A 288,358-nucleotide genomic window follows, 5' to 3' on the forward strand; every position below is an offset into this window, starting at 1 on the left:
CAGCCACGCAGCTCTTTCAGCAGCGCCCGGCTTGACACGGCGTTCATTTCCGATTGGTTGCTTGCATGTGCAACTTCTGTTTTCCCCTTTTGATTGGCTGTTAGTTGCTAGCCAGGAATGCGGAGCGTTCACTGTGACTGGTCAGTTTGATTGACAGGAAGCGTGCTTTCCAATAGGACGAACCAAGTCGGGCGTTTCTTTGTGATTGGTCGGTCGGCAGCGCCCGGTATCCGGGTAAGATGGCGGCGGTGGACGAGTGCCTGGCCCCAGCTCGGTGGCGGTCAGTTTCCCTCACACACGTCGAGTACCCCGCAGGTAATTATTAGATATGATAACGCTGTTTTTTCTTCTGGTTATTTTGAGAGCGTGGCGGAGGAGGCATTGTGAATGTGACGAGATCAGCTCGCGTGTGTCAGTGTGTGTGTGTTTTTACTGGTGGGGGCGGGATTGTCAGCGAGTGAATGGACTCGGCCGAAGCGCCGCCGCCAAATAGTGAGACGCCGTGTGGAGCAATCGGGGGCTCCGCGAGCAGATAGATGGCACGGAGCGGGTGCCAAATAGTGTGCTGTGGTGCGCAGGCGCGCTGACGGGAGTATAGACAGAAAAAAAAACGGGAGGTCGGCTTGAAGATCGGGGGCGCCACTTTATCAAGCATTAAAATCGGGCTGGAGGTGGACAGCCGAGGCGGCGTGGGGGATGCGTTCGGCCACCTTCTTGTCGGGGTTTTCCTGGCCGCTCTTGGCGGTTTGTAGTTACGTGTGGCGCTTTGGTTCGCGGAGTCCGGCTATTCGACGAGTACTCGTGTGGACACGGCCGAGGAGGGGCAGGGCAGGGCCATTCGTCGGGTCGCATTCGGCGCATCCTTCAAGGAAGGAAAGAGCGGCCATGCCGCATTCAACCACCCAGGTGAATAGCGGACTGGACTGGGCACCTTCCGCGGTGCTCCGTTAACATTCGCCACAAATCGTGTAGAAGGGCAGTGTGGCCCCCTGGCGGTCAAGGCGCACAAGTGTCCATTAGGTAGCGGTTCAACGCCCTGCCGCTGCCTGTTCTCCCTTTGTGGCCCTGTCCCAGTGTCAGTTCGCGACGGACGGTCATTTAGCCTCCGCGCTCTTCTTATCCTTACTGGCTCAGTTACTTTTAAGAGTTGCTTTTTTAAGGGTTTTTTTTTTTTTTTGGCCGGTACGAGAAGCCAAATGTGATATACCATTGGACTCGTTTTCATATCCGAGTTCTGCAGAAGGTCGAGCTTTTTGGGCACTTTGGACTGATCCTCATTTTTGGACGATATTTTACAAATAGGCGCCTTCAGCAAAATGATTAGATGGACTTGAAGTTGTGCTTGGCATGTTAACTGACCACCAGGGTTGCCCCCCCAGTGCAATATGAGGGGTCAAATGTACCCCTTTTCACAAGACTTTGAATACAGTATATGGGACTGGTTATAATGGCATGTGGAGTGTCATTTTAGGTGGTCTCGTGGTGGCCGATCATAAATTGACAATTTATTTTAATGTTTGATTCTGGTGGTCTTAATCGTCAAAGAGGTACTCTCAGGGCGTTAACAAGAACACGTTTTAAACATCGACCAGCCACCAGGTGTCCACACTCAAATTGTGAGCGTACGACTGGGTGGCTGCTGTTGTCCCATGTTGGTCTCCATAGACGTCTATTCCTCTTCTATTCTGTGATGTGCACTTGGCATCAAAACATGAGATTCAATTTTTTTTTTCTTAGCCGACACTACAAGCTACATGGAGTAGGTAACATTTAAAAAAAAGGCAGTGTTTGGGTGGGCTATTCCTTCACTCGCCAAGCCACTCCAGCTGTGCGTATGTCGCTTTTTCTTCAGGTTTTTAACTGCTGCCTCTCCCAGTTTGCACCCTGCAGCTTTCCAAACTGGGATGGCACATGCAGGGTACTGGAAGCTGCCATATTTAAGGATTCGGCTGTTTAAAATGGCTTCAGCTCAGTGTGAAGGGCAATGTGAACCCAGCTGGCAGGGTGACTGAGTGCCCGCTACTTGATTGGGGCACATGTGGTGCCAGTTGGGCCTCCGAAAGTGGACAAGTGGCCAGGCGTCGCTTTGTTTGAACGTTTGGTATTACCTTTGTTATTCCTGCGATTGATGAAGTGTCCTTGTTATGACTTGCGTCCCCAAAGCACCGCCATGCTTGTTTGTGTCTCAGCGTGGCCTTACGGGTACAGGAGGCACCTTACAAGAGAGCAGGCCGCTGGGTCACTCCCTCAAACTGACTTACTGTTCACATTCTTGTGCTGCTGTGGTAACAAATCAAAAATGGGAGCTCATGCATTTCCTTTAAACGCCACGAGGCGAGGTGCGCTCTGTCATTTCTACTTGCGTGTGTTAATGAAGAGTAATCTGTGCAACAAAGGCTGAGCTCGCCAGTTCTTGGTATTGGGCACCCGCTCAGGCTGCTCTTTGTGCCAGACGTCACATTCCATCCGATGTGAATGGCAGTGGCACCGGGTCACCTGTTTCTGAAAGTCACCAGGCCACCGATGTGGTGACGTTAAAGGGGACACGGAGAGCAGAAGTAGGTCAATAGCAGACCAGTGCGTGATGAAGTGGTGGATTAGCGCAGAGTGCAGCTGGGACTCTCTTATCAAATGCCTCTGGAATACGCGAGAGTGAAGGTCTGTCTGAACATCGCACAGATGGATTCATCAAAGAGAAGTGTAAGAGCATGCGTGCTTCTTTATCTTGAACCTTTTAACGTTTCCATCTGTCAAGTTTGATTGTACTGCTGATGGCGGAAAGGCGCTATAAGGGAGGCACAATGGCCGAGCAGAGAGCACCAGTGGACTTTGAACAGACGAGATGTCGCTCTTTCAGATGATGGCCTCAAAGGCCCCAGTGGCGTAACGTGAAGTTTGGAGGAGAATTTGAATTTGCTATTTGAAGAAAAGGCGCAAGTGGTGCAACATTCAGGCGTGGTGGGCGACTCGGTGAGCTCTTTGGAAAGTCGGGCCTTCCATGTTTCAGCCGGTGGCTTTTATTACTTTCAATGTGTTCTCTTTTATGTGTTTATTACCTCGGCGTCATTTTGTAAGCATTGTTTAATTTTATTGTTATTTGGCATCTCTGAGTCCCTTGTGTTTTGTGTGGGACCCCCTCAGCCTGTATACGTATGGTGGGTTTGAGGAGCGGACCCTCGGTGCTTCATGGACTGTCATCTGCAGTTTGCATCTCATAGTCGTCGTCGTCGTCGTCATTATTCTGCTCTTCTCATTTATTTGCTTTCGTCTTTGGTTCTGGATTTCATATTGCCTTTTGTTTGCTCTCAATTTGCCTTTTTGAGAAAACTTTGTGCTATTTTTGTCATTTTTGCTCTTTTTGTATTTTCAAATAAATACTGTACAGTGGCACCTCGGTATACGTCCGCTTTGGAATACGACTCGCGTGCGCGCTACCCTCGTTTACCTCTCGAGACAAACCCACGAGTGTCGGTACGCCAGCTGCTAGCATTCAGTGAACAACCCGCTCTATAACTCTGTGAATTTTCACGTGATTTTGTGTTTTGTTGTGTAAATTTGAATTGATTGTTAAAAAGTATGAAGGTGGCATGCGTATCCGGGACTTGGCGCTGCACACCGTATGCCGACAATGACGGTATCTACGATTGTGAAAAACTAAGACGTTATTAAAAAGTAAAGTGAGGTTACATTTTCATTTATTTCATCAAATTGCTTTTGTATTTACGTATTTTAGTATTAAGCAGCGTTTTAATTCTTTTATACAACCCCATCAATGTACAATACTCTGATAACAATAGGATTTTTTTTTCGTGGGAACAGATTCATCATTTTCCCTTTATTTCTTATGGGAAAAATGTGTCTGGTATCCGTCCTGTTTGGTATAAATCAAAGGATCAGGAACAGATTAAGGACGTACACTGAGGTGCCACCGTATCTTCATGTACAAAGATGTAGATCTGGACTTGCCTTTCAAGCCAGAGGTGTTACGATTCCTCTACCTTGCCTGGCATTTTGATGCATTTTGGATGTTTTCTATTGTTTCTGAAGTTTAAAAGCCCTTTTTTTGACCTGGCCTGCCAGTAGAGTTTGGGCTCAGGCTGTGTGGGGTGAGGCCTATTTCTGGGCAGGGCCTGGCCTATGGGATTTTTTTTTTGAAGGCCTCCCACACATTTGCAATTAGTTAGGCACTCATTCCTACTAACAGTTCTTCTTCTTCTTCTTCTTCTTCTTCTGTCAATATTTTTGTCATATTCTTTGATCTTGGCCTGTAATGCTGTTTGTTAGTCCAGCAAATGCAAGAACAAGTGTTTAATAGTGTGTTACAATATCGTGAGAGCCCAGACAGGCTCGCAAGTCAAAATGGCTCATTTTATCCACACAGCACAGATGCCAGCGTTACTCCGAGTGGAGCCCACCAAGTGTATGGTGTGTGGATTGGCCTACTCTTACACAGACGCCTTCAGTGCTCATCGAGACTCGCCAGCGTCGGGTGACAGCCAAGTGCGGCCCGTCACGCCTTCCCTGTGCTGCTAACTATTGGAGGCACCCTGCCCACACCCGGTGCCTCTCATTTACTTTAATAATTGAGTCGATCGAGATGAACAAAGTATAGAAGTTTGTTAAAATAGCATAATAGCAGTAAAAACAAAAACTAGCAAAGTCTTGTTGTAAAGCCCCCCTTAGTTCCAGAGTTAAAAAGCGTACCCAGCATGTTGTCTGACATGTAGCACCAAAGACGAACCCGTGTCCGAGAAGTGCGGCTGATGCATGGGTGGCATCTTTGCTATCCAGATGGATGGGTCTCGGGTGGTCTGTCCTTTAGGCCACGTGGAGCTCCAGACCCCGTGATGTTGGCCAACTCATGCGATGTGAACAGCTTGTCCCAGAAGCTTTGATTGTAACAATACGTGCAGGCACCTTGTCTTGTCAGGCTCGCGCTGGCCGATTCCCTCGGGGTGGATTTGTGTCCTATCTGCTGCTTGACTTGCCCTACCATTCTAACCTAAGGTTGTATTGCAAGTTTTATGCAAAGATAACACAAAAGATCCACGTGCTGTGACAGATAGGGGGCGCTGTTGAACCCTCTGACCAGACGCCAGGTAACAGTCCAATAACTGACTTTCTTTAGACCATAATGTGCACAAAGCCCCCTACACTCCATGGTACTCGTATAAATCGCTGAAGATCGATACAATAAACAATCCTCCTCTCCCAGACGCGTTGTCACCCTGTCACCCTGCTCGGCTCGCCTGTCTGGGGTCTCCCACAGTCTGTGACAGTCCAGGACCCGGAAGTGCTTCTGATCCCTCGGGTCCGGTGAAAACTCCTTTTCTTCATCAGCCCGGAAGCACTTTATTTCTTCTGTCCTCGTGACATGGAAGTTCTTCCGGGCTATATGGAAAATAAACATCTCTGAGCGTCCCCTGGCGGCCCTGACGTTCTCCAGCAGGGTTGTTAACTAAAACTACATAATCCATGATGCCCTGCTGGAATTGGGGGCATCTCCATGTCGCAGGGAGGGCTCCTTCTGGCAGCCTGGGGGTAATGGCCGTCCATAGTCCACAGTGCTTAGTCAGACGAATCAACACCTTAAACAAAATCTCACGGTGTCGCTCTGTTTGAAACATCTGTGAACGAAGATGGAGAGCGGTGCGTGTCATGGCCTTCCAAACAAAATGTCTACCCTCCCAAGATGGCAGGTTTGGCTCTCCAGGACATTATGGAAGTGCTGTTTCCCTGCGTACACCCAAACCCTGCAGACTGTGCTGTGCTTGGCTGACTTGTTTGTTTGAATGAAGTACCCGATGGAGAGTTGAAGTGCCCAGCTGGCGCTTTGCTGATCAGCGACCCTGTCAAGACGTCCCCATCTGCAGGGAAGTGTTGGTTTTAACGAGCGCAGCTTTAGAGTTTGTGACTCTTTGCTTTTCTTGCTTCTTTTCCTCTGGTTATGGATGTCACGTAACGTACTTGGCGGGACTTCAAAGAGCAGGAGACGTGAGCGGGGCTGGCGTTTCTGTCACTTGACAATGTGTGGACTGATTTCTCTAAAGGTAGCCTTGCAGCGGGACATTAACCCTAATCGAGGTCCCAGCCACTCTTCCACAGTTTTAAGACAGAAGATTTCCTAAAGTGGCCGATATATTTATATATAATCTCTACAGCACTCGCTAATCAAAATATCTCGGCTGAACGTCCTTGACAAGTTTCCTCGTAGAATCGACGCTCCTCCACACTCCTCGTCCATTGGCTTTGCGCCGAAGTGCAGGAAAATCCTTCATGGAGGCTCGACAACCGCTGCGTTTGTGCACCGCCATGTTTGCAGCGATGATGTGCTGTGCCCAGTTACCTGATAACTAGGTGCTACCTCGGCCAGGACCCGTGCCATCGAGGTGGTGAGCTCCGTTTCATTTCACTGTGTGATGTTGCATATTTACTGCCCGCCCGCCCGCCAGCTGTCATTACGGCAGGCCTGTTAATAAAGTTCATTTTGGAATATCTGATGAACGTTTACTAAGTAGTATCGGACCTCAAGTGCCTGCTGTGCACCCGTAAAGCCATCCTGTTTGATTTTGTTGAGGTGAGTCACTGGGAGTGCCAGCTGTGGGGGTGACTGGTGGTCATGGGAGTGCGCTGTGATGGCCCCTGACCCGCTAAGATGATGAAAACGGTCGGAACTGAGTGGCGTTCTTTTGCCTTTGCTGTTTAAAATCTTGGACCCTTCATTGTTTGTTTTGCTCTTTGAGCCACAAAACTGGTGCCAAAGGTTAGCCTGCCAAGCTGATGTCACTGGCACACGTTTGCCTCATCAGACAATATCTGCTTCATCGAGTACCTGAAAGTTACATGAAGAAGGGCTGAGAAATGGCAATCGGCTCCTGTCCACAAAACATTTGGGTGGTCTATGCAGAAGAAAAGAAAAAGTCAACAGATTGAGAAACCTCTGGGGTGGCAGAGCAGAATTAAATCACACATTTCACTGATGGCAAGAAATTAAGAAAGTGGCTGGAATGAAAATGGTGGCCCAGGAGGCGAGTCCGAGACCCCTGAGGTGGCAGGTCATCTGTTGGCTCACTTCGCATATCACTTTCATTAAAGTGCTTGTTGAGGGGCAAAAAAAAAGAAGCAAGAAGTGCTGGGAATCTTAAAAAGCAGGAGGAAGCAAAATGGTTTTTTATTAAGAAAATGGCTGAACAAAAGCCAGCAGCCACTGTTGTTGGAGGTCCCGAGAGCCTTAAGTGACAAACAAGAAGACTGACTGCGCATTTTCACCGACTCCACGCTGTACATCGTGCGGCCCAAGGTGAGGGTCACTTTGTCAGCCCACTGATGTAAAGAACAGGAGCGTATAGACAACGCTGCTTCAGGGAGCCCCTTTTGAAAAGTCACAGTGCCGTACCACCCGCCAATCTGTGCCCCGATTTACTGAGGCAAACCTGAACGTGTAATACGCTGCTTGGCATGCGGTGGGTCGTGAAAGCTTTGCTGTGAATACGGTACCAAGCGCACATTGCTGCTTCCATGAGATTAGGACTTCACGTCTATCAAGAGGGTGGCAGTGCGATGGCGTGTGGCACCAGGGAGCCTGCAGTTAGACGGGGTGGGTGGGTTTCACTACACTGGTGCTGGGGTCCAAAAACTGGCATCGATGCCAAAGTCAAATTTTAGTACCGATCCGACACTACCATGATGTTAAAGTGATGGTGCACCTTATAAATTGGCCAAATCTTTCCTATCTGTAGATCTCGTTATGAAATGGCGCGGCCAGCGTGTTATGCGAGGTAGAATTGGTCCACATTAGCGCACATAATCAGGGTTCTACCGTAGCCTAGTAAATGATCCAGTTCACTTTGAGAAGTGCCCGTCCACCCTGGTGCAGCCCACTGACTAACTGCAGTGGCGGGTCATATGACGACTTCGGGAGGGAGGGAGAGCGAGTGGCGCCGTGCCATTCAGCAGCATTCGTGTCTGTTAGAGAGTCAAATGGAGATGTGTGTGTGTGTGTGTCTGTCTACTCTTCATCGTGTGTGCAAACAACTAACCGCCGTCTCACTCTCTTTCAGATGACTTGACGGGACAGCTGCTTGCCTATCTGAGCCTCATTCCTGTTTTCATTCTCGTCGGCTTCGTCACGCTGATTGTGTTTAAAAGAGAACTGCACACTGTAAGTATTCAGCGTTTAGTGTGTTTGTGTGGCGGCTTTATGCCACGTGTAGGCAGACCACCCTGCCAAGGCAGACAGTTCAGAGAATGAAGGAAGTCAAGCTGCTCCAGCTGCAGAAGAATGTGATGGAAGTGGGCAGGGCAGCGTCACTCAGATGGTCGCACACAGAAAGGTCCATAGGCTGCTCTGCGCTGCATCTTTTGAATGCACATCGTAAATACTTCACAGTGCAGAGTAATGTTGCACGGTTCACTGATAATACGTTTTTTAATGCTACTACTTGAAAATGTGAGTGAAATCGATGTATGCTGTCCAATAGAAAGCTAAACATCGTTTATTTAAAGGAGTACTTCACCCAAAAGGCTCGTCTTTTATGTTCCTACCGCCATGTGTTCAGAGTTTTGTAGCAATGACTGTGAAAAATGTGTAACCTCTTGTTTTGATGGAGAACAGTGGTGACCAATTGTGTACAATGACAAACGGTATGAAAGTCATCCATAGGGGCGGTAATCCCACGTTTCTCGTGTCACGTAATCCGCTTATCGGTACATTCCATCACATACTCAAAGCATATGCAGTTTTTGCTAAAATATTGTTAAATGAATGCATTCAGAACAGATTGTACACGTCATAAACCGGAGAAACAAATCCTTTGGATTTGACTTTTTGACTTGAAGGCCCATCCTACCCCAATTCATTTGTCAAGAGTCCCCTCCTCAGTTCATGAAGACAATGAGCAATGCGCTTTGTCTGGTAGGGTCCTGAGGTTGGGTTGGGAGGATGCACTGATGGCACATTGGCACACCCACCACATGATGAGCCACCTGGATTGGGACCCAAGCGCACCACACTGGAACAGGGGGAGGTTTTTTACAGTGGCTAGCGTGCCAGTCCTGCCACCGACCTCGGAGTTTTCCTGTGAGTTGCAGGTGAAGGGCCTCACTCAAGCCCCCAATGGAGTAGAGATGACCACAAACCTCAGGCTCTCACCACACTGTCAGGATTGGCTGCTACTGTAGTTCAGCTCGCACTTCTTTCTTTTACATCTAAAAGTTGTGACCCAGTGGGCAGACCACAAGGAGCCAGCAAGGACAATTGGGGCACCAGCTGAGCTACTGTGTTCATGTTTAACTAGCTGACGCCCACCGTAGCATATGGCGCTGTAAGAACAGGAGCGGAAAACGGTGAGAGAGGAATTCAGAAATGAAGAAGAAAGAAATCCTTCTTGAAAGACGCAGTTGTTTGCTGTTGACGACAGATAATGAGTCGAAAGATCTAACCGTAGAAAAAGCCGCGTACAACTGACCGTGGCTGAAGACTGGTTGTTGTAGATTAACGCAGATCTTTGCAAACATTTGTCCTTGGGACTTGTTGATAGTCATGGAGAAGGCGAGTCTGAGTGGGAATTGTGTGTGTTTAAATGCAAAAGGGAGATTCTGGGAATGAAGATTGTTTCAGAATTTTGGATAGCGATCAGTTTGCACTCCATAATCTCTTATATTAATATTTCTCTTCTGTTTCATCCTGCTTCCTCTTCAAATCTTCAGCCCACACAGCATTTCTCAATTCCTATTCCTCCTCTTCCAAACCCTTCCCCACGTTGGCTGCGGTCTCCCTCGATTCCTATTCGTCCTTTGGACTACCGCGTTCCCCACTCCTCTCTCATGACCCCATTGGTGTCACGTCCCCGCCAAAGTGAAAGGTCACGCGGTCAGGCTAGATACAGGGCGGTGACGTGATGTGACGTGACCGGGTTTGAAGAGGAAGCAGGACAAACCCGAAGAGAAATGTATATAAGAGATTTTAGACTTTGTGTTAAACAGAAGATAACAAAATAAAACACGTTGGTGTGGTTGGCACAAGAATTGGGCGTACTGAGCCAAAATTGATACAAGTTACCAGGGTCGCTGTCTCCTTTGCTTACTGGTTCTGGAACAATCCACCATCCTCCAGAGACCACCCTTTTTTTTTTTTTTTGTTTTATTGCATTGTGACCAGAAGGGGTGGGGCCTACTCAGGGTTGAAGGCGGGCCTGGGCTTCTTCCTTGGCACAAAGAGAAGTCCGTGTTAACGATGGTGCAACCTCATATACCAGGGTGCTACTGCTTACCTCAGCAAAGCCAGGAAGTTGACCCCCAGGCACACAAGCCTGCTGAACTCCAGGCAGTTAAGAGTTCGAGATCAAGCAGGAGAGAATATCACATATTTATTCACGTGTTCCAGATAATATGCCCCAAATAGCAGAGTTCAATAATGCAGTCTGATAATAGGCCTTGTTATGTTGAGTGGTCTCTGGTCCGACCTGGTCTTCACTCCCTCATGGCCTGTGAATGGGGTGGCAGAAACAGGGGGCACAGTGTGTCTGGGTATGACTGCCGAGAGAGAGAGAGCGAGCGAGTTTATCTGTGCCATCTCTTTATGTTGATCCGGCTCCTTTGATGTACCTTCCAGATCAGTGGAGTATCGTAGCGCAGAACGCATGACTCCGCCCACTGGAGCCCACGTCTCTATTCCTAAAAACCCAACCCCTCTAAAGGCGTGTAAACTCATCCTGCCCCTGCATTGCCAGTCTGTTAATGGCCTTTCATCTCAGCCCACCTCTATTCACCGTGGCTAGCTGCCCAGTCAGTTTTCTCTATACTACTTCTAATCTGTAGTAAGTGCAACTGTTAGTTTCTAAAATATTTTGTATTATAATAATAATATTATTACACCCTCGTAACACAAAGCATCCCAAACTCTCTGAGCTGTCATCTAACAGCGACCTATGACCTCTGTAAATAGTGACCATAACTTGGAGTGTCGGAGCAAATGGTCTGAATACTGGGAATGAGAGATTTCAGGTTTTGATTTTCAATAAATTTGTCACATGTATTCACTTTACTTGCCATTACAGGGTACTGAGTGTAGACTGATGGGCAAAACTTTCCAATTTGTCCATTTCAACTGAAATGTACAACACCATCAAGTGCGCAGACAGTGAAGGGGGCCGAGTACCATCTGAGTGCACTGTACATGCAGGGCCTGCCCCGGGACTCGAGAATGGGCTCCTGTTTAAGCTCCTGAGTCCACAGCGGGTGATGCCAACTCCCAGGCATAGGGACCTCATTGAGGCTTCCTTTAATTAGAATCTTTCTGTCCCCACAAACTTTCCAGTGAGGACACAGTTAAGGCCTTCATGCAAGGATTTAGCTGACCAATCAACCCAACAACTGAGAACAAAGCCCAAAGTTAGAGCCAGCAGTAACCCCTGGGCAGCGTGTTCGTTCAGGCTGGCATGCTAAATCACTGGCTCAGGGCGTTGTACGTTGTTTTTTTGTGTGCCTTTGACCACAACTTGGCCTGTTCTAACTGGCCGTGGTCTCCGTTAATGCAGTTGACTGGAGTTTTTGTTTTCTTCTCCTTCCTTTTCAGCTAACAGCATCCCAAGTCTAATGTTAAAGAGCTCGGCGTATATTGTGATTATTTTTTAAACTCAATTTTGCGGGTGTTCATCAACATGTACGTATTTAATTTAATGGGGTACTCCAGCCAAAAGAGGGGGAAAAAAAAACTATTAGTCACCTACCCCATGTTATTTATAGTGATGGCTGAGAAAATAAAGAAAACCAAATTCCTGATCCCACAGGCATCCGTGAGTACAAATGTAATCCACATGTCGTATTCTCACAGTGTGTTATAAACCTTTTTGCTAAAATATTATTAAATAAACCATTTCTGGGAAATTGTATCGTAGTGTAACAGTGGAGCATTCAGAAATGAGAATGAACTCTTGAATTGGACCTCATTCATTGGTCGGGAGTCCTGCTCATTTATTGGCTGCCGTCCACCTCCTGTGATAGCAACACACTGCGGCGTGCTGAGAGAGACGTGTACAGGTAGACGTGAACAGTTAAAGAGATGCGCCTCGCGTGTGTCCACCGCTCCCTTCCACAAGTGTGGAGACGCAGTTCTGTGCCACATATTTCCAAATTAAAGACCTGCAAGTGCCGGCCGGATGTGTGGCTTAATGACCAACAGTCCGGGCGAGGCGGCTCTTCAATTCAAGAGCTTGATTCCGTTTTAATGTTCTCCTGCTGTGCATGAGGGAATTGTCAGGAAGTGGTTTATTTAACAAATATTTTGCCAGTTGTTAACAATGCTGCCCATCCTGTGTATAATGCAGTGTTCGGCCATCAGATTATTCAGCAGACGCTCCCTCATACTTGCCTGCCTTGTTGTGTTTTTGGTTTTTTTTTTTTTTTTATTCATAAGGTGGTTATTGTTATTTGATTATATTTCTGTGTTTCTCTAAAAGCTGAGTTTCCCCCTCGGTCTCACAGTGTCTTTCCTGTCTGCCAGTCTGTCGATGCACTCATCCAATCACACGTCCATGTTTGGAGCATATGACTGGATAGGTGGATCATGCAACACAAGTCACTTTTTCAAGGACATTTTGGTTTTGTTTGCTCTTGTTCGGCGTTGTCTCCATTGACGTGCATTGCTTTGAGAATTTTGTGCTCCCCATTCTCTTTAAAATGTTTTCTTGGTTAGATAACGCAGAGTAAGTAACGGATGTAAAGTGATTGTCATTCTGTGCCTGCCCTTGATGAAGAAGAGCGCTGTGTGGCAGTCACTGGAGTGTTGAAAATGTTGTGTCTTCTTTAGATCACATTCTTCGGAGGCCTCCTCCTAAATGAAGGTGTAAACTGGGTGCTAAAGAACATTATTCAGGAAACCAGACCGTGTGAAGGTAAGTATCGGGGGTTAAGAAGTTGGGTTATTTTACATTAATGGGTTAAGTTTGATCCCAGAGAGTGCTTTTCTCTAACCAGGACACAGCAAAGTGGCTAAACTTTCTCCAAATTGGGCTGGCACAGCCTTTATTAGAGATGTCGCATTGAGTTGAGTTTAGGTGGTGTAGCTTTTCCATCTTTCCCCAGATGCCTGTTTTTCCAAAGACTTTCACTCCTAATAGCCAGACAGTGTCCAAGACTCAACCAGTGGCCTAACAGAGATGGCTGGCAGGACCTTATGGAGTCGTGAAGAAAACCTTGAGGCGAATACTGCGACGGCCATCTTTCCAGTTTGAGCCTGGTGATCAGGGTAGTTCTGCAGCTTTCTTTATTGGAGTTTTAACTCCAAAATCATTCAGTCCTGTCAAGTGAAAAGAGTGATGGAACCCCACACTGTGATCCTGCCAGACACCACAGAAAATACTATGCATCAGTGTGCCCGCCGTGATCTGCTTGCGTTGATGTCGCAACACTCTGTGTCGTGCAATTCAACTCAAATGACGTCAGGTTGAAGTCCCTAATGTCCTCCTATCTACTTTCGATTGAATGCTGTTCCAGATGTGAATTGGGCTTCATGGAGTGAATGAGGGGGTCTAACTGGGTGTCTGCCCCGTTCTTGGCTCACTGTAGTGGTCCTGGCATGTAACGCCAGCATCTCAGAGGTCAGTAGTACAGAGGCTTTGAGCCATTTGGAGGTCTTGTGTCCCACCTGAGTGGCGCTAGTGAGTCCACCTGCATGTCGAGTAAAAGAGAGAGCCTCACCTCCTGGTTCATTCGTCCTTTGTCATGAAATCAGTGATCAGCATTCTCTGCTAACATGTCGTCAGTGAATTTTTATGAAGAATGAAGATTTTAACCTATTATGGCAATTGTGATGCCCTCATTAGGAAGTCCTAATTGTGTATGCTGTGACACTTGACTGCCAACAACAGGGGGCACCATGCCGCTTTCTGGAAGTAATCATATACTAGAACGACATTGAGGGCGCTGAATAACGAACGGGGCAGGAAGCGGCAGTTACTTTCCAATAAATCCTGTAACAAGACCATGGGGACGTGGTTGGCAGATTTCACACCAATGCCAGGAAGTTGTTCTTCATGCAAAGAAGAATAGATATGTGGATTGTGATGGAGAGTTGGACTTTCAGGAGCTTCAAATCTCAATTTTATTTTGGAGAAGCTGGCCTGCATAAATGGCCCATTTTTGTCGCAATTGTTCTATTCACTAAAAAATGAGTGACAATTGGACTGACTGGTCACCTCTTCTTTGTCTTATTTGATTGCAGAGCACGCCAGTCACACAAGGGCTGCACGCTTGCCTTTCCACACGCACTCTGGTGTCATTAACTGAACTCTTCTTCTCAGGTCCTCTCCATGGACAATTCAGAATCTGAATACCTGCCGGTCCCAAAGGATGCTGTGTGATTTGCTGGGAATCGCGGGCAGTCTACGCGAGTGGGTCATGAAAGCTTTCTAATGTTCTCATTGTCCTCCTTCCCCTAGGTGCTCATGCCACGGTCACAACAGAATATGGGATGCCTTCCAGTCACGCGCAGTTCATTTGGTTTTTCTTCTTGTACTCATTCCTCTTCCTTTATTTACGGTAAGGGGGTCTTATTTTTTATTTTTGTGATTCTCTCTCATGGTTTCTTTTGTTAATGGTTACTGTAAAAGTGTCTCTGAGGTGACTGTGATGTGAATCGATTCACCCAACCTTTAATGAAGTTCATCCAGGAGAAAGTGAAGAGCACCTAATAAAATGACTCTACACGCACACAAGTTCAGATCTATCAAGAAGTGGATTTTAACAAACACACACCGAGACCTGGAAAGCCTTGGGGTCCAAGATAAGCAGAACTGTGGCAGTGTTCAGAGGGGCAAAGGAAGGAAGGAAGGAAAAAAAGAAATAATTATCAGGAGCTTCAAAACGCCAGCGTGACTCCATCACTCAGTGGTCCAAACTGACAACGTCTCTGCGATTCTCCAGTCCTGCTGATGAGGAGGCCAACTCACAGGCGTCCTTGTGGGTCCTCAAGCCGCTTCTGGTGTTCTGCGCATGTTACGTCTGTGTGTCATAAGGGTTGGGGTCCCGGTGGATGCCCCTTTTAATTTTGTTACCTGAAGGATGAGGAAAGGTAGTACCAAGGTGCTGAAGCTCCTAAACACAAAAAGGAACTTCTGAGATGCGGAGCTGCATTCTCCTCAGACGCTGGGCTGAGAATGAACGCTGACTAACTTCTGGTTAGGGCTGAGACTGGGAAGGCCATGAATTTGACCTCTTTGGTGTTTTTGGTGTTTTCTCCTCCTCCTCCATTCTAAGGGAGCAGACAGAACAAAAGTCGGTGCTGGTGTTGCACTCTTTTCCTTCCCCATGTTCACCCAGCACAAACCTGTAATGTCTGACAACAGACAGAAGAGCAGCACTGCGAGAGGACGTAAGCGAACAACTGTGTGTGATTCACGCCTAAGGTCAGTAACTTACAGTCCGTCTTCTGTTTCACCAACACCAGTAAGCAGGAGACTGGGAAACAAAGTGATGCGGCTTTTAAATCAGAGAATCTGCCATGAAGCTCATGCGACTGAAGTGCACGTCACTGAACTTTATACCGACCGCCAAGTCTGTGACGTCATGCGCCGCACACTTCTAACTGAACCCCTGGTGATGCCATAGCAACTGCACTGCAAAATGGCATCGGGGAAAAGCTGTGAACCAAAGTTAACGTAAGAACATATTGTGCTAATGTGAAGTTTAATTTTCACAACTCCTAATGGTGGGAAAAATGTCAGAGGGGGCTAAAAATAAAAGCATGCAAAATGAGTTACAAAGTGGCATCATGACAAATATCTTCAAAATGTAGAACATCAAACGATATAAGTGGCCCCGCTAAATGAAAGAGACCACCAACACGTGCCATCTACATCCGGTGAACGCAGTCTCATTACAGCTTTCCCAAAGTCCCCGGTTTGTTCTAGAAGTGGAGCAGGTTGGCACTGGCGGTCAAGCTGCTTCTCCATTTCACCCTACCAGAAGTTTAGTTTCTTACGAGTCTTTGTAATTCTTCTCATTCCCAATGGGTGGTCCTTGAAAACACCCCAGAAATCTTTCACATAACATGATCGGTGATGACAAGTTTGTTCAAAATGTGAACACTGAGCCCAGCCTGCTGTAATGCCTTACTCGATGGGCATTGCCACCCTTCTGGTGTGTTAGTAGGTAAGGGGCTTCAGTTGAGGTTTGTGAATCCCTACTGCTGCTGTAGGACTTAATGGCAAGGATTTCCTAAGACTGCACATTCACAGGTGACAGGACATCAAGGAGACGTACGCTTCCTGAAGCCCATTTAGGTGGCTCGACTGTAAAGAATGGCACGGACCACCTTGGGTTAGGTGATGTATGCAGCAATATGTCTGTTGTGGTGCCAAAAGAAAATAAGGAGTTGCTCAAATTTCATGCATTTCCAGGAACGTCTTAAATCCTTGAGAAACAGCTGCTGTAACGTGAAGTCGTAATAACGTGGTAGTCTCTGCAGGTGCGTGGCCTGATGCCATGCTGCATTACCATTTAATGTTTTCAAATTGCCTTTCAAAGTCTTTATTTAGCCTGTGTCTTGCTGCTTCTCCCATTCTTTTGGCCCTGTAGTAGCTGGGTGCCAGGCCAGCCCCAGAAGTGCATCTGACCGCAGTTCAACACGCACTGACAAAGCCCTCCAGGGTTTCATCTCCGACTCCATTTATTCTGTTTGATTTGCCAGCTCTTGAACGTCTTAAACAAAAGAATCTAGACCTGAACGCACGCACGTACGCACGTGAGGCCCTGGCTAAACTGGACCAGACTCGGAAAAACTTTACAGAAACCCCGACCCTAAATATAAAAACTGTGTTTGTGATGATTTAAAAGTTTTAATAAAACAAAAAAATCAACAAAAGGCAAAACGAGAACAGAAAATGTGTTAAAGGATTGAACAACAAAGGCAAGTCCGATTAGCAACATCAAGCCTGCAGTCCCCAAAAATCAGAATACAAAACCAAAACTGAAAACTGGAACTTCTGGAATTGACAAATTGAAACCCAAAGCAGGGCTCAACTCCTCGGTGGCCTGCTTACAGCCTGCTAGTCCTTAACGTAACACATTGAGATGCTGGTGGCCCCGCACCCTTAGGCTCACCATACAACAGTCAAGGCGCCCTAAACACTTAACTAAACAAGATCATAATCAGTAAGAGGATGACACAGTGCCTAGTCACCCACCCTGGCTTCTTCATGACATATATTTGACAGTCTCGGCATAAACTCCTTCTTCTAATTTAGTATAATGACATAAAACATTCATAATCCAGTTCAGGCTCACAGGAACCTGAGACCCATCCTGGCAAACTGGGCACATGGCGGGAAGGCAGCACTGGATGGGCTGGGTACACATGCACATTGTCAATTTACCCAATAAACATCTTTGGGAATGTGAGATAAACCCCAGTTAGACACTGGGAGGACATTCAAAGCCAAGAGGTAGCAGTGCCAGCCATTGTGCCAACAGGTGAATGACATTCAAGAGCTGCTTAACCCCAAACACTTTTTGTGGAATGAATTTCCTCGGCTCAGATTGCAGTTGGCAGCTGCCAAACGTCTTGTTTTTATTTTATTTTCTGCTAAAGCTAATATAAATGTGGACTTGGTTACATTGACGCATTTGGTGGCCTTAAGCACTTGGATTTATTCAGCATTTAGCAGAGCAGCAAGACGGGCTGATTCTTGAATACCCCAAGTGCTGGGGGCATCTGGTCACGTGTGCTGGTCGGGCTTTATAAATGTGCTCTTAGTAGAACACTCCATCGTCATTTTGTAAGAGTTACTTACCCCATGTTGTCCCTAGTGATGGACAGGAACATGTTTTAATCTATGTGTTGATGAAGAATGGAGTTTCTGATATTGTAGACCTCAAAGAGAGCCGACGCTGAAGAACAGCAAACAAGATCAAAACATCCATTAAAAGTCAAGTTACTTGTGTCACACAATTCATATTTCAGGCGTCCAGTCATGTGCTCTCCGCGCCTCAGACATGCACAGTACTGCTAAAATATCGTTAAATAAGAACCACCAGCAAATCTTCATATGCACAAAAAATATGGGATGGACGTCAGTTAAGGTGTGGGGTGGGGGGGCGAGTCTTCAGTTCAGAAATTCTTCAAAATCCATTTTTGTTCATTTAATCGAGGCAGGGGCACCGGAGGCAGGGGTTTCGATTCTTCCGGACGTTTTTATATTGTTTGCTGCTGTTCAGTGTAGACCCCCATTCCAAGTCCATTGCTTCAGAAACATTATCTCTACTCTCCATGACAACACCGATATGAAGGGCTTGGCATAAGTAGCCGTTTGTCTCTCTGGACTGTCACTGGTGACATTGTGAAAGAATTTTGGTCACTTGCTTAGATCCACGTTGGTGATCTGTGATTAACCTGTGAACTGCTTACCTCTTCTGGCAGGTGTGGAGGCCGTGGGACTCTGCATTGTAGTTTGGCACATTAAATGCCCTCGCATAATAATCCCACATTAGAATGATTTGTCAGCTTAGAACTCAAAGGTCAGGTGGAAGGGGTCCATCCCTATGCAGCTGGGTACACTCGGACAAGGTGAGGGTTCTGTCATATACTATTGTGATTGAAGCCGTCCCTCAGGGCCAGATTATCGTTGGCAGTGTCATGAGACCCGAAACCCCACGTGGGGAACGTAGCAAAAAAGAAAGCTGGGCCTCTGCTAATTAGAAAGCAAAGCCTTGTACCTCTGGACGTCGACCTTTCCACACCTCAGCCTGACTTCTACATTAAGACCACCTGAGTGAAGACGTTCGCTGCCTCGCACAGATGCATCCTTTATGGGTACAACTCTTCAGCTTTCATATCCTTATTGAAAGTATTGTTTTGTTTTTTTGTTCTGTTTGATTTGATGTGAAGCTTTTTGACTTTGAGATCAGAGCGGGACATTAATAAATAAATGAATAGGATATAAAGCCTCACTTAATAAACTCCCTCACTTTGTCTGCACATCTTTGGTGAAGGAGGGGATCCAGGAAATGCAGGACACTGGTGTGGGTAGACGGACGGACGGACGGGAGAGGAGAGACTCCTCATATCGTGGCAGCACAGGGAGGAGTAACGTGCCATTAGCAAGTGACAGGAAGGGCAAAGGCGCTGTGGCCTCCATTATCTGATCTTCTCTGGCCTTTAATCAGGAGCAGTCCAGGAGTGGTGGGCTGTGCAGGCGGCGCTCGTCACCAGTGCTTGTGCGTGCGTGTGCGTGCGTGCGTGTTCGGTTTAGGCCATCCAGTAACCAATGCCGTGAGCCCCCCAACAATGAAAATGAGTGCCCCTTAATGCTGTGCTGATCAGATTCCTGATGTGACGTTCGGTTTCGTTTCATTTCTTTTTTTTCTTTTCTTTCAGAATGCATCAAACCAACAACGCCAGATGTTTGGAGCTCTTGTGGAGACACATCTTATCAATCAGTTTGTTAACTGTGGCCTTGTTCGTCTCCTACAGCAGGTGCAGCAGATGGTTTACTAGTCTCAATTCTAGTTGAGTGACGTGGGCGAGTGCCAGTTCTTCCTGTGTACCTCCTTCTAATGTTGGGCACAGATGTGAAGAGCAGGATGCCTGTTCTGATTTGTTAATGTTATATCAATGGAGGCAGCGGGTGTCCCAATGCTTGGTGATAGAAAACCACAAAATGAGTTTTGAACAAAAAAGAAAGCACAACAAAATAATTTAATAGAATGTGCAGTGGACCACCCGATCTGTAGCTGAGAAATGGCACTGCGTTACGCCTGGCAGAAAATGTGCCAATTCAATTTGGAAGTCCCAGCTGGACTGTCCTGTTGGACTGCTTCTTTTTAAGGTTCGACTGCAAGCAGAACACTTGACAGTCAAGCGTGTGTGGTGTGTGCAATAAATCCTGCTTGGGGGAAATTCTTTTCAGTTCAGTTCAGTCTGTTTTTTGTATAGCGCCTTTCACTATGCACTGTAACAAGTCCACAGGTAAGCGTTACAAAATGCTAGTTATATAATGACTACCCGTAAAGTCAGTCAGTCAGTCAGTCAGTCAGTCTGGTTTGTTTAAACGCACAGAACAACAAACTGATTAACATAAGTGAGACCACACAATGTCAGTCCATTAGTGTTTGCACTGAACAATGGAGCAGCATAATGGCAGGCATAACAGACAAAGTCAAGACACAGTCACAGTTGTGGAGACCTCGGCCAACTGGCCCCCCACAGCCTGCTGGTCATTCTATAATGAAGTGCGTGCTGGGCCGGCTAATCTGATGACCGAATCGTTTAAGGCTCCCAGTATCTAAGATATCTTTAGTGGCACTAAGGAGAAGAGAAACTGAACAGAGGAAGGTTAGTAATGGGTCCTAATTATGGTTGTGTTTCTATACCAATGAAATAAGCAATAAGTTACTTGGCAGCTCTAGTCGAGGTGTGCCAGACAAGCTGGCAGATCAGTCCACTGCTTTGAGGCCCTGTAGGTAAAAGCTGACCTTCCTCTGTTGTTTTAGTCACCCTTCGAGTTGTTCGTAGGCCGGCATCTTGAGATCGCAATGCACAGAAGAGCCTTGGCTACCTACTCAAGGCTTTATATGCAAGGAGGAGGCTTTTGAAATCCTGCAAACGCGGACAGGAGTTGTGTGTCTGTGCTTTCTAGTTCTTGCAGCAGCGTTTTGAATGAACTGAAAGATTCATAAAGAATGGTTGGAACAGCCAACAAACAATTCATTACTGCTGTTGATCTTATTAGAAATACAGGAATTACATTTTGAGAAGTTATCTTAATTTTTTGGTACTTTGAGCAGTTTTAGATATAATATGAATTGCTGGTGTCCAAGATGTGCCTAAGCTGTGTCCCAATTCAGTGGGAAAAATGATAGAATATTGTGTTGTTGTGGCCTGCGTCTCTCTTCTCAGTAAATAACATTTCTAGGTTAGACAAGTAGTTCTTATCCAAATTAGCTACTTTAACTCACTGACACATTTATTTAAGGCCATCCTCAGAGAAATGTCAGTCATCGTCCAACCCGCTATATCCTAACACAGGGTCCCAGGGGTCTGCTGGAGCCAATCCCAGCCAGCACAGGGCGCAAGGCAGGAACGAACAAAGCCTGGGTAGGGCGCAGGACAATTTAGGATGGCCAATGCACCTAACCTGCATGTCTTTGGACTGTGGGAGGAAACCCACGCAGACAAGTTATTTATTTAAAAGGAAGTTTTGTCTGCATAGAGTATGAGTGAAAATGAATGTGGGGTTTTCTAATGAGAGTTCCCAGTGACCCCTGCGGGACACCGGATTTCCTTCTGTACAGGCTAATTTGGTAAATGCAAAGGCCGCGTGCCCAAGAGCCAAATATCTCTTTCCAGCATATGTAGTAGAGAAAAGCCAAGCAAAATGACCCCTTTTATTGGCTAACTAAAAAGATTACAATATGCAAGCTTTCGAGGAAACTCAGACCCCTTCTTCAAGCGAGATGTAATCAAGGCTTGCATATTGTAATCTTTTTAGTTAGCCAATAAAAGGGGTCATTTTGCTTGGCTTTTCTCTACATTCATAATGGCTAACACGGTACAACAACCTGGTACTACAGCATATGTAGTTAAACAGACTGGTCAGTGCACTTAATCCAACAACACAATTACTTCTAGAGGATATTCGAATGTCGTTTACCACTCGACCTGGTGCCGTTTCTGTACTGTGACCGGTGGGATGCCAGACTGGAATTTCTCAGATAAATTGTGAGGTGAGGCCGAAGCTACAGGACAGCTACCTTATTACAAGTAATTCACAAAGAAAGGGCGACATTTGAAGTGGGTCTGTAATTATTAAACCTGTGTGCCTTTTCAGTAACAGTCTGACAACTGAACATACAGGCTGCTGTTGTGAAACTTTGGCACTGTCCGCAACCTGAGCAGAAAGCAAACGGCAATATCATCCAGCCACGGCCCTGAACCTGGTCCCAAATTATAAAGTGATATGGAAAAAAATACACAGAAAAACACTCCTAAGGACACACAGTTTAAGACTTCAAGTTCTGTGGGTGTTTTGTACTTTCCAAAATGAATACAATTGACTGACTGCTTTCTCTTCTCCTTTCATTTTCTCTTGAAGAGTTTATCTGTTATACCATTCCTGGCGTCAGGTTACATATGGAGGAGTAGCAGGCAGCATCATGGCGGTTGTCTGGTTCATCTTCACACAGGAGGTATTAACTCCTCTGTTCCCGAAGATTGCAGCCTGGTGAGTAACACAAAGTCGAGACACTCGCCTAATCTGCTTTACTTGATACAATTGAAATGTTTTCTTACCAAATGTGATCCCAAAAGTTCCCTTTTCAAAACTAATATTTCAAACAATGTACAAAAATGAAATCACCAAGAACAATTTAAAAGAATATTCCAGTCAGGATATATCCATCCATCCATCCATTTTCTAACCCGCTGAATCCGAATACAGGGTCACGGGGGTCTGCTGGAGCCAATCCCAGCCAACACAGGGCACAAGGCAGGAACCAATCCCGGGCAGGGTGCCAACCCACCACAGGACACACACAAACATACCCACACACCAAGCACACACTAGGGACAATTTAGAATCGCCAATCCACCTAACCTGCATGTCTTTGGATTGTGGGAGGAAACTGGAGCGCCCGGAGGAAACCCACGCAGACACGGGGAGAACATGCAAACTCCGCAGGGAGGACCTGGGAAGCGAACCCGGGTCTCCTAACTGCGAGGCAGCAGCGCTACCACTGCGCCACCGTGCCGCCCGTCAGGATATATATATATATATATATATATATATTTTTAAATAGTACTTACCCCACGTGCTTTGCAGTGATTGCCAAGGAAAAAAAAATGTAATCTGTTTTCATGCAGAGGTGGGGGTGGAGACAGTTTATGACATAATTAATAGTTAATGGTGATGCAGCTCAGTCCAGCAAGAAACAAATATGTGAAAATATAAACGGAAAAAAAATTACAAATTCTTACATAACTCGTGTCATCATTAAAATGTGTGCATTGTTGGGTCAATTATGAAGTTACTTTCCAAAAACCTTGTGTTGCATATCAGTGGGAAAGACGTCAGTCCCACAATGCTGTGCATTTGAATTGAAGATCCGCCTCTCCTCCTCATTCATTGGCCAAGGCTCCCTTCTGCATGAAAACATGAGATTAAACATTTTCTCTGCCATCACTACAAAGCACATTGGTAAGTGCCCGCCATCCATCCATCCATCCATCCATTATCCAACCTGCTATATCCTAACTACAGGGTCACGGGGGTCCGTGTGCAAGGCAGGAAACAAACCCCGGGCACGGCGCCAGCCCACCACAGGGCACACACACACACACACACACACACTATGGCCAATTTGGAAACTCCAGTCCACCTAACCTGCATGTCTTTAGATTGTGGGAGGAAATCCACGCAGACACGGGGAGAACATGCAAACTCCACACCAGCAGGGAGGACCCGGGAAGTGAACCCTTAAGGGTCTCCTAACTGTGAGGCAGCAGTGCTTGGGTAAGTGCCACTTCAACAAAATGTCACTTTTGGGTGGAGTCTTCCTTTAAGCCGTGTGTGCCACTGTGACTGGAAAAAATCTTTCAGATGATAATGGATTAAATCAAAAAGTCTGAATTATTTGAAACGTACACAATTGAAAACAATTAAACAAATCATCAAAAAGAAGACCCGACCGACCCTGCCATCTCGAGGCCGCCTGCATTTAATGGACGCTCGTGCTGGCTTTGTGATTTATAGATCTGGACTGTGTCCACATACGTACGCTGTGTGGTTCTGGACTCCTCACGTCTTAACTTTGCACTTGGTTGCATTCACCTGAATTTCCAGTTGGAATTTTAAGGGAAAAGCAAGGCCGCAGCTGAATTGCTACTTGGTTCTAAAAAGACAAAGTGAGTTTTTATTTGGCTGTAAAGAGAACAGCACTGCGTCACTCCCAATGCGATTCAACCCCAAAAGCACCATTTCTGCCTGAACGGGTTCCTTCTATCCGTTCTTTTTTCTACCACTTATCCGTGATGCCCAGACATTCCTTTTCCCTGCTAGCTCCTCCAGGCCAGTGCAGACTTCTAATCTGTCCAGTGTGTCCCGGGTGTGATCTGAGGTCTCCTCCCCGGAGAGGCGTCAATGAGGGGTCCTAATCAGCTGCCTGGACCACCCCAGCTGGCTCCCTTCAGCTCTACTTTACTGTAAGCTTCTCCCAAATGGCTGAGCCCAGACACTCATTTCCACTGCTGGTATCTACAGTCTAGTTCTGTCGGTCACTACCCAAAGCCCGTGACCAGAGTTGAGGCTAAGAATTGAACTGACCGGTAACTGGAGTGAGTGAAGACACTGCAGACTCCAGTCCGCCTGTTTTTTTAAATTTTACATTCCTGACCTGGATGAAAGCTCAGCATTGCATCACATCTTTGACAATGCAGGCAGCACTGCCTTCTCTGAAGTGTCGGACGCTTGGCAGCTGTCACCTGAGCATGTCCGTTTACCCAACTGCAGTCAAATTCCACGGCGATGTCGGTGGCGACTTTCCAGCACAGTTTCACAATTCCAAAGTATCACAAGCTTGTTGCATTCTGCCAGCCAACAACAGGATGCCTTACGGCGCTGGTGCTGTACGAAGGCTTTCCAGTTATGGCAAGTTCAGCCGCAGTCATCTTGGCCCTTTTGTATTTGTCCTTTCCATACTGTCGTATTACATAAAACACGAGACATTAGACAGATGAGTGTTCTGTGTTTTCAGGTCCATAACACCCATTTCTTTCTTCTTCTTTGCTGCATTAAATGTGTTACATTTTTGGGTGGCTGCTCAACTCTCAGGCACACGGAGCCAGCGAGACGGACATTAGCTGGACTGAGCCGCTAGAGATGCCTGACTGCATGAGTTCACGAGCACAGGGTGGCGCTGCAGGACTCCTCCAACTCCCCAATACTGTATTATGTCAATGAATGAATAGCTGGGAGAGTCGTGTAATGTGGCCTCGCTGAATGCTCTGAGCAGTTCCATGAAACCACCTGTGGTGTGTTGTGACAGCCATTCTTTTAAATGTACAGACCCAGTTTGTATTTCAGGATTCTAACTCTCGGTTAGTCCTTGTACATGTGTTTCAATAACCCACTTATTTACAGAAACCGGATGTCTAAAATGCCATGCATGTCCTTATCCCAGTTAGAGAAATCGGGTTATTGGCCTCTGAGTAGCCTGATTAGTGGCTGAGGTAGATTTCTCCGTCAATGACCTGGTTATGCGGCCATGTAAACCCTTGACCAGGTTACCGTTCAGGATTTTATAGTCCGCACGTGTCTATTGTTCTCTGTCGCCTGCACGTGTATTTGTTTTGCACGCGCTTTCAGCAGCCACTGGTTGACGTGTCCACAAAATACATTCCCAGAGGCAAATATTCTGGTGACCCTGTGGTGTTGAGCTGAATGCACGGTGCTAAACTCGGCAGCACAATCTTGAGAGCAGTAGGGTAACACGTTAAAAGTAGCGAGCAACACGGAGTCCGGTTACTTTTTAAAGTAACGAGTGGATATCTCACTGAAGTAAAAATACCTGAGCGAGTTAGTCGAGCAGCACTGGGTGTGAGGCAAGAAGCAGACGTAGTGGTAAGGCAGGGCTCAGTCACGCGGTCAAGTAGTAACGAGTGTGCCAAACCAAACCGACAGTGTTTATCAAACACAAGCAAATGATCCCAGACGTCAGGCTTCATTTGACATTCACAGTGGCTGACGGTGGCACTTAACTCTTCTCTAATGACGTTGGAACATTCTGATAAAGGAGAACTCGAGATCATTAGTGTGTGTAAGTACGGATTGTAAGGAAGCAGGTTTCTGCCTTAACCGGGTTATCCACCCTAACCTGATGTGTGTGAGTGAGTGAGTGAGTGTGTGTATAAACCAACTGGTGGATATAAACAAGTATTTCTGCGATTGGCATTTCCCCTAATGATCTTTGTACATGCAAGATGAGATGTTGTAGACCTTTCATCTCATTTTAAGGAATAACACCCGGGTGCTCATTAACATTCTGTCAAATTACCAACACACTAAGCAGCAAATCCGAGTCACGAGAGGCGTGAAGTGCAGCGACTTGCAGTCTTTCTGTAGCAGAAGAGAGTGGTTGGTGAGAGGACCATCCACACTCGTCTTGGGGGTCTGCTCTTTTATGATTGATCAGAGCAGAGTCCTGCCCAGCTACCACAGCAGATGTCACCTCCTTTACTACCATCTCGCATGGTTTGGTAAAAATCCATGGCACGTCTTGACAAATGACCCAAACAGGATCCTTGTCCCCATAACATGTTAGAAGTACCCGCCTCCCGAATCTTGCGATTGTCCTCCAGTCCTTCACATTGGTCAGGAAGCTCGTGTGAAAGTGGACTTTCCAACATGACAAGTAAATCTACCAAGCAACGGCTCAGGAGAAAAAAGATTTGTGTCTCGGATTAGCAAAGCCAAAGCCCTGACTGAAATCCAACTGGGATGCTGTGGCAGGCGGGCAGTTCACACCAGACACCCCTCACACTTCACCCAGCTGGCAGGCACAGGAGATGTTCACTCATGGAGGTGCCACAGATTTTTGCACACATGAAATCAAAGGGATTTTTGTTTTATTTCATTAATTTATTTTTTAGCACGTTGACTGCCACAATGACAATAGTTAAATGTTTTCCTGGCGTGTTACTGTAATATACGAATTAAATTCATTTTGTTATTGAACAAAACTCTCAGTGCATCTTCTCTTAAAAAATAGAATTCACTTCTAGTTGGCATATGGATCAGAAAATGTACGCAGTTGGCAGTCGACGTGTTCCTTAACTTCTGTTGAATAAACCCTAACAAGATTTAATTGTGGTATTGTTTGTGTCATTTATTTGAAACGCCTTTAATATGAATTGGACTTTTTAGAACTGAATGTGAACATTTTCTACAGTAGGGTGGCTGGAGCCCCGACTCGCTTACCGCACAGTGGATTGGTACAAATGTCGATGTGCTTTTTGTTCCCCGTAGGCCAATTTCAGAGTTCTTTCTCATCCGGGACACAAGCCTTATTCCGAACATCCTGTGGTTTGAATACACCGTAACACGAGCAGAAGCGAGGTAAGGTCTTCTTTCTGACTGGAAGTTGTCTTTCAAAGTGTGGAGTGGTTTGAACTTGAGAGCTAATCATTTCTTTTATATCACGGCAGACATTTACAACCACAGTGAAGGGAGGAGAGCAATCAGATCTGAGCCAAAAATCTGAAGGGCAAACTTAAAGAGTAAAAACACGCACACACAGACAAACACACACGCACGTTAAACAGTACTTGAAGTCCACTATTGGCGCGCACACTGAAGCAGACACACAAACGGGTAGCTTAACCCTCCGCGACCAGGGCGGCCCCACTGGCTCGGCCACAGAGGTTGACGTGCAGGTTGCTGGGTAATTTGGTCTTCTCTGCTCTACACTTGAGTCAGATGGCTTTTCTAACCGAGTCTGTCTCAGGGTTTACTTTGTGATTTTATCCTGAAACCTGCGTTTGGCTTAAATCAATCCATTCTATCAGATGAGTATGGCTGGCGCCCCCTAGGCAAACCACCCTCCGCTTGGCTGCATTGCCCTGGCACACGCACACACACACACACACCCACCCAGGAATGCTAAGAATCGTTCAGAATTTCGAACAAACCCTGTCTTTCTACAAAGTGCATGTCATTATTGTATACTTATTGTAGAATATTATTGCAGTATCAGTACATTATTGATTACACGGGCTTACTTATCCAGTTGTGTGAAGCTCATCATGCCAGACCAAGGAAGACGCCAGGCTGGCATCGGCTGAGTTCTGAACACGCATGTCACTGGCATGTTTCTCTTTTTTTTTATTTTATGTATTTGTAAGAAATTCTAAACTCTGGAGTCCCGAGTGGAGACTGAGGAGCATAAGACTGAATTGAAAGGGTGTAAAAGTGAAGGGTCCGGAGACTTTGTGACGGCGCTGTACATGTAGACGCCAGCCGGTTCTGGACCAGTCATTTCTAAAAGGGGGGGTGCTGTGTGGTATGACGTGACGGAGCCTGGCGTGGCCGCCACAAGCAGCCCAAGGCCTGAATATTAGGAACACGTGGAGTTCGTGAAACGCTAATTTGATTTTCTCTTGTTTGTCTCCAGAAACAGACAACGAAAGCTGGGAACGAAACTGCAGTGAAACTCGAGAATCACAAACTTGGGGGAAAAAAAGGACCACACACTGGAAAAACTGGACAAGACGGAGAGCGGGTGGGGAGGGAGGGGTGCCGTTGGAGAGGTGGACCAAAGGAAGGAAGTGCTTGGACTGACCGGCAGGCAGCCTGATGAAGCTGACTGGTGGGGACTGGCGGTGGTTTGTGCAGCTTGCTACCTGCTCCTGATGCATGCGAGACTGCGGGACTCGGACTGTCTAACTTAAACACCGTTGTATTTTATCCACAAAGGCACGTTTCTGGAAAAAAAGAAAAAAAAAAAGTACTGTATCCCTCGGAATTTGGGAGCAAGAAATGGAGACGCAGGGACGGGGTGAACACTGGGGTGGTTTAATAGTTTCATGGCATGACGTAGGTAGGTAGATGTGTGTTTACTTCTGTTTTATCACAAGCGCGCGCACACTCGTACACACGCACACTCACACACTCACACACACACACACGTATGTACCGTTTCTGTGTGGAGAAGCCGAGTGCCAGACTGTCATGGGGGCGGGCGGGCATGGATGAACTTTTTGTTTTTTTTAAAACTGTGCTTTTTGAGGAGAGTCAATTCATTGACCCTTTTTTTAAAAACTGATTAAATGTTTAATATAAACTAAATTTGCACTTTGTAAAGATAAAAGAAGCTTTTATTAACACTAGCAACATGGAGAGAAAAATGCAGTTTTGTTCCCGGGACTTTGTACGCGTCTGTGCCCTCGTGTTCTCCTGCCATCCTCGCCTCCGCGCTCTCTCGTTTCAGACTCCGAGTGACGCCATGGCTGCTCTTCCCGAGTGCTGAAATGTGGCATCGCCAGCGTGTGGTAACAATGACCCTCGTGGGACTGTCCCAGCGTGGTCACCTGCTTCTCAATGTCTTGTGTGTGCCTTTGAGAGGCCAGGCCAAGAACCGAGGTGCTTGAGTGAGGAGTTGGTGTGGCTCTGGCATCATAAAGTGCCACATGGCATCTTCAGGGCTGGGGGTTTGTGCCATTACAGTCTTCAGTGTCATTGGCACCATGCAGGAGAGGGCCACATTTGAGTGGGCCTCTCGCCTAAGTGGTGTTTGTGTGCGGCCGCCCGGCCTCGATGGCTTTGTAGTGTCATTGTGTGTCGTCAACCCCCCATTACACACATACAGCGTGGCCTTCAAGAAAACCCCCCCGGGGTGGTCTGCAAGACTTGGACTTCACCTGCCCGGTTTGTTGACTGCAGAATTGGAAATGAAAAACGGGAATGTGCAGACTTGGACAGCCTGGGCCTCCCCAGCTTTTCATTTCCACTGTCAGAGGGCAAAGTTCAAGTGTCCTGGTGTTCCAAATCCACCAGATGGCGCTCTTTGTTTTGCTGCTGTGCCGCTTCACAATGGCAGTGGAGTCTGTCTTGGACTGTGATAAAGATGTGATGTGTTAGTCAAGTCTCGGAAGGCAAATCGGCTGTCTTGGGACTTTCATTTCTTTACCAACAACTCGTCGTTTTCCTCCGTTTGCATATACAGTAGGACTTGTTCAGAATGGAGTGCGGATTTCATTTGGAAAGGCGGTCAGCAAGGCCTGAAGCAGACGAGATCTGCGCTCGAGTGACGCCGAGAATCCAGCAATGTGAACGGCCGACCTGAATGCCAGAAGTGTCTGCGGGAGTTGAGACGTCGCTTGTATTTGACGATGAGGTGACAACTAGAAAGTCTGCCGTCGTCGTCGTCCTTCTGTGAGAGTCACGACTCGTGCTGAGCCTCTGGAAATCGATTGTGTTTAGAGGGCTCGTGAATCGCGGAGGGTCGACATACCAGTGTACTCTCAATGTATAAAATACTGGGGGCTCCGCCAACCCCTGGGTACGGGGAAGTGGATGTCCAGTCGAAACAGATGGTTATTTAATGGGAATGCAGGGTAGAACTAACTAACTAACTATTTGACATTACAGCGAGTAATTAACCAGTAAAAAATAGTCAAGCGGAATAAATTGAAACTAAATTAGGTTTCACGTTGCGTTAGAGGAATTCGTCGTGTTCAACGTTTTTGTTCTGTTTGCCTTTGAAATGAACACACAAATCCTTTTTAAACTTTGACTGTAACACTTCAGTTAAAACCTACGCCAAATAACAAATGTGTTCACTCTCGCGGATACGAATTAGACGATCTTCACGTTAAAGCCGTACAATATCTCCACACTTCTGTCATGTCACCCACGTCCGGATATTCGGTCGCTCTTTGCTGTTCTGTTATTTCACGTTGTTATTTCGTAATAATTTCCGTTTGTTAGCGTTAATGTGATCTTAGATATCCGTGTTTTGAGACTTTTGAATTTAAATACTTTCGTAATCTCTAACCTGAGCTGCATGTGAATTGCGGTAACGGTTTTGAATTCTTTACGACGTTCTACTTTGTCTTCTACTCTTTGTCTTTTATTTCCGTCCCTGCGAGGTTTTCAGTTCCACTCGGTCCGCGCTCAGTTACTTTCCTTATTTTCTGAATTTGCTCTTAGATTATTTTTGTTCTTTTTTTTTTTAATTCGGGCCTCTTCTCGACGCGCTGCCTTTTCGTCTTTGCTTGGTCGTTGACACGTCATCTACAACGTATGGAATTATTGTCCAGAAATGGACTATTACAAATGAAAGGAATCGATCGATCGTATGTCTGACAATACAGTCCAGAAAAGCTTCTTTAATGGCTGAAACGTCATAAACCGCCTAAAATGAGGAAAACGTAAAACTTTCTAAGAGCGCAGGAAGCAAACCTTCCCACGACTCGGAGGCGAGAGGGTGTTGACTTGATGATGAACTTCTCGTCCCAGGATTTCCTTTTTCAATAGAGAGACACACAAGCCCGTGCAGGCGTATATTGTAGGAGGTTTGCTGTTTTTATTCACTCTTTCATGGCCGCTTGGTCTCCAGCGTTTTGACACAGCAGGCCATTGTTTGTGGCACGTCGCCATTTAAAGCTGCGTCCGATGTTGTGGATTTCCGTTGAGACTCCCTGGCCGAGTTTTCCCGACTCGCTTGTTTGCCTTTTTTGCTATCAAACCCCGGCTTTGTTTTCAGGCCCACTCTGTCGGCCACGTTCATCCCCTGTGACTGAATAGAAATGTGGCTCAATAAAATGAGCAAACCCACCAGGCTGAGGTCGGGGACCTGCAGACAGCAGCTGTGGACGTCGGCTCCTCATTCCATTCCAACGGGTGGCACAAGCAGCTGCAGCTCGGGGTCCGGCCGACCACAGACAAGCGCGTCGGTGAGCCTGCATGGCGACGGGCGCTAAGACGTGGTGTGCCCAAACACTGCTGGGGTCGGGAAGTAGGGGACCACAAGTAACAAGAGGGCCACAAGTCAGAATGCAAAGTTCAGTGTGAAGAGCCCCCTGACCCGGGGGTCCCTCTTTAGCAAATTCTAACTCCTTGGCCAACCGATGAGCCGCTTTAAATGTGGACACGCTCTGTGATGTCACTTCCTGTCTGCGTCCCTAGCAAAGCCGATGGTGTGTCCCAGCGACTGAAACTCAAAATGGCAGCTCAAAACAATAGAAACGATAATCGATCAAATATAACAAAGTTGGTACTAAAAACGACCCAAAGCTTAAGTACGAAACCGAAGTAAGCGGCAGATGAACTCCAGGAGCCCCTCGAGTCGCCCATTGAGCTGAGGTGGCTCCCCGTCGTGGGGGTCGCAGTCGAAACAAAGATGCGGGGATACCGAGATGTTCCCGTCCAGTGTGTCCAGTGTGTCCCGGGTCTGCTTCACAGACTTTTTGCCCAAAATGCCACCCAGGGTGGCTCTCAGATGGCCGGACTCCCGAATGTCTGCGCTCGTCACCGTATCTCCAACGCTGAGCCCAGGCACTCCGTGAAGGAAGCTCGTCTCAGCTGCTTGTCCTCGTGATGATGTTCTTTCGTCCACCAGCCGCAGCTTAGGACCACTGGTGAGGAGGTAAATGGAGAGCCTCGCCTGTTGCAGTAACTCACTCTTCAGTACCCAAGTGACTGCAGACGCTGCTCAGATCTGCCCGAGAACAGGACCCCGAGATACTTCACCTCGTCTCGCTGAGTGAGTGGCAGGACCTCGTGCTTGGAGGTGCAGACCCTCATCCTGGCCGTTCCCCCACTCTGCTGCAGACCACCCACCCCAGCAGGACCACATCTTGTGCATCAAGCAGAGAGGTGATGATGACGTCCCTGAAGTGGACCCAAAATCCCATGACTGCCCCTAGGAATTCTGTCTGTAAAAGTGATGGTGGAGTCCCACACCCACCAGGGCCAAGTCTGACTTCCTGCTGACTTTCTCTCCTTGTCCACAAAGAGCTCCTGAAGCCCCCCATAGGACACCTCAAGGGACCTGCTGGGGGACCCCTGCGCTAAAGGGAGTGGTCAGCCTGAAGATGGCATTCTTTCCAGCTGCTCAGCTGACGGGTACCAAAGGGCCAAGCAGGGCGCAGTGATGGCAGCTGAGGTGTGGCTCATGGCCATCCTTAAGTGGCACAGGTGCCGGCCAGTTTATAGCAGGGATGGCGTGCTGGTGACCTCACTGGGGAGCCTGGTCTGCGGTGGACCCCTCCACTCCTCTCCTGGGTGGCAGCTCTCCAGGGTTGATTGAGATGTGCCCAGAGAGCCCGAAGGCTCTGGAGGTTGTTGGGCTGTCTTGGCCGCCATGGCTCCTCAACATTGGGTGGAGGTCGACAACGGTGGCTCTGGATTGGCACAGGTGTCCTCATCTTTAATTAAGGGGTACAGAGTGTGTGTTCCAACTTTAGGGGGGATCACAATCCTCGGCCTACCCCAGGGTCCTGGAAAGGAGGATTTTGTCCCGCATGTGAACGCGGGTCCAGCTTTAATCCTCTCGAGGATCCTGAGGGGCTCATGGAAGTCAACGGGAGGTGGGTGGCCATCGCCTATTAAATATGAAGTCAAGTTTAGGACCCCACAGCTGATAAGAGGTGGCTCACCTTCTGAGTCATGCCTTTTTCTTGTAGAGGTGGCATGCAGCCAAATGGAGGATTGTCACACTGCACTTTGCCCACTGGGTCGGTGGAGTTGGCAGGGCCTTTGGGGTTCTCATTTGTGCTGCCAATACAGCAGCGTGGACATTTCTGAAAATCCCTGGACAACCTGCAGGCCACAATGGAGTTCTGAATCCGGACAGACAGAAGGGGCTGCCTGCTGTGACCCCCTCAATCGACCCTCGTTGCCGCCTGGTGGCACTGGATGCCCCCCTGATGTCGAGTGGTCCACCGAGGAGCGTCTTGCACAACCGGTGCCTCTCTGGCTGCTGACTGGAATGTCACTGGTTCAAGGAAACCCGTAAACGAGACCCTCAATCTGCAGTTGCTCAAGGGGAGCAGAACAGACGGTGGACCCCAAGCCCCGCTGTGTGTCTCTGGAAAATGACAAGTAAGGTGAGTTCTCAATAAATAACACGAGAAACGACAAAGTGCTGCTTACTGCGTGGCAAGACGATGGAAAACCGGGCAGAAAAAAAAAGCAGTGGGCATTTAGGTGGGCTGAGCTCCTCGCGGGGGCAAAAAAGTACAGCAGTCGGGAGAGTGTGGCGTTCAATTAGTCACGTGTCTAGTGAACTGCCAGTGGTGTGACACGCCGTTGATTTAGTTTGAGAATAAATAAGAAATACAGAAATAAATGAAATCGAGCCAAGTGAATATAAAGGGGCAGAGAGAAGAACAACAAACAGCCCCTCATTCACGGAGGAACACAACGTCGAGGGGTCCTACCGCCGTCAGACCCCCCGCATGCCAGGAGTCTGTAGGAGGAAGAAGAAATGGCTGAGTTTAGGGACACGAGAGGTGACATATGGCACATCAGGGACAGCACGTGACACGAGGTGACAGAGCAATACGGTGCGTCACTGAGGCCAACACCTCATCCAGCTTCATGACCCCCAGTGTGACATCACTATAAGCTGTGCGTGTGCTGAGACCCCCCAGACTGGGAAGGGGACAGCAGCGGCCCCCTTGGTTTCCGTCTGTCAGTCTTTCTCTGATGTAGCGCCCTTCATAACGCCCGTCCTTCATGTCAGATTTGAGTTGGAATTTTTGATTTTTTTCCTTGGTGTTGACTTCGTTCCCTTAAAGTGCCCCCCGATTCATTTGAGCAGAGTTGGGGTCTTCATGGAGCTTTCCGAGTGCAGCCAGTTGGTGACCACACTAGAAGAGGGAGCAGACCTCGTGGGCACTAACTGAGGGTCTTTCTCCATCGTGCCACAGAACGTTAATGTCAGGTGGGCTAACTTGAAGCACAACTCAGCAATGCGGGAAGACCACCGTGTGCAACCTGCCTCGAGGTCCTCTATCGGATTTCAGGGACACCCACCCCCTTGTATTGGGAGCCCTGAAGGTCCTGGTGGTGAAGCGGAAGCCCACCGTCTTCCATTTGGGCTCGTGGACCAACCCCCGTAGCATGCTGCCCCTTGGCACGGCGCCACGTCGACTTTTCTTTCTTTTTTTTTTTTTTTAATCTATCGACGTTGTGTGCCCTCCTGCAGTGTGGATGGGACGGGTCCTTCGGAAAAGAAAGTCAGGTCAGGTGGGCTGAAGTGCGGGGTCTCCACAGGGGACGTAAAGCCAGCGCTGCTGCTCCTCTGAACGTTTGATATCAGAAGATGGCCAACTGTGCAGAGGATGGCAAACCAAACGGGTGGGCTGATGTTCATGTAACGAAAGAGGAGGCGACGAGACTCGGGAACAGGAAGGACATGCGGGCAGAGGAGGGCAGCGGCAGACTCCTGAAGTGTGGATCCCAGGAGCAGAGCAGAGCAGAGGAGGAGACTCCACACCGATGATGAACCAAGCGCTGCGCCACCCGGCCGCTCTCTCCATGTCCCCGAGCTGGACAGGCGTGTTTACCACACGGAATGCCTGATGGGTCGTAGTGCCCTGTGCTCTGGATAGCGCCCGTCAGTGACGGCTGTGCCCGATGGTTCTCTCGTCTGAGGGCTCAAGCCTGCCTGCCTGGCTGCTGCTCTTTTGCACCCCTTGAGCTTAACTGTCCGTCGTCATCTTCTCCTCATGGGGACGCCTGGTGCTGTTTGTGCCCCCCATTTCTGCTTTGCTTTTTGTATCCTCAGGTGGCCCACCCAGATGAACAGAAGCCACCCAAACCGCCAGAGGGTCCCCGGGGAGGCCTGTGGTTCAAGCGTCGTGGAGAAAACCCGCCGAGTTTCTGGGTTCAGTGAGGAGAGCCCCTCGCTTTGGGCGTGCCCCCTGTTTATCACAATTCTTATACCACAGGTGTTTTCTCATGACAATCACTGTGGCACGGAGGATGTACCTGCCACCTGGAGGTGCCAGTCGCCTCTCCATCAATCCTCTCCTCCCTAGTCCTGGCTGTTAAAATCTGGTGGTCTTTTAGTTAATCAGATTTGACCGTTAAGCTGCACCCACCTGTGAAAACCGGACCACTCAACTCAGAATGACTTGTGGCACAGCAGCGTCCCTCGGCGTGAACAACCGCTAGGATGGCACCCAGTGTCCCTGTGGCCGCGCTGCCAGGAGTGGAGACGGGGGTCTTGAGCTCACAGCCCTTTAATGACCAACTCTTAAACTGTTCTGTAGCTCCAGCGTGACCACCTAAAGTGGCGAGAGCCCCCGCTAGTGCAGTTTCAATGCCATCTCAAAGGCTTATGTACTCACATGAGAACCAGAGGCCAGTGGGCACTCGGGTGAGAGGGTTTTGTCTTCTGCCAGCAGCCGAGTTGTCAAAACAAGCGTCTGCTCAGAGACCCCAAGGTCCTCGACTCGCTGAGGTGTAAACACAACAACTGAAAGGACCGGCGGGCCGCAAAACGGAGACCCTCACGCTAACGGTTGGCGACGGCTCCAAGACTAATGACGATCCTTCATCGGAATTCTCAGTGCTGTCACCACCGGCTTTGTTCCCAGATGGCCCTCAGTGCGTCCAGGGGGTCCTCTGCATGGCCCAGCATGTGGGATGAGACCACCCAGTCCTAATGAGCTGCTGATCTGCCCTTCTGTTGTTGGACCTGCTCAGACTGGCTGTGCACGACATGGTGCCACCTGCCCTCTTCTGTGAATGTGATCTTTGGGGGTCAGCGTGCCCCCTAAAGCCCAGCCTGGGTGACACTCAGCGTGATGGCTTTCTCTCATATAGCGCCTTTCATGGCTCGTTCTTCATTTTATGGACACAGCTATTCCTTACTCAGTGCCCTCTTCAGTTTTATGTGGTAACCTGCAGTGCCCACCACTTTAAACTCCATACCACCTGTGATTGTCGATTGTCTTTGTGCCCTTGTGTGCCTCTGACTGCCTTAAATCTCACCTAAGGCGGCTGAAGGTTGGCACTGCCCACCACAGCACTTATCTTGAATCTGCAAAGTAACCTGTGGGTGCAGCCCTGTGTCATCACGTGTGCCCGACTGGCAGTAATGTGGCACCTGGGCACCCAGGTCTGGCTCTGTCCTCTCAGGGCAGGGGTGCTCACTTGTTCAGGTTCATCTTACCTGTGTGAGGTTTGGCTTGTGAGCTTGAGGTGCCCACCATCACTGCCATCCTGTCAGCACCCTGTCCAGTCAGGACTCCCTGAGTTCTAAGGTCAGTGACCTGGGGGGCTTCAGGCTGCTTGTGTTACACAACACAGGGGGCTCGCCATTGAGCGGTTAGTGTCTGCCAGTGTCAGCTGATATGTCTTTTGCCTGCCATGCCTTTGGGCGTAGCCCGCATGGCCTGATGGGACCGGGCTGTGAACCGCAGGTTGTGACGTCTCCGTCACACAACCTTCATGGCAGCCTGGCACAGGAGCCTTCTGGGGCTGCTCGTTCATCTCCACCCACAGAGGCTGGCACATGATGCCTGGCTCTGTCACTGCCCTAACTTCTGGTCAGGCCTCTCTTCATTCCGTGACCGGAGGAATCCACTTTTCTATATAGCGCCTTTATCTTTCAATACAAGCTTGACTTTATAGAACGCCTTTGTCTGCCCAACGTAGACCCCTGAAGGTGCCCTGTGGTCTCTGGCACCAAGATGTTGGCAGCAGATCCTTCAAGTCCTGTGAGCTCTGAGGTGGGCCCTCCATGGCTTGGACTTGTGAGATGGAGGTCTGAGCCGTTTGTGCCACCAGGGAGTGCCATCACCATGCAGCGGTGTAACAGCACGTGGTCTATGCCAAAGTAACCTCCACATGAACGCCAGGACCCACGGCTTCCCAGCACCACAGAGCCTAAAGCCTCACCCTCCTTCTGCCAGCTTGCCTTCTTCCCATAATGCACCCTGCTGCCGTCTCCCCCATAGGGAAAGGACACAACCTAAAAGAAAAGGAGATTCAGCAGACCAGGCCACCTCATTCCACTGCTCTGTGGTCCAGATGTGGCACTCCACGTTTGCTGGCGGACAGGGTCAACATCAATGTCATCCACGTCACATGGCAGCAGTTTCAGTACTGGGGTCCTTGCCAATCCCTTTATATAGCGACTTTAGATAGATAGATACTTTATTAAGCCCAAGGGGAAATTCACATAATCCAGCAGCAGTATACTGATACAAAGAAACAATATTAAATTAAAGAGTAATAAAAATGAAAAAGCAGACAATAACTTTGAGTAATGTTCGCATTTACTCCCCCGGGTGGAACTGAAGAGTCGCATAGTGTGGGGTCTCCTCAGTCTGTCGCTGAAGCTGCTCCTCTGCCTGGAGATGATCCTGTTCAGTGGATTCTCCATGATTGACACGAGTCTGCTTGGTGCCCGTCGTGGTGCCCGATTTACCTGAAGCACATCTGCAGACTTCACACTTTTCTGTTCTTGATGCCCAAGCATGTTTGATAAAATCAAATCAAACTGTACAGCTGGCTGGCCTGCAGTGGGTATCCTAGTTCTGTGCCACACCATACCCACCTCACTCCATGTGGCTCCTGATCTGCTGCCACTCAGGCCCCCGGTTCAAGTTCTCAATCTTGCCAGTATTCTTTCTTCAGGCTTAATGGCCATGTGTGGGTGTGCCAGCCGGTCCCCGGTGTGCTCTGGCTTTGTGTCACCCTGACCTATGGTGGCCGAGCTGCTCTGCACTTAAAGGGTCACAGAAGACATGTTGGGTGAAAACCCCTGACAGCACCTGTGAACCAAGAGGGTGTAGAGATCACCCTGCACCAACGGCACAGACTCGTCATGGAGTAAGGGACCAAGTAGTGGGGCAGACTTTAGGGGCGTGAAGTTACTTTGGAAGAATGACGTGGGCTGAGCGGCTCGGTTCTAACGTGCTAATCGAGGCCTCAGCAGCTCACCGTCACAGGATCCACTAGGAATTCCTCTTTCGGGACAACGTGAAGCTCAGCCAAAAGTGGACTTTGCCACATGACATCCCAGGAAATCCACCAAGGAATGGCTGGGAAGAAAAGGAGGGCTCTGGAATGGCCAAGTCTGTGGGAGGATGTGAACCCGCCTGGGTATGCAGGGCGCCACTCCAACATCTCACAGCATGGAGACCACAGGTGAAGGGAGACTAAGGCCGGGTTTATACCTCACGCCAGGGGTCACCAACTCCGGTCCTGCAGGTTCTCATTCTAACAGTGCCCCGTTTGTCTTCTCGTGAATTCATTTTAACTCCCTGTGTTGGCTGGGATTGGCTAAGGCAGACCCCGTGGTCCTGTAGTTGGGATATGGATGGCTTTTTAAGATTTCTTTCCTTAAATGGCACCCAAACAGAAATGAAATGTGAAGCGAGAGAGCCAGCAGAAGACCACCCGAGTCAGGGCCTCAAACTCCAAGCAGCTGCTCAATGAGGTGCCGATTCCTGTCGTTCGTTAAACTCGCTCTTTAATTCCGTGGCTTGTTGCTCTCTTTCCTAAAATGTTCTGTGGCCCTGAGCAGATCGCCATCCATCGCTCTTTATTTTTCAGATATTGTATGGTGGACACCAGTTGTTTGGGCTCATTTTGTATCTCCTTATAGTTTGGCTGCCTATTCACACGTAAATCTGCTCACTTATAACGAGTTATTATGAACACCACTTGATTTCAATTTCAATATGCAATACATTTCTTAGCCGTTGCCTGGAACAACGTGCTGACCGTTAGCACAGAGAACCGCTTCAGGGTATCAACCTGTGAGATTTACGGCGAGGACGAATTGCTGTCATCTCCACGGGATCGCCTAAACAATGAAATGAAGAAGAATGTAAATTAGTACGACACGAGGATGACGAACTGCGGCATTCCTACTGAAAACGAAATCATAAACGCGTTGCTTCAAAATGAAGATGACGAAGAGAAGGAGGAAGAGGCCGCTGGCATACTGGATTTGCTAGGACGCACTTTGCCAACATCGGTTGATGTCGAAAATACAATACAATACAGTTTATTTTTGTATAGCCCAAAATCACACAGGAAGTGCCGCAATGGGCTTTAACAGGCCCTGCCTTTTGACAGCCCCCCAGCCTTGACTCTCTGAGAAGACAAGGAAAAACTCCCAATAAAAACCTTGTAGGAAAATGGAAGAAACCTCGGAAAGGCAGTTCAAAGAGAGACCCCTTTCCAGGTAGGTTGGGCGTGCAGTGGGTGTCAAAAGTAGGGGGTCAATACAATACAATATACAGAACAGAACAATTCCTTAAGACAGCATAATAAAAATTTTAGAAGTACAGTTTAACAGTAGATGATATGACATAATTAGGTTTGGATATTTTTAGAGTCCTGGAGACCTCATCCATCTAGCTGCCTCCCATTTGGCCATGCCACGGCTGAAACGTTGTCTCGATGAAAGGACCCTCTTTCCCATGATTCCTGTGATCCTCCATCAGGGATGACTTTACCATAGGCAGGCAAACAACTTGGCAGGTGGGTCGTGGCACCAATGGCCACATTTGGGTACCGAGAAAAGAAACAGAATAGGTGAGGGTTAGTATTCAAATATAATTATCATGTTACTTATGTTATAGTGCTAATGACTAACAACAGAGATGCAGTCTGTACAGTTAATCAGCAGCTCTAGTCAGGATATGCTAAACTGAAGTAGTGAGTCTTCAGCCGGGATTTAAAGGCTGAGACCGAGGGGCATCTCTTATGGAAGCAGGAAGACCATTCCACAGTTTAGGGGCCCTGTAACTAAAAGCTCGACCTCCCACTGTTATTTTATTAATCCTTGGAATCCTAAGCAGACCGGCATCTTGAGATCTTAATGTGCACTCAGGTTTGTAAGTCATGATAAGTTCAGACAAGTAAGCCGGACCTTGGCCATTTAATGCTTTATATGTTAAAAGGAGGATTTTGAAATCTGCCCTAAATTTAACTGGGAGCCAGTGTAAAGATTTAAGAACTGGGTTATGTGTTCATATTTTCTTGTTCTTGTAATAATTCTTGCAGCGCATTTTGGATTAACTGGAGGCTGTATAGAGAACAGTTTGAACAGCCAGTGAACACCGCATTGCAGTAGTCAATCCTACTAGAGATAAATGCATGAATTAATTTCTCACAATCCTGTTTATTTAGAAAGCGCCTTAATTTCCTAATATTTTTAAGATGGAAAAACAGGTTTTGGACGACTTTGTAATATGCGCTTTAAATGACATGCTAGAGTCAAAGATAACTCCTAGATTGCGGGCTGATTCAGTAAAATTAATTGGGATTCCAACTGAGTTAAATGACGACAAAATATTGCTGTGATCAGCGTCATTCCCTCCAACAATTAACATCTCTGTTTTATCTGTATTTAAAGACAAGTAGTTCTCATTCATCCATTCCTTTAATTCACTAACACAACTAATTAAAGACAACATCGGAGAAACTTCATTTGATTTAAATGAAAGGTATAACTGGGTGTCATCTGCATACGAGTGAAAATTAACATTATGGTTCCTAATGAGAGATCCCAGTGGAAGCATGTAAAGTGAAAACAGTAAAGGTCCCAGTACTGAGCCCTGCGGGACACCATATTCAACTTCTGTGTATAATGATGGAGTACTGTCAGCACATTTCTGTACATACTGGAATCGATTTGATAAATAAGAACTGAACCAAGCGAGCACGGGGCCTGTAAGTCCAACATCGTTTTCTAGCCTGTGCAGTAAAATCGAATGGTCAATGGTGTCAAACGCTGCACTTAAGTCCAACAACATAATTACAGTGGAATTTCCTTCATCAGAGGATATCAGAATGTCATTTACAACCCGTGTTAGTGCCGTTTCTGTACTATGACCAGTGCGAAAGCCAGACTGGAATTTCTCAAATAAATTGTAATGCGTAAGGTGTGACTGAAGCTGACTGGCGACTACTTTCTCTAGTATTTTAGAGAGAAATGGTAAATTTGAAATAGGCCTATAGTTATTTAGTATGTGTGGGTCTAGGTCTGACTTTTTAAGTAATGGTTTAATGACTGACACTTTTAGTGCATCAGGTACTGTGCCATGCAATAATGAATTATTGATAATGTTTAGAATTGGTGCTACAAGAACATCCATTGCACTTTTTACTAGTTTAGTTGGCACTGGATCTAGGGAACAAGTAGAAAACGCCGGCGACAGATGAACAGCAGGTTTCACGGGACTGACGCGATAAAAAAGCAAACTGCGTGAGTGGAGATTACAAAGTTTAAAGCTAAACTTTGTTTTTATTAATCACTTACTTTTGGTTTTTGTCAAATTCACAATTCCTGGATGTTGCGAATACCGCTTATAACGAGCAGGTCGGCTCGGGCCCGTCAGAGTCACAAAAACCGAGTTTGACTTCATTTAAAATGGACTCGACCAGCGGCCTTTAACAGTTAACGTGTACAGCGGGCTCACTCTGAGGGGCACCAGCTCTTCCAAGCAGTGGACTGTGCCGAGGACCCCCGACAGGTAAGCTGAACGTCTCGGCGCCTCCACCAGCCAGTCCCGCTTCTCCGATCCGCGCATTAACATTTCTGCGGCACCTGAAAGGTTCCTGGCTTTGTCACCGTGAAGGACTCCAGAAACTCGTGGATTTCCAATGGCGCTTTTGGCGGTCGCCTTTATGTGACCTTACACTGCGCTGCCTCTCCAACCTCCGCGTCAGCAATAAAGGACATCACGCCAGCGGCCTTACCTGCTTGGCGTCTGGAGAGTAAAACAGAACTGACGTGCGGCCCCTGTCCTCGTACGTCCTCTCAAGCAAGCCGAGGTGATTTAATAAAAAAAGGAAACTGCAAACGGACATTAACGACGATTCTAAGCACTAAACAAAGCCAAGCGTCACGGTCTATGCAGCACTCTGAACGAGCGATAAACGAAATTACACACACACTCTAAAAGAAACCGAACACGAATGAGGTCCCTGCGTACCTGCTTGAGGTGCTCCTAATCTCAAACATCCTCAAAAAAAAGAAGAAAAGAAACCGACGAATTACCGTTTATTAAATGTACTTGAAAACAAAACACTAACACACCTTCGCCATTGAAATGCGCGCGTGCAGCAGACAGGAAGTGAGCTCACACGAATGAGTACGGCAGACAGGAAGTGAGCTCACACGAATGTGTCCTGCCAGGAGTCTGAAACACACGCTCTCCCGAGAAAGGTTCCTACGTACACTGTACATAAACTGGGATTCGACCATTACGGCATACATAGACCGCTATGTCAAGCACAAATACACATAAATATACATGACATTATCAATGATCTCACCATCAGGTTGCGGCATGTGTGTTTAATTTATTCACCGCAGTATTAGAACAGAGCTCAACTCATTTCGGCGCTCTTCCCCCCTGCTTAAGGACTTTCTGCTCAGCTCCGCGTTTCCTAAGCTGTCGCTCATTTTAGCTCCTTCTATGACGGGGGTCCTCAGTCACAGTCCTGGAGGGCCGCAGTGGCTGCAGGTTTTTATTCCTAGTTTCATAATTAGCAGACAGTCCATGCTGATAATGAAACTTGGTATTGAACTGTTTAGCTTGTTAATGCTTTCATTCATTTAAGAGCAAATTTAATTGCACTGTAGAGTTCCCTTCTGTGAGAACGTTAGCCACGCGTTTAGTGGACCGGCGTAGATTTAAACTTAACGGGCCTTCCAATTCCCCTCTCATTCATTTTTTATCACAGATACTGCATTGGAGAGCTGCTGGTTTATTGGTATCTGCACCACATGTGTGAGGAAGAAAACAGGCGACAATTAAAACTTAAATGCAGCTGCTAAAATCTAAAATAGGCAATTAAGGGTTCTGAATGGTAAAGGCAAGAGGACTAAAATTAAACCCCAAAGCGTATTGCTTTAGTAGTAAATCAAAGGGTTCTAATGAAGTGAAAACCTGCAGCCATAACCGACCTCCAGGCCTGTGACTGAGGAGCTACTAAGAGTTGTCGTTGATGAATACACGGCGCTAACAAGGCAGCAACTTTCATGATCAGCGAGGACTGAGTTCTAATTCGGGTCCCACTGCAGCCCTTCTATGACAACATCAAACACAAATGAACTCTCTTTACGTTTATCCAGCCCGACTTCAAATATTTGAGAGTTTTGTTCCTTTATTCCCAGGTAGGTGAAGTGGTCACAGAGTGTCAGGGTTTGAACCCACAACCTCAGGGATTGAAGTCCAAAACCTTTTTGTTTAATCGGCTTCATCTTGTCCGTCATTTTCAACACAAGTGTGTTTCTACCTAACATCCCCTCCGTGTTCGCTCCACCTCTCATCACATAAACACGCGCACAACTTCCCACGTCCATTTCAGGGTCTAAACTGGGGGCCGCACACTGGACGGGACGTGTGTTGGATTTAGAGGGGCAGAGGATGTTAAAAGAGCAGGACCGCCACACCACATGACGGGTCTGTCCTGGTCGTCCGCGCCGCTCAGTGATCTCTGGCCGTCTCTCTGCTCAGCCTCGCGGTTTTGCAGTTCGCGGTCACTTCAAGGCAGCAGCTGCACTTTCTGGGCGCAGACACGACAAGACTGGCAGGCGGCGGTCGGGGTCAACTAGCCATCATCGGGACAGGAGCAGCCCGGGTCCTCCACAGGCCGTGGCACGTGACCAAGTGTGAGGTGACAGCGGCTGCCTGGGTCGTCCCGTGTGACACGTGCCACTCGTGTAAGTTCAGATGCGGCGGCGCTCTTCGGCTCTTCTCGCCTACAAAGAAAACGCGAAGTTCAGGGGGCGGGCTTAGAAAAGGGGCGTATCTTTCTGCCGTCACTCTCTCGCCTTCGCCTCACTTTCGATACCTAAAGGGGGTGTGGTTACGGAGGAAATGGGCGAGGCTTACAGCAGGTAAGTTTCGAGTTCCTCGAGCAGCTTGGGAGGCGCATGCGCGATGTTTCTGGGGGTCCCGCTGCGTTGACTCACCTTGGCGTGGACTGAGCCGCCGCTGTTCTGTTGAATCTCCTACTCGGCGCACTGCGCCACGCTGCCTACGGTTACTGCGCATGCTCAGGTCACATCACGTTCTGCACGGGTTCCTTGACAAAAACGTCAGTTTACAAAGCTGCATCGTTAGGGCGGACATTAAGGAGGTCAGGGGTTGGTGTGGTTAGGATTTAGCGTCAGTCATAGAACTGCTGTCCTCGGATTTCAAGCTGCTGTGGCTTTACAGATAAACAGTATGGCCAAATGTATGAGGAAGGCCCTCCAAATGACCGAGTTCAGGTGCTTCATTGTTAACAGGTGCCTCACATCAAGCACACGGCTATGCGATCTCAATTACCAGACACTGGCAGCAGACTGAAGAAACGTAGCACAGTCACAGGAGGCCAAACTGTTTGTTTGACAAGTTGACTCGTCTGATCGCCAGACACAACTTCACTGGGCCTTTCCATGGCAGATGAGACCGAGCCCAGAGAAGTCATCGTCGGCGGCGCTTCTGGACGGGGTTGATGTGCGGCTCCTGCTTTACATGCTAAGGCCTGAACTTGCGTCTGTGGAAGTAGCGGCAGATGGCGTTGACTGGCAAAGGGAGCCCAGGTCATGATATCCATGACAGACGTGTGACGGTTTTGAAGCCAGTGACGACTGAGTGGCGTGTGAGGGATCGGAGATGACGCGCCTTCAGAACCAAAAAACTAAAACCCCACAAGAGCAAAGACAGTCTAAGTAAAGATTGTTAAGAGAAGATTGATTAGCTGAAGAGAATCACAAAAACGACGTTTAACACCAGAAGGTAAGAAGAAAAACGTTCAGGAGGAGCAACAAAGAACAGGGTGGGAAAAGAAAAGTAAAAGTCGCCAGCTAATGGCTGGGCAAAGAGCGGGCAAACAAGCAAAGTATGGTGGGAGGATTGGTCAGGTTACGCCTCAGAGCCGTGGGCACGAAATTACAGGAAAAAGGAACAGGGACAAGTGACAAAAAGAGACAAACGCAGAACAAAACAAAAAAGTGGCAAGAAATGTTACTGGGGCTCCTGTAAAGCCAACAGCAATGCGCTGGCATGATGCCTGACTGGGACTGGCACTGCCATGTCTGAAGGTCTCCTTCATGTTACTCGTTCTGATGGACTTAATTGGTTTACTTATTGAGCTCCTGTAAGAAGACTAATTTACCCTTGGGGACACATAACGTTCTGTCTGTCTATTATATAGCGCCTTTCACCTACCTATTGATATATAATATAGCGCCTTTCATGTCCAGCTATCTATTACATAGATAAATAGACACTTTATAGTGCCTTTCATCTATCTATCTAACTATCTGTCTGTCTATCATATAGCGCCTTTCATATCTATCTATCTATCTATTATATAGTGCCTTTCATCTATCTATCTATCTATTATATAGTGCCTTTCATCTATCTATCTCTATCTATCAAAATTGACAAAGAATACAAAATACTACAAACCAAAGAACTGATGCTAACAGCTTTGGGCATTTGTGGCATTCAGCGTAGAGAAGTGGCAAAGCCATTTGCCATCCATCTTCTTCATGACAATGACAGGTCTGCTCTTTGACTTTTTGTCGCCCACTTTGCCCTGCCTCAGTGCCAACTGTTTTCCTGACCTGAAGGGCTACCTTTGTGCTGTGCCCGTGATGAAGAGAAGAGCAGTGGCACAGGCCTTGTGAGTGTGTGCGTGGGGGGCTTTAATCATGTCGTGTCTCCCCCAGGGTTCCCCCCTCTGCTTGTCTGTTTTGTTAGTTTTTGATTCTTTCATTCATGTCGACTGTGTGCATCTCTCCTTATGTCTGGCCTTGCCGTGTTCTGGACATCTAATGTATATAAGCTGCCTTTGTTATGTTCCGTGGGTTTTGTGGGAGGTGCCTTAAGAGGCGGGGCCACCTGCCAATCACTGCCCTCCAGCCTATAAATCTGGGGGTCCTCCCAGCGTTCCTGGTGGTTCTCTTGAATGCGCTCAGGAGTTCTGCTCTGCTGGGCCGTTTGTATATTTTGCGGTTTTTTGTTTCCACCCCTCTGTACTGGGACTTTGTTTGACTTGGATTGCCTTTACTACATTTGCTTCATTGTGAGTGGAGTACGTTTCTGTGAAGAAGAAATGTTTTATTTTCTAAAGATTCAGTGCCTGCCCTTCCTACTAGCCGGGGTTTGGTGCTGATATCCCCCTCTAGTGGACACTGCCTGGCATTCCATGCTTTGGGACTCCCAGTCACAACATGTCAGGCTCAGGAGTGGAGCTACAAGGCCAGCGCAGACATCGTGGATTCTGCTCGCGTTCTTCTTTGCCGCTATGAGTTGTCAGCTAGAACATCTGATATTCGAGGTAATTGTCTGCACGCAACGTCTTTGAAAACGAGTTCAACAGGTTACTCCAAAGAAGGAAGCAACCCGCTGCCATTACTGAAAGTCCTTCACTGCAGCGGCCGCTTCTGAGGCGTAAGTTGGCTTTATGAGCTCCAAAGTGCCGCGATTTGATGTTCATTGTCGTTGGGTTTGTCTGTTTATTCATTTTTTATGCGTTTTCTTTGGGGTTCTTTGCTTGTTTGACGCTCTACTGGGATCTTCATAGCCCAGGATTTCTATTCCTACACCTGAGTTTGGATTTCTTGTGATATTCTCGCAGACACCGTGGCCCACTGGCAGTGCCACGGCCCCTCATCCCCGGGTCACCTCCCTGTGTCCAAAGACATGCAGGTTAGGCGGACTGGTGACGCTAAACTGGCGCCTGCATGTGTTTGTGTGCTCGCCCAGTGATGCACTGGTGCCCGTCCAGGGTTTCCTCCTGCTTGGCAGATGACCCTGGTCAGGATCAAGCAGGTTAGAAAGCGTCCAGCTAGGAGTATTGATTGTAAATATCTGCGGTGCTACTGCTGTTTTAACGGGAGTCCTGGAGGTCAATTGGGCAAAGCGTCAGAGGGTCCACCATCAGGGCACCTCGTCGTCTGAGCTGGCGGACAGGACACCCTGCTCGGTGTACTTTCACCTTTTCACCCTTGTTTGACATTTCAGCTCTTTTTGATTTTTGATTCACATCTTAGGACTTTCAACAAAGATTTTCTGACCTGTGGGGACAGGTGAAGATTTATGAGCCCCTCGGGGTCTGGACGACCACGCGACATCACAGAGTAGCTTTACGAGGTCAGTCGACGAGCAGATGAGAGTGTAGAAGACGTGAAGACGCCAAACGGCAGCACAAGAGCCGAGCCGCCTGGCAGGCCGAACACGCTGGCTTATATCTCCGTATTTCTAATATTTTATTATTATAGACTAGCAACACAGCGGAGAAGGAGTGTGTTAAAGAAGTCATGAAAAGGAAAAGGGAACGTTTTAAAATAACGGAACCTGATTGTCACCGTCATTGTTGTGTCACTGTTAGGAGTGTGGCTGTCATCAAGGATTTGATTCTCATGATTTCTTTCAATCAGGGTCGTATTTGGAGGACGTGTTGAGTTAGGGTTACAGTCCGCGTTTGTCAATCGGTGTAAAGATGACAGCTTTCATTCATCGATTAGTTTCTCACTGCATCAATAAACCGCTCGTCTTCCTCTTTATCTGAGACGTCACACGCTGCATACGCAGGTTTTTATACACGGTCTTCCTTTAGCGGGACGTTGACTTTCTCCACCGTGTGCTTTGTTTCTGCAGCAGCTGAACTTATGAATCTGCTTGTATGCGTCGCTCGCTTCATATTCTTCTGCTGCCGTCTCAATTGTGTAATGCGCCCTGTGGAGCTCTCGCTTGTTGTCTGCGTGCTGCGTTCACAGTCGGTTCACGTGAGCCGCTCGGAGTGCAAGAATCGCAGGTTCTCAGCTGTCTCGTGCTGTCTCGTGCGATCTCGCGACATCCACGGCTTTATGTAATGTCAGCTCAGACCCGCCACTTCAAAGTTGTATCTCGCAGGTTAGCTGAGTTTGTGCCAAACACCACCCTGACCTTCTCATCTTCGTCTGCATAAGCGCAGTCCTTCACCGCCAATATTTAGTGGCAGAGTTTCTATTGGATTGCTGCTGACGGACGGCCTTATATGGGCAGGCACTCAATTACGTGGGAGGCGTGGTGATGAGGGACGTAACTCCGCCTCACACGGCGACCGAGCTGCAGGCTATGGCCGTGTGTATGTACAGAAGTAGATTCAGTTATGACCGTCACGAGTAGAATTTCAAAATGAAACCTGCTTAACTTTTGTAAGGACGCTGTAAGGAATGAGGCTACGAAGTGTCAGCCTTCTACCTACACGGGAATTGGAGAATTAGTGACGGGTCAGTCGGTCAGTCGGTCAGTGAGTCGGTCAGTGAGTCGGTCGGTCAGTCAGTGAGTCGGTCAGTGAGTCGGTCAGTGAGTCAGTCAGTGAGTCGGTCAGTGAGTCGGTCAGTCAGTCGGTCAGTCAGTGAGTCAGTGAGTCAGTCGGTCAGAGCTTTGCCTTTTGTTAGTGTAGATTGTATCAGCTGTCAGGTGTATTTGCTGTCTGTCTGTCTGTCTGTACCTTCTTTGTTTTTTGCTTTGTTATTTTTTATAATAATGAAGAGTTTAAAATGATGAAGGGCATCAGGCCAGTGGATCGAGACGGTGACTTTAAAGTGAGGTCATCAAGAACACGCAGGGGGACACAGCTGGACACTTGTGAAGGGTGGATGTCCCACAAACATTCGAGAGCCACTTGGAATAAGCGACCAGTTAGTGTGGTGGACAGCAAGACGTAAGTGGAGAGGACTGGCGAGCTTTGTTGGGGTGAATGGCCTGTTCTCGTCCAGAGTGTTCTGATGCCCCAGCTGGTATGAATGCCCACAAAGCTCAGTTTCTTTCTTATTCTTTAACAACTACATCGCCTCTCCTAGTGAAGGAAGTTAAAGTTCACAGAGCAGAATGCAAACCCTCAACGACGCACACAAACTGAGCAGATGTTCGTCCACACTTACGTATTCAACAACTTTTAGCATCCTTGCTTTTTTAGTTTTAAAATTCGGGGGCTCTGCCCCCTGCTCACTTCACATGCCAACCTTTGTGCGGGCACTACACGCCAGCCACTTTGTAAATGTGCCACTCACGTATGGGGTAGCGGATTTCCAATTTCAACAGATTGTTATTTTCATGGGAATTGTTCCAAATACATAATCGAAGTAACTATTTGACATTTCAGCGAGTAATTCACCTTAGTGAAAAATAGTAAAACGTAATCATTTGAAAGAAATTGATGTTTCGTGTTGCGTTTGAGGAATTTGTTGCATCATACGTCTTCATTCTGTTTGGCTTTGAAATGAACTCACAAATACTTTTGAAGCTCACACTTTCACTATAAAACTTCAGTAAATCCATTTTTGGAAGTAACTTTTCGTCAAAATCACATTGAATTCTGATTCCGTGTTGGGACTTTCATCGTGACAACGTGATGTTTAACTGCCTGAGCGTAAATTTTGTTTCTTTCTCTTTCGAACGTTTGTCCCTGTGACTTGTTAATTGTCATAGCAAACGCTAATCTAATGGAAAACTGCAAACGTTTTAAAACGAACGGCATATCGAGATCTCCTTTGGTGTCTCATGTTAAGATGCACTGCGTCACCTGTTAAAGTTCTACATGTCAGAATTGTTCAAATACAACTCCTCTCGTCCCATTGCACAGACATCAATTACTCAATTACATTACGATACGTCCTTCTTTCTACGGTAATTCAGTCGGTGGAAGACCAGGCGGTGTTAACGGTTGTAGATGTTCTTTGTGATATGTCAGTTGATGTTGTCATCTTCTGCACCATCTCCACCAAGTGTCTCAGCACAGTCTATTGATACGCATTTAACCGATTTGCTGCGTAACGTTCATTCATTTGACTTGATCGCTGCTAGGACCGCCCGTGTACTCATTTGTTCTGTTGATGAAATTCTTCAATAAGATTTGGACAGAATACGTCGTCTTGTACTGGGAACTTAAAGTGAGGAAAACGTAAAAATTGTATAAAAGCTGAGAGCGCAGGAAGAGAGTCTGACAAAAGCACTCACACCAATGACCGGTGAGAGGGCGTGGTTTGAGAAAAGGGAGGGACTTGAGCAAATCTCTTCCCAGAAGTCTCGTCTCAAGATTTTCTTTTATAAAAGATCGATTTCTAACAGAACTTCCTACCATTTAAAAGCAAAAGGAAGGAGTTGCCCACATTTATACGAGTGTGTGTCGGCGTGTCTTGATCGATAGCACAAGAATGAATTAGAAAAATGCTTACTACTGCCGATGAAATGCATTCTGCCGAAGATATTACGTATTTCAGAGAGAGAATTGAAGATATATCGGAAGAAATTACAATGTTGGCGGCCCTTTTAGACTCCGATGTAGATGAAACTGTTTTTGAAATTATCGAAGAACTTGTGGAACGGACTCGACTGACTACACTCCAGTTCAGGTGATGTAGTTCCCTGCTCTGGACGTCCATCCTTTGACATTCCAGCTGAGTCAATAGAACACCTTCTGTTATGCCGTTTAAAAGTACGACAGACTGCAGATCTAAATGGTGTATCGGAGAAGACGATCACGAGGCGAATGAGCCAGTTTGATATACGGTAAGCTGCAACGGCCCTATTAGTGCAGGTACTTTGACATGGAATGCCCAAATCCGCTCCAACTAATATATTTTGAACTGAACAACTTTACCACTGATCAGAGCTGTACAGTTGTTTGAAAAAGTAGCTGCGAATATGCAACTGACTTTCTACTCGTAAAACAAGGGTCAAATACTCAGTTCTAAAGGGGCCGCCAACATTGTCATTTCTTCCGATAAATCTTCAATTCTCTCTCTGAAATATACGTGATATCTTCGGCAGAATGCATTTCATCGGCAGTAGTAAGCATTTTTCTAATTCATTCTTGTGTTATCGATTCACCAATCAGTAACCAGAGGGCGTGTTAGAGCCCACCCTCTCAACTTTGACGAGTGAAAGTGACAGTTTTATTTCAAGTCGTATTTCATGACGGTTTGCAGGAATGTTACGGACAAAATGAAATAAATAAATAAGCAACGAAAAACATATTTATATAAAACATTCATTTATTAAGGCTCTCATTTCATGACACATTTATTTATTTATGCTCACATTTCACAGTACTTTTATTTATTTACGCATTTATTTATTTATTTATTTCATTTTGTCCGAAATATTCCTCCATACCCAAGTACCTTCTGGTTCACTGAATGCACTCGGGAGAGGAGAGTTGTGGTGAGTTTCTGTGTCATTGCTCTTGCTTGTGTCTTCTGAATTTCCAAGCCTGTGCTTTGTTTATCATCTTTGGATTTCGTTTTGGACTGCGCTTATCGATTTATTTTTAACTTCTGCTCTGTTTCTGACCTTGCTATTAGATTTCGGATTAGGACTGTATTTATTGTTATTCTTGAACCTCTGTTCTGTTTTCGACCACAATTTTTACATTCTGTATTGAGTCTTTCTTTACAGTGTTTTTTGCCTTGCATTTTCAGGCATCTTTTTTGTGCTCTTCGGAGCTTTGGGGCTTGCACAGCCTTTTGTTTGTGAAAATTAACCTTTTACATTATCAATGTTCATCTCGGCCCTTTGGATTTCTAGTCAGGGTATTCTAGTTTAATGTGATGGGTGTTTCGTGATGTTGTGTGCTTTTGGGACTCCCAGATCTTGACAATAATGAGATTTATGATCCTCAAGCACTGGTCTTCTGATTGAAGAAAAGTGACAAAGCTGCCTTTAATTTGTATGCTTCGAGCAGGTCCTTGGGGCTTGGTGCCAGTATTGGCAGTCCAGCCACCATAAAAAAACTCACACTGTTCCATTGTGGTGGTGGGGTGTCACCCGCTGCACTCGGCTCCCAATCCAGGTGGTGCAGCAACCCGCTATTGCCACATGCGCCCAACCTCCTCTTTCATAGATTTGGAGCACATTACAATATACGGCAGGCATATTCTGTTAAGAGCTTCAAAAACAAGTTTAAGACTTCTTAATTTAGCTTTGAATTTATTTTTTTCTTTCTGATAGAACTACTGTACTTATTTGATTGGCTTTTTCTAAGTATAGCATTGTACTATTCTTCTACTTTCTACCTTTTCATATTTGTGAAGCACGTTGTGTTGCATTTGAATTGTGTGAAAGACGCCATAACAATCAACATTACTATCAATGCAGAAGTTCATTATTCTTTCTGTCCGGTTTTCTGCAATCCACTGGAAAGCTTGAGTAATGGCTACCAGTTCTGTGGTGTACATTAAAAGGAATAAAAGCAATTGCAATTGTTGATGAAATCAACGGAATCAATCCACCACCATAACCAAGTATCACGTTAAATAGTTAATCTCTAATTAATAAGCTCGTTGCTTGGTTATCTTAACAGAGTGCACCGTCGATCACGGTGTGTACTGTCACTTCTTGCCTGATCTGTCCATTGACTTCAGCTCAGCGGGACTGCATTGCGCGAGCCTCCATAGTTTCTTGGCACTGCATTCATTTGCTTTCCCACCTGCACATCCTTCACGCCCTCACCAAGCCATCGTTCGCTGGGCGTCTCTCGTTAACAGGAAAAGCTGGCACGGAAACGCCCGCCTTCCTCCCCTTATCTCATTGGTAGTTGCGAGTCGCGGGGAATCAAATAAAGTCGTCCTAGCTGTGCGGTTTCTCAGTCCCCGCCCCCTGTCTTCTTGTCCCAATGCAATACCGGTGTGATGAGTGGGCGGGGAAACCTGTTGCCGTCGATTGATTGGCCCAGTGCGAGTGACGCTCAAAAGGTTACTTTCAGCACGAGGCGCAGAAAAGCAGATGCGGGCGCTCCGCTTAAGCGTGCAGTTCACGTCATTCCTTTTCCGGAGAAGGGAACGAGCCATATACACATACTGTAGTGAAGTGGAGGAGTTGAAAACCCCGGGGGAAGGAAAACAGTTACTAATGGTGCGACAGCTGTATGAGTGTGCCAGCCGGGCAGGAGTACTGGAGTAACAAGTAACAGAAGGTAGGATGGGCGACTTTTCCCGCTCCCAGAGGTCACTTCAAGTGGTGCTCGTCTCCAAATTGAAGCCGCTACGCACGCAGTTTTTCCCTAGTGGCCGGTCGTCCTCCTTAACAACACGTTGCGCTTGTTTTTATTTGTTTCCCGCTTTTTGAGTGCAAATGCCCCAGGTGGCACGACTTGGACGACATTTTTCGATGCCGAAGCTTCGTTTCTTTGGCGGGGCGCCGCAGTAGCTCGAAGAACGTGCGAGCCGACGTGGAACTGCAGTTGGTCGGCCTGTACTTTTAAATTGCCCTGGAGAAGAGGACCGGGAAGGAAACGAATGGAGGAGGCTGTCCGAATGAAATAACGCATTCCAACAATATTTCGGCTGTTGGATGCACTGTCGTGGGTGTACAACCTTCGTGCAAATGAGTCTCGTTTCACCGACCGTAAAGTACTAACTGACACTTAAATAAATAAATACATCGTCCTATAGGTGCATTTACACGGAAGGCCATTGTAGGCTCAAAGAATACAAGGCGCACATTAAAAATGCTGGAGTAGCATTGTTCTGTAGGACTCCTCTGTGTTTGCACGTGTGCCGGGGGTGTGTGTGTATGCTTAGCCTGAAAGGACCCGCAGACTTTATTCGCAAAGGACAAGTTCAATTAAACCCCAAACACCCGAAGGCCTCTGCGTCAATAAACCTCCCGAGAGGGTCTGAACGCATCCAAAGCGGGAAACGTCGACCGCCGATGATTTAACGGACGTCTTCAGGAATCTCGCACATGCTTCGTGGGATTTAGGAGGACAAACGCATTGTAGAAAACGTCGCCTCTGTCTGTTCTCGCTATATTCATGTGCACGAAGACGACCGTAGCAGGGGTTTCGATGAAGGGCAGACCTGCGCATAGCCCCCGTTTTGTTTTCTTGTTCACTTTCTTCTCGTGTCCGGGCTTTTTTTTTTTTTAATAAATGCCGCGTGAACGTAGTGAAGTGGTTTGCTTATGAGATTGAATGGGTAGCCACTTGGTTTTTTTATATATAATAAATATTCCTTTCCATTGACTATAGGCAGTGATCTGTTGGCCCTGTTACGTTTTCGATTGGGGGGGGGGACTGAAAGATAAAGCACTGGCTAAAAGTGTTTTGTGTTTGGTTTGTATATCTTATGTTTAAAACAGTGATTTGCGTTTTCCCCAAAATGTAGCTGTACATTTTACCCAATATTTACTCAATCATCCCATTTTGTTTGGAGGTATAATTTTAACTGTTTTCCTTATGAGCTCTGAACGTGTGGTTAGGAGTTCATGTCCTCGAAGATAACGGAGAAACCTCGCGGGATAGGTCGTGCTGATGGACTGGTGGTGAATGCATTGATCAAGGAGTGATGCACAGTCCTCCTCACACGCAGTTTTGCATAACATGAGTTTAGATGTTCTGTACAAGTGAACTTTCTGTATTGAGAGAACATTTTCAAGTTTGCTTAGATAAGGCCAGGATTCTACGGGTATGAAGTGCTATTCCTGGCAGTATCTGATACAAGAGTTTCTTGCCCTGGATTTTACACCAGTCTTGTCACTGGGCCCACACATTCAAAGGCATTCAGAACCAGTTTGGACTTGCCACTCGACCTAATCAGCACACTTTCTTTTTTTTTTTTTTGGTGATGGGGGGGATGCCAAACTGGACCACCCTGCTTCCAGAAGGCACTGAAAAAATTGTGCAAACTTAAAGCACAGCAAGCAACTGGATACAATTCAAAACTTTTTTTTTTTATTAATCCTTTTACTACGTTTTTACTTCTTAGCATTGCCGATTTCTTAAAGGAATAGTCTGTCCCCAAAAATGACTAACTCCTGTAGTTTTTAGTGGTGTCCCCAAAAAAATGGATAAAATTTAAAAATGAAACATTGTGATTGAACAGGTCAGTAATGGTCGCCAGCGGTTTAGCAGCACACGATGTGAAAAATGTCTATTTAAAATAATAAAAAAAAAAAAAAACTCTCGTGTCACAAATTCCACTGTCCATTCATTATTCTGCTGAATGTGCACTTTTTGCAAACTACTAGTACTATTACTACTGCAAGAAAACTCAAACTATAAACGGCAAGGATGAGTTCCTAGAGTACTGAGCATTTGAATTGAAGACTGAACTCTTGGCCAGGGGAGAGGCAGCTCTTCAGTTCAAAAATGTGGCCCCCATGTGAAGGGGTTCCTGGTTGGGGGCTAATTTTGTTTTAATGGGGGGATTCATTTAACAATACTTCGAACTTTGAATGCATTTTTGCAAGTTTTGAGTATTAGACTGCATGTCTGTTTAAATGGATTATGAGACCTGAGTAAAGTGGGGTCTTTTATTTTTATATTTTATAAAATGGATGTTTTGATATTGTTTGGGGTTTTCAGCTTTGGCCACTGTCCACTTCCATTGAAATCAATTTAATTAGCTCTGATTCGCATAAAAATGTGGAATTAAAAAAAAAAAAAAAAAACTCAACCCTCATTACAAACCAAATGGGATAAGTAATGTTTTAAAAAAAAAAAAAAAAATAGGTGGTGCAAGGCTTTCACACTTTTAATTTTTTTATTGTCTGGTGATACAGAAAGTTATAAGAATGAAGGGTGAGGAAAGTAGGGCAGTTTTGTTGGTAAGCTCTTAACATTTATGTTCATTGAAATCTGTTCTACTTCAATTTCTGCAAACGGGACCATTGCTCAGCTAACTCAGTTTGGTTTGAATACTGACACATGTATTGATCTTAGAGTTCACATATAGGAAAAAAAATGTACCGGTGTTGGGTGGTCTTTAGAGCTATAAATATTAAAAAAATTGGTGACTAAAATCGCTTAAAGTTCATGGTTTAAAAGTGTAACGCACGGATACCTACCTGAATTGGAACAATTGTAAGTTGGGGTGATTGTCATTTACATCATTTAGAGGGAGGAGGTAAAGTATAAGCTCACAGGACAAGAAAAAGATTCACTGTCCGTATACGAGGTTCTACGTACTTCAGACACCTACAGAAGGACCACAGAATGAATCCAGTTCAGCAAAAGTGTGGTGTGTGCTGCATGGCTAGTCACGTAATGAGAAGTGGTGTACAACATGTTTGGTTTTCTCCATGTAAAATGGCTCCCACACTATAGTTTACAGAACATTACCGATTATGCAGGTGTGTCAAGGCGTAATGACCAGTGGGTCTTCCAGCAATGGCATACATGTCGGTCAACCAATAAGTGTTGCCAGAAGTGCAGTTGCAAGACAGTGCTCACAGATAAGGGTCCTCATGTATATGGACTTGTATAGAATTCCCACTAAAACATGGTGTATGGGCAAAACTGGAAATGTGCATACAAACCAAAAAAAAAATCCAAATAAATAAAACCGTGTGCACTTAAATCCCAATAAATGTGAATTTTATTCATGTGTGTGCTCCTATAGCCCCGCCTCCTCCCATAATTTTCCACGTTTGAATATGCAAATCAATCTAAATAGCCCCTTCCATTCAGTGATTTAAGACCATGGCAAGAGGGGGGGCGTGGGTGGACTTCAGTGAATGTGAAGTGGAGGCAAGGAAAACTTACTTTTTGTTGGCTTTAGCAGTGGTATAAACTGCAAAAGGAAGTTGATGGAATGATAGTATGGCGGGAACACTTAAGTTCAAGTTCAGAACGTCGCACAGTGCTTGAAATAAATAAAAAAAAAAGTGGTCAGATATCTAAGTTGACATGAAAAGGCGAGTCGCGGCCCATCGTCTGATTATTCTGTTTCAGGCAATATTACACGAGCTGACCCCAGTGCTTGGGATGTGACTTCAGGCAGTGATGGTGCATCTTTGGATGCTGGATGTGTTCTGGAGTCGCAAAAAGCAACAGTTGATGCTATAAAAGATGTGGCCAGTGATCTAAGGGCTGTACTATGTGATATTGACCACAGATTAAATGGTTAAAGAATAAATGTTACATTACCTGTTTTTACATTCTGCTAATTATATTCACATGAAGTTGCACCACTGTCTGGTGGGTGAGTCCGGTTCATCACTTTGCATCTCTTCAGGTACGGGCAAGCTACGATTTGAGTGCCACATTATGCCGCACGCTACATGCTTGCACAATGTAACATGCTGCTGGTGGACTATAGAGCAGCACATTTAATAGATTGGAAATGCTTTCTGTTTACATTTTCAAAGTTAATTCTTTGAAGGTGCATTTATAGTGTACTGTCAACACCAAGTGCCACAGTAACATTTTGTTTATGTAGCACATTTTCATATAAATACTATAGCTCCAGATGAAGGAAAAGTATATATGAAACAAAAATCAGATTAAGTCAAATGGCCAGGAGGACAGATAAAACAAACTCTGGGTGGGCTGGAAGGAAAAATCAAAATCTGCAGGGCTTCCAAGGCCAAGTGACTGCCCAGTCCTCACTCTGATGGTGGACACCTGGGGTCCCACATTCAGTCCATCAACGATAATTCAATGCACGTAGCTTAAAAGGGATACTCTAAAATGTAGCTTTGAGAAAGCCGTGTTAAAATGTTTTTTAGCAGTTATTTTTAAAATGCTCCACTGTATTAGCCTGGTGAATTTCTATCAGTAAGATTTTTTAGATGTATAACAGCAGAAGGCTGCCTCACCACTACTATTAAGTTTGGCTCTTGGAATTCTAAGCAGATACTCATTTGAAGATCTGAGGTTACGATTTGGTGTGTAGGGTCACAGGTATTCTGATTATCGGACAGAGTCAGATAATTAAGGCTTTGTAAACCATTAGCAGTATTTTAAAGTCAATTCTGAATGGCACGGGTAACCAAATTAGTGACTCTGGCAGCTTCATTCTGCATTAGTTGCAACTGATTGTCTATTTTTGGGGCGATCTTGAAAGTTCTGTTGCAGTAATCTAGTCCACTAAAACCGGAAGTGTGAACTAACTTTTCAGCATCTTGCAAAGTTGGAAGGGATCTAACCTTTACTGTATTCTTAATGTGGAAACAATTGTGTCCCGGTAACCTAGTTCGTATGTGGTGTAAAATTTAGGTCAGTCTGTAATTGCCCCTAAATTCTTTACCCTTTATCTTGACTTTTAAGCCTAATGGATCAAGTTTATTTCTTATACGCTCATTATATCAATATTTTCCAATAACTGGGATTTCTGTTTTCTCCTTTAGTTTGAGGAAATTACTACTCATCCACTCAAACACGACAAGACAATGGGGTCAGTGAACCAAGAGAGTTGGGGTCATCTGGTGCTGGTAATAAATACAGTTGTGTGTAATCAGCATAGCTGAGGTAGCTCACGTTATGCCTGAACCAATCGGTCTTGACTGGCTTGGAAAATCCCCAGGTTTAAATGCCATAGCAACTCGGTGGGACTGTTTTTAGAGCAAATAATGAAATGTTGGTGGAGCCAACCAACCAATCTGGCTGAACTGTAGGATTTGGTGCTGGACAAGTGGATGAAAATTAATGTTACCTCCAGTGGGTCTCCATGCCAAACAAAAATGCAGGTGTTCTTCAGTCTTGTGGCCAAGTTCTCTGTGGGGTTTTTTTTGGTCTGGTGTGATTATAGTATTTTATTATTGTAGACTATAGCAATATAGTTAATATGGCTAATACCATTTATCATTTTTAGGATTGTGCAATACTTTCTGTACAGCTCTAAGATAATTCACATGTTACTAGAGTTGTAAAAAGTACTCTGGCATCCTACTTGATGAAGTAGTTCAAGTTTCTCACACTTTTAATGAAGTAACAAGTATTTCAGTAACTTCGGTGAAAACAAAAAAGTATATGCTTTCAAAAGAACTCTGGTGCCAAAAATACATTTTTAAGGCTGAGGTCAGTGTTGTGGTTATTGTGGCATCTCGTTTGCATGCCTTTTTTTGGTCAGATGCCGTATTAGAATGTGTAAAAGTAATTAGGAACTTCTAATCTCCTGTCGATAGACTTAAAATCCATTTTATGAGGAGGCAGTTAAAATTTGTTTTGTGTGAATACAACATTATACTTTGGAATTTGTAATGCACAAGTATCTCTCCACCTGAGTTCTGATGGTGATGTTATTGTTGGTTTGAAATGAAGATGTGAACTTTTAAGTCCTGACTCTAGACCAGTGTTTCCTAACCAGTCCTGGGGGTACACTGTGGCTGCAGGATTTTGTTCCAATCCGCTTCTGTTTTTAATTGAACTGCTGGGCTAATTTTAAGTGATTTGTTGTTGTTTTTGGGAACAATCCAGAAATTGGAAAACTAAGTTTGTGTATAACACTTATTTATTTGAAACTAGCCAACCTGCAGCGTACCATACACAGCATGATCAGGCTGGTTTTTTTAATGATTTTTAAGCACAGGGAGAAAATTTAACATTTGAAAAATCGGAAATGTAATAAATCAGCAAGAAAAGCAACATTGTAACAATGCACGGAAAGAAACAACACACAATCGTCTGTGCGGCGCTCAGGCGCGGAGGGTGAAACGGGAGGAGAAGAACGTCGACTCCGTTGCCTCCGTCATGCTAGTCTGCTGATTTCTCGTCCAGTATGCACTGCCTGCTCATGTCCCCACCTCCAACTCGTCACTCGAGTCGTTGTCTTTGTACAGTCCAGATGCAGCTGTGACTCGCATAGACTTTTCATTGCTCTGTGCGGTTTTGGCTGCCTTTCTATATATAATCAACCAAGACACCCAACCACGGTGGGAGGGTGGTGTGTACAAAGTGCAGGAGTATCTAAGAAGACGCATGTTTGTCGCGGATGCGAATTGCTGTATGTAGTGTGTAAAACAGTTTGCTATGGTGCACGCGGTCGTGCGTCGTAACCGAACGAAAACTCGGTTTTTAAAGACTGGTTACTTCATTGTGTATACGACTGTAGGTGAAAAAGATGTAACTCTGGAGAGGGCAACATACAATACAGCATTTTACACGCTGCATACAGCGATTCACATTCGCGACAAATATGAATCTTAGATGGTGCTGTCGCGTCTACACATGCTCTCAAAGCACATACACTGCCTGGTCATGTGCCCGCTTGCAAGAGCAACTAACAGAGACTTGCCCACCAACTGTAAGACTATGGGATACACGGCGCATACAGCGATTCCCAGCTGTGACATGATTTTTCTTAGACGGTCCTGTCGCGTCCACCGTCGCACTCGAAGCATACACACTGCCTGGTCATGTGCCCAGTCGCAAGAGCAACTGACAGAGATCCGGCCACTGAGTCTAAGACCATGGGAAACCCCTCGGAAACTGTTTTACATGCTGCATACGATTCACATCTGCGACAAACTGTTTTACCCGCTGCTTACATCCGTGACAAACATGCCTCCTCTTAGATAGTCCTGCCGTGTCGTGTGGTGCCTCTGTGAACCGGTCAGGCACAGAGAAGGTCAGCTGCTGAGAGAGCGTCTCGACTGTTGCAAGGCCTGCATTGGTGAAGCAGGTGAGACGGCAATGAAACCGAGGCACAGGGCCTATTGGTTTTTAAAGACTGCTTCCTTCATTGTGTTTTAACCTCAGTTTTAAAGAATCGTTTTAAGGATCCCATGGGATCCCCCTCGCAAGCTGTTTTACACGCTGCATATAGCGATTCACTTCCACGAGAAACCTGCCTCTATGAACAGTCAACGTGGCTCAGAGCTGCATGTGGACTCTACAACAGACGAACAAAAATGACGGCGTTTTTCCTGTGTCGTCACGTCCGAGTTCGTGGGCGTGGTTCTGTGAGTTGTCGTCATATCCAATGGTCTTAGAGTTGGTGGGCGTGGCTCCTTCCTGCATGCACCATGGGCGTCTCGCTTGTCGGCGGCTTGGTGAATCCACGCCCCTTCTGGCATGCTTTCCGTGGTTGTCTTGCCTTAGTGAGAGAGAGAGAGAGATTTTCATTACAACAAAGTATTTTTATGGTCCAGCCAGCTTCCCCATATGACACAAGTCTACAGAAATCTTGTTTTTATATGAAGTCCATTCAGCAGATACTTTCATTACAATGAAGTGCACAAAAGACCTTGAAATGCCTGAATGAATCCTCTGCAGAGCAGTTAGTTCTGAAGCCGCAGCTCAGTTGTGCACGACGATCCCCAAACAAACACTAATTTTTTTTTTTTCTTCGTGTTTTCCTCATACTGTTTTGCCTTTTTTGTTTCCTGTGGTTTTCAGCGACACCTTTTGCTTATTGCTCGTCGACATTTGAAAAACATCCATTGGAATTTAACTCCTTGTTACCCTCCTGTAGATGCAAAAAAACGATAGCGGTTCATATTAGAAAGAAAAAACGTAATTTTTTGCAGCTCTTGATTGCGGCAAAAAGAAAAAAGATGTTGCCAGTGAATTCAGAATTTCGCCATCGACACTGTCAACTTTCTTAAAAGACAGCAAGAAAAGAAGAAAAATCTCTGGTTGCAAACGTATGTGAACTGCTGCCTTTGAAGACCTCAATAGCAGTTTTTGTGGTTCAGTGATGCTCGTTCAAGAGACGTTCTTATTAATGCAGCACTCATTCAAGAAAATGTGATGTTTGTAAATTCTCTTGGGACCTCCACCAACTAGACAGCACGCTGAAGAGTGTACCGAAGTGCGATCTCTGCGTCTGTACGGGGCAATAGCAGGCTTGCTGCTATGCTGAGTCTCTCTGCCAAAGTAAACCGAAAAGATCTCAATGGGTGATGCAAGGTTAGGAGCACAGACATTGTAAATGCAGATAACAGGATTACTTGGTCACTGACCTGGCCACGACCCCGCCTGACTGCCATATCTGTGTATAGCAGAGTGGCAGTTCACGCTACAATCAGTAAGTGTGCCGTTCCTGTTTCAAGCTGAATAAATCTGGCTTTGCTAAAGTACTGAGACTCGGCCTCATGTTTTGAGGTGAAAGACAGGGACTTCTAGGGCAACCATGATCTTTTATGATTTGCTTCTGTGGCGCTTCACTGAAGCACTGTGAGCCACCTATTGCCCTGCCCCAGCAACAGACAAACAATCTTCCACAGACACTGCAGTTGCGCTTTGGGACGCACTTCAGCGTGTTGTTGTTCAGAAACATCACAGTATGAAGAAGAAATGGATGATTTGACTTCTGATTGATAACTGTGCTGCACACATGCTTTGACATTTAGATCATGTTCGTGTTGAAGTCCTCCCACCCAATTGCACAGCATTGCTTCAGCCATTGGATTTGGGGCTCATTCGCACCCTGAAAGTGTATTATGGCAAGGAAATGCTAAGAGAAATTCTCGTCAGCATAACTTGTAGGCAGGAGGCGATTAAAATTAACACGAAAGAAACTATTGAAATGATTGCAAACGCCTGGACGCAAGTTAAAGAAAGCACTAGAGTGACAAATGCAGAATCTCATTACAACAAAATATTATTTGGGTCCCTGGGAGTTTTTTGTAACAGAATTTTATGTGTGTGTATGTATGTGCCAAGCCGTTGTATGGGAGTGGTGTTTTTTCTTTTTTTTCTCTCTGATATTTTCTAGTTCTAATTGTTTAATCCATTATATACTAATTAGTGGGTCTGATGCTAAAGTACCTGCAGCCTTTGATTCAGTGTTTGCCAGCATGTCTGCACTGCTCATTTTTAATTGTCATTATTAAGAACCATGAAGGGGGGAAAACTGGACAGGGAAAGGACAAAATACAATGACCTCAACAAAAGAGAGTTAAGTATTTAAATGAATAGCAAAAGCAGAAATATTTCTAAATGTCTTAAATGTACAAATCGTGCTGCTGTGCTTTTCTGAATGTAGAATAAGATGCATAATCCCAGCTAATTAAATCGGCTCGGTGATATCAGTCACTGATTAGGAATCTGCTTGGAACAAAACCCTGCAGCCACAGTGTGACCCCAGGACTGAGGTTGGAAACACTGCTGTAGTACATCTTATAATAATTTTAAGGGGCAAGGCTTTGTCAAAAAATAAAATACATTTTTTGTCTCCTTTTGACATTTTTGCCACAGAAGGGCATCAGAGAGTAATGAATTATACAAACACATTTGTCAGTGTCCTGTTGATGACCTGAAATGTGCTGCTAGTGAGTGTGAATATGACTTGCACTATGGGCCCCCTCCTCCACCATTGGGATACCTGGCAGCAGTATGAGGTGCCTCCACTCCAAAGTGGGGTTCAGGGAGGTGAACAGCTCACATCCTTAACACTTAAATCCACATTATTAAAAAAATAAATAAATAAATCGACACAGATTAACTCTCCATCATGGTCAGATGTAGACCAGATGGTTTTTAGGTGGTGTTGCAGCTCCCCAAACCTCCAAGCACAACACAATCGTGAGTTTTCACACAATACCTCCACAGGGTTTTAGTTTCCTTCTTTCCAGAATGCACAAGTAATAAGTTTCTCTTTCTGCACCTTCCATGCAATCTCATCCACCTCCTGCCTACTGAGTGGACAGTGGTGCTCTCTCTTTTACGCCAGACCCAGGAATACTTCTGGCAGCACTTCCAGGTCAGTCAGAGGCCCCTGAAAGTAGGGACTGCTCCCCCTTTTGGGAACCAAGGTAACAGTCCGGGGCAGCTAAGATTCAGACTGGCAATAGGACGGTGATATATTTATTTTTTTTTTGGTGGAGATTCCAGGATACCAATACAAACACAACAATCGGACAAACCTCCCCTTTCCCCTACGGCGATACAAATTTAACATAACAATGATAAACACTCACAACAGTGTCCTTGTACAGTCCAATGTGGCAAAAGTGGATGAAATGGTTTGGTGTGAAGATGACAATCCCGGGAACAGCTTCTGTAATAAATAAATGAAACCGTCCTACCAGTAGTCCTGAGGGGTGAGATTTGCAGGAGCGCTCCTTTTGAAGACTCTACGACTGATCCACCACTATACACGAGACAGGCAGGCACAAGACAGTCCATTCATTCATACCGGGAAATGATTCATTAGAACAGTCTAGACGAGAACAGGCCATTCAGCCCAACAAAGCTCGCCAGTCCTCTCCACTTACTACTTCCTAAAAAAACATCAAGTCGAGTTTTGAAAGTCCCTAATGTCTTACTGTCTACCACACTACTTGGTCGCTTATTCCAAGTGTCTATCGTTCTTTGTGTAAAGAAAGAAATTTACTCTTAACAAGTTTCCAACTGTGTCCCCGTGTTCTTGATGAACTCATTTTAAAAATTCAGGGCACAGTTGACTTTTCTTTAGACACGGCAGACAGGTTATACAGAAACACAGCCCTCTTGGTGTTCTGCCAGACCCCCTTTTAAACTTTCCCACTGGCCTTTCTCATTCCCAGCAGCCCCTGCTCCCACTTCAGTCATCCAATGAGGGTAATGCCCTTTGGGGCTGCTGGGTTATGGAGTTCTTCCCACGGCAGTACTGCTATACATGAATGGGCAACTGGCCCAGTGTTTCAGTAGAGCATGTACTGTTGGGAGGCAGACCCCCACTGCCCATCCACTACACTGGCCTCCCTGCCAGGAAAGGGTACAGAGGTTAATCGCGGCCACAGTTCATGTTTGTAGACTGTTTTAAATTCTACAAAATAACATTTTCCCCCACACTAACCCAACTTGCAACTATCAAAACTTCAATACAACATCACAAAGTGGCAATTAGAAATCAGAAGGCCAGTGTTGTACTGGAGAATGCTCTGGACATGGGTGGTCAGGGCTGTGAAATTTTAAATGCTTTCTCCTCAATTGTGCAAAAGACAAATGAAAATACGCATGTTGTGGTTATTCCATCTTCCCCTGAATTGCAATGTGCGGTAATTATCCGATAAATTGCCAAGACAGAATATATTGCTGCTCGAAGCCCACCAATGCACACGAGCCTAGAATACTCCCTTAATGCGCCAACTCTCTTTTCCTTTGTCATTGTGGCTCTTGCTTTCACTGAGCTTAAACTCCAGAAGGTAGCAACAAAAACTACTAACCTGCTTGAAGGAAAGCAGGCACTCCTCTTTATTATCTCTCGCATAACAAGGGACAAGAAGACGCCTCGCAAGCCACATCATTTTACTGGAAACCCGAGTCTTTGTTCTTCACTTCACCAGGCCCTTTTCAGTCTGGGCTGGCGCTAGCGTTTCAGTAAATGGGCTTGTGAGAGTCCACTGAAATAGCGGGATACCGCTTGCACATGTCTCTCTTGTTGTTATCGATTTCAGCGTCCACAACAACACTAATTTAAAATGAAAAGCAATTTCTGTATTCTTGGTGAGTTGAAGAAACTGGTAGACTGCGCCCATACCCCCCAGCTCAGTGCAACTGATTTGGGATCAGATGGGCTGCTTCAAAAGAAGAAAAATGACCTAGCTTGTTCATTGGCTAAAGAGAGAAGAAAATCTAGCATTTCATTTTGAGGTCACACTTAGATTGGTGTAAGTTACGGTTACATCCTGATTTATTACATACAGGAGTGCACCAAAATCAAGCGTTATCGGGCACTCGCATTCCCTAAGGAATACACCCTTCTCAGTGTAAACGCACACACAAGACCAATTTACGCAGTTTCTTATTGTACATTACATTAGTTATAAAGAGATTACATTCTTACGGCTTTAATATCTTCATTAGATTATTTGTTTGGTTAGATTAATAATCCTTATTTATTCATTCATATGTGACGTGTTATATTTTTAAGCAAGAATTCAGAAAAACAACACATTGATTTGTAATATCGCAGGGTGTTCTGTTAGTATCAAGAGGTCAGCATTTTCTCATAAAAGAATGTTTATCACATAATTCTGTGCTCAAGCTTAATTCTTTTTCTACCTAAATGAAGAACAGATCAGAAGTAAACATCATATAGCTCTCTGCAGCAGGATTAATACAAAATACACTCCTTGGTATTTGTGAGTTAAATACTTCTAATCATTACAGTTCTCTCTCACACATATATAGATGTCCAGTAATCCCTCCTCGATCGCGGGGGTTACGTTCCTGAACCACCCATGAAAGGTGAAAATCTGCGAAGTTCAAACCATGTTTATACGGTTATTTTTATATATTCTAAGCCCTTAAACTCTCCCACACTCTTTTATAAACATTTCCAGCACGATTATACAGCAAAACCCCTTTATATTCTCTTAGATATTAGGTAAGATTCGTTGAAGTGACGTATGTTAACACACTGTTTATATAAAGTAAAACCTAAATGTTATTTTAAAGATTTCGAGCGTCTCCGATATCACACATGTTACAGCCATTACGATAGACAGGCCACCAGCATTAAATACGTACAATGCAAGAAAAATGATATACAGTAAATGTGTGTACAGTGACACTAAATGTACGTACATGTACTAAGTACGTAGAAAAGGAGTTATGGGTACTCGCCAACAATGACACGACGACTTGTTAATTTTAACAAAGGACCGCGTTACTGTACAGCTCTTCTTCTAAAGGAGCCTCTTCAGGCGACTGTGTAGCACCGCCGTTGTCGTTTGGAGTTTCTTCTTCCACTGAAGACGTACCAGGCGGTGTTTTGCGGGTAAGGAACATCGTGATGGGCAGTTGCTGGCGCTGCTTTTTATATTTTGCGTAAGGAGGTTTTTATACACTTCTGTGGCGTCATCAAGAGCATTTCTAAATTGCAAAGAATGAATAATTTGCGGATCCCATTCTTTAACCGATGTCTGGAAATCTTTTTCCATTTGTAGAATGGTTGTGAGACGCTCGAGAGTTAGGCCAGCGTCGTCTTCCTGTGCCGAGTCCTCTTGGTCCTTATCCTCCTCGCTCACTGACTTGGTCATCTCAGCCAAATCTTCGTCGCTCAGTCTCGGAGTGGGCATCGAGCAGCACATTGACGAAACTTAACTCTTTACACAGTGAAACCCGTTGATGCTGAATGAGCAAGATGAGATTTCCTGGTTAAAGCAAAGTGGAATTGAATTCTGCGCTCCGTTTTTGAGCCAATCAGCACTCGGGAACTTAACCGCGTGCTTTGATTGGGTAGATTATCCACCGTCCGCCAATAGCATCCCTTGTATGAAATGAACTGAGGAAGCGTGAACCAGAAATAAAAAGACCCATTGTCCACAGAAACCCTGAACCAGCGAAAAATATGCGATCTATATTTAAATATGCTTGCATATAAAATCTGTGATACGAGTGAAGCCGCAAAAGTCGAAGCGTGATATAGTGAGGGATCTCTCTCTCTCTCTCTCTCTCTCTCTCTCTCTCTCTCTCTTTTTCTTTCTTTCTTTCTTTTGTGGTCTCAAGATATTACTTGTATAAATAAGATTTTATGGACATTCGATTTAACAGACCCTGCTCTTTAGGCCTTCAGGAGCTCCATATAAGAGAGCTTAAGCAGAAGAGAAAACTCTTCAGTATGCTGCTTTACAACTGAAGGCCAATTCTTGAAAGTCTAGATGCTGCTTTCACATACGACTGGGGTAAGGGCACCACATTCAGTCTTCATGTCTCAACGGTGAGTGGGAAGTATGGGGAGACCCAACACGGAACGGTGGAAGGGCACACTACTGCATTTGGTTTTTTAAATATTGTATGCTGTTGTATTGGCTTTGTAAGGCTGAACTATACCTAAGATGACAGTATACCTGATTGGTCTTTTTCTTATTTTTTATTAAATGAATTTAGTTGGTCTTTGTAACGAGCAACATGGACTTGCAGGTAAATGTAACGCAATAAAATGTATGCGGTTTGACCCAAGGGTAAACAGTGGGGTAGACGCAGCCCCAAATGAAACTTACTCCCAGTACAAATGGCAGAGAACTATACTTGAGTAGAGTAACTGAGTGGTTGTCCTTCACTATTTTACACCTCCACATATCTGAGTATACTGTTCTTAGATTAATGAAGTTTAGGACGAGGGATTGAGTTATTAGCATATTATTTTAGCCCCACCATGTTCCTTAATTTCATTATTGCAGATGTGTGTTTGTGGTGCCCCCTGGTATGAAGCTTGTCTGAGGACTTGGAGTTTAGGAAGATTTTATAAGCTTATTTCCACTTAGATACTTGACCATAAATATTGAGTTTTACTAGACTTTACTGGCTTTGGTGTTTAGCATGTGAAAAGTTTATTCAGCAGTTCGCTGCAAAATGTTCTGAATAGAATTAAAGGGTACAAGGTGATTGAATCATTAGGATCAGGGGAATATAATAGATTTATTATAACAGTGCAAATTCTAAAACCAAACCATTTTAAATGTCTGTTAGCGGAGAAGGAGATTCAGGCAGGGCCTCTAAAATAAATGGGGGGGTCGGCTTTTAAGTGTGGAGATGGTCAAGGGGGGGGCAGTGGATAAGGAAGGTGCTAAAAGGAATTTACAAAGGCAAATGCAGCTATGTGAAGCACGTAAGCATTGTGACTGAAGCGTAGGGTGTATGAGATTATCATTTTAAAAGGATATTGGGGAGGGTAAAAGGCATGCTGGAGATGAATATTGCAGAAAAGGTGGCTGATGACCTGGAGAGACAGTCAGCGGAACTACTGAGGAGGTAATTAGCAACTTAGAAGTCATAGAGGGAGAAGTACTGTGTGGATTAAATAAACTGAAATCTAACAAATCGCCAGGTCAGATAATATTTATCCTAGAGTGATTTAAGGAGGTCAGTGAGTACAAAAGTTAACCAGTGGCGCGTTCTCTTGACAAATCTCTTCACACTGAGAAAATTCCAAAAGATGGCATAAAAAGGGTGAAACTGCTGACTCGGGTATCTGTAGGCCAGTAAGCTTAATTAACATGCAGTACAGGTAAATTAATGGAAAGTTGGATTGAGGGGAAAAAACTGAGAGGCTCATATCTAGAACAAAAGTATAAGACCATACAGTACGTTGGCTCAGATGAGGAGGTTCTGTTTCACGAATATGTTGGAATTCAATGAGGAAGCAAAAAAAAAAACCTGCCACCAGAGAGGTGCTTAGGATCTCTTTTGAGAGGGTACCACATGAAGAGTTAGGGAGCAAGCAACTGAAAGCGCAGGGTGCAGCCTGTAGTTGGGTACAAAAATGGCTCAAACACAGGATGGTGAGGGAAATGGGATTAGAATTGTATGTGATTTGTATGTTTGCAGATGATCCCTAATAAGGTGGAAGGGCAAATTTTTTTTTTTTTTCTTTCAGCTACATTTTTTTTTACAGAGAGACTTGGATAATGCAGCTTGGGTGATTAGTGGGAGATAAAAATTTAATGCAAGTAAAAATCAAGTATTACAATGTACTTTCAACCTTCAGAGCTCCCACGGTACATCTTAAGAAATGGAGTTGTAGTGGACGTGTTCCTGTCTGCACACAGAAGAGCGAGATCACCATCATGAGGTGTGAAGTACGAGTCCTTAAGCATAAGACACTAATGAGGCCTCATCTGGAGTCCTGCGTCACATTTTGGCCTCCGTATTATAAAATGACAGCAGCCCTAAAAGTCCAGAGGGGAGCCACCAGACTGGTTTACAGGACTGAGAGGTCTGATCTGTGAGGAGAGTTTAAAGGAGTTGAACTTTTTCCGTGCAAGCAGACCAATGTTAGGAGGTGACGTGATTGAAACTGAGTGGAATTGACACGGTGGATCTCGGGCACTACTTTTAAAATTCTGCAACAAAAACACGTGGGCACAGCTGGAAACTTAAGTGCAGATATCTCCCAAATGTTAAAGCAAAGAGCGATGGACCCCGAATAATTGATTTAGTAGTGTGGTGGAGTTTAGGGACCTTAGAACATTGACTTGATCTTATTTTAGCCACTCTAATGAGCTTGTTGGGTGAAATGGCCCATTCTTGTCACAGTTGTTCTAATGTCCCCACAGATTCCTCTTATTCTTTGACGTATTTTTCACCTGCTCGCTTTTGCTGCTGCCAGGAGACACAGCTTTTTCTGGTCCTACTTTTCTGTTTCTCCTGACTTTGCAATGAAGTTGAGCTGCAGAGCACTCTGGGTAATATTCTTAAAGGGTTAGCTTTCTTTTTTTTTTTTAATCCATTCAAGTCCACATGAAGACCTTACCTTTAAGACACTACTACACTGACACAGAATGACATCTATCTTTTGCATGCATGTGGAACTTAATTTAATATAATGGATCAACTGGTATGTCGCCTACTACTACTAAGAAAGCCAAGTTTAAAATGGAGGAAGTAGGTATTCATTAAGAGTGCTGATGATGATCTCGGTATAAAGTGTTAAGTTTCAAGTTGTAACTTGCATTACTGATTAGTGTAGTTAGCATAGAAGCTCTTCTGATCCGTCCCATCTTCTTCTACCCAAACATTTTTGACTGCAAAGTACAACTTTGTTCTTTCTCCCTCATTGCTTTGCTTGGTGAAGCTGCTGCTGCTGCAAAGCAAACCTGTTGCAAGCTGTGGTTTCTTGGTGCCCCCCTCCTATCCTGTTTGCATTGTCTCACCAATCGCGTTGAACCTCCTGGCACTCGAATTGTCATACAGTGGTAGGCTCCGTTATTACCCACCGTTCACATACAAGTTCTTTAGGACTCCGATACACCAAAAATCGCATTTCCTGTTTCCTTTTGCATGCAATAACTTGCATTGAAATGTGTTTAATATTTTCTGCTCTTTTTTAGTTTATCGGTAAAAGGTGTGGTGGGGTTTTTATTTTTTTTTTTTAAGCGCATACCATATGCCATATCCTCTGGCTCTGGTATACTCAATGAAAATGTTTACTGGTGCTTAAGAGTGGGCAATAAAATGGATTTAAAACTGCAGAGATGCTGGGATCAGGAGAGGAATGCAGAGTTAAGTTGCTAGAATATGAAAGTGTGGATTCTTGAAGAAACGTACTAAAATGACACACGGGTGCTCATCTGATCTTGGGTGCCTTCAGTCTGGCCCAGTAGGAACATGGGGTCTTTTTTTTTTCCTAAGTAGTTTTTATCTTGAAATTGGCTGAACATTTCCACTGGTTTTTATTGACAGCCTTAGTTATGGTGCTGAAAGACTTGCGTTTTGCCAGAATTTTTTTTGGTTGGGCATTGGTGATGGGCTGCAAGAAGTCCACCTTAAAAAGGACAAAACCCAGAAGCCGTGCATTTGAAATGCAATGGAGAGTGAAAAGTCGGACTTGAGGAGAGAGCAAAGACGGGGATTTTGGCTTTTGCATGAAATCAAGTGAGAGGAGGACAGAGGACCTCAGCTGTACATACAGTAGTCCCAAAGCCCCCTCTTCCAATGAGTCCTCCTTGCGTTTCCAGATGATGCAGGCATTGATTGCTGTGCACTGGGTGGGTCCTTCTGTCTGTAGTCGGGATGTCCCCCAGTATTTGGTTACAAAGTTTTCATCTTTTAATTTGCAAAAATGCCTTGCATTCGTATAAATGTGTGTGTTTTGCAGTTCTTTGTTGTTATTTGTATATGCAGATTATTAATGTGCTGTTTTCACAATAAAACGTCTCAAATGCAAAGTGGTCTCATTTTGGTTACTTTTCTATTTTGCTATGTAGAGCATATTTAGATTTCACATGAAATGACCAAACTTTTGCACACTTTTTGTCCCATTCTAAATGGCCAGAGTTTGAACACTGCAGCTGAATGCGACGGCTGATCCTGGCTGGTCTTCCATTGCTTTCTGTTTACTGCGCATGAGGCTGAGCAACTTGGTATTCCATGAGCAGTGCAGGAATGAGCATCACATCGACTCGGTCTTTGGTGCAGAGTTAGGATTGCAGTCGCCACGACTGCCTTCATAACTGACCCCCATACTGCCAGAATATCGCTCAACTCAACAAAGTGTGCGTGCATGACGGGAAACTACTTCTATACCTTCTATAATTTAAAAGGCAAAATGACCAGCAGACCGTGGAATTGGAACACAAGAACACAGAATGCGCATAAACCTAGAAATGCACACGTATGTATTGAACAATCCTCTCTGAAGACTTGTGAGAGGTGTGAACGAACCAAACACTCTGCATCTCTGAGTTAGTAGCCTCATTAATGTTAAAATACCCCCAAAAAACGAGCCAAAACCTTGTTGTGAATTCTCGAATCTCTCCATAAACGCTGTGTCCACTGCTGTACTGATGCAGAGTTAGTACACAAGAGCGTCACCAATGCAATCTGGGCAGTAGATGTGAGTTCTTTGTGCAACCAATGGGTAATAAAATATCAGGACATGTTAAAATCCTCGTGTCTGAACCACATGATTGACACGCCCCTTGTGTTATTGTAGGCTATCGCAGTGCAAGGCTTGGCGACTTTCACAGTTCCTCCGACACAAACATTGATATATGCTGCATTGTGAACAGTGCTTGTGGGCCCAACGTCTTTTCTTGTCCTTGCTCTTGTGCCACGTAGCTTCTGTTGTACCACTCGGAAGCTTCACAGAACCAAAGCCATGAGGCACATCAGCGGAGTTCATTCGTGCAATATGCATCAGTTTCACTATCTGTGTCAGTATCTGACGACTAATTCACATTGTTGTCACTATCGCTCAATTCAACTTAATGGTTCAGTTTCTAAAACTGGCTTTACACCTCACTCCTGAGTACTGATGGGTTAGAAGCTGCCATAAAGTGGCATGATGTTATTTCACAACAGAAGAGTTCTTGTCATGCCAAGAGTTACCTGGGCTTAATTTAACACTGTAATGCAGCTTCCTCCGCACCCAGAGTCTGACTTGGGCTTGACTGTAATTACATGGAACTCCTGGCCCAAATCATACTTGGTGTTCAACAGGACCAGATAATATTTATCCTCGTGTTCTTAAGGAGGCCTGTGAGTACATATATATAAACCTTTGACACATTTTTAGGAAGTCACTGCGCACTGGAGAGATTCCGAAGGACTTGAAAATGGCAAATATCATCCCATTATATAAAAAGGGTGACAGGGCAGATCCAAGTAACTACAGGCTAGTAAGCTTAACATACATCACAGGAAAATTAATGGAAGGAATTAAGGAGAAGATTGAGCAACACCTGGCAAGGACCGAACAGGACAGTCAGTGTGTGGTCAGAAGAGGGAGGTTGTGTTTTACTAACAGGCTGGAATTCTATGAGAAGGCAACAAAAGGAGATGATCAAAGTGGAGCTTGAGATTATTTATCTGGACTTTCAGAAAGTGTTTGAGGTGCCACATGAGAGGTTGGACATCAAATTAAAAGTGGCAGTTCAGGGTGATTTTAGGTGGGTGCAGAATTGGCTCAGACACAGGAAGCAGAGGGTGATGGTGAGAAGAACCTCATCAGAACTGGCCGATGTTAAGAGTGGTGACCAGCAGGGGGCAGTGCTAGGGCTGCTGCTATTTTTAATGTCCATAAATGATTTAGATAGGAATATAAGTAACACGCTGGTGAAGTTGGCAGATGATACCAAGAGAGGTGGATTAGCAGATAATTTGGAGTCCAGTATATCATCACAGAAGGACTTGTAAAGCATACGGAATTGGGCAGATTTGTGGCGATGAAATTTAATGTCAATAAATGTAAAGAATTACACGTAGGAAGTGAAAATGTGAGGTTTGAATACACAATGGGTGGTCAGAAAATCGAGAGTCCACCTTATGAGAAGGATTTGGGAGTCGTAGTGGACTCTAAGCTGTCGACTTCTCGACAGTGTTCAGAAGCCATTAAGAAGGCTAACCGACTGTCAGGTTATATAGCGCCTTGACGTGTGGAGTACAAGTCACAGGAGGTTCTGCTCAAGCTTTATAACACACTGGTGGTCTCATCTGGAGAAGGGGGCAGTTTGGGTATCCAGGCTACAAAAAGGACATAGCAGCACAAGAGCAGGTCCAGAGAAGAGCGACTAGGCTGATTCAGGGCTACAGGGGATGAGTTATGAGGGAAGATTAGAAGAGCTGAGCCTTTACAGTTTAAACAAAAGAAGACTAAGAGGTGACCTGACTGAAGGGTTTAAAATGATGAAGAGAATTAGTCCAGTGCCCCTGTCGATTTTGTTTCCTTTATTACACTTTATGATGTCTCCTTGTTCTTGAAATGGGCTTTGCATTTGATGTGGTCATTACAAGGATATTTTCATGTCCAGTCGATGGTATACTGGCAAAACTTGAAGAAAAGTTGTTGTCCAGATTCGTAAAAGTCGCCAGGATATTGTTGTTTCCTCAATTTTGCAGTTCAGCTTGTGTTTCTTTCATTTTTTCGATATAGTTAGGGTATCTGGTACTGCTAGCCTCGACATTTCTGTCTCGTGCCGCGACTTAATTCATGTGCCTTTTAACTAGAAAATAAAGGAAACGCGCACGCAAACAGATGGAGGCACGACTGGGTTTCTATGAAGAATTGCATTCACTTAAAAAAACAAACTAGGATATCGAATCTGAATGATTAAACGACTGAATAATCTGTCCTTATTAGGAAGTTTTGTAACTCGCCCCTTCAGTCTTTAAATTGCACACATTTCTATTTTTAAATCTAAAATCTGTTTTTTAGCATTATTTCCTTGATTCTGTCTGTTTTCTGCATTGTAGAAATCCTAGAGCCATACTGGAACAATTTTCTTATTTGCAGTTGTGGTCACTGTTGGTTCTGCTGGTCGGCTAAGGTCAACATCTGCAAAAGACCATTTTGCTTTAACACTTTGTGAAGTTCATCCCCAATGGGAAGCTTCCCTTCTAGTGGTCTTGAATAATGTTTTGTTACAATTTTTGTGGGGATGCTTTGCTGGGGGAAGAACATAAACCAGCTCAAGTCCCCAGTGCCCCTTTACATTGTTACTCTGCTAAATCTGCTAAAAACAGAAGCGTGGAGAGGGGGAACCTAACCTGTAATCTGGAAACCAACCTGGGGAGGGCCAGCCCCCTGCTACTGGTTATTCTGTGACCAGGCCAATTTGCAGCCACTATCAGTTGTCACAAGCCTGTTGATTGTATGTTTGAGAAAACCCCCAGAGATATAAACTGCACACAGATTTCGATGCAAAAAAAATAAAAGTGCACCGCCATTGTCGTGTGTGTGTGTGTGTGACATGCCAGCCTTATGGGGAATTCACTTACTGACACAGAGGACACCGTAGACTTGCTTTTTATTGTTGGCTTTTACAACCAGGAGGACTCCAATCTGTAAGAGTTCCTGTGAAGCCCCCTTGATGTGCCAGTGCCGTCCAGGGTGTTTTTATCCCAATGAACCTGGGACGGGGTGGGCAAAGCAGCGGCTGCAGGTGTTCCAGTAATAAGCACTTATTGCTCAGGTTAACACTTCTGCTTCATTGTCGTCTCGCACATTAAGATATCAAACCCTTATTGTTTGTTTTTAGTCTTAATCAGTATTCTTAGGTTTTTCATTTCTCCTTATTAGTAATAGGATGCAAATGACAAGCTAAATGGAGAAATGCTGGTTTCTTTTATTTCCTTTTACACCTGTGAGTATTTTATTGTACACTTTTTGGTTTAATTAAATACTTGGAAGGAAAGTGTTGAGAGCAAAAAGTGAAGGACTGAGAATCCTATGACTGATATCCTTAAAAGGGGGGCAAAAAAGACCTGACTTGGCAGAGTTCACTCCATTTCATGGCTTGTTGTGCTTTATTGGCAAGGATTGTTTTCTAATTAAGCAACAGGGTTGGAGCCAGTGTGGCCTTCCAGGTCTGACTTTGCCCACCCCTGGCCTAGGAGATGGCATCGGAGTGGAGCGATGAGTGATATTGAAACTTGAACTTTCTCATTTCTTTCATTTTGTAAGCACCCTTTGCATACAGCTACTAAATAAGGACCCCCATAATGATCACCAACTCTCTTGTATTTACACCATAATAAGCTCATCTTTTTAAGTGTATGGTAGAAAAGATCTAGAAATATTAGCATAATAAAGAGAAATGCCATTTTTTTGCCTCCTCTTGCCGACACAACTCCAGTGAATTATTTGAAAATAGCTCTTAAGTGGCCTTATTTATTTACTTCTTGTCTGTAAAGATCTCATTTTATGAATCTGTTTTTATGTGTTTTGGTAGGTGGAAAATGAGCACATGTCGCTGGTGTACCCCTGGTGGCCAGGAGGCCACTTGTTTTATGAAGAAGTACGCTTCTGGAACTCTCTCTGCAGAGGAAAAGGAAGCCGCCAATGAAGATCTTAGCTTCTGTTTTGAGTGCGTTGTGGAGTATCACAGAGCCAGAGATCAACTGCCATCATTCCACAAGGTAATGGGAGGGGAGACACGTTCACTGATCAGATCGCTGATCGCGCCGGGACTGTCGGTGGCTGGTTTGCCATTTTGTACGTTTTTCCATTTTGAGTTTTATCGAGGTTGCAGAATTCATCTGTTGTTACTTTATTTTTAAGATAGTTATCTTACATTTTCCCCCTTATGCCATCTTGCAATTTTCATGTGTCACTGTTTTGTAGATCTCTGCTAATGACAATCGGGGTCACACTGAGCAGTTTGTCAAAGTTCAAGAGTATAAAGTTCAGTCCATTTACTTCTGCACTCTTCAAGTTTGTGGACATTAGACATAAAACTAATCACGTGTGTGTAAATGATTTGCTTTATAGTGAGTGCTTTTGGGTTTGGGTTTTTTTTTTTTGTTTTGTTTTTTTCCTACAAGTTGACATTTCACTTTCAGTTTTGACACCAGGCTTTTTGATCTTTTTAGTTAGTCTTTTTCTGGTGCTTGACATCAGTCTTTCTTTCTGCCATTTTCATGGCAGGCACAATGGTACGTCTGTCTTTACATTCATTTTCCTATAAAAATTGAGTACTTGAATGTTGTTAATTTAATTAGAATAATTCAGTTAAATTGTCTGTATTTAGTAGTTGTCTGTTAGATAGCAGCTTTATGATTAATTTCATTTTACAGTTTAATGTGGAATTATAAAGAGCGATGTGTTTCTTCAGGTTTAATTTTATAAAGCACACACATTCAGTGCACTATGGGTTGTGAGGAATGAAATCCTGTGATTTGTACATTAATTGAAAAGGGCCGATTTTACATCTTGATTTGAATCACGTAATGAAAACTAGAAGACTATTCAAATTATCAAGCATAGAAGGCAACTCCAATGTAGGCATGAAAATGAAACTTTTGATGGGAGCAGGCCATTTGGCCTCGTGTACGTTGTCATCTTTGTCAATTTGAAACATTTCTTCCATGTCATCTGTTAGTTTTGGTTTCCTTAAGCTGGAAGGTTTCTGCTCCTTTAGTCTTTCCTTACAGCTCATAGTATAGTTGCTTGTGTCTGGCCTCTCTAGTGCTGTTCTGTCTCTCTCTATAGTTTGGAGAGTAGAACTTCACACAGGACTGCTGAGGAGGTGTTGTACAAATTCAAATAGTTTCACGTGGACCGGAGATTCAACATTCTACGCTGTCTTTCTAAGCCACAATCTCTAATGCCAGTTACAAGTTGGATTCCTATGATTTTTGTTTACAAACTTAGACGACAACATGGAGTTCAGAGCCCAAATATGTAAGTAAATGTAGCTGGGCTTACATTTTATTGATCATCTTGTTTGTTTGTGACATTTGAACAGGCCAGCAGGCATTAATGAAAATGAACAAAGACATCTATTGCCTTGTGAGGTGGGTGGGCTTAGAGCAGGGGGTCTCAGTCAGTCCAGGAGACCCACTGTGGCCTCAGGCCTTTGCTTCCACCAGATTCATCATCGGTGACAACTGATAGCACTGATCTGATCTCATTTCATTAACTGCTGTTTTATACATTTAGAAAAGCACAGCAGCTTGATTTTTACATTTTGAAATAATTATTTTTGCTATAGATTTCAATGCTTAATTCCCTTTTGTTGATTTCATTATATTTTGCCATTTCTCTGTGCAGTTTGCTCCCGTCTTTGAATTTGAATAGTGATAATTAAAAATGAATCATGAAAGGCTGCAAGTACTTTAGCATTAGACCTACTAATTAGTCAATAAATAGAACAATAATTAAACAATTAGAACACCTGGTAAAAGTAGAATGAACATCAAGATGAAAATATTGTTAAAAAGGAAAAAAATAACTGCTTAGCACCTTTTAATATTTTTAGTTATAATTTAGTTTTCTAATTTCAAAATTGTTCACAAAACACAGAACTTGGGAAATAACAGTTCACTTTATTAGCCCAGGAGTCCAATTAAAAACAGAAGCTGGTTGGAACAAAAACCTGGAGCCGCCGTGGGTCCCCAGGACCAGAGTTTGAGGACACCAGGCCTAGAGAATAACCGCGGGCGTATTGCAAATGCTGTGGCTTTGCGTTAGTGACTGGCTGCTCCCTTCGCAAAGCTGATAGTGCTGAGAGACTCGGTTGTGCCACCATTGAATCATTTGTTGAGATTTGTATGTGATGGAAATGAACAAATTGCACATGAGAACTCTGCAGTCCGTGGACAAGTTGCCCCCACTAAAGTTAGTCAAAATTGAAATAATGCCACCTTTGTAGGAAAAAGTGGGTGTTACACACCTTAAAACAGGCAAACTCATTCCAACCCCAACCAGTTTACATTCCCAATTGGACAAAAAGATGGAAAGTTAGCTGAACTGAAATATTTCTGCTCTAATGACCATTATGCAGCATCTCTTCAGACTGCTTTCTGGTTTTCATTGGATGATGTGGCCCCCCAAGTCTGTTGCTCACCTCTGCTCTTGAGTACTTCATGAGAGCAGCATAAACCTTACGCTTGAATGTTCTCGCATGGCTCTTTGTTGTTGTTATCCTTGTGGTGAAGTCCTGGTATCAGGAAAACTTCAAAGCGTTATCATGATTTCCAAGGAAACTGCAAAACACTATCATGAGTGTCGGTTTGTGGCTCGAGGTGCTGTACAATCGTGATGTCCTTCATCCTCCGATGTGAACTCCTTGCTGGCAATGGGTGTAGGGTGCAGGGTGCTTGTCATGTTTTATTCTCTGGTAGGACAAATTGATATCCTAGTGAGACTTTAGTGCAATTTCCAGGAGTAATTGAGATGCTTGATAAATGAGGGTACTGACCTCAATCTAACAAAACGTCTGTGGAAAGAGCTGGAAATCACAGTTGGAGATGGAACCCATCAGCCCTAAGAATGGGCTCAGTTTTCTTAAGATGAACGGACCAAATTGTCAGTTAAGAGCAGTCAAGGTGTCCTTCAGAGCTACAGAAAAGTGCGTGGTTACAGTCCGGGGTTATGCTACAAAATATTAGATTGGGGTCTCAGTTTTGTCCATAAGGTAAGGAGTCTGTTCTGTGGACTATGGAAAAGAGAATGGTGGGTGCCAATTACTGTTTTGGCTAATTTTTAAAACAATATTCTTTTTCTAAATACAGGTAAAATTCTGTTACAATGAATATCTTTGCAACAATATTTTCATTCCAACAAAGTATTTTTATGGTCCCGACAGCTTCCCCATATGACACGAGTCTATAGAAATCTCGCTGCTATGAAGTCCATTCAGCAGATACTTGAATTACAACGAAGTTCACAAAAGACCTTGAAATGCCTGAATGAATCCTCTGCAGAGCAGTTAGTTCTGTGGTCGCAGCTCAGTTGTGCACAACGATCCCCAAACAGAAACGCTGTCTTTTTTATCTTTCTTCAAACTTTCCTCGTACTGTGGTTCTTTTTTTTCCTGCAGTTTTCAGCGATACCTTTTTGCTCATCAACATTTGAAAAACATCCATTGGAATTCAACTCGTCGTCACCCTCCTATAGAAATGGCAGACACGACAAAACGATAACCGTTCATATTAGCATTTTGCCATCGACCCTGTCAACTTTCTTGAAAGACGGAGCAAAAAAGAAGAAAAATCTCAGGTTGCAAACGTATGTGAAATGCTGCATTTGAAGACATCAAAAAAGCCGTTTTTGCGGTTCAGTGATGCATGTTCAAGAAACATTCCTGTTAATGCGGCACTCCTTCAAGAAAATGTGAGGTTTGTAAACTCTCTTGGGACCTTCGCCAACTAGACAGTACGCCAAAGTCCGATCCCCTCCCGAAGTGCGATCTCCGCGTCTGTGAAAGACGGTTTATCAGTTGCTGGGGCAACGGCAGGCTCACAGCTCTATGCGTCTCCAGCAAAGCAAATGGAAAAGATCTGGATTTGGTGATACAAGGTACATTGTAAATGCAGATAACTGGATTACTTGGTCACTGACCTGACCGCGACCCTGCCTGACTGGCGTATCTGTGTACAGCAGAGTGGCAGATCACGCTGTGATAAATAAGTGTGCCGTTCCTGTTTCAACCTTAATAAAGCTGGTTTTGCTAAAGTACTGAGACCCAGCCTTGTGTTTTGGGGTGAAAGACGGACTTGCAGCGTGACCCGATCTTTTTATGATTAGCTTCTCTGGCGCGTCACTGCACCGCTGTGAGCCACCTGTTGTCCTGCCCCAGCAACAGACAAGCGATCTTCCACAGACGTTGCAATCGCGCTTCGGGATGCACTTCAGCGTGTCATTCCCATTGGGTGGGTAGCGGGGGACTCAAAAGAGTTCAGAGACCTCAAAATATGAAGAAGAAGAAGAAAAGTGTGATTCGGCTCCTTATTGACAACTGTGCTTCACACAACATGCTTCCACATTTAGGTCACGTTTGCGTTGAATTCCTCCCACCCAATTGCACAGCATTGCTTCAGCCATTTGATTTGGGGATCATTCGCACCCTGAAAGTGTATTATGGAAAGGAAAAGCTGAGAGAAATTCTTGTCGGCATAACTTGTAGGCAGGAGGAGATTAACATTAACACGAAAAACTATTGAAATGATTGCAAACGCCTGGACGCAACTTAAAGAAAGCACTAGAGTGACAAATGCAGAATCTCATTACAACAAAATATTTTTTTAGGTCCCTGGGAGTTCGCTGGAGTTGAATTTTACCTGTGGTTGATGGGGTACCATTACTTTTGGCATTGTCTGTCAGTTTGGCTCTGACAAGCCCCCAGTGCTGTGTGTGTTTTGTTTAAAGCCACTTGCCACATTGTGCTTCTTCCTCATTCAGGCCGGGCACACAGAAGGATTCCTGCTTTATTTCTTTGCTTTCCTCTGTAAAGTTGCAGAGGGTGGGACTGAGCGCCTGCATTTCAAAGCAATCCCAGAAAGACCACCTCACAGGCATGGACAAAAGTGAATGTGGCATTAATAAGGAACTGCAGATGTTTTTATCTTGAACTTGGACAATGCTAGAAAAATGGCGTGAATTGGTGGTGTATTGTGCCACGATAAAGCAGAACTCCAAGGTAATAAAACACCTGGCCAGACTGAAGGCTTCTCCATGCAGTGGAGTTCTTTGGTGAATACTGAAGCTCCAGTTTATTTCTCTGTTTCCATTTAGCATACCGGATTGCATTATTTAGCCCATTCCTGGCCTGTCTAGGCATCCATATCACCAGCATTATGGGCTTTTTCCATTTACCTGATGTAAATTCCTATCCACTGTTGTACATCACCTAGTTTTGCTGGGACTGTAAACGTCTACAAAGAAGCTGATGTAAGAAGTCACCGTGTCAGTCGGCTCATTTGTAATGAAAGTGACTCCTTAGTCTATGAACACACAGATTTCTTTACTGGTTTAGCCTTTGTTTCTAAGTGTGTAGGAAGTGCAGCATAACCCAGTGGCACACGACTTGAAGCCCACTATGTGTCATGTATACTGCAGTAGCAGCGATTCCAAAGTCTCCCCGTCCCTGGTGGGGCATTTAAAGAGCTGTTTGTATCTGGGAAGCTTGACGGTTAGGTTTGCGTTATTAAAGTCCTCCATCACTATAATCAAGGAGGTTGCAGGACTTTTCTCCAAACTAGTGATGTAATCTGCCAAGTGCTGCTCTGCTTCATTCACATTTGCCTCTGGTCGGATATAAACTTGGGCGACAATTATTGAAGAAAGTCTTAAGTGACTAGAATCACTTACAATTAATAGTGAATAACTCCAGGTTTGCCAGAACAGTGCTTTGATCAAATGGAAACGTCACTGTGCCAGTCTGTCTTAATATAGAAGCAGACTCCACTGCCCTTGGACTTGTCACAACAATTGGCATCTCTGTTTGCTCTGTGAAGCAGACACTCCAGCAGTTCCAATGCAGAGCCAGGAATTGATGCCTTAAGCCAGCTCTCCACCAAGCAGTCCACTCGAGGGTTAAATGATCCTTACTTGTTGTGAGGAGAATCAGTGATGTGACATTAGATTAATGTAGATTGGGAAGAGGTGCTGAAATCACCGCTACTGAACTGCACGAGAGACCCTGTGTCCCCATACCCAACACTTCAGGTGCGAGTTACCCGACCAGGACTCGGAGTTTGCTGTCAGAGTGTTCATAAATAGTGAATCCGAATGTTAGCATTCTTGATTGGTTGAGGATGAATGAAGTCCAATCCCAATAGACAGGAGCTGATTGTGTGTTGTGGCGAGTGGCTGGGGGTGGTACCAAGGTGGGACGCCCAGGAGGACCGGAGGAGGGCTTACGCCTCCTCCAGACCCTGAGGGGATGACCGCCTTGGTGGCTTTGGGGACCACGGGAACGGAGCTTAGAAGCTCAACCCTATAGAGGCCCGTGGTCACCGCCAGGTGGTTCCCCAATGCCTGTAGAGCCCTGGCCCTCAGCACTTCTGCCACACCTGGAAGTGCTGGGGGGGGGGAGAAGACCAGGGACACCCGGAGTTCTTCCAGGTTCACAGTCAGTACTTTTGCCACAACAGGAAGGGGTGGCGGAAGCTCAACAAGAGGCACCTGGAGCTTGTCTGGGTGTGTGTAAAAGGGGCCGCATCCCTTCATTTGATGGCTGGAGTCGGGTGGAAGTGGACAGAGTCTTAGAGGAGAGGAGATGAGGTGGACCTGAAGAGGCCTGCACTTTGGGGTGACTGGTGCTGCGGCACTGGGTTGTGTGTGTAAATAGTTGTAAATAAAAGTGTGTGTGTTTGTGGTGCTTTAAAATCATGTCTACCTGTCTGTGTCCGGGCCGCTTCTCACAGTGTGTGCAAGTAATCCTCCTTTTGTTACACAAGGCAAAGTTAAGAGATGAAAACAACAGACCCATAAGCCGCAACCAAACATCCTGTGGCTGCGCAAACATGAGCTCCTCTTTGGCGTAGATCCCAGTGCTTGACGTAGGTGCTTGTGGTCTGTGACGTCATGTAGAGTTTCAACCAAAGAGGAAACCAAAAGAGCCGTGTGGAGGAAATAAAAACTGGGCAAAGGAGAACCAGAATTAAACCGAGAGCTTGTGGTAGACGTAGCAGTTTAATCCGAGTGGATAGAGACGATGCTCAATGTGTTCATCGGGGTCTGTCCCATACAGACTGGTGTTTCCAGTTGTGTTTGCGCTTGGACAGCCCACGGGCAAGGATGCAGATCAGAAATACAGGGGTCAGCCACAGCAAACAAGGAGTACGTCAGGCTTGCCTCCTTTTGAAATCTGGAGATCAGAACCTAAACCCCCATTACACCCATTGACGATGTGGATAAGGCTTATGAGAAGTGGTCTTTAGGGAAGAGCCGTAATCAAGTCATTCCTTCAAGGTGGAATGAAAGCCAAAGGACTTATGGGGTGTAGGGAAAAAGACCACTAGTGGTCTGAGCTGAAGGCTCAAAATTGTGACATTTGTGGCTGTAACAAAACCCTAAAGTGCCATAAGGTTATGGCATCAAAGAATCAATGCCCCAAAACCCGCTTTTATTGTGAAAAGTCACTCAACTACTCGCTGAAAGCATTGAGAGCTCATCGTCATGAAAAGTCAGGCCCATTTGTCACCTTCAACTCCACACAGAACAATAGTTGGAAATGTGCCTTACTGTCAAGCCGTAATCGGGTTTGTTGACTTCATCGGATGCCCGCTTCACCACAACTTGGGCACTTTGTTATTTAACTCGGCTCTTTTACATTTGAAAGAAACAAGTGAGATTTTAAGCACAACATTCATAAAGGAATAATTCAACTCCTGAACTGGACGTGGCACTCAAACTGGTGGTTTTCTGAAGGTGAGAATTACTCTTACTTTAAAAATTAGGTAAGGAAGGAGTATTTGGTTTTTTGGTAGCCTACTCCTTATTAAGGCTTAATTGTCTTATAGATGTCAAGGCTGAGCAGTCGTCGTCTTCACCCAGGGGCTGAAGTCATTACGTTTGGTTATCTGGCTGATGTCTTTTGCCAGAGTGACTCGCAACCTTTGTGGTACGGTTGCTTCCATTTCTTTTTGTTTTATTTTTCCCTGCTGTAGCACTGGGATCCTGAGTTGGTTTGTCATGTGGTGGACGTGGCAATGCGCGGTTTCAGAGAGTGTGTGTGTGTGTGGCACTGGCTGATGTGTCCCAATATCAGCAGCAGGATTTGAACCCACAGCCTCAGTGTTTGAAATCTTCAGCCCTAACCAGTATTCTGGGCTCCCTAGTGCTATGTGGATGAATGCCTGCAGGCCACCGTGACACTGGATGGCGGTTCACTGCAGGAAACAACACATCGATGGCTCACATGGTGTTTTGAGAAGTTTAGCCAGATTTTTATCCATCATGCAACCAATCGGACAAATCCCAGATGATATTGTAACTTCCATCCTGGCCCACCCTTTGCTTTCACTTGTTAATCTCTTTTTGTACCAAACATTAAAGAAACAACCTAACAAAGCTGGTTTTGTTTCCTAGAATTTGTAAGGCGTATTAGAGCCTAATAAGACCTAAAGGTACGTGTGAGGGTCTCTGGTTGCAGATGTGTCCTTGAAAAGGAGCGAACAGCAGAGACGACTCCCACAGTAACCCTCTTTCCATCCGCCAGCTGCTTGCCTGATTAACTGCGCTTTTTATCTTTTTTTTGTTAAGTTGTCCTTGAGACTTTTTATTTTTCTCACTGTTACAAGACTTCTAGAAAACATTCTTCACGTTAGCCTTGAACAATGGCGAGACTTGTCAGAATACTTCTAATTTGCTTTCATGGAGGAGACGCCTTAGCAGTTGGCCCTGTCTGCTAAGTGACTGTGTTCTACCTCGCCTTGTGTTCTAGTATGTTCCCTCTGGTTAGTCGCTTCAATATAATCGGAATTGTTTAAGGGCCACGGACTGTGTGCCGCAAGATTAAAACGGTGGCACTGTGGCCAACACCACTGCACGCTGAAGGTTTTGATCTGCTTGACATGTTTTTACTGTAGATTAGGGTGATTGCTTCATCCAAGGCAACTTACAAGTTTCAGGTAACATTATAATGGTTTGCTCCTTTTTTCTGTTTTTACAATTTTAGCCCAAATGGACTGTCTGTCCTGTTCAGAGTCTTTCAGTGAGTTAGAGGCAGGAATTGATGGCCATGAGATTTAAGAGTCTGAAGCATTAGCCACTACAGCGTACTGCCTGTCATGGGATCTTCTGACACTCCCTACGTACCTACTAAATGAAATGCTGCAGGTTCATTTTATTATTTTTTTCATTTTGCTGTGAGTTGTGCCGTTTTCTGTGTGCAGGTCTACTAAGTGACATCAAAACACGGGTAGGGCCATCTGGTGTAACTGGGGGGACAGAGGTACAGGACTTCAGGTCCTAGTGGAGTGTCCCTCCCTTATGTGTCCTGCACGTCCGTTTATCAAATTCAAAAGTGCTGCCCTCTCCGGCTTTGGCAGGGTTCTGACTTGTGCTGAGGTCGCATTACGCGATTTTCTCAGCAGAGCCACAGTTGCCGATCTCGATACTGGAGTATGTCCTATTCAGTCTTTGGTTTAATTCATTAAATGCATTGCGTTTTTAACTTTTGATGGCTTTTTTTTTTCCTCCATTTTGGCCCAAGGCTGAATATTTTTTCCAAAAAAACTCTGAAAAGCACACAAAGCAATGGTTTCACAAATCTGTACTGTGTAAGGTCCATGAGACCTTGCGCTATGTAAATTCACACACCTATTTCATAGCCTAGTCCTGCAAGGTATGGCAACATTCAAAGTAGCCAGTGGCGTGCATTGCCACCTTACACTGGTGCCAGTACTGCAGGCGTCTGTTGGTGCATGCTGTGGTCGCTGTTGCCACCATTTCGCCGTCTCGGACAGCAAACCATACTGTGTAAGGGCAGTTTGGTGGCAGCTGTGTGAAGTGCACTTACTGCCTGGTCAGCTGCACATTCCTGCTGGTGCCAAGCTGTCGCCGCACAGCCACTACCATCGGAGATGCCGAACAGCTGCCCACAGTTTATACCTCTTGTCTTTGTGAGTGGCATCCCTCAATGCGTAGGCACATCAGCTACATGAATGTGTTCAGCACTACAGTCCGCTAATGCAGGAACCTTTTTATTTTAGTTTTCAATCTCCAGATCGCTTGCATGAAAGTCAGAGTCCAGTTCAGCAATAATATGCAAAATGTCATCCTCCGAGTATTTTGCTTTGTGCACTCACTTTGCTCTCTTGCCAGATGCTGATGCCATTTTAGATGTCGTTTTACTCTTTGTGACTCCCGAAGGCGCAAGAATTTGGGGTCCAATCAATGAAGCAAACTTTCCTTCTAGCAAAGAGAGTCCAACTATAATGTAATGGCGAGTTGTGTTGACTGTTACAGGTAATTGCTGCCCTCTAACCCTGGATATCAACCAAAGTCAACGCTTGCCTTGACCCCCTGAGTCGACACAAGTTGCCATCTGGCCTGAAAGAGTTAAAGTAACAAGTAATGTGATGCAGTTCTTTCTTTTATTAACAGAAGCACGTCGCTGCAGAAGATTATTCTCAACTCTTTAACAATCCAAAAAAAAAAAAATGACTCCTCATTTCACAAAACGTTTTGCCTTGTCCTGCAAGGAGTGTGCCTGCTGCTGTCCGTATAAATCCTGCACTTGTGTGCTCTGGCTGTCTGATGGCTAATGAGGTTAAGCACGTGGGTAGCGTGTAATCGGGGTGGGGGATCTGAAGAGCAGTTCTACATTTAATCTGCCCAGTGTGGGGTCACAGGAGCCAGCGATCATCTCGGCAGCACCAAGCGTAAGGTACGCTACAGAGACGTCCTTTTGAAGGTCAGTCCCATCTCCAGTCAGAAAAACGAGTGCCTTGCGCAGCCCAGCAAAGTGTCCATTCAGCTTGAATTCTGGCTGTTTGCTGTAGATACGCTGAAAGAGTGATCGGGTGGCGCAGCGGCCAGTGTTTATACGGTGACTCTTCATGGGCTCGGTTTGGGGGAGAGACGATGAATGAATGAATGAATGAACGTCATTTACTTGACAGCAGGTAAAACACAAGAAAAGGATCACATTAGGCTGGCCATCTTCCTTGTCGGTTTCATAAAGGCTGATTATATTTGGGCTTTGGATTTAATAACAAAAGCTGGCTGGCCAATGAAACTTGCAGGTTTTCATTCAAAAGAAGAAAGTGAAACACCGTTTGTAACGTATTCCATTTTATAATGACTAACTGTATGACCTATGTAGTTTTTTTTCCTCTAAGTAATGAGTAATGTCATGTCACATGACTAGAAGTCACAGTTTTTGTTAAATTTGACTTTCCAGCACAGGGTCACAGTTCCAAATCTTTGCAGCCTCACCCGTTTTTCTGACCGGCAGTAATGTGCTGCCTGATGGAGCTGGTGCCAATGTCAAGGCATGATGGGTGCATCAAATTCGGACAAAATCTCCGCCTCCTTTTTCTCCATTCTGTCCTGGTACTTGGTCATCTTTTTCCGGTCACAACAACCTGTATCCCATATTCATCATAACTGCATTGTCAAACTGCAGACTGTTTGACTTATGTTATGTTAGGTAGATTGCCCAGAGAGGACTGGGTGGTCTCGTGGTCTGGAACCCCTACAGATTTGATTTTTTTCTCCAGCCTTTGGAGTTTTTTTTTTTGTTTTTTCTGTCCACCCTGGCCATCGGACCTTACTCTTATTCTATGTTAATTAATGTTGACTTATGTTTATCTTTTATTGTGTCTTCTATTTCTCTATTCATTTTGTAAAGCACTTTGAGCTACATTTTTTTGTATGAATATGTGCTATATAAATAAATGTTGATTGATTGATTGTACTTACATTTACTTATTTATCAGACGTCTCTTTGTCCAGAGTGACTGGCAGCATTTGAGGTACAATTGATTTCTCGTCTTTTGTTTTTACAATTGTAACACAGGCAGGTGAAGTGATTTGCTCATCATCACATGGTGTCAGTAGTGGGATTTGAAGTCCAAAGTCTTCACCACTACACCACATTTCCTATAATTCTTGATGATTGTGTTCAATGATTGTCCGCTCATATGTGCACCCAAGCCCATCCTTGGACTTAAGGTCGGTTTGAATTTTGTTTGTACAAGTCGCTGGGTATGTCAGACCTACGTGACTGCGCCATGACTGCCTCTGACTTGCTAAGGTTATGTAAGTAAAGACAACTGACAAACGCTAGAGAAGTTGTGCAGAGTTACAAGGCCTTTAGCACTCTGATACTTTTGTAGCCTGTGCTCTAAGGTGTCTGCAGTAAACGGAGCTCCTTGAGATGGTGGCACAGGAAGGAGCGCTCGGCTGGATCCTCCGGGAGGATGATGCCAGTGGTATAGCAGCTCTGGGCTAGGAGGTTGGACTGCAGGTTGTATGTTGTTTTTTTTTTTTAACTTGGGTATTGTTCTGCTGGTGGTCTCAGCCTTCAGTATAACCCAGTAGCCGTTGGCCATATACAAGTCATGCTGGCTTGAGTTAGAAGTTATTGCCTTGTAAAGGTGAAGCTATAGAATCTTTTATTGTGTAATAAATTTAGATTTGTGGCTTTGAGCAGAATGTCTCCGTTTAAAGTGTGTATGCGAGTTCACTGTTGCAGTTGCTGCCCTGTTATCGGTGGTGCTTTTGGTCACTGACCCCTTTTTATTCTTTTTGTAGATTCTGTGGAAACTGGAAACCTTTCGCTTGATCAATCATTTGGAGAAAGCCATGAAAGGGGAGCCAAACCAGGATGATCTGTATATAGTGGAAGACCATCAAGAAATCCAAATTTCTAATGTTACGGGTCCTGATCTGGAAAATAACCTTCGAATTCCCTTACTTGAAATAATGAAATATCCTTATCTACTGTTACATCTGCAGATAGGTGAGTAACTGTCTGTCCATATCATCCATCCATTTTCCAACATGCTATAACCTAACTACAGGGTCACGGGGGGGGGGTCTGCTGGAGCCAAGGCAGGAAATAAACCCCTGGCAGGGTGCCAGCCCACCACAGGGCGCACACACTAGGGACAATTTAGAATTGCCAATCCACCTAACTTGTAGGTCTTTGGACTGTGGGAGGAAACCCACGCAGACACAGGGAGAACATGCAAACTCCACGCAGGGAGGCCCCGGGAAGTGAACCCAGGTCTCCTTACTGCGAGGCAGCAGCGCTACCCACTGCGCCACCGTGCCACCCTGTCCTTGTCAGTTGATATTGTATGTAGAGTTCATCATCATCATCCATCATCATGACTTTACCATTTGCGAGTTCTGCCTGAGGACTTCCCCAAAAAAATGATGTGTTCATTTGCCAGTTGAAAATCTGTAGACCAGCTGCTCTTCGATATTCTCTTGTGTTCCATGATTTGGGGTGATCTTGTGTGATATTGAGGGGCTATGCAGTAAACTAGAAAGAATAAGAGCGAGGCATCGTATGCAGTTGCATAGTGTTCTGATTTCCACAGCTAAGGGAGAACAAACCACATCATGTCGATGCCCTACTTTTATGCGTGACGCTAAGAGACGAAATATGACCGTGTTATGTGCTGAGCCATTTCCATTGGACGTCTGCTGTGTGGTTGAACGTGCGGTCAGGACCTGCCTAATAGATCAATCCTGAGTGAGGGCCGAGTACAAGGCGCTCTCTGCATTCTGTATGTTGAAGCAAACCTTTTGAAGGTGCATCCCTCTGGGTTTCATGGGAAAACAAGTTGAAAATGAGTGAAACGTTTTCAGATGCCAAGTTGCTGTTCAGATAAGGCAGCTGTGTAGTGTGCGGCGAGGTGTGCCTGACCTTTCACGTGATTCGTACAGACAAATAAAATAGTTTGATTTCTGAGCAGTTTCATTCAACACAAAATTCAAAACATCCAGACAGCAGTGTTTTTATTGTTTTGACCCAGATTGCTAAAATGACCACATACTGTTGTATGGTTGTGCAATTTTGTAGTAGAAGACTTCATTAGGTTTATAAAATTCACAAATAAATCAGCTGGTGCTTTTGTACCTGTATTACACTTTCAGCATTAAATGAGGGTGTGCATAGTGCACAAACTGCAGAAAGGCTATCAGTGTGCTAGAGTCAGAAACGTGACGTGATAATCGACAAGAATGGTGTGGCACACAGCCGACTGAAGCAACAATACAAACTGCTGCTCTACATCTCCAAGTTGGCCGTTATTTGAAGAACATTTATGCTCCTCGGAGGCTCGGACGCAATGCAGAGCTATAGTGGCCGGCTACCGCCCTGTCTGGCATGTTTTAGATGACTCTCGGGATGTGTGGCTGTTGGGAAAGACATACAGTTGATTTCTGATTTCAACTTCACTATATTTAGTGGTTTTTTTTTTCAAACATTTGCCTTTTTTCTCTTAAAAGAAACCTCATCTTGTCCGAACGAGCACAGTTCTTTTAAGGCTGTGTACACATATTGCTCAAAATCAATAGTTCTTGTTCGATAAACGCTAGACAGTTGCTGCTTGTTACTTCACGTTACTTCAGGGCATCTGCAGACTTATCCACTCATGATGGCGAGAAAGAGAAATAAAAACACAAAAAAAACTGTTTAAGGGTGTAATTCCTACTGCTGTGTCTGTGTAGAAACCTGTGGACACGAGGGAGGACAAAAGAATGGCAGGGGGCGAGACACAAAACTGTGGCTGTTGTGGTTTAACAGTGGACGCCATCACTATAAGTAACACTGTGATATCATCTTTAACTAACGACGGTCTGAAGTATCAAAAAGGACAAATGATTCCAAATTAAATGGAACAAATCAGGACAGTCAAACTGGTTGATAACTAGAGTAGCGCTTTCTTTACCCTTTAGCCATAGGATAGTGCCCTAAGTTCGTAAACTCTATTTCCCTAAGCTGATTTATGAAAACCCCTTTAATTTTAAATATGTAATTATAGAAGATAAATTAGAATCCCTTAACTAATACCTACTCCCCAGTAATAAGCTGTCCGCTGTTTCACAATTAATAACTTGTATCACAATTCATGATACAAATATGTTCCCAAAATATGACAAAATGTATTGACTAAATTGGAAAAATAGCTTTAAAAAAAAAACTTAGTTAAGACCAATCAAAATTCCCACAAATCCTAGATTACAGAAATTAGAAAACTCGCACAAAGTGATAGATTGCAGTATATTTGCCCTTCACAGCAAATACCTTATGGGTTGAGGCAGTGTATTTAAACCTTACAAATTTACTTTTAACTGTTTGCTTTTACCAGCACTTAAAACATCCCACTGTTAATGAAATACACAATAACCAAATCTATAATATGAGCAAACGTAATTACTAAAACCTCACTAACTTAACTACTGTAGGGGCCCACACACACACACACACAGGCGCGCACAGACGCCGCCAGTGGCCACCAAAATAAAAATATCAACACAAACTCCCCTCGTTTCAGGCCTGGTTGACGCTTCGGAACGTGGTGGCTAAAAACGTTAAGGCCCGTTCACTCTAACGAGCCAACATAAAAGGTCCCATTAATCACAAATAAGCTGAGAGAATATCCGTGTCCATTGTCCAAACGCAGCACTTCCACCCTGTGGAAAAATGATGGAGTTGCCCGGAAGTAATTTCCCCCATAGGATTGTATATAAATGGGAATATTATATGAGCCTGGTGCTACACCAGTAACTGCTGGAAGAACTTCTGTAAAAAAGCACTGTGAGGCCAGACCTTCACTAAAAGGGGTCCTGACAAGTCGGTTTTCTTTACTCCGTTTCTAGCAAAATAGTAAATGGGGGATCTACGGAGGTTCTCTGCCATGTAGGACAACTTGACAAACTAACGAAAAGTAAAGAGGAAATGGACAGGAGGAGTGGAGTGGGTTTTGTTTCATGTTTTCTCCTCCTGTGAACCTTATTTTGCAAATGTGTAATGTGGTGTGGTGCCAGCTTCATTTGGAGTTTTGGGACCATTTGAACTTCAGGGCACATTTCAGTGACAACCCGAGGGCCAACTGCAGGTTGTTTGCTGATTAGTTGTTCCTAAAATAACACTTAGATGTGTGCAGTTTCTTGTTTTTGATAACATTGAAATTGAAGTTAATTGAGCTGTAAGCTAAATTTCTATACCTTTTTAAACCAAATGGCTTTAACTAGATTTTCTGTCCTCTCTCCCACCCCAAAGGTGATCTGTGTGTTGAAGCCTTCCATAAAATAGAAAGTGATAACTCCTTCCAGGTTTTTGAAAAGCATGCAGGGATTTACCTTCTGCTCGTTCATCCTGATGAAATCGTAAGTACATTTTATTCAGAGTCTGAACCACAAGGCTGTGTTGATTTTTAGCTAGGACGCGTTTTCTTGCTCTTTACTCAGTAATTAACTGTTTAATGTGACTGCGTCCACTCTGTTTCATGTATGTGCATGCACATGGCTTTACAGTCCAAAGAACAAATGTCTGACTTTTTTTATGCTGGTGTAATATTTTATAGTGTGGAGACTGTCGAGCCCTGAAAGGGTATGCCATTCAAGAGTCCATGCCCCCAAAACACCTTTTTATTGTGAGAAGTTGCTTGACTACTCCTGAATGCGTTGTGAGCACACCATCGTGAAAAGTCTGTCCTGTTTTTCTCCTTCAGCTCCACACAGAGCAATAGTTGGAAATGTGCCTTGCCTGTCAAGCCGTAATCAGATTTGTTGACTTCATCAGATGCCCGCTTCTCCACAACTTGGGCACTTTGTTTATTTAACTCGGCTCTTTACATTTGAGAGAAGCCAAGTGAGATTTAAGCACAAGTTCTGTTTACATGAACAGGGAGTTCAGCCCTTAAGCTGGACATGGCACTCAGTTGGCTTGTTTTCTGAAGGTGAGAATTACTGCGCTTTCAAAAGTATGGAAGGGGAAGGAGTATCTGGTTTGTGGCAGCAGACTTTGTAAAGGCTTAATCGTTTCTAAACGTCAAAGAGCTTTTCCTTTTTTCTCTCACCCAGCATTACTTTTCTCAGTTAATGGAGTCCCTGAATTATTCCTCTTCACAGAATACAGGCTCCCAGCACCACCATATATTACATTAAAACATTTTCTGTAATTATCAAACATTTAAGTTACAGGTAGTTCAGAGAAGGGCTCAAACCAAATCATCTGGTCCTCCTGGTTAAACCGAGTAGAATCCTTGGCAGCAGGCTGCTCTGCCAGCAGCTGGTACACTTGGGCTCCTCCAGTTAACCGTTCGCTCTCTGGTTGCTTGTGGTTAACTTGAACTTCAGCTTTTTCCTCCTTTGCAGCGTTTGGTGTTTGAGATTGTTACATAATCCTGAAGGAAATCGCAAAAAAGTTAAGTTTCCTATCCTGTGCATCTACTTTTATGTGTTCATATAGCTCCTTTACTGTGTATCATATTAGTGTTTGGATCACTCTGGTGTATTATGGTGGTGACATCTGTGTGCAGCATCACAAACTCCTGAGGTACACCAGAGGCTGACAGTCCCCATATGTTTCAGTCAAGTGAATGAAACTTTATGCGGTTCTTCAAAATCTGAGTCAGATATAAAATATGTTTTTAAATAATTGGATGATAAATTAATAATTTTTTCGTATACTAGCAAAATACCCGCGCTTCGCAGCGGAGAAGTAGTGTGTTAAAGAAGTTATGAAAATGAAAAGCAAACATTTTAAAAATAACGTAAGATGATTGTTAATGTAATTGTTTTGTCATTGATATTGAGTGTTGTTGTCATATATATATATATATATATATATATATATATATATATATATATATATATATATATATATATATATATATATATATATATATATATATATATATATATATATATATATATATATATACAGTTATATATACAAATCTACATATATATATCCATATATATATATTAGGTGGGACTCGATTAAAAAATTAATCCAATTAATTAGAGGCTGTGTAAGAATTAATCTTGATTAATCGTATGTAATCGCACACGTAAATTTGCCCCAAATCGCAAATGTTTTTTTTTAATTTAAAAGTGTTTTAGTGGGCTTACAGAATCAAATAATAGACATGTACATGAATATTGTAAACTGAAGCTGTTTTAATTTCTGAAAAAAAGCCTTTAAACTGCATTTGAATTCAAAACAGAAACAAAAATATCATCCCTGGTTAAAATTGGGCAGACTTAAAAATAAAGTGGTAGTTTAAGTACTTTAAGGAGATTTTCAGAATAGTATTGTCTTTAAATAATAATAACCAAAATTTCAACATAAAGTGCAGTTTTTCTTCTTAAAAAATAAGTCAGAAACATAAAAGGTAATTTGACCAACTTAATCTTTAAACTCTGAGTAACCTTAGCCAAAATTATTTTGTACATTAGGCTAAAACAGTGTGATCATTGAACATTTTGTAATTAGATGTATTTAGAATTACTAACGGTCACGGAAGTCCAATGATCCCCAGTAAGAGCCACAAAGTCCGCTTTCTGTAATGCATCTAATTTTGCTTGCTTTTCATTGTGCACAAAACCATGCTTTTATCAAGGCTTCTCGGAAGTCGAAATGATCAGTCGTAGCGACGCGCTTTATTCCGACTCTAACATTTTTGTAGCTGTGATGTGTGCATCAGTGTAATGGATGTACCAGGAAATGATGCATTGACAAAAGTTCCCGCTTGCTTGGAATTGAAAGTGTGATTAAATGCGTTATTTTTAACGCGTTATGGAGTACATGCATCGAAGCTTCTCAGCTGTGCTTGTGCTAATAAAGGGAAACATTTTAAAAATAACGTAACATGATTCTGCGTTAACCTAATATTTTTCATACGTCCCAAACCAAGGAGATGCGAAGGTAAAATGAATCAGTAGCGCGTACATACTCAGTGCATCCCTCTCGGGAATCGAACCTCGAATGTCGGCATTAGAGGCTTAAGACTTACAATTGAGCCACAGCGTGTGGCTTGTCTATGCGAGTATGTACTGTAGATAGGGTATATATATACATTTAAATATATACCAGCGTATCGCAGTGGAGAAGTAGAAGTTATGAAAAGAAAAGGGAACATTTTAAAAATAACGTAACATGATTGTCAATATACAGTAATTGTTTTGTGAGTGTTATTGAATGTTGCTGTCATCAAGGATTTGATTATCATTATTTCTTTCAATCAGGTCGTATTTGTAGGATGTGTTGTGTTCAAGTTACATTCCGTGTTTGTCAATCGTTGTAAAGATGACAGGTTTCATTCATCGATTCGTTTCTTACTGCATCAATAAACAGCTCGTCTTCTTCTTTATCTGAGACCTGACACACTGCATGCACGGGTTTTTTACACTGTCTTCCTTTAGCGGGACATTGACTTTTTCCACCGTGTGCTTTGTTTCCACAGTAGCTGCATTTATGAATATGCTTATCAGACGCTTCATATTTTTGCTGCCTTTTCAATTGTGTAATTCGGTTTTGTTCAGCTCTTTGGAACTGTTGCTTTTATCTGTGCACTGCGCCAGTTCACGTGAGCCACTCGGTGTACATGCATCGAAGGTTCCCAGCTGTGCTGGTGCCATCTCGTGCTATGTCCATAGCTTTATTTAATGTTACCTTAGTCCTGGCACTTAAAACTTTCTCTCGCAGTTTCGCTGAGTTTGTGTCAAACACCACCCTGACCATCTCATCTTCCTCTCCATAAGCACAGTCCTTCACCCGTGAATATTTACCCGTGGCAGTTTGCTATTGGATTGCCGCTGACGGACGGCCTTATATGGGCAGGCACTAAATTACAAACGCCAGCGGCAGCCTGTCTATGAACTTAATTTAAAGTGTAGGTTTTACATCGTGCTTTGTTTCCGAAGTAGCAGAACTCGCTTCTTATTGTTTCGCTGCCTTCTCAATTATATAATGCATGTTTTCTTGAGCGCATTTTTGAGGTCTTCCTGGTTTTCTATGTACTGCGTGATTACGTGGGAGGCGTGATGATGTCACACGAAACTCCGCCCCCACGGCGTTGAAGCTCATCTCCATTACAGTAAATGGAGAAAAACTGCTTCCAGTTATGACCATTACGCGTAGAATTTCGATATAAAACCTGCCCAACTTTTGTAAGGAAGCTGTAAGGAATCAACCTGCCAAATTTCAGCCTTCCACCCACACGGGAAGTTGGAGAATTAGTGATGAGTGAGTGAGTGAGTGAGTGAGTGAGGGCTTTGCCTTTTATTAGTCGTATATAAAATGAATGGTTTTTTTTTAAAGCCAAATCTGGCTCATCAATTCCTGTTTAAAACCAAAAGGCAAAAAATATGTTCAATAGGGTGTCGCTTATCAACTACAGTTCTTGGCAGTTTATTCTGTCTATCTTCAGTTCCTTTTGTGTGCAAATGCACCTTGAATTTCTGCCATGTGTTGTTAACGAAGTTCATTCTCTGCCAGTCTGATACTGTGAAGGGAGTTGCTCACATTTTGAAGTTGTCTGCTACATCAGAAAAATATCATAGCTTAGCTGTAGTAAAGCAAAGTAAATCTTTCAATATTCAGCATGTTAAATTTAAAATGTTTAGGCAAAACCAATCTCCTGTAAAATTGTCTTCCTTGGAGTACGTCTGCTACTCCACTGCCTCAGAGTCCCAGTCTGACTGTCCTACTGCTCTGGTGACAGTCCCAGTGGAACTGGTTTGTGTTTAACCTCGACAGAAGTTACAGACTATAAAGTCCACCATTTTCACGATCGCTCTTAAGGTGTAACGAGTTTTTCTGTTTTGGCCCAGACTTTCAGTAAAAAGGAAATGCAAAAAAAACAAAACCTGGGAGAGATCCGACTCGGCTGGCTAAATTATAAGCTTTATATGAGGCTACACGAGCAAAGATATCCCAAGTGAGAAGATGGGCAACACAAATTTAAACCCTCAATGAATCTGTTGCTCTTTTTTTTTCAACAAAGTCAGTTGTTGTCTGCTGCCCAGCATTTGGTTGATTTTCCCATTAGGATCTGTGATGAATTTTGTAAAAAAAACTGGAAAGCCTACCTGTGACTCCTGAATGTGTCCTACTAGTCTACAGTATTGCTAATACAAATGTGTATCACTTAAACAGCAGCACTGATATGAATGCTAAGAAAAGGTGAGTGTCAGGCTTGTTGGTGACCACAGGGCCAGAATTTCATTTGTGGCAGATGTAGGGCGGACTGACATTTATCCATTTTGTTGTGCCAGGTACAAAAGTCCTTGACTTGTTGCAGCTGACGGACATTGTGGGCGTTGACTAATTTTCTGACCAGTCCTCTCTTCACAATACAACCCCTGCACTTTATCTAATAAAATGATCAATCGCATGCCAAGTGACACCCCAGAGATGGCTCTTTTAGATCGCATCCATATACCCAAGCTTCAGGAGTGATTGGCAACCTTGTAGGGCAAAACTTTGCATAAATCGACCAAAAAAGATGGGCTTTGTGTATTCAAGAAGTCTTTCTTCCTTCCTTGGCTCATTCTGTCAAGCTCCTTGCTCAGACTGGCTGTAACTTCTGCTGTCCAAGCAGGACCTCCCAAAGCCTATGGGTTGTTTCCGTGACAGTTGGGAGCGGTCATTTACTCCAAAGGGCAACCAGTGCAGGACTGTAAGAGTGGGAAACCAGAGAGAGTCCAGAGAAGGACACGCAGTCCGATTCTGGGATGGAGTGTTATGAGCTATGAGGGAGAGAGAAATGGAGCGGAGCCCCTTCGGTTTAAGTAGAGGTGCCATGATTAAACTGTTTAGAATTATGAAAGAAATTGGGAAGTTCCTTGGCTGAATTTTTAACTGGAACACCCCCTTCATTCAGATATCCAACTTGGAAATTTGGGGCTTGTTTGACAGACTTGAGATGGTGACGTACTTGGTGCCAACTTTAGTGAATGCTGTTGTGCTATGCAGCTTTTTTTTTTTTTTGTACTTTTGTCTCATTAAATTTGTGTCACACACAGTGCTGTCCAACTTCTGTCTGTGGACAGGTTGCTGTGGTGTTAGCATTTCAGAACAATGCATTGTGATATAGTTCATATCCTAATTATTCTGATGGAGCAAGCACAGCAAAGGTTTTCCTGGACTGATCCATATTGGTTTTCTGACTGTTTTACTGGAATGCAGTTGGCTATGATGCAACCTCGTTCCCAGCTCCACTTTCAGAGATTAGCAGAAGTCTTTGGATCAGCCCATCATTTGATCTCAACAAGAAGACGGGGACACATCTGGAAAACGTGCTAAGGATAAATCTAGATCTGATGTTGGCACATGAAATAAAGCTGGAAACTGAGCGTTAGACCGTAGGATTTTTCAGGAGCCCTTTTGGGCTGCGTGGCCTTTTTGTGTGAATCTTTCTAACATACGAAGATTGGTGTGCAGAGATTGTACAAGTGCCTTTTTCTGCATCTGTATGTGCATATTTAACACTAGAATCCCTGAAGCCTACGAAAACTTGTAATCGTGGCCCTCCTTAAATCCCTTCGCACCTCCTCGTCCGCGTCTTTTGTTTTGTAAATGTGTCAATCGGCACCAGCAGCCTGCTATCCCACAACCCAACCCTACCCTTTGACAGGACTTAACTCGAGCAAAAAGTTCTCTGGCTCCTTATCTGCGTGTGAGGTGCCTGGAGTTGTGGAAGGTAAATAATACAGCATATGATTATTTGGAATACATGCGTTTCACGTGTGTCCCGTGTCTACAATGATTTGGGTCAGTGCAGGGTGAAAGGAAATGCAAGAAATGCTGAACACAAACCTAATGCAAACTTTTTTTCATGTTATACTGATATAGTGATATAGCTTCACAGCGCTTTCATTGGCTAATAGACTGCTGCACCGCAACACAACGCTGCTTGGCACCATTGAGTAAAATGGGACTTCCACCTGCAGCTAAAGTCCCTTCAGTACGCAAGCAGTTCACCACGCTAGTATTTAGATCTGGCATCTTTTTTTCGTGGCTTCAGGGATGCTAGTGTTAAACAATGCAATAAGTAAACTGTCAGTTATCTTTTAGACGTGACCCCCTTCACCACATGTCACTTTTTACTTGCATGTGTCCCATGGTGTAGTATGTACACCCCCTGCTTAATGACATTTCCAGTTTCAGTGTTGTTACTTTCAGCAAAGCACAAAACGGTGTCAACCACCAACAAGTTGTTCCCTTTGCTTTTTTTCTGTGCTTTAGGTTCGGAAATGGGCAATTCGTACTGCAAGATCCTTGGGAAAGGTGGATCGTGATGATTTCTATGACCTCCAGGATGTGGTTAGCTGTATGTTTAAGGTCATTGAGCTGGATCTGTTTGTGAACTCCGATATATACAACTCTGATGGCATGGAAGAGGGCAAGCTGATTCTGCTTCCACCTCACCTCTATGAGACCAACAACTATAAAAACTACTGGTTAGGTAAGACGTGAACACTTGCTTCCTTAGTATAAAAAGTGCTAAATAGTATGGGGGTGAGGGGGTATTTATCTTTTCTGCAATTTATTTTTGTATTGGTGCTTCACAATTAGGTACTCCTGCCTTAATTCATTCAAGTTCATGAGTGTTGTGTGCTCACAATATGCACAGCACAGTCTTGATGGGATTCATGGTGGTGACTACTGCTTCTAAAATGAATTCATCATAAAAGAACAGCTCTTAAGTGGCCGATGACCCCCTAGGTAACATTTTGTGGTGAGATCACCAGTCCTCCTGATAAGAGTAGAGAGAAGAATGACCGTTTAATAGTATTTAATTCTCTTTGTCATTCCTTCTTTTTATGAGGGTTATGGGAGTGGGATGATCAGGGAGAGGGACATTTGTTCAGAGTAGTATGGGAAAAGTCCACCTTGTCCTGTGTTTTACTTATCGTGCTTAACTTTTAACAAAATGAGAAACCAGAAAGGAGTGAAGAACCTTATCAGAGTTGGGTGAAGTTAAGAACGAGGTGTCCAGCATCTTTAATATATATACAGTTAGGTCCATAAATATTTGGACAGAGAACTTTTTTCTCATTTTGGTTCTGTACATTACCTCAATGAATTTAAATGCTCAAAAGTAATTGGACAAATGAAATAACTGGAAATCAAATGTTCATTTTCTAATACTTGGTTGAAAACCCTTTGCTGGCAATGCCAGCCTGAAGTCTTGAACTCCTGGACATCACCAGATGCTGGGTTTCCTCCTTTTTAATGCACTGCAGCGGCTTTACTTTCAGTTGCTGTGTGTTTGTGGGCCTTTCTGTCCGAAGTTTAGTCTTCAGCAAGTGAAATGCACGCTCAGTTGGGTTAAGATCAGGTGACTGACTTGGCCACTTCTTTGCTTTAATAAACTCCTGGGTTGCTTTGGCTGTATGTTTTGGGTCATTGTCCATCTGTATCATGAATCAATTTGACGTCATTTAGCTGGATTTGAGCAGACAGTACGTCTCTGAACACCTCAGAATTCATTTGGCTGCTTCTGTCCTGTGTCACCTCATCAATAAACACGAGTGTCCCAGTGCCACTGGCAGCCATGCACACCCAAGCTATCACACCGTGTTTTACAGATGATGTGGTATGCTTTGGATAATGAGCTGTTCCACGCCTTCTCCATACTTTTTTTTTCTTGCCTTCATCATTCTGGTAGAGGTTGATCTTGGTGTCATCTGTCCAAAGAATGTTTTTCCAGAACTCTGCTGGCTTTTTTAGATGTTCTTTAGCAAAGTCCAATCTAGCCTTTCTATTCTTGAGGCTTATGAGTGGCTTGCACCTTGCACTGCACCCTCTGGATTTACTTTCATGCAGTCTTCTCTTTATGGTAGCCTTGGATATCGATACGCCTACCAAGCCCTGGAGAGTGGTGTTCACTTGGTTGGCTGTTGTGAAGGAGTTTCTCTTCACCATAGAAATCATCCACCACTATTGTCTTCCGTGGACGTCCAGGTCTTTTTGCGTTGCTGAGTTCACCAGTGCTTGCTTTCGTTCTCAGGATGTACCAGACTGTAGATTTTGCCACTCGTTATATTGTAGCAATTGCTCAGATGGGTTTTTTCTGCTTTCGCAGCTTAAGAATGGATGGAAAGCTCCTTTGACCGCATGTTGTCTGTTCACAGCAAAATCTTCCACATGCAAGCACCACATCTCAAATCAACTCCAGGCCTTTTATCTGCTTAACTGATAAGACATAACGACGGACTTGAACACACCTGCCCATGAAGTAGCCTTTGAGTCAATTGTCCAATTACTTTTGAGCCCCTGAAATGAAGGGATTGTGTTCAAAAAATGCCTTAGTTGCTTCACATTTTTATGCAATCGTTTTGTTCAACCAACAGAATTAAAGCTGAAAGTCTGCACTTCAACGTCATCTGAGTTGTTTCATTTAAAACTCATTGTTGTAATGTACAGAACCAAAATGAGAAAAAAGTTGTCTCTGTCCAAATATTTATGGACCTAACTGTAAATGATTTGAATAGGAATATAAGTAACGAGCTGCTTAAGTGTGTAGATGATACCAAGATGGGTAGATTGGCAGATAATTTTGGAATCCGTTATATCATCACAGAAGGACTTGGATACCAAACAGGATAAAATGGATTTGTGGATGATGAAGTTTTAATGTCAGTAAATGTAAAGAATTACACGTAGGAAGTAAAAATGTGATGTTTAAAAAGAGAGACAACCTTTTGAGAAGATTTGCAGTGGACTGGACGCTGTCGACTGCCGCTCTGTGTTCAGAAGCCAATAAGAAGGCTAACAGAATGTCCGGTTATATAGTGCCTTGATGTGTGCCGTTCAAGTCCAAGGAGGTTCTGCTCGAGCTTTGTAAATGCAATGGCGAGGCCTCCTCTGGAGTATTGTGTTCCGTTTCGCTCTCTGGGCTACAGTAAAGGATTAAAGGAGCTGAACCTTTTTCAATTTAAATAAAAAGAGATTAAGAGTTGACCTGATTAAAGTGTTTAAAATTATAAAATAGTCCAGTGGATTGAGACAGTGGCTTTAAAATGAGTTCAACAAGAACACGGGGACACAGCTGGGGCCTCATGTATAACGGCGTGCGTAGAACTCGCACTATAACATGGCGTAAGCACAAAAGCCGAAATGTGTGTACGCTCAGAAAAATCCAGATGCAGGAATCTGTGCGTACTCCAACTTCCACGTTCTTCCGCTACATAAATCCCGATCAGCGTGAAAACTAACACTTGTGCACGCGCTTTATGTAACGCCCCAAATCCTCCCAGAATTACGCCTATTTGAATATGCAAATCAATATAAATCGCCCTTAAGCGCAGCCTTCTGTGAAAAGACAATGGGAAAAGCACGGGGGAAAAATATAAGAATTTCAGTGAATACCAAGTGGAGGCAAACGAAAAACATACTATTTGTTCAAATAAAGCGTGGAATAATCAACAAAAGGAAGTTGATCGAGTGACATAGCGTGTTGGAGAAACTTGAAAGCTCACATTCACAAAATCGCACAGTGCCGGAAATAAAAAGAAGTCACATATCAAAGTCGCCGTGAAAAACCGAGTTGTAAGCCCACTGTCTGAGTGTCATATGAAAGCTTATTAGGGTACAGAGAAAAAAGGCACACAGTGAGGAAAAAGCACGAAATGTCAACTTCAATCTCGAAGTTTCCACTTTAATCACGTAGTTTATTTTGTCATTAAAGTAGAACATCATAAACTTCATCTTAAAATCGTTTAACCAGTTTCTCAAATCACATCGTAATTAAAGTAGCACGTTAAATGCTTTGTTTTGTATTTGATCTTCTATGTGCTCTGTGTGTGTGAATCACTACTTGTTTCTTAAACCGGCTCTCTTCCTCCAACTGGTCACAGAGTCCATGACATTCGTGATATTACAGCTCTCTGAATAACTCAAATACTGAGATGTATACGTGATGTCATTTTCATGATGATAGGAGTTAAAGCACGTTATTAAACGTGTTTCACTTCGATGAAATAATTTTATTGCAGCAGTACTCGGGGGCGGCTCTAGGCTTGTGGTGGCACTGGGCAGAGGAAGAATCGGTGGCTCCTTCGCCCGCCCGTCAGTGAGGTAGCTTATGCACAGTGGATGGCCTCGTCCGTTGCGGACACTAGCCGCCTCGTGCTCATGACACAAGCATTTTTTGCTGAAATTTGCCGCTGCGTTTTTAGCTATGTTGTTGTTTTCTCTTTCTGTTTTATATTCAATATATATCGGCGTAGCCGTCACTGCAGTCAGTGCTTTTCTTTCCCCAAGTAACCGATCGCCATACAATCAGCTCTGTAATAGACGTTAAGCCATCTGTAAGCTTAGCGCCGATTCTTCAAAACGTTTAAAGAACATTGAAATATCTTCGTAGTACATGTTTAATTATTCTATCCTTCACGACACTCCCAATGAAGAATATAGATTATTTAAATGAAGTTAAAGTTTTATCTGTATAATTTAATAAACATATTTTGCTGAATTTCACCTTATAAATGATATCGTTTCTGTTTGTGAACCGCGAGGTCCGTACAGGAAAGGCTTTAAAACATTTTGCAGTGGCTGAGACAGCGTGTCCTTGAAGCTGTATACTGATAATTCCCTTTCCGATCAGCTGCTGCTGTGATTCACACTCAGATACAGTGATAGAAATACTCTGAGTGGTGCAGTGAGAGCAATATGGAAGAAGATGATCCGCTGTGGCAACTCCTAACGGGAGCAGCTGAAAGAAGAAAAAGAAGTGAGAGTAACAACGCTAAAGCAGTTATGTTATTTGAATACTATGGCTGTTCCCTCTACCATTATATTGTTACAAGTTAATTACAATCAGATGCGTTACACAAATAAACAATATGCGGTTAGTTTCAGTGTGTTTATAAAGCCGCGTCGGGAAAATAAGGTGTAACCACACAGGAACAGTAGCACTGCTTTGACGCTGGGTGCCGCCAGTCTGCAAAACCGAGCGGAGAACTTGCGTACGACAAGGTATGAGGTACCGTGGAAAAGTGCGTGGATTTATGCCAAGTGTAGGTTTTATACATCGCGATTTGAACGTGGAAAAGTTCTTGCGCAACGTTTCTGTGTGTACACACCGTTTATACATGAGGCCCCAGGAAACTTAAGGAGAAATTTTGCCCAAACATTGAAGTTTTTCTACACAGAGAACCACAAACGCATGGCATAAGAGACCAAGTAGTGTGATGGAACAAAATAACTTGACATGATGTTATTTTGGAGGAATTAAGTGGCTATGACCGGTGAGCTGCTTTGGGTTGAATGGGCATTTCTCACAAGGTCCAAGAGCTGGCAGCATCTTACTATTTTAACTTTCTTTTCTTTTTATACTTTTATTTTGATTTTTGATAATTTTCTGTCTGGTTCATATTTTTTTTATGCAGGTATCTGCATGCTGTTGACAGTCCTGGATGCACAGGCTATGGATACTTTGTTATTGGGACCTGACAGACAAAGTAACCTCATGCAGTCAATCCTTAACACCATGGAGAAGAGGCCAGAAGGTAAAATGTCCGGCAGTATGTACTCTTGAAAGATGTGTGCAGCAGCCATTAAACATTACCAGCTCACGCCAGGCTGGCCCTGTCCATTTCATATTTCGGCGCTTTGGCGACCTCTCTTGGTCTTGTCTCTGAATTCAGATTTGAGGACACTCAGTTTGTTGAGAATTCATGTTTAGTTTGAGGGCGAGTTCAGTTTTATAGCTGCATGTGATCTTTAAGTGCAGTAAGTCTTCCAGCTAATTTGAATGTGTGGCTAAAGTAATGGATTTTAAAACCTCACCATAAGTAGCAGGTTTTTTATAGTGTTGGACTGTGTAGTTTTCTTCATACAAACATTGTAGTGGTAGGGTGGTGTTATGAATGTACAGTAATCCCTCTTCGATCTGGTGAAAATCTTATGAAACCTTATGTTTGTATGGTTATTTTTATATATTTTAAACCCTTATAAACTCGCCCACACTGTTAACATTATTAGAGCCCTCTAGACATGAAATAACACCCTTTAGTCAAAAGTTTAAACTGTGCTTCATGACAAGACAGGGATGACAGTTCTTTCTCACAATTAAAAGAATGCAAATATATCTTCCTCTTCAAAGAATGGGTGTCAGGAGCAGAGAATGTCCGAGAGAGCGAGAGAGAGAAAAGCAAACAATCAAAAAATCAATATGTGCTTTTGGGCTTTTATGTATGCCGAAGCACCGCGATAAGGCGGCATTTTTTAGATTAGCGTCCGTATCCTCTAGGCAAACAGCCCCTCTGCTCACACCCCCTCCGTCAGGCAGAGAGAGTGAGAGACACGGAGAAAAGCAAACGATCAAGCACCGAGCAGGAAGCATATCGTATATCATTGAGGAGTTTTATTTAATACGTAGTACATGCTGTGATTGGGTAGCATCTAAGCCATCCACCAGTAGTGTCCCTTGTATGAAATCAACTGGGCAAACAAACTGAGGAAGCATGTACCATAAATTAAAAGACCCATTGTCCACAGAAATCCGCGAACCATCAAAAAATCCGTGATCTATATTTAAATATGCTTGCATTTAAAATCCGCGAGGGAGTGAAACCGCGAAAGTTGAAGCGCGATATAGCGAGGGATCACTGTAGTGGGAAATAAATCAAAATGATACGTTTTGTTGGCTAACTAGAGAGGTAATAATATGCAGGTTTTTGTGCCAACTTGCACCCCTTCTTCAGCTTGGCTCAGTGTTTCCCAACCTTTTTCTGTGTTGGCACACTTTGTGTAACCAGAATCATCCCAAGACATACCACTCTTCTACTAACCACAAACGCATTATATCTTTAAACATGCTCAACTCTCCGAAGAGGGCAAGACTTCCAGAGAAGCTGGTGTCATAAAAATGAGTCCAAGACATTATAAAGGTTTGGGGCAGCCACCCGTATATTGTTTTTTTTTTTCCCAGCTGCAAAAGGGTTTTCTTGATCAAACAAACGATGTGCATATCGCAGAGTCCAAAACAGAACTGGCTATAGTAGCCTAAGATGGAGACTTTAAAGGTCTTGAGAGGAACTGATGTCATCAAAGGGGTCGGCTTCGGAAGTGAAGTCTTCAGAGGCGCCAGAACCTTGCAGGATTTCCCTTGAAAGGTCTGTAGGGAACTGAGAAAGCCAGTCAGTCAGCGCACTCCGCCGCTCCATGGTCGGATGTTTTATTAGAATTACTCGAGCCCTCGCACGTGTGCGACACTGGTAAAGAAGCAGCTCCAAGATCAGCGTCTGCAGACATGGGACATATTAAGCACTTTGGTAGCATCTGCAGGCTGCTTTCTCCCATTACCCACACCTCTCTGCCTCAGAGGCAACTAGTGTGCTGAATAGCCACCGGCCCCGTGAGACTCACTGCTGATCACACACCCAGGCAGGTGGACTCTAGTGCTGGAGACGCATCCAAAGTGCTGTGTCTGCTACATACTGGTCACAGAGCTGCTTTTGTGTCACCTTCTCCAGGTAGTCCTGTCCTCCTTAGACAGGTCTCGACCAACTGACCCAGGTGTGCAACACTATTATTTCTGTAGCTCATATGGTGCACCACTGGGCCGCAGCACACTGATTGGGAAACCCTGGCTTAGCTAGTCATTGTCTTCAGGGTTTTTATTGTCCAGAGACTGTGGAGTCCAGTGAAATTGTTCCTTTTCATCGCACATCACCACTGTCTACGCACCATGAGTAGTGAATAGAACTACCTGACCATCTGTCTAGTCGTTCATCTGTAGACCCTTCAGGGCATTCTGCAGTATTCTACCAGCACAGTGCAGTCGTTACTCACAAGACATCCCAGACGTGAGCTGTGCTCCCAGCTATTCCTGTTCGTTCAATCGAACTTAACCCTTCATCAGGTTTACTCCTTGTTCCTGAGAAGATCTTCTTAAATAAATCTTGCCTACTGTGTAAAGGCTCTCCCTTAAGCATTGCTCGTTTTTAGTAATGTTTTTGGTTTACATGCATGCTCGTAATCTTCAGTAGATGTTGTTAGAATGTATATTGAAATCCTGCACTGAATTAAAGGGTCTGTGTTTTTTTTTTTTTTTTTTAATATATAAATGTTGCATTTTTCTATGTCTTCAAGTTTCTACTGTTGACTTACAGATGATGATCAGGATCCCTTCTGGCCTGCATTACAGTGTTTTATGGTGATTCTGGATCGACTTGGCTCAAAGGTGTGGGCCATGCTGATTGACCCAAATGCTACTTTTCAGACCATAATTCGAAGTCCTAGTTACAACAAAGAGGTCGAACATCTTCGCAGAAATACCTCCGGGTAAGCAGTGTGAATGCTGCCTTCATTTTACACTTTGAGGTCTCCCTGTTAGGATACTTGTGCTATTTACAGAACATCTAGGAGTATGTACCGTGCCCTCCATAATGTTTAGGACAGACACTTTTATATTGACTTTATCCCCTCTGCTTTACAGTTTAAAATAACAAATCGGATAATTCAGATGTGATTAACTTAAGGGTTTGTGCTTACATTTCCTTCACAGGATGTAGAATTGACAGTGTTTTTTCTAAATGGTCCTCCATTTCAAGGCCCCATTATGTCTGGGACATAAGCACTGGCAGGTCTATTAAAGCCATTGTCGTATTTGGTTCTTTGTCTCGTATTCCTTGCTTGCAATGACTGCTTGAAGTCTGTGAATCGCAGATATCGGGTGCCAAGGAGCTTTTCTGGTGATGCCCTGCCAAGTTTCTCATTTAGCCATCTTCCGCTCCTGCTTGTTTTTAAGGAGTTTGTCCCCTTGGGGTTTCTCTTCTGCATATAAGGGGATGGGGGGTCTGCTCACTTGGATTGAAATTGAGTGACTGTCTTGGTCATTCGAGAATATTCCATTTTTAGCTTTGACAAGCTCCTGTCTTGCCTCAGCTGTATGTTTTGTATCATTATCTTGTAGGATGAAGTGATGTCCGGTAAGTTTGGAAACCTTTGCTGGAACTTGAGCAGGTCAGATGTTTCTACACACCTCAGAATTCATCTTGAGAGTGCCGGCAGCAGCTCCATCATCAATAAAGAAAAGTGTGCCAGTACCTGTTGGCAGCCATACATGCCCAAGCCATGAAGCCCCTAGCACCATGTTTAACAGATAAGGAGTCTTCCTTGGCTCTTGGGCAGTTCCTTTTCATCTCCACACTTTGCTCTTGCTATCACTGTGATGCAGGTTCATTTTTGCCCAGACTGTCCACAAGTACTATTTCTAGAATCCTGCAGACTCTTTAAAGTCCTTTTTCACATAATGTAACCTGGCCATCCTGTTTTTGTGGTTTGCATCTTGCAGTGTGGCCTCTGTTTCTGTTCATGAAGTCGTCTGCAGATAAGTTGTCTCTGACACATCCACATGTGCCTCCTGAAGACTGTTTTGTTTGTTTGTGATCTGCCATTTGGGGCATTTTATTGACCATAGTGACGATTCTTCTGTCATCAGCAGTGGAGGTCTTCCTTGGGCAGCCAGCCCCTTTATGATTACTGAGCTCACAAATGTGTTCTTCTCGATGATATTTCAGACCGCTGGTTTAGGTGCTCCTGATGTCACCAGTGATTTTCTTCTCGTGTGTCAGCCTCAATAATGGCTGCTTTGGCTTTCATTGGCACAGCTCTTGGCAATTCCAGACTCCAAAGGGTGGAAGCAAGCCAAGGTATTTTATCAAGCCATGAAACCCACCTGTGAAGCCAATTGTCCCCAAACATCATGGCCCCCTGAAATGGGGGTGGGAGGACCATGTAGTAAAATTGTCATGTGACCGAAATTCATGCAAATCCCATTAAATGAAAGTCTGCAATGTGCACTGTAATCCTGTCTGAATTGTTTGATTTGTAACTTTAAACTGAGGGGGAATCGAGGAAAAAAGCGTGTCTTTGACCTGGAGATGATGGATGGCACTGCCGTGATCAGAAGGAAAGAGTAGAGCTGCCTTTTAATGCATTTATTAATTATATTTATTTTTGTTAGGTGTACGCCATTGCCTAATTAATAGTCTTCTTATACTGTGTGGCCCCACTAGTTCTTAGGTGGCCCTCATCCACTGATGTCTTATCTGCCTTCTTGGCTTTTTGGATCTTCATTTTAACAGGCTTGTCAGACCTAATTGGCCTTGGCTGCTTTTAAGGAATCTTTTGCCGTTTGGTAGAGTGTAACGGCTAGGCAGGTTTTCTGTTTCAATATGGACGTGAAACTTTTTTTTTCTTTTTCTTCTATATTACAGACCTAGAGTAAAAGTTGAACCCGAGGCTGATGATGACATGGTGACCTGCAGTCAAATTGTGTACGACACTAACACAAATAAGCAAAGCAAGGTATCGCTACCTGTTAACTTCTTTAATTTTGAACAAATGAAAACCTTTCCGTTGTAATATATTGCAACATTAATTTAATGAAGGGGTGATGTATACAGTAGAATTATATAAAGTGTGTGTGTGTTTTGTGTGTGTGTGTGTGTGTGTGTGTTGGCACTGACTCATTCACAAACACCATCTAACAGTACTGTATTTAACTATTTAGTTGAGCTGAAAATGTTTAGAATGGCACATCCAAGTCCGTAGTCATCTAAGAAAAGACATTTTGAAATGTCAGTATTTAGAGGTTAGCCTCCAGCCAACAGGAAAATGAGAAGCTCCAGAATCTCAAAAGTATCTTGATGGATTTGATGGAAATTTGGTGGCGCTGTAGAAAATGAACATTAGCCAACACTTTTATCAAAAAAAAAAAAATGTATCTGTCAAAATGTATTACCGTTATGTTAACTTACCTGCTCTGTGCGGCGCTGATAGGGGGTTCACGTAAATGAAGGACACTGCAGCACTAACCAATCAGGTGGCCGGGTGACTGGAGAAGTGCTGGTGTCCTGGCAGATGTGATGACACTTGCCTGGTACAGTGAGGTGTAAAATGAAAAGAGAAAGTTCAGTGAAGTGTGTGTGTGTGTGTGTGCGCCCTGCCCGGGGTTTGTTTCCTTCCTTGTGCCCTTTGTTGGTTGGGATTCGCTCCAGCAGACCCATGTGACCCTGTGTTAGGATATAGCGGGTTGGATAGTGGATGGATGGATGAAAAGACAAACTGAAATAAAATAATTTACTAAAAATAATTTTTAGTTTTTGTAACAACCGGATGTACACAAGGGCTAACCTGGGCTGCAACGGTGCCAAAATGAATCAAAACCTATTAATAAGAATTTCATATTTGGTTTTTGAATACACATTCCTGCTGTTAGTCTTTCACTCTAAAACAGAAAGTCACCCACCACGAGCCGCCCGCATGTATTCATCCAGTGAACGGTGGCGGGTGACAGAGGGCGGGTGTTGACGTAGCATTTGCTGTGACAGAACAGGCTGGATAGGAGTGTGTGGAGTAGAAAGTGATTTACTGTAAAAATGAATTTATAAAGGAAAAAACTATAGTAAGCTTTCTATACACAATTGTCCATTAATAACACATTACTGCTTTTCCTAATAATAAAATAATAAGTTGCATTTATAAAGCGCCTTTCACAAACCCAAAGTTGCTTTACATACAGAAAAAAAAAAATACACAGGAGACAAAAGTTCTTAGTAGAGGAAAGTTTTCAGTTGAGATTTAAAGGTGGGAAAAGAGGAGCAAACTCGGAGAGACTGAGGAAGAGGAGCCAGAACACTGAAGGACCTGCCGGCCGGCCCTCCCAGGGTGGAGAGTCTGGTGTGTGGGACAGTAAGGAGATGACCGCTCGAGGACCTGAGAGAGTGACGACGAGTGTAAGGAGCTGGCTGAGGAAGAGGGCCCAGAACACTGAAGGACTTGCCTCCCAGGATGCAGAGTGGCTTGGCTTTTGCTGACGGTCTCAGGAACACGGTTTTACAGAAGAGTGAATTCTTCTGAATTGAAACGGGTAGCCATTAGGAAGAATAAGCAAATTCAGAGTATATCCTCATCATTACGGGGTGTTTACGATTTTCACTTGTCTGTCAGTCACTCGCACGTTTCTTTTCTTTTTCATCAGTTTTATGTTTAAGTTTTTTTTTTTTTTGTTTTTTTTTTGGCGCCTTGGGCATACATTTAAGTTCTGGCACAGAATCGCGTGTTACTTTCACTTCTTAAAAACAGGCTGCACATTTTGGAGGCCATTAATTGAATGTTTTTACTTTTGGGGTTTTCTGTGGTGCTTACAGTGTAAGAAATGATCTGGCAGCACAAATGTTTTGGAGGCTTCTTAAACAGTCGGGAGTTCTAATTTAAAGTCGGCAGACGTGAATGTTTATTTTAAGTCATTTTGGACAGCGGCAGAGGTGATGGAGTTTAGACTTCACCATTCAATGGACGCAGACGCACCTGTAAACTATTGCATTTCGGAGGTCATGGCGGGAGTCCCCTTTCAAAGGCCATAGATGAGATTGTGCCTTACCATGGAACAGATCACTGAAGTCCGTTAAGTTTAAACCTATGGCATCTCTCACCCCTCGTCACATCCACAGCTACTATCCCTGCCTTTTAGCTTCTAATGAAGCCACACCAGACTTACAGCACTTGACTTCGGCCTTCAAGATCTAAAAACATTGCTTCATGCCCGTATGTGTGATGATATTATTTTTTTAATTAGTAGTGGTGCTCATTCAGGAGGCTGTTTTGTTAGATGTTGTCATGTATTCTTGAGGCCTTCTGTTTCTTTTGGGAGGTTTATTGTGTGTATTCATTTAATCTTGGAGCCGATTGGTTAAAACTGTAAACCTTTTGTCCCTCCCTGCAGGATGCAGCCAACAGACACCCCATGGGAATTGAGAACTGCATAGTCATGTACGAAGAAATGCAGTCTCTTGTCAATGTGCTCCAGTCCGACATCGGTCAGGACATTCGTATTCATGACAGCACCTTCTTGTGGTTTTTCCCGTTTGTCCGGTCCGTCATGGATCTGAACTCGCTGAGTGTGGTCTACGTTGGAGAGATCATTCACCACCTGCACACAGAAATCAAAGACCTCTTAACTGGACGGCTTCAGCATTGTGATAAAGTCACCGAATTTTTTGTCCTCATTTTAGTTTTTGTTGTTGAACTCCACCGGAGTAAAAACTGCATGAATCTGCTGTGGTACACTTCTCACTGCTGGATTGAAGTGCTTGTGAAATGTGCCACCGTTTATAGCCCAGCCTTTAGCCAACCCACGGACAGCTCTTCACGAGTGTCTTCGACCACATCCGTACACCCTCAGGTGATTGGCGTGGTCCCTCAGGCCTGCATTCAGTTAATACGCAGCCTTCTAAGAGATGGCTGCCAGCTGTATCCGGAACTTTCTTGCAAGCAGTATTTGGACATGTTGAACCGACAGATGCGCAGAGGCTTCAATCAAGGATGGAATCTCAGTCCTGCTCAATTGCAAGACCTACAGAGCTGTTTAATGTCGCTCGTTAAAAACATGCAAAATCTTGTGCCTTCGGTGAAGAACACATTGCCTCCTGAAGAACCCGCTCTGAACTCGAAGCATGAAAACGCCAGAAGAGAATCTGAACAAAGACCCTTTGACTGCCAAGATGAGCAGCACGGTACTCCATCGGACCAACAACGTGGTGTTCATCTTAAAAAAGAACCTCCTTGGGATGAAGAGTATTGTGTGCATTCTCGTCTCGAGAAGACAAAGCCTGCAAAGCAGAATGAGAAGAGCTGCAGCTCGGCAGGAAAAGCTTTCAATAAAGATGTGGAATCTGTGTCTGACTCGCACGCTTCCGTCCAGGACAGATTGAACTACTTGAAATCCAAACTGAATTCGACTGACCTGTTGGCTAAACTTTCCAAGGTAATATCCCCTTCTCAAATCAAAAAGGAAAATGTCGAAGATTGTTCTGTTAGTGAGAAACGCGCCTCGAGCCACGACGGCACCAAAGAACAGAAGGAGAAAAGCCTTGTGGGTGAGACATCGGCTGTGCCCCGAACTATAAAGCAAGAACCCAAATGGCCACCCAGCAAGCAGCAGCCCTTGGGTGATGACGAAATGAGAAGTAGCAGCGATGATGATGTTCCACTGACAGTGTTAAAATCCAATTTAAGAAAAAAAGTTGCTAACGTGACGGACGGTGAGGACACGTTGACTCCTTCCCAGGTCGATAAAGATCTGAGCTTCCTCTCTTTAGCTGCACTGACGAAAAGTTTTAACTTTCCAGACACCTCAAGCCAGGAGTCCTCCATGCAGTGTCCGAACAGAGTTGAGAGAAAAGTGAAACGAATGAAAAAGAAATTGGAGGCCGACGATGTTGCAGTGGCGGAGGTAAGTGCCGTCAAAGATCCTGTAATCGTAATATCTGATTCCTCTGATGAAGATGCCGGCTTGTCTGAAAAGGAACCCGAGGACAATCGCTCGAATGCAAACCCAGAGGAGGTGTCGGGGTCTTCCCATGGCCGAGCTGCCGAGAAAACTAGTGAAGAAAATCTTGGCCTAAATTCTTATGATGCCTCTTATGAGTGCGATTCCCAGTTTTTTGAACATGAAACTCAAGAAGACATCTACTCGGCCTGGGAAAAGAGTGATGGGAACTTGAAGGACTCCACTGACACAGGGGCTCCGAGCCCAGTGCCTGTTGAAATGTATGATAACTGGGGGTATGATACCGATTATGTGCCAGATGATCAAATTGAAATGGTGGCAGCGGAGGCTGAAGAGCAGCTTAGATGTGCAGAGGGACTTAACCAGAATACCAGTTCAGCATCTTCTGCATCAGTAGCGATTACGAACAAAAGTGAAGCCAAAGTGAGCCCCCTGGGAGAAAGCACACACCAGAGGAAGCTCTGTGGTGTGAAAAGTGCTGGTGTAGAAGCAGCAGCTGCAGCCATCTGTGCCCCAGACGGGTATAAGAAAACCCAAATGCTTGTACAACCAGAAAAACCTGCAAAATCAACTACGTGCCTTTCAACAGAAACGTCAAAGGCCAGTAAGGTGTCTCCTCAAAGCATTGAGAAAAACTCTCCTTCGACATCCCATTTATCGGAAAAAATGCCACCCACTGCCTCGGCATCTGCGGTTGTGCCCACTGAAAAGGTACGTCCACAGGAAGACTTGTGTATTACCGAGAAGCTTTGCTTGAAGAAGAAACCACGTCAGGGGGAGGTGTCTCGAAACTCCTTGAGCAGCATTGAAGAGCTCCGTAGGCAAGGACGAGATGTGCAAATAGAAAATCGAAGCCGGAGGAGTCGAAAGAGTAAAGGAAACCGTCCTCCGAAGTCAGCGGGCAAGGGCATATCTAAGATCAATCCTCAGGACCTCCAGTTTCTCCTACAGTGCAGACCAAAGGATTTACAGAAGGCTTCAAAAATGCCCCCTTCTGCACCTGCACCCCCTAAGCAAGCCATTCCTTGCCAAAGTAACTCCTTTGTCAGCAAGGTAAGTGATGTGGCATCACCGAAGCTTCCACCGCCGAAGAAGGCTGAGCCGATGTCTAGTGACGTGAAAAAGGCTTCGTACAAAGACATTGACTTCTTTCCTCTGTCTCAGCTTGGTCCAGATTCTGAGGACGAGGATGACAACATGAAGCAGGCTGGTACCTCTGCTGAAGATAATCCAGAGCAAGGAGTACGTTGTGACCAGAGCCTTCATCCTCCACTAGCAGGAGAAAAAGATCAGCCTGGTGTGGAAAACAGTAAAGCAGTAGGAGATGATGATGATGATGATGATTTTATGCAGAATTTGACCCAGCTTGATCCCATTGACATGGAAGTGTGCTCTCAGGTAGAAACTTCAGATGAGTTTTATGTCAACCAGAATATTCCAGCAGGTCAAGGCTCTGTGGGCGACTTGTATGGTCTGAGGCCTTCCATTAAACCTGCAAATGACCAGCCTGCTGCTGTCCAGTCAGAAGGCTTAGCAGCTCTAAAACCACTAGTGGAAGCAAAGGAAGATGCGCATGTATTCCTTGTGCCCGGATTGCCCATATCTGAGCAGAAAGCTCTGAAACCTTCCACGACAAAGATCTACGCCTCCACCAGTCGAAGTGCTACCTTAGCTCAGGAGCTGGAGAAACCCACAAAAACGGCTGGTTTAAAAAAAATTGTTCGTCCACTCTTGCCTTCGAGGAGCAGCACAGCTCTGCCCGCTCCTTCCAGGCCTCAACCGGTTAATGGACAAGAGCGTGAAATGAGAAGTAATGCATCGCCCAGGGTCAGCATCCCCCCAAACCCCGTTCTGTCCATCCCCAGGCCTGTGATGCATCAGAACCCTGACACACCTAAAGCCACCTCCTTACTCCCAGCCAACCTTGACCCCAAATTCTTCATACAAGAAATCCTGAAGTGGTCCTATGAGATGTTTGACAACTTTCCTCAGTTTGGAGCTCCAGACCATCTGTGCAAGTTTCCATCAAAGGAGGTACCGGACAGATTCCAGTCCTTCGAGGAGTACTTTTGTACGTTTTACCCTTTGCTGATGATGAACACGTTTGAGGAGGTGAGCGATACTTACTCTGTTTGCCAATATTGGTGCTTATGGAGTTTAATGGCCTAGCTGGGAATGTCTTAAGTTTTGATCTTTTAGTAAAATGATGTTACTGGCAGATTAACAAACAGCAATTTTGAATTTGTTCCAGGTTAGTGATGGGTATAGTTGTAAATGGAATGGGGGAAGCATGTCTGCTCCGACATGTTGGCAAGCTGTCTCAGTCTGCCAGCGCTAAACCAAAAGAGGGCAGTTGCATTGTCACCTGCTATTGAAGCTAAAGCAAGCGTCACACGGGCATGGGGGTTGTATGGGGGGAAAAAAAAAAAAATTCAAAGCATCCGTCCATCTTCTGAAGCTGCTTATATTGAGGAGCTCCCACAAGCAGTGGGGCCAAGGCAGGAGCAATCACTGGTCAGGACTTCAGTACATCACATGGAGAACACACACCCACAGATGTTGAGGTCAGTTTAGCATCGCCAGTTTGGGCTGTGAGACACGGACACACACCGATATGGACGCGGGGCGGACACGCAAACTTTATTCAAGCCCTTGGTGTCCTTGTTGAGCAGCAGACGTATTGAGTGTGAAGGGCGTGTGACCAAATGCTGACTTTAGTCAACTCTGTTTTTCCCAGTACTTTTCTGCTCAGCTAGAATTGGGTGGCTAAATGCAACAAAGACCCCCCTCCCCCATACTGTGTTTGTATATTAAATATACAGTAAATGCTACCATTCTGTGTTTTAGTCTGGAAGTCTTTATCTATAATATACAAGAAGAATAACCCATATTAGTCCAATATCCTCTCTGTATTTTTGGTTCTCCGTCTACAAACAAATGGATGGACCCCAAATCTCAATGTATGTGCAGTGTTGGGGAGTTTAAACTTCGTTATTTTACTCATGACTTACAAAAAGTAACTGTTGTATAATTATGTATTATAAAATGTAATGCATTGCAAACAGTGTGCTACTTCTGCGTTACTTATATACAAAAATTACATTTTACTGGCTGGCATTTGTTGTTAAATCCTAAGGCCGCATATGAAGCTGACCAGGGACACGGCCATGTTTGAGAACTTGCCTGTGTTTTAAACTTAATGTACTGTGAAGTAAATGACCTCCATCTCCAACCTGAGCCCTTGGCGTTGTGGTATGAACACTAGACGCTGCGCCACCAGATCACACCATTTCAGAGTATTTATAGGAAATAGTGGGATTCAGACTAAATGAACAGTTTATTAGGGGGGCTCTGTTCCTGGATTGCATGCAACACACTTGGGTGTGCGACTGAGCCCTGCAAAGGACTGGTGTAGCATAAATCACATTCAGTAAAACCAAGTAAACGACTACGCCCTGGACAGTTTCACTGGCACCCCGTGACCCCGGAGGAGATGCAGGACTGAATGTATACCTATGATGTGTTGTCTTCTCCACACTTGATGCCCGTGCTTAACCTCCCAGCTGTTACCAGAAGGCCTGAGCATGCATGCGTGTTACACACTGACAGAAGCGGGCAATGCCTTTGTGAAACAAGCCAACAAGTCCATGAAATAATGCAGTTTTTCATAGCGATATGTGCTTTTAATTCAATAAAATAAGTATTGCGTTATGTTAATTTAAAATGTAATTAGACTACAGAACAAAAGTTACTTTTGAAGCATTAACCCTAATCCTGTCTTTAAATGTATCTTTGTTGGTCAAGGGTATGCTGAGCGTCAAGTGAAGAGGAAATGTCGGGGTGCCAGCTGGGCCTCCCTGTTTAATCAGTGGCACGTTTAAGAGACAAAAGAATGTAGCTGTTGGCCATAGTTCCTGGAGAGCGGGCATGCTACAGAGTCGGAGCTGTGTTGCCCGGGTAGATAATCTCCCGAATGCTTTTATAGCTCATGGACTGGTGGGGCAAAGTCAGTTGCCTTCTTACAATCTTGAGCAAAATGTTACACTTGATCAACAAGGGCAGTTAACGTTTGAAGACAGTAAAAGGATACACAGAAGCCGAAAGTGAGACTGAGCTCCATTTACTGAAGGTGGCCGACAGTCTTCGCTCTACTTAGCTTGTAGCAAGATGGTGGTTTGATTGTTAAAGCCTCTTCTCTCTGTCAAACTGCAGCGGTGTCTTTGCAAAATGTCCATCTGCTCCTACCCCGTAAAGTATCCTACGTTATGCTAAATTTACTCGTTTAGTTCAGTTGCTTACTAGATATGTCAATTGATTCATTCATACTCTCAGAAATAATCACATGATGTTCATCCATGCACCATTTAATTATCTACTGTATACGGAGAGCACAATGGTGAATGTGTGCCCCTTTTTTATTACCGAAGAAGGCAATTTCAGAATACAAGTAAATACACGATGTTAAGAACATTCCTGTCGGGTAAAGAAGTCTGGAGGGACGAGTGCATACTGACCTTACAGATGAAAACCTCAGTGTACCATATCCGTATATGGCTCTGAGGCTAGGGATCTGCACTGGCAATCGGAAGGTTGCCGGTTCGAATCCCGTAAATGCCAAAAAAGGGACTCTGCTCTGTTGGGCCCTTGAGTAAGACCCTCAACCTGCAATTGTTAAATGCTTTGAGTAGTGAAAAAAAGCACTTTAGAAATGCAAAAAATTATTATTGTATTACTTCCATTATTTCTTGACATAACTGCTAGGCCTTTCTGCTTACAGTTATCTATAGGCATAAACAAATACTAAAAAAATGCTTCGATTAATGCATGACTTCACAACACGTGTTCAGCAATTCTTAGGAAGTGCTTCTTTTATTATCATCATCTTCAGTTGTTTGCCATCAGTGACCACGCCTAAGGACTTTAGGGTCCTTTGTTGCACAAGCCCTTGTTGTTCAGCCCTCTCCTGTAAGTCGTCACCAGCTGATTTGCCCTTTTAAAGTTTCTTTAACAATTTTTTGCTCACAGTCAAATCTTGCAAGTATGATGCCATTGTTATCTCTGACCACACCCCTCTGATCATCATTATGCCCCATGTACTCGTCTCGCAGCTGGTCTCTTAACTCGCTGTTGTCAGCTGATGAGAATTGTACTGAATTTATATCCAAGCAAATTTTGTCTCAAAATAAAAAATAAAAAAAACATACTCTGAGGTCTCTGCAGAAATACTCTGGGGAAACTCTGAAGGTTTTTTTTAAGAGGACCGATTATTTCATATTTCTCCCACAAAAATAAATCCGATACCAAGAAGGCATCCGAGTTCATCAGGGAATTTACCAGAACAGATCAAGAACACGCCAGGTTCCCAAATGAGGTCCTTTTATAAGAAAAGACAGACCGGCTTTGCAATCGGAGCTCAACCTCTTGACAACAAAAGAAATGGAGCAGCTCATTTTTAAATTGCGAGATCATTACTATGAACAAGGAGAGAAGGCTAACAAGATCCTAGCTCAACAAATCCACAAGCCGGAAGTTCGGTAATTGGACAGAGACAAAAATCATTGACCATAAACATATAATGCACACATTTAGAGACTAAACTGAGTAGAATATAAGGACTTGTAGTAAAGAAGACCAGACATAACCGAATACGTTTTTCGATTCATTACACATACCACAAGTAGATGCTCTTAGCACAGAAGAATTGGATAAACCTCTGGCTCGCAACTAGACGCTATAAACTCGCTTCAGAGTGGGAAAGCAGCAGGCCCTGATGGCTACCATACCGATTTTTACTAAATCTTTTCAATTAAGTTAATTCCCCTCTTAGTATTATTTATTGAAGCCAGAGACAATAACATTCTGCCTCAAACTTTTCTCCAAGCATTAATTACTATCTTTCCTAAGAAAGTCAAGGATGTGCATCATACAGGCCAATATCGCTTCTGAATAGTGATGTTAAGATACTCTCAAGTCCTAGCTAGAAGGATGGAGAAAGTGCTTCCTTCGGTGATATCACAAGACCAAACTGGATTTATTAAAGGCAGACACTTGGCTTCTAATCTTCAACGCCTGTTCAATGTAATCTATTTATCCACAAAGTCGAACACCCCGGAGATCTTATTCTCTCTAAATGTAGAAAAAATAATTTGATATGGTTGAATGGGTCTACCTTTTCATTACAATGCGCAAAATTGGGTTTGGGCCGAAACATACGTGCATGGATCAAACTACTGTATACCAATCAGAAGCTTCAGTTTGTAATAACATTATTTCAGTCTACTCCAATCTAGAATGTGCTACTAGGCAAGGATGCCCCCTGTCACCACTGCTATTTGTGATCGCCATTAAGCCATTGCCTGTTCACTTTCGAAATGGTTCTGAGATAAACGGGCTTATCAAGGAAGGCCTAGAACAGAAAATATCACCATATGCAGATGATATGGTACTGTATGTATTAGAGCCACAAAATACTGTGCCTGCAGTCCGAACAGCACTAGCAGAAGTTCAAAGGATATCTGGCCTCAAAATTAATTTGAATAAAGGTGTGCTTTCCCTCCCAATGAACTCTCCAGCTCACTACATTAGATTGGACACCTTCCCATTTATCATCACAGATAAGTTTAAATATCTGTCTGCATGGAAAAAACTTGAACAAGACTTGCATAGATGGTCTACCCTCCATCTCACTTTAGCAGGGATATTTAACAGTCAAGATGAAGATCCTTCTTAAGCTTCTCTTTCTATGTCCATGCATCCCCATATACATTAGTAGATCATTTTTTAAGAAATTGGATTCAATCATATCCTCATTTATTTGGAATTCATAACATCCACACATCCACATGGCGACCCTACAAAGACTTAAAACAGGAAGTGGCATGGCTGTACCTAACTTTCAGTCGTATTACTGAGCAGCAAACGTACAAACTATAAAAACCTGGACATGGACACAAATAGATGAGCAGACACAGACTTGGTCCGCAATAGAGACAATCCTGCAGAACTTCTTTATATTTCTTGCTTTGTGCTCCAGTAAATAGAAGTTGTCGTCAATATACTAACAACCCAATTGTGCTTCACTCACTCAGAATATGGAGCCTCTGCATGAGAACCCCTTTCTCTCCCCGACCCTCTCAAACTTGGTTGTTGATAGTTTTGTAAAATGTATGGGATTAAATTACTTTCGAGATAATGTCTTTGCATCCTACAAATTAAACTGTTAAAGTTTAGCTTCCCATCAAATTAGAAACTTGGCTAAACAAAATCTGCACTATTCTCCTCCCCTCTCGCCAATTTCTGTTCCAGAAGAGAGATTGATCCGTCTTGAACAGGCATGTCAAACCCGCAGCCCGCAACAGAAATCCTAGTTGGCACTAAACTTGTACAAAATGATTACTATCGTTTGAGATTGAGTCATTCTGCATCTTCGGCATTACTTATTGTCTTTTCTTACTTCTGTCTTCTGACAAAGCGTGTTTTCCCAGGACATTACGATACTAGAAACCTCTTCAGCTAGTATAGCCACGAACTTTGACCAAAGTAAATGTGCCGCGGCGTTGCAACTGAAGTTCTAGGCTGCAGCAGCCTGGCGCAGGGTGTGAAGAGGGGTGCAATCTGTGCACCTGCACAGGGCCGCCAAAACCCAGGGGCCGCCACGCCAATATATATTGAATATAAAACAGAAAGAGAAAATAACGACACAGCCGAAAAACATTGTGTTTCTTGTTAATTAGTTAGTACGCTATATTTACTAATGTCGCTAAAGTTGGAGCAGTAAGCTATATGTGGTATTATAACGTTCTGCCATAATGAAAATATCATGGGCCGCCACTTGGTTTTCAAATTACAGACACGCACATATAGAAGCGTGTCATGAGCACGAGACGGCTATGCAGTTTCTGCAATGGACATGGCCATCCGCCGTGCATAAGATACCGTATTGACATTGGCGGGCGAAGGGGCCACCAATTCTTTCTTTGCCCAGGGCCGCCACGAGCCTAGAGCTGTCCCTGCTAGACTACACTACTGGCTGGGCTGCTGAGACTGGCCACTGGGCAGAACTGACCATCATGAGTAGTAATAGCTCGCATATTTTCACGTTTTTATGCTCTAGTTTTATGTAATTTTGTGCTAGCATTGTAAAAAAGTTAGTGCAGACTACAGCTGAAGATCTGAAGTGGACACGAGAAGTTGGCGAGTTGTTTGTTAACAAATTTTTGTGATTTTGAGTTTGTAAAATTAGTGTAGGTCAGGGGGCTTTTTGCATATCGGCTAATTTTACAATATAACCTTTGAAATAAACTTAGTAAAGTAAAATTAGATTTTTGGAGGATTTGTTTTCCAACTTGAATTACTGAGCAATGAAGTCCGTGACCGTTTTCGTGATTTTTAGTTCACACTGATGGCAAAATACAACGAAGTTGGTTTGCCAGGCTTGTATGCTTACCTGCCACCCTTGTATGTGCAGATCTGTAAGTTGGCATCGAGAGTACTGTATTTTCAGAAGCACTTAACTTTGTGAGCAATTGTTTTTGTTAATGAAAGCTACCAAGACCCCACATCGCTCAAGACTTACTGTCGAGCACCTTTCATCCCTCGTAAAAGTTGCATCTGCACAAGATTTCAAGGCCAATATTGATGAACTGGTTACTAACGAGATGCCAAGTGTCGGGACAAAAGAAAGAAATCTTGCACTGTAAGACTCCTATGTAAGCAATGAATATAATATAATGAATATAAGGACCTAGCTAAGAGGCTAAGACTCTAATTGTACGGAAATAAATTGCTTTTCTTTAAAGTTTAAGTATTACATTTTTTAAAGTTTTCAGTAATGGAAAAAAAGCTACAGTAACTTTGTATAATAGTATAATCGTATTTGTTACAGTGCGGCCTGCTGACGCATGTATGGCAGGTTCCTAGCGCCCCACCGATGGTAGTGAGTTTGACATGCCTGGTCTTTGACTTTCTATAATGTATTAAAACATATGAAAGTCCCATCCTTTCAAATATCACAGACTTCAGTGGGAAAATCTTTATCCAGCACATCTTGTTTAAAATTGTCAAATGTTTCCAGGCCAAGATCCAACCTGTGAACATTGCAATCGAGCTTTAGCCTCACTGTGCCACATGTTGTGGACAAGCACCAAATTCACATCATTTTGGACCAAAATCTTTAAATGCCTCTCGGACAGCCTTGGGGGTCACAACCCTCCTAATCCACTAACAGTTGTGTGTGGTGGGCTCACCGAGGGGCTTAAAATGGAGAGGGACACACAAACTATCAAGGCCTTTACTTCACTATTGGCATGTAGACTTGTCTTGCTCAAGTGGAAGAATCCCAATTCACCTCTTTTAAGATGGTGGGTAACTAATGTTCTATGTATTTGAAATTGGAAAAAAATGTAATTCTCACTTATTGTGATCTGTTCAAAACTTTTTAAAAACCTGGCAAGGTCTAATCATTAACATTTTAAAATAAGCTTATATATATATACAGTATATATAGGAATGATTCTACTCCTCCTTTTCTACTGTTAGTTTTACTCGGGCTCTTGGTCTTCCTCTCTTGGGTGGGGGTTGAAGTGAATTTAATTTGTTAATTTTGACTTGTTTGAATGAATAAATTCAATAAAAAATAAATCGCTTCTCATCAGATGTTTCATTTCTTTTGTTTACATTCAGATGGTCCAGGAGTGGTTGAGGAATAGCAAACCCAATAAAGCATATGAAACAAATTTGACCATTAAAACGGTGGAGTGTCCATATAAATACTACTTAGGAACTTTTACAGGTGAGTTCTCTCTCTCTCTCTCTCTCTCTCTCTCTCTCTCTCTCTCTCTCTGTCTGTCTGTCTGTCTGTCTGTCTGTCTGTCTGTCTGTCTGTGTGTGCTTTGTTACAATATGCAGGATCAGCGTATTCCTCCAATTATTCGTTTCTGCTCTTGGTTTTGGTGCACGCAAATGTTCTCACCCTGATGAAGTGCAGTCTAACGGCTGTGCACAAGCCAGAAGAACGGATCGGCGATTATTGCATCTCTCTATTATAAATAAAAATATATATCTTGGAAGGTGAAGAGAAGTGATTGTCTGAGACACTTTAATGCCCCACGAGACAACAAGAACCTTTGCAGAGAGTTTTGGGAAAAGTCCTGCGTGGTTATGTCGGACACATTTCTTGTAGAGAGAAAGAAGCGATATTTACTTGGAGGCAGTTATACGTTACGTTGGCACGATGTAATTCCAAACACGGAATCAAAATTCAATGCGATATTGACGAAAACTTAAAAGTGAAAGGAGATCAAATATATGGACATGACAAAAGTGTGTCATGCACAATGCAGATCATGTGGCACAGCAGCAGCAAGCCAGCAGCTGATCGAGCAAAGAGGAGGTAAAAAAAAAAATGGTTTCCCCTTGCATCGCCATTTAAGAGGGGTGTCAGAGGAGTGATTGCGTCTCCTTGGGCTGTGTTTAGCCCCCCTTTTTACAATGCGAGCGGCAGAGATGCGAAGTGGTTGGCGCGAAGTGCAAGTGGTGGTGGTTTAGCAAAGCAAGCAGGGGATGAAGCCCCCTAGTCAGTGAAAAGAGAAGCCTGCCCATACCCAAGTTCTTTCTGAAGAGCACATCCACACTAAATGTATGCCTAGTCAGGGCAGTCTGATGGTTGCAAAGTAAATGAAATGCCATAAATTTGGCCTCTGAATCCTGTGGTGAGTCAGTATGGTGGCCTGACAAACACAATGAAGACAAAAGAACACGCCAGGCATGAAGAGAATGTGTCCGTATGGAGACTTGGATAACAAATTGTGAAAACTCCTAAGGGGCTGAATACGTTTTGCAGACACTGTATGTTCGTACCACTGTTGGTGGTTCTAGCAAATGTTAAAGGTGTTTAAACTCGGTAATGTTCAGTTCCGAGTATCGTACCATAATAAATCAGCCTTGGTTTCTTCTTGATTTAAAAACCTAAAATTAAGCATCAAATTTTAATATAATTATCTAATTGTTGATATTGAATGATTATCTGAAAAAAATATTTTTCACAATGTTGTCAAGCCCTGCTTAATACTAAGGTGGTCTCGTGATGTGTGCTTAGGTGATGCTCAGGGTCTGGTAAGTGGATGGTTTGCAGAGCTGCACCTTAATTTGTCATTGAGGTGGTTGAGGTTAGCTAGAGGATGAACTGTCGCTGTCCTCTCTTTTGACGGCTTCTTGATCTTAGTGTAGCCAGGAGCTGTAGCAGAGCTCCCTCTCTTAATGGTTAAGCTGCTGTTCTAATGTTTGGGTTGCATTGTCTTCTAATGACAGTAGGCCCTCTTCACACCCGTGTTCCTTTTTACTTCTGGGACGTCTGGTCAAAGGTTCAGTGCTTCTTCTGGTTACCCCATGGGTATGGCTCTCTGTGTTCAAATTCTAAATAAAAACCTCTCTAGTGGAGTTTCCACAGCATTTCCATTGATGATGATACACTGAGAAGAAGAAAACTGATGCAAGCCACCCAGAAAGATAACTACATTTTGTGTTCGTCAGTAGCCATGTGCATGTTTGTAGCTGACACGCTGCTATGGCAGAATACATGGCGTGTTAAGGTGGATGCTCTGCCAAACCTTCTAAGCAGTAACGGCCATCTGGCTTTAAAAGGGCAATTGCTGTCCTTGGAGTGAATGTGTGAGGTTCTGCCCTAATGGAAGATGTCACAGAAGGTCCCACGTCAATAGAATGTGACTACACTGTAGCTCCTGATTAGTATGTGTAACCTTATGTGGCAATTTTATTTATTTATTTTTTCTGCCTAAATGGACTTTTAAAATCACTTGGAACTCTACTTTCTGTGATAGAAATGTAACCCATTTACATGTACCGTTAAGGAGCAAGTATGACAGGACAAGGGTACAAAACCGATCATCACACCTTTGGTGACTACTTGACTTGCAGCCTGAATCTTGTTAGCCATAATAGCGTAAAGTTTGTGGCTCCTTGTTGTTATGAGAGCGAGATTCTCCAGAACTGCATTAGAAACGGCAAACCTGGAAAACCTTTGTAAATGGGCAGATATGATTTATAAGATTGTATACTGCAACATACAGATGTATGTTGAAACAGAGTAGGCTAATGTCCTCCTATTTAAAAAAATAAATAAACTAAATAAAAAGAGTCTGCGTAACTGAAACTGTTGGCATACTGGCATTAATAACATTGAAGGAATTCCTTTATGAATAATGTGCAGCCTTTTGAGCAGTGCCTTGTACATCACTGCAAGTGATTTTGGATGTGAAAGAAGTAAACGGGTAGTCGGTGTACTCCTCGCTGTGTCTCTTCCAAATTTAGTGAAAACGGTATGTGATGTGCGTTTTTTTTATGTTTGCTCTTGAGGTGTGTGTGTGTGTGTGAGAAACTGTCCTGACTAGTCTCGGAGAGAATCCGAATGTCACCCATCTGTGCATTTGTATGAAGTAATTAACCTCAAATTTTGCTGCTTCACACCTCTTAAGTACACAGTTCTAATCTGTGGAAAACTGTAGTTTTTGTTAGTCATCCTTTAAAATATATTTTAAACAAATTGTTACTTTAGTCTCTTATTCTCTTTTAAAAAAAAAAAAAAAGCAATGTCACACACGTGAAGAGTTTTGCTGTAAAACCTGGTGCAGCTGGGCCTTGAGAGGAGGTGGTAGTGAGAAGAGGATTGGGATTCAGCAGCATGGATTTTGGGTTTGTGCAAAACGGAAACCCACCAAATTGGATATTTTTCTTAAACCTGACTGGTGCCATTCACAGTGGCCTGGTGTGTGAACAACGTACAGTACAGATTGTGCTTTTTGCATAAAATAACTTGACATATCTGGTGTTCCTTTTGAGGTCTAGCTTCTCTTTCTTTTGCCTTGATTTAAGCGACCCTGAATAACAGCCAGGTGCAGAGACAGCTGTATCCCAAAGAAGATGACATGGTCTTCCTGTGGCTTCCTCAGTATTTGAATCCATATACAAACGATGAGAGAGAAATGGAGTCCGTCCCGTATGTTGGCTGTGTCTCCAAGTCTGCGGTTGTCACAGGTACTTCAGTCCCTTTTCTCTTTTTTTTTTTTTTTAATGTGTTAAGAGCTCCCTAAAAACAAAAGTGCCGTTGCTCTGTAAATGTTTTTTTTTGATAGTGCAGCCAGTGGTTCAGACTGTTAGCCGTCATCCTCTCCTTCAATTAGAAAGTTCCTGAGTTTGTGTAAAGCACACTCCTCTGCTTTTAAAATATGATCACTGCTGGGGAATGTAAATGAAGCTGTACGGTGTGTGGAGTGTTTGGTTCACTGGAGATCTCTAAATGACTGAAACTTAACAAGATAAGGCTGGGCAGCCACAGGGCATTTACAAGTGCCTTCCACCAACATTGGCACACTTGCTTAAAAAAAAAGCTAAATGAGTCTTTACGGTTTCTCCTCTTAATCAATCATTGAAGATCTTAGCAGAAACGTAATTGAAGTAAAATGAATTCATAAATCATAACACTTTTTTTCTTCCCCCCCCAGCGTATGTATGGAATGGTGAGAATGCAAGGAGTAGAGTTGGCGAATGTGGAGGAGTTTAAATACTCCAACAGGGATCAACAGTACAGAGTAACGGGGAGTTTGATAGAGAGGTGAAGAAGAGGGCAGGCAAGGTAGTGTGGGTGGAGAAGAGTGTCAGGAGTGATTGGTGACAGGGAAGGTCTACAGGACGGTAGTGAGGCCAGCTGTGTTATATGGGCTGGAGACAGTGGCACAGGAGACAGAGCTGGAGGTGACAGTTAAAGATTTGCATTGGGTGTGACATGGATGGACAGGATTAGAAATGAGGACATTAGAGGGTCGACTCAAGTTGGCAGATAGTCAGAGAGCCGAGATGGCGTTGGTTTGGAGAGATCTGGGTATACTGGGATAAGGGTGCTAAGGATAGAGCTGCCAGGTAAGAGGAGAAGAGGAAGGCCTAAGTGAAGGTTTATGGATGTGGTGAGAGAGGACATGCAGGTGGCAGGTGTGACAGAACAAGATGACGAGGACAGACAAGAGAGAGGGGATTTGCAACAGCAGATCATTTTTTTCTAACTGGAGCGGCCAAAGGAAGAGTATGTATGGCACAATTATTGGCACCCCAATGTCGCACAGACATGCCCAAAAGTGTTGGCATCTTTCCATTATTTAAAAAAAAAAAGTCCACAGTAACTTGAAACTGACAAAAGTAATTGACATTCACCATTTTTCTTTTTCCTTTCATGCTTTTGATTTGACTGGACAACTCCAGCAGACAAATTGTTATAATGGGCATAACAATGGTCTTCAGTTCTAAACTCGGAATGGAGCAAGGGCCTCACTCAGCTGTGTGGTGTCCTTCAGTTCATCGTACTGGACGAGAGCAGGAAGGCCACAGCCAAGAGTGGTGAACGTGAAGACTACAGGGCCATCACCAAACAGGGCTGTGGAGTCGGCACGCGCCACCTTTGAGTCCGACTCCAGCTCCTCCATTTCTGGGAACACTGACCCCTAGCTTTGTAATTGGACAAATACATTTACTATGATGATTGACAGCACACAACATAACAACATTCAAGGCCTTTCGTCACCGTCCTTCTGAATCATCAGGCTACTTTTTAGCACCCTAACCTGTTAAAGTTTAGAAGACTCTGTGGCTTTTTTATATTATTTATTAAATACAAAATTTAAACAAGACCAACAATCTAGAAGAAAAAAGTTTTTTTTTTATTAGAACAAGTGAAATTTGAAATTGTATCCCATTGTATTACAGTTTACATTTAGTCTGAGCCAGTTGATTTGTACCAATTCCTGTAACCCAATAATTGTTTCCGACTGCGACTCCACAGCTCTGCCTCTGAGCGTCATATTCTTGTGACTAATTACCAAGATGTTTAAGGTCCATGTACTCCTAGCCAACATGGTCAGATTGAAGAGAAAGAGTTCAGATGAAATGGTGCCTAAAGAACCAAGAAAAGCCTCTGTAGATTCGGGCTGCCCACCAAGGTCAAGGTACAGCAGTTTCAAGTTTCACCATCTGTGGTTGATTGAATGAAAGTGGTCTCCCAGTTCTGAAGACCAACACACAAAAAACTGACTGAAATTTGCAGAAATGTATGTTGACAAGTCACAGCCCACTAGATGAGTGTTTTCTGGTAAGCCACTGCAGCTCTGGATTCACAGGAGATAAAACAACACTTAGGAAGCAAAAAATGAAACGGAGGAGGCCTGATCATTTTATGGGGCTGCTGTGCTGCCTCTCACCTTCAGAAGATTATCAAGACATTCTGAAAAGAAAACCTGCCCAGTGGCGGAAAGCTTTGTCTCCGTTTCAGGCCAAAATGTACACTTGAACACCCAGAAATGGATGGAATGTTCTGTGAGTTGAACATTTATGGGACCCATCTAGAAAGGCTTTCCATAAGATTTAAGAGTCCAGTATCTACTGGAACTGGTGCCAATTCGGCCAGAAGAGCCATTTGTGAGGTCCGCTAATGACATTCGATAAGAAGATCTGGCCGTTTCATCCCAGAGATGCTCATTAGGGTTGAGGTCGGCTGCTTAGCTATTTAAAAACCCATTTTGTGAAGGCATTTTGGAACTCTAAGTGATGCCACAGGGAATTTTTGCGCACTTCAGTACTTGGCGGCGCCCATTGTACGAGTCTGTGTGGTCTGCCACTTTGTGCTGTGATATTGTTTGCTGCTGTTCAGTGTTGGTCACCATAGGTTTCTGTTCAGTTGAGCTTTTTAAATAACTGTCCTGCATAAAAACTCAAGATTGAAAGTGTTTCATTTTTGGTTGGTGTATTCCTTTAAACTTGCTGGAATGAAAAATAAGTCTGTTTTAATTTTTTTTTCCTCTCTTTTGTACTGATAAAAAGGTCAAAACGACAGAAGTGCAATTCTCCATGTTACGATTGAGACTTGCGGTAATATATCCGTAATAAACGATCAGCTTGTCAAGTGCAAAGTGATTGGATCGCTGGTGAGCGCTGGGAGAGTTTTTAAGGCCTTGCATTCGCTCCGGAATGGCTTCATGACCAAACTTTTGCTCACTCCTCAAGTGACCTATTTTAAACCAATGTCCCATGAGCCAACATCTGATTGGAATTTTGAGGTAAACTTCTGGCCTTTTTGTTTTCTTAAAAAGCTTATAAAGTATTTAAATTAGAGTTGTTGTTGTTGTTTGGTCTGCTTTCATGTAACTAACTCAGAAAAGTAGTATTTAGACGTTTACTGACATATAGATATTAGAAATCTATATATTAAAATGCTAACCGGTATAATTTCAATGCCAAGTTTGCTCCTTACACTCCTTCAGAGTTCAAAAAACTTTGTAACTTGAAAGTATTTTGTGAAACTGCATGGAAATTTGAGTAGAATTATGGATATTAAGGTGAGTAACAAACAACTTGACATCCTCGCTCCATCTGCTGGTGGATGTGAAAATTACAGCACACAAAGCAGTTTGTCCACTCCCGTACTCGCTGTGGTGTGAGACTTTGAGATGCTCCACTCCCATTGTACCACAGTGTGTTGTGACCGAGAGAGACAGTTAATCTGTGCTGCGTCGACAGATGGATACTTTGACACAGTGAATGATATTTACTGTAGGTTGGTGGCATGCCCAATGAACCACACTGCTGTTCTGACAAGCTGTTCTGTTCTGTTGCGTAGAGTATTGATTTGTTTTTGTCATACTTTGCTAAATGGGGATGAGTTGATTTGTTTCCATTATTAATTCTTGTGCAGTGAATCAGCTGTATAGTTTACAAATTTTACAACTTAGTATGTGTGTGTGGAGCTCGATGGAGATTCTGATCAAAATCATGAATGATTTGCTTAACTTGTCTGTTTACCAAAAGTGAAGCGCATGCAGTATGTTTTGAGTTGCCATAGAAACGGCGAAGTTAGACCTCCTCCTTCCCTGAAGATCACAGATACGACTGCTAACCAGATGAATGAGAGAGCTGTTCGTGCAGAGGTTTTCATGTTTGAGGCTGCCATGCTTTGCTTGGGGGTCCACGGCAGCCCTGCTGATATTGACATTCTTGAGAAAAAAGAAATCCAGCCAGATTTTCAAAAGTTGTCTTTAAATGATCTCGTGTGTAATTCAAAATGTTCTTCAGTTGTTGATTTTGCACTAGTCCAGCATCAGTGCAGTCTTTAACTAAAGCTGGTGGAGTGTGATACTCGAGCACATTGGATGACCCATGTGAGGGGAATACACACATGAGGGGGGTGACTGGGGAGACGCGGCCCTTAAACGCAACGGCTGATCTCGTTTCTCCATTCTCTGTTTTGCTTCGGCTCGGTCTCGCCGCCCTCCTGCTGTGAGACTTCACTCTCAATCCCACCTGCTTCTCCTCTTCATTGTCCATCACCTTGCCAGTTGGAAGTCTCCCTCTGCTTACTTGGTGTCTGAGTTCTCCCCAGCATCTCGCCTCCCCACCTCCTTGAATCGATTTATGACAGAATTGAGTCCGCCCAGAAACTGAAAACTGAGGACATTTTTGCCAAAAAGAGCACCTTAATGGGCGAGTGCGGTCTTTGTCTATCCGTCGCTCTCAGATCCATTCTGCTAATGTTACAATATATTTAGTTTTGGTAAATGTTTTTAGCTTACCATGTTTAATACATTTTTAGAAATTGTTGGATTAATGCAGAAGAATCTTAAACAATTAATTATAAATTAAATGAATTTGACATTTGACTTTTTGTTTACTAGTTTAGCTACGTCTTTTTGTTCCCAAACTCAATTAGCTGCTGAGTTGGCATGTCGGCATCCAGAATGTTGTTTTTATGAAAACTTAAAGGAACAAATCCTAAAAATTCACAAAAAATGTATTACGTACGCAGAAACGGCAAAAGGATTTTTTGTCCTCCTCCGTTTCATTAGAATCTTGGTTTTCTCCTGGTAAACTTGTGTTACTTTCTGTACATAAAGGTTGTTCCTTTTCTGTTGCGAACTTACATCAGCTTCACTTTAGTACCTCACAATACCTTCAGTACGGTTTGAAAGTTTGCCCTCCAGGCCTTACCAGCTACATGGCAGATCTTAAACTGAGCTCGTCTTCAATGATGAGAAATCCTTACAACATTCCATTTACAAGTAGGGATTACAGTAGAATCTGCCATTGACTATATAAGCAAACATTTTATCAACTACACATAACCTAAATAACTAAACAAATGGCTCTTCTAACTTGTATTGATCAACAGCGCAAAGCTTTGCGTCAGGTGAGGTTGTCCACGTTCAGAAGCCTTCATCCTGCCAAACAAACCAATCCAGGAACAGGGAGAATGTAAAGGGTGGACTTCGTAGCCAATAAGAACTTCTTGTTGGTCTTGTTCGTCTTGTTCTTGTTCTTCTTCCCTTTCACTTGTTCATTCCATATCAAACCCCACCACTGATCTTACAGACGTAATTAGTTTAGAAAAGCATTTGTCTTAAAACTAAGACACACACCTACGCCTCCATAAACTACTAGTAATCGTGTGGTAAAGTAGAGATGAGGGACTGAAGAAAGCTCCCCTTCAGCTATTTGTGCCGAATGAGGATTCAGTATTTAACCATCTGAGACCAAACAACTTGTGGCATTTCAGAATGTTCCATTCCTGGAGGGGCAATACCTACTTAAAGGGCTGAGAAGCCCTGGCCCGGAGATGGCACACACCATGTGACCACAGACATGTCCGCCGTCGACTGTAATTAAGCACTCGCATCGATCTTGAGAGGTCTGTGGTTATCCAAGTCCTGCACTGACTGAGGCCCAAGATTGGGCAGCACTTCACGGCATTGGGTTGATATTCGATGGTACAACATGCCCGTGTTTTTTACTTGACTTAGTTTGGGAACCCCTGCTATAAACTATTTAAATTCAAATGATGAGGCGACACTGTAAACTAAGCGAACATATTTAGAACAATCAACTTACACCTACCTTGTCAGGGCTGCTATGGACCCCCTAAGCACAGCATGGCCACCCCGTTTTATTGCAGTCAATTGAGGATTAGTTTGTGGAAGTAATATTGTTAATTTATTTGTAAAGTATAGTTTTGAAGAAAAGGATGAGTGGTGGTGGTGGTGGTGTTTTGAATCCAACTGAATTGACAGGTCGCCCTCGATTTACAGCTCACAGAATTTCGAGTGTCCTGCCAGTGATGTTTTGACTTGGTGGCTTCATGTGTTGGTCACGTCATTAAATGCCAATTTCTGAGCTCCACTGCTTGTAGGGCTTTCCAAGTTTTCATTCCGGTTGATTGAGTTCTCCCAGGATGTCTGGAGTCGGAGGGTTTGCCTTTTCTTTCTGCATAGCATGACGAGAGGCTGACGAGCTGTGTAAGTGAACTGTGGCCTGTCATTTGTCAGATGAACTTGGGGGTGCCGTTATATTCAGTGTCTGCTGCTTCATACAATTGGACTTTCTAATTTGACAAAATCATTTTTTATGTCACCTTGGTGTCTGTTAAATGAAGAGTCCAAAATGTGTTTTCTCTCTGTATAGGATTTTAATGGTGAGCAAATAAAGGCAATCAACAGTGCGTTTTCAATGACGAGGCAGCCTGTAAGGACTCCTAAAATATGCCTGATTCATGGACCACCGGGAACTGGCAAAACTAAAACCATCGTTGGGCTCCTGCAGTTGATATTTTCTAAGGTAATGATGTCATATTAACTCTAGATATTTGTAACTCTAAGTGTCATACGTGATCATCCCCATAAAGAGCTGTCCATTATACCTCATTATATCCGAATGACAGCAGAGAAACTTATCTTGTCTTTCAGGTTCACAGAAATGAAAATTTTATAGCAAACCAGCGTTTGAAGAGCAAACGGCCAAGAGTCTTACTTTGTGCTCCGTCCAATGCTGCAGTTGACCATCTCATGAAAAAGATTATTCTGAGCTTTAAGAATAAATGCAAAGATGAGGGACGACCACCACTGGGTGAGATGATTGCTCAAATATATTTTAAAATTACAGTAGGCCATTGAGCAACATATCTGAGAAGTGTGCTCAAACCTTGTGGTTAGGCAAAAGCTGGTTAAAAATGGCAAATAAAAGTGAAAGTAATCTCTCGAGAATTGCAGGATGTGATGTTAATATAACAGACTTTTAAGATGAAGGATGTGAAGACCACTGTGTACTGTTTGTGTGGTTGACAACAGGACTGATCTTAAAAACTGGTGAGGCGCCCATCGCACAAGCTGTTGAGTCTCGCTGACGTGACTCTGCCAGACCTGCGCTTGTCCGGTTCCTCCAGTCTCCGCGTTCCTTTTGATGGTGTTGGATTCTGTACTCCGTTACACCCTTTGGCTTTCTTTGCAGCTTCTCTAAAGCAGGGGTGTCCAACTCCAGTCCTGGTGGGCCGCAGGGTTTCATTCTCACTCTTTTCCTTTCATTTTAATAGCCCTGTTTTTAAGGATTCAGGCCTCTGAATTGATTCTTTTCTTCATTAAACTGCAGCCAATCAGAAATGAGATGTGAAACGAGCCAACAGATGACCAGCTAAATCAGCACGTCGGTTTCACTCTAACCAGTTTCCTAATGAGAGGCCAATTCTTGCTGTTAATTAAATATTATATATTTTTGAATATTAGGACTTGTTGCTGCGCTCATTCTGCCACAGCAGACTCTCTTGATTTTCTGTTTTTTCTAAGACCACCATCAAGATGTTTTGGTGACCTGAGTAGACCATCATGACCAAGACCTTTACCTTTCTTTATTTTCAGGTTAGCTGGTCATGTGGCAGCTTGTTTTGTGTCTCTTTATTTGGCTGCTCATTAAGGAAAAAGAAATGATGAAGGGGTCTGAGTCACGTCAATTAAAACTAAGGCAATACAAGATTAATCGGCAGCAAAGATGGCTCACTAATTAAAAAGATAGAAGGACTGGATTAGGACACACTACTCTAAAGAAAGAGCTGCTACACTTGTATGGGCTGTGATGGTCCGTCTGTCTTCCTTTCAGTTGTCTCTTTCTCCCATTATGATCGCAGCATTGCCCAGACTGTGCCTCGGGGAGTGTAGCAACACCACTTGGTCACAGACTGCTTTTATACAGAAGGAGGGCTTATGGGTTTGGACGTCTGCATCAACTTTCAGGGCTTCATTGACTTCCATTGCTGCAGAAAAGCTGTAAATTGTTAACCCATTAAAAAAGGCCTTTTTGTATAACAGTAAAAATATACATTTTTTCAGTTTTTGGTAACCTAAACATTTTTTATTTTTAACTTGTGTTTGTCCAATGTCTCTGTTCTTGAAGTATTTTAATTCTAATAACTGGGAAAATTTTAAATGATACTCACAAGCCCAAATGAAATGAATAAATGAAGTTGATCTTGGGTTTTAGTAGGCTGCCCAGCCAGCTCATCCCACGGGGGCTGCTGTCCCATCTGTGAATTGAGACCGTGTGTGATTTGTGTTGTAGCGGAGCATTGCTATGTGGGCTGCTGAGATACCTCCGTTACAGAAAGACTTGATGGCGCACACCGAGCCATTTTCTTTTTAGTTGTAATAGATTGACACCCCTCTCTGTATGAAGCTGCATGTCTCCCGATTGACTCGCAGCAGCCAAGATTTTGTCAATTTGCAGATAGCCTAAGGAAAAATGTCTTTTTTTTAATGGACCTCATAGCCCGGAGGTGCACAAAAATCAAACCTCAGGAAATTTAATTACAAAAAATGGAGAAAAGTGATGGTTCACGTGTAATAGAAAAGGATTACAATTCCTTTTAGTTTCCGCCAGGTAAGGAAAAACTAAACTGCTGCTTGTTGACTTGAACAATGGCATGTAACCTTGACGGTTAGGTTTTTAAATGTTGCTGTATTGTGACACCAAGTTTAAGGATGACATTGTAGTGTGGTGGCATCCCCCCTGAATATGTCCACTTCAGTGCTGACCGCTACAGCGTGGCCATAACACAACACTCTGCTGTACTGCCTTTATGAGAGGGACTCCATTTCTCTTCAGCAGGATGGCTTGCAGAGGTTTTAGCCTTTTATGAGATTGAGAGCTTTTAGTATGCATAACACGCTTAATGTAAAAGCTAGCCCGAGCTGCGGTTGAAGTTATATTTTATGTAACAAAAGAAGACATTTAAATTTAAAGGTAGTATTTATGCTCTGGTGGAATTCACTCCTTTCTGCTTGTGTGAGAATCCCCACTTATTAACAACATGTTTTATAACTTGCTTGTTTCTTACTAGAATGTACTAAGGAGTTTGTTTGTTTTGTTTTTTGTCGTCTTCATGTTCAGGTAACTGCGGAGATATAAATCTGGTACGACTGGGAGTGGAGAAATCCATTATGAAGGATCTCACAGCTTTTAGTTTGGATAACCAGACTAAAGCCAGAATAGGCAAGTTCTCCATTTTGTGGTGCTCTTTTGTGTTATGGCAGGTTGTTCTGGTTTTCTATTCTTTCTTTTAAAAGACAATTCTTTTGTCTTTTAGAGCGAGCAAACTTTGAACAGGACCGGGCTATTGACCGATACATACAAGAGCTCGATGCCGGGCTTGAGAGACTCTCCCATATGTGTGCACAGTTTAAGAAAGATCATGTGAAGGTACCGTTCTGGTTCTGCTTTACTGTTCTGCAGCCCCTTGTAATCAGTTGTGTTTCAGTTCACAGCTTCTGAAGCCGACGTCTTGGCTCATGCTTGTTAAGAAAGGATTGTCTTTTAAGAAGGGACTGATAGAGGGATGTGAAAGGTGCCATATTGATTGAGAGTGATGAACTTTATTTGTCCCTGGGGGAAATTTGGCTTTTTAAAGAAGCTCTTTAAATAAATAAATAGGTAGGTAGGTGGATAATTAAGACAGTAAATACATCTACACCCACACTAGAATGTCTAGCAGGTGTACTGCCATTGGTATAAAGGACCCCCGTCACACTGCTGCTGAGTAATTTGTTGGCTGAAAGTTCTCAGTGTTGGTGTGTCACAGAGAGGATGTGCAGCATTGTTCAAAACGGCACTCGGTTTTGTTCCTGTCTTTCAGTGGGACCTATAACTGAGCCTGTTAACTCGGTGAGCCTCTCTTGAAGTATTGTTACCAGACCAGCACACCACACTGGCCATCACAGAGTTGTAGATGATGTGAAGATGACTCAGAACATTTGCTGTGGTCAGATGACCAGGGAAGTAAGGAAAGCCAACTCCAGCCAGCATGAATGCTGGAGAAGATGAAGCTCTGTGGGCAAAACCTACAGGTTCCCATAGTCTCGCAGTAGTGAGAATACATGGCAGCACGCACAGACTCGGTGGCTCTACGCGTCTCCCTTCGGTGCTTTTGTGCCTTTTTTCTTTATATGTATGTTTGTCTCTGTTAAGTTCAGCCTGGTGAATCTCCAGTATAGTCGCCTAGATCTCCAATAAATTGATTTCCGCACAACCCATCTGTTGCCGGCAAATCTTTGCCCTCGCATAACATCTCAGAGGGAATAGCGAGGACACACACCAGGTTCTCCATGAATTGTTGTTGGCACAGATGATCGACGACAGAGAAGATACAGGAAGCGAAAATGCAAATGTTGGTCTGGCCTGTTCGTAAAGCTAAGGAAACCTCCACATAAACCACCACTTCCCAGCATATTTTAAAACAGGCGCAGCCATTGAGCTCTCGGCAGGTACAGCATTGTGTTGGGATAGAAGCAAAGACTCTGGCAAAAGTTAAGGTGGGGACCCTGCATTTACGTACTTAATGCTCTACTGATTTGAAGTATCTTGCAGTCAAATGCAGGCCCTTTCGCTTCCCTCGGGAGTTTACCGTTGTCACTCACAGCTGTTTACTTTCCACCCAACGCTGACAGAGCTCTCGGTTACTCACTCAATACCATTCATTTGCAGCAAAACGCTTAATATATTATAGCTGGTGATTTCAACCACATGACATAAATGTTTCTTTCTAAATTTCATCAACACATCAGTTGTTCAACTGGGAGAACAAACCCCCTCAACTAAGCTTACTCAAATATCAAGAATTGTTGTAGGACAAAACACCTGCCTCACTTAGGTTGACGATCATTTCTCTACACCTTTTACTCCAGCATGTACTCCGCTCAGAAGGAAAGGCCAAATCACCACAAAGACTGTTAAATATGGCCTGAGGGAGCATCTTTGCAGCTTAAGGATTGCTTTGAACGGACTAACGGGACATTTTCAGAAATGTGAACATCCACTGTACTCCGCTCCATTGAAAAACTGTGAAAATGTCACTGTCAACAAATATATATATCTATATCTATCTATATCTATCTATATCTATCTATATCTATCTATATCTATCTATCTATCTATCTATCTATCTATCTATCTATCTATCTATCTATCTATCTATCTATCTATCTATCTATCTATCTATCTATCTATCTATCTATCTATCTATCTATCTATCTATCTATCTATCTATCTATCTCTGTGTGTACCCAAAAATACCAGAAGCCCTGGATGATGAGAGGTCAGATCTCTCCTCCAGCACCGCCAACGTAGCCTTCAGGTCTGGCAACAAAGTCAACCTACAGAGAGGCTAAAACAGCCTACAAAGGAGGATTGAGGAGCACTTTGCCAACGGTGACCCCTGGCATCTTTGGCAAGATGTCCAACATAATATCAGCCACAAAACCAGTCGCCACATGGCTGCTGATGTGGCCGTCAAGATGGCGGAGGAACTGAATTATTTCTTTGTTTGTTTTGAGGTGGAAACAGCAGAGACAGTCCTGTCTAAGACCCCGTAGAGAGGCCTCAGCAGTCTCGCCTCATCCACACCAACCCTCTACCGCCAGACCTTCACAGTGCAAGAGCATGACGTGAGGCGGGTGCTCAGAGCGGTCAATTCAACAAGGGCTGCCGGTCCTGATGGAGTGACAGGACGGGTACTGAAAGAATGTGCAGATCAACTTGCTGGGGTCTTCACAAAGATCTTCAAACTCTCCCTGACTTAAGCCCATCATTCCATCTTGCTTCCACCACAATCAATCTGCTGCCCAAAAAACAAAACTGTCCTCGGCAGTCTCCGGGACTACCATCCAGTGACATTCGCTCCAGTTATGAAGTGTTTTGAACAACTAGTTTTAGAACACGTCAGCGCCAGCCTCCCAGTCACAGTGGATCCACACCAGTATGCTTACAGAGCAAACGGGTCGACAGAAGATGCCATCTCCACAGCCTTGCATACTGCAGTTTCCCCATCTTGATCAGCTATGTAAGGATGCCCTTCGTAGACTTCAGCTCGGCCTTTAACACCGTTATCCTGGACAGACTGGTCACAAAGCTTGCTGGCTTAGGACTTTCACAGTCTGTGTGCCACCGGATCAGAGATTTTCTGGTTGATCGTCCTCCGATAGTTAGTTAGATTAGGCCCCTGCTTCTCCTCTGCACTCGCACTCAACATCCGCGTCCCCCAAGGCTGTGTGGTGAGCCCACTACTATATGTGCTATATTCCTATGACTGTGTACCCTCTCATTTCACCACCATTAACAATCACGACTGATTGGCCTTCTCTTGGGAGGAGATGGCCTATAGGAGTGAGGTCCACTGCACGGACAACAACCTCACCAAGAACTCTTCCAATACAAAAGAACTTGGAATAGACTTCTAGAGACCCAACGCAAACCACAACCCAATGTACATCAATGGAGACTGTGGAAAAAGTCTCTGGGTAGATGTGTGGCAGATCATCTCTCCTGGTTCATAAACACCACAGTGGCAGTCAAGAAGGCACAGCAGAGACTCCTAGGGAAAGACAAGCTGCTCCATTGAGAGTGTGCCGCCATGCTGCATTTCTACGTGGTCTGCCAGCAGCTCATTGGCGCACGGGAGAGCCCTTCAGAGGATTATAAGCTCTATTGGCTGTACACGGCCCTCTTTGGAGCTTCAGCAGAGCAGCCAACCTCATGAAAGAGCCTCTCCGCCCTTGATGTCACTTGTTTGGGTTGCTGCCCTCTGGTAAGCGGGTCAGGCTCATCCAAAGGTGGACAAACTTACAGACAGTTTGTACCCCAGAGCCGTACGAGAACTGAATACTACTAAACACCAGCAATGGCTGACCATGACCAATATAACAGCGGTCACTCTTGCACTACAAGCACAGGTTTATGTTCTTTGCAAATTGTACTATTTAACTGCTTCTATTATTGCACTCCATTCATATGTGCATTATACTTAAGTGCAATATTTAGTTATTTCTGTTGTACAGCATTAGAATTGAATTATGTCCATTATGTGTGAATGCACCGTTAGGAATCTAAATCTGAATAAATGAAATTGATGGAGTAATGCAGATGTACAGTATATACTGGATGTAAACCCCCCTTTTAGACGACCTCTCTTACTTAACTAGTCCAACATATCACCTTTGTTGATTCAAGTCCCGTCTCTAAAGGGCTTTCTCTTTTTATTTCCCTCTCCCCAGTACCAAGTGTTGATGGATGAAAAGTTACAATTGTTTAAAGAGCGCGAGAGACTGGGCAGGCAGCAGAAACAGGTAGGTCCAACTCTCTTGCTGCTTACAAGGAAAGTTAAACGGGTTAAGTGGATGTGTTTTTAATAATCCGTGCAACATGGTGAGCCCACCTAGACAGGGCGCCAGTTCATTGCCCGGCTCTCTCTCATGCCATATCAGTACTTAGTTTCCTGTATTTGACCTATTTCATTTTTTGTTTGCTCTCAATGCCCTGGAAAAGTGAAAAGTCCTGGCTGTGTCAATTCACCAGTTTATAGAGGACTCTGCTTACCAGGCATTCAGCACATTAGATGTGACACTCTCTTATTCTCAAGATGAAGAAATTTAAACCGTGTTTTTTAGTCTTGCCTAATCCAGTGTCGTGTGTGTTTTTTTTCTTTGTTTTCAAGTCTGAATTTCATGAGATGAATTGTTCCAATTTTAACGAAAATTTTCCTTGGCCTTGGCAGAACAGAATGCGGAAGCAGGAAGCACAAACCAGAATCCTCCAGGATGCCCATGTGATTTGCTGCACCCTGAGCACCAGTGGCAGTATCTTGTTGGAAGTAGCCTTCAGGAGATTAGGACAAGATCCATTCACTTGTGTCATTGTAGACGAGGTAATGCTTTGATCAGAAACATTAAAAGCACTTTGACAAGATGAGGGCATTCAGCCCAGCAAAGCTCCCCAATGCTGTTCACCCAGTTTATCCACAGTAACATCAAGTTTGCTTTTGGATGGCCGTAAAGTCCTAATGTCCACCACACTGCTTGGTAACTTACTCCATGAGACTGTGCTTCTCTGTGTTGGGTGGGGAGTTTCTAATGCTTGTGCAAATATCCAACCATGTCTCCATGTTCTTGTTGAACGCACTTTAAAGTAACGCCTTCGATCCACTGTACGTATTCCTTTTTGTAATTTTAACCATTCCACTCCTTAATCTCTGTTATCTTAAATTGAAAAAGCTTCTTTAATCTTAACTCAAACTCTGTCTACAGTCGCTTTTTCTTTTGTCTTTCCTTAGAGCACAGAGCTTAAAAGTGCATGCAGTCCTCCAGCTGAGGCCTCACCCATGCGTTATAAAGCTTGACCATAACCTCCTTGGACTTTTCACATCAGGGCGCTATATAACCCAGCATTATGTTAGCCCTCTTAATAACTTTTGTGCACTTTCTGTATGGACATCCTGATGAGTCCCCCAAGTCTTTCTCATAAGGGGTCAGTTCAGATTTTAGACCTCCCATTGCATATTCAAGTCTTAACCTTTTTACTTCCTATACGTAATAACATTTATTTCTTTATCGCATTTTCACACACAGAATGTAGCTCAAAGTGTTTTGCAAGATGTCAAATAGTTAGAAGAAAAGAAAAACCAGTTAAATATTTTACATTTTAACATTTAGATGTCAGTGTTCACAAATCTGCCCAAGTCTGTGTGCTGTCCAAGTTGCTCTCATTCAGCCTGCTCTACATTATCTGCCAATCTGCCTGTCTCGGTGTCCTCTGTTAACTTCCCATCTACCAGCTGCCCCAGCACTGACCCTTATGGGACACTTTTTTAATATCTCCTAATTCTGATAAGGGCACCATGTCCCCTTGCTGCTAATGTTTTAACCAGTTTTTCCTCCATTCACATGCTACACTCTGAACTCCCACCACTTCTAATATGATGCCCACCTTCTTGTATGGCATCTTGCCAAATGCTTTCTGAACGTCGAGGTAAATCCTGTCATCTGCTCCACTCTGGTCGTGTACTTTTGCTGCTTCCTCGTAGAATTCCAGCGTGTTGGTAAAACACGACCTCCCACACTGACTGTTCAGTCAGACTCCTGTTCTTCTCATGTGCTACTCAGTCTTTTCCTTAATAATCCCTTCTATTAATTTACCTGTGGTGCACATTTAAACTTTACTGAACTGTAGTTCATTAGATCTGCCGGAAAGCACGAGAAAGAACCAGCGAGGGTTTGTGAAAAAGTGAGTGCTTTGGCTAAAATTCAAAGTAATTAAGGGTGGTGAGATGCTGTGGTGAAGCTTCTTATCAGCAGATATGTGGCACACCTTCTAGAGCTGAAGGAAAAAAGTGTAGACCTGTGCACTGGAAAACGCTAAAAAAGGGGGCTTGGTTCTGTGTAATGGATAGAAAATGAATCATTCTATGCCATTGCATCATCTAAAAAGTTACAATGTTTTTGTAATGGACCTGAACTCTCTGTTTTTATTAGTGTGCAACTTGCAGTGCAGCTTTTCCTTATGGATTTTGTATTAATTTGCATTGCAACATGTTGCATTAGTGAATTTAATCACTTAACTGCATTGTACTAAATTATTTTTAGGAAAATGTTATCTTGGTGGTCATCTTGGTTACTTAAATTTTGTGCCTCTAAATTTCATCCCCTTTAATTATTTATTTGTAATTGAAAATCTCAAAGCGAGTCCAGTTCCTTTATGTGTATGCAGCAGAGTGACATTCTTACTTGAGTGTGTCCCACAGAGTAGTGACAGCAGTGCAGGACTAACGGAGGCCTTGAATTCGACATCGGGCAGTAACTGATGCAGTGGCTGTTGAGTAATCGTATGGTCGGAGGGTTAAAAACTCCCCTGAATCTAGTGGTGCAAGTCCTTGTGGACTCCGACAGATGAGGCAGAAAAGTGGTCTCATTTCTAAGGCACTGTGGGTTACTTACACCCGAAAGAGGAAGGAGTTGTGTGCCAGTAATGATCTGCTCTACCTTGGGTGGGGTGGGGTGGGGTGGGGGAGGGGGGAAGAAGTGCTGTACCCGCAGGTTATGTAGCCCAGCAAGGACCGCTAGACATTGGTGAGCTTAGACATCTGAGCTTTCCTGACTTGGCGCATTGAGCGGCACACAAGACTTGTGATTTAGCTAAAAAGTAAACGTTGTGAGCCATCATTCTGAGTGTGAGAGGCTGTTTCTTGAACCTTTGAATTTGCTTACAGATGTTGAGCATAACACTTTCTCTTGCACACACCACACACTGTGAAGTTGGTAAAGTCTGTAGTAGTTTATAGGGTGGTCCAGATCGAATTATGCAACTTTTAATGCAACGCTGCAGAAAAACAATACAGGACAAAAGAATTGTTCGAAATATCTTGTAACTAGCAAAATACCCGCGCTTCGCAGCAGCAAAGTACTGCATTAAAATTTTTATTAAGAAGAAAATTAAACTTTTTTAAACTGAGGGAAAATATTCCAATAATTATTTGTTAAGGATCTCTTTGTATACCACGTTGTGAGTTCGGCCCTCCAGTTGTAATCTGACCAAGCTGTGCGCTGAGCTTACTCTTGAGCATGTAACGTACAGTCGGCCATGTGAACAGTAATCTTGTCTCAAATCTCACAGCTTGGATTGCTGCTGTTGTAATCGGTTTGAGTTTCATGGTTTGTTTCAATGACGACAGTATTTGTAGAACTTGTTGTGTTGAAGTGACATTCGGCATCTGTCAAGCGTTGTAAGCACACAACCGGTTTCATCGATAAAATCACATCCAGCTTTTGAGAGTTTAAACATTCATAAACATCAAAGTGTCCACTACTGAAATCGTCACCTGTGAGTCTAAGATGTTTAAGAGGCATTGGCGGTTGTCCAAAGGTGTAAAATATTTGGCCATTTCGGTACACTTGAAAGTGACAACCGAACAATTCAGCGGTAGCCATCAACTCACATGCAGATCCATAGGTGAAGGTCTTAAGCATTTCACTCTTCTAGTGCTCCTGTGTAGTCTAATTATCTCCTGTACGTCATCAGTCCACACCTTGAACCTGTCCAGTCATTCAATACATAAGACACAATGGATATCAAGAGTGAGCCTGATATGGCCGTGCAATATGTAACACAGAGAATGGAAAAGGCAGGCGGCATCTCCGGGCATGGAAACCACTCGGTAAGTGACAGTTCTCTGATCAATGGTGATCACCTCGATAGAGATGTTAATGGGGGTACAGTTGGAACGATAAAGGAAATGAGTACCTGAACAATGTAAAGTAAGTCTAAAATACCTACACAATAACTATAATCGTAATAAACGAACAATAAAACAGCAGAGAAGCCGTGGATTAAATAAAAAGGCTGTAGTTATCAGCAGGGAGACGTGAATCCCGTGGCGAAGATAATCTTCAATTCTCTCTCTGAAATACGGAATATCTTCGGCAGAATGCATTTCATCGGCAGTAGTAAGCATTTTTCTAATTCTTGTGCTATCGATTCACCAATCAGTAACTAGAGGGCGTGTTAGAGCCCACCCTCTCAACTTTGACGAGTGAAAGTGACAGTTTTATTTCATGACGGTTTGCAGGAATGTTACGGACAAAATGAAATAAATAAATAAGCAACGAAAAACATATTTCGTGACATATTTATTTATTTATGCTCACATTTCACAGTACTTTTATTTATTTACGCATTTATTTATTTATTTCATTTTGTCCAAAATATTCCTCCATAGTGTGTGTGTGAGATATAAATATAAATAATTAGGATTCAGTTAGCGTTGGGAACCCGCATACCAAATTTCTTGGAAGATGGGCCCATAAGTAACGAAGACCGTTGGAAAGTTCAATATGGTGGCCGACAGTGGCATCATACCACTGAAATAAGTACATACATCAGTTTCGGTTAGTGCAGGGAAGCCGCCTACCAAATTTCGTGAAGATGGAGCCATAAATAAGAAAATTTAGCATGGCGGACGTTGTCGATCGTTATGACTGTTTGTCGAATTTTGAAATGAAACCTGCTTAGCTTTTGTAAGTAAGCTGTATCAGCCCTCTACCTACACGGGATGTTGGAGAATTAGTGACTCAGTCAGTCAGTGAGGGCTTTGCCTTTTATTAGTATAGATAACTGAAAATGGACTTGCATTGAATTAGTTCACTGATTTTTCCATGTAATGTCCCACTTGTCCTCCATTCAGTTGGATGCAGGCTCGGAGTAATAAACTTAAGAAGTTACAGCATAATGAAATTTGCATAATTAGATCTGGACCACCCTGTAGTTCTGCAGTTGTCTATTCTTGATGAAAATGTTAAATTGTGTTTGTTGAGTAAAACTGTGGGGCTGCCCTCCTGTTTCATGCCACAAGAACGTCTGAGGCAGTGGGCCTGTATTTTTAATCGTGAACTTACACATGCATTTTGTATGTCATTAACCTTTCTTGATTTGTTTTAAAGGCTGGGCAGGCTACTGAGACGGAGACTCTTATTCCACTTACCTACAGATGTGCCACATTGGTCCTTGTTGGAGACCCTGAGCAGCTGCCCCCTACAGTTGTATCACAGGTAATAATAAAAAACAATATATTCTATAACATTGTCCATCTATCTTGAAGTGATGTTACCTGCATACCACAGCGTAGAAAATCACGCTGGCCATCACAGAGTTGTAGAAGATGTGAAGGATGTGACTTCCCACATTACAGGAGTGGTGTCTCTGAAGGAAGAAGAGTCTGCTCTGCACTTCTAGATCCTCTGTGTTCTGAGACCAGTCCAGCCTGTCGTTAATGTGGAACACCTCTATGTCCACTCCTTAAATAGGCTCCTTGATGCATCAGAAATCAATAAACCTGTTCCTTGGCAGCCAATTCTTTTTGCATCAAGAGACAAACCTCTCCTGTGTCTCCTTTATCAATACACCCATTAGTGCAGAATCTTCTGAGAAATTCTGCAAGTGACACGACTTGGTGTAATATTATTATAAAAAGCAGACTAGTTTCCTAGTTGTGCTCCAGTGTTGCTCACAGAGTCCTCGAGTCTCACAAACTGCGATCTGCCTGACAGATGGTCCATCATCCAGGACACCACAGGCTCACCCACCTGCATATCTCAGAGTTTACCCCTTAACAGGGATGGCTGAATGATACTGAAGGCAGTGGTGAAATCAAATCGCAGTACTTTCTGCTTTGTCCTGCCTGTGGAGCAGATAGATAATTACATCCTCCACTCCAATCTTTCTCTGATGGGCAGACTGTAGTGTGTCCAGGTGGGCTACCACAAGAGGACTCTTATAGTCCCAGACCAGTCTCTTAAAGGTCGTCTTGATGTGAGATGTAAGTGGCACTTATCGGTAGTCCTCTGTTGAAGAGGCGCCTGCCTTCTTTGGACTTTTGTGTAGGATGCTTTCCACAGCAGTGGCATTTTCTGAAGCCTTGGGGACATAGTGAACAGGTGACAGAGGACACCACAAGGTTGATCAGCACCGTCCTTAAAATCTTTAGGACTGACTCCATCTGGTCCGGCAGCTTTTCCTGAGTGTAGCTTCCTCGGTTGTCTCCTTACTTGGTGTTCAGTTATGGTCAGTCTGTGCTGATGGTCCGAGATGGACTCATCACTGGTAGGAGTTTTTGATGTAATAAGGATGGTGTGGGGAGACTCGTTATTAGAAGAGACGGTGGGAGGGGAAGAAAAACTTGTCCACATGCCTTTCTAGCACCTGAGCCCCAGATTGCTTGAGTCCAGTAGTGATACGCAGGCCATTCCAGGCATCCTTCATGTTATTCTGAGTGAATTTCTTTTCTTTTTTAGCTTTTCAGCTTCCTTTCCTTTACTCAGCTTTTTCTTTAGTATTCTGTGTGTCCTTCAGAGCCTCTTTGTCACTGGATTTGAATGCTCTTCACGTTTTCTCATTTAAGAGACCTTTTACCTCCTTAGTAATCCAGAGCTGCTTGTTTGGAAAGCAATGTACTGTCGGGAGTTAATATAATCTGATGCAGTGACAGTGTCCCTCAGTATTGTCCCCATGTGACTCACACATCAATTCGTAGTTTGTCATTTGAGCCTCCACCTTCTCGCTGTTCTGGTGGTCCCAGGATGCTGTCTAATAACAGGCGTGTAACTGGGAGTAAGAGGAGTCGGGTTGTGGTCCAATCTGCCTAAAGGAGCCATTAGTCTACATTTAAAGGCATCTAACTTTTGAGTAAAGCCGCTTGTTACCTCGAGTGGAATCGGTCAGTAGTGTGTGTCACTGAAGTACAGCAGAAGCGCCTAAGGGACCCCGTTTTTAACAATACTTTGTTCTAGAAAGTCTTTCTTTGCATTATCTACTTAAACTTGAGTCAGATTTCTAATTCCATAGTTTGGGGTCAGTTTGCTTGTCCTGCTACTGCCGTATTAAGCGGTTTTGTTTTTAGAGGTTTGCTGCTCATGCGAGATCAGCGTGAAGCACTTTGACTTTAATCGTTTAATGCCTTATTACTGCGCTTCTCTTCAGGCCACACAGGCCTTTACGCTTACGTATTTGGTTGACGCCACGACAACTTACAACATTTATGGTATAATTGATTACATTTTCTTTGGTTGTCCAGTTGGCGCACAGATGGGTCAAGTGAGTCCAAAGCCTTAACCACCACACCATCTTGGCTAGTTATTTGTGTTCCACTTTGAAATAAAGCTGCGATTATCTGCTGTGGTTTCCTTTGCCACGAATATCCAAATGAAAAGCAGGAGCTAAGTAAATAAGTGACATTTAAGGCGGGATGTCTGCTAGACTGATCTTCTTCTCTGAGGAGTTTGACCAGAGGTGTGAGGAGCACTTTAATGCCACAACACTGTTGACCTGCCTTCCTGAGGGCCATTTCATATGTTGATCATAGCGCTGGCAGATGTTCTCCATCAGATCCGTCCAAAAAGTGGAATCATGGGAGACTTTTCATGACTTGTGAAGTGCAAGGACGCTACTTGAAAGAGTTTGCCAACCTTCTCTACAGACACTTTTTAATACAGTATAGTCTTTGATTTCAGGGCTCTTGAACTATAGGATTCTGGGACATTTATTCTTTACCATTCTGGTCTTGCATTTCTAAAGCAGGAGCTCTCTGAGCACTACTGTTGTCACATCAGGTTTAGAGTGTTGGTGGATTTCACCTGTCATCTCCCGAGCAGCTTGGGAGTTTTCATGGACAGAAGGTCAGGGTGCAGCGTGGTGATGATGCACTTTGAGAGTTGTACCTCACTTGCATGTGGATGATGTTCTCTTGGCTTTAATGGACCGTCAGCTCCAGGTCACAGGTGAGATGAGAGTCCATTACTTGGCCTCTGTCTGCGTCGTGGTTCTTGCTTGGAATGTTGGTAACTTGCTGTTCATAGGTTTGGGAGAAGAGGTTCCTTCATGCGTGTACGTTTTAAAACTTCCTGCTGTAGTTCGCATAAGAGTTGAGGGAGCTCATGGTTTGTCCAGTGGATTACTACAGAAGGGTCATTGTGTAGTTCAGTGGTTTCAAGGTCCGTTGTCAGGGTCAGGTTTTTATTCCAACAGATTTTTCAGTGACTTTGCCGTCTTTGGTTTTGCTTGTAATTGATTTTGCTGCTTAGTTGGCCTACAAACAATTCTGTCAGATTCATAAGTTTGAATTTTTTCACATAACTTGAAATCTTATGTTTTGCTGCTTTCTTTTTAATTGTCCCTTTTCTGTCGAGTCTGTCCCCGTGTCTGCAGTGCACATTACTAATCATTGGCCTTTGGATTACAATTAAGGGACCAAAAAACACTGAAGAAGAGCAGAGCCTTCACTGCCGGTTTGACATGGCTGCTCATTATGAATTTCTTAGAAGCAAGTGAATGTTGTGCTGAAGTCCTTGCTCCTCACTCCATGTGGTCAGCATTGAGGTACAATTAACCCTTAAACCGCCGGAACCGGCTATAGTTGGTTCCCAATGCAATTTGCCAGCACACAGGGGGCGAGTATATTCGGCGATGTATATTCGTTGAACGCTGCAACCGGCTATAGTTGTTTCAAAGAGCAATTTGCCAGCACGCCAAAGCTGATCAGTCAGTGCCGTATATTCGTTGAGCAGCCAGCTCATGGGCACTGCCAGCCTCGGCAGAACTGCAACATCACCGTCTCTGGGATTGAGCCGCTGCACTAGACGAGCCTGCCGGCATCAGCGCTTACCTCTGTGTGTTTGCGTGCAGCCCGTTCAATCGCAGTTGGCTTAGTGATCTACTGAATTTCATCCATGGCCTCCGTTGCACTTTGTACGCATTATTCCAGTAGTCTCTCTATAGTTTTTACAGTTCATTAGCAGTGTGTAAAATGATCAGTTGTAGTAATTGTGATGCTCTTTCCATTCAAATTTCACATTTTATTTGTGAATTGTGAAGTTTACTTAAAAAGTGCAACAATAAAGTATTTGGCATCCAGGGGTGCATTAACCCCCAAGTATGTGGCAGTTTAAGTGTTAAGGGAGCAAACTGTACAGAACAGGTTGAGTTAAAAAGGCAATGACCCAAGGAAATGAAATCATTTAAGACTTTGGCAAAAATAAGTGTGCTTCTGAATCTCTTAGAATAAAATACTGAAAGGATGAGCTTAGTGAAGAATGAGAGGAATACCCCGACTATGGAGCTTGTTGGAATAAAAGCCCATAGCTGCAGGGAATCCCCAGGACTGAAAGTGGCAACTACTGGTTTAGATGGACTCCATTTGGAAACAGTAGTGCTGTTTTCAAGTAGAAAGCCCAAATGTAGAAATGAAATCCTTCTTGCTGACGAGGCCTGAGAGCTTTAAAAAGGCAGCCCACTGGCGTCCCGGCTTTGACTTCATTAAAGTTTAAAAGGCACAAAGTCCCCATGTCTACTATGCAGCCAGCAACTTGAGGTCAGCACTTTAGGTTCCAGGGCCACAATGCTGAGTAAGGTTGTCGAACTTGAAGGAGATGTCCTATTAGTGTTTGTCTGATGATGATGATGACGTTCTTCATCATAAAAAACTCTGAGAGGTGAATGTGATGTGCATGCTGTGAAATGATGCATCTGTTTTTGACAAGAATGGGTTCAAAGCTCAGTGTGCTTGAAGTGCAGTCTCATGAATGCCATCCCATGTCTGCTGGGGTTCCACCTGGGAAACTGCATGGCAGATCTTCCAGAGTTTGTGGCTCTCCACATGGCTACGTTTGGGCTGCTGACTGGCCATTGACATTGCAGAGGTGCGAGTATAAAACAAGACTGTTTTCTGTGGCAAAAAACATGAAGTGCAAAAAGCTTCTCTTTTATTTCAAAACATTCCAATATACATCGATAAATCATTTTTTAAGCAATTAGATTCAACCATAGCCTCATTTATTTGGAACTCGAAATCTCCACATATCCAAAGAGCGACCCGGCGACGACAGAAGACCGAAGGTGGCATGGCTCTACCCAACTTTCAGTCTTATTACTGGGCAGCAAACATACAAGCTATAAAAACCTGGACACAAATAGAACAGCAGGCACAGGCTGGTCAGCAATAGAAGTAAAATCCTGCAGCACTTCTTTATATTCCCTGCTTTGTGCTCCAATACATGCAAGTTATCACCAATATACTAACAACCCAATTGTGCTTCACTCACTCAGAATATGAACCAATGCAGGAAGAATTTTACGATGACGAATCTTATCTGTGGCACCTCTGAATGAGAACCACCTTTTTCAACCTTCCAAACATATGCAGTTTTTAATATCTGGAAAACATTTGGGATTAAATTGCTTGGAGATCTTTATATAGACAACGTCTTTGCATCCTATGAACAATTACATTCCAAATTAAACTTTCCAGCAACACGTTTCTTTCACTATCTTCAAATTAGAAGCTTTGTTAAACCAAACTAAAATATTGCTCAGTCTCGGACTCAAGACAGCATTTCTGCAATATATAAAATTATTTTACAGTCTCTCGCTTTCAAAGATCCTAGAGGACACTGGGAAAAGGATCATCTCACTCAACATATCAGAAAGGGAGTGGAAGGTAGCAATGCAGAGAATTCACTCGAGCTCCATATGCACACAGCATACAATTATTCAACTCCAAATTATATATCGAGCACATCTGCCTCGCCTAAAACTCTCCAAAATGTTTCCAGGGCGAAATCCAACCTGCGAACGCTGCGATCGAGCTCCCAGCCTCACTGGGTCATTTTGGGCACATGCACCAAATTGACATCATTCTGGACAAAAATGTTGAAGCGCCTTTCAGACAGCCTTGGTGTCCCAATCCCTCCTAACCCTAACAGCTGTGTTTGGTGGGCTCACAGAGGGGCTTCAAGTGGAGAAGGACAAACAAACTGTCATGGCCTTTACTTCACTATCAGCACGTAGACTTATCTCGCTCAACTGGAAGAATCCTGACTCTCCTGTTTTAAGTCAGTGGGTCACTGATGTTTTATATTTGAAATTGGAAAAAAATTGAATTCTCTGTTCGAGGATCTGTGCAGAACTTTTTTCAAAACCTGGCAGGATCTCATGTGTAATATTTTAGAATAAGTTCTTAAAGCACGGAGGAAATTCTTTTTTTTTTCTTTTTTTTTTTTATCCACCTCATTTATCCACTCATCGATTTATGTATTGTGACCAGCTTTACGTTTGACTCCGTTGAGCTTGCTGTCTTTCTCGGGGTGGGGGTTGGGTTGATTTGTTATCAATTCTATTTTTTGTAAAAATTGATCCATCTGTATGGAATGATTACAATAAAATCAATACAATTAAAATAAAATTGGGGGGAAAAAAAGTAATAAGCTAACTAAGTGGTCCTCAACTCCAGTCCTGCAGACCACCTTAAGGTGGTTGGGATGAACTCCTGCCTTTGTTAAACAAGCAGTTATTTCCAAAAAAAACATGAAGTGCAGACAATGATTTGGCAAGAAGGAATTTGAAATGTAAAGCCTTGAATTGAAGTCTCAAGTCCTTGATCTTGTCACATCTCAGAATGGCTTTCTGTGTTTGTGTGCACTTTAGGCCCTTTCTGTGGTCCAGTAAATGTGTGTACAGAATCTGCTGCCACGTGAAAGGAGAGCTGAGTGTTGCCTTTGCCTCCTTTGTGTGTTTGTTTTGCTTATTATTGGCTTTTGTTTTTCTTTTCTAGAAAGCCAAAGAGCGAAAGTATGACCAGTCATTGATGGCTCGGCTGTGGAAGTGCCTGCACCGGGATATTAAGCAGAACCCCAGCATCCCAAACCCGATTAATTTTCTTACCATGCAGTACAGAATGCACCCTGATATATGCCTGTTTCCTTCAAATTACATCTACAATAGGGCTCTAAAAACAGATGGGTAAGAACTCTCTAACATTGAAGTGTTTTTCACTTTTAGATTTTTTTTAAAGTTCGTAAATTTCATTTTCAATATCAGTTCAGTTTATTTTTAGGTATTTTTGATCATTCCAGATTCAGCTCAGTTTTGCGTTTTAAGTCAGTCAATTAGGTTGTGATGAACTTGCACAGATTTTGTTTTTATTTTCATTTTTAGCATTTGAGATTGTAAATTACACGGCTTACTGTACTTTGCTTTGCCTACGTATTGTTACCATTTTTTTTTATACATTGTCATAATGGTGATCCCACACGAACAGTACAACCGTAAAGGCCACAGTGTCCTATAATCCTGAGAGCCAAAGGACAAAATCCAAGCTAAGCCTCTTAGTTGGCACTTTTGAATTTTTTTTCTTTTTCTGTCCTCTGCATCTTATTCTGTTAAGCCCTTTTGAATTTGTCAAAACTAATAAAATACTCCAGTTTTATTCATTAATGAAGTGTGCTGAATAGAAGACAAAAGACTGAAGTGTTTGCCCACGGCAGAGTATTCATGATTGTGCTGTTAATGACCTGTCATTTGCTAAATCTCCTTTCCTTCTCTCACAGAGCTACAGCGGAGCAGAGATGCAGCATCAGATGGCCTTTTCAGCCGTATTGCATCTTTGATGTTTTGGATGGCCGTGAAACAAAGGAAGGAGAGTAAGTAACAGGTTGGATTTTAAGGCCACTCACTTGAGTGTGTGTTGTGTTGTATGCCCCCTGCGTGATATTAAGCACTAAATTCGCGTCATTCACGTAGTGCCAAGGACTTCAGTGCCAGTCCTCTGTATTGGCATTTGTCTGAGCCACTCTTCACTGGCACTACCTCTGAGTGTGTTCCCATAAAGCCTGCTTCTCCAACGCTGCCTTTATTTTCGAGGACTCTTTCTCACCTCCTGTTTGCTTTTACTCATCCTGTCTGTCTTTGAAGGCTACTCTCTCGGTGTGCCTCGTGTATGTTGTCTCCTTGTGTGTTTAGTACTTGCACTTCCATTTCAGTTGTGACGCCAAAGGTAATCTGACAAATCGCACCAAAGTCTTACTGAACAATCGTACTGCGCCAGGGGACAAGACACACACACACACACACTCTTTAGTGTTTTATTGTACAGTGGATTTGTCAAATTTATATGGTCTCAATGTTTCCAGTTCTCTATTCTTGTGACTCCTGGCACAAAGTAGACCTATTGACTAATTTTACATTTGATATTCTGGTGTGGCATTTAAACGTAATTCTGATTGATTGTTTTTTGCGTTTTTAAAATGTGCTGTTTGTGCAAAGCAGATGTGAATTACTTTGTACGTTTTTCATTTAGTCTCGCCTCTCCCATGCTCTTCCAAAAGATTATTTTTGGTAGTAACCTTTTTTTAAGCCCCTTTTCCATAACCCTCATTATCAGCTGCCATATTAGCTTGGCATGAGCAGTCTAAGTGGTTACCCTTAAACTGGGGCGTCTCAACACCAAGCCCCACTTACCAAGGCAGTTTAAAAAGCTCCTTCTCAGCTGCTAAGCTCTTATCTTGGCATGATACCTTGACCTGGCCAAACACACTGTACTGTACTCTCTTTTAACACACTGTAAAATCAATAGTAGCAAGCGTCGTAATGGAGGATACTTAGCCAGAGATGACAATGACAAGTCTTTCAGGCTTTGGTTTATGGCTGTGCAGGTCTTTTATTTCACCAATTTCAGAGGGAGATGTAGACATCTTGTCACGGTGATGCTGAAGATCTTCTTTTTTTTTTTTCTTTCCCCCCAGTGTGTAATGCGTCCCAAGCTTAAAGGCCTCTTTCCATATGTGGTTAAAAAGTAATTAATAAAGGATTGATAATCTTAAACTCACTAGCCATGGTTATGCTGCAAAGGTGTCTTTTTCCTCCGTGCAGCCGCCCGTGCTAATCTTATTTATCCCCCAGCTGATTAAGTTGTTTTACAAATATCAAAGCAATGAAGTTAGGCCTAGTGGTCTACTGCTAGTTAAAAGATGCAAAATTCAAAATAATGAAGGTTCAGACTGACACGTATATCCAAAGTTTATAGTTTAATGCAGCTTGTTTCATTCATCGTGGACTTGATTGATGCTGTAGAACTTACACGTCTCGCCACACATACGGTGTTGTCCAGAGTAGGGATGGGTGGGTATCATTAAGATTTTATCATCACCACTTATCAATACTCAAGGGGGGGTTTGGGGATGGGGTTTAATGTTGTGGAGAAATCTTCAGAAAAAACGAGCAGAGTCTTCAGAAAGAAAGGCAGTCAGAATTTAGACTTTATTGCATGCTATAGGAAACAATTGCAGAGCACATAAAGCCATCGTAGTTCATGAAATCAGACCCAAATTTAGTACAGTTCTTATCACAAAATGTCCCCCCTTATGCCACTTTCCCCAACATCTGCTGTACAGGGATTCTCACGATGATGACCTCGCTCAGCACCTTTTCCCATAACAATCACCTGGTTTGGCAGACCTTCTCATGACAATACCTTTTGACCCCATAGACATCCCCATAATAATGTTCTTCCCAGTAGACCTTCTCATAACAAATTTCCTTCCCAGTCCATTTTCTCATAACAACCACTTCAGCTTGAATGACGTATCCATCACCCGATTACCTTGACCTTCGTTCTCGCGTCCTAATCCAGAGCTGTCAAAGATCGTTGGCCTTTTGGTTAATCAGTTCTTATAATTAAGTTGGGATCAGGAGAACCCACGTGAGAAAACTGGACTGCACAATTCATAATCCAATTAATGGTTCTTGTTGCACTAGCATTTCTGTAAGGCTCAAATAATTGGCATCTGTGCCAGTAAGATGCACAGCTTCACTGGTAAGAGCCAAGCTTCATGGCTGCTTGAAAGAAGGGAAAAGACAAGCCTTTAACAATTGATTATTTTAGCTAACTAATGTGTTCTGCTGTAACTTTAATATTTGGATATATAAGGAAGCATTGGCATATTCGCTTAAATGCTTTATATATGTGTATGTGTATGTATATATATATATATATATATATATATATATATATATATATATATATATATGTGTGTGTGTTTGTGTGTGTGTGTGTGTGTGTGTGTGTGTGTGGTAATGTACAGACCTACAAACACAGACAGCCGTGGCACACAGCAGCACACTTGTCTGACTTGCTGTTGCTTACTTCACAGGCATCTATGTGCAGGGAAAAGTCCCTAACCTTCAATAATCAACTCTTCTATAGCTCAGACTAACTAGGTGTTGCATTTTATTTTAATTTTAATGCCCAAATTATTGATGAGTTTGAATAGAACTAAATGGCATTGAAGTGCTTGTATGTTTATGTGCTAACTTGAGAGCCTGCCCAGTACTCGCACAGGCCCAGGCCCTGTATGCCGTTTGTTTCGTCTTCTGTCAGTGAGAAGCTTGGCACCTGCATTCCCAAAACAAAATCTGCCTGCTTACTTCTTCAGAGAACATAACGTCCCTGACTCGCAGAAGTTCAAAACAAAGCAAGTGAAAAGTCGGGCAGGCCAGAGCCCTTCTGCTAAGTAAATGGTGTCCCCTTAAAGCTGCTTTAGGCCGAGACTTTCATAGCTAACAGCACTAAAACTAACAGATAGATAGATAGATAGATACTTTATTAATCCCGAGGGGAAATTCACATAATCCAGCAGCAGCATACTGATACAAAAAACAATATTAAATTAAAGAGTAGTAAAAATGCATGTAAAAGCAGACAATAACTTTGAATAATGTTAGCATTTATTCCCCCGGGTGGAATTGAAGAGATGAAAAGTGTGGGGGAGGAACGATCTCCTCAGTCCATCAGTGGAGCAGGACGGTGACAAAGGTCTGTCGCTGTAGCAGTGGCGTAGCTCGAGTTCGTGCCACGTGGGGTGGGGCTTCAATTTGCTGCCCTCCAACATATCTGAATATGTTAAACTATTTCAATAGAAAGTTAAAATGATGTATAGAGAAAAATTAAGATACATTTTGCATAGATTTATTCATATGTAAAGAAACAGCAATCATTTTTTATATATATTTGTAAGCATCAACTAGACAAGAATATAGTATAGACGCACTGATAAGCCGTGTTCTAATTATTAGTTTAATATAATTACGCTACGAAAACCAGAACCAAAGTAATAGGTGGGGATGTTTTCTGCACAGAGCAAGAACGCATTCGGATTAATAACGAAATTAAATTATAAATTGTAAATTGGTGGTTTATATCTTCCTAGAAATTATCGGTGTAACGTTTATTTATTTTTGTCATTGCCTCATACATTTCAACTGCTGTGTCTGATGCAGGAGTCTTGTGACCAATAATGCCGACCAATAATGCCGTTCCCAAAAATGTGCCGCCCGAGGCGGACCGCCACCTCGGCCCCCCCAGCTACGCCACTGAACTGAAGGTACACCTCTGCCTGAAGATGACCCTGTTAAGTAGATGCAGTGAATTCTTCATGATTGACAGGAGTTTGCTTAGTGCCCGTCGCTCTGCTACAGCACAGCCAGTTTGTCAATCTTATTTGGTAGTGAGTTCACATTTCCCAGGATCACAGAAGGCACCGATGGTTTATAGCGCCACTTTCTCGCAAGCCGCTTGGCTTTTATCTTATCTTGGCGTCGACTCAGCTGCCCCAATATTGTCGTCTTACCTTGTCAGGTAAATAGGGAACCACACTGGCGTGGGCATTTCTTCTCCGTGCTTTAAGTTGACTTCTTGAATAGGCAAGTCTCGGTGTATAAAAATCCATGTCGAGTAGTAAAAAAGTGTCCAGGGAGTGATTCCACATAAAAGAAAGTGGTAGAAGTGATCAGTGAAATAGAAAATAATCGAGAAAAAGATAAAGTCATACACGGAGCTGCTGGAATGGCTGCCACTCACAGCGACGCTGGATATAGAAGTGTATAATAATAAAGCATATTGAGTCTTCATTGAAATTCTCAACACTAACTGTGGTTAGGAGCTGTCGTCATCTCCCAATTTAAAAAAAAAAGTTTACAACTGAAATAACTCATTTTTGATTGAGCACCGCTGACTTGTAATGGCTTGACTGGCTGATAAGCTGATCTACACTTAACTCTTCACACTGCAGCAAGGACTGCGTCACCATTTTGACCTAATGACTCCTGTGTATAAATTCAGCTCCTAAGACTCCAGACGTTTTAATCTTTTTTTTCACAAATGGTTATTCTTCCTTATTACTTGTCGCCTACATTTCAAACTGAAAATTGCAGTCCCAAGTGGAGGGTCTTCTTAAAATGACCTGAATAAATAAAGTTGGTGTTGTATTCTGAGACTTTAGCTACATAAAGCCCCCAAAACTGCTATTAGAGAAGACCCTCTGGGCTCAGCCTTTTAAGTTGAGGCAGAAATTCTATTTGAGTCCGTCATGCTTGTGTGGACAGTGGCCTACTATGGAGACTATCTATACTTCTTAACTTTAACTGTTGTGATTGGCTGCTGGCCTGCTGCTGTTCTCTGCTCGGTGTACATTACTGTGGCTGTGCCTGCACCAGTGGCTGTGCCTGCACCAGTGGCTGTGCCTGCACCAGTGGCTGTGCCTGCACCAGTGGCTGTGCCTGCACCAGTGGCTGTGCCTGCACCAGTGGCTGTGCCTGCACCAGTGGCTGATCAAATGACAGGCCGCTGTACAATCCACTGGACTTTTTTTGCCTGCAAGATGCCTGTAGTAGGTAGGTTGGCTGAACTGGGGAAGTTGGAGTTTCTGACTCCCTAATCTGTACAGAGTACCTCGTGGTGATGTTTTTGTACTTGCATGTTGTCATTTCATCACGAGTGAGTTATTTAAATATCGCACACTAGGCATTTCTGGTAATGAGTTTTATAGCAACACATTTAAGTGAATTCTGTGGACCTCTGGCTTGACTGAATATTATGCAGGTTTCCAGATTAACACAAACTCCGTCCTTACAGAGCTGTGGGGACTCCTGTGTGGTATTGAGTAAGATGGCAGACCAACTCAGGGTGCCTGCCTGTATTTATGCAGTATTTTGGTTTTTCTTTCTAATTATTCTGAAACATTTTTGCTGAATTGGTGGTGATTTATTTAAAAAAAAAAAAAAAAAAACTTACATTCTGGTTTTCCGTTTTTCAGTTCCTATGTCAACCATCAAGAAGTGAAGCTCGTGATGGAGCTGATTAAACTGGTGGTAGGGAAACAAAAAGGACGTGTTGGAGTCATAACTCATTATAGTGCCCAGAAGAACAGAATCCGAGAAATCCTCAACAAAGAAAAGAAAAATGATTCAATGAAGCTTTTGCAGTAAGTTCTTAAAATCATGTAATGAAATACGTCCAGACTGAATGGCTGTCGCGTCTGAACTCCTGTTACGTTCAATATGGGAGTACAGACAGTAGAAAACAAAAAGGAATCATTTTGTCCTGGGGAGTTGTCATGGCTAATTGTTTGTTCCATTCCACCCGATGTAAATGGTGTCTAAGTTTAAATCTCTTGTGTTCCTGAAGTGATTGTGAGACTTTTTACTTTTCATTTACTGTTTTCAGGTGTGTGGAGGTCGACACTGTGGATGGCTTCCAGGGTCAAGAGAAAGACTGCATTATAGTTTCTTGTGTACGAGCCAGCAGTTCAAAAGGCTCTATTGGGTGAGTGGCTTATTCCCCCAAATGCCCCCTTTATTGTCTTCAGTTTGCTTTACCAATTGTACAGTTAATAGAACTGAGTAAAATGACGGAGATGTGATGCGTGTTTCCCAGTCACTGGAATGTACTCTCTGCAAACTGCTGATTTTGCACAACAAGCAAAAAGTTATTTTCTGTGTGTCATCATCCATCTTTTCTGGATGTGCCCTTAAGCGGTGTTACTGAATCGGTGCTCCTGTGCTGTGGCACCTACACCTCAGAACAGGTAATCCACCTGAGGCTAAGCAAGTTTGGGCTCCGCCAGTATTTAGGTGGGAGACCATTTAGGTAAAGCTTAGGTTGCTCTTGGAAGAAGCATTTAGCGTGGCCATCGGGGGGCTTACCCTGTGGTCTGCGTGTGTATTCCAATGCCCCAGTGCAGTAACAGGGACTCTGCTGTAAACGCTGGGGCCATCCATTCAGTGCGATGCAAAACTGAGGCCCTGACTCCCTTCTGAAAAGAGTACAGAGTATTCTGATGTCCCACCATGCCTGCACCTCCAATCATTGTGTCTTCCTTATTGGCTGTCCATTTCTCTCACCCCAAGACATAAGCTATGCTGAGGCTACTGCTATTGCATTCATCCCTGTTAATGCTGCACATTGGTGGTTGGAGCCTATAAAGTGCTCTGAGTAGGTTAGATGTAATTCATGAAATTATTATTCTTATGTGTGCATGACAGTGAAACAACTTCCATATGTACTGTTGATTTCAATGTTGAGATTTTGATCTGTTGGACAATTTTGGGGGAATAAGAAAGTGAGACGTCCTCTTTTAAATGTGAACCGTGATGAAGGATTGAGACCTGATAGTAACTAAGGTTTCCTGGGACTAAGGCCTCATTTCAACCAAATCCATTGGGTCTGTACATGAAAGCAGTGATCTCTCCCTCTGCTGTTGAAGCACATTCAGTGTTTTAATTGCACTTTAATTACGCAGACCTCTTGATATGGCTGACCTGTGCATCTTTACGCCAGGCTCCACTGACCTCTGTACCCGCTTCATGGGGAGTGTTGGCCTCTAATTGGCTTCTCTCAAGTCTCCTCGTTTTGTTCCACAAGTTTTAAGGGATGACATTTTTTTTTTGTAGGTGGTGCCTTGATGGTTTGGCATAGTTTGCAATTTGATGCTTGAACCATCCGTGCCCACTGAGACATCCAGACATTTGGATGTTGATTTGTACCCAGCGCAGTGATAGCACTGCTGCCTCGCAGTATGGAGAACATGGGTTTTGCGTCCGGGTCCTCCCTGTGGGGAGTTTGAAAAGTGCTTTGAGAATAAGAAAAGTGCTATATAAATGTAAAGAAGAATCATTTTCCTAATGTATGTCTGTTTTTTATCTCAATTTGTTTTTACGTGATTGTCTGTTTTCAGTTTCATAATTTGAATAGTGATCACTTAACTGTGGGGTTTTTAATCCTGAAAATGTTAAGTTACCGTATATATTCTCGTACAGGACGGGTCATGAAACTCAAAAAAAAAAAAATTGATCATAAAATCAGACCCGACTTATATTATATGCCCGTTCAAAAATGGGACCCTTAATTTTTTATTTTTTTTCTATCTTCTTGCCTTCTCCAATCTCTTATCAGTTTCTCAGACATATTGAATTTTGTTGCAGCAGCACAGTTACCAGTTTCTTTTGCCACTTCAATGGCTTTTAATTTAAAACCAGCTCCATATTTCCTTCTGATCGAACGCTCCATCGTAGATAAGGATTGCTCTTACGATATGAAGGTGTATGAGGGTGCGAGATACACAAAACAGTGCAAACGTCTCTTCAGAACAGTTGGGGTATTACCAGGTGGTCATGTAGGCACAAAACATAGTCACCACGGAGCACACAGCCTTTTATTTCTCTCTCAGGGGGGCGGGCATTAGCATGTCATAATCTCTTGGACCAATAGCGTGAGTTTCCGCATTCGACTTAAAACGACTGACATTATAAAATACTGGAAATGATACAATAAAATCAATCCCTGACTTATCCACAGGAGAACTTAAACGCAAGTATATACAGTATTTTAATGATCCACTGGTGGAGGCCAGTTGGAAGTCCCCCTGTGTTCTTGTCAGGCAGTGTGTTCATCTCCTGGGTAAACCTGAAGTTCCATTTAAAGCACATTTTCCTTTAAGATTTTTTTTCCCTAACGTTTAAACTTGGTTGTTTAATCTGCCATTGTTTTTAGTGTCAACGTAGGAATGTATTCAGTAAAGTCTGAGAATTAATGAAGGGTGACCTCATAGACAGAATGCACTCTGACCTTGTGATTTGCAGGACGAATGGAGTTCCAGTTCAGTACGTGGTGTAGCAGTACAGTTCATTGTTTGTTGACTGTGTAGCATATTTCACATCCCCACAGTTCAGTGTTCCATATATGGTTTCAAATAATGATGTTAAAGTAATGCTTGCTAAAAGACATTGTGCAATATTTATGGTCCATACAAATACTGTATACACAGAAAGGGCGCAAACTCCGTGTGTGTGCCAAATATTAAGCTCCCCTTGTACTCCTCTCCGTCTGACACTTGGATGTCATTAAGGCTGGTAGTCTATGGATGGCAGTCTCTGACAACTGTTTGTATATTGTCAACGTCTGTTTTAAGAGTTTGTATTTGTCTACAGTGGTAAAGAACTGCTTTCAAGGTAAAGGACGGCCACTGTGAGCATCCATGTAGAGGGGAGATCGAAGATGTCCAAAAAATGAGGTTTATTTATTCTTCTACAAGTAACTCTTTCTCAAGGTATTTGACTCCAAATGTGAGGATGGTGTCTAAAAGAAATGACCATATCTGGCTTTAACAAATGCAGCGAGATATTAACTTTTCATAAATCTTGTAAACTGGTACTTTGAAACTTTGAACTGGTACTGTGATTCCTAACCAGTGCACCACTAGCCGGAATAGCAGAGTGCCTTGAAATTACTCAACGTTGCGGAAGAAAACGACTCTAAAGGTGGGTCTGGTAGTGACTGAAACTGTTTCAACTATGAAAGGATTCAGAAAGTTGGGCCCACATGATGCCCCAAAGATGATTACATGACCAATACTATTGGGTGCACCCCAGTTGAGTAATTACTCAACTTGAGCACAAAATGATTCTCTGCAGTGTTTCCCAAACGCCACACACTCCTAGAGAGAGCAGTGGCATTACAGAAATGCATTTCTTTATCTGTAGCCTCCTGGGGCCTGGCTTGACCCTTTTAAAAGGTGTGAGAATTTGGACAGCATGACCATTTGGCCGCTAGGTAGAGCTTGAGCCACACAGCTCCAGTAGCCCAGGAGCAGCATCTGGGATTGGCTGCTGTGGTCCCATTTACAGTGGAATTGTTCCACGTTGGTCAGACATTCAGGTGTTCACTCTCCAGTGCCTTGATACGTTCAGAGTGCATTTCTTCCACAAACCTTTGTCATTCCTAACCTAATAAGTCAGTCTCCAGAGGTGTAGAGAAGAGGCAAAGGTTTGGCAAGCTATAGGAGGTGAAGAGATTGAAAGAGGATCACAGAGGTGAGAAGGGGATTGCATTTGTGTTGTGGTGAGCGTCTGACGCAGTAGACCGCAGGATGATCTGTGTACGTGTCCCCAGAGGGCTGTCGTTGGATTGTTTTCTTTTGTTTGTTATTTAGAGAGAACAAAGTCTCTTTTTATGCTTTTGTGTAATTTAATGGTTTATCCTCCTTTTGTAGTGCCGAGTCCCTTTCGATGTGTTTTTGTGGCTGGGGTGCAGGTTCAGTGTCTGCAGTGCAGCCCCCCTAATAGTTGAGATCCTTCCATCCATACATAAAGTATTCAACACGCTCCAAATGAGTGTATGACAATGAGCCCTTACTGAACACTGCAGAAACGTAGGATTTAGAGGCCAGGCGACCAGCTGTGATGGACCAGGAGGAGGAACGAAGGTTTAGCACAGAAACCAAAGCTACTCGGCGGGCGCAGCACTACATGCATATTTTTAGTGAGCTGCTGTTGGCAGTGAGGCTGGCTTGACAAGTGTGTTTCCATGTGTCTCATTTGCTTGACAGGTTTCTTTTTCTATCTGGCGGTTTCAAGTTCTCTTCCTGCAGTGCCTTGAGTGGCTTTGGGTTTTTATTGAAAACCTTTTTTGGAATCCCCTGAAGGAATGTAAGTGCCATGAGCCCCAGGGAGCAACAGTGAAAGAAAGCAGACAATACCAAGCGAATTCAGGTCACTTTCATTTACATCTGCAGAAGTCAAGGGTCACCTCACAGCCATGTTTTCCACATCCTGTCTTTGAATCCCGTTTGGCAGCAGTTCCATTCATACCAGGATGTGGTTACATCAAACCATCATGTTAACCGCGTACATTAGCAGAACCCCCGACTGATAAAGGAGTCGCACTGAATGATTTTCCAATCCTTTCTCCTGCTTAACCATTTGCCTTCCCACATCTAACTGCATTATACGGTAACCTTGTTGATAAAGTCAGAAAGTTGAAAAACAAGGAGGTGTAAATAAAATATTCAAGCCTCCTTTAATCCATTGTTGCTGCATCTACTAAGTAGAATAAAGACCCCATTTAGTTAAACCCTGTCTGTTCTTTGATGGCAGTCACAAGCACTTCATATGTGCATTACAGGCCTTCTGGTCCCATCACTTTGTACACACAGAGCTTCCCGTTTTTGTGAATTGTAGCAGCAGTACACACTCATCGGTGCGGGAGTTTAAAGTTGTTTACTCCTTGCAGACTTGTCTCAAGTTTTAATGCAGTAATAATCTCTATTATAATAAAATTTTGGGACGAGACGTGATCTTCTTTGAAAGACTCTTTGACGTCCCGTGAGAGTAGATTTTACAACCTTTTGGAAAGAAGACCTGTGAGACGGTGACTTGCAAACAGTTTAAAACAAGATCACGGACATCTAACCTCTCAGTTGTTGGAATGCTTTTGGCAGATACACTTCATGTGCACCCAGCTCTTAAAAATGTTATTAAACGTTCTAGATGGCACATCAACGACTAAATGAAAAAGAAAGAGCAGCTAGGGGCAAATTCTGAAAATAAGGAAAGTAATAGTCGGGCTGCAACAAGTGGAAAACAGTTGGGGTCAGAAATAAAAGACTTCATAAAGACGTTCAAAAACGTTGGCATCATACACATGCAGAGCAGGTTACAGATTATGAAAGCAGTAAAATTCCAAAGTATCAAAAAAAAATAAAGCTCACATTAGCACAAACGATAAATTATTACTTGGTGAAAAAACGGAACAGCAAAAACCGGTTGAATATATGGGCATAAGTGATATGACGGAAGTATGTAGATATTGTAAGGCCTTAGTTTAAGTTGGAGACTTGTAGATCGTCTAATTCATGTTGCCATCAGGGAAAAGTCGTGTTTCTTCCCATTGAAGAGGTGTATCCATGAGAATTTAAAGATTTGTTGTTCTGTGAAAGTGCAATCCACAAACACTACAATAATCTGTTCGCGTTCACATCATTTGATGCTCAAAACGTAGATTTACACAATAATGGACCATACGCTATGAGAATCTGTGGTCCCGCAACAATTAAAGCTACGACAAGTTAAATTTCAAAGAAACCACAATTTGGTCAGGTGTGTATTTATGATCACGGAGAAGTGATGCAGCACAGAATCGAAAGAATATGTAACGATTCCCATGAAAATAACAATCTCTTTAAACTGTATATCCGGATAACCAAACCCGGTGGTGGGTGAGCAAAGCGAGCAGGGGCGGAGTTTTATTTAGCTTTGTTAATAATGTAGCAAAGTGTGCGGCCACCAAATGGAGCGCGTGCCACGGTTCACCTGCCAAGTTTCGCCTGCCTGAGGTCAAGTCCTCTCTGATGGAGGATCGCAGGGATTGTTGGGTAAAGGGGTCCTGTCATCGGATTGGCTGGCCCAGCTCTGACTCTGCTGTGCAATGGCCAATAGGGGGAGGCAACTTGATGGTCTCCAGGACTCTAAACAAATCCAAATTCTATTATGGGATGTCATAGTGAATTCTGCTCTGTACTTATAATATTATATTGTACTGAGTATGACTTGTGTTCTGCTCTGTCTATTGTGTTGTATTGACACCCACTGCATGCCCAACCTACCTGCAATGGGGTTCTCTCTTTGAACAGCCTTTCCCGAGGTTTCTTCCATTTTTTTTGTCTTCTTGAGTCAAGGCTGGGGGGCTGTCAAGAGCAGGGCCTGTTAAAACCCGTTGCTGTGTGATATTTTGGCTGCACAAAAATAAATGGTAATGTAATGTACACTGCTCACAAAAATTAAAGGAACACTTTAAAGAAACACATTAGATACATCAGATCTCAATATGAAGTTGGATATCTATACAAATAACGACAGGGCATTGTCTTAGGAACAAAAGGATGCCAAGTCTTTTAATGGAAATAAAAGTTTTCTGCCTACAGAGGGCTCAATTGTGTAGACACCCTAAAATCAGAGTGAAATGAAGATGTGGCAGGCTAGTCCATTTTTTCAAAAACTTAATTTCTGCTACTCAAAATGCTTTTCAGTATCTTGTGTGGCCCCCACGAGCTTGTATGCATGCTTGACAACGTCGGGGCATGCTCCTAATGAGACGACGGATGGTGTCTTGTGGCATTTCCTCCCAGATCTGTATGAGGGCATCCCTGAGCTGTTGTACAGTCTGAGGAGCAACCTGGCGGCGCCTAATGGACCGAAACATAATGTCCCACAGATGTTCTATTGGGTTTAAGTCAGGGGATCGTGAAGGCCATTCAATTGTTTCAATTCCTTCATCCTCCAGGTACTGCCTGCATACTCTTGCCACATGAGGCCGGGCATTGTCGTGCATTAGAGGAAACCAGGACCTACTGCACCAGCGTAGGGTCTGACAATGAGTCCAAGGATTTCATCTCGATACCTAATGGCAGTCAAGATGCCGTTGTCTAGCCTGTAGAGGTCTGTGAGTCGCTCCATGGATATGCCTCCAAGATCATCACTGACCCACCACCAAACCAGTCATGCTAAACGATGTTACAGGCAGCATAATGTTCTCCATGGCTTCTCCAGACCCTTTCACTTCTTTCACATATACTCAGGGTGAACCTGCTCTCATCTGTGAAAAGCACAGGACGCCAGTGGTGGACCTGCCAATTCTGGTATTCTATGGCAAATGCCAATTGAGCTCCCCGGTGCTGTGCAGTGAGCACAGGGCAGTAGACATTTGGGCCCTCAGGCAACCCTCATGAAGTCTGTTTCTGATTGTTTGGTCAGAGACATTCACACCAGTGGCCTGCTGGAGGTCATTTTGTAGGTCTCTGGCAGTGCTCATCCTGTTCCTCCTTGCTCCTTTTTTGCCCATTAAAAAACATTCAACTCAAGACTCATTCCACTCAATTACTGTATGTACTGTATACAAATTAAGGTGCAATATAGGGCATGATAACTATTTCCTTTAATGTGGACACAATAAATAAAAAACAACTTTAAATGCAATTTAAGGCATCATTGCTTCTTGGAGAGAGAAATAAAAACTAGCTTATGTCCACATCATCAAAAGAAGAAAGGAAAGCAAAGCAGACCTGAGCTTATAATTTCAATTTTGCTTTCCAAAAACATGAGGATGTCTACATTTTCTGGGGAAAGTCTAGATCTCTTTGCTGTAACTATGTCCCCTGCTGTTGAGATTACCCTTTCGATAGGCACTGAAGTGCCAATACAGGGCTTCGTATCTCCCACTTCGCTGTGATGTAATGAGTGGTCACGGTCACATAGCTTTCTGTTGCCCTGGAGGTCCACCCGTCTGTAGTTAGGGCCACAGAAGATGCCTGGGACAGTTCAGCCATAACTTTTGACTTTTCCTGCTCATACATACTTGGAAAGATATTGTCACTGAAGTGAGTGCGTGACGGAATATCATAGCGTGGCTCAAGCACGTGCATCATATGTTTAAACCCCTTGTTTTGCACAACAGAATATGGTAAGGTGACCACCTGTCCCCATTTTCCGGGGACAGTCCCCTTTTTCGGACAACTGTCCCCACTCAAACGTCCCAGTTTTGTTCCCGGTTTCAGCTGGTTCACTTTATTGAATGTATCCCATCACCACGATAATTTGAACTCGGTGTGTGTGCGCAGTGTTTTGACGGAGGTTATGCTTTACCACATCCTGCAACTTCGGCGAGAAATCACCAGCTTATCGAGTTGATAAGCTTTCACTTTATACTCTGTAGTGTTTAGCGTCCCTACTCGTGGTCTGTAGATTCTAAGAGAGGCACGCCGTGCTCTGCCTCTGACTGGCCGTGTCTACGCGTGGCTTGTTTCGGCTCTGCTCTTCCACCCGTTTCTGCATTTTGGCGCAGTGATTCCTGTGATTCAACATGAGTGCTAAAAGGAAGTGTCAGTTCAATGATGGGCTTCAGCGTGAATTTTTGTATTTGCGTCTGACCCCCAGCTGCTTCTGTTGTGATCTGCAGTGTGTGCGACTCAGTTTTCCATCGGTAGTGATGGGAGAACTTCAATCACGGAACACGAGGGGAGTAGTCTACTCTCCTCTAGCCCCCCATGTCCCCGGATTGGCCCAAAAAATTCTGGTCACCTTAAATATGGCCTCATGTCTGTGGCAACAAACACCCCAATAGCTTTTGTAATAGCTTTAGCCCGGTCTGATTGTGCAGTAAAGGACTGCTTAATTGCCTCGGATATCTTTGGTTGTTGCGCAGCCATTGTCTTGGGTCCTGTCACATCAGGGTGGTGGCGTTTTAAATGAGTGGCCATGCCCGACGTGTTGCCAGTCTCATAGGGCTTTTATCCACTACCCTTTTCCCATCAACATATTTAACAGGGAAGCCAAAATGCTCCCACACATGAGACTTAAATGATGCTGGAGGTTTGTCGAGCTCCTCTGCTTGAACTGCTACCGCTGGCCATGACCACGCATATAAAGCGGCAAACTGGACAAAAGTCGAGCGAAAGTGTGCGAGAAAGAGAGTGTGTGAGAGAAGTTTAATTGCAGTCCAGTGTGTGGGAGGTTGAGAGAGAGTGCGACAGACACGCGCACAATACAGTGGAACTTTTTTTTTTTTTCCCGATCACGCGTGTGCCGAACTGTGGACAAGAATCCGTTCGGATCACGGATCAACAGTGATCCGTTGCACCACTAATAGAATAGAAATATTCGAGATGTGAGCGTTCTCTCCTTGCATTAAGCCAAAAAGTACACAAAGGCAAAATGAAGGAATTCTGTCTCACTCACTCCAGTTCAAAATGGAGCAGATTATTGTGTAAATGACATATGGACATACTCTATTTGAAATGTGTCATTGAAAATGACAGATGAAGTTTAGATATCATTTGTCCAGATATATGTAAGTAGAATCGGTTTTAGTAAAGCGTTGCCATTAAAGTCTGCATCTTGTGGTGGTTCTTGTCATAATAACTACACGGTGAAGCCAGCCGATGTCTGCACAGTGCTCAGCTCTGCTGTCTCGTTGCTGCAGACGTCTTGGGTTTGAGTCTTCATGGAGTCCCCAATGAGGCACATGACCTGCATTGTGAGGGAGCGTCAGTTACGGCACTACAGCCATGTGGTGTGATTCCTAAGGGTGATTTGACTTATTGTTTGGACCAGGCCAAGGGGGTGCCCGTGTTGCATCTGGCTGAGGAAGATAGGTGGTCCTTTCCATGTGTCTGCTTGGGGGGGTTGCCAGCCAGGATCCTGAGCTGTTTTGTCGTGTGGTGGATGCAGCGACATGCTATACCAGGGCATGCTCCCCAACCTGACCTGACCTGTTTTAATGTGCACCAAGGCAGAATCGTCCTTATGCAATTCAGAAATAGCCGTCGTTGTTGTTTTGGTACAGAGGTCACAGTTCAAGGTATTTGGTGAGCACTTCAGGTGTTCAGGAGGTGCCAATGTAAGGCGTATGTTCATTAGAGAATCTGTGTGGAACTTTTCAGTGTTGTGTTTTATCGGAAGCGCGTTTCAAACCTGCTTGTGTTTGTGAGTTGGGACGGCCTGTACGTGTAGTCGTCGGAGGGCATCTGCTGCTTTGTAATTCTCTGTAGTGCCGTCTGTGCTCTTTCAGACAAGTTTTAGTTGGTCTCTCCTGTAAATATATGGAATACTGTTTATTACAGCGTGTGCCGAGTCTTCTCTTCTGAGGAACTCCATTATTCATTCTTTGCCAAAGAGAAGCTGACCTTCTATACTGTCAGTTGTAAATATCCATCCCATCCATTTTCAGGAGATGTTGTTTTAATGTGCACCATTTAATGTAAAATCTTTACATGTGGCATTCTGTTTTCTGTTGTCTTTTTTTTTTTTTTTTTTTAATATTTCATGTTTCTCGCTCATCTGCATATCTCATTGCCTTCTTTTTATCCTTTTGCATTTTAGGTTTGTGGGAAATAAACAACGATTAAATGTTACACTGACAAGAGCAAAACAGAGCCTCTTTATCTTGGGGCATTTGAAGACCCTCATGGTATGTTTCTGTTCTCCTATGTGGTGATGCTTTCCTGTGTCGTTAAGAACTTCTGTACCACACTTTCCCATTTGTTGTTTCTTTAATAGTAGAGCTGCTGATTAATTGCTGTAGCGCATGCAATTAATGTGTTCATTTCTGTGATCACATTTAACGCAACCCCTTAGTTCATTCATTTAATCTGCTCAATTTGACCCTCCTTCACACTAAATACAGCAGTGCCAAGTGAATCCAAGCCTCTTGATGAGGCAGGGCCAGACTGGGAAGCTTAGTCTACCCCAGGCCAGGCCACACAATATACGTCCGTTTTCTTGTACAGGCACAAAAACCAACAAACACCATTTTGTCTTGGAATTTTTTATGAATGAGGAGACGGTACATTCAACCTTTACACATACGTTTGACTCTCAAGACAACCTCGGATGAAATGTGGAACACCACTTCATAAATAAATAATCCTTGTTGTTCTCTAATATTAATATCAAAACAAATGTGCAAAAATCACTGAACCGCAAAAAGTAGTCGTCAGTGGAATCCCCAGTTCAGAGATCAGGTTTGCTGTTTCAGCCGGGAGTCTGGGATCTCCACAGCCAAGCCGGTGTCAGTGTCTTCCACAAAGTGTGAAGTGTTGGTCAAAAAAGACCATTTTGAATTCTTCAGAAGACTCAGAAAATGTCAGAGTGCCACAGAATTCTGTCTGTAAAAAGAGTTAACTATGAACCGTTTGGCGTGGCCTGTTCAGTCTCTCGTAGCGCTAAGGTTTAACTATCCGAGTGCGAGAGATGCATTTTAAAAAATATTAAAGTAAAAACAAGACCCGTTCATTAACAGACTTGTCATGAAATAAGGTACATTTAAAACCACAAATCTTTTCACTTGCATACATGTTTCATTAATAAAAAAATAAACCGTTCTGTGTAGCCTATTCAGTCACTCTGAGGGCAGGGATGTTAAGTCATTAAAATCTGAAACAAAAATAAATACCCAGTAACACATACCAAAACCCATACAACATCCAAATATAACTCAAAGTATATTATAACCCTTTTTAAACAATATTCATATATACTTTTAATCACAAATGCACCAGACGTACGCACCGCTCCTGCATCCAAGCAGAAATGAAACCCTTCAACATTAAACCGAAAGGATTTGTGCCCAATACAGAGCAATAACGCTGGCTCGTTTTCCAGTATAATAACATTGTATAATTTCACTGGTTGCTCTGAATGCCAGGCAGCAGGCCACTGGGAAAGCTGCCACTGATTGTAAACGTCAGTGCGGCACTGAGCAGTAGTAGTGGGTCACCAGCACTTGATCGCTCCCCAGGTTATTTCTTGATGACCATCTTCATTCACACACAACAGCAGAGTTGCCTCTTGTTCCTTTATAATACAGGATTGAAACGTACAATACTGCCTACTGTTTTGAATCAGTAAGGGACACTTTTTGACCCAGATTTTCATTCATATTAATTCATATTTAGACCATTAGAACAATCAGGATGAGAACTGGCCGTTCAACCCAATAAAGCTCTCAAGTCCTATCCACTTAATTCTTCCAAGTTTTGAAAGTCCTTAAAGTTCTCCCGTCTACCCCACTACAGTACTTGGTCTGACTGTGTGTCTGGTCCTCTGCATTAAGACAAATGTCCTAATGTTTGAGCATAATTTACCCTTAACAAGTTCCCATCTGTGTTCCCGTGTTCTCCATGAACTCATTTTCACCATCTTGATCCACTGGACTAATTAATTCCCTTTATAATTTTAAGACACTTCAGTCAGGTCTCCTTTTAATCTCCTTTTGCTTAAAGCACTAGCTCATATATAGATTAGTTCTTCTTGATAATGATTTCTGTTGGCTCTGTATCTCTTGGTGTTTATAGTGGAGGTGGTTATTTTTTAATCACATGGTTTTTAGGGGTAAAGGAAATAAGAAGCAGTGTCAAGATATTCATGAAGAAAATCTCAAATATACTCGTGTCACACAGTCCGTCTACATGCCAGTTTATCCCATCGTGTGTTCACAACATCCGAAGCACTTGGGTGTTTGACAAATTTACTGTTTAAATATTTCCAGAAAATAAGAGCAGCATCCCCGTGACCCTGTGTTCGGATTCAGCGTGTTGGACAGTGGATGGATGGATAAGAGCAGCATATGACAAACTGTGATCAAGAAAATGGGAGCTTTGGAACTGAATTGAGGGCTCTTGAGCAGCGAGTAACTGGTGGCAGCCCCCAAGTTCTTTATTGGACAGATTTTCATGGGCTGCATTTGTTAGTCAGCTTCAAATTACTTTGCGTTTCTCTGTGTCTTCGTATAATCGTTATTTGATTACAGATTTCTTCAATTTATATTGTCAGCCAACACTGAGTGCAGGGCGCCATAAAAATGAATGGAATTGAATGAGGTGGGAGTTCAGTTCAAAAGCTTCGATTCGGTTTTTTTTTTTTTTGGTTTTTTTTTTTAATGAGTATTTTCCAGAAGTGTGTTTTCTAAAATATATTTTGATCGGAATGCACATATTAGGAGTCCTTCACAAAGGTTACACAACATGAAGGTACAACACATATAACTGGAGTTCTTTAACTTTTTAAATGGATGTTTTGAGTCTGTCTGCAGCTCTTCATGCTAGGTCTCCATTAAAGCCCTTTGTGTAAGGAATGTTGTCTCCATCCTCCATAAAAACACAGGAGAGAGGTTTTCTCTGCCATCCCTACCAACAACATGGAGTACATAATATATAGAAATGATTGTTTTAGGGTGGCGTATTCTTTGCATATTCACATAAATGACCAACAGATTGCAGTGTACTTGCTTTTTCAACTTTCAATATGGCCACATAAGCAAAGTGTTGCACGTAAAAGTGGTCCCCATCTGGGCTAATCACATGATCCTGTACTTTGAATGGGACAGACTAGCGATGAAGGAGTCTGGTTGATGGCAAAGGTAGAGAACATCAGTTAAACACTCTGCTGTGTTTCTGCTTTACAAATCCTTGGCCTCCATTTAGTATTCTGTGTTGCTGTGTGTAGATGAAGGTAGCGAGAGGGAGAGTCATGTTGGTAAGACTTGGATATAATCCTTTGTTAAGATAATTACCGGTTGTAAGTCCACTGAAGACGTCCCGCCTGTTCTCTCCCAGCTCCCCTGTCTACTACGGAGTACAACACCTAATTCTGCTCTTAACATTTGGACTCCCCTGTTACTCTCGCTGATCTCCTCCACAGTTACGCTCCTCTCGCTCCTCACGTCCTCATCTGCGGCTCTAGTTCCGCTACCTTCTCTCCTGGTGCTCTGGAATTCTCTTCCCTCTCCCATCCGTCTGCTGGACCCCGTGACACAATTCATCTATGATTGTTAACTGTTGTTAAAGCCAGTTCTGTTCTCTTTGTTTGCTGCTGCTTTTTGCCTTTGTTGTTGGATTTTTATTTTTTTATATGCTTCTGTTTTTATATTTTCTTGTTTTCTCATTCTTTGTAAGGTAAGCTTGAGTGCTAAGAAAGGTGTGTATTAAATAAACTGTATCCTGACTAGGATTATTAGAAATGTCATATGCAGGGATTGTCTTGTTTAATAACACAAGCATTTCTTTTTTGTTCTGGGCCATGTTCACTTAAAGTTGTACCTCTGGGACTGTGTGCCCGCCTTTAAACTGGGCCGTATGTGCCCCTCACTGAAGCACTGATCCTTGGGAGTTTTCTTTCTGCTCTCCTCTGATTTGGAAATTCAGTTTTATTTATTTATTTATTTATTTATTTGGTTCTGCACTTTTTTTGGATTTATTATTTTGCCTGGGGCTTTGCTTAAGGCTTTTATTTATAAATTATTTTGCTGCTTTTTTTTTTAATAATGATGCACTTGGAAATATTTTTAATGTGAAGAAACATTGCTTTGTGTGTTGTAAGCCAGTGGTCTCACGGTTCCCCTCTTCCTATAGTGATATTTTCTTCAATCCATAAGGCCTGTTCCTTGAAGTCAGGCCAGGCTGATTTTATGCTGGTGAGGCCTACCCTGACTTTCCGTTGGAGACCCTCTGCGTGTTTGAGTTTTTGTGAGCTGTAAGTTCTCTGCTTTGGTCCCACCAGTCACAACAGCAACATTTATTTCTGTAGCCCATTTTCATACAAACAACGTAGCTCAAAGTGCTTTACACGACTCCTCCGTGGCAGTAGGGCTAACTGTCCTTCGCTCTTCCCAAAGATAAATATTAGGAGGAGCTGTGCGCTCATCATTGGAAAGCCGTGATGAATGATATGAAGTCTTTGAGAATAGCAAGCTGTAAACTGGCATCGTGGACTTGCTTTATTAGGGTTACGCGTGTCCTTCTGCATTGCACGGCCGTTAAGCTGTCGTAAATGTGTAGCTGCTTTGGCCTCCGTGTTACTCCCTCCCCGTCCACCACGTACATCTAAGCAGTGGAGTTTGGAATGAAGGCACCAAGAGGTGGTTTGGATGTTTTGTATAAAAGACGTTTCTGAATAAATCTCTTTAAACATCTTCAGCAGTCAGAATAAAACAAATACAGTATATGTAAATAAATTCTTTTAATCATTTGCCAGTAACGGTGGAACTCCTTGAAAACTTTGAAGTTGCTGTTTCGTGGTCTGGATGTTTGCAGGTCTTTTGGACATCTGAAAGTTGTGTCGTCTAATTTTGTTTGTTTCGTCTAACAGGATCACAGAGATTGGAGTGCATTAATTCAAGATGCTCACAAACGAGGCAACATCATCAGAACCCAGGAAAAAGACTACAAAAAAGACGCAGTGAAGATTTTCAAACCCGAGCCTGGCTTGAACCGCAGCTTATCGTATCCCCCGTCAGACTCCTCCAGATCCCAACCTAAGCCTTCGGGGTCTTCTCCGGCACCGACCAGTAGCAACCAAGGCCTCGTGCCACCAGCCTCTTCTCACTCCACAGCCCCCATCAGCGCGGCCGCGACAGTGGACAGAAGGCACACTACGGAAACCTTAACGGCCGTTGCTACTCAGGTGCTGAAGTCCTGTCTGGCCCTCCCTTCAGTAAGGCCCCCCATGCCAAAGGAGACTTCAAAAGACCCCAGGCTGGCAAGTAGGCGGCGTGATACCCCAAAAAATCAGCCATCCACTGAGAAAGGCCCAGCTGCTGCTAACAGGATGCAAAGCTCCAGCAACCCCGGCAAGACTTTACCAGTGCCAGCTAGAGATGACGGAAGAGCGCCTCCTTTCAGAGAACGACATCCACGATGGGAAGACCAAGCCCGCCCTCCGAAAAGGCCGCTGGACTCGAGGGAATATGACGTTTCACATAAGCGGCAGAAGTGACAACAGCGGAGGTCATGGAAGGCAGCATGACGAGCCCATGGAGGTTTTACTTGTGATGCCGTTGTTGGCTCACTGGTACGGTGGCCTGAAAATGGCGCGTCCCCAACCCTAAGTTCATCTTAACTGTTGAGTTGGTTTATGTTAATGTCATTTCATGTTTACTTGATGGCCATGTGTTTGTTTGTTTGTTTGTTTGTTTTAATTTGAATGTATTGTTTTGTTAAAAAAGTGCACTTTTTAAAATGAAACTACCTCTTACAAAAAGATAAAGCAAAAAGGTCCTGCCCTCCTAAGAGTGCTGCTCTTCCAAACGTACAACCCATCAGGCAGAGGAAAGGCAAGCGCTTGGTGAGGATCCTAGCAGAGGATTTAGAGGGCCGATGGGTGGTCCCGCTCGTTTGTCTGTCTAAGTGACCACTGAGCTGCTATGTCACGATATTCCAATTCTTCAATTCAAAGGCAGATTGTATTGTTTGGGGGGATTCTGTAGCGGAGGTCGAGAAGGACTTTCAACTTACATGGGCATCTTACCTAAAGACTCGCTTGGGACATCGGCGGGATCCTGTGGTGTTGCGTGTTGGTTAGCTGAGCGGTGACCGTCCTCTCCCCTGAATGAGAGGTAGACGGGTGAGCCTGGGGGGACAACTAAAACACATGACTGTCGGCTGTGGCCTGGAAAGCGAGGGGTCCGAAGCTGACGTTTATCAGAACTCCACTAGCGGGGGACGCGTCTGCTCTCTGCGGTTCTCGGAGCTCAAAGGGCCTTTGTGTGATTTGCTGGAGTCGCAGTAGCAGCACCTCTGGACATTTTTATTATTCCCCAAACCTCCTCCTCCTTTTTAAGAAATGATTTTATGTTTTAATTGTTTTTGCCATCCACATTACAAGTAAACTTCCGATATTTTTTAAGGTGCGTTTCAGTCTGGGCCCTCTAGTGCCTGTTGTGACGCCAGCTTGTCTTCCTTTTTTGAGCGAGGTTTGCACTTTAGGCTCCTCTCAAGCAAAGTATTCCTGTGTGTTCAGAAGCATTAAACGGAGGCCAGGCGTTGGCACAGAAACGCATGCCATTGTTAGCCCTCACTACAGCAGTGCCAGTTCAGCGGACTCATTTAATGGTTGGTCACACTTTGTGACTGTTTGGCTTTTTTGGTTTTGTTTTCAGTTCGGCCAAATGCTGAAGGATGGGCCTGCAGGGAGTGAGGCTGGCATGGCCCACCGCTTGGCATTCTTACTCGGGTTACAAGTGTCAATGTTTTAAACTGTTGTTGTTTAGATTTCACATTTCTGCTCAGTTACTCAGTTACTCATTCTAGCCTTGACAAGAAGCTCTGCTCCGATTCTTTGTAGAGGCTGGTCCTTTATAATTCAAGTGCAGGATTGGCCACTGGCACTGACTGCCAGCGTTTGGCTGCGGGCGCCAGTGGCTGCTTTGCAATACACCCCAGCCAGTTCCATTTCTGCAGTTTTGGGGTCTGACCCATCATGGCTTTGGTGAGGTGGGCTGGCCATCTCAGTCGGGGGGCTAACGCCCTTTTAAATTCTCTTTGTAAATACTCCCTGTAGATAACGCGAAAGTTGGTTTATATATTTCCTTTTTTACGTTTCCTGCAAAGCTATTAAACTGAATAACAAAGCCCTCATTGTCTCTTTTTCTTTTCATTTTTTTTTTTTTCTTCTAAAGGCTGACGACACATAAATGGCATTTATGATGGACGAGATGCTCTACCTCAATGCATGAAGAAAGCGGAGTCGAGTCGACCAGGAACGTGGAAGTGGCTCAGTCGCTCGCTCGCTCGGTCAGCTGGCTGCCCAAACCCTCATTCATAGGATTCTGCCTTTCAGCTGGCAGCAGAGCTGTGTCGTCTCTGGTGCTGCACACAGTGGCTTTAAACATGGCACTGTCCTAGGATGCAAAATGTCTGCCCTGGTCAACTATGTGTGGCATTTTTGGGAAGTGGAAGACCCGAGGAGCGATGACACGTCAGCGAGGAAGGGGTACACCATGCAAACGCGCAGCGAGGGGCCGCCGAGGTCTGAAGCAAGCAAGAATGGCTTTGACGTGGCATCACTCAGAGTTCCAGGCTGCCACGGGTCACAACAAAACTGCATGAACTGTGGGGTGGGGCCTTCATGAAGTGGGTAGTGCCAAGTCTAGGCTGGAATGGTGCAAAGTAGGGTGTAACATGGGGTGACAGAGCAGTTGGCAACATGTTCTCTGGAGTGAAGAGTTGCACAGCAGTAGCTGGCAGTCTGATTAATCAATCTGCCCGCAGAACGCTACCTTCTGAGCTGTGTAGTGCCAACTGGGAACCTTGGTGCAGGAGGCATAATGCCAGGGCTGGGCTCGGCCCCTTGGTTCCAGGGAAGTGTCCAGTTGATGCTGCAGTATATGAAGACATTTGAGTTGATTGTGCACTTCAGTTTGTGGAAGTCTCCTTTAATGTGGCAGCTTTCACAATGGAGGAACTTGAGTGACCTGCCTTTCAGAAGGCATTGGCATGCCAAGCCTGGTCTTTTCGTCCACTATTCATACCTGACCCCAAAAATGCTCGTTGTGGCGGAGTGGGCACACATTCCCATAGAGACACCCTGAAATCTTGCATGCTGTATTAATGCCCAAGGTTTTGAGGTGGGATGTCCGCCAAGCTCCTGTAGGAATCTCACAAGTAGAGTGCCCTTTGCCCGCTGGGGAAGATTAAAGTGCAAGTGTGGCCACTAGTTAAGTCCCCAAGGGTGGAGAAGGTTGGCCCAAAACCAAACTTTGACTGACTGAACCAGGGTGGGCAAGCCTTTTTGGTGAGCTGGATGAATGTTCAGTGATGACTTGTGCTTTGGGTTGTGCCAATGAGCTCCAGCAGGCTGGCATTGACTCTAAAAGGTTTGCTTCAGGTGATGGTTTATTGAAGAAACTTTTTCTTTAAAGCCGTTAAGGGCACAACTTTAAAGACAAGTGCCAAGATTTTAATCCGTCGGTGCACTCAATGCCTATTTCTGCACCTGTGACTGCCACCTAATGATGGCATGGGCACAGCTGCCTGGTGAAGCATTGGCAGTCTGAGTTGTCCAAAGAGTGAAGTCATTTTGAACGAGGTCTGTCGTGGTCCCAAAAACCGAGAATCTAACCTGAGTGGCACGGCTGTGTCACCCGAGTGTGGTGACTTCAAATGGACGTGATTATTGTAAAGTGCAAAGAACGCGGAGTGAGAGAGAGAGAGTGGCAGCGCTCTGCTAAACCACATGAGCCCACCTGAGGGCCGTGACTGCCATCTTCAGCTGGGTTGGCATGACACACAAAGTGCCCACCGTCACTAGTGGGTGTTCATCTTAACTCCAAACACGGGTTCAAGTACCGCGATGGTCTGCTTCGGTTGCTCAGTCCTCCTCCTCCTCCTCCTCCCCTTTTGTAGATGGTGCTCTTGGTTTGTGTCCAAACACCCCCTGATGTTCCTCCTGATCACATGGCCAACTTTAAAGGCCTTCTGTGTCACCGCACTGCATGCCCACCCGCTCTTAATGAAGAAGGCATGAGATGAACAAGTAAGCCTGATGCCCCCAAGGAGTCCACTTAGTTCTGTTGAGTTACCTTTTGGATGGCAGCACATGGCAAATCTCTACGCATACCCCATCCGGTTCTGCCACCTCATGAGAGCCGTGGTATTGGACGTGTGATGGACTGAAGGTGTGCCCACTCCTGCATTAAACCCACCATGGGGAGAAACTGTATCAAGGCCCACCCGCATCCCCCTCCCAGTACATTGTGGAGTGTGACTATGGCCAGGGACCCGCTGTGTGCCAATGGGGGGGGGGTCAGCAATGGCACCATGGCAAACACATGCACTGCTTTTTATTACTAGAATTCTAGAAATGAGCTGGAGTGCCCCCCCCCCCCAGTATCAGCTCCGATGGGAAATAAGAGTAAAGGGGGGTTGGGGGGTCTTTGTCAGACTTCATTCAAATGATGTAAATAACTGAAGGAAGAAAGTTCTGGAAGGAACGACGACGCTGAAGTTCTGGAACGTTCTGCAAGTCAACGGCTGAAGTTTATCTGAGTGAGTCGAGACACTTGAGCTGTCGGGCATGACTTCCTGTCCCTGTGCCAGCTGCGATGTGCCCCTTGTCTGGATTAGGCGAGGTAGAAACTGACGTGACACAGGAGGAAAGACCCCAGAAAACACGGTAATGATGTGCAGCCAAAGGGCTGAAAATGCCCACCTTGAGTGTCAGAGCGGATGAGTCGGCCTGAAATGAGTGACGTTACTCTGATGCATCAGTCGAGTGGCCAAAGGATCGTCACGACTGGAGAATTGCAGATGTTAGGTGGGCCTTGGGGTCTGAAAGTCTCCAAAACTGGGATCAGATGCCACCTCCATAAACACAAGTACTTTGGGTTGGCTGCTTGATCACGAACACCTGCCTTACGGTGACAGTTGATGGACGGGGGGCACATCCTGTGGAGACCCTGATGATGGCCCACCATGATGCTGGTCAGCAAGACACTTGTAGGGTCAACACCTTCTCATATGAGGGTCCTCATGACGTTCTGTGCTCCTTCACACCCACTCAAGTTTGCTGATGGTCCGTGCCTTCTGGGGTCTCCACCATGTGGCCTCGGACTCTAATGTAGGCTCTTCACGTGTAGCCCCTCATTACCCACCTTCAGCTGAGCTCCTCAGTGTGTATGAGAAGTGTCTTTGGTGAACTGGCGAGGGTCCGCAGTGAGCCGACTCCAGAGCACGTCTTGGGTACCGAGCCAGTAAAGTCTTGAGACGCCTGAAGACCCTCACTGACATCATCTCCATTATGTACGGTGATTTGGGTGGAGATGTCACACCCGCCGGGAAGGGGCAGCGGGACGCTAAAGCAGGTCAGGGCGCGTTGGCCAAACCTTCTAACTAACTTAATGTCCTCCCCCCTCCCCCAGTTTACAGACCCACTTACCCAGGGTGGGGTTGTGGGGCAGCTGGAGCCCCGGATAGGACACCAGTCCAGTGTTGGTGAGCCCACACACATTGAGGTCCACGTTCAGGTCACCACAATGAGATGTTGGTCTTGCATGTCTAGGCAGCTCATGGCAGATTCCACCTGACGCGTCCATGGAGCCAATAAGAAATGAACCTCGAAGTGTTTGGTCACGACCTTCACGATCAACCATCTATTGTCAGAGGAGCAAACCAGACGTGTGTATGTGGGGAGTATCCTGAGGAGGTATGGGCACTGGGCTTGAAGAATGGCCTGCCTGACGCTTGAGAGGGGCAACATCTACCTGGATGTCCGCTCAGTGGGTGAATGGAAATGCCACCCAGGAGGACTTCCCCCTCTTGAGATGGACGTGACTGTACAGGAAGTGTCACTTGCCACCGGGGTGTGGGAGGACCGCCTTGTTGGCCGTCATTTGCTGCTTTACGAGTGAAGTTGCCGCTTGCACTTGGCAGCATGTGGTGAGGACATGTATGGGGGGTGTTGCTCATGAGAAGCTGGTGAGCCCCCTGCATGTTAGGTTTAGGGTACGAGAGCAGGCCATTCCATGGCACTGTTGGGGTGCCAGTCCCGATGTCCCCGCGGCGATCCTCATCCATCCCTGTGACGTCCCTCATGAGTTACCTTTGCTCCTGGCATTCCCAAGGGAAGGTGAAGCCCCTCGGACCCTGGGAGTCGTGGTGTCCCCGTCAGGCTCTGCAGATGTGGACGAGTGGTCCGAGTTGTTAGGGATCAGAATATTAAAATGCACATCTGGAATTTATTTGTAGATTTTAAATGATAACATTTACTCCAAACAAAAATAATGATTTCTACAAAAGAATATTCCAACAGTGCTGCAGTGTACGTACGCTATTGTCATTATTGTCATCATTGTCATTGTCGCCGTCGTTTTGTTTCGGTGACTCCGCTGCCGCCGCTCCGTCCTCCACAGCATGCGTTCACGGGTGGGCCACGGTCTCCGCCCACCTGATGCCCACTCGGGCCTTGGAGCCGGCGACGGGGGTCTGAGGGTCTCGGTCGACTGACGTCTGCGTGGCTGTCTATGTTCTCTAGAGCGATACAGAAGTGGCAGCGGGCGCAGCGATTGAATCTTTGAGTTCAAAACAAATAAAATGATATCATGGGCAGGTGCATCCTAACGTGGGCATGGACTACATGGGCGCATCTCTGAGCGAGTGCCAGTTTGCTTTTTGGTATCAAAGTCTGCGGCCACAATCCCAAGGGTGGGTGGGTGGGTGGCGCTCTTCTTCTCGTACCCTCCTGTGGACCTTCGGCCACCCGTCTCGTGGCAGCGTTTGTCTTTCCCTCACCGCCCGTTCCCTTCAGGTCTGGGGGTCTCGGCCCGTTGGCGTCTCAGTGCAGCCAATGGAGCAGCAGGCCCCCGGCGAGGACGGCCAGGCTGAGGTACGAGGACGGGGCGGCGGTGTCGCAGTCGCCCTCCTCTGAATTGCACTTGGGCTGCTCGCACAGGACCCCCTTGAATCCCACCGGGCACACGCACCTCTGGTTCTGGTAGCAGGTCCCTCCATTGAGGCAAAGCAAGAGCCCGTCGTCACAGACGTTGGCTGGAAAGGAAAGAAGAAGAGGACAAGGTCAACGTGGCCATTGTGCTCGGACAGTCCCACCCACCACCGGTCACTGTGTGTGTCCTGGAGATGCACTGGTGCCCTGCGTGTCCCTCTGCCCACTTATTTATTGATCTGTCAAATCAGAAAGTGCACAGAACAATTGTTTCCATATTTCTAAAATGGATGCTCAGGAAGCCACGTGGAAGTTTGAAATCTCATATAGCGCCTTTCAGGGCAGCTGCCATTCTAAGCTCTGCAGGTGGAATGAGCCGCTCCGCTTGGGGGGCCGCTGATGGGGACAGCCCTGTGACCCTTTCCATCCCTGATGCCATTTGAAGTTGACCCACATTTTATAAGTTTCTACATGGGGGTCCCTAGCAGAGATGGGGTGACCTGCCCAGTGTGCCCCTCCTAGGTTTGGGTTGAACCAGTGGTACCCTACTGCCTTTCCAGTTCACTGTGGTGGTGGGTTATGTCCCCTCCACGTCCACCGTCTGTGTGTCATCATCTAGTGAGCGGGCCGCCTCACATTTGTCCCCTTTGATTTCTGTAAAGTGTATCCCACTGCTGACACCAGTGACTTGAGCACCATCATGGCTGGCCTGTCTGGAATGAGCGGACAGGTGACGGTGGCTCCGCTTGGCACTCACTGCTGTGTTTGAACCCGAGTCTGCGCCTGAGAGCACAAATGTGGACAAAGAGCACCGACCTTTAAGAGTTTCTTAGAAAGGTGAGATTTGGGGGTCTGAAACGTGAAAGTACCACTTATGAGGTGGGCTGGCCAGAAGGGTGGAGGTCATATAACATGCGAGTGAGGCCTCGTGATCTTTAAAGACCCTCAGTTACCTTGGATGAAACGGGGGGGTTGGAGGGATGGGACGGGATTGGCTGAATGGCTTGTTCTTGTCAAACATCTGGCGTCCTGGGGGGCGGCTTTGGTCTTCCTGTCAAGGAGCCACCAAGCTGATTCAGGACCATGGAGTTTATGGAGCAAACGGAGATTAAGAGACCACCTGATGAGGCCCAGAAGACCACGAGGACCACTTGGAAACTCATGAAGGGGACCCACAGAACAAGTGACTATGTGGCGTGTTGGACTTTAGGGGCCTTCAGACCTCAACGTGACTGGTGAGCTCTGGTGGGCTCCTCCTCCTCTTTACGGTGTCCCGATATCCTCGGATCAGGTGCTATGGGGGTCCCCTGGGACTGAACCTGAACACCTCAGCTGTAGATTTGGAATCCCACGTTAATGTTTAGGAAGATGCAAGCAGATCTGAGTACTGAATAAGACTCGACTGTCCTTGTCACTTGTCTGGCACCGAAGACCCTTTGATTCATTCTGTGTGGTCAACATCAGGGTACAATTAAGGAGACAAACTGAAGAAGAACGACCAGAAGAAAGCTAAGCAAGCCCTTGAGGACTTCATAGGAGCGGACAACGACAAAGGAAGGTGTGCTGAGCAAAGGGAGAGTGTGAAACTGGTGGGCAGGCATGGGGACCCCCAGGACAAGGCCAGGCACCAGGGGGCAGCAGCACCACCCGTTGGGCAGCCGTGTCGTTCTTATTGGAGATTTTTGTATTTTATGAGCTCCGTCCTCTCCATCTTAGACTACATGGCGGTCCGGGGTCCATCAGGTGAGCTGCAGGGTGTCGTCATCTCTCCTGTAATCGTCACACCAGCGTTCAAGTGACAATCTGTAAATGCGACATTCCAGCTATGGCTCTTAACGCCTATCTGTAACTTATATAGCGCCTTTCATTCCTACCTGTCTAATTATTCTAGCGCATTTCACATCTATCTATCTATCTATCTATCTGTCAAGCTATTGACCATGAATGAGGGCACTGATGCCTTGGCATTCTGACCGGAGCGGCCCCCTGATCTGACCTGGAGCTCTCGAGAACAGATGGACCCAGTGAGGATGGCAAAATCATGATGGTGGAGCTGCAGGGCAGCATGGGATGTGCAGTTCTGATGCGGGGGTACTTGGGTGCCACCAGGGGGTGCTGCCCTTGAGCAGGATGGTCTTGTTCTGCCTGACTTGTGCCCCTGGGCGTTGAGGTCATATAGTGCCCAGCTCTGTCCAGAGTGCAAGTCGAGGAAGTCGCCGTTCAGCTACGTAACTCACGGGCGAGGCCTCATCAGATGTTCTGTGGACCGTTTGGGTCTTCGAGGAGAAGTGAATGGAGATTGAGAGGCGACGCAGCAGACGTTCCTGTCAGTTATTCAGGCGGGCACAGGATGTGCAGCAGACCCTAAAACGCAAGGCAGAGGAGCTAAAGTGGGCTCAGCAGTTGGTGAGCGCTGGCACTTTAACTGATGAAGGAGCCGAACTTGTACCTTTGCATTTTCATCTTTGTAGGAAGTTTTAAGGTGAAGGTGATCTACAGCGATGCTTGTTGATGAGGCTCTAATGCCCCCTGTGATTCAATTGTTAGGTGCCAATTAAGGGCACCAGGTGCAAAACAAAGCCGGGGTGTTGTGGGTGGAGAGAGCCAACGTGAAGGAGTAAATGGCTATTAAAGGGCACAGGTGCCAGCTAAGACCACCAGAGGGAGATGTGGTGGGGCCTGAAGGCAAAGAGCACTGAAGGGCAGACCGAGACCAATGGGTGGGCATAAAATGAAACGGCAAAGAAAGAAATGAGGTCAGCACTCGGCCCCTGTGGTTTAAATCACAATGATTATTACAGGGGCTTCAGTGTCCCATGTACCCAGCGTAATGGCATGTGCTAATCAACACGCCAGCACTTTGTGGCACCTTCATCGGCCAGAAGAAGCAGCTGGTACCCATCAGTAACCGAGCTCAGACACTAGAGGGCGACATATCAGCTGGTCAGATGTATCATCAGCAGCATTATGGGCATTAGACAGTAAAGCAGTGGCTGTGCCAGCAGTAGCAGAGCACAGACACTAGAGGGCGACACAGTCAGGGGTACCTTCAGTAGTCGACTTCAGACACTAGAGGGCGACGCTATTATTGATGAAAGCCCTGATTGAGTTCCGAGGGTGACGTGCCAGCTGGTCAGATGTTTCACCAATAGCAGTGGCTGTGCCATCAGTAACCGAGTTCAGACACTAGAGGGCGACACAGTCAGAGCTCCTTCAGTGCTGCTGAGGTCCGAGCACGACGTTGTGGTCGGGGGGTACAAACCAAACAGCAGAACGTTTCATTTTGTGAGTGAGTCGGGTTAAGACACGTCATTTAAAACGGACCCTCAGGCTCAGGGGCTTACTGTCCGTTAGAAGTTAGAACCTCCATCCAGCAGAGGGCAGCCATGGCTCATTATGGATGTTCTGCCAGCAACCTAAAGCAGCAGTAGTGGCGGTCAGAAGTTGGTCAGGTGGCCAATATGAACTGGGGGTATGGGGGGTGTTGGGATATTTGCTCAGAGGGCACATCTGTTGTCCTGGGGGTCTTTTGCTTTTCTTTTTTCTTTAGATGGTTTTAAAGTTGTGGCCATAATTAAATCTCTGGAGTTTCTCTTTTCTTTGGATAGAAGATCAGCTAAGCAAGTGTCTGGGGGTCCAAGGGTTGGTGAGACCCCCATGACTGACCACATACTGAAGTCTGACCTCATCAGCTGGAAATAGAAAATGGAGATGGTCGGCCCACTGAGACAAAGGCAACTGGTCAGAGTGAGCCAAACAAAGAGAGGTGTGAGGAGATGGGCACAATGGGCAGTGGGGGGGCACTCACTGGGTCATCTCTAGGGAAGGGGGGTGATGAACCCTAATGGGAACCTGAGAATGGGGGCACTGGCCTATGAGGGTCTTCTCCTGGTTTCTGGGCTCAGAGTGGTGCCCCCTGGGCACTGGCCATTATCTTAGTGTCACCGATCAGCGTCCCCTAACGACGAGGTCCTTACAAGGTTTTTAGGTGGCCGCTACTTCCCGTTCATTTCTTGTTTGCCACCCACTTGTCCACCTCCCACCTCTCGCTGATTGCCAGTTTTTTAAAAACACAAACAGTTAAACAAGCAAAACAAATTATGAGCTGACTGGGTGGGCACACACACTGGCATCGTCGCGTCCCTATTCTCCGTGCCTGTCTCCATTTCTTGTTTATCCTCTCTCTGCTCTGCCCTCTCAGTGTGACCTGCTGCCATGCTGACCTCCTGGGTGGGTGAAGGCGGGCACCCCCCTTGTGTCCAGTGCCCATTTGCTATACTTACGGTAGCAGCCCTGCTTCCAGTAGTATCCGGGCAGGCAGTCCTCGCATTTCGGGCCAGTCGCGCCATCTTTACACTCACAGTAGCCCGTCTCGTTGCAGCGGTCGTGGACGGAGGCCATCTGGTTACAGTTACACTCTACAGAGAGATCAATAAAGGGACGACTTTGGTCCGAGACACAGGCAAGCGTGCAAGTCAGACGAAGCCCACCCGCTGAGACGCCCTGCGCTTGGCCAGCAGATCGGTGCCACTTACCACCGTCCTTGAACCCGGGGCAGAGGGGGGTCCAAGGCGGCACAGAGAGTCGGGCGCCGTGGCGGTGATTTGGTGTCGGCCCATGGAGGGTAAAGCCAACATCACCTCCCACTGGCAGACAAATCTGGTGAAGTTGGCACGATGCACGTGGGCAGCAGCTTTCCTCAAGTTCCCCAGACCACCACTTGTGATCCTTCTAGCAAAATGCGGCGGGTGGAGAGAATGAGAAAGACAACGAAGAAAAGAAAGAACGAAGGAGAAGGCAAAGAAAATAAAGTCAATCACTGCGCCTCCCGCTTGCCCGCCCGCCCGCTGCCGTCATCTGCCACCCCAGTGGCTGGCCGTCTGTTTTTAATCAGCATTCACAGACTCCAGCACCGCCGCGCCTTTTACTTCGTTCTGGGATGGGAGCAGCCCCTCGTGACAAAGTGCCCCCCGATGTGTGCCCGTCACAATGCATTATGAAGGATTTGGGGACCCACACCTGCCTCGCTTGTCACTTGTCACTTTAGAGCTGTGAATTATTCTGTCTTGTGTGTGATGTTGCTGTGCCGCCATTTTGTTTTCTGCTTTGTGTGTCGTCATTCACATCATACGTGAGGTGGGCACAATGGCTCACCTCTGGCACTGGCATCGCCATTATGTGTTGATGTTGGTGGCTGCAATGCCCGCTGCTGGTCACATGACTCGGGTTGTTTTATGTGACAGGTGGTGTCACAGCCCCCCAGCACACTGCCTTCCGTGGCAGACTTGATAAACGTTGGTTCGAGTTTGGTGTTGCACTTTCGATTTGCTGCCATGCTGTTTTCTCGTGCTTGTTTTGACTGCCCTCTCGTCTGCCCTTGCGGTGCCCTCTACTTTCATGTGTCCAACAGACTACCTCGGGGGGAGACAAACATGAGAGACCCCGTCATCAGTCCGCAGTCGAGGCTGACCGCTCCGCACCGGACCCTGAGAGCGGGTGACATTTGCTCGTCACTTTTCCCGGTGCATCGTAAACGTCGCCATCTTTCTGTGTTCAAAGTCTAATCAAACGTGCTCGCAATTTCAATTTAACTTTGGGACGCCATTTTGATGAGGTCATTTTAGTTTTGGCGGCCATCTTGGTAGTGTGAGCCCAATCGCATGACTCGTGATGTCATTGTCGATATTTAAGGTCCGGGTACTCGGTGTACACTAACAGCTCTGCGGTGCCCGGAGTGTGTGGGGGGGGTGGGGGCGTTCTTGTTAATCGATTGGCTGAGATGATTTGCCTGCTCTTTGACCCCACGCACTTTAACCGTTGAACTCCTGATTTTTGTCTCTTCCATCTTCCGGTCCCTCAGACTTTCCTTCTCGTTTCTGGCATTGCGGGGGTCTTGATGGTTTAGGCCTCACCATCTTCACCTGTGGCCTGCTGGCTGTCTGGGGCACCTGAACGACGACTTTGGTGACATCGGCGAGTGGGCTTTGTTATCGTCACTTCAGGATGGCCTGGCGTGATGAATCTTCGTGTTGTGCAGTTTTTACAAATTTAGAGATGAAGGCACCGTGGACTGAAGACGTCAAGAACTTCAAGGAGGATTGGAGGAGAAATGGGGACAGCTGAGCTGAACAAACGAGTGACAAGTGGGCCGAGGGGTCTCGTCGCGTGTGTCACATGAGTTGTTTTAGTTCATTTTCACGCTCACCGGCCTTGGCGCGGTTCTGTCATCAGGGGCTGCCCACGTGATGAGTGCCACCTCGTGGAGATGCTGGCATTACAAACCTGCACACGATTCACTTGGCCAGGGCTTTGAGTTATTCGATTGGCGCAACGCGAGGTTCTTATGATCTGAGAACATCTTGACGTGCCGCCATTTTGTCTTCTTGCTTGTGACAACTGGGGGTCTCACCCTGTGACGTCAGTGCTGTATGGTGGGTGGCGCCAGACTGAGGATGACAATGACGCGTGTTCTTTGGCTTTTGGTTCCGTGTTTGACTTCCGCTCTGCGGCCGTTGACCGCTTTGTGCCGACGACTTTCATGTCCCGTTCATCTGCCGCTCCTCTTCTTGGCTCAGATCCTGCCTGTATAAGGAGGACTAGTCACTAATGGTGGCACGGTGGTGACACAGACATCCATGACTTCCGTGTGGACCTCAAAAGAGATGAAAAACTTTGGTTTGGGGGGAGTGACGCAATCAGAAGACGTCCACGTCGATGTCAACGAGCCAACGGCAGTAAACGCAGCCCAAGACGCGAAGTGACATCAAGTGACATCAATGGTGGAAAAGAGCGCAGATGCGAGGAGGCGTGTGACCATCCGTGTGACCGGGTCACGAGGACCACCGTCCTGCTGCCTGTACCATGAGCTCGAGTAGGCCAGCGTTTGGGGGTCTTCACTCGGCAGACTTTGGTTTCGCTTGTCAGTTTCACGTTTTCATCGTTTTTATTCATTCAACGGCTTTTTGAGTTTGGCCATGTGACCACTTTCATCGTGCCCCTCGGGTCACCAGCTGTGACGCTATAAATCTGGTGGCCATCGCATTCTAGCTCATCACTCTGCGCGAGTCCCCCATGGTGAGCAGACCCCCGTGGTCTCGTTTCCGTCTCTGACCTTTGGCTTGGTTTGCTCTCCTTGACCCTTCACTTCCCTTTTGATCTGGTGGTCCTCACTTGCTCACACACTTGGGCACCGTAAACCAGTCCATTACATTGGCAGCCAAAATGGCAGTGCAGGATTTTTATTTATTATCACGAGACCCCTGAAACCCCCAAAATGAAGTTTCAATGAGAGGCCAAGGTGAAGCTGTAAACAAGCGAGGAACGAGGGTCCAACTGGTGTGCCCGTCAGTCATTCGCTCTTTTGATCTTCCTTGCCACCTGCCCGATGACGCCCATTACTGCCCACCCCCTTTTAATTCTCTCACACGGTGTGAGCTTCAGAGTCCACGTGACCCCTGAGACTTATGGGGGCACCGCCATGTGTTTGGAGTCCTTTGGTGTGACTAGCAGCTAACGATCAGACCTGTGGCAACTCAACTGGTAAAAGAGTGTGCCACCCTCCCCTTGAAGCTGGCATTCCTGCCGTCAGAAGTGAGGACCTGGCCGAGCCCAACAACACATTTAAGACCCCCCAGAGGTGGATGAGGACTCGTTGCATTTTGATGGGGCAGCGATGTCTGCTCAGGTGCCAGCAGGGTCAGGATGCCCTCCCGTCTGAGGTGCCCACCTGCCATTTTTAAAGCTCTCTGATTCATTTCCTGGCATCTTAAAGTGCTGCAAGTTTGTTCTAAGATGTCTGTGACATCCAAAATGTCACTTGAAAGTCACCTGAGCTGCCATTCCAGATGTCACAGGGTCATTTCTGGTCAAAGCCCAGACGGGTCAAATGCAGTTGTCATGAATTTGGGGTGCCTTAGCATGCATGCGGGGTCAACTGAAGACCCTCGAAGTGAATCTGAGACTTCTGGGCAGCTAAAGTGCGTTTCAGTGCTGCCAGCTCGAGCTTAGGACGTCCCGAGATGGCGATTTGGCTGTTAGTACTGAGAAGGGTGCAGTAGCATCACCGTCCACAAGAGGGCACAAAGAAACCACAAATCAGGGCAGGCGGGTGACGGACTGGCGCTTCTCTTGGCGCTGACAGCCCCCTTTAGTATCTGAAGAGCCTGCCAGTCGATCCTCAGACGCATTTTGTCAAATTATGGGCGCCCTTTTCTCCAGACGCTGTTTCTCTATCTCGCCCTCTCATCGCCCGATCCTTAAATGAACCACTTTATGCCAATCTTATGGACCAGCTGCCCACAGCTCCTAAAACTCTAAATTCAAGCCAGTGTTGTGGTGTATGGCACAACTCATGCCAGTCCAGTTGGCACGTAAGGCCACTCTCTCTCCCCTCCAGTCACCTTGGGTGTTTGTGGAGCATGAAGTTGTTCCTGTGTGCCCGGCTCCACACTGCAGGCCCGTCACTCATTGTCCCCAAACCCCTGGTGAGGACAGAGTGGGCGCCAGCTGTCCAGCAGTGTCACATGCACTCGGGTGGGCTTGTAGATCTGGGCAGACCTGTTGGGCCGTGGCAGATGGTGTCCTCATGCTCCTCCTTGAATAACGCGCCTTCTTCCTGTTTTGCTCTTCTTCTTCTTCTTCTTCTTCATCTTTTATGGTTTCTAATTCTTCGCCTCTCATTTGCGTACGTCTTTCAGCCCGAGCGCCATCATCAAAGCTCGCTGAGCTTTAAAAGGCAGAATGCCTGGGGTTGTGTGCGCGCCTGGAATGTAAAGCGAGCACCCGGAGGAGTCAATTAGCGCACCCCAAATATGGTGGCGAAGGTTTGCTGATTGAAAAACTCCAAAGTAAAGACCTCCTCCTCGGTGGGCTACCAGCTCTGCCATTTCCACTCGGACGGCCTGACGTGTGGCGACCCTAACGAGGCAGGCTGGCACGTCGGGCCCCTCGGCGTGTGCGCCACATGTGCAGGAGCCGTAAGGTGGGCGGGCATCTTCACAGACAGCAGAGGCATTTGGAGAATGGCACTGAGGATGGTGAAGCCCGTGGTGCCTGCCTCGCCAGCAGAAGGCAGCCAGCCAGGGCTAAGTGGCAGCCGAATGCCAACTGGAAGGGCACTCGTTATGAGCGAGTGGTGCTGCTGTTTGGCGAAACGCTGAATGGTGGGCCATCGATTTGGCCCCATGCTGCGTGTGAAGCCGCTGCCCACCCTTAACATCCTAGTAGTGGCGACCCCTGGAACTGCACTTTCAATGTCTGAATTCTACGTGGAGCTTCACCTCAAGGCAGTCGTCCAGTGAGCGGCCGGTGGTCTTCACGTGTGTATGTTGGCTCATTCAAGTCAAAGGTGGCCTGAAATCTTCAGCACAGGAGCCCCCCAACATGACACACAAGCGCAGGGAGCGGAAGCTGGAAAGCAAAAGCGAAACGGCGTCGGCGTCTTTTTAGGGTTTCCGTAAGCATCTGGGGGTCCGAAGCTCGTCGTCTCCTGAGCCAGGTGCCTGCCGGCTTGTCTACAAGTCTGTGGACCCTCGGCTCAGCCACGGCCCCCGACAGGTCTGCTCGCACCCCCTTTGCATTCTGGGATGTCTCTGACTTTTCCTTCAGCCAATCGTACTTTGAATTTCAAGCCAATGACATTTTTTGGGAGGAGGGACATTGAAAAACGGGCCCGCCTCCCCCGCCCCCCCATCATGTGCCACCTGGAGGTCATGCAGTGGTCTGGCGACTGACCTATACAAACGTTCTCATCGTCGAGCTCGGCGGACAGATTCCGGAAGTATCCCAGGCGGCAGTGCTGGCAGTGCTGCCCCCTAGTGTTGTGTTTGCAGCTGACGCACGTCACGATGTTGAGAAAGTCGATGTAACTGCAGCGGTTCGAGTGGCCATTGCACTCGCAGTCTGATAGGAAAGAGAAAGAGAGCAGAGCATCGTTAAAGTCACAGCCCCGGGAGGAAGAGGAAGAGGAAGAGGAAGGGGAAGGGGGGGGCACTGAAACGATTAATGCTTGAAGTTGAGAAGCCAGTCCAGGCAGGGGGCTCCCCTAAGTGGCCCTGGCACTGCCACCCTTGCAGTCAGTTTGAGTGAGCGGTGGCCGGTGGACAGGCCCAAGGTGGACCTCAGGCCATGCTGGTGCCAGGCACTTTGGTACCCACAGACCCCAGGGCCAGGTGCCACCTGATTTTAAAAGGACAACCCTGTGGTCCCGCAGCCCTGGTGGGCTCCAGAAATTCTGCTGTGGACCTGAATGTACGCAGCTCAGGGTGGGGAGACCAGTAGGGGGCACTCGGGGCCACCTGCTGTCATTGTTGGCGACATGTGACCTGCTATTGTCATGCCCACTGCGGTGGGGCAGGGAATGACTAGGAACACACTTGGGCAACACTGGGCACAAGGCAGGAGCCAAGTGTGGGCAGAACACCCATCGTCAACTAACTGGCACCTCTTTGGGCCATGGGAGTGAAAACCCAGGCAGATGACTACCTGGCATGCAATTTAGACCCATAAGTGGCACTGTGCCACTGAGAGATGGGTCCAAAAAAACTCAACATGCCCCAGTGGCCAGTGCCAAGTATAACAAGGACCACACATCTGAAAAGCGAGTTCACTGGCATCTTCAGGGGGGTGCTGGGGTGATAAGCTGTCACCATGGTGCCACCACTTCTGCCTAAGGGGAGTGACAAAGTAAAAGGGTGAGAAGTTCTGAGAAATCAAGCGCCCTCAAAAGTACCCATTGGGTTTTCGTCACCGGCAGTGGAGCCTGACAGAAAGAAACAAAATGCCAGCATGTGTTAGTGTGGGAGGGATGCCCAGATGCCAGTGTGGTGCACCACCCCGGCCCTGAATGTCCCTGTTCACACCACCGGGCCTGAACTGATGGCTCTTTTCTGATGTTCGTTCACAGGTACCCGGGGCACCTCTACACTTGGCTGATCCCAACAGAGGGGGCACCCCAAGAACATGAGAGTTAAGTGGATGGTGGGCTGTAGCCTTTGTGCGGAGTGAGTCGTTGTGTGCGCGACACAGCATTTTTAGAAGTGTTTTATGTGCCCGCCACACCACCTTGTGGTGGCACCACTGGGCACATGGTAGGTGACAAGGACATGTCAAGAAGCACATTGACTTCAACAAAGGCCCCTGAGGAGCGCTGGCACCTGATGCCAATGTACACAGGAGAAGCTTCAAGCACAAATCATTCCAGATGAGTTGGTGGGGGTCTCGGGGGAGGGAGCACTGGCACAGAAGAAGGGCGAGGGCCCCTAATGTCCACCAAGACAGAAGATAGACGGCCTTACCTGGTTTACCCGACACATGCACACGGCAAGACAAAGGGCATGAAGAGGAGATGAAACAAAGCAGAAAGCAACGTCAATGCCAACGAGCCACAACACGGGCAGTCATGGGGGCGACGGGGGGTGCAGCTCACAGACATTTTTCCACAGTTGTCATGCAAGGAGATGATGTTCAGCTAAGGACCGTCACACCTCAGCATGGCAGCATTTGCTGCATTACACAAGAACGGCCAGGAGCTGTCCCTAGGGGGCACTACGTGACACTGGTGAATGACCCACTGTCCACTCATAGCAAGCCCACCTGAACTCCTGCCACCAACCCTCCAGAGTCCTGTCATGTGCTTCATTTGTGTTTCTCACCGCTTGTCCCCTTCCAAACTCCTGCCACCTTGCCTGGCATTAGCTGTCACCCGTCCTCCAGCTGAGTCCCTGCCAGGTAGGTCATTAAGGTTTGAATGGCCCTTCATGCCTTTCAGTCACTTGCAGCTGTCACCTTTGAACCTGGACCCCTTGCCAGTAGCTCATTAGTGGTCCTCACTTATTGCCTCCTGCCCTGGACCCCCAGCAGGCCTCTCATTGGCAGCCCTCATCTTTAGCTCCACCCCCACTCGGACGCTCAGATGTTGTCCCTTCTTGCCCACCTAGTAGCTGTCACCTTTGGCCCCTCCCATCTCACCTGTTGTTACGTAACTCGTGTCACCTTTGGCTCCGCCTCCATGTTAATCCCTGCCTCATTAGTGGCCCTCGCTTTTAGCTCCTCCCCACTTGCACTTCTAGTTCATTAGCAGTGTCATGGATTTCAGTGGTCATTGTCACTTCTTACCCACCTGGACTCCTGATATCTGTTTTGTCAGGAGGGATCACCTCTCCACCCCCAGCCCACCTTCTTTAGTGGTCCCGTCCCATGCAGGCTCCTCTTCTGTCATTCAGTAGTCATTGTCCCCATCTGGACCGCTGGCACGGCCGCCTGTTAGTAGCCATCACCTCTTGGCGCACCCGCACCTCAACCCCTGTCATGTAATTAGTCACTAGCTGTCCCCTCCTGTCCCTCCCTCATCTGGACTCCTACCAGGCTGCTCGTCACTAGTTGTCACTTATGCTCCTCCTCCTCCACCTCCACTCCCCTCCTTTAATGCGTCGGTGGCCTTCACCCTAAGCCTCAAACGTCAACTCTGAGCACCAGGATATAAAAATAAAACACCAATAATGAGCAAAGTGGACCAAGTCGTGAGCTCTCTGCCCGCGTCCACAAGACGTCACAAACACGACTTCCTGAAGCCACGCCTGCTAGTGGCAGCCACCGCATGGTGACGACAGGAGTAGAAAGTCACAAAGAAACATCAAAATCACAGCAGCTCCGAACAGAAGGAAGTAACAAGAAATGGCCGACGTGGGCGGAGCCACTGATCGGAGGAGGGGCTTCTGATCTTCACCGGGGGTCTCGGTGTCCTGGGCCCTCAAGCGTCTCAGGATGAGAAGTCATCCGAGCTCCGAGTAGTACATGAAGCGTCCCACGCGTGATAACGTCACCCCGGGCCACAAAGTGACACTCACGATGACATTTTTTGGACTTCACCACAGTAAAAATAAAACTACGCCGGTAATCAGAAGGAGGTGGGACGTTGCGTTAAGCTGCACAACAGCCTCACTAACGAGCACCGCGATGGAAGGGCGAGACACACACGGTGACGAGAGTCGCCCCCCACAACGGACCACCCGCTGGCTTAACAACGACTCCTCAGGGCCATGGGACGCGCCTCGTGAAGTGACAGCCACGGCTCTTCCTGAAGTTCCAGCGGAGTCACATGACATGCCTCTCTCCGTGACCCCTACTCCCCCCAGGTGTCTCTGCCCACCTTCTTGGACCTTGGGTGGGTCACAGAACACAGAGCTCAGTGAACTGGTGTGACATTGTGCTGCCAATCACCCATCCAGCCCCGCCCATCAGTCTATCGGTCTGCAGCCGCGGCCGCCTGTGTGTCACTCCTGGGATTTCGCTAGCGAGTCTCACACGTTTGCTCGGTGGGCTGATCTTCATGTGGGTCGGTGACTTGCTGGAGTGACGTAATGTCGAAGTCAATAGGTGGCCAAAAACGTAACGTCACTTCATGTCAGCTGACAGCACGTGGCTTCTCTCAAGTAACGTGTGAGAATGTCACCAAAGTTATCCCGCCCAATGGGGGACGGGGGACGGGACTCAAGCAGGGGTGACGGCTAGAAAGATAAAAAAATGAAAGAAACAAAAGACCAACGTCTAAAGCTGTGTGCCAGATGCCACCAGAATCCCCCAATGTGACTCCTAGTCGTCACACCTCTGCTGGGAGCAAAGCACAAAATGGCGGCGCCCTGAATGAAACATATAACACACAATAAAAGTGAACTCAGAAACACAAAGGAAGAACAAATGAAATGAGCTGCCAGGGTGGCACAGGGGTGGCACACAGGCGACGCGCTTCACTTGCCCTCCGTTCACTACACTTCGCTCAGCGCTCTAAGGAACGACTGGCTGGTGCCACCTTGTGTTTGGAGGACTCTGCTTGCGCCACACGCCACACCTAGAAAGGCCTTCTTACCTTTAAAGTTCCCAAATGCCCATCCTGAGAAGCTGCCAAGAGGCCACCCTGATTTTAAGATCTTTGAGGATGCTTGAAAAATAAAATTGCATCATGGGTTTGTACTCGTTAAACGTGAAGAGGGCATTGTCACTTTCAGCTGAAGCCTGTGTAAGAGTGTCACGAGGATGCCCTGAAGGAGGACATGTGAGGGCCACCTGTGCCCAGGAATTGGCGATGGACCCTTAGAGAAGCTTCAGCTTTTGGTGCCACAAACACAGTACCGGAACAGCTAAGGGGACACTTCACTGTCACTAAAGGGATCTAATGGCAGAGCTGGTGGCTCTGGGTGGTCTCCTAATGCTACGGGCACAACACTTGAGCTTCAAGAAGAGAGGTGACGCCATCGAGAAGCAGCTCCTGCTGCCCTCGCTCATCGGGTTTGTGGCTGTCAATTTACTCAGCACACTGATAGGTGGCACTGCCAACTCATCTTGGTGAGGAGAAGCCACCATCTCGAGAGTCATCAATTTAGAACATGCAGCAGGCTGCCAGCTGCTGCTCACAATGATAGAAGCAGTTTGCCCCTTTCTAAAGGGTGAACATGGCACGTCTGGGTCATTAAACAAGTGTGCCAAAGCTGTGCCAGACTGGGCAGGATAAAGTAGATGAGAGTCTGAGATGCTTCTGAACAGCCGTCAGCTCCTTCAGTGCCCAGACAGGTGGGCCGCGCGTGACCTTTGACCTCAAAGTGAACCCTCCAGGGCTTTAAAAGGGGGCACCGTAGAGATGAGCAGGACCGCCAGGGCCAGTAGAGGTGACCCCTAAAAACTTGAGCTGGACCAAGTCAGTGGTCATGTAGGTGGATTTGGGGGGCACGATGGGAGCTCTCAAGAAGATACAATGCTGCCCCCTACTGTCCCAGAATGGCACTACATCAAGGGAAGGATGCGGTGATGGGATGGGTGTGACAGAAATGAAAGGCCAGGGTACAAGAACTGGCAGGGAAGGGGTGACATGTGACATGGGGGTGAGGGGGGGGGTCTAACAGGTGAAGACATGCTGGGGGCAGTGAGGCAGATGGGGCAATGATCCTCCATCTTTGGGGTCCAGCAGAGGGCAGCGCTAGAGTGTGTGAGGGCCAGCAGGGAGGACGAGGATCTGGGAGTGGGATTGTGCTGCACTATACCATGTGAGGACCTGTAGGGGGCAGCGCTGTAACATGTCAGGCACTCTGAGGTCGCTGAGGTGCCCAAGCACGCGGGCACAGCGTTTGTGTTAGGGAGGCTAATGTGCAGTGGGTACCTGACTTGGAGTGCTTCCCTCCAGAAGAGTGAGCCAAGTGCCTGGCTGTGGGCGTTGGAGGGGCTGCACGGCGGAGACAAAGTTGTCATCAGTGGGATGGAGCAGCAGGCACACACACACACACACACACACACACACACACATGCCCCATCATGCCCACAGTCCACAAGTGGCAGGTCTGCTTTTTCTGCTTGGCATTCTGACTTGTAGCTCAATGTGCATTTTGCTTCTGTAGTGGGTGAGCCTCCAGGTAGGGGGCACTGTTGGCCATGGGCCACTGCATGTGGCCTGTGACATTCAGATGGTGGACGAGGTCATGCCCAGGTGCCACCCATAGGGTCGGGGACATCCACCCAAACCTGAAAGAGCTGATGGATACAATATGACACGACATGGCATGTGAGGGCCTTCCTCTGGATGCCCACTTCTTCCATGCCAGGACTTTGCTGTGACAAGGGTGCCAGTCTTAATTTGGGCATTTAATATTCACATCCAGAATCAGGAGGGGGCCGAGGCCGCAGTCATCATGGACTTAGAAGGAGAGTGGGACCCGCTCATACCCACTCAGGGTGGCAGCCCCTTCATGTCCTCATGTGTGAGTGGCGCCCCCCGCAGGTAACTTCAACCAAAAAGAAGTTTCCCTGAACGTCATGAACCGGCCTGAACCAGTAAAGTCGCGGTCACCACTGGACACAACAAGCACCAGGCCAACGGCGGGTCACTTCTTGTTTGTAGGGCCAACTGCGGGGACAGCAACAGCTTGTCAGATGGCTCAGCAATGCAAAGGAATAAAGCCAGCAGGCGTACAACAGATATTCTATATAGTGCCTTTCAGCAAACTGAAAAGGTCAAGGAGGTGAGGTGACAGGTCACGGTGACAGCCCATAACACTTCGGGTTGGGGACCCCCATTGTTTACCTCAGTGGCTGAGTGCTTGATGGGGCTGGAGGTGCAGTGGCATGTCCTGAGGTGACGAGGATGCCAGCCCTGAAGGGAACAGAAGAAGCCCAACTTGAACCTTGGACTGCACATGTCAGCATGAAGCAGGCGGAGAAACACGAGAGCTCGGACCCCTCACTGCTCCAAAGATGGCACACGTCCTGCTCAGCGGAGCAGTTGGACAAGTGTGGCACACAACACGAGGCGATGATGCCTTCCATGGTGACGGCACTTCTCCATGTGGAATGTCAATGAATGTGCTGCCACACCAGGTGACACCCGTGTCAAAAGTCACCCACCCAGAACAGGTGGGATATTTGAACCTGTGGCCATTGAGTCTTATGTGGTGAGTCATCTGTGACCCTCTAGTGGGCTGGTGACAAAGGGATGAATGGGCAGACAGACAACGTGAATGTCCTTTCTGTTGTTGTCATGGTGCTTTCATCGTCACATCACCTAAGACTTTGTCACCGTGGTCACATTGTTTACCATGTGATCAGTGGTGACGTGTGTGACATGTGGCTATTTTAGGTGGCGCTGTGGTCTGCGGAGTATCCCAGCTTTCGGATTCCCACTTGTGTTTCACTTTGGCCTTTGATGCCCGCTTTGTTTCCTGCTCTTCGGCTTTCTCCCCTGGACTTTATTAGCCGTCCCCGTGATAATTCACATTACGGACCCTCGGCCTGCTTACAGTGAAGGTAATACAGAGACCCCTGCGACCCCCTAGTGGCCGAGGCATTGTGTTGTAAGTGTGACCCTGAGTGTGTGATGTCATCCTCCACATTAAATGGCCTGCAGTGCCCATGTAAAGCACTTGGGGGCGCCAGCGAGTCCCACCCATGCAGTCCAAAGACTGGACAGGCATGGGCTCCTTTGTGCCCCCCGCACTTTTCAGACAAGAACTCAGTATAAAGTTGTTAACAGAAAGAGAAAGGTGAAAAAACTATGCAATCAGGAGTGGGTGGGTGGGCTTTGAGGTCCACCTGTCAATCATCCACCTCACTGTGGCAGAGCGAGGTCGGCTATAAAAACCGGTGTCACAACTGGCAACCTCTGGGCACCAAACACGACATACAAAATGGAATGTAGAGTAATCGCCATTGGCACAAGACATGTCAAGGAATCACCACTAGGGGGCAGGAGCCGCATTAGGGAGCACGCCGGGCACACTGGACACTCGATTCTCAGTGGATCGATGCCATGCCTCACACGCCCAACCCGCACACACGAGCTCCTGCATGGCAGGAGAAGGGGATTACTTCATCAAGGAGCCTTGTCTCCTCGCTCCGTCTCAGGGGGATTAAAATCGCTGGCCTGTCCCAAATCCATCCATCCTCATTACTCAAAGCCGGCAAAACTGACCTTCGCAAACTGCACGCCGCCGGATGCTGCCCGAGTGGCATCATCCTCCTTTGATTTTCTCCAGAGTCATCAGAGTCACAAGGTGACCGTGGCTGCTGGCCTTTTTAATCGGACTCAAGCTGGAGGACAATGGGTGCTGCCCGCCTGGCACTGGCAGAAGTGCTCCTGAGGGCCACTTGGAATACAAATAAGCAAATAAATGGGTCTCTGCTATCTGTGCCAGTTGAGTGCAGTGGTGTGCCAAGCCTGAGTGAGACATGAAACGGCCAGCTACTCTCTCAGAATGACTGGCGCACATCTGGCCGGGTGATGGACACAAAGGTGGCACCTGTAAGGGCAGATGACCCGTGTAGGGCAAATATCATTTGAGCTACAAGATGGCCTTGTGACACAAACACCTGCCACTTGGAGTTGGGCATCAAAAACCAACATCCAGCTGTCCCCCACATTTCTCGGTCTTACCTTCTACAGCCGCCTCTGGGGAAGGTGATGGTGACTTCTCTTTAGGAGATGGAGATGGTGGTGGAGATGGAGATGGAGATGGTGACGGAGTTGGTGCTGCGCTTGTTTTACGTTCTGGGAGGAATCATTTGGGAGGGAGAAAAGATGGAAAGGACGTTAGACGGTGGCAGAAGAGCTGTGGGACAAAACATCGACAGGGAGGTCTTAGCCTGGCATTGGTGAAACGAGAACAAAACCGCCGGAGCTGAGGGGATGGTCTTCATACCCTCCAACTACACATAACCATGACGACAAGGAAACTGGGAGGGGACGTGACTACAGGTGGGTGGGGACTGTAAAGGGTCTGCTGCCCAGCCAATGAAAAGTCTGTAAAAATAAAGTTTGAGCTCCTATTGGCATTTAGTTGCCCACCTAGGACCACATGCCCCTTAGACTCGGGTATGGACACAGGAAGGCCATGCTGGGGATTTTCAGCATGGGTGTACCAAGCCCTGGGCTGCCCCGTCTGATAAAATGCCCATCGAGGTGCCACTGAGTGCGGGACACCATGAGGCGCTCTTCATCATTTGCAGGTCTGTGCCTTTCATTTTCGGGGCTTCCCATTGTAGAGACCCGCCGCCCAGTGACATTTTAAGTGGAAGTGTTGTCACATCCAATATTCCAGTATCTTCAAATACCGCATTCATGGTTTTAAATTTTTTAAGAGACGTTCTTTGTTTTAAAGCCGTCAGGAATTCTTTTAAAAAATGTAAAAAGTTCTTCTTTTTGGCGGCTTTCCAACTCATTTTTTATTCAACATAAAGTTCAAGTCGACCCTGAAACAGACCCCTCAATCTGCATCATGAAATGTTAAGACCACCGAGACCCTCCAGAGTCATTTTGAGCTGGCAGACTGGACAGCCAGGAATGTGCGGAGCCTCAGGTGGGCAGCGGGACACGAGGGTGACTGGCCCCTCCCTCAACTTAGTAATTGAGCGGTGACACCGACTCTGGAGGTCTCAGGGTGGTCTTCGAAAATCCCAAAATGCTTGACCCACTCATTTAGGAAGGAAATGAGACCAACGATACAACAAGTGGGACGAGGCGCACAAAACACCCCTATGGCTCCCACTTGAGCTTCCTCACCCTAAACTGAGGCCAGCTGTGTCCGGTGTGGGCATGGGGGAGGCGGGCATCACATGCTAATGCCAGCCATTAACGATACTTGGGTTGAGGGCAAAGGCGTCGGTAAAACGTTTGGAAATAATTATTTTGTGGAACAATCGGGACAAAGAAATCGGAAAAAACCTGATGGCATGGAGGTGGTTCATCGGGGTGACTCCTTGGACTGACTTATCGAGTCCACGATTGTCTTTATGACAACTCTGATGAGGTCACCAGTCGCCAACACCAAAGCCATCGAGACCAGAGAGATTAATAAACCCCTCCCCCTCCCGGCCATTCATCCTACGAAACAATGAAAGGTGCATCGTGGAGGTGGGAGTGGCAGTGGGGGGCATCGGATCTACGGTACGGGACGGGCCTCATAAACCATCAGAGTGGCAGGATGGGCACGAGACAAGTTGTGAAACGTCTGGACTACAGTGTGGGACGGGCCTCATAAACCATTAAGACGATCAGAGTGGCAGGGTGGGCTCAAGACAACATCAAGGAAGCAGAAGTGGAGGTGGGAGACATCGGATCTACGGGACGGGCTTCAAAAACCATGATACGAGATGGCAGGAGGTGAGCCCCACCTTCTTTGTCTTTCTCTCGCCCCTTCTTCTCCTCCTCCTCCTCCTCCTCCTCGTCCTTGGTCCTCTTTTCTTCCTCCATGTTGCTCACTCGTTCCTCAGCCTTCTCTTCTTCTGCACTCTTCTCATCTCTTTTGGTGTCTGATTCGCCCACTTTGGCCTGCGGTGTTTCGCTTGGGACGGCCGTCGTGGTTTCTGGTTGCATTTGAGAAGAAAACTCCTTTAGTCCCTCAAACCTGAACCCCCCCATCGACTTGGCGTCCTGAGCTTACGAGGCATCAGCAGATGAGACGTTTCTTCTCAGAGTTTAGAAAAGATGGCTGATCGTTACAAGGTCTAAGCAGAGCATCATCAAGCCCACCTTAGGACTGTGGCCATGAGCCCCGACTTAACCACCAGAAAGCCCGCCGCCCTCCTCATTTCGCTGGCAGGCTGCGTTTTTCGTTTTTCTGTTCATTTTTGACGAGAACGGGCCGTTCGGCCAGTGCCAGCCACCTAATTTGACGTCAAGTCAAGTTTTGAAGGTCCACCTCACTTTGTCCTCTGCGGACCACTCAGGCTTATTAATTATGAGGCGCACCCATCACTTCCTAAAAGGACCCTCACCTTGGAGACGTCACCATACAGAAACATGAGGCTGCTAGCGCAGTCCCCAAGTGACCCCGAGTGTGGCAACAGTGTGCCCCCGTCAGGAGTTTGTGACATCACATGTGTGTGTGACTTGAACACTCGTCAGCACGCGTCACACGGACTGTCACAGACACGGAAAAGGACGGATATGCAAATGCATCAGCTGGGACCATCAGTGGAATCATTAAAGATAATTAAATATACGTCTGTCTGGATTGGAGTGGCAAGAAATCGATGACACTTGACTCGGGGTCACACACGATGACACGCAGTGCCAGTCCCGCTGCACAGTGAGCCTCGCCTTTCACTCTTAGCTGTTATTTATTCTTGAGTGTTGTTTGTAAAGTGGGCTTTGATGAGGGTCATCCTCCGTGTTAACATCTTTGGGGGTCCTCCTCCTCATCTGCAGTGTTTGATTGTATTGACTGCATGGCACACGCTGCCGTTAAGCACGCCTTATGACACCGGACTGGGGTCCGCCTGGACAAACTCTGGGAGAGAATCTGTGGACAAGAACTTCTGGATATGCAGAGATGGTGAGCTTTGGGGGCCGAGGGGGGCCGAGAGGGGCCGAGAGCCACCTGAAGGGTCATGTTAGGGGCGGAGCAGGGTGAAGCCACACCCACCATGGCATATCACAATTCTAATGTGTGACAGATGAGAGCAGGCCATTTAGGCTGTCAAGGTAAGGGGTCTGCTCTGGAGTTCAGTGGTCTTTACTTAAGTGTACTGTGGCTGTACCTGCTAGCAAAGGCGCTATATAAGACAAAGGGCCATCTATTGGTTCCAGGGTGGTGAGGGGCTGACATCTTGTGGTGCCCATGCTGCTGCACTCCCATTACGTTCCGTCAAGCAATTCTATTGAATTCTACCTGAAAATGATGTTGGGTACGAGGGGCACCCGAGAGGTAACTGGGAGAAGCGCAGGGCACATCTGTCCAAGCAAATCTCAGTTAATGCCAGGCACAAATACTAAACATCATCAGCCATGGCACACCTCAGTGCTGGTAAAGAACTGAGCTTCGCCTCACCAGTGGCTGGTGGTCCTGCTGTCAGAATATGGTGACTTCCATTCTGTAAGTCCACAGCATACCATAATGGGGCCCTTCATGGAAAGGCGCTATATAGAGTCATGGGGTGGCTGCCTAACCTACACGGCTCAGCCATATAATTGAGGATACTCAGCAATAATGAAATGTTATTAGACTTTCAAGGGGCAGTGCTGACACTGTGGTGCCCACTTTCAGGGCCTTTGTGTGTGCGGTGCCACAACATCTGGCGCTTGCATGTGCAGCTAAGCCTGCCTGGCACCGACCACGTGATGGACGGGGCTGCAGAAGAAAGGGAGATGATCAGAGCGGAGCGACGCAGCGGGCCTAAGGGGCCGAGCTGTGCAGATTTAATCATATTGTATAAACGCGGCCCACCCCCCGGGTCCCATCTGCCAGCCGCTCAAGGTTTGTAAATGCCAGCCCCCCTTTAATCAGGATCAAAGCGGCATGTGTGCGGCCTTCAGCGAGGAGCGGCCTGCTGCTGGGCCTGCATGTGTCGGCTGCTCAGCCTCCCATTTTCAGGTCTGGCTGCATCAGCTCTAAGGCGGGTACCAGCTTGGGGTGGGATGCCAGTCCATCACAGGGCACACATTATAGCTCATGGTTTCATGTTTGGGATGAAAGTGCAAACTGCGCAGGAACAGCATGTTGAACCTGGGGGTCCCAGGAAAAAGGGTGAAAACTGAGGGGGAGACATCTAGAATGCCAGTGTGAGGTGGTGTGATAAAGTCCTAAAAACCCAACAAGTACCCGTGTGGGTGGGTGGCCTCAGCATAAAATTTGGGGGGGCTCTAGAGCTGGACCTGCTTAAGAGCCATCCATTAAAAATCCTGAGTTGAGGTGCCCTACTGGCCAGTCATGTAGTCTTGAGAGGTGAACATCTGCTTGTGCCCTATCACAAATCCGGTCCAGCAGTGGAGTGGGGCCCACATCAGTAATGCCAAGCTTGTCTCCAGTCCCACCAAACCAATGTAGAATTCAGCCTTAAGGGGACCTTCAGCCACTGGGGGTGACATGAATGAGTCTCAGCAGGACTGTAGGGCGCACCAGTGGGTGAGAGTCTGGTAAAGTGCCAGACTGCCAGTTACTGCCATTGAGTTTGTCTTTGTTGGGTTTAACCAGTGGGCAGCCGAGCCGTGGTGTCACTCAGGTGCCCTCTGGAGACACGAGGAGGTGAAAGTGACCAATAAAGACCCAAATTACTAATCAGCTGTGTGTTGGCATGAGGGCACGGCTATGGGCTTAAATCTTGGTCCGCCTGTTCTTGGTGGCTGCGTGACTTCATGATGGGTGCTCTGGTTGGCCCACCAGGAATGAGTGTGGCTTCCCAGGTTGGCTGTGCATTTGCTTCTTGAAGTGGACGGATGGAATTCACTTTCTGAACGATGAATTGATGACCCAACTAATTACTTCATTAACTCGTCTCTAATTCTGGCAATTAAACAAATTCATTAACCCGCTCGTTCACTCGCAGAGTCATTAATTTCATGCTGGCAGTGTGACAAACACACACAGAATATTCTGCACACAGGCAGGCTTGGCTGTCACTCTGTGAAGCCCCCTGCCGTCCCGTCGACTATCCGACTTTTCCATTCCTTGGATCACCTGATGGTGGGAATGATAAATGGCAGGAGGAGTAAATTGGGTCGTGTGGCAGGTGGGCTGGCATGAATTGGGACAGCTGGTGGCAGCTGTTGAGCTCAGAATGCTTTTGGGTCGGCCACTAGAGGGCGCCACTGAACTGTCCTGTCTGATGATCGGCGATGTCACGTGTTTGTCATAAATGACTACTCAAGGATTATTAACTCAGATGGCTTCAGGTTTCACTGCCAACATTTCATGTTCTGTTGGTGGTGTCTTCACGAACGCTTTTGCAATCATCAGTATTTGGCCGCGGTGGTCACCATGTCATTAATAGTTATAACGCCCTGGGCCGGTCATGTGGGCGTGTCCAGTGATGTCATGTGGGCGGGGCCATTATAAAAGCAGCCAAACGTTTTGCCTTTGAATTCACTTTGCTGCTCTCGGCTCGGTCACTTCTGGATTTCGAGCTGCTCACTTCATTTTCTCGACTTTTCGTTTTCCTCGACGTTTCTGGCCTTTGTCGTCTCTTCTTGTTAAAAGGACGTTTGTCTGCTGAGTTTCCATCTCCTGGTCCTCTGGACTGTCGAGTTGGGCTCCTTTGTGATCATCGATTCAGATGACAAGTGTGTGCTTAAGGCGTTTTAGAGCTGCTCGTGACGGGGACATCAGCTGTCCACGGTCGACTGCAGGACGTGAGCGTAGAGTTGGTGGCCATGTTTGTCATTCAGTCGCACTTTGGGGTCGTGGAGGGTGGTCATGAATTGCCTTTGGTTTTTGCGTTGTGCCCCCCACAGACGATTAGATTCTGATCTGCGGTTTTTGACTGATCTCGATATTTTAGGGTCCCCTGATGTCTCGATGACGGCCGTGTGTCGGTCTGCCCGTCTGTCTGTGTGTGTGTCACAGTTTCTTGAGCCCGTTATGTGACGACGATGTGCTGCTGAGTCCCTCTAGAGGACCCCTTAAATTCGTCAGCTGCTATCGTAGCGACCTCGTTTGTGATCAGGAAGATCAGCGTCAGGGCGGTAAATAACGACTGAGATGGCATCGGATGGTTCAGGTGACTTGGGCCCGATGGCACAAAGCCTCCTGTCACTCGTGTCCACATTCTTCACATTCCGAGATGTGATGCTGGGGCCATAGAATCGGATTCGGATGCGTGTTTGTGTTCATTTGTGTCTTTGAGTTAATTACACGGATGCTTGTTGTCAGCTGCCATTTTATTTGTCCCCCTTGTCACAAAGTGGCAGCCACCAGATTGACTCTTTTCAGAGTCGTCCCCCCAGATGTGTATATTTTTGTTGATCTTACCCCTTGTGGTTTGTCGTGATGGCTGAGTTTAGTGTCATTCAGGCACGGCGGGCACGATGGCCCTCAATGGCTGCACACGAAGTTCCAAAAATAATCGGACGTTCCTCCCGTCATATGACCCTCGTGTCAAGTCGCCCAATTGCTTTGCCAGTTGCCCCGTGTCACGTGTGTGGGCATGGCAGGCCACTTATGGTGATGGTAGTAACCCAGTGAACCAGAGGTTGGCACTGTGCTCTTAAGCTGACATCACTTCCGTTCCCCGCCCTCCTGGACCCGCCCCTTCCTGCCTGGAGCTCATATGACTGGACGTTCGGCCATCTTTGAGTCGCTGCTACATCAGACTCCCGTCATTATGCGTGTCTTCTTCTTGTCTCACAAAGTTTACGTCTGTTCAGGGCTTGGGGACCCGAGGATTCCGAACGTGACGTTAATTTTTGAACGCAAGGCGTTGTTCACATTTACCGTTATCTCATGACGCCATCCTGGTTTCGCTACGGGTGTCACACTTTTACAGCACAGGTGGCTGCTGGGCAGCCTGTCCCAGAATTCCATGAACTGCGCTGTGCCTGCTTCGTCATCAGGGGGACGGGTTCAGAGGTCGCCCTGTCATGCCGTCGCTATCTGTGATTGATGGACGACACGTCAAATTCATTTTCTCCAGTCTCCTCGACAATATTTTTGTACTTGCCTCACGTGCTTTGAGTTTATTTAACGTGTACTGAACGCCATTTTGTGTTTTATGGCTTTGAGGCACCGTTGCTATGATGCGATGTCTCGTTGTCAGGGGGCGTGTCTCGGAAGTCGCCGATTTTGTTCTTTGCGCTGCTGTTGTGAAGCGTCTTCATTTATTTGCTTTCTTGTTGGGGTTTTCACACACGAGGAACTCAATTATTTCACCGTCTGTTGAATTTCGGCCGTGTTATGACGTGACGCCATTTTGTTTCCGTCTTTGGTGTTCGATCAGGACAAACGGAAGTGGCGGTACGCGGCGTCACAGTGCAGATGGTTTGACGGGATAAGTGCAGCATTTTTATCAAAGGGGATTTTAAAACATTCATTTCTTGCCAGATCCATTTTTTTTTGTTTTGGACAATCGATTATCTTTTTCTCAGAGGGCGTCTTTTGTAATCATTACACTTTGCCGCCATTTTGTGGTACTGTCGCCAGGTTCGGTCACTAGGGGCGTGGCTTCAGAAGGTGCACGAGTGCGCGTCAAGAATACAAACGGCGTCCGGCACTAAGCAGCCCACCTTGGGGTCTCGATAGCCTGAGCTTCGTTCCCAGCGGTGATTTTTGATTCGGTGCTTTGGCTCGTTTGCAGATTCGTTTTTCGCGTCTCCCAGATTGACGTCCCTGGCAGAACGAGTTCATTTCGGACTTTGCCTTTCTCGCCTTGACACCGTGTCGACCACAACCCGATCACCGCGCGGCTGTGAGAGCGAGTGCCCCTCCGCAGGTTTCTTCACCGTTTTCCTGTCTTCTTCGTTTGTCTCTTTGGCTCTCGGACCCCGTCGGTCGGGTCGCCGGATGGCAACCAACAAAGGTTAATAAAGCGGGGCTCCCGTTGACATCTCGGGTTCGTTTATTTGCATCTGTCACTTTTTGATCTCCCAGTCTGTCACTCAGTGTCACAACATGACTAGGCCAGGGTTAGGGTGGCGGGTCAGCGAGTAACAAAACTAAATGACAACGTCAGAGCAGGCGGAGGTCAAAAACTCACTTCAGTAAAAATCACCCACACTCGGAGAGCACCGCCATCTTATGTGGGCCAGACTGAGGGCACCAGGGGTCACGTGGCATAGCGACCGTAGGCAACATGGCTGCAGCCAAGTCGGAGGTGCTCGTGAAACGAAACCCAAAGACAGAAAGTGAAAATGACGAGTAAACCAAGTAAAAAGCCGCACCACGCGGACTGCGGGCGCTGAGCTCGGTGAGCGGCGAGTCGTTTAAAACGTATAGAGTGGGGCTGGTTAAGGTGACCCCGAGAGATGTCACTAAAGGGGGTCTCCAGGTCTTCACCGACCCGACGAGCGGCTCCAGCCCTCCATTCTCATCGTTCCCTGGCAGGCGTAAAAATAAACCACCGAGGAGGCAGCGAGACGCTTCGCCTGCTACTTTATTGCTCACCGTCCATATTCCCGTATAATCATCAAATCCTCTTAAGCAAACTAAAAATAAAAGCCGTCTTCGCTGGCCGGCCCAATCACCTGACGCCGATCCCAAATCCTATTACCGTGACATGGCAGCTTGTGGCCTCATTTCGCTGCTCGGACAATCATAAGGCAGAATGTCCTCTAAACGGTGAGGTGCTCAAGACAGATGGACGACACGGCCGGGCGGTGGACGGATTTGCTCTTTATACCTTGTGTGTAACGAGCAGCCAGTGGTGGGACGGCAGAAGACCCTCCTGATAAGTCTGTGGCCCTGTTTCCAGTCAGGCCCTCCTCCGATGTTGTGCCCCTTTGCTGGGCCGTTTCATGAGAGCCGCCAGGTCACGTGTTCCTCTGCTGATGCCTTCTGTAAACCTGCCAGGACCCCACATGCACCCCTCGGCCTGTAATCAGGGCCCACCGGACCCCTCATGTCCCCGTACTCCTCCTCTCCTCCACAGTCTGTGCTTAGGAAGAGGCAGACCAGCAAACAAAGCTAACTGACCAGCAGTGCACATTTGGGTCAAACAAACCTTTTAAAAGGGGGGAAAAGGAAGGGTCCGAGTTGTGCCATTGGCAAATCAGAATCTGCTGAACCTCCCACACATGTCACAACGAGCCCAACAGGACTCATGGGTGTCCACTTGGGTCCCTCAGCATAGACTAGTCAATGTGGGCCAAACCCTAACCCTAACCCTAACCCTAATCTCCAACAGTCCTACAGGAACAGGACAAAGTGACCTGTGGGGGGCACTACTCCCCTCCGTTCCCTCCTTGTGTCCCAAGACAACTCGGCCACCGGTGTCCCCTTTGTAACATCTTAGACACATCACTGCAGCCTGAAGGCTATGACAGAGATGGCCCAAGGAGCTCTTCATGGCGCCACCTGCTGCAGACTTGAGTTTCCTCACCAGTCTCACTACGACATAGCAGGACGCGTGTGTCAAAGGCTTGTCCAGACACGACACATCGTGGACCTCAGCTGTGTGCCCAGGCCTGTGCCATGAGTTGTTGGCAGGTGTAATGGACTCCCGAGTAAGGGGGGCACTAGATTGTCCAGAATGGGTGCCACTATCATCACTAACTACTGCCCACCAGGCGTCCGTCGATATCCCACCTGGAGCCTCGGTCGTTAAAGTCTGTGCCGATGTGGTGGTCGTCATTGTGGTCACCTTTGGAGGCTCAGCGACTACCGGGACTGAAAGAAGACAGAGAAGAGTCGAGCAAAAGTTCAGGACTCAGTGGGGGACAAACAGCAGGTGACAAGGCAGGGACTTTCAACAAACTGATCACATTGTGGCCTCAAAATAAAATCTTCACGTCTCAACAGAGACAAAGTCGACCTCAATACGATGGCGGAGTGAAACGAGCCGTCACGATGCGTTGTGGGATAAAGAACAGTGCAGATCTGACAGGCCCATGAAATGCGACGCACGTGTAGGGGACAGGGGACGGGGGGCTGGCAGCGCCGATCGGGTGGACATCATGCGAGGTGACTTTCAAGAAACACAACTCTGCTCAAGTCAGTGAGTGTGCTGCGATTACGACAACTGCAATGGCTGCTGGGACATGAAGTGAGGTGACAGTAACTCTACTGCCAAGGATTGGGGGGCCTGCATCGGGATGAGGCCGCTAGACGCAGCAGGCGGGACCACGTCTTCCAGTCATGTGACAAAAGGAAGCACCGGTCAGTCCTGGTGTGGCCATCGACTCCTCCTGGCCACTGGGCTCCTATGGGATCAGACCCAGGAAGAGTCTTCACGCCTTTGTCTTTGGGTTGACCCCCAACTCTGGACATCAGGGATGGGATCATCCCAGCCACTGAAGACGGAGGCCACCTAAGTAGTGTGGCATCCGGGAAACAGGATGGGAGACCCCCTGATACACCAACTGGGAGAGGGAAGCTCTTTAAGAGAAACGCCAGGCAGAGACAGCCCTCCATGACAGATGGCTAATGACTAAGGAGGACACCAAAAGCAGAAGAAGATCCACCTGAGTAGTATAAAGTCCTGGCAGGGAACTGGCCGATAAACAAGATGGACATCCAACTGGGAGAACGACTAAAGTTAGGAAAGGGAAACATCTTGAAGAGAAACTCCTGTCAACGTATGAGTAGTAGGCAGAGGCCGTCCTCCATTATGGACAACTAATGACTAAGTAGGCCACCACGAGCAGAAGATGATGCCACCCGAGTAGGACAAGGTCCTGGCAGGGAGCTGGATGATAAATAAGATGGGTGGACTCCACGCTAGACAGCCTCATATTGTTCTATTAACGTGAAAATTGGGAGGAGAGCAAAACATTAAGAAAGGGAAACATCTGGAGGAGCACATACGAGAAGGAATGGGAGATGGGACAGAGGACATTACAGAAGACGAGTGGAGTACTTTATGGTCATCGCACGAGTAGGAGGCAGGAGCTCCACCTAACTGAACGCTAGGAAAACCCTGGCCAGGCTGATGTCACACATGAAGAAATCTCAGAACGTCACCAGTTTATGGTCTGCTAGCGGCTTTGAGCAGGAGACACCATAGCAAATTCTTTACTGAGTACCACAGCATCGAGAAGAAGGTGACATCATGTTATCCTACTCACAACCCAATGTGAAGTGGAGACAAGGCCGCAGTACAAGTGCTCTCCGTGCGAGGGAGGCCAGCAGTCCCAACTCACATACAACTACAAAGTAAGAAGTTGAAGACCCTCTCGTGGAAAAACTACACAGAGAAACATCAAACCACGAAGGCTAAGATACGTGGAGTCACCCGACACCGAGGGGCTCACATAGTGGGCCGTCCTCTCTTTATCTCAGGAGAGGAGGCCACGCCCAGGAAGTCACCTGCACCAGGACCCACCCTGTGAGGTCTCCAGAGGGGGCAGATGGGACCACCTCTTTCGGTCCCATGACCCAGAATGGCCCGTCAGTACTTGACAGACCAGGGACTCCACGGCCGTGCGATTCTCGTCCTGTTGGCCCATGAAGAGCGAAGGTAAATGTGGCGGTTAACCCTAAGGGGCTGATGAACGGGCCGCCATCTCTTCTCTTTTGTCTTTCTTAAGGGGTCTTTTAGTAAAGACTGGAATATAAACTGGAGACAGAGAGCCTCGTGTGGTGGAAGGGGGTCTTCTTTATCTCAACGCATTATGGGAGTATAAACTGAGGTGGCGAAGCTGCTTTATCATAATAGATGCAGAATCATAAGAAACAGTAAAGGGGGGGTGAATAATTAGGAAAGGGGGGCCGTCATCTGAAATCCATAATAATACAAAAATGAGGAAAAGCTTCACTGAAGGGGCAACCTGTGTGAGAAAAGGGGGCCAAGTCATCAGGTCAGATGGGGGGTTTGTGAAAAGAGCTGATCTCAATATTCATCCATCCATCTCTTATCCAACCCGCTATACCCTAACAGGAGCCAATCCCAGCCAACACAGGGCGCAAGGCAGGAACAAACCCCGGGCAGGGTGCCAGCCCAGCGACGCATAATATCAGGGGGGGCGGTCCTCCATTATAGTTCTCAATACACAGGAATGAATGGTTAGGAAAGGGGGGCCTTCTTCAGGACAGACATGAGAATAAAAAACAGAGAAGACGCACACTTTACTTTACTTACAATGCGCATATGAATTGAAAACAGAAAATGAGACTCGGAGTGAATGAGTGGGGAAGGGGAGCCTCCCCCCAAAAGCGCACAGCACACTTAACAATAAAGACCACCTCGTCACAATCCAATGAGGCAGAGAGACCACCGTAGCATAGCCCAGAAAACACAGCACTGAGAGCACATCATACAAACAGGAATAACAGGGCGCCCCCTGTTTAGTAAAGGGGGGCTTATTAACAAGTCCCTCCATCATATAAGTGGGAATAAATGATTAAGAAATGCAGTGTATAAGTCTAGAAGACCACCCTTTGTTTGTAATGCATATATAAATGAAAAACTGGAAACGTGACCCCTTAATAATATTACACATTAAATGGGACTGAATACTTAGGAAGGGGGAGCCTCCATCAACACGCTCGCACTGTTCAAATATAAAATGGAAGAGGGGGGGTCCTCTCTTTCTCAGTTCCCTTAGGAATAAAGGAATAAAATAACACATATGCTGTCGTAATTCCGGGGACCCCTTAATCATGAGGCACATCAGAATATAAAACGAGGCAGTGAGACCACCGTAGCGTAACCCAGAAAACACAGGAATGAATGATTAGGAAAGGGAAGCCATCATCAGAGCGCACAGAGGGGTATCCAGCACCTGTGACCTGTCACAGAATGTTTAAAAAAGGGGGTCCTTTTAATGTGACACATGTGGGAAAATATTCTGAGGCAGTGACAATCTCAACACACCAGCAAGGGGTCCCTTCATCATAATACATAGGAGAGAATAATTAGGAAAAGGGGCGGGGGGGATGGGGGGGGCTCCTCTTCTTCTATTATTTGGCTATACAATGGAAAGAGGGGGACGTCTTTATCCTAACATGCATACAACTATTACATCTGGGGGGTCCTCTTTATCATAATCCGCACAGGAATAAAAAAACAGGGACAGTGACCCTCTGTGTCACAGTGCCCACCCAGTTAGATACCCAGCTGAAAGTAAATGGAGCCAGCAGGTTTCAGCCTCATCATGGCACCCGGAATAATTAGAGATGGGGGGCCCTGTCACGAGGTCTCGAGACTTCCCAGACTAAGACAACCGAACAAAACGAGAACATGTGCCCAACTCAGGAGTGGGCACTGTGAGGGCAGGTCTCTCTAAGCGCTGCTTCTGGGTGACACTTTAGCGCCATCCGCCTCGTCAGGTAGAGGCAGCCCACAGTTGACACATAAAGCCTTTTACCCAAATGTAACGTGACAGGGCCGCTCTCAAGTGCCGCTCCTAAGCGCGCTCAGATCTTATTGTGCCACATTTCGCTGATTGAACTCAACTCACATTTGCCACTGCCAGTTGAGAAGAGCTGCAGATCAGCAGGGCAGTGATATGACCGACTGGCATTTGTATGTCTGGGGTCAGGTGTGCTGGCAGAGCCCATTCTGTGACAACACACACCCTGCACGTCGCGATGCCCACCCTGTTCACATTATATTGGGGCACCAGTCTGCCAAAGCAAACTCATTGGCACCCCAACCTGGATGCCAGAAGTGTCAGGAATAGAAACTGTGGAAAAATTGTTTTGTGCCAAAAGAAGATGAAAATGAAATAAATTAGAAACAAACAAATGAATAAATAAATAAATCAATAAATAAAAGTTCATGATGACTTAGACAGAGCATGAAGGGCATGACAACGGGCGCTCATGCAGGATGGACCACCAGTACACTCTCGGGAGATTCCAAAAGTCAGTTACTTACTGCCCAGCGCCGATCCAGCAGCCGCACCTGCAAGAAACAAAGACAAGGTGGTCAAAGTACGCTGGTGCCCAGGGCCTCAGTGCCACCCACTATCTCCTACTACTGGCATGTGTGGACCTGAGTGACACCCTGTGGAATAAAATGTGCCCAACTGCCATTGGGCTTCTTCTTATACCATCCGAATTGTCACTCGGGTATAAAGAAACACAGGTGTCAGCAGTGGGATCTACTGGAGGTGCTGTCTGCTGCCCATCATGCCCTCCTTAATATAGTACCTTTGCCAGTATTGTGACTGAAGTGCCACCCCAGGCTTCCCGCTGGCACCCGCTTGTAGCAGGCAGTCAGCCGGCAGGCTGCCCCAGGCAGGCGCGTCCCCGTCGGCTTCAGCTGCCCATCACTGTCACTCACTTCACTCACTTCATTAATGAGATGCCGAGTCGCATCTGATTTGCAAGTTTTGGAGGAATTTTTATTTTTAAAATCCGAATCCAGAAAGATCCGCTGCGGCGTTCGAGACGCGCCTTTGTTCCTCCTCAGGGAGGCCTGTCCTAGATTTTTTTTCCCTTTCTCTCTCTTTTTTCCCCTAACATCATCAAATATTTTTTTCCGGGATTTCCTGAAGGCATCCTAAAGCGGAGCGTCTCCAGATCCGCCTCACTCTTTTCTCTCGCCGCTTTCTTTATTCATCAGTTTTATTTTCAGATTTTTTCTGAAAGCAAAGCAGAATGTCATCGCACTCATTTGAGTAAAAAGCTAACTTTGTTGAAACGAACGTGCGGTGCTGTTGTTTATATAGCGACTTTCACTGTCAGCGCTGACCTGGCGGACGTGCGTGTGATGATTGTGCCATAGCAGGGAGGTGAGCCTGAAGGGGGCGCTGGTGTGCCACCTGACTTGAGTAATAACCAGGCCCACTTCTACTTGAATGAGGGTCTTGAAAGCGCCAGGCTACACAACTACCCTGAGTGCCCCTCTGAGGTCCCGTGTTCTTCCTTCCATTTCTTTAACTTGCATATTCCTGATCAGCTCTTTAGGGTGTTTAGGGACAAACTGAAAAAAATAAAATTGGAAAATGGGCGCAATGTTGACAGCAGCCCTATAGGGGGCGCCAGTCCGCCACATACCCACTTGTGCTCAGCCTGGCTGCACGTCTTTGAAGCTTTTGGAGGAAATCTCCATAAACGCAGCGTGTAGGCCTTTCACCAAATTTCTCATCACACCTCCATTTGGGATCAACCACTAGGAAAGGCGCTATATAAGAATTTATATAAGAATATACTGAACATGCAAACTGCACCCCCAGCCTGAAAGAGAACCTATGACCCCAGAACGGTGCCCAGCTACCCACTGAGCCCCAACAAACGGCGATCCCCTTGTCCCGATGCCCATACGTACAAGTGTTGGGTGATCCGTTAGGCGATGGTAAGTAAGACCCCGGTCTCCAGGATTTGGCTCGGAAACTCTTCTTGCAGCGTCCGCAGTCCTGTCCTGTGGTGTTGTGCTCGCACTCGCACTGCAGGCTGCCATCTTTGAATGTGCATTGGCTGGCATGGAGGTTGCATTTACACCTGCAGGGAGACAAGCAGACAGGACATGAGTTCAGTTGTCACAACACAATGTGGTGTGCCCGGCGGGTCATCATCTTGGCATGCCTCTGAAAGATAACCAGAATCAAAGTGGCAAATACTGGCAAGTGCTTTGGGAGGCATAGTACTGGTCATCAATTTTCATTTTATATGGTGCCTTTCACAAAGCCACATCCTCAGACAGAAAGGGACATAAGTCACCTGCTGTCCATATTTGCCAGCTCTGGCGCCCCCTGGAGTTATGGTGGACAAACTGAAGCACTGCTGGCAGTGGATGGGGTTGGGAAGGGCAAGCTGGGTATGAATGGTGGAGGGGTCTCATTACCAATCGATTAACATATTCTTTCATGCAGTGCCTTTCACAAAGAGCACCATCACAGTCTCCCGATGTCATTTTTTCTTGTATATAGTGACTTTCACATTGTCACATACGGTTTTAAAATGCCAACTCCCATAAATAGCCATGTGAGATGATGAGGGAGGCACAAAAGGAATGAGACACACAAGAAAATGACATGAATGGACACAGGGTTCTGCTGACCATCAGAGCGGAGATTCTCTAAATGACCACTAGAGGGAGTCTGGCAGAGGGGGGCAGCTGGCAGAGCCTACTTAGATATACGGCAGGAGGTGGGCATGGCTTTGAGGTCACAGAAGCACACAACCTTTATTTTATATAGTGCCTTTCAAAAGTGAAACACCGGCCCAAGGGGCTTTGCAGACAGACCCTTATTGTTTCCAATGTTATTTAGTGAGAATGTTCAGAACAGCCACTAGGTGGCCATGCTGTTTGTCACCTTGTGTTTTATTGATGTGGCCTGACCTCCTCAGTTGTATATAGCGCCTTTCATAGTGAGCGCCATCCTTGGCTGCTTTACAGGTGCGCAACTTAAAGAGTACAAGCATTTAGCTTGAGACGTCAGAAGGAGACACTAAACTACCTCATAGCAGTGGGCAGAAAAGACCCCCAAGGACACCTCTTAGCACAGCGAGCTGGAAGGGGCCTGTGGCTGAATCTGCTCCAGAGAGCGCCTCCTGGAGGGCATGGAGGGGACTTTCATGATGCCATTCAATTTTGCCCCCATCCTCTTCCCCACAACAGCTTTGGGTGTGCCCCGGGTTAGCCCTGTGATGGCACAGTTTGTTCAGATATTTGAACTCAAGCGGCCCCCCAGGAGACCTCAGCATGGCACCACACACTATGGACTGGTAGAACAAACTCACATCACAGGACCCGAGGGCCTCCTCAGGAAGTCCAGTCAGTTCTGGTCCTTCTCGTCCGGGGCCAGTTTACTGCTTATGCGGACCCCCAGGTGTTTGCACAGGCAGGAGAAGCAGCTGATGTGGGGGTCACACTGACTGGTGACATTTTAGTGTAATATAGTGCCTTTCATGCCCTGGTGTTTTACACAAACAGATTTCAATGTTGTCCTTTTTATTTAGTGCTAGAAATTGACCCCACACTCCATGATGCCATACACCATGCGGGGGGTCTTGGCCACTACTAGAGCTGAATAGTGGTGGGTGACATGACTCGGAGAAGGCTGGGCGTTGAACCCGTGGCCGAAAGTCCAGTGTCCTAACCAGTATGAGGAGACGAGGTGGTCAGAGGCGGCCTTATGAAGTGGTGATGCCATGGGGCGCCAGGGCGCGCCACGTCTATAATGCATGCCTTCCATGACTTTTAACGGCTAACCTTTCCAGACGAGCGCCTGAACTCCCGTGCAGTTTGTTCCGCTGGAGTGCGCAGCAATCCATTTACATTAAAAATTCAGAGCAGCAACTGGAAATGGAGCCGCTGTGGAGTTGAGCGCACTAAGTGCACACCTGGGCGGCGTGGGCTTTTGGTGGAGATGGGCATGGAGTGCCGCTCAACCTGAGCCTGAAATTCAGGGGCACACATGTGAGTCATACAACCGTGAGTTGAGAGGGTGTCACAAGGGTGACGGTGGCTGTGGTGGGCACATTAAATGATAAAATACAAACCCTGTGGGCATGTCAGGGCACACTGCTCAATGGGAAAAGTGCCAAGCCATGATAGAAGCGTGGGGTGCCCTGCCCTGTCCTGTACCCCCAGTAGACTAGAGCTCTATGCCACTGACTGGCTGTCGCCATCACCTTGTTACAGTGGGCAGCCGGAGACAAGAGTCAACTCTGTGCAAAAGTCAAAGTGTTCAGCCAGTTGTTACTCAGTGCTGCCACCTGCAGGGCTGGAGGGCACTGCCTCGAGTCCCATTGACAAACCAGGGGTGCCCACCATAGCACAGCCTTATGAAATATCAGAAGGGTTTATCTGGGATGTACAGTGTGGGCTGGAGGGGCACAGACCCTCTGACCCCCTGCGTTTGATCCTGAATTATATGACATGACAGTTTCACTGATTGATGACAGGTGGCATTCAGATTCATGTACCTCCTTATCCCCCCAGCTAAGCCCCCTGCCAAGGGGCTTTGCTCATTTTAATGTATAATTAGTATTTGAAATTGGCCCTCACATGGTTTGCCTTGAACTCTTATGATGGTCTCTTGGGTCGATGGTGGTCTGCGTTGACTGACAAGCTGAGGACACTCATGTGTCGAGTGGCCACTCTGGGCAGAGTCTACAGGCTGGTATCACCCAGCCTGCCCATTTCACGCTGACACTCTTGCCAAGCCCCACTTTTTGACTGGCCACATGAATAAATTAGAAACTAGATGGACCAAGAGAAGGCAGGCCGCCAGCAGGAAAGGCCGGTAATTCTTGTGGTCCCGCCGGACCCCTGGGATGCCACTGGAGTGCTGCATTACTAAGTAATGAGTTAAGCGTTTATTATTCATGGAAATGCAGCGCTAGCAGGTCTGTTGGCTTTTCTTGGGCAATCATCTCGAATGGCAGTACTCGCCAGCGCTGTGGGGGGGGCGCTGTGCCTCTTCCTTGGGCTGCTCTTGTTATTGAAGCTGAGTGGGAATGTGACGTGGCGATGGTGGCATCTGTAGGTGTATCGATGACAGGGGCCACTCACGGTCATCTTGTCTCTCCATTCAGTGACTCGGGTGGACTAGCAAGTGGCCACGCCCTGCGGGGGTCTGCTCGCTGTCGGTGACACGTCTCTGTCTCTGCTGCCTATCTGTGGACACGGATCAGTCCTCGAAGTGCGCCGCATGGCTCTCGGTGACCTTGAGTGATGAGAGCAGGCCCGCTCCGTGAATTATTTACGGGATGCGGAAAGCCGACTTCCTCTTCTTTGTCAAACAGCCTAAAACAGTTACGCAATGAGGCCGAGGAGTGCCGAAGAATGAAGGAGGAGGCGCCACCGTCCTGGCTGTCATTATTCTACTGGAGGATTCCTCCATCTTTGACTTTTGAAATTTTCGGGGGGCTGTCGTACGGCCCCGTTTAGGCCTCGCCGTTTTACGTTTCTTGATTTTGCGATACCTCGCTTCCCACTTGTCACTTGGCTGCAGGTCACACGGTGTGATCACATGCACCTCAGTGGACTCTGCAGAACGGCACCCGACTTCACGGTGCCCCCTTTAGGCCTGACTCTCCACCATCCATTTAGATCATTTAAGGAGACACGGGAGCCAACGGTGGGCTTGACAGCTGCAGGCGGCGCCCGGGGACAAACAAGGGACGACTTTAAGTGAGCAGCCGGAGACGATGACATTGAAGAGAAATGAGTTTCTGCACAGGAACCCCAAAGGTGGGCGACCATCGACATAATACAGGGGTCCTAAAGGGGCGGAGTCAGGAGGCTGGAGCGTCAGGTGGTCCCACCCCCTTAGGCCAAAGTATGTAAACATACACAGTTAGCGTAATACGAGAAGAATAAAGAACAAATCAAAGGACTCCAGGAAGCTGATGCTGGGATTGTTGAGTTCTTTCATCTTTGGAGCCTTTTCTGGGGAGGACATCTTTGTGACAAAACTGGGTGTTTGTGACATGTGCTGAGCTGCAAGCACAGTAATCATCTGGGAGGAGCAGGAACAAACGATGAAACCGGGGGGACAGCAAGGGGTCAAACAGCAGGAGATCACAACACAGAAGGCAAAGAATCACAAGGAGGGAGGATCAGGTGGGCAGAAAAAAAAAAAACGTCATCATGTCACCGCCTCCGAGGACAGGCCAACATGGCGTCACCTGGTGGCAAACAGATATGGCACCGAAAATCAACCCAAATGTGAAACCAAAACGGATAGAGAAACGCATATCAGAGATGGAAGCCTTGGCTCAAGAGACCCCCAAAAAGAACGCAACTTGCGAAAGGCGCAAAAAATGTCAAAAGATCGAAATTCGTGTTTAGGAATTCGTGCATTTTGAGGTTTCATTTTGTCCGTCCACCTTCCGGAGGATCGTCGGATTTTGAACATCAACCTGCAATGGTCCTTTGTGCGGTTTCTGTTGGGGCTTTTATTTTGTAACATCTGTTGCCTAGGTAACCTATCCCAGAATTCCCCAGGAACGTGTGACATGTGATGTCATTGGCGTGACTCGCTACAGGATTTTTGGTGTGCGATTCTCGGCGTGAACCTCTGCTCAGGTCGTGAACTCCATTTTGGATTTAAAGCAGAGCAGCAGGTAAAGCCAGCGGGACGCGTCCTAACAACAGAGGCCGGCGTTTGGAGGAAGGACATGATGGCGTCACAAGTTACGATGGACGCCTCTGCCTCCTCGGAGCTCGTCTTTCTCATATTTCGCACGGCGAGGTCTCCTACTTGATGATCTTTCGGCTCCGTTTCTCTGACTCACGTCTTGGTTTTGATGATTTCGGTCTTTCCAGATGATTCCGCTTGAAGCCTCGACTATCTCTTCTGTTCCTTTTTCTTTTCCCTGCCGAGTCCCACCTTCGTGTTTTGTTTGACTAGTGAGGCTGAACCTTCGCTTTGTTTTGTTATTGGATGCCAGACCCTTCGTGTACCCCCTGTACCCTGCTTGCCTGCCGCTGCCCCACATCTGCTCTGTTGGTTGGTTGTGGAAATCCACGTAATCAGCAGTGTCGTGTTGCCTGAAGCCCCCCACCCTAAAGAGTGACAGTGCACTGTCACCGTCACCAGCTGAGCATACTGAGACTCAAAGGAACATTCGAGGCGGTTCAATCCTGATAAAGAAGATCACGGGTACAATGGAGACGACTGACCTCGTAATGAGCACATGTGAAGCCACCGACGTGGGGACAGCAGCTCAGCGTCCATATCTTCAGGTCGTTAATAAATGGCGCTTGTCCACTTTCTTCACGAATTTCAGAACAAGATGGTCTGCTGCTTCATTATCAGCCAGCTACTCTACTTAAGAAGGTGGACTCAGTTAGGGGACGCATTGTGGACCTGCTGGAGGGGGAGAAGAAAATGGGGACAAAGTGGAGTGGCACAATGTCACTCTTCCCCTCTCTGACACACTAACATGGAGGACTTCATCAGCAGAGAAAAGCTGCTGGGCCTCCAACGCCTTAATGGGCCTCACCAGGACCGGCACTGCTCTCTGGTCATCAGCCGGACATTTAGAACAATCGGGACGAGGACGGGCCAGCCATCTCAACAAAGCCCCCCAGTCCTGTCCACTTATATGTATGAAAATGACAGCATCTTTCCTATCTATCTATCTATTATATAGCGCCTTTCACTCTATCTATCTATCTATCTATCTTTCTATTATATAGTGCCTTTCACATCTGTTTATCTATCTATTATATAGTGCCTTTCACTCTATCCATCTATCTATCTATCTATTGTTATATAGTGCCTATCTGTCTATCATTATATAGTGCCTTTCATATGCATCTCTTTATTATATAGCATATATAGTGCCTTTATATAGTGCCTTTCTATCTATCTATCTATCTATCTATCTATCTATCTATCTATCTATCTATCTATCTATTATATAGTGCCTTTCACTCTATCTATCTATCTATCTATCTATCTATCTATCTATCTATCTATCTATCTATTATATAGTGCCTTTCACTCTATCTATCTATCTATCTATCTATCTATCTATCTATCTATCTATCTATCTATCTATCTATTATATAGTGCCTTTCACTCTATCTATCTATCTATCTATCTATCTATCTATCTATCTATCTATCTATTATATAGTGCCTTTCACTCTATCTATCTATCTATCTATCTATCTATCTATCTATCTATCTATCTATTGTTATATAGCGCCTTTCTATCTATTTATAGATTTATCTTATTTGCAGACCTTTCTGGTCACATGTTGTCACTTTGTCATTATGGGTTATTGACTGCAGATTGATGGGCAAAACTGTCAGATGAGATCTCCAACACCAAGTGTGCAGACCGTGAAGTTGTCTTATTGCCGTGTCCGTCTGTCTGTCCATCCGTCTGTCTTTGGCCTGAGGAGAGCATCGAACTTCAGACACTGAGGGGCAGACAGAAGTTCAAGTTCTGCACATCAGAAGGACTTTATTCATGTGCCTTTGGGACCCCCACACACTTTCCAATCGTTTCCTAAGAGGTTTAGGGAGGCCGTGTGGCGTAGCCAGGGCCGGATTTTCCTAAAGGTTAACTAGGCTTCAGCCTAGGGCCTCAAGATCAATAGGGGCCTACTTTCAAATTGTTAGCAGTTTGAACAAACTTAAAAATGGGAGGTGAACGGGCCTCGTAAGTGGAATAGCCTAGGGTCTCTTTTCATCTAAATCCGGCCCTGGGAGTAGCAGTTTAGGCTTTGGACTGAGGCTGCAGGTTCAGATCCCACCGCTGACACCACTTGTGACTGGGCACAAGTCACTTCACCCGCCTTTACTCCAGTTGGAAAAAACAGAAGGAATGGAAGCCAAAGTCACCTTGGACCAGTGCATGGAAACTTAACTTGGGATTTTCTGGAATGTGTCTGCTGTGCATTGAGATGTCCTTAACTTTTTTAATTTGCCAAATGAACATTTGTAGAGCAGCGAGAGGTCAGGGTGTCAGTTTCAAGAACACGAATGTCACGTCTGCTGCTGTGACGGCGAAGACAGAGATGGAGAGAGAGACGAATGGCCTGAGTCGCGGTTGAATATCCTCGCCATTTCAAGGCCATGGTGGGCTTGTTAGGGGTCTTCAGTTCCATCTGCTGTACGCTTTGTGGTTTAAGCTCTGAGGATCAGGAGTGACATCTTTTTTGCTCATTGGCCCACTCTGACGTGTAGATTAGCTTTTTTATTTTTCATGAATGATTGTCATCTTATAACACTCACACACACACACACACACAAGGCCTCGAGTGATTTGTCACCTGTCACCACTTGTCTGTCTGTCATTGTCCCTCCATATTCCTGTCAGGCCTACACGATCAAGACGTGCTTCATGGCCGCTGGTGAGGTGCGCAGAAGGACTAGGCTGTGACAAAGTCGTAAACTGCCTCTCCATCTTTAGACCAATAAGTAAATGGAGGAGAACCTTTCTGAGGACCTCAGTTGTCACTTTTGGCTCTTCTGTGACAAACTCTGTGTCAGCAGGTGCAAGGCAGGGAGTCCCCCCTATGAACTCCAACTCTTTCCCTGTGCCCCCGTATCCCTCTCATACGGTTCACCGGACACTCAGCCTTCTCTCCACACACAGCACAGCCTCCCGTGTACACAGCAGGCGCTCCAACAGGCGGCGTGACACGCACAGGCCTGGCTCAACAGGGAGCTGCACTCCCTACACGTGACAAGGATAGTCCAATGGCCACTCCGTCACAGCTGTCCCCATTATAGGCCACGGTGGCAGAGGACTGACTGGGGTCTCCATAGCCTTAGCTTTCGGCCCCGTGGTCTCCCCTGGTTGTGGTGGGTTCGGACCACTCCTCGCGACGTCAACGCACATTTGACTCAATGGTGGGCAAGTGCGGTCCTTCTGAGGACCGACACGGGTGGATTTTGAGGTGACACACCAGTAGGAGTTTGATGTGACACTGGAGTCCCCCTGATACAGCAGTTCAGTGACGTCAGTGGCCTTGTGGCCCCCTTCTGGGCTCACTGGATTAAAAGAAGGTGGCCAGTATTACTGATGGCACAACATCTACAGGTTCTGACTGAGGTATGGGGGTCTGAACGACTTCATGACTCTGCCTTTTGCGCTGGCTGAACTCTGTCAATATACGGCACTTAGCAGATATCAATCGATCGATCGATCAGCCGTCTTGATTTTCAGGGGTCTCAGGACAATTTCAGGCACGCTAAGAGAGACCTCCGCACTTCAGGCCAGCCAACCTCGGAATGAACAGGAAGCGGTGGGCCGCTGAGTGCTTTCCAGTGTTTGCCGTTTTCTGCCCGAATGCCGTTTTGCACTCAATGTCTGCTGTGAAGCTTCGCTGCTGAAAGCCCCCCGACACCTCCGAGCTGCTGGCAAGTCATGCGGCACGGCGGGCTGCGCCACAGCTCTGGGCTTTGCCAGCTTCTTTCTTACTTTCTTTTACTGTAAGCTTAACTGCTTTTTAAATCAATCTGCACACACCTAAATACGAACCCTGAAAGGCGCTATATACATTTTTTTGCTCTCTTATTGCCAGCCTAATTGCTTTTTAAATTGATCCGTACACACAGGTACCACAAACTGAAAGGCGCTATATAAACGTTTGCTCTTTCTGCACGCTTGCCCAAGCTAACATCAAATTATCTGGATGAAAAGTGAAAGTGTCGATCATGTAAGATATAGCGCCTTTCACAGCCCTTGGGCATCTGGTGTTGGCCACACTTGACGACCAAAGCAGAAGCGCCCCTCCTGTGCCAGCCAAGGGTTGCCACAGCTGGTAAAATCCAATGGGGGGGTCCTGACTGGGCACATTCAGTTTGGACCCCCAGCCCCTCGCTTGATGATCCACTGGCATTGCCGACCGTGTATGCTGGCCGTGTGTCCCTGTACTCCTCCACCATGTCCACCTCCCCCTCGGCGCAGTCACAATGGGGGTCTGCCAGTGGTCTTCGAGGTGCTGCATGTCCTTTGGTCCTGGTGACTGACCCCAGAGCCATCAGTGCCTTCACTTGGCAGCTTTTCAGTGTCACAAGTGCCATCGTCACCCTCAGAGTGTTTATCTGTGCTTCTCAATTTCCTTAGTCACTCGGGTCAAAGTGACTAGAGGGGGACACCATGGCACCAAATTTTAAGGAACTGAATGTGTCTTCTCGGTCAGTGGGCCCAAGTGGCCGAGGCGTTGGACTTCAGGCTCAGAGCTGATCACCACTATGGCCTGATACAATTCAACGAGTCTTGCTGTGAAAGGCCCGTGATAATCACACCTGCTCCAAGGTGCAAACTGTGCCGCGGTGGCCTGTCTGTACCCATAAAACACCTTGGCATGGTGGCTGTGATTGAAAGGCACAATATCAAGTCAGAAGTTCAGTCCCGCAGGTCACCTCACAGCTTAAGGCAAAGACTGCGCTATATAGAACCATCAAGACCTCTCTGTGTGACCCCACTGGCACAAGCACCTTGGGCTGGCAGACACCGTACAAATCAGCTGTGCTGGTGCCCCTCGCCAGCGAGGCCTACTAAGACACGCGTCCTCGTTTTTTATCCACGTTGTATTTGCTGGAGCAGAAGGCTTTTAGATGCAAAGGAAAAAAAATTGGAAGTGTCTCCGGAGAATGGAAACTCTGCAGAAGGCTTTTACTTCTGCACATGTGCGCCCGAGTGCTTTCTGCCACGCTGTACTTGGTCCCGTTGTCGTAATGAAAACTCACATTTTACAAGAAAAGTAAAGCTTGGAGTGAGGCATCAGCAGAAAACGGACGTGAAACTCAAAGAGCGAGAAAAGAACACAGCGGGCGAGGAAATCAAAAAATAACAACCAACTGAACCAATGCCAGGGGCCTCCAGTGGGGGGAAAATCCTGAAAAATGGGCACAAGGCAGAGGGCAGCCCATCGGGCTCGATACCCACACAGGTGCCAGCGCCCCTCAATTGTGTTCTCTCACGTGCACCCAGCACTGTCAGTGTGGAGGACTGAAAACACAGCACAGAGGGATAACGAAGACCCCCACCATAGGAAATAATCAAACCAAAGGCCACACCCACAAAGAATCAATAGCACAGTGGCCACACCCTCAACAGAAATGGTCAGCGGTCACTCCAGCCCACCACAAAAAAAAAAAAGCATAAAGCAGAGGCCACACCCACAAATAGCTGTATAAACACAGGCTCCACCCACAGAAAATAACTACAGCAGAGGCCACACCCCCAAGAACAAAACATTCAGAAGAAGCCAAGACCACAATTAGCACTATGAACACAGGCTCCACCCACAAGAAAGCCACGCCTTTAACAGAAATTAACAGAGGTCACCCCAAAATACATGAACTAGAGGCCACACCCACAAATAACACCACAAACACAGGCTCCACCCACAAGAAGTCATTCAAAATGGGGCCGCACCCTTAACAAATACAGATGGAGGCCACACCCACAGTGAGCCTCATAAATATAGGCCCCTCCCAGAAGAAACAACCAGAGCAGTGGCCAAGTCCTCCAAAGGCCACCACAAAAGATGGATACAGCAGAAGCCACACCCACAATTTGTCTTATAAACGTAGGCTCCACCCACAAGGTTGGAAGCATGCGCTGATAGCATGTTGCCACACCCACCACTGACAAAGCACCTGGAGAAATAATTGAAAATGCGGCCGTGCCCTTGACAAATACAAATGAAGGCCACACCCACAATGAACCCTGTAGACGAGACCCCATTCTCACAAGCAATGACTTGAGCACAGGGTGTTCTTCTAACCAATATGGGCAAAGGCCACTCCCACAATGAATAATTATAATTATTATTAACAGTCCCACCCATAAGAAACACAGAAGCGAGAAGCCACCCTGGTGACACTACATCAAATAAAGACCCTCTCAGCCCAGAGACATTCTTCCTGATGTGTCACACTGCTCTTAACGACTAACGAAGAAAGGCGCTATATACAGTACCAGGAAGGTGGGTTACAACTCAGTGCTTTCTTTAGTTTCATACCTATTTGAACTTCTTGAGGATTGCTTGGCACTGCACACTCTACAGGTGTCATGATGAAAGGCGCTATATAAACCAAACTAATAATAAACAGCAGAACTCCACTTTGAATTGCTTTTTGAAGCCATCCTTTCACTGGACGCTGCAGCATATGAGATAAACGGTGGCTGACTTTCAACATTGAAGCTGTGGCTCGGTATGCGGTTGTTCACAATGAAAGGCGCTATATGATAAACCTGGAATGACCAGGTGTGCTGTCAGTGTCTTCTTGAAATAGGTGATATTGTGACATCATTCTGGAATGGGCCTCACACTGCAAGGCACTATATAAACTGAAGACTGGCTGAGGGGCATTGTGTTCACGTGTGGCACTTCTGGACATCCCACATCCACAGGAGAAATGAATGTAATGGGGGGCCTGCTGTTTTAGGAGTCTGCAGATGAGTGGCACTATATAAGGTATTGCTGGGTATTGTTTGAACTTGTTTGTGAGAGATAACATAATGTGAAAGGCGCTATATCAGGGTATAATTTCATGAATGCAAATAAGTGTCTGTCCACTCTCCCACATGTTTCTGGCCCAAACTGAGCAGCTCTGCCCTCCTTGCTCTCGAGTGGCCCCGTGCCCAGCAATTCAGTACATAAATGGCACCTGGGGGCAGATTAAGACCCCATGAATTAGCACCAACGCCACTCGCTGCACCTTCACGTAACTGGAGTCGACATGAAATGCAAACGAGCAGCTGCCCTTACCGACGTGTGGCTCTCATTTAAATGGCATCAAGGATGTCTACCAGCCTGGCAGCAGCATTCCGTCACAGAGGGTCTCGGCCCGCATGTCCACTTCCTTGTATGTTTAGCAGTCTGGGGTTTGTGTTTATCCTGGAGAGGCTGGCGCTGAGCTTGTCTGTTGAATAAACATGAGCACAAACGCGCCAGTGTGATCTTTTCAACAAGAAATGGTGCGGGCAGGCGGGCAGGCAGCCTTAACGACGTTGACTTTTCCAAATATCAAAGAGAACAACTTGAAAGTCACTCGCCGTCATTGAAAGTTCTGGGGCACCCAGCAGGAGAAAAGAAATGCTGGAGCAATTTCAGAGTTGGCACGGCACCATGTATCCAGGCAGGGGCTCCTTTATTTAGAGCAACCCTAGGGGGGGATGCTGAGCAGGGGGCTGAAAGACAAACTCACAGCACTTTGGGCCACAGGGGGCATCTCCCGCCTTCTAGCTACTTGACTTGTGCCCAGTGAGTGTTCTGGAATCCCACTGCTGGCACCAATGTCTTGGTTTACTGAGCAGCTTCTAGGGGGTGATTCTGAATTGTGGCAAGTGCGAGGGTAGGAATTCAAACCCACGGCCCTTAGCTGCCTACGGCAGGCCAATGGGAAGAAGTCAGTGGTGGCACATTTTAGGTGATACCCATGGAAGAGTGATAGCGTTCCTTGTCCACCCTGATGCCAAGTCTATAACAAGTGATGTGCTCTTGAATCCCACTACTAACACCAGGAGGAGGCGCTGTGTCTGTGTTAGGGTCTTTGTCTTCCTTTCTTGATTTTGTTGATATTTGTTCATTATTTTTGGATATTGTCACTCAAGTGTCCCTATCGGCGACTTCAGGGCTCTGGTGAGGTAAATGATACCACCACAGGAAGAGAGGGGGCGCTGTCACCAACAGCCTGCTTGGAAGGAAGGACCACAGCCAGGTGATGTCAGGCTTTGAGGCTAATTTGTTTTTTAAATAGGGATTACTGGGGCGGTACCCCAATATTTTGAACCCGTGTTCGTCCTTCCTTCCAGAATTGTCTCTAAATTCATGTTAAATTCTGTTGTTTGTGATTTGTAGCTTTCATGTTGTGTTTTCTGGTGTTTGGGCCTTTGTGTAATTCAATTTGTGATCATCCTTGTTGTTTGTAAGGTGACCCCAAGGGGGCAGTGTTGTGACTACGTGTTTTATAACTTCTGCTTAGGATGGTTTGACCCCTTAAATGTTGATTTTGGAGGTCTGAAGAGTGAGGGGTCCATTCCAAGATCTAAAGAGTGTTTGAGTAGGTACGTCATTTGCTCCCATCTTTTAGCGTCCTCATCACTACGATACAGGTCAAGTTGAGGGGCGTGGCTTAGATGTCATGACCTTGCCGTCAGTTACAGGAAGGGGATACAAGGCCAGTTTAGGCGGCCATTTTCTGTCTGAGACTTTCTCGGGATTCTTTGCCCCTCTATCTGGTGGAAACTCTTCAGCTTCAGCTCCAGCCTTGACCCTCGTGTTTGGTTGCTGACATTCTGAGCGACTGGATTTCCTGGTTCTCGATCCCGGCACATCTTGTTTCCCGGTCATATCTTTAAAATGTTGTCTACTGTCATAACCGCCACCCTCACCAAGAAAAGCAGATGGGAAGCTAAGCTGAAGGATGAGATCTGCAGTCTCCTGAGACCGCACAGACAGGGCCCTAACACTGTGGGGTGGCCTCGGCCTAAACTGTGAAAGGCCTAAAATGTTACAAGATGACGTATGTGGGCAAGTCGGGACAGGCGAGGGGGCTAACCTGAGAAATAAACGGGAATGAAACGGAGAAAGCGAGAACCAAAAGTCAAAGGTAAAGACAAAACGTGGTGCTAGAGAGACATCTAAAGAAACCGCTGCCCTCTTTATAACTTCATCAGATCGCAGTCACATGACGCACTCAGAACACGTCACATAAGGAAAGCAAAACGGGGAGCGAAATGACAATCAAAACAAAAAATGAACCTCAAAATGCCACACGTGGGACGCACCTCAGCTATGACAGGAGAGGCCGTCAGCTCAGGCCGCCTTTGCTTTCTTGTAACAACTCAGTTTGGTTGTTTTATGCCAGGGGTTTCTTGGTCCTCCTCTCCCTTTTGAGATATATCTGTTTGGGTGTTTTTGGGGATGCAGGCCGCTGTGATTATGGAATCTCTTTGTGTATTATTGTCGATTTATGTTCTTCCTTCCCTTTGTTTATGTCCCAATGATTTTGGATTTTGTTGTATTTTGTTCTTTCAGTTTTAATGTTCCTTGAGACTTGTGGGTGGAGGCTGAGGGGGCGGGGCTACAGACTTGACTCCTGAGGGACCGCCCTCTGCCTATTTATTTAAGGTCAGCGTCCCTTGTGGGGTTGTTGATTATGGATGCTGCAATTTTGCCTTTTGTGTGGGATTGCAGAGTTTTCTGCAGTTTCTTCTTCTTCTATTATTATTATTATTATTATTATTATTATTATTTCTGGTTTTTTTTAGCTTTTTAATTTCCTTTTTCACTTTCATTATGATTATTTTTGTGAAGTAAACTCCTTCAGTGTGAAGGGGAACTGCGGCCCAGGGGTTTAATGGCTCCCCTCCTGCCCCTTCAGGATTATTTAATGCTTTGAGTTTTTGGGTGGCATGGTGGCACACTGGTAGTGCTGCTGCCACACAGCAATAAGACCAGGGTTCAATTTGGGGTGTACTTACTTTATCACATAACGGTACTTCTGTCAATGCCGCCTGTGAAATGCAAAAGGCTCTGAGGGTCACAGAATGACCCTTGTCATGGCAGGTGGCCACTTCTCACCAAGGACGTTGGACCTGCCCAGGCAGTCATCGACATCCGGTGGTCACAGAAGCAGACCGCCATGCGGATTTAGGGAAACTCTGGAGCAGGAGTTCTGCGCTCAGCACACATTTGTGTGCGCAATGCACAAGTCAGGGCTCATCTTTGCTCTGTGCAGGGTCTTCACTAAAGGCACTATATAAAACAAACAAAGACAGATGGCCACTCTGTCTGGGCACCCCGCCTCCGCTTTACTGGAAAGCTCTGGCTGCCTTCCCTCACAGAGCACTTAGCGGACGGCCGTCTTATCGCTCAGTCAGCAGTGCTGGACGACTACCTGGCTGGGCCCCCCTCTCCCAATCCCCCCGCTTGTCCCGTCTGCTTCCTCATCAATGCGGCCCAACAGTCTCCCAGAATGCATCAGGGCGCATAGAGGACATTTAAGTGAGTCCACCCAGGGTGGCACCGCCAGCTTATGTAAGGAGGAGACCATCACAGCCTCCAAGGCTCACGTAGGAAATGACGGTCAAGTGTCAAAGCTTGAAGGATTAATGACACTGTAAGAAAGGGTGGGACACTGGGAAGCCACAAAAGTGAGCTGGGCTGCTGCTGTGGACCAGACTGTGGTGCTCAATCAGCACCCCCTACAGGATCAGAGCCTGCATTACACCCATCATCTTCTCAGACTGACTGGGAATGTAAAGTGAGAGGAAGAGCAGAGCGGCCACGTCACCCCACTCGAGCCCGTCACCCGGCTGGACATTCAGCTGATTGTCAATAACTCCATGAGCCCACCAGAGTGAAGTCGCTTTATAGTGAGAGGGAGCCGTGAGTTAGCCATGTGCGAATCCCTCATCCTCTATGACCCCGAGTGAGTAACTTCACCCACCAGGGCTTGGGTCGGCAAGGCGCTATATAAAATAAAAGTGTCTGTTGTTTGTAGCAACGTGTCATTTAGTTCTGCTGTCACAGCACAGGTAGGGTGGCACGCTGAGGTTACTCATGCCTTGTTGCCTTAGCTCCTTAACCACTAGGGGGCCACACTGCTGGCACGATATTCACACCGCAGTCCAGATATTCAGGGACTTTGCTTTTCAAACGGCCGTGAAGTCACTCGCTACTGAAGGGGGCTTCTCCTGGGTCTCTCCATGCAGATTAGCTGAATACGCAGCCCTGAAATCCCCTACAATAGAAATGTGTGAGCGTGTGCCACGATACACTGTTGTCCAGTCCAGGGTCGATTCCTGCCTTGTGCCCAAAGCCACTGGGAGAGGCCGCTGATGCCAGCAACACTAAAAGCAATGACATTTTCATGAATTCCATAACTACAGTTATTGTCCTATGCAGCTACATGTCATGCGGATTGTCCCTCCATCTTGAGCACACACGTCATGCTAGTGAAGCCCCTTAGGGGTCTTCATGTCTGCCTTTGTTCTTTCCACTCTTTAGCCACTAGGGGGCCATGCCACCTGCATCGTGGTGCCACCTATTGCACTAGCTGAAGGAACGGCTGACGGGAGAGTGTCACTGTCACCTCATCATCATAATATTAAAGGACACCTAAGGCCACACCCCTTCTCTCCCTAGATCACAATATTTACATTAGACCTGAAGCTTCAAGACTCTGTCTTTCTCTATTTATGAGTATCTAGTGATCAGAATATGCAGATTGGGAAACACCTTAGTTTAGGTACTGCAAAAATACGTCCACTACTCACTTCCCCTTAAGTAACAAGACCTTAGCAAAGACTTCTTGGGGTCTTCATAACACTTGCAAAGCATCAGTAAAGTGTTTATTCATCGCCGTCATGTGGCCTGCTGACAAAACGTCACTTTGGAGTGGTCTGAGGTGGCTTAACGTCTCTTGATATTCCGTAATCCTTCATGTTAACAAGTCGCTTACCCATCCTGTCAATATGCCGCAATGCACAGACATGAATAACCGATCTACTGATGCTTTGGACGCGTTATGAAGACCAAAAGGAGCCTTTGGTCAGGTCTTGTTGAAGAAGAGTAAATGACTGCACCTAAAGCCACACCCCCCTTTAGGTCTGCCTATAGGCCTTTAGAGATCACAATATTTAAAAAGAATCTCAGGACAGGCCCCTTCTCTCCCTAGGCTGTAACATTCAAATTACACAAGAGGCCACACCCCACCCAATATTCAAATTGCACAAGAGGCCCCACCCCTTTCCACTCCAAAGGCTGATTGAAGAGTCTCTAGCAATCACAACATCTAGACTAAACTCAAGCCACGCCCCTTTCAAGCCATAACCTCCTAGGTTGGAATATTGAAATTGCACCCAAAGCCACGCCCCTTTTCAAGTTCAGTTTGCAAGCCAATAGTGGTCGTAATATTCACACAGGAAATGCCAGCCTGACCCTCCCTCTCTGTACTTGACGTTCAGCTCTGCCCCTTCCTCCTCATAGGTCTTTGCAATCTTAAAATAATACATGGCCAGCGGTCCATCTAGGAGTCTCTACTGAGCCTCAAATTAAAGTTAAATATAAAGCTCAGCCCCTTTTTCCACCTACATTATGGTATTCAGGAACAACATTAGTACCATATGTAATAATATTTCAATTGTACCAGACGTCCCACCAATTTCTCCAGCTTAAATAATAACACAGAGGTTGATCCTGAGGTCACACCCATCCCCCCAGATAATATAACTCAACAAGTCTACCTCAACCATAATATTCAAAACTGAATCTGAAGCTCCACCCCTTTCTCTATGTTTAGCATAATATTCCAAATGAACCCAAAGCCCTCTCCAGTCTTAATTTTGATCATAATATTCAGATTAAACCTGAAGCCCCCTACCCTTCCTATAAAGTGATGATAATATTCAAATTGAATTCAAAGACCCCTTTCTCTACCTTGATCACTGACCCTCAAGCTCCACCCCTTTCTCTGCCTCAATCATAACATTCAGATTGACTTTTCAGATCCGCCCCTTTCTCTATCTGGATCACAACATTTGGATTGAACATGAAGCTCCACCCCTTCTCTACTTTGATAATAATATTCAGACTGTCCATGAAGCCCTGCCCCTTTCACAGTCATGATGATAACACTCAGATTAAAGTCGAAGCCCCGCCCCTTTCTCTACCATTATTATATCACACAGATTGAGCACAAAGCTCCGCCCCTTTCTCTATTTGGATCACAACATTTGGGCTGAACATGAAGCTCCACCCCTTCTCTACTTTGATAATAACATTCAGACTGTCCATGAAGCCCTGCCCCTTTCACAGTCATGATGACAGTACTCAGATTAAAGTTGAAGCCCCGCCCCTTTCTCTACCATGATCATATTACGCAGACTGAGCACGAAGCCCCACCCCTTTCAAACCCGCTGTCCGTCACACCACTCGTGCTGCCCTTTCTCTGTTTTCCTCTTACGTGACTGCAGACGCCAGGCCTGCTGTTCTGCTCATCAAGCTCCTTATTTTACGATGTACTGAAGCTGCACTTTGTTTGTGAAGAGCCAGATGCTATTATGTGCTGTAAAAGGCGCTATATATATTTATATATATATGTATAACGGAAATGCACTGATTATCCTGTGCCTTGTGTCATTCACCAGCCCCCAGGATTTGAACTCCTCTGCCCCTCATGTCACCTACAAATCACCCTGGCAGTCAGATGGGGGCCCATTGAACTCACAACAACTATGATCAGGTCTCATTTATATAGCGCCTTGCACCTTGGGTGGGGTTACCTGTTGTTTCATCTCTGTGACTTTATTGCACGCAGCTGCAATTTTGTGGCTGACGGCTAACGGCTTCCCTGATTACCACTGTAAATAATTGCTCTCTTCTTCGATCGGCCAGTCATTCCAGCGTGCCGCTCATTTAGAACGCGCCACATTGCACCGCGTCGGCTTTTCAGCTTGATTACCTTCAATTACGGACGATTAGTGATTAAAATGGCGGAGAAGAGGAGCACTCGGCCATGCTACTCCGTGACTGTCCCTTTGACACCTTCTCTGAAAGTCCACATTCAGCCTTCCACCTCCTAAGATTATGGACTGTAAATAATTGTAATATTGGTAAATATGAAGATCAGATTCATAACCACACATGAAGTATTCATCAACAGCAGCCATAGACAAAGGGTGAGAGTGAGGAGTTGGGAGTTTCCGAGGGCGCCCCCTGTCCTCCACTGCCTGCACGACGTTTGACTGACTCATAGGAGATGTGGGAAGTGCGGCCCAGCACTGATGACTCTTAACTGGCACATGGTACTGAGGCAGAGCTGCAGCCCCCATTAGGCCTCAGAAGTGGACCCCTCGCATGGGTGAAGATGTGTTAGACCAGACGTTCAGGCATGGAGGTGGAGGCGCTATATAATAAAAACACCTATTAGATTCAGGCCAGTCCTCACTCTTTGGGGCTGCCGGCCACTTTAACACACCGGCCCACCAGACCTCTGCATCAGTCACTCAGCTTCACCGACTCAGCAGCCATTAGATAAATGAAATCCGGCCCGGAGGTCCTGAAATAACTATTGACGGGGGGCTGATGTTACAGGCCGGCCGATGAGATAACTCCATTCATTTTTCTAATCGTCTCGTTGCTAAATCAGGCAGGCCAATGGCGAGGCTCCGAATGCACCCGTCAGCGGAAAGTCTCCACAGCTGACTCTCATCTCGCCGGTGTCGGCTTACACCTCTGATCAATACGCACTTCCAGATGGAGCCGCAGAAGCCCTTCTCATTTAGTTCACTTCCTACGCCTCCCCTCGCTCATCGGGTGGTGCGAGCAAATGAGGCAAACGGTGCAGTGCAGGGTGCAGTACCAGCATGGACCACCAGGTGGCAGTGCTGCCCAGTGACCTCCATGCTTTAGGTTGACCTCAAGCACTGCCAGCGGGTGAGGGAGCCCGGGTGTGGACAGTGCGGACGCCTGCTGGTATTGAGCTCCTCGCTTCGTTCATTCATCCATCAATCTGTCTAGCGGCCCCCCTGAACTCACTTATGGACGATGGGGCACAAGGCAGGAAAAGGGTGCCAGTCTGCCACAGGGCATGATCATTGCCACTGAGATATCTTCAGGATATGGGAAGAAACACACAAACTGTACACAGATAGTGACTGTGCTGGCATTTGAACCCATGTCCCCAGAGCTGTGAGGCAGAAGCACTAACTGTTAGACCACCAGGTGACCCCACTGTGTTGACAAAATTTGTTAGTTGTTGTGTTCAGACATCAAGTGGCAGTGTGACAGATGCCACACAAGCCTCTTGACAGGGAAGCAGAGCCACATTTAGACCACTGATGGCCTGGGGGTGTGGGCAAAGTGAGCTTCATAAGAAAAAAAGCAAACAAACTAAAATGGGCAATGCAGATGTTTCCTGTCACGCAGTGTACCCACCCTGGTCACCCATCTGTCACATTTCCATGCACTGAGACCTCATTTGGCAGCCCCTCATGGCTGACTTTGGCTATACAGTGGCTTTGACTCCCTATGACTATGACACCCACCCCTCCATAGCAAAGCTCATCTGCATAATATTCAAATTGAACTTAAAACCACACCCTTTTCTCTACATGATCCAAATAGTCAGAATGAACTAGAAGCCCCGCCCCTTTCTCTCCCTGATAATATTCAAATTAAACATGAAGTCCCACCCCTACTATACAAAGGAAATCTTCAAGTTGATTCTGAAGCCCCACCCCTTCCTCCATATTGCTATTTATGTCACATCATGTCAGTCACACTTCAAGACACTGAGGCCTCACCTGGCGCCCCCACATGGCTGGTTTTGGTTTTGCAGTTGCTTTGAGAACTCAGAGGGGTGAGGAGCTACAGAGCATTTAAACTGATGGAGTCTGGAAACTGTGCAGGACACCTTATGATTGAAAGGCCAAGAGAGAACATTTGGATTGGTCACCAGAGACTAAAACTAAACGGGTTAGGATTCGGGTAGGGGATATTAGCCCGAAGGCCATATCAGGAATCGCATGGGTACACATAATTTTAATTTAAATTTAAATGTAATTTTTTTTTAATTTTTAACCAATACCCCCCCATTAATCAAAATGAATACTTAAAATCATAACTATTATGGATATTTAAAATTTTCTTTATCTGGATATTAAAAAGAACACTAATAGCAGACCATCAGAGCCAAAATCATAATGCTATACTATTTAGGCTCCATAAAACACTCAAATCTTTTTTCTTTTAAATCTTATTGGGATCCAGTACACTTACTGTCCCATTCCATTTAACACCTGGTGGCCATCTCTTAGGATCCCTTTCCTGCAACCAAATACATTAAATACTAATAACTGTTTCGTTATTTCATCCATGGGTATGTGCCCTGAGATATGGGAAAACCAGTGGGGGCACAAATACATGAGTCCATGTCAAAGGGGGAATGAAAAGTGGGATTCAGACCAGACGTGGCTCCTTGAAACCTCTAGGTGGCAGTAGGACAGCTGTCTCCTGGGATTTGTGCCTTTTTGTGTGAGGGCCAGTGGTGCCATGTGCTCAGTTGCCACTAGAGGGCACACATGACTGAAGAGGTGACAGAAGTGGTGGCCTTCTCATAGCCACAGTCACCTGTTTGAACCCTTCTGCCCTCTAGTGGCCACAGAGCACATGGCACCACTGACCCCCCTTCATAAATCCACAAATCATTTCAAAGTGATGTCGGGGTGGCAGGATGGTGTGTGCATCACTAATGGCTGTGTCCCACCTGAGCAGTCAATTCAGACCCCAAGTTGAACATGTGAAAGTCTGACCCGACACTTTAGTAGACAATAAAAAGGAGAAAGAGGTTTTGGGTTTTCCCAGCAGGGGGTGCTATGATGTGCCCCAATAAAGAGGTCAATGGACATATTAGGGCATTTTTTGAGTCATATTTGAGCAGACATATTAAATAAGTGACGAACTTCAGCTGAAACAATGGAGTCCATTTTGTGAATCATTAAGTAAAAACGCCCCCTAGTGGCATACAATGAATCGGCTGGTGCAGAGCGCAGCCTCACTCGAGTGGCCGTGTGGCCTCACAAACGGAAGGAAACACAACTCACGGAGACAAACGCCAAGGACCTGCTCTTACCTTCCTGAGACTTCAATGTTTGAAATGGCGTAGAAATATTTGTAGAGGTTCTCGCGCTGCACGTAGGTGCCACCCAGTGCCGGGCGCAGGAGCCGCAGCCGGAGGTTGGTCAAGGTGAAGAAGTCCTTCAGCCCTTTCATGCTCTCCATGCGGGTGTAAAGGCTGTCCATGTTCCGCAGGTGAGGCCCAGCGAAGATGGCGAAACGGTCCCGCACCTCGAAGCGCACGTTCTTCTCATTCTTGGAGCCCACCCAACGGGAGTACTCCTCTGTGCAGATGACCCGGGTGACGTTGGTGGCCGAGAGCTCCTGGACTCTCTTGGACGGCATGCCGAAAGCGTCCATGCAGTCATCGGCGTAGAACTGGTACGGCTGCCATGTCCGTCCATAGTCCAAGGACTTGTCCATCACCATGATGGTGGGCCGGCCGTACTCAAACGTGATCAGGATGTCATCCGTCAGCTCGATGCTCTTATTCCACGAAAGTGAAATGTTGGCTAACAGGGGCTCGGGGAAGCGACTCCACGTCACCGTCTGCCAGTAGGTCAGCAGGCCGTTTTTCTCCTTGTCGTACATCAGCTTAGGCGGATGCGCCAGGTCGGGATTGGAGGCGTCGCACTCGTCACTGCACAGGTACGGGTTTTCCTGCAAAAGCAAACAGAAGAAAAGGCCATCAGTAAAAAGCCACAAGATTATCCTCGCACCATGGGGTCCAAGGCAGAGCCAAGGGGCACTGCATCCAAATGTCACCATCTAGGCAATGTGTAATAACAGCACTCAGGCACAAGGGGGCGCTACAGCACATAAGAGTCAAGCCAGAGAACTTCTTGCATCTCCTGCATTGCGGCCACACTCACCAGTGTATGTTGCTACTTGCAAACTGCAATGTGACCTCCTAACCACTGGGGACAGACAGTGCAGAATAGCTAAATTAAAAAAAAATAAAAGATCCCCATCCATACGCTGGCATCTCTATTGGTGGCTGACTTTATCATTCCTTCAAATTGTAATGTGACCTCCAAGTCACCGGGGGCACTGCAGAATAGTAACAAAAATGGAAATAAAAGGATGCTTAAGCCAACGAACCCTATACATCCATAGCCACATTCAAGAATCTGATTAAAAACTGTAATGTGACCTCCTAGGCACCAGGGGCAGTGCAGCAAAGTCAAACATGTAAAGCTAAAGCCAACGTTCTCCATACGTTCTCATCCACACCCTACTACCACCAACAATAACTTATCATCAAAACCCCAAACTGCAATGTGACATCCCAGCCAATGGGGGCATCCTAGTCAATTAAAATGAAGCCAAAACCAATTTGCTTTCTACAAATTCACCACATTCTGCGACCATTACCCATAGTGCATTGCAGGCTGATGTTATCTTACTCCTTTCAAACATTTACACTGGACACTGCAGAATGGTTCACAACGCCACTAAAGACCATGAATCCCATACATTCACATCAATTATCAGTAATTTAATTGTCATTTATTTTACCTTCCTAATTTAAAATTTCAATATGACCTCCTTGACACCAGGGGCAGTGCAACAGAATGAAAAATGAAGCCACAGCCAGTGTCCTTTAAAGATCCCCATCAACACCTTGGCACTATCAGTAATTCATTGGCGACTGACTTCATTCTTCTCCTTTGAAACTGTAATGTGACCTCCTAGCCACTGGGGCCGCTGTAGAACAGATTAGAATGAAATATATTATACTTTAAATGATAGATTTTAAGGTTGTAATATGACCACCAAGTCACTAGGGGCAATGCAGCATAGTCAAAAGGTGTTAATACCCCTGGACCTCGTTCATCCACACTCACTTTCAGTTACTATTAGCAACAACTCATTGCTGACAGACTTCATCCTTCTCTTTGCAAATTGTAATGTGGCCTCCTGGGCAGCGGGGCACTACAGAATAGCAGTTGCCACATTAAGCTATCACTACCAATAATTCACTGTCTCTTGATTTTATCTTTCTACCCACAACTTGTAATGTGACCTCCAAGGCAACTGGGGCGCTCTAGTATGGTCAACGTGTATAGTCAAAGTGCTTTAAACCTCTCCATCCACACCCTGCTATCACTAACAAGAATTCCTAGTCGATTGGCTGTAATGAGACACTCGGCCATAAGGGGTGGTAGAGAGCAGAAGCAGGCCTTCATTCGTGTTCATCAGACTCCTCCCACCGCTATCACGGATTCAACGGCCACTGATTTGATTCTTTAGGTGCCGTGCAGCCCAGTCACACAAGAGAAGCTAAAGCCATTTTGCTTCATACTGTATGTCCCCACAGTCCAAAGACATGCAGGTTAGGTGATTCTAAATTGTCCCTAGTGTGTGCGCCCTGAGGTGGGCTGGCAACCTACCCAGGGTTTGTTTCCTGCCTTGCACCCTGTGTTGGCTGGGATTGGCTGCAGCGGACCCCCGTGACCCTGTAGTTAGGATATAGCGGGTTGGATAATGGATGGATGGATGTCCCCATCCACACGGCCACCGCTGACGATTTTCTTCTTCCCCTTACAAACAGTAATGTCACCTCCCGGCCAGTGGGGGCACTGCAGTGCCCTACCCCTCTGCCCCTCACCCTCAGGTGGTCTCTTCCGTTTCCCTTCAGGTCTGTTGGTCATGGGCAGGAGGACTCGGAAGGGGCTGAATTTCATTTTTCTGAATATTCTTCTGCATTCCCACCGTGTCCCTAAATGAAGCTGGCTGGTGCACCATGCCATGCCGTGCCATGCATGGAGATCATGTCATTACCGGCAATCAGATTTGTGACTTTACTGGATTAGCCGGGCAGATTATGGGCTTTGGCCGAGGCACTAATGGCACTGGAGCTGGCTGAATTTCTGTTGATTAAATCGCACAAGAGGGGCACCAACATCAGAGCACGTCCACCCCAGGACATTCATCAAAATGCCACAAGGCATCATCCTGGAGGGCAGCTACACAGGGGGCTCTAGTGTGGTGCCCATGGGAGCAGGCAGATGGCGTGTGAAGAAAATCCAGAGCAGCAGGGAAGTCGATGAATAGAGGAAGACAAAACACGACAGAATAAAAGGCATGGCAGAAGGAACAGGAGAAGGTGGCGATCGATTTGAGAGGGGGCTTGAATTTGGACCTCGACTATAGAACTGTACACTCAGTGACAACAAGTCAATGTAAAACATGGAGTGACAGACCTGAACTTAAACCTGTGACAGATTAGTTTGGTTACGGGTGTGTGAAGGATGGGAGGGACGCTGCTATGTCACCAGTATTCAAATATGGAGAATTTCAATTCCAAATTAATGACGTTTGGGTACGGATATCAGGGTGGCACAACCTCACAAAGTACACGTCCTGCCATCATCCATGGAGGTTGCTCTGCATGTTCTCCCTGTGTCTGTGTGGGAAGTCCTCTGACATGTGCAGGTTTGGCTAACTGATGTCCCTATGTGTGTTAGAATATCATGAGTGGACCTTCAATAGACTGGCATGGTGTCACTTGCGTTCTGCCCAATGCAGCCCCCTTATGAACTGTCAAAAGTGGTAGCAGACTGTGGGTGGGCATTGGCTTTAGATTGATTATGCTAGGGTGCCCCTACTGGCTGGGAGGTCACCTTATGATTTGCATGTAGAAATATGAAATCAGTTACCGTTGAGGGACTGCTGGTGGTAGCCGAATGTGGCTATGAATGGCTTGCCCCCTGTGCTGCCCAGGTAGGTGCTGGCCACCAAGACCCCGCCTTAGATTAAGCAGGTCTGAGTTCACCCAAATGGACAAGCTGACAGTCATCTGTCCATGGAACAGAGAACAGACATGAACTGGACTGCCATCTGTCCGGAGGAGAGGAGTGGGCAGGTGAGACGCACTTTGGTGGGCTTCTCCCGACAGGACTGGCTGGCAGTGGTGGAGGTTGAGTCTTCATGGGGCTCCCACTTCCCAAATCAGAGGATGTTCTGGATAGGCAAGTGACCACTGCCTTATCATACTGGACAGTCCTGTGATAAAACTTGAAACTCGGACAGTCCAGCCCACTCAAAGGCGGCTACACTTCTTGTAAAACTCGTCCTTATGTGTGGACACTGCTGGCATGTGGTCACCCCAAAGACAAGCAGGTCTAGTCTTGAGTCCTATTTGTACACTAGGGTCTCTGTGTCTGGTTGGAGTGAGAAGGTGGCCTGGGTGACAAACTGAAGGCACCCACAGTGTTCAGCTGTGACAAAGGGGCTAAAGCAGACTGTGCACAGGTGGCAAAATGCCTGTGGTGGCCACAAATGAAATATCTCCTAACAATTAAAGTGTGCGACCCCTCCATAAGTCAGAGTAACTTGTCACGCTGTCAAAATGTATCCAGACAGGGGACACTTAGCAAGGGCAGAGGGCAGATGCAGGCTTTAGAGTGGCCAGGAGGTAACACCCCTATTGTGGCCAGAAACAGGGTTCCATAGTCACCACTGCCATCTCTTTCATTGTCCCTTTTCTAAATATGACCTGGCTGAGCCACAAGTGACCATCTGGGGTGGATGTGCTGAATTGGCGCCCTGCCTCTCTGCCACCTGCGTGCCACTGACGCAGCACCCATCTTGTCAAGTCGCTGTGACATGTCAGCACCTCGGAAATGGCTGCGTCTGACAGAAGATGACGAGGTGCGATGTGCCAAGGCTCACTCGAGGCCTCCAAGGTCAGCAGGATCTGAAAAAGCATCTGCGGCATGAAGCAAAGAGGCCGAGGACCAGCAGGGGGCAGCCCACAGTCAGTCCACAGTTGCCAGGCTGAGGGCTCCGAACTCGCCCGGTCTCAGGGAGCGCGCCTGGGTGTGCACGTGCGCGTGCCTGAGTCCGGGGAATTTAAAACGGCGCCTTGTCATAGAAGCGCCCTCATAACGGACCCGGTTGTAACGCCTTTCGTGTTTCTTGAATAAAGTCACCGTCGAAATGAATCCCGCTGCTCTCTGGGGTCGTGCCTGGAACTGAAGACCTGACTCCTCGCGGTGGATTTCGTCCACGATGAGCTCCAAACTGCGCCAGCACCCCACCGGGACGACCCTCGACGGAGCGATTTACATGCTTTATGTATCAAAAGACTACGCGAGGTACCGCCCACCCAATGACACAGGCGGGATCACCGCGCACTCGAGCCACTTTGTGAAACATCCTGACATGCGCATTGCTGACCTAATCTGACTGAGGGAACGCTGCGTGGCGCTATAAAAGGCGCTGAACGCAACACAAAGGCACCGTGTGACAGGCGCGATATGGGCCACAAAAAGCTGAAGGACCGACAGCTCGCTAAAACACCGAGACAGCCGCCATATACAGATTGGAATCCTGTGGAAGGTCCGCCACAGCTTCGTAAGCGCGGTGTGAAAGGCGCTATACTGAGCCAATCCGAGGCACGGAGGGTACTGTTCTGGCGCGCAGTGTTTAGGATGAATGACTCTGAAAAGAACAAATGTTGAACAAGTGCACTAAGAAAGGCGCTATATAAAACCAAAAAGGTCTCCAGCATAAAGCACCGTGCCATTATTTCTATTTGTTATTCATGTTAAGTTTATGTTTTCCTTTTATTCTACTATCGTAAGGCACTTTGGCCCCAGCATGCTGTGCCATATAAATAAAGTTGACATTGACATTGACATAGGCAGAGGCTGAGCTCTTGCTGCTGTTGCAGTGAAAGGCGCTATAGAGTGGAGATAGAGATTGTTTCATTTTTCATATCCTGTTCTGTTTTATGTCCTTTTATATGTTATGTGTTTTTATGACGTAAAGCCCCTTTAGACACCTGCTGTGTAAACGGGCACTGAAACCAAATCCTTGAAATACAACGCCGCTTAATAAAGGAAGGTACAGTATGTCAGAACAAAAACTGATGGAGTCACTGTCTTGTGACAATAATAATAATAATTACCTGGACAGACCCCCAAAGGACAGGCTGTGTGAAAGAGTGCAACATGACAGGCGCTATATGAAGGGGAGTGCCCACTATACAGAAGAGTGTTGAAGTGTACAATGTGAAAGGCACTATATAGAGCAAAGCAGAGTCACAGAGTGGTGTCTGAAGCACTGATTAAAAAGACCCCAACCAGAACAAATACTGACTGTCCTATGAAACAAGGGGGTCTTCTGCACAAGGAGGCCAAGAACAGTCTTCTTCTAATGAGCTTTTACTGTGGTCCCAGTGTAAGGCACTATAGAATGCAGACAGGCAGAAGGCGCTATATATTAAAAAAAAACCCAAAGGAGTCACTGCCCTGTTAGACTTGGATGATAAGAATTCCCAGGAAAGGCATGGACTGACTTGGTGCTTCCCAAACTGTTGTGTGAAAGAGATCAATGTGAAAGGCGCTATATGGAAGACAACCCAATTGACCACTTTGTAAAATGCCCATTAAGCAAAGTTCTATGTAGATAAGCTGATTGCCCACATGCTGTGCTATATTGTAGTGTCTACTGTGAAAGGCGCTATATAGAGCAAAAATGGACATTCATAGGCATATCGTGACACTGCCCACCAAATATAAAACTAGAGATGGCCCAACTATTAAAAGAATGAAAGTCAGTCAGTCGGTCAGTCCATAACGGCTCATCACATCCAGAGAGGAGCCGGTGGTGAAAGGCACTATACACAATAATCATGAATGACAGCATTGAGGATTTAAGGCGCTATATGAAACGAAGCTTAATAGTCTAAAAAGCTTGTTTTAGATGCCATACACCCTGTGGTGCCCTTCCGATTGTTTCTTTCGTGCCCACCTATAATGAAGGGTTTGCCAGGCTTTACCCTTTGAACCTGCCCACAGTCCACTGGTGTGCCAGCACAGAGAAGATGTCCTTTATGGCCCCAATGCCCTTAAATCAAATGAGTTTTCTCCCCTGGCATTTTTAGATCCAGTGCGGCTAAATGTAGCCCTGAATAAATTAACCTCCATCGCGCGCTCGGCTTTTCGTTTGCATTTTCGACTTGAATGTTACTGAAATAAATTCCGGAATAAATTAGCCCTCTTTTATTTTGCATTTTTTACAAGTGATGTTGTGAAGCGTGTCGGCTTCTTCTTGGCGTGACGTCTGGTGTGAGAGGCTGGCTGGCTGCTGGCCCTGCCGAGTCTGGAGTTGGGCGGTGAGCAGGAGGGGTGCTCAGCTGGCAGGAGCAGACGGAGGAAGAGGAGGAGGAGGAGGAGGAGGAGGAGGCTGGGATGGGCATGTGCCAGGTGTGCCAGGAGTTGATGTCACGCAGACGGGGACATGTCACCTGCACCTCACCAGGTGAGCTCACAACTCAGCGAGTCAGGAAGAAGAATGGAGGACTACATGAAGAAATCCATCCATCCATCCATTTTCTAACCCGCTGAATCCGAATACAGGGTCACGGGGGTCTGCTGGAGCCAATCCCAGCCAACACAGGGCACAAGGCAGGAACCAATCCTGGGCAGGGTGCCAACCCACCACAGACATGAAGAAATGAATGAATGAATTTATGAAGAAAGAAAGATGGACAAATAAATAAATGCAGGAACGAAGGAATAAACACAAAGGATCGAATGAATAAATAAATAAATAAATAAATAAACACATAATTGAAAAATTAGTGAGAATAAAGAATGAATGATTGGATGAACAGATACAAATAGATTATTACATTTAGGAAGTTAGGAATAAATAAACAAATAAACAAGTAAATAAATATTTGGCTAAATGTAAGAAGGAAGGCGGCACGGTGGCGCAGTGGGTAGCGCTGCTGCCTCACAGTAAGGAGACCCATCTAAGTTCACCTCCCAGGTCCTCCCTGTGTGGAGTTTGCATGTCCTCCCCGTGTCTGCGTGGGTTTCCTCCGACAGTCCAAAGACATGCAGGTCAGGTGCGTTGGTGGTCCTGAATTGTCCCGTGTGTGTGCTTGGCGTGTGGGTGTGCGTGTGTGCCCTGTGGTGCGCTGGCACCCTGCCCGGAGTTTGTTTCCTGCCTTGCACCCTGTGTTGGCTGGGATTGGCTCCAGCAGACCCCCGTGACCCTGTAGTTCGGATACAGCGGGTTGGACGATGACTGGCTGACTGACTGACTGACTGACTGAATGAATGACTGAGTGTAAGAAGGATGGCACAGACAAGCGAATGAATAAATGAATGAAGAAAAGAAGGAATACGTAATGAAAAATGAATGAATAAATAAGTAATTAAACGAATTAATGAAGGAACAAATAAGAAACAAACAAAGGAATGAATGAAGAAAGGAAGGAATGAACAGAAAGGATACATAAATGGAGGAAGGAAGACCAGAATAAAGGAATAAACAGAAACAAACAAATAAAGGAATGAACAAATAAATAAGTGAGATTAACAAGTGAATGATTGAATGAACACATCAATGATAACTAAGTACAGTAATAAATTAAAAAACTAGAATAAATGAAGGAACAGATTAATGGACATAGACGACCGTAAACGAATGAATGAATACAGCAATGATTAAAAAATAATTGAATAAATAAATGAAGAGAGAAAGGATGGATGGATGGATGGATGGAACGAACAAATGAATAAAATGAATGAGGGAAGGAAGGACTAAACCAGTGACTGAATGAACGAACGTCACCTTCAATGACAAGATGGCCTGAATGTTTCTTCTTTGGCTGGCACCTCCTTTATCCATGGCGACTTAGAACATTTATGACAAGCTGCTTCCATTTCTTTAGTTTTTCCAACTAGTGACGTGACTTGCTCAGGGTGACACTGTGGTGGCACTAGTGGGATTTGAACTGCCCGTCTTGGGGTTTGAGGTCCACAGCCTTAACCAGCACACTACACCTGAATGGGCCTGCCTGTGACGTCTGCAGTGTGCTGTCCAGGCTGGCACTACTGGCAGGTGAGAGGTCCGTCCTTGAGAGGATCGAGTGGCCTTTAGGTGCCAACATGTCACTCGGCCTTTTACGCTCCTGACGGGTTTTAATTCAATCGAATGACTCATCAACTTTGCTGCCTCCTGCAGGACGTCCCGGATGATTGCAGAGTTCCACAGTGTGGTGTGACATGAGAAGGCTGACCAGTTAGCAGGGTGGCTTCAGGTTGGTCTCGTGGTGACTTTTTGAGGACTGAGCTCATCTGTCCCTTTACCTGCAGATGCCATCAGGGGGCATCAAAAGAGTGAATCTGCGTAAAGCCCCTACCCCAGCCGAGTCATGGTGGTCACTAAACTGTTGGGTCCAGCCCCTCTCCCGTCATGTGTGCATCAGCCTAGCAGACACTCTTGAATCTCCTCAGGAAAGGCGCTATATAACATGAAGCTGGAAGGTGCGAATCAGCAGCAGCTCATCAGACAAAGACTTGTGGAACGAGAGGGTCAAGTGCAAAGAGACCTAATGTGGGCAAAGGCTGGGGGGGGGCACTATAAAATAAAAAAAGAAGCAAAAGGACGACAGGTAAAGAGCCAGCCAGCCAGCCAGACAGACAGACAGACAGAGAGACCGCACAGCTCAGCCAGGCCAGCAGCAGCAAACTGCTGTGACAAAGAAAAGAACAAATAAAACAAACAAACCAACCAAAACAGACAGAAAGAAAACGAGAAAATGAAAGTGCGAGCCGCGCCGCACCACCGCAGCTCAGAGCCGCCGCACGCACCAAGTCGAGTAATTCAGCAGACTTCCCACGCTACAGACGGCTCTCCATTTAATCTGCCGGCACTTTGCAAGTGCAGTTCTCGTGATGGATCTGAGAAAACACGTAAAGTGACTGAGAGAGCAAGCGAGCGAGCGAGCGAGTGAAGGGCCGACATGGAGCCCAAATTAACGGGGGGCCTCCAAGACGAGAGTGTGCATGAATGGAGGTGCCACCTTAGCCACAATGGGCACGGCAATGAGAGCTGTACATGAAGGGCCTGATGGGCAGCACCTTGGCTCGCCATTACTGACACTGGGATGAGGGGGCAGGCGTGGGTGAGCTGGGAGGGTATGAGTTTAGGTTTTGAGCGTTGTGTGTGTCTCTTTATAATATATACGGGAACGGCATATAAATAAATAAAATGTATTATTAATTCTAGAAAGCAAATTTGAATTTCTCTCATTATATATAATTCTGCACATCTGTGTATCTACTATATAGTGCCTTTCACATCTGTCTGGACAAATCAAGTGCTGTCTATCTTTGCATCTTCCATCTGTTATAGAGTGTGCTTCATATGTATCTGTATCTATTGTATAGCGCCTTTCACATCTATCAACCAATCTACCTGTGTATGTATTCTGTTGCGTATTTAACCATTATCAATCTGTTATATAGTGCCTTTCATGTCTAGTGTATAATTCCTTTCACATCAATCTACGTGTATCTATCGATCTGTTATATAGTGCCTTTACTGTCCATCCATCTATTATATAGTGCCTCTAACAGTTTCTCTATTATCAGGTATGTTTTACTTTTATTCTATTATATAGTGTCTCTCATATCTGTTTATTATGTAGTGTCCTTCACTTTAACCTGTTATATAGTGCCTTTCATATTCACCTATTATATCGTTCTATTCACATCTATCCATCTGTGTATTATTGGGCTATCCATTATATAGTGCCTTAATTACCGTTATCTAGTGCCTTGCTCACCTATTAATTGACTACATACTGCCTTTTAACTCTTTCTATTATATAGCGCCTTTCACATCTGTCTATCCATCTATTCACTCCTTCCTCTTCCAAGCCCACTTTTTCCACTCCACAGTCTCAGGGTCGCTGGTGTCAGTCTTGACAGACACCTTCAGGATTCCTGTGGTGGGCCAATGTGGAGTCCTCAATCACCCTAAAATGGAAGCCTTTGGGATGTAGCCGGGGGTCTCGCCATCGTCTTGGGCGCCTCCCATTTCGTTAAGGGTGGTCCCGTGTCCCCGAGCCACGCGGCTTTGTGTTGCGGGCGTGTCTGCCGTGTGTGTCCAGTGCAGTGACACGTAAGCCCCGAGCCCTCTGGGCACACATACGCGTGACATGGCGTTCCTTCCGGGGTCTGCCTGGCTGGTGTGTCCGTGTGCTGGCACGCGCGTCCCCGCCGTCTCGGTAGCGAATCCACTAAGTGGGCTCCTGATAAAATCCGCGAGCCGCTCGCGGGAACCAAAAGGTTTTTTTTTTTTTTTCCATAAAGGCGCTCCTGAAGCACACGATGTCATCAAAGTGTTACTAAAAAAAAGAGTAACGCGACAACATTTGGAGTGGAAGTGACTTTCATGAAAGACTTTGTGGCTTCATCTCTTGGCGGAGCGTCAGGCGCAGATTATGTGTGCGCGTCCTGCTCTGGAGCCCACACCGGTGAGCCGTCACCTCGTGCCAAGGCGCGACACTCCTCTGCTGGCCCCTCGGAGCTCCCGCTTTGTGACTCGTGCTGAAGGCCAGCACCGGGACGCAGGGCTCGCCTCCTGACCTCCACATCCTTGCCGTGTCATCTCACGGTATCGATCAGCCTTGAAAAAGTGCTTACTGCACACGGAAAGAGGCGCCCGGGCTTCAGCATCTCGCCGCATCAAGGACTTCGCTAGCAAAACCAATAGCGAGGCCATTAATATTTCAGAGCGCCGAAGACGATGGGGCTCAGGGGGGCAGCGGGCTCGGCCAGCGCGGAATGGCCGCATTTCTCGGAAGACACCGTGCGACCGACTCGGCCCGAGTGACTTGAACCCCGTCAGATGTGTGGCCTGCTGGGTGAGGGCAGCCTGGCATTGAGCAGATCATGGGAAGAGGGTGGATACCACATGGCCTACAGAAGCAGTGGCAAGGTGGCACAGTGGTTAGTCTTCATCCTTGGACTGAAACTTATGCCATCTCATTGGCATCTTCCTCTGCATGTCACAGTGGGTTTCACTCCTATTGTTCCCGTTTATGTGCCCATCAGGTCAGTGCAATTCCAAGCTGGCACCCTGTGAGTGTGATAGATTGACTCAGTGTCCTGGGTTCTGCCTTAATGCCCGTGCTGCCAGGAGAAGCTCAGTGACCCTAAATTAGATTAAATTGGTAATCTGATTATAACAGCAACATGATGGCATAGAGATGCATCTTAACAGACCTGGTGTCTGTGCTTCCAATGCCATGCCCAGTTATTCTCTGATTGGAGTTTTTCAGTATTGCCCATGCCACTGCTATTTCAGATTTCTTCCCACCACTCCAAAGATGTGCCCATTAGATCAACTGGCGATTCCAAAGTGGCACATGTGAGCTGGCTCTATGATGGCCTGGCACCTTGCATTGGTTTCTGCTTTGTCCCCAATGCTTTTACAGTTGGATGTCTGCCCCTCAGACCCAGAACTAGATTGTGTATGGTATACTGTATGATAATGTGGAGTGCCAGGGCTCTGACCCCAGTCTACAAGAGCTGACTAAAGAGGCAACTGAGGCTGCCCATGTCCATGAGAAGTGTGCAGGTTCTCCCTTTGTCTTTGTGGCCTCTCCTCACACACTCCAAAGGTATGTGTGTGAGATTTACTGGAAAGTCTGAATTGACCCCATGTAGGCCTCTGTTTGAGGGTCCAGCTAATAAACAAGCACCTCATGTAGTGCTGGCTCCTGCCTTGTGCCAGGTGCTGCCAAGATTATCTCTGATCCTTGTGACCAAAAAATGGCAGAAGAAACCAATAAAGAAAACTGATGGAGCAGACTTGTACTGGTCCACTTAATCCTTCAGCATAGGGCACAAGGTGGCAAGCAGCTCTTGACAGGGTGCCAGTTTATTATGGGACGACCCTGTGTTTGGATTCAGCGGGTTGGAAAATGGATGGATGGACACTCACTCACACCAGGGCCAAAAGTTGCCAATTAACATAACTGGCATTTTTAATATGTGGGAGGAGGTCTGGAATGCCAGTGCAAAGTTACACAACAGCAGAGACAGCAGTGCTGACCGCTGACCTCCTGTGCTGCCACTAGACGACGACGAGCCAGTTATGGGCTTCAGGGGTCTGTACTGGCAGAATGTGTGACATATCGATCTGTTATATTAGTGTTTTTATGTGAAGGAACTATATATACTGTATATATATATATATATATATATCTAGTATATCAAATACCAAAAAATGTGGTGTAATTTACTGTTATTGGATTTTACATCTACATGGTGTGCCTTGGGGCAGCACAGTGGCGCAGTGGGTAGTGCTGCTGCCTCACAGTTAGGAGACCCGTCTGGGTTCACCTCCCGGGTCCTCCCTGTGTGGAGTTTGCATGTTCTCCCCGTGTCTGCGTGGGTTTCCTCCCACAGTTCAAAGACATTGGTGATCCCAAATTGTCCCTAGTGTGTGTGTGTGTGTGTGTGTGCCCTGCGGTGGGCTGGTGCCCTGCCCGGGGTTTGTTTCCTGCCTTGCGCCCTGCATGTGTTGGCTGGGATTGGCTCCGGCAGACCCCCGTGACCCTGTAGATGGGATATAGTGGGTTGGATACTGGATGGATGGATGTTGTGCTTTTCACATTTCTAAAATCTATCTATAATATAGTGCCTTTCATGTCTACACTCACTGGCCCCTTTATTAGGGACACCCTGCTAGTCTCACCCCCTTTTGCCTTCAGAACTGCCATAATTCTTGGTGGCGCAGATTCAATAAGGCACTGGAACTCAGGGACTTTGGTCCTAATTGACGTGATAGCATCACTCAGTTTCTGCACCTCCATGATGTGAATCTCCTGTTCCACCAAATCCCAAAGGTGCTCTACTGGACTGAGGTCTGGTGGCTGTGGAGGCCATTGGAGTTCCGTGAACTCATCGTCATGTTAAAGATACCAGCTTTGTGACATGGTGGGTTATCCTGCTGGAAGGAGCTGTCAGAAGACGGCAGTCATAAAGGGGTTAGACATGGTGAGCAACAAGACTCACGTAGGCCGTGGCATTTAAACGATGCTCAGGTGGTACTAAGGGGGCCCAAAGTTTGCCAAGAAAATACCCTTGACATCATCACCACACCACCACCCAGCAGCAGCCTGAACCATTGGCACAAGGCAGGAGAGATCCCTGCTTTCATGGTGTTGATGCCAAATTTTAAGCCCACCATCAGAAATTAAGTCTCAGCAGACAAGGTGACATTTTTCCAATCTTCTAACGTCCAATTTTGGTGAGCCCATGTGAATTGTAGCCTCAACTGCCAGTTCTTACCTGACAGGAGTGTCACCCGCTGTGGTCTTCTGCTTCAGGGTTTGACGTGTTGTGTGTTTGGAGATGCCCTTCTGCACACCTCACTTGTAACGAGTGCTTATTGCTGTTCCTGTTCCCATTCTATCATCTCAAACCAGTCTGGCCCCTGGCATCACCAAGGCAGAGAAGTGGCACTCGCTCACTGATGGTTTCCTTTTTCCAGGCCATTTTCTGTAAACCAGCAATTTGTGAAATCCTCAGAGTAGCCCGTCTGGCACCAACAGCCATGCCACACTCAAAGTCACTTCATTCCCCTTTCTGATGTTTGGTTGGTCCTGATGATGTCTACCGGCCGTAATGCTGCCTTGTGATTGGCTGACTAGAGATTTGTGTTAACAAGCAGGTATCCCTAATAAAGTGGCCGGTGAGTGTCTATATCTATTGATCCTTTTATTATATGGCACCTTTCACATCAAGCTATTCTACCTCTCCTTCTAATATATAGTGCCTTTCACATCCATCAGCCTATACTGCATGTCTGTCTCATAATGCACTGGCAGCACACTGGGTGGTGGCTGGGGGGGGGCTCACAGAGACAGGCGCATTATAAAGTGACTTGTGGTGATGGCCTTGCAGACCTGACACTGCTCTGGGTGAAAAGCGCCATATCAAAGAGGTCTGATTGATGGACTAAGTGCCCACACCCCCATTATCTTACCCCCCTTAGTTGGCCATTTTGTGAACTACTCCATGTTAAAAAGAATGGAGGAGTTCCAGAGAACGTCGAGGTGGTGCTGCCTTGAAATGCACGCCTTCCTTTGTAAAGTGCCTTTTGGTAGAGATTGCTGTGACGGGTGTGACACTTTCTGTTGTGTGGCATCTTTGGATGGTTCAGTTGTACAAAATCCCATTTATAAAACGGTGATCTGGGTCAAAGGTGCCATAGACGTTGGACTGGCTTCTTTGTAAAGTGTCTTTCGCTGGCACTCACTGTGAGAAGCACCCTACAAACATGACCGATGAGTCCCTGGTGGGACTGATTGTGAAAGGCGCTATTACAGTATAGAATAAGTCGGAGTGACTCTTTTGTAAACTGTCATTCGGTGGGGCTTGCTTCTGAAAGACACTATAAAAAAAAAACATTTGTGAAAGGTGTCCCATAAAATAAGGCCGATTAGCTCCTTCGTAAAGTGCTTTAGGTAGGACACATTGTGCAAGGCGCTATACGGAAATGACAAATGAGGTTAAATGAGGTGCTGTGAAGAGTGTCACAAAAATGACTGAGCGGTGTGGGCTTCTGCTGTGGCTCGTTGGGAAAGGCGCTATAGAAGACCCCATAAAGCTATAAAATACCAGTGATGGATTCCTCTGTAAAACAGATAGATAGATAGATAGATAGATAGATAGATAGATAGATAGATAGATAGATAGATAGATAGATAGATAGATAGATGGGCGGCACGGTGGCGCAGTGGGTAGCGCTGCTGCCTCGCAGTTAGGAGACCCGGGTTGACTTCCCAGGTCCTCCCTGCGTGGAGTTTGTTCTCCCCGTGTCTGCGTGGGTTTCCTCCGGGTGCTCTGGTTTCCTCCCACAATCCAAAGACATGCAGGTTAGGTGGATTGGCGATTCTACATTGGCCCTAGTGTGTGCTTGGTGTGTGGGTGTGTTTGTGTGTGTCCTGTGGTGGGTTGGCACCCTGCCCAGGATTGGTTCCTGCCTTGTGCCCTGTGTTGGCTGGGATTGGCTCCAGCAGACCCCCATGACCCTATTCGGATTCAGTGGGTTAGAAAATGGATGGATGGATAGATAGATAGATAGAGGAAAGGCACTATGTAATAGATAGATAGATAGATAGATAGATAGATAGATAGATAGATAGATAGATAGATAGATAGATAGATAGATAGATATGAAAGGCACTATATGATAGATATAAAGATAGATAGATAGATAGATAGATAGATAGATAGATAGATAGATAGATAGATAGAAGTCCAGTTAATAGTTTTATGGTTGAGGGGAGGATAGCAAAGCTGCTGTAGAAAACACGGAGTCAGGCGCTGCCCGGAGAGACTGTTGTGTGCGAAAGGCGCTTTATAAAGTAAGACCGCCGGGGCTACGGTGCCCAAGGGGGAAAGAGGGCAGCACGCACTGCAGGTCCCCTGGCAGGAGGAGTGCAGAGGGCCGCGCGGAGAGTCGCAGGATGCGCTGAAGCGCTCGGTGTCGGCGCGCCATCTGCTTCGAGTCTCCCGGGTGTTCATTCAAGAAGCACTTAGCGGGAATGGGCCACGTGGGCCAAGGCGACAAGGACAGCGAGGTCCGGGCGTGAAGTTCATGCCGCAGCGTCCACCCAGGCTGATATGGCGCCTTTCACATGCATCTTCGGGGGGCTCGGACGGACTTAAACACACCCCACACCCCCCGGTTCGCCTTAACGCCTGCCGGGAAGCTCGGCGCTCGCGCGCGTCTGTTCCGGTCAGGACTCGCTTCCCCCACTGATCTACTAACCTACATGAAGAGCCGAGCGGAGCGGAGCGGAGCCTCTGCCGCCATATGCAGGGGGTGGGGGTGGGGGCCATTAGCAGCCTCCCGGGGGGCCGCACGAGGGGATCACAGCTGAGCTGCGCGTCTCCACCGCGTTAATTGGACAGGAATAAATGGACACCGCGGACGGAGGAACGGAGGGGACACACGGCGCCTCGGAAGCGGTTTGGAGCTGCACGCTGACCATGAAAGGCGCTATATAACAGACAAATATGAGGTGAATGTGCAATATCAGGGACTGATTTATAGTGCCTTTCAAAGATATCTGTCTGTCAATCTTTGCCGCTCCCTATTCTGTGATTCAAAGCGACCAGTTAATTATAAAGTGCCTTTCATATCGACCCAGCTGTCTAGCAGACAGGTAGGTGTGGTGTCGTGACTTCAAACCCTGAATGTGCGGGTTTAGATCCCACTACTGACCCTGCGGTGTGACCCTGAGTAAGTCACTTCACCACCTCGAGTTGGAAAAAAAAAAAAGAAATGCAATCGATTGTACATCAAGACGACTTGGATGAAGGAGCCGGCCAAATGAGTTCATTATATTATTAATGGCTGATAGACAAGTAAAGGCTTCACTGTATGACTGATTGACAGACAGACAGACAGACAGACAGACAGACAGACAGACAGACAGACAGACGGGAGCTCACCGGATTCTTCCCGATTTCTGAAGCCCCTTACCTAGTGGGCTGATTAAGTTTCTTACTGAGCGGTGGCCTCTGATTCTGGTGGTCGTTTTCCCCTTTTGCGTGGCACTCATTTTTTTCCCTTCGTGCACACGGCGGGGGTAGCAGAGGTCTCAAACCTGGCTTTGGTAGGAGTGGGGGAACCGTTACCGTGAGTGGACTGACAGCCGTCCCACCAAACTCCGTGGCTGGACAGTTAACTTATAGTACCTCGAAACCCAACCCGCACACACGCCATTTCTCACTTACCAGGGTACAGAACCTCTCCGGAGGGTCTCCGCAGGTAATTCCGGGGGGTTCCACTTTGACTTTCATGTACTCCTTCATGGGCATCGGCTTGGGCTGACACGCGTAAAACTCCCAGGTCGGGCCGTCGTCCGTGCTGACCAGTGACTTGCAGATGTCGTACTGTCCCCGTGTCAGGGCGGCGCACTGCACAACGAGGGCGGCCAGCACGAGTACGGCCATCGCGGGGTCCACACACATGGTCCGAGGGTCCGGAAGGTGGGGTCTCCAGCCGGATCCGCATGGACGCTACTAGCTGCGGCTGCTCATGCGTCACGCCAGCAGGACTTCAAACTCGGATTGTCATGTGTCACCGCAGAAGTAGCGCAGAAGGCGATTACAGGGTGCCTGTCACGATAGATTGTCGCGTGTCATGAATTCAGCCGAGGACTGTCATCAGATATGAAATGAAGAGCTCGGCCGGACTGTCATGTGTCCCTTAGAAACAATTAGAAGTCAAGCAGTAAAAGTGCTCGATTATTGCTGAAAACGACCCTCCACGATCTCTTCAGCAGTTTGAATAAATCCACTTTTCCAGGGCAGCCGTTCACACAGACAACGATTTCCCTTCAGGTGCAAACCGGGCGAAAACGTAAAATGCGTTGAAACAGCCCGCCTTCTTACCGGCTGTCTGCCCCCATCAGCGCGTTTATATTCCCAGTGAAAATGACACGGAGGAGTGCAACTTCAGGCCGCTTCAGCGCCGATCCTTCCGGGTCTTCAAGAAAAGCTGGAAAAAGAGAAACAAAATCAGAATGTAAATGCGAAAATAATAATAAAAAAAAACAAAACCGTAGGAGTCTCGAGACCACCCGACACAGGGCGCTATATGAACATTCATCCGGATAGCATACAGCCTATCATCTCTGAACGAAAACGTACAATCATCGGAGGAGACCCCCGCATGTCTCCGCTCGCGGTGGGTGGCCATGACGAACCAAACAGGCGGAATCGTTAAAGAATCGCAACGGCAAGAAAGTCACCGACAGCGCGCTGGCCAAATGATGTGCGAACAAACACGAGGGTCTGCCTGTGGCCTGCGCTCCTCGATGTCATTGTCACTGTCACTTAACCCGCAGAGCTGGGCGCCATAAGGCCAGGTGAGCCGTGCGAAGGCACCCCCGCGCAAATAACGAGCGCCGCAGAGCCTTACGAGAGACTCGGGGCGGCTCCGGCTCGCGAAGAAGGAGGAGGAGGAGGAGGAAGATGAAGAAAACACGGCGGCGCGAAAGGACCCGCTGGTACCCGACGGGATCACAGGAGCGAGCGCCGCTGCATGGGAAGGAAGGATTAGAATCTTATTGTAAGGACAGAAAGAAAGAAAGAAAGAAAGAAAGAAAGAAAGAAAGAAAGAAAGAAAGAAAGAGTGTCGTACTGCTAACCATACAAGTGTTTTATTCAACATAAAGGCACTATATTAAGTGAAGAAGAGAAAACATAATTTTGTTAAATTTGACACCAATAACACGAAAGACGGAAAAAAACAGTTGTATTATGCGACATCATCATTAAGAAAGAAGCTGTACTGTTAACTACATATGGATATATTCAACACTGAGGTAAAGAAAGAAAGAAAGAAAGAAAGAAAGAAAGAAAGAAAGAAAGAAAGAAAAGAGCGACCGACGCTTGGCCGGGTCTGCCATCAGGGTGACCCCTAAGGGGCCTTCGCATATATCCGAGAAGTCCCCGTTTTGGCCGGCAGTACAGGCGCTCACAGCAGTCCTCCATCCCACGTCGATCCTCTCGATTACAAACCCATCCACCGATCTTGCAGACCCCACTTAACCCTGAGCAGAGTCGTCGAAGCCCATCCCAGTAAGCATAGAGCTCAATGCAGGATCAAGCACTGCGTGCCCGCCGGTCCACCACATGGTGAGCGCACATTCACCCACATCCACGTCAGGTGCCAGTTTCCGGATTTGAACCCCGGAATCCTTGCTGTGAGGCGTCGCCACAAAAGTGCGCCTACACAGCGGACGCGAGTAAAAAGTTTCCAGTCCCGGTTGGGTGGTCTTCGTGAAGCGCGATGACAGCAGGTTTCTAAGATGTCCCGAAGAAAGAAGAAGTCCACATGGACGGTAATTGAACAGGAGACCTGCACCGCAGCGCACCGAAAAGCTAACGTTTAAAAACGAAATAAAAGCAAAAGACGCGGTTTACATAACGACCTGATAATTCGTTACATTTCTGTGGCACTTTTTTCAAGGCGTTTTGCTGAAAACTACACTAAACTTGAATGCTTTGAAACAAGGCCGCAAATCCCGCAGTTCAGACAAAAGACGGTGACCTTACAGGTGGTCAGGGGACGGCGACTATGGCAGCTTCTTCAGCTTTGTGAGGAACACAATGACGAAGGCGGCGATGTCGCTGCCAAACCCGGACGGGGGCTCTTTCATTTAATTTGCGACAGCAAATGGCTCATTTCGGTGTCACCTTTTTGGCACAGAATGGCACGGGCTTTGTAAAATGTCAGGCTGATGTTCGTTATCTGCGCGGTCAGATGACAGTTGATGTCCCGCAGTAGGTGTGACGTTCGTTTCGTTCATTTTAACACAGAAATAAACAAAAAACCAAAAGAAACAAAAAAAAAAAAAAGAAAGAAAAAAAAAAAGAAAAACAAAAGAAGGCGAAGTGAACGCGATAGAAAGTTTGGGATTTTGTTTTCTAATTCGGTGCCTGCAGGTGATGATCACAATGGGCGATTAAATGCTTGCGCTGGACTGTCATTTTGAGCTTCGAAGTCCTGGGGCCTTTGGGGGTCTTAACTTGACCTTGGATCTTACGCTACACTTGTGTCCCGACCGGCTCTGACCCTTCCATTCCGCTCCGGCATTTCGTCACCTGATGTGGTTAAAGAAATAAACTTTTTAAAAATAAATAAATAAATAAAGGGGCGAAAGAAGGTGCATGCAGAGCGGGGTGGGCGGGGTTGGAGGGGGATGTCGGAGGACGGCGGCAGCCGGCTGCGAATGTTCCGGGGGTGAACGCGTGTAGTGAACGCGCAAGTGTCACAGAATCGGAAAGCCGTTAAACGGGGAGAGTGGCACCCTGAGCAGCTCCGTTTGTTATTCCGCTCCTTGCTATTTTTATTAAACGGGGCGCAGAACGCAGCGACGAGTACAGAAGTGAAAGAGCGCGGATTGGGTCAGCCGGGGCTCCAGATACACAGGGTAAGGAGGCGTCTCAAATGGGGGATAAAGTGCCGAAAATCCAACAAGTCCACTAGACAGCTAATGGCGGGTGGGGAGTGTAAAGCACCCTCGACCCGCACGACTCCGGACCACCGAGAGTGACTCCTCCACTTTAAAGTGATCTTCACGCCCTACAAGCACAAGTTCGAGCCCCGGCCGGCGCCGCGAGTCTCCAGTCGTTCCGGAGTTGCGTTGAGTGTTAAGTTTCATCCAACGCCTCTCATGTGGGGATAGTGGTGGTGGCGGGCGGGCGGCCCCCGTCCAGGGTCGTTATACTTTCTTTTCCGGGTACTCACCTGCATGTGTGCGGTGCTCCATCTTTCTCCCGGACCTTCTTTATCTCTCCCGGATCAGTAATCCTTTTTTTTTTTTTTTTTTTAAACAGACGCTGCTCTCAATAACTTGCGGCGGCTCTTCGCTCGTCGGCGCTTAGGTTCGGACCGGCCCTTTGTCGTTCTCGGCAGGTTACTTTTTGAACGACAGGATGGGCGACAAAGGGGAGCGCCCCGCTGACTTTCCGCTCGTTTCGGCGGCTTGGCTTTGCCCTGCACGCTCAAGGGCAGATAACAGCAGCTTTATGGAGCGCCTCCCTCCCCCTCTCTACATGTTCCCTTTCCTCCTCCCTCGCTCTCTCTCTCTCTCTCTCTCTCTCTCTCTTTCTCTCTCTCTCTCTCTCTCTCTCTCTCGCTCGCTCTCCCTCCAAGTTAATACGGCGCTGATGCCAAATCCGCTTCACCATCACTTTCAATCACTCGCGCAGCTTTTATTCCAGCGCCCGGTCCGGGCTGCGCAACTTCCTCTCATCTCTCCGGCTCCAAACTAACACCATCCCACCAGCAGACCGGGCTTCGCCGTTTAAAGGCACAGCAGCCAGACAAAGCATTTAAAGACACATTGGCCCGTTTCCTTTTCTTCTTCTTTATTTCTCTCTCTCTCTCCTTATGATGCCGGATTAGCGTTTCAGACGTCGGCTTTACTCGCTGATCTGCTCGGGGTGGTTAAAGAGCAGGCGAGGCGTCCTGCAAAACACATCGAATTAAAAATAACTAATAGCCTTTGATCGGGGTGGCCTGTCCCATCAAGAACTAACCGTTGACCTTGTGAGCTGGTAAAGCCGTCCAGTGTGCCAAAGAGGATGACATCGTGGTGGAAAGTGATGGCACTGGCGACGCTAACGTCACTTTTAGCATCTGTAAACTTTGTCGCGGTCCCCGTGGTTTTGTGTTGCAGGTGGTACGCCTCACCCTGGGGCACCTCCCTAAATTCACCAACTGCTCTCCTCTCTCCTGTTGTGCAAACTTCATATTTCCTGGACGTGCCCTTGAAATGCCCATGCCAATGCAGACAGACAGCCTGAGATGCCAGCACTCGAGTGGACACAGGCAGAACGGAGAGACGCAAATAAATGAAATGACTAAAAAGCAAACTCTAAAGTGGTGACACGTCACAAAAATGGAATGTTGTCAGGCATGTGCCATCAGCTGCCAGCTGCCACACCAGCTGAGCTTCAGAGCAGCTCGTCCACCTGAAGCCATCTGATGAGACATGGCCTGAAAAAGTCAAGAGGCAATGCAGTGCACCATTAAAAACCAAATACGCTTAAAAGATCAAAATGTAATGTAAGCTGCAGGACTAAATGCCTGCCCCTTGAAATCCAGCAAGGCCTCTGCCTCCTCTTCATTGGTCTTTTTATGAGCTTTCAACATCTGCCTGTAAAACAATGCCATCCAAATGCACTCATTCATTCATAGGAGGCCAAAGTGGCACCAAGAAGCAGTCTTTGTTAAAGTCTGGTCTCTGTATTTCTACTAATGAAGTGACCTGCTTGGGCCACACAGCAAAGTCAGTAGTGGGGACTAAACTGACATCCACAGAACATCAAATCCCATTCATTATAACAGAACACAAACTAAGATTGAGGAGGAAATGATGTGGCAGTCAGAGATCTGAGCGTGACACAAAAGCTGTCAGTGGAATTGGAAAATGGATGTACGTGTTTTAGGGTTAGCTAAATGTATGCATATGCTGGAGTGTACATATGGGGTATAAATGTGTCTACGTTGTGACAATGTGATGTATGTGTTTGTATTCTAAGCAATCAACATAGACCTCAGCATTAGCATCTGCACTGCACCCTCTATTGGAATGTTTTCTATAATGCATGTTTTAATAAAATGCACTTCATTTGTCATTTCATCACAAACATTGTGGTAATAAAGTACATTGTGTTTGTCATTCCAATAGATGGCACATCACAAATATTGGTGATAATAAAATGCACTGCATTTGTCATTCCAACAGATGGTGCACCACAAACTCTTGTGCTAATGCATTGTCTTGCTACAAATATGTATGATACACCACCTGTTGGAATGACAGAGACACAGAAGCTGGGCAGACACACAGATACACAGACACTTATCCTTTTACTAAGGTGGACATAGCAAGCGAAAATTAAGAGGTGACCTGACTTAGGTAGGCCTTTTTAAAATGATGAAAGGAATTAGTCCAGTGGATCGAGGCGGTGACTTTAAAATGAGTTCATCGAGAACATGAGGTCACAGCTAGACACTTGTTAAGGGTAAGTTTCATACAAATATTAGGAAGACATGTGGCAGGGCCAGCTTAAGGGTACATTCCTCCCCTAGGCTGGGTCAGTCGCAAGTGCCCAAAAACAGACATCCCAAAGAGAGTCTTTCTTTTAAATCCACACAGTTGGATGAAGGAGGGGGGTCCCTCCTTGGAGATCGGTGTGCATCTCCAAAACTAGGGACTCAAGAAGGGTTTTGGCATCCCCCCCAAGGCATGGCACCCTTAGGCCAGTGCCTAGTTGGTCTACGCCAGGAGTTGGCCCTGACACGTGTGATAAGTGACCAAGTAGTGTGGTGGACAGTGGCACTTTAAGGACCTTCAGAACTGATGTTAGTTTGGAGGAGTTAGATGGATTGCTTTTTAAACATGCTGGTGCTTTAATGGCGCTTTACTGGGTTGTGTGGTTTCACCACAGCTTGATAAAGACCCATTTCGTTCTGGGACACATACTTTGCATGTGAATTTGGTTCCTTGGACTTTGAAAAGGTTTGTAATATGTGGACAAATGAAAAGTCCCTAATGTCTAGTAGGTGATCTGGCAGTGGACTGAGAGAGCAAGATAACCTGAAACTGGCCAAGGGGATAATGGGGGTCCACTTAAAGTGAAGGACCCTTTTGTGTGTCTGCTATTCAGGGCGCTTTATGGAGCCTCTGAAGAAATAAAAGGTCCTTTCTGAAACCTTCACACCAATGAAGTGGCTCCCTTATGGTGATGCACCGATGGACCACCCTGGCTGCTTCAGTTTTAAGAGTCTTGTTGGGCTGAATGGCCTGTTCTCGTTAAAAATGTTTAAACGTTCTAATATAACATTTTTACGCATATTTTCTAATTTATGACTTTCTGCCCATATTTTCTTACTCTCAGACGTTTACATGCAGCCGCACACCTTTGCATCCCTTAGACAACCAATGAGTGAACCATCTCGAGGAGACCATTCATTTTCGGTTCCACGCCGTCAACTTGCGGACTTGTTGTGAATCGACTTCAGCGCAGTGGATTAACTCGAAATGCGTGCTAGAAAGGCTGTTTGCACCCGGGTCCGTCGCGCTCTCCATCTTTCGTTTTTTTTTTTTTAATCGAGGCTGTTGTTGAAGCGTACAGGATGGTACTTGAAGACACGTTAATTCTGCTAGGCGTCTGAGTCATGCGGGTGTACGTCTTCCGACACCTGCCATTTTGCGCCATTCTTCACACTTTGCAGAAGTTGGCGGGTGACGAGCAATGAATCGATAGCGAAAGTGAAGATGAAAGCCACGGCGGACGTTTGAAGTGAAGGCGGCGCGTGGCTGGAGCTGTCCGCGGTCCTGAATCGGGCCGGCTGCTGGCAAGGCGCGCGCGCACACGCGCTCACGTGACCGGCCTCTGCCCGAAAACCTGCGCTCAGTTTGGCGCCTCTGCGGCTGTTCGTCTCAGGGCAAACCGAGCGAGGCCGACTATCTGCGCTGTCACGGGGCCTGGGGAAGTTTTCTTCGAAATTCCTCAAATGGTTATTGCCAGATCCTTAGGGATTGTGGTCCTTAATAATTTAGTTCTGGAAGTGTTTTTTTTTTTGCGCTTAATGTTATTCACTTTGATTTGAATTTTGACGACTGCCCGGGGATGCTGAGGGTTTGCGCTCCCAATCAAACACGCAATGCCAGAGTTTGACCCTCTCGGGCGTTCGTTCTGACGCACCGCAGACCCGCCATTGAACGAAAAAAACGCCCCTGGAATGAAATTCTAAGCGGGCTGCTGTCAGACAGACGAAAAATGCGAAGTGCTTCGTCAATCTTCTCATTCTACAAAATATTTACAAAGTCAAATCTCTAACGGCAGATTCCACCAACTCTCGAAGATCGTTGCTTTAAAATCACCACATAACAGCACATATGGCGTTCGGTCCCCTTCGCGTAAAAAAGAGAAAACAGATTGAAAATGCGAGAGCCTTCTTTGAAGTGTGATTAGTACATCTGAAAAGCCATTATGGCAGACATTAGGAGAAAAATGACAGGGGAGCCCACGTCTTCTTCTCCATGCGTGTCCGTTTGCGTGAAAGGAAAAGTCGGAACTCTGATACTCAGCAGCACCGGCGTGAGCAGATCCTTCATTTTCAAGATTCTCATTGTGTTTAGTGCTGAACCGTAATGAACTCCAATATTTTCATGGTCTGCCGATAAGATGTCAGTTATAATTTGATCTGAGACGAATCGCGAGCGACAATCGAAAAACATGTCTAAGGTTTACAGTGCAGGGATGTTACTTGAGCGCATTGGCAACATCGGAATAAAAATCACAAAAATAAAAACAACAGGCGATGGGCGGCACGTCTTGAAATGAGATTTAGTGTCGTAATGCGACCAGTAAAACGCCACTGGCGGTAATAGAAAGACAGTCGCTGTTAGCGGTGCACAATCACACCGACACTGTGAGCACCCGAACTCCCGAAGCATTACACGAACTTCGTTCACGGTGTGGGGGTTTGGTGTGCGCGAGTGAGAATGTGCGGAAAGTCCGCGCGAACGCGCAAAAGTGCGCATGGTTAAAAGCGGAAGGAGCGGACAACCGGGGCTGTTTGATTTATTATTACAATTATTATTATTATTATTATTATTATTATTATTATTATTAGTCCCTGCTGTGTAATAAAAGCCTTTCTTTTATTGACGGATTCCTCCTAACGCAGGGTCTACGAGCGGACTATCTTATTCTGGATATCATTAATTACTACACTCTTAAAAATCAAAGCGCCAAGACTGGGTACTATAGAGCTATGCCATAAAGGCAACCATTATTGATCCCGAAAAGAAGAATCCGCATGAAGATTCCAGAAAGACCTTTAGGCCTGTAACAGGTTCCATAAACGTATGAAGAGGGGATAACAGATGTAAAATATCAACGGGTTCATGATTGTAACAACACAGGCTAAGTTCAAGTGTTCTTGATCTGTTAATAGTTGTTAAAAAGCCTGTTTTGTCCACATATGAGGAACCTTTTCAAAGTCCAAAGAACCCTTCCTAGAACACAGTGGTTCTTGTCATGAAAAAATATTCATTTTTAAGAGTGTATATTGTTGGCAGGTCTATATTATGAAATTTATCACGAACTATAATAATAATGATAATACTACTACTACTACTAATAATAAATACATAACCATAATTAATACTACTAACAACAAAAATAATAACACAGACCATAATAATAACAGGGCAGTAATTATTGTCATCGTATATGATGCCCTTTTTGTTCATTACACTTTAATTTTATTTGATGTTATAAAAGGTCCGAGGACATTTACACGCACTAATGAGACTATTCATATACGACAACGAAGTGGATTGTGATGCGGTGCCCGCTAGTCTAAAGTGTTCAAAGTCGGGCAATCGCGATACAAATCGTCCATTAACGACTGTCCTAATTAGAAAACAATGTGCGCCAGTAACGACTTTGGCCCATCTGCTCCTGGTCGCCACGGTCGGTTTTCTCTGTGGTGTGGACCGCCGTGTTTGCTGCTTCTTGACATCGCCGTTACGACGGCAGTTCAGCTGACCTGTGCGTTTGAGTGTTTTGTGTGTCTGCGCAGTTTCAACCACTTCGGCGTCTTACTCGGACTCGGAGCGCAGTTAACGGGCCATCGACAGATCGATCGGCGAATTAATCGCGCTGTAGACAAATCACCAGATAACAAGAGCGCTGCTGCTCGAGGATGGCGCTCTTCTGGCTGCGCGACTCGCCCCCAAACGCGTACAGCTGCATTATCTTATCAGGGCTAATGTATAACATAAATACTGAACTTAATTTAATATGCAAATAACAAAGTGGTTTCATAACATCAAGTAACATGACAGCTGTGCCATATACTGTAAATAGCTAGATTAAAGGCACTATTAGATAGATAGATAGATAGATAGATAGATAGATAGATAGATAGATAGATAGATAGATAGATAGATATGAAAGGCGCTATATAAGAATCATAGATAGACATGATAACAGAATGGTAGATAAAAGTCAGTATAATGTGAAAGACCGAATAATAGATAGACATGAACAATGTAATAAATCAACAGATAGATGTGAAAGGCACTATATAATAGGTATAGATGTGACAATGTTATGTTATTAAAGATTGTTAAAACACAATCAGCTGTGTAGTCAGACCCATTGGAATTTTGGCCAATTGTCTCGTATATTCTCCTGAACACGCTGGTTGTGAAATGTCATTTTACTGGCCCACTGTGTTCTCCTTTCCTTGATTTCATCCTGTGAACAGTTCTTTGCCTATATGTGTAATTAATCCTTTGCGCTATGAAGATGTGTTCTTAATATGCGGGCAAATAGACATCTTGAAAGTGTTGTAGGCCAGATACCGACAGATCAGCTGTCCTTTTAAAATTAGGAACCAAGTGGGATGTCACAAATCTGTTATCGTCTATTCTTGATGGTATTTGTGGAAGTGGTCATCGATCGAAATATGTAAAGCCTTTTTGTTCCTGGAACCTTCGTCTGGATGGTTCGTTTGGGAGCCAAGCTCGCCTCCCCTGTGCCTACCAGGGCTCTGTCGCCTTCCGTTACTTGACGTGTGTGAATGGCTTGCGCGCACATAACTTTTTCTTTTTTGAATGACTCTTGGTTTGCATTGAACGATGTAGCATTTCACGCACTCATCACTTTATTAAAATGTGAAACGCTAAGTGTCGTTTGTAGCCTATCTTAGTCATCGCTTATTGTAGATGACGACAGAAGATTTCAAACCCTGCAAGAAACAAAGCCGTCAGTCCGAGTGTCGCATTTTGCTTCCTTGCCATAATTCCTCAATCAGCTCCCAGTGAGGAGGTTAAACGGCCCGTGTAATCCGAGCGCGTCTTTCTGCCGCCATAAGAGGGCTGCTGATCACAAAGTGCCCGTCAGGATTTTGAAAGGAGCCGACGGCGGTGATCGATGCTCTCAATGTCCGGGCGGCCAACCGGGTGGAGTTGGCGGGCAGAGGGCGGCCCGAGCGGACTGCGGAGTTGGGTCTGCTCGCTGCCTGAAGTGACTTTGAAGTGACCACCCGTCTGCTAACATTGACAGTCGCGAGCGCAGAGTTGGGCGGCCGATCGATGAAGTGTCCTTAGCCAGCAGGGCTGTGTTCGCTCTGCGCTCGCTCTGCACGTCGCTGTCCCGCCTTGAAGCTCACGTTGTAAATGAGGCCGCCATCGATTGCTTTTATTGCGGCTCTTTTTTTAAGACCCCCGATCGTTTTAGGATGTGAAGACGCATTAAGATTGCACGTGAATTTTCAAGTCTCGTGTTCTGTCTGCACGCCGCCTTTTTTATCTCAGGTTCCTGATGTTCCTCCGTTTGCTCGGAGGCGTTGCGCAGTCCCGGGCGGCGGCTTTAATTGCGGAATCCCGTGCTCAGTGTCCGCGTTCTCCCCGTTTTCCAGTGGGCTTAAGTCTCTCATGCGGTGCTGGGTGCGGGTCAAGACTCTCGTCCATTTCCGGTCCGTGTAGACCTTAAGCATCGGACGGGAGGAGGGCGCCAGGCTATAGCAGGGTACGCAAATCGTGCCAGGCCACTTTCAAGTGTATTGACTGACGTGTATTCATTCGTGTGTGAGTAGACGAGGAAAGCACATACACAGTACGAGTCTGACTTGTCATTGTTACGACCGGGTATTCTACTGGAAAAAAAAAAAGATTTAAACACTGTTAACAAGAAACGGGGCGATGCCATATAAGATACCATCCACAAGAAGGTTCCAGAAAGAGATTTGGACCAGATTCCATCATACATATGCTGGGTACCGATTTCTGAAATCCCAGTGGGTTCCTGATTTCAACGGGACTCGTTGTGTGGCGTAGTGGTTGAGGCTTTGGACCTCAGACCCTGGGGTTGTGGGTTCAAATCCCGCTGCTGACATTGTGTGGCCCTGAGCAAGCCACTTCACCTGCCATTGCTCGCATTGTACAATCAATTGTATCAAACTGGAAAAAAAAAGTGTCAGCCTGCTGCATACTGAGCGACATTTGTTCGTCTGCTCCTGTCTTGTCCGTCACAGACTTCTGCTTTATCCGCTCGTCAAAGCCCAAAGCGAGGACCCCCACGACCACTCGATTCCACCCCTTCAAATTGCTGGGCTGCTGTGTCGGTGATGTTTCAGCTTAAAGGGTCCTGCTGTCGGTTCAGTCCTCCGTGCACAAACGTATTTCCTCTACTCAAATAAAACAATGAGTTATTTCACGATAACTGTTGCGTTAGTTTGCAAAAATATTACATCATTTCACCAAAGTATTGTTTTACTTCGCGAGATTATTGTTATTTCGTGATCATTACTCAGCTTTTTTTTTGCAAAATTATTTCGCAGCGGTTATTCCGTAATTTCACAAAAGTATTGGGATATTTCAGAATACTTAACGAGTCGTTTACTGTAACAATGGCTGTTAATTTGACTGATAAATAGCGAAGATAAACCACTGTAAAATGTAAATGTGTAAAGCGCAGTTTCTGTAACAGCGAAGCGCTGCAATGAGACCTACACACCAATTTAATAATTTTTACATTTTTAACCCGTAAATTATATGTCCCTTTTCTGTGAAAAATGGTAATCACTGCACCGCAAAAACGAGATAACGCCATAAGACATGAGGGAATCGTCTTCTACCTTCCATTTTACTGCACCAGGCTGCGGTTTGCGCTAATCCGCTGTTACGTGGTGACCAAGACTATGAATTCTGTAATTCATTCATTCAACTCAAAGTGCTCAGATGTATTTGCTCTCTGTGGCTCTTTCTTCAAAACTGCTAAATTAATTAATGTGCATCCGAGGTCAAATATGTCTGTGTGGCTCCTATATAGACCAGGATGCAATTTTAAACATTTTCTGTGTTCTTTTTTTTTCTTGGCACCGATTTCGAAATTTGCATACAGATACAATATTTGCATAAGGAACGCCCCCTTTCTCAGTGTTGCTCCTGGCGAGCCGCACACCTTTGCCCGGTGCGGTCAGGCGACTTAAACAGCGTTAGCAGCCTTGGCTTTCGTCGAGGTTATGGAAGCTGATTTCTGGTGAGTTGTTTAGTAGGACACCATACACCACAAATGCAAACTTTACATCTCCACCAGACAACGCGCCACAACGGTGAAGACTGAAATAATAATAAAAAAAAAAACAGTTATCGATTGTTTTTATTTTATTAATGCAAACTGTGTGCTGCTCTGTGCTTCTGACGGCATTTTTTAATGATTTAATGACTGGCATATTCATTACAGTGCGTGGATTTCATCTTATGATTAAAGATTCGCATCTATTATGATGTGGTGTAAAGATAAGAAAAAGTTATTTCTATAAAGTTTTGCCGTAGATCTAAAAATATTATCGCCTTGTTTTTTACAGTAACATTCTGACAACCGCAGCTGTCAGTTTTTTTTTTGCGTGAATTTAGCTTTTTTTAATTGCGTAATCTTGTAATATTATTGCGTAATTTCACCAAAGTATTGTGTTATTTCACAAAGGGTCTAACCTGGGGTGGCCGCTTTAATTGTCCTGTGACGGCATTTGAGGGACAGATGAACGTGAGTCTATGGCGCACAATCAAGTGACAAGAAGTGAACGAAAGTCGCAGGCATACGCGCAGGTGCCCAGTGGCACATTTAACGCTCCCAGTTTAGGTGACTGGACGGCCCATGATTAGGGAACCTCCACTGGGCGTAGCGCGAGAAGCAGCTTGCTGCGGCTGTCATTGCTGCGTCAGAGCACCCGGGTCTGCGTGAGGCCTGCGTGTTCTCCTCGTGCACGTCACGTGACCGAGCAAAATGTCTCCCTCCACACGCGTGGCCCACGTTGTCGTCAGCAGCAGGAAAGACCTTTGAATACTCGGGAATATTTCTCAATGATTCCTTCATGTGGGGTGAATTAAATAACATTCACCTCCATGTCCATCCCAGCCCAATCACTACTAGCGGCTGCGTCACCAGATCACAACATTTCAAAATATCTGAAGTAAATCACTGGATTAGAACTAAAGTGACACTTCATCTGTTGTTTTCTGTTAGTAGATCGCACACAGTCCACTCTTTTCTGCTTGGCTGTCCGGTTGAGCCCTACAAATTGCCGGCGTGGCGCCCAGCACGTTTACTTAATGCCCTACACCCAGAGGTGCTGCCATGACCTCCCAGCCGTTACTGAATTTCATTCCGCTTAGTTTGGACTCTTCACAGTCTTGGAGACAGCGTGGCAAAACAGGGCGAGACTTAAGCCCACGAAACTCGGTAACGAATACGAGAAGACTCGGCAGTTGCTTTCTGAAGATGACTTGGTGGAGCATCCCGGGTCCTCTCTGCGCGAAGTTTGCATGTCCTCCCCGTGTCTGCGTGGATGTCTTCCGGGTGCTCTGATCCTTTCTCAAAGACATGCAGGTTAGGTGACGGGGTGACCCAGTGTGTGTGTGTGTGTGTGATGTGTACGATGGCCTGGCGACCTGTGCCTAACTGGGATAGGCTACAGCAATCACCGCGACCCTGCTCAGGACAAAGCGGTTTAGAAAATGAGTGACTTTGTCGAGTTAACACGAATTTATTGCAACCAAGTGCTGTTTAATGAACCTCCAGTCTGAACTTTAACTTTGAGGTCTGCTGGCTCTGCTCGCTCGACAGATTTACCCACAATCGGTGTCCTACAAACAGGACCTCGGAGTGTGACGTGAGGTCATCCAAAGTCGCTCTTGTGTTTGATTTTTCATCTCGGATGGCAGTTTGGTGACTTGCCGCACAGCTGAGACGACCAGAGAGTGCTCTGGGATGGCCACGCCCTCCATGTCCTGATTGGCAGAGCAGAGCTGATTGACAACAAAGCGCGAAAGCCTCCGATCTTTTCGTTTTCTTTTGAGGATCGATGCCGCGTTTTCTTTAACCAGTAACTGTACTGATTTTTACGAGACTTAACGTGTGTCCGACCCTGAAAAGGCCAAAAATAAAGCGTAGTATAATTATGTAGGAACTGCGGGGAGAGACACTTCTTGTTTCCTTTCTGCGCCTTCTTCCACTCCATACACACTTGATGGATGCTCTGCTATGGCAGACTAAAACGAAGTCACGCTACTGAACAGTAAAATGGTGCAAAATGTGACATGTGACAAAAATCTGTAGGATAGCATGGCAACGCCACAAGCCTGATGGAACTCACAAAGCAGGAAAAGAGCTCGTTGAGTTCTGAGGAGGAGAAGGGGACCCTGCAGACAAATCTCCTCGTATATGGGGCGAGTTCTCAAACTGAAGTCTTTTAAAGAGACAAGCAAAAAATGATGGATACTAAAAATGCTCAATCCATCCGCCCGTCCGTCCTCCAATCCCGCGTAGTCCTGAGCAGAGTCCCGGGGAAGCTGAGCCAGGCAGGAACAATTCGCAGTTATTGTAATAATGTAAAGAGAAAGCAGGAAATGACGGAGCAGAGCAGGGGCGCTTCTGCATTAATAAAGACCACCAGATGAATGTTGTGCATAAATAATCCGGGAGAAGTCTGAATGATCGTAAGGCGCCTTAATTTAGATTTTTCGTGATAAACGCGAGGTCTTACTTCATGAGGTAGAAGTGCAGAATAAACACGAAAAGTCGTGTCAGATATTTGAAACACTGAAACGTCTGCTTCAGTTGAAAAACTTATAGACTAAATGTTGTCGATTGTGATAGAAATGTGCCATGTTTCACCCTCCGATGGAGGTCCATAGGCGGTTGGACCCATCGTAAAAGAACAAAAACCAAAAATCACATCCTAGTCGTAATCACCGACCTTGAAATAATCTCAAACAATACCCGACATGCCGATGTGTGAAATGTGTCATTTTGAACCTTCTGAGTGATGTGCTCTTAAAGGGCGAGGACCACCGGTAAAGAATCAAATAACAAAATTAGGGTGATGTTTGAGATCGGCAACCGCGAAACGGCATTCAGTGCGTTGTACAGACGGTAATGTGGACACAGGCTTCATAGTATTGCCAAGTATTACATCGTATTACAAGTATTATTAATACCAGGTATTACCGACTCAGGCGCCTCCGCGAGTGGCAGGTTTTCCAGCAGCTCCGTTTGTGAATTTCCCCTTGGGATTAATAAAGTATCTATCTATCTATCTATCTATCTATCTATCTATCTATCTATCTATCTATCTATCTATCTATCTATCTATCATATAGTGCCTTTCACTTTATCTATCTATCTATCTATCTATCTATCTATCTATCTATCTATCTATCTATCTATCTATCTATCTATCTATCATATAGTGCCTTTCACTTATCTATCTATCTATCTATCTATCTATCTATCTATCTATCTATCTATCTATCTATCTATCTATCTATCTATCTATCTAATATACAGCTAGGAAGCGGGCACTAACGGTTATTGGACTATAACATAGAAATGGCGTCGCTCACCCCCTAGCCCCCCATATCTATCTTACTGATCCCCATTTTTTTAAAGTTTTGTGAAAAGGAGTAACTTTGACCCCCGCATCCCATTAAGATGTGCACACCTGCCGTCAGCTGAGGGGGCATCACAACTTCAAGCCCTTCTGATCGTTTTTGCTAAAGACACCTATCGGTTTACTCTTTATTATTACGATGTCATTTCCTGTCAGAAATTGAAGTTTTTTTAGATGTGGAAGGCTGAAAATGTTGGGGCTGGGGTTGTTGAGGGAGCGGAACCCTAAAAAGCTTGATGTCGGGAGTAAGGGGACATCATGAGGAGACAGGAGGCGCTGGACACGAAAAATGGAAGTGATTTGAAAGAGTCCAGGAGGAATTCTTGGGAACGCAACTGAACTCATTAAAACGTGCAAGACAACCTTCAGCGAATCACAACAGAGCATTGTCTAGAGCCCGCCCAGTCCGTGTTGATAGGTGATTGGCTTCATTTCATGTCACTGAAATGAACGCAAGAAAAATGAAATAAATAAATAAATACAAAAGATGAAATAAGATGCAAAAACAGATTTGATGACACATTGAATTAATTTTGCTCACATCTTATATTGTTATGATTAACTTATTTATGGTCACGTTTCTCAATGCATTTATTTATTTATACATTATCTACCCCAACCCATAATGTGTGGTGTTAACGTCTGACGGTGGTCTTTCAAATCCCAGGATGCACCACAGAAGCCCCCCCCCAGCCTTGTTTTAATTTATTTATTTTTTTGTTTCAGGTTCACGGCTCTAGTTTTACTTTTGCTTTACTGTTAGCCTTTCAGCCAGTTAATCTGCTGTCTTCTTTTGTCTCCTTATTTCGATGTCGATGACTTCCTGTGTGTGTAGGGGGAGTCTTCAGGGCTTGGTATGCAAATGCTGTACCACTCCGAGACAAGAGGTGGCGCTGTCAGTGATGCCTTCTTCTCCTTTGCCCTCAGAAATGAGTGATGCCATTTTTGTTATATTTCATCTGGGGTTTGGTTCACAAATCTCATTTATGTCCACATTGTTTGTAATTTTATGTTAACTATTTAGTTTCTCTGTGTCCAAGTGCCTTGTCATATGTGGGTGCCCCCATCACTTCAGCCTTATGAAGTCACAGAGTCCCTTGCGGTTCATTGAATGTGCTAGGTGGTGGGTGAGTGCTCCTGTTTCTTTTGATTCGCTGGATTTTTGGGATCTCTTGCTTTGTCTTTGGATGTCGTATTTGGGACTGGGATTGTCTGTTTTGAAGGCATTGTTTTCTGTGTTTTTGTACTTCTTGGGGCGTCTTGTTTCAGGTGATTTTTTTTTCTATTATTCATAAAGATTCCACATTTGCCCTTTTCGTGACTAAGCCAGGGTTTGACAGTCAGCCCTTAGTGGGCATTTCGAGATTTTTTTGGGACAGTTGTGCTAAGGACCGCATATATATCTGCAATATTCAGCTCCAATGCGGAGGTCCCTCATCTTCTGCCACATCCAACATGAACATAAGCAGACTGAAAGATGAGAGGAGGCCGTTCAGCTCATTTGTCGCCCGTTTGCTTCTTAAAGGTCATCCTGGCTGCTGCTTCACCTCCATGTCTTGGTAGTTTGTTCCAGACCCCCACAACTCTTTGCGTAAAATAACACATAAGATCCCACAATGTCACAAGTCGGCGTTCATTCTGGAGACCCTGACATCAACTCAACAGAAGCCCAGACTGAAGAAGTCATCACCATCTCATTTTGAGGGGTTTCTCTCAGCCCGGCTGGCCAGTCATTAAGCGGGGTCCTCCATAAGCTGCCCGGCCCTTCGTCTGCCTTTCATTTATCCTTTCACTGATTTCTCTTTCTTTATTTCCCAAGCGCTGCGCTTCAGAAGGACTGTCTTGGAGGAATGAAAACCCTGGAGGTGACTCAGCAGACAGCATGGCATACACTGGCAATCTGGGCATTTCTTGAATTGCCCTCTGAATATTTTGCATCACTGTAATTATTATTAGTATTCTATGATTGTAAAATTTCAGAAAAAGGGCTTCTATTGTGGAGTGAACTGAGAGGGGACAAGGCAGAGAGTTGGGGGTCTCATGGAGGTTCCCGTTTAATAACAATGAGGGGGAGTAAAGGTAAACAAAAACAAAAGAAGGACCTAAAATGGTTTGTCCCCCGTAGTCCTGCAGACCATTGTGGCTGCAGTAGATGAGGGTCTCACCATGAACCACTTCTGGTCACTTTACTATTTAAACAGGGAAGAGGCCGGAGGGCTGGGGCTTCCAGAATGATCCTGAAGTGAGGGCACTGCCCTTCTGTGGGTGCCTCCTCCATTCTCGTGCTGGAAGAGGAGGAGAGGCTGGCGGGGGGATTGATGGTGGATGGGAGTTTGAATTGGTTAGGCTGATTGGGACGAGGATGGGAGCGATGTACTCAGTGATGGACTAGCGCCCCCTGCCGCGTGGACTCCTGTTGGTGTTTCGGTTTCCCACAACCTGCCCAAGGCTCACAAACAGTGAAAATGTGCCTCTCTGCATCGGGCACCGGGATACCAGCAATGGACTAGCGCCCTCTGCAGTGTGGGCTCCTTCCTGCCTGTTGATGCCTGGACTTGCACAACTTTCCGCAAGAAAAGGAAGAAAACAACAAAAAAATGAACCTCAGGCCAACCAAACATCTTCTGTCTTTTCAAATGTGCCACTTTTAACCCAGTGCTTAGGGGTCAGGGGAGGTCACAGCTCGGTGTCCTCTGTGACTTTCCGTGCACTTTATGGATTTATAGCTGGTGACACGTGAAGGATGGTCATGTCAGTCTTATTGATTGCCAGTGGACCGCCTGAACAGCTTGCATCCATCATCAAAATTATTTTTAAGACAAACAAAAATGCGCTCTTCACATAAATGTCTGCCCGGCCCTTTCTTGTACGGTTGGCAGGATTTTAGTCGGAGTGGATGAGGTGAGGCCCGCGTTCAGAACAGTGGAGGATATGCCAGCGACTCTAGTGCCTCGTGCCAGGGCTCATCATGTCCCAGGAGAGGCTGCCTGGCTGGGCTGTGGATGGTGTCCCAGTAGGGGGTGCTCTCCTATTTCCAAGACTGTGGCCTTGGCAGTGCCAATGTCCTCCAGGTCCATGCTTGTCCTGAATGTTGCTCTTTGGAGTCTGGCGACTTTGTTCATTGTTGTAAAATGTTTACTGATTTCTGTTAAAGTTTTTGTTTTTGCATGAATTGTGTTAATCATATTCATTTAGCTACAGTGGGCTGGCGCCCTGCCTTCACCCTGTGTTGGCTGGCATTGGCTCCAGCAGATCCCCATGACCCTGTAGTTAGGATATAGTGGATTGGTTAATGGATGGATGGATATTCATTTAGTCTGCCGTTTGTCAACAAGGGGCTCACAGGCTCAAAATACAAGATGAGAGACCAGGAGGTCAGACGTAGTCAAAAGTCGTGCCGAGGGCCGAAATCGTAACCAAGCTGAAGGATCAGCGCCACCTGAATTCACAGTCGTATGACAAAGCTAAGAGTCGAAGCACTAAATACAAATGGCGGGTCTTCTAGAATGATCCGCCATCTCGGATAACCCGGAAGTGAATGGCGCTGACCATTTTACTGTCACCCCCCACACACCCTCATGACGACACTCAGCTCTTCATTTTCATGGGCTTTTCATAGATTTGCTGATCCTATTTGGGGCTTTCAAGGCTAAAGTTTCTATTAATGGTGTTAGTTTACCCCAAATTCAACTATTAGCAGTTTGTTCTTTTACTTTGTACCATTTCTGAGGCCCACTCGTCTTGGGAACCACCATTTTGTGTCCTCGTCCTTTAGTACATGTCTCCTGGTTTCTAGGTGGGCACCCTGTTATGATGCCAGGAATTAAAGGTTGGCAATTAATGTCATTTCCTTATCCGAGATTGTGGATTATGTCAATTTGGGAAGAGAAGGACCAGGAAATAAGACATGGAAAACAAAACTGGTGTTGTGTCAGTCAGCAAGCTGACGAGGAGTTGAGAGCAGAGTGTCAGGCAAGAAGAGTCAAACCAGAAGGTCCTAAACAACGAGCCTAAAAAGTCACATTCAAAACGTTAGCTTAGGAGTTCAGCAAAAGGATATTTGGGGAAAAGAGAAGAGGAAATCAACCCCTCTGGTCATAAAACTCTGAGGATGCCACCCTAGGAACGCAGGCAGCCGTCCTGAAGATGGGTGTCTAGCATGGCGGTGACTGCTAAGAAAATTATATGGTGGCTGAAACAGAGCAAAAAAATAAAGAACGATTAAAGCAAACGGCAAAGTGAAAAAGAAAATCTGAATTGAGTTCAGGACCCCCCAAAGAATCCAAAATCACAGCTAGATCATTGAAAATGATAGCCGAAAACAAGAACCTGAGAATCAGCATCAGGGATTCAGAGCCAAAAGTCAAAAGGAAGAAACGTTAGATGAGAGAAGAGTTGCGATGCCAGCCGGTCACCCCTTTCAATTGTTGTCTGTAAAACAGAAACAAAAAGACGCACAAGGGTGTAAACCGGCATTAGGCCAAGACACATGGTGGCTATGATGAACGCGCTCTGCAGTCCTCAGCGGTCGTTCCGACTTCCTGCGGCGTTTATGTGTCACCTGTCCCAGAAGTTGGAGGAAGTGGAATCGGGTGACAAGTCTTGGAACTCTGGGTAAAAAGGATTAGCGACAGCGCCCCCTCTCTGCTTGTGTGCGTGACAACCCAAACAATCGAAAATCAAAGAAATCGCAAGGAAAGCCCTTTGAGAAAGTCGTCTACAAACTTGGATTCAAAATGGCCGCCGAGATGAGCTTTCAACCGCTCAGCCTTAGAGGCCACACCCCCGGCAAATGAGTCATACGTCAGGACAACGGGGACCACGAAATGGCGGCACCCACAGAGAAACAGATTGGTGTCAGAAATGATGCAACACTATTATTATTAATACCATCTTTAAGGATCAAACATAAAAATAAACCAAATAATTGGAATCACCGAAGTCCCAAACCCCTCAATTGTCACAAAAGGATGAATGTGATGAAGATGAAAGACGGAGATCATGGACCTGTGTGAGTGACTTTGTTTTTTTCACTTTCGAACTCCTGGTCTGTTTAATCGACTAACGTTGTGGTTTTGTCACTTTCAATTGCGGTTACTTCCATTGCTTTGGTCTTTGACTCCATTTTGTCTTTCAGTCACTTTCGGTCTTCCTGCCATTCCTTGCTGGCATCACACACACTGACAACAGAAGAGCCACGAACACAAGGAGTCTGAAAATGGTGACGCGTGTATGAAAGCAATACGGGCACCGCAGTGAGGTCAGGATCAACGTGAACGTCCTACAGCAACACAAAACGTTAGATTTGGGCTCCTCAATATCCAAAAATCACAAAGACAACTAAAACACACCGTGAAAAGGGGCTGGCAACCCCAGCAGATTTCTAAAAAGGTGCAGAGCCATAAGAATGCCCAGTCTGGGGTGAGGCCTCCCTGAGCCGCAGCTAACAGGTCTGCACGCTGCCCGGCCGATGCCCTGACCGCTTCACAATCTGGCGTGTGGCGGCCAAAGCCATTCATGGCAGGTCTCTCCAGTCGCATCAGAAATCGTCTGCCTTGAGCAGGCCATTGAGTCAGAGCCTGATATGGAGCTCTGATGAGCCCAGGGGTGGCCAGATGAACCTGCCGAGTGGGCAGCTGGACCCTGAGGGCCCCCCTCACCGAGTCGCCGGCCAGCACATCAAGCACTAAAGCAGGTCCGGCTTTGCTTCCGTTGTCAGCGCTGTGGCACAGAGCTTAGTGATGCTGTCGGACGGCCCCAGAGACCCGGGCTCAGTGCCATCTATGTAGCATTTGGCTGCCCGGGCTGTCTGTGGTCACCTTTGTTCAAGTGAGCGGCCTTTAATTCAAAGAGCTCGGGCACAAGAGAACAAAAGATTTTGTGTTTGTTTTGTTAGAACAGCAGATGGCTGTACAGTTTGGTGCCGCTCGACTTGTTCTACCTGCAGGCTTGCCCCCCGGTTTGCCTGCTAAGACTTCTGGGAACTAATTTGCTTCTTGAACGAAACCATTACAGTAATCAGAAGTGACTTTTAAGATGGCATAGAACATTGCAAGCCATCCATGTATTTTGCATGCCTTCTTTTTTCAGCTCTTGTTTGGAGCAAAGCAGAAAAAGTGAAACAACTTCATTATGCTTAGAAATTGTCAAGGAAGTATGTAGCCAGTGGAGCAGACGTGCTGTCCGGCCGAGGAGAAGACCGGCCACACCAAAGGATGCTGGGAGGCCAATACATCAGTTCTGGACCGGTGTGCAGAAAAGTGCTGACAGGACTCCATCGTAATGTTCAGAAGTTAAATATGGCATCCTGCACGGCTCAGTACTCGGACCCTCTGGTGGACCAGGAAAAACAAGTCGCCATTTTGTGACAGCCGACATTTACATTTACTAATTTGGCTGACGCCAAGGCAACTTACAAAATTTATGATCCAATTGGTTACATTTCTTTCTTTGGCTTCCCAATTAGAGCACAAGTGGGTCAAGTGACCCGCTCAGGGGCACCCAGTGGTGTCAGTAGTGGGATCTGAACCCACAGCCTCAGGGTTTGCCTTAACCAGCACGCCACACTGCCGACATTTTGTATAAAACTACAGTGAAGTGCAACTGAAGTGGTCAGGTAGGCTTCAGGGAACGACCTACCAACACATTCAAACCTTTACTGGCAGGAAAGACCCCCGTGTGGCCTACTCCGGCCTATGCTAGTGGGTCCCTATCAGAAGCACCAGAGTTGTGGTGGGCTGTGCAGGCAGCAGTCATAGTCAGGGCGTGTGTGTGTGTTCAGTTTAGGGGGGGTGTGGGACCAACCAACAATGAATCCAGTGAAACCCACGCCAGCCATCATAGTACAGCTGTGTTCACCTTACACGACTGTCCTGGGAAGATAAAATCGTCATTTTGGGACTGCAGGCACAAACTTAGAAACATCAAGCTGCAATAAACAGCCTCTAGCATGAGTTTCTACTGTCGTGCAGACAAACGGGGATGAACGCAGTCAATTTATGACCAGACGACTTCTGCGTATCCAACCTGTCAGCTTTATCTGCAGTAACTACATTTGTGATTTGTGAAATGATCAGCCTTGACACACTAAAAAGGTTTGGGGCAGCCACCCGTGTACTTGAACCTGGCTGCAAAAGGCAAAGTTGGAGCGCAAATGAGTACGGAGTGGAGTCCAAAACAGAACTGAGGGAAGGTGGTGGCTATTGGCTATTACTTCCAATATGACTCGGAGTCCTGCCACGTGCAAAAAGTTTGCTGATGACACTGATATTGTGGGCTGCATCAGGAGTGGGCAGGAGGAGGAGTACAGAAAGTTAATCAAAGACTTTGTTAAATGGTGCGACTCAAACCACTTACACCTTAACACCAGCAAGACCAAGGAGCTGGTGGTGGATTTTAGGAGGCCCAGACCCCTCATGGACCCTGTGATCATCAGAGGTGACTGTGCAGAGGGTGCAGACCTTTAAATAGCTGGGAGTGCAGCTGGATGATAAACTGGACTGGACTGCCAATACTGATGATCTGTGTAAGAGAGGACAGAGACGACTATACTTCATTAGAAGGTTGGCATCCTTCAACATCTGCAGTAAGATGCTGCAGATGTTCTACCAGACAGTTGTGGCGAGTGCCCTCTTCTACACGGTGGTGTGCTGGGGTGGCAGCATAAAGATGAAAGACGCCTCACGCCTGGACAAACTTGTTAAGAAGGCAGGCTCTATTGTAGGAGTAAAGTTGGACAGTTTGACATCTGTGGCAGAGCAACGGGCACTAAGCAAACTCCTGTCAATCATGAAGAATCCACTGCATCCACTAACAGTGTCATCTCCAGACAGAGGAGTAGCTTCAGTGACAGACTGCTGTCACCGTCCTGCTCCACTGACAGACTGAGGAGACCCCACACTATGCGACTCTTCAATTCCACCCGGGGGAGTAAATGCTAACATTAATTTTATTTTAATTTTTTTCATTTTTATTACTATTTAATTTAATATTGTTCTTTATCAGTATACTGCTGCTGGATTATGTGAATTTCCCCTTGGGATTAATAAAGTATCTATCTATCTATCTATTATATAGCACCTTTCACTCTATCTATCTATCTATCTATCTATCTATCTATCTATCTATCTATCTATCTATCTATCTATCTATCTATCTATCTATCTATCTATCTATCTATCTATTATATAGCGCCTTTCATATCTATCTATCTATCTATCTATCTATCTATCTATTGAAAGTCTTGTCGGAGGAAGTGACATCATCTGGACTGGAGGTGACATCATCGGGGCTGGAACCAGAGGTGTCGTCTTCGGCCCCAGGCAAAATTTCCTATGTCTCTCAGTTAGAGGATCCCTACAGACTTTTTTCAAAACATGGCAGGATCTAATCAGTAATATTTTACAATAAGCTCATAAAGCACAGAGAATTTATTAATGTAGGTATGTTTACAAGGCTTAAATTTTACGCCGTTTGGCTCGCTCTCTCTCTCAGGGCTGGGGATCGATTTGTCCTTAACTCAAATTTTCTTTTTGTAAAAACTTGATTGATTTGTATGGATTGCAATAAAATTAATAAAAAAAAAAAAAAAAAGAATTTCCTATGTCTGTTCTTTAAGAGTGTGGTCTCCGGCTGGAGTGCCTCCTCCACACCGCGAGGGTGCGTCCGTCCTGGTTATGTTGGGGGCCTCGGGTAAAGGGCTTGGAAGCCCAGCCCTGTAGGGACCCGTGCCCACCGCCAGTCGGCGCCCCGGTGCCTGAATATCCCGGGAGCCCAGCACTTGCGCCACACCAGGAAGTGCTGGGGGGAAGACGACAGGGGACACCCGGACGGCTTCCGGATGCGTAGCCGGCACTTCCGCCACACTGGGGCATGGCTATAGAGGAATGCCGGGAAGCAGCTGGAGCCCATCCGGGTTCCTATTTAAGGGGCCGCCTCCCTCCAGTCATCGGCGGATATCGGGTGGAAGAGGACGGAGCTAGAGTGAGGACGGGAGGCGGCCAAGAGAGAGGCACAGAGACTGAGAGGCCTGGACTTTAGGGGGATCGGTGCAAGAGGCACTGGGGTTTGTGCACTGTAAATATTGTTGAAAATAAACGTGTGTTGGGTGAAATATGATGTCCGTCTGTGTGTGTCCGGGCCAGCGTCCACAAGAGATAAAAGAGGAAGGTTTATTGGCCTCCACCACCCCCTGGCCTGGTGTGGAATTACCTTCTCCTGGTCCACATTGAAACTAGAGATGTGCAAAAACAAAATGGAGATATTTCAGGACAGAGACCGGGCTGGCGACCCGAGTTATGGCTGAACAGGGTTGGTCACCGAGTTAGGGGAGTCGCTGTTCCAGAAAGGTTGGCAAGTTTTATTAAACATCAAAAACGGAAATGTCTCCTTCAAAGAAGTATTTAGAGTCTCTGCACTGTGCACTCAGGTGCAGCCTGTTTGCTTTAATTCTTGTCGAGATGTGTCTGGGACTTGATTGGAGTCCACCTGAATTGAGTGGACATCACGTGTGCTGGTGTATAGTAGCTCCATGCAGTCCACGCTCAAGTCAGGACAAACATCAAGCCAAGGAACTCCCTGAGGACCCCCTTGACTGAACTGTGGTGATGCAAAGATAAGAGCAAAGGGTTACTTAACCATCAATAAAGCCTGGAGTGCTTCCAGGAGCAGCGTGGTCTCAATTATTGAGGGATGCAAGACATTTGGGGCCACCAGAACTGTCTTGCCAAACTGAGTAACCAGGCTAGAAGGGCTTTGGTCAGGGGGGTGAGCGAGAGCCCAATGGTCACTCAAACAGAGCTTCAGAAGTCCTCTGTTGAGAAGGGAGAACAAGTTTGAAGGAGTACCACCTCAGCAGTCCTCCATCAATCAGGCATTTACGGTAGAGTGACGGGACAGAAGTCACTCTTGAGAAGAAGCCATACATACAGTATGAGGGCACTTACAGAAATCGGAGAGCATGTCAGGAGTGAGACAACAACTGAATTCTCTGAGCAGAACTCCAAGATCTACAGTATGTCTGGTGAAGACCATGCACTGCTCATGTAATAAGTTTATATGTTTAAAATGTCACTGTACTCTGTACAAATATTTTATAAATCTACTTTTCTTTCTACTCACATGTACAGCTAACACAAAGCCAGATTTAGCAAAGCATTAGAAGACAAGACAGTTAGGGACAACTGCGAAATGGGCAGTCACACTGATGACCATTGTATACTATTTCTGTGTCAGCATGACATTGTCTCCTGTTTGGCTTTGTTTAGAATGGCATGATTTACCCAAGTGAGCCTAAGTAGGCCTGCACATGAAGAAACAGTATAAAGCCCGGCACACCTTTGAAACCGACAGACGGATGGGAGATAACGTCATCATATCCTGAAAATTCTTCCAACGCAGCAGCAAAAATGGCAGACTCCACACATCAGGATCCCATTCCCGAATGTCTTGTCATGGCTTCCTTCATCTGTCATGCAGTGTAAGCCATCATTAAAGAAAGTGAAGTTACAGTGCATCCGGAAAATATTCACAGCGCTTCATCACTTTTTCCACATTTTGTTATGTTACAGCCTTATTCCAAAATGGATTCAATTCTTTTTTTTCCCTCAGAATTCTACACACAACACCCCATAATGAGAATGTTTACTTGAGGTTTTTGCAAATTTACTAAAAATAAAAAAACTGAGAAATCCCATGTCCATAAGTATTCCCAGCCTTTGCCATGAAGCCTCAAATTGAGCTCCGGTCCATCCTGTGTCCCCTGATCATCCTTGAGATGTTTCATTGGAGTCCACCTGTGGTCAATTCAGTTGACTGGACATGATTTGGAAAGGCACACACCTGTCTATAGAAGGTCCCACAGTTGACAGTTCATGTCAGAGCACAAACCAAGCATGAAGTCAAAGGAATTATCTGTAGACCTCCGAGTCAGGATTGTCACAAGGCACAAATCTGAGGAAGGTTACAGAAAAATATCTGCTCCTTTGAAGGTCCCAATGAGCACAGTGGCCTCCATCATCCGTAAGTGGAAGAAGTTCGAAACCACCAGGACTCTTCCTAGAGCTGGCCGGCCATCTAAACTGAGCGATCGGGGGAGAAGGGCCTTAGTCAGGGAGGTGACCAAGAACACGATGGTCACTCTGTCAGAGCTCTAGAGGTCCTCTGTGGAGAGAGGAGAACCTTCCAGAAGGACAACCATCTCTGCAGCAATCCACCAATCAGGCCTGTATGATAGAGTGGCCAGACGGAAGCCACTCCTTGGTAAAAGTCACATGGCAGCCCACCTGGAGTTTGTCAAAAGGCACCTGAAGGACTCTCAGACCATGAGAAACAAAATTCTCTGGTCTGATGAGACAAAGACTGAACTCTTTGCTGTGAATGCCAGGCTTCATGTTGGTAGGAAACCAGGCACCGCTCATCACCAGGCCAATACCATCCCTACAGTGAAGCATGGTGGTGGCAGCATCAGGAACTGGGAGACTAGTCAGGATAAAGGGAAAGATGACTGCAGCAATGTACAGAGACATCCTGGATGAAAACCTGCTCCAGAGCGCTCTTGACCTCAGACTGGGGCGACGGTTCATCTTTCAGCAGGACAACGACCCTCAGCACACAGCCAAGATATCAAAGGAGTGGCTTCAGGACAACTCTGTGAATGTCCTTGAGTGGCCCAGACTTGAATCTGATTGAACATCTCTGGAGAGATCTTAAAATGGCTGTGCACCGACGCTTCCCATCCAACCTGATGGAGCTTGAGAGGTGCTGCAAAGAGCAATGGGTGAAACTGGCCAAGGATAGGTGTGCCAAGCTTGTGGCATCATATTCAAAAAGACTTGAGGCTGGAATTGCTGCCAAAGGGGCATCGACAAAGAATTGAGCAAAGGCTGTGAATACTTATGGACATGGGATTTCTCAGTTAGTTTAGTTTTAATAAATTTGCAAAAACCTCAAGTAAACTTATTTCACGTTGTCATTATGGGGTGTTGTGTGTAGGATTCTGAGGAAAAAAATGAATTGAATCCATTTTGGAATAAGGCTGTAACATAACAAAATGTGGACAAAGTGATGAAGCGCTGTGAAGACTTTCTGGATGCACTGTATTTCTCCTATGTGATTTCTTACCGCCGTATCACTAAGGGAGGAATATCCATCCATCCATTATCCAACTCACTATATCCTAACAACAGGGTCATGGGGGTCTGCTGGAGCCAATCCCAGCCAACACATGGCGCAAGGCAGGAAACAAACCCCGGGCAGGGCGCCAGCCCACCGTATGGGGTATCGCCTTTTTATATTATATCTATATAGATTCCGGTTATGTAACACGCAGCAAAAGAACTTATTCAAATAAGGGAGCTGGCGCCCCCTGCTGGATACAGCTCACCATCTCCCTAATACCATCCCAAAGGTGACGCATGGTGGTGGCAGCGTCATGCTATGTGGTGCTGGAAGAGGGAGACTTATTACAATTAGGGGACATATAAATGGAGGCAAAAACGGAGAGATCCCTGAACAAAAAAACCTGCTCTGAAGTGCATATGATCGCAGACTTGGGGTGGCAGTAGAATGACACGAAGCATACAACTGAGACAATGCTGCCGTGGCTCGGTGGGGTTCAGAACCAAAGGGAGGATGAGTGTGGCCAGCTACAGAGAGGTGCACATCACCTCAGACTGGGCGACAGGTCACCCTTTCAGCACAACAACAACCTGAAGTGTACAGCCAGGACAAGGCTGGAGTGGAGCGGCCTTCTGCTGTTATGCACCTAAAATCTGGAATAGCCTGCCAATAGGAATATGCCAGGCTAATACAGCAGAGCACTTTAAAAGACTGCTAAAAACACATTACTTTAACATGGCTTTCTGATAACTTCACCTTTATTTATATTCTGTATATTCAATTCATTGTAATAACTATTCATGGTGGCTCTAAAATCCGTACTAACCCCTACTCTCTCTTCTGTTTCTTTTCCCGGTTTTCTGTGGTGGCGATCTGTGCCATCACCACCTAATCAAAGCACCATGATGTTCCTACATTGATGGATTAAAAGCCAGAAGTCTGTATGACCATCATCATTAAGTCCTTCTAAGAGAACCCTAAATACAAAGAGGACTGTTTCATTTATGTTAGGTAGGTAGAATGCTCAGAAGGGGCTGGGTGGTCTCGTGGCCTCGGTACCCCTGCAGATTGTAGTTTTTCTCTCCAGCCGTCTGGAGTTTTCTTTTTGTTTTTTCTGTCCTCCCTGGCCATCGGACCTTACTCTTATTCTATGTTAATTAGTGTTGTCTTATTCTAATTCTTACTTTGTTTTTTATTTCTCTTTTCTTCATCATATAAAGCACTTTGAGCTTCATTATTTGTATGAAAATGTGCGACAGAAATAAATGTTGTTGGATTTGGGTCAAGTGTCCTGGAGTGGCCCAGTCAAAGCCCAGATTTAAACTCCATAGAACATCTGGGGAGAGACCTGAAGGTGGCAGTTTACAGACCCTGAAAGGGTCTGTCAGGAAGAGAGGAATCAACTGCCCAAATCCAGGGGTGGCAAGCTTGTTGAGAATTTAGGAGTAATTATTGACTCTGACCTAAACTTTAGATCACATCCTAATCAGGTTACCTGGCCAACTTCTTTTCACTTAAGGAATTCAGCAAAAGTCAAATCCCTTATAACTTTGCAAGATGCTGAAAAATGAGTTCTCGTTTTGGTTTTCAGTCAGCTAGATTACTGTAACGCACTCCTCTCAGGACAACCCAAAAAAGACATCAATCGGCTGCAACTCGTGTAGAGTGCAGCTGCCAGAATCTTAACTAGGAAAAGAAAATCCGAGCCCATCACACCCATCTTAGCGTCATTACACTGGTTGCCTGTGCCATTCAGAACTGACTTTAAAATACTGCTAATGCTTTACTAAACCTTATTAATCTCACTCTGTCCAATATTCTGGAATGTCTGGCACCTTACACTCCAAATTGTAACTTTAGATCTTCAAATAAGGCGGCACGGTGGTGCAGTGGTAGCGCTGCTGCCTCGCAGTTTGGAGACCCGGGTCCTCCCTGTGTGGAGTTTGCATGTTCTCCCCGTGTCTGCGTGGGTTTCCTCCCACAATCCAAAGACATGCTGGTTAGGTGGAATGGCGATTCTTAATTGGCCCTAGTGTGTGCTTGGTGCTTGGTGTGTGGGTGTGTTTGTGTGTGTCCTGCGGTGGGTTGGCACCCTGCCCAGGATTGGTTCCTGCCTTGTGCCCTGTGTTGGCTGGGATTGGCTCCAGCAGACCCCCGTGACCCTGTATTCGGATTCAGCGGGTTAGAAAATGGATGGATGGATCTTCAAATAAGGGTCTGCTTAGAATTCCAAGAGCTAACCTTAAAAGAAGTGGTGAGGCGGCCTTCTGCTGTTACGCACCTCAAATCTGGAATACGAGTTTACTGATAGAAATTCATCAGGCTAATACAGTGGAGCATTTTAAAGAATAACTGCCAAAAAACTCATTCTTTTAACATGGCTCTCTCACAGCTACATTTTAGTGTATCCCTGTTAAAGTATATGTGCATTGAATTATGATTATCATCAAGGCTCTGCAATCCATACTAATCCCTACTGTTCTGTGCTGTTCTCTTTCCAGTTTTCTGTGGGTGATTCTGCACCACCACCACCTGATCAGGACACCAGGCAGTCGCTACATCGATGGACTGAAAACAGTGCAGCCCCAGATGTCCAAGTGACCACCATCATCAAATTCTTTCACGTGAAGCCTGAAAGCCATGAGGACTGATTGAGACCTCTTCTGAAGTGCACGTGGTGGGGCAGCTGGCAGCATCTTATTGCATAATGAAGTGTGCAGAAAGTGAGGGAGTCCCGAAGACTTTCTGACCCCACTGTGATAACCATTATGGTCACGGACCTCATTCATTAATCTTTTACGAGTGCTTTACAAACCAGTTCGGTTTATATTCCTGTTCTTGTCAGGATCTGCAGTATTAAAAACATGCGTCTTCTGTTGTGAAAGAGCAGTGGAGTTGATAGGCGGCCACGTCCTTTCTGTGCTAATCCTGCAGTATTATTAAGGTGACACTGACGCTCAATAACTGTCACAGCCTTTGTCACATTCTTAATCCTTCCAGTTGGAATTCTCAACATTGGCCGCTACCTTCAGCTGTATTTTTTATATAATCAATTTAGTTGACTTTATCCAAATACACGAAACGTGAAACAGTTATAACTGGAATTTATAAAAAAAAAAAAAGTAAAACAAACCCCCGGCACTTTGTACTTTCAGCCATCAAAAGTCTCTCCGGATATTTATTATTGCACAAACAGTAGACGGTGGTCCTTTTGAGGTCTCTTCTAACTGCCGCCGGCTCGGGCCGGTCTGAAGGCATAGCGCCCGGATGACACAGAGCGCGCGAGCGCGTACGCGCTCGTCTTCGGACACGTGCGCCGTGACGTAAAATGTGCGCGCCAAGCTGTCGCGCCGACGCTGTCCAAGATGGCAGACGTGGTGAGCGTCGGTGTGAATTTGGAGGCTTTCTCTCAGGCTATCAGTGCAATTCAAGCATTACGTTCGAGTGTGACTCGCGTGTTTGATTCTTTAAAGGATGGCATGAAAAATAAGGAGACACTGGAAGGACGAGAGAAGGCGTTTATCTCCGAATTCCAGGATATACTGCAGTCAGTCAACCGGGATCTCAAGTGAGTGAGCTCTTCGTTCATAATAACAATGCCGTGGAAGGAATGCAGTCTGAGAAAGTTGCTGTTTATTTGCAATAAAATACGGAAAACATTTGTAATGTCGGCTGGTTTTAAAAACGCCGGTTTTGTGTGCGACATACTGGAACATTGGGCAGCTCTGTCACTTTACAGCTACAGGGACTTTAAGTCAATCATATTTTAATTGTTGCATACAAATTATACGTACAGTACTTTGTGGAGTGAAATGCTTAAGAACGCCCTAGAAAATTACTGTGTAAGTGAATAAATATTATAACAAACAAACAACCAGCACACCTTAGAACTTGTGACTTGAATTCGAGATCAGCTGCCGTCGTCGTGAACCCCTGGCTTGTCGGTGACCGTGAGACGCGGTCAGACCGTTCACATTTCAAGGCCTTGACGTTCGAGTAGAGCAGGTTCAGCGGTTTGTGTCCACAAATCCAACATGGCGAGTTTGTTCGCTCCGATGTCCTCTGGTTAAGTCATCAGAATTGTAGGGTCACAATGAATTACAGATCATTGGCTTCAAACTTGGGCTCATTCACTGTGTACAGATGGCGCTCCTGGTGAGGACGTGGCTCTTCTCAGTGCCCACCTGCTACTTAATGCAGACATAGATCGAAGGTTGTTTGACTGCAACAAAATGTGTTTTGGCTTGTGCCTGTTACAGGCTAGGTGAGACCCTGCAATCTACAGCAAGAGTCCCAAAACTCATGTGGCTCCAGGTTCCCGTCCCGCCATTACTTCTGATTAATCCTATAGTTTAATAAGCTGACCATTGTGAAAGTGGGGGAGGTAATATCCAGTTTGTCACTCTCATTAATGTCACCAAGGCCACTAGAGCACTCTGGTCCTTAGATTCATAGGAGTACTGGGGAGGACAGACTGTCTGGTATGAGAAGTCTGCATGGAAAGCTGCTGCTGCTAGGGCGAGCTCCTTAGGGGAGAACCCTGAGAGAACCGAAGTAAACTTTCAGAACACTATTTAAATACTTTCATTCAAGTGATCCAAAGCTCATGTGAACAAGGAATCGCCCCCATAGTTTGTTGCAAACATAATCGCAGGTAAATGCTTCCTGTCATTTCATGACGGTCGTTGACGTGACGGATTAGGAGTTTCAGTCCCCCTTCTTTGCTTTAATTCAGACACAGGGGTAGGTTTGTGAGCTTCTACTACTACTGGCCTGTTCAAGTCAGGACTTTGGTGAGGTCGCTCCATCACTTCTGAGCCATTCCGTTGTCAACTTGCTTTGGTGTTTTGGCTCCTGGTCCTTCTGCCTAACCCAGAGACGCCTCTGTTTGAGTCCCAGGACAGATGAGTGGACCTTCTCCTGGACGATGTTCTTGTCAAGTGCACAATTCCTGGTTCCGTCAGTAATGACAGCTCCTCCAGTGTATAGTCGCACCATTACCTCAGCACCACCTTATCGTCTTGTAGGTCTGAAGTGCAGACCTTGTGGGCCCTTGTCGTTCACAGAGCTCTGCTTTTCACTCAACTGCCGTTATTCCAAAAGGCCTCGGGATCATCCTGGTGTTTCATTGCGCTGGCGTTCCTGTTGGATGGCACAGTTTTCTGCCTTGCTGATTTTTTCTCATTATGAACCTTAGCTTAGGCTCGAGAGGCAGGCATTTCCTTGCACGACCTTTCAGAGCCAGCCCTAGACAATTTCGGGCCCGAAGCAAACTGATCCCGAGGACCCCTGCAGATAGGGGGTCCGGGGCAGAGCTCCGGCCGCCAATCGATTTCCTGCATTCTGAGCTGCAGAAATGCGTTTTCCCGGCATCCACAACCATCACTTTTTGTCGATTTCCGTTTGACTCTGACAACCGTAGCCGTAACACACTGACAGGACCCAAATTTGCAGGCTGTCAGCGCAGACTGTCGTACTGTGAATTTCCCCTTGGGATTAATAAAGTATCTATCTATCTATCTATCTATCTACAAGGCCCGGAGTGAAGGGTATGAGTGATGGAGGTCGGAGTGGGCCGAATAAATGTCTTTAGTGGCGATACTGTAACAGATAAAGCTACATTTTAGCCAGCTTTTGGTGTTTCCACCAGGCAGCACGTGGAGGTAAATAGCTAGGCCAAGCACTTTTTTTTTTTTTTTTGCTTTTAATATTTTTTTTATATATTTTTTTTATTTTATGAAGATGATTTTGTTTTTACATTTTTATTCGGTTTTCATACTTTTGAGATATTCAGATTTCCGTATAAAATATCTTACCAGCAGATATTGAAATCTATTTCACACAAAAAACACTTTTTGAACCTTGGCACTGGTAAACTCGTGAATAAGTTCAGAATGATCAAGAGATTCGACTCTCTCTTGCTCGGTTGAAATCAATACCAGACTGTTCAGACGTTCGTGGGTCATGGAGCTTCGTGAGTAATTTTTGATAAGCTTGACTTTTGAAAAACGCAGAAGATACCGTTCTAGGCACAGTCAATGCTATTCTAAGAGCCACAGCAACATTAGGCATGGCAGTTGTGAACTCCTTCTCATACAGATATTCCAGTGCTTGCATGGCCGTTGAGTTGCTAGGAACTAAATTGGCAAACATGCAAATTTCACTGCATAGTGCGCGTGGATCAATGTCTCATTCATTATTCTTCGAGTCAGTTAATGCAATTTTCAAGTCCATAGAGTATTTCATCAAGGTATTATAATCCATGGATGACATTAACTGATAATTGTGCAGAAATCCAAAATTGTCGAAATGCTGTTTCATTTGATCAGACCTCTCATTCATGGACATGATTGCTTGATCCAGAAGGACAAGAAAGAATTCTGTGCAAAACTTTTCCTTTGGATCAGTTATTAAATCATCCCGGACTTCATAATCGAAATGGCGCTTTGTTCATCTCCTACGTAAACTGGTTACTGCAGGAAATGCGGCATCCTCGGAAGGCATCTCCAATTCATTAGCGAGCTCTCTGGCTGTAGCTTCTGCTAATTCTAGTCCATTCTCTCTGTACGAAACCAAATAGTCGGAGACACTGTTGATACATTTGAGAGCAACATCATAGTGCATATTTTCATTTTGCTGGCTACATTGATCTGTGAAAGAATGTCGTACCAAATCGCTAAGGAAACA

At 45.8% G+C, this 288,358-nt stretch overlaps 5 protein-coding genes across 6 annotated transcripts in view; 3 read left to right on the top strand and 2 right to left on the bottom strand.

Annotated features, from left to right (window-relative positions):
• The first annotated feature begins 204 nt into the window (after window positions 1-204).
• dolpp1 (dolichyldiphosphatase 1) lies at window positions 205-28,832 on the top strand. Its single transcript, XM_039762570.1, has 8 exons — window positions 205-315; window positions 8,061-8,161; window positions 12,809-12,893; window positions 14,439-14,538; window positions 19,373-19,471; window positions 22,089-22,217; window positions 27,015-27,104; window positions 28,159-28,832. Exons 1-8 carry the CDS (start codon window positions 240-242, stop codon window positions 28,193-28,195), a joined length of 717 nt encoding a protein of 238 aa, XP_039618504.1. The 5' UTR covers window positions 205-239; the 3' UTR covers window positions 28,196-28,832.
• Window positions 28,833-53,231: 24,399 nt separating this feature from the next.
• On the top strand, window positions 53,232-176,077 carry setx (senataxin). Its single transcript, XM_039762571.1, has 25 exons — window positions 53,232-53,429; window positions 76,280-76,466; window positions 89,038-89,245; window positions 92,522-92,628; window positions 99,497-99,716; window positions 104,647-104,766; window positions 107,374-107,545; window positions 109,483-109,573; window positions 111,993-115,670; window positions 123,240-123,348; window positions 126,447-126,608; window positions 129,438-129,673; window positions 133,065-133,217; window positions 133,346-133,505; window positions 135,816-135,917; window positions 136,012-136,124; window positions 139,970-140,041; window positions 140,470-140,619; window positions 145,184-145,291; window positions 151,843-152,030; window positions 152,618-152,710; window positions 158,159-158,326; window positions 158,569-158,667; window positions 169,053-169,140; window positions 173,817-176,077. The coding sequence occupies exons 2-25, from the start codon at window positions 76,287-76,289 to the stop codon at window positions 174,441-174,443; spliced, it is 7,404 nt and encodes a 2,467-aa protein (XP_039618505.1). The 5' UTR covers window positions 53,232-53,429; window positions 76,280-76,286; the 3' UTR covers window positions 174,444-176,077.
• A 4,083-nt stretch (window positions 176,078-180,160) lies between these two features.
• Window positions 180,161-257,406, bottom strand: LOC120535053 (netrin-G2). Of its 2 annotated transcripts, none has more exons than XM_039762572.1 (8): window positions 256,817-257,406; window positions 253,294-254,059; window positions 235,740-236,383; window positions 213,999-214,171; window positions 212,604-212,630; window positions 190,617-190,784; window positions 185,168-185,302; window positions 180,161-180,988 (listed from the first exon to the last, which is right to left on the bottom strand). In XM_039762572.1, the coding sequence occupies exons 2-8, from the start codon at window positions 253,528-253,530 to the stop codon at window positions 180,777-180,779; spliced, it is 1,596 nt and encodes a 531-aa protein (XP_039618506.1). In that variant the 5' UTR covers window positions 253,531-254,059; window positions 256,817-257,406; the 3' UTR covers window positions 180,161-180,776. The 2 variants fall into 2 exon arrangements, with proteins under 2 accessions (XP_039618506.1, XP_039618507.1); XM_039762573.1 differs by lacking the exon at window positions 256,817-257,406 and adding an exon at window positions 254,212-254,474.
• On the bottom strand, window positions 199,630-209,122 carry LOC120535054 (cilia- and flagella-associated protein 251-like). The gene is made up of 2 exons (XM_039762575.1): window positions 208,373-209,122; window positions 199,630-200,723 (listed from the first exon to the last, which is right to left on the bottom strand). The coding sequence occupies exons 1-2, from the start codon at window positions 208,416-208,418 to the stop codon at window positions 200,431-200,433; spliced, it is 339 nt and encodes a 112-aa protein (XP_039618509.1). The 5' UTR covers window positions 208,419-209,122; the 3' UTR covers window positions 199,630-200,430.
• A 27,630-nt stretch (window positions 257,407-285,036) lies between the features above and the next one.
• The window catches only part of med27 (mediator complex subunit 27), a 170,669-nt gene continuing 167,347 nt past the window's right edge, over window positions 285,037-288,358 (top strand). The window contains exon 1 of the mRNA XM_039762576.1: window positions 285,037-285,239. Within this exon, the coding sequence (XP_039618510.1) occupies window positions 285,037-285,239 (203 nt within the window). The remainder of the gene's footprint in view (window positions 285,240-288,358) is intronic.

This window comes from Polypterus senegalus, chromosome 9 (genome assembly GCF_016835505.1).
Source record: "Polypterus senegalus isolate Bchr_013 chromosome 9, ASM1683550v1, whole genome shotgun sequence".
Taxonomy (NCBI): domain Eukaryota; kingdom Metazoa; phylum Chordata; class Cladistia; order Polypteriformes; family Polypteridae; genus Polypterus; species Polypterus senegalus.

Bases quoted from the DNA above. Each gene is read 5' to 3' on its own strand.
- dolpp1 (XM_039762570.1), top strand. From the start codon at position 240: ATGGCGGCGGTGGACGAGTGCCTGGCCCCAGCTCGGTGGCGGTCAGTT. The intron at 316-8,060 runs GTAATTATTAGA...ACTCTCTTTCAG, and splicing joins ACACGTCGAGTACCCCGCAG to ATGACTTGACGGGACAGCTG. The intron at 27,105-28,158 runs GTAAGGTCTTCT...GTTTGTCTCCAG, and splicing joins GTAACACGAGCAGAAGCGAG to AAACAGACAACGAAAGCTGG.
- setx (XM_039762571.1), top strand. From the start codon at position 76,287: ATGAGCACATGTCGCTGGTGTACCCCTGGTGGCCAGGAGGCCACTTGT. The intron at 104,767-107,373 runs GTAAAATGTCCG...GTTGACTTACAG, and splicing joins CATGGAGAAGAGGCCAGAAG to ATGATGATCAGGATCCCTTC. The intron at 133,506-135,815 runs GTGAGATGATTG...CTTCATGTTCAG, and splicing joins TGAGGGACGACCACCACTGG to GTAACTGCGGAGATATAAAT.
- LOC120535054 (XM_039762575.1), bottom strand. From the start codon at position 208,418: ATGACGACCACCACATCGGCACAGACTTTAACGACCGAGGCTCCAG. The intron at 200,724-208,372 runs GTGGGATATCGA...AAATGCAACCAG, and splicing joins TTTAACGACCGAGGCTCCAG to AAACCACGACGGCCGTCCCA.
- LOC120535053 (XM_039762572.1), bottom strand. From the start codon at position 253,530: ATGTGTGTGGACCCCGCGATGGCCGTACTCGTGCTGGCCGCCCTCGTT. The intron at 212,631-213,998 runs GTACGTATGGGC...TGTTTCTTGCAG, and splicing joins TAACGGATCACCCAACACTT to GTGCGGCTGCTGGATCGGCG. The intron at 180,989-185,167 runs GTAAGTATAGCA...TTTCCTTTCCAG, and splicing joins CTGGAAGCAGGGCTGCTACC to CCAACGTCTGTGACGACGGG.